This window comes from Ornithorhynchus anatinus, chromosome 2 (assembly GCF_004115215.2).
Source record: "Ornithorhynchus anatinus isolate Pmale09 chromosome 2, mOrnAna1.pri.v4, whole genome shotgun sequence".
Lineage (NCBI taxonomy): Eukaryota > Metazoa > Chordata > Mammalia > Monotremata > Ornithorhynchidae > Ornithorhynchus > Ornithorhynchus anatinus.
Genome location: NC_041729.1, coordinates 80980438 through 81214778, shown reverse-complemented (window position 1 = coordinate 81214778; position 234341 = coordinate 80980438). Strand labels below are relative to the sequence as shown.

The window sequence follows — 234341 nt, the reverse complement described above, 5'->3', positions numbered from 1 at the left end:
ACTCGGGCACATGAGTTTCTGGACCAGAAAACCTGGTGAGGGGTAAGCAGAGGAAGCTCCCCAAAAGATGTGTTCTCTGGGAAGAGGACCTTCTGTTGGCCATGCACCTCTTAGAGCTGGGTACCAGAGGTTTCAGAGGGAGAGAAAGCATCCAACTGTAAGGAGAGAAGCAGCATGGCCTAATGGAAAGAGTATGGGCCTGGGAGTCAGAGGACCTGTGTTCTAAATCTGGCTCCTCCACTTGTCTGCTATTCATTCATTCATCCAATAGTATTTATTGAGCACTTACTATGTGCAGAGCACTGTACTAAGTGCTTGGAATGTACAATTCGGCAACAGAGACAATCCCTGCCCAATGACAGAGATTGGGCAGGGATTAGATTAGAGAAGCAGCGTGGCTCCGTGGAAAGAGCACGGGCTTTGGAGTCAGAGTTCATGGGTTCGAATCCCGGCTCGGCCACTCGTCAGCTGTGTGACTTTGGGCAAGTCACTTAACTTCTCTGTGCCTCAGTTACCTCATCTGTAAAATGGGGATTAAGACTGTGAGCCCCACGTGGGCAACCTGATTCCCCTGTGTCTACCCCAGCGCTTAGAACAGTGCTTGGCACATAGTAAGCGCTTAACAAATACCAACATTATTAATGACAGGCTCACAGTCTAAACTGAGGAGATAGCAAAGCAAGGGCAAGTCACTGAACTTCTCAGTGGCTCAGTTTCCTCATCTGTAAAATGGGGATTAATACTGTCAGCCTCATGTGCATCAGGGATTGTGTCCAATCTGATTATCTTCTATCTATCCCAATACTGGGTACAGAGCTCTTAAGCACTTAATAAATACCATTTAAACCAAAACAAAATTGTAAAACAATTCATTCACCTCCTGCACAGGGAGAAATTGGGTAAAGTGTCTGGAAGGTAAACTCAGTTCTACTAGAATGAAGGGGTCATGTTTCTGATGAACCCCATTTGAGAGGAAACTATGATGTGTGCTATTGTATATGATACTTGTAGAATGGCCATTCATCAGCTATTTTTTTCTGGATCATTTAGTGCTCAGCCTGTGTGCCTCCTGTTTGATACAGACATTGCCCCAGATGACTTCATGTCTGGTGTTTTTATTTCAAACATCCCAACTCCCTCAGCTTCTAATCCTGCTGTTGAGTTCTGTGGTTTCAAAGGTGAGCCCGTAAGAGGGACCTGGGAGGAAATCCAATGATTCTGGAGCAAGAGGGGATAAACAGTCTAAGGGGAAAACTTCTGCAAAATAGTCCATGTGATGTCTTTCCATTAGAGAGCATGGCCGGCATAAAGTGTGCGATGTCATGTTTGTCTGGAATCAGGGAGAGCCATCAGTGGACACCTTACACCATGACTAATACTGTATGTGAGCAATCACTTTTTCCAACATCACATTGCATGGGAGCAAACCTATTACCGTTTTAGCATGAGGTTCTTCGATATCTAGACGACATCCCAACTAAAATGAACTTCCTTTCTCCTCATTACTAATTTGTGTTCTATGTAGGGAAATGAGGCACGTGCAAGCCAGGAGGGCAGAACAAAACTTTTCAAAGGCATAGTGAAGCACAGTCTCAAGCAATGAGCAGTAGCAAAGGGCTGTATAAAGAAGCAGGCATGACTTCATGGGACGAGCACAGGTCTGGGAATCGGGGGACCTAGGATCTAATCCTTGCTCCACCACTTGTCTGCTGAGTGACCTTGGGCAAGTCACTTAACTTCTCTGTGCTTCAGTTTCCTCATCTGTAAAATGACTATGGAAATACCTGTCCTCCCTCTCCCTGAAAGTATGAGCCCATGTGGGACAGATACTGTATCTGACCTGATTTTCTTGTATCTACCTTAGCAAGTAATACAGTAGTTGACACATAGTAAGAGCTTAACAAATATCATCATTATCATCATCAACATCATTATAATGTAAGACCGTAAGCCTGTTATGGGCAGGAAATGTGTCTGCTAATTCTGTTATACTAGACTCTCCCAAGCACTTATTACAGTACTCTGCACATAGTAAGCACTCAATAAATACCATTGATTAATTATTATTATTACCACTGCAGCAGACAGAAAAGCCTGGCAGGCAGCAATTGAGAAAGAGTTTACTCTCCTTGAGCAGAGGCTTCACAAAGATTGGGAGATCAAGAGGCAGTCTCGAAATCATGGACAGGCCTATATACAGCAAAACGGGCAGTGCACAATGTGGCATAAAATGTGGAATGGTTTGTCCGTCTCTTCGTCAACAGCCTGTTCAGCCACACCTCAAATCTGTAGATTGTGTTAAAAAAGTAAAGATACACAAACACCACACACAAAACACACACACACACACACATCCCTAAATCTGGGCCCAGAGAGCAGGCTGAAGTCTTCATGGAAAATAGGCTGAGGGAAGCAGTGCCAGAAGCCAGAACGCTCTGCACTAATTGGTTTTAGGAAGAGTTTCATTTGCCTCCCCCATCAATAACAGTGCTACCTTGAATTTTTTCAACACTTTTATTTTTCAGAACACTATCACATTATCTCAATATGTTCCTCATAACATTACTATCCCCATTCTATAAATAAGGAAACTGAAGCAAAGAGGGGTGAAGTGATTTGTGTCAAGCATATAGAAGGCCAGTGGCAGAGCTGGGAGTAGATGTCACCAACTCTGACTCTCAGATGCGTGCTTTTTCCACCAAGAAACACTCTAACTTCTACATTTGAGCTCACTGGGCACCACACAGCCAGACCTCTTTGCTCACTCTCTTCAGTCATCCTGATATAGCCTCTGAAATCACCCTGACCCTGTGTTTACTATAATAATCCTCTGGAATCCTGGTCCCCTGAGAACTCTCCCAAATATACTTTACATTAAGGAGAGCACAGTTATGGACACTTGCACACTTGCAAAGAATTTTAGTGCTCTATATTTGGAGTCACTGAATAAACAGAAGGATGGTTGCTGTTCAAAACACAACCTAGGTCCAATGATAACATCCATACCACCACCAGCCAGAGCTTTTAAGTCAACATTTAAAGGGAAGCAGCATGTCTCGGTGGAAAGAGCATGGCTGGGGAGTCAGAGGTCATGGGTTCAAATCCCCACTCTGCCACTCTGCTGTGTGACTTTGGGCAAGTCGCTTCACTTCTCTGTGCCTCAGTTGCCTCATCTGTAACATGAGGATTAAGACTGTGAGCCTCATGTGGGACAACTTGATCATCTTGTATCCTCTCCAGCTCTTAGAACAGTGCTTTGCACATAGTAAGTGCTTTACAGATGCCATTGTAATTATTAAGGGGAAACAGTCTGGATGGGGAGAAGCTGGCCTGAGTTGTTCTTAATCTGTTTCAGGCTCCAGGGATAGTTCTAGAACCATTCTCCAGGGGCAAGAAGGCCATGGGTATATTTTTACTTTGTCTCTATGCTTTATAAGCAGAGTAAGAAGGTTTTAGGAAATGAAGTCAGCTCCTGCGATGTTGTCAGGAACCAACAATGTAGTTGAAATATCAGCTGAACAAATCTGTGCCTGACTAGATTTTCAAATCCTTAAATTGTCCTTGGCAGGTTACATCATACTGAAGAGAATCCAGGCATTTACCTTAGGATTAAGTTTGCCTGAAATGGTTTTACAGAATGAGTTCATAGCATGATGAAGGAACGTGACAGGTTTCAAGAACCTGAAAGACAATGTCAAAGAAAATGTTTAACTTTGGGCCAAAGCCTCCCAGCCTTCAGATTATCGGATGTCAGGATATGGCTTTCGGAACTATAAAGAAAGAATGCTTAATTAGCGTTCTGTCACTGATTTGTTCTCATGTATGAAATTGAAGCTTGTGATGGAAAATTGTAAAAATCCAGTCAAAGAGAAAAAAACAAAGGAGTTTGAATAGAGTGGGTAAGAGGATGTAGCTGGCAGTGATGAACCCATCTGCTGTACATGTCTTCAGTGAATATAGTGAGACAGATTATAGTTTGCTTCTTTACTCCTGTGAAGTTAAACAGAATGCAGACTCAGTGCATGACGTGGCTGGGGTTAGGCATGATTTTCAACCTTTCTTTTCCCTGTGTAGTGAGAGAATATGCTGTTTTAAGTCTGCTGGGAGATGACATATTAATTCATATTAATCCCTCTCTCTCCCTCTGGACTGTAAGCTTGGTGTGGGCAGGGAATGTGTCTGCTAATTATGTTGTATTATGTTCTCCTAACCACTTAGTACAGTGCTATATGCAGAGTAAGTACTCAATAAATATGATTGATCATTGATGACTCTTCAGATTCATGAGGGAGAGCTGCTCATAGACCTCATATAGAGTTGGTGGCTAGGGAATGCTTCAGAATTTTGTGATGGATGGGCTGGGGAAAAGCAAATGGTGTATGCTGACTGCAATTCAACCATCAGAGCAGCTGCTGCAGCTGTGCATCTGGTAACACCTTCTCCATGTAGCATGGAGTAAATTAACCAGGACTGGGCCTGGTTATGGATTCTCTAAGGAAAACAGGTCCAAACCAGCTCCTTTTGGGTAGCTGAGGATCAGAAGGAGGGATCTTATTCTCATTTCTGGGACTTTCTGAGTGCATTATTGCATTTCCCAGAGGCCAAGCCAGAGAATTGGGTTTGTTATTTAATATTTCAGATCTATTTTTTATGACTTACCCTCCAGGATTTTTTTTCCTAAAATATAGACTACATTGCCAGAATTAAATGTATATGAATGAAGATGCTTTCATTTTACTCAGAGGTCTGGTTCTTTATTAGCAAATTACTTAAACATTCTTGCTTAAATTTTGTACTATTTCATGTCAAACAATGTATCTGCCAGGTGTATCTTTTTTTTTTCATTCATTCAGTGTATTTGTTGAGCACTTACTGTGTACAGACCACTATATTAAGTGCTTGGGAGAGTACAACATAACAAACAGACATATTCCCTGCCCTTTTTTTAATTGAGGGGCAAATTTAACTGAGTTGCTAGTAGGCCTCAGATCATGAAGAAAGCAATGAAAGAAGTTGGGAAATTCAGTTTTTTGATGAATAATAAAATGAATCAAAGTGGAGGTCAAAAGGAGATTTTTTTTGTTCTTGTTTTTGTTGTTTGTATGGATGTCTGTATGTGTTCATGAGAATGTGGGTTCAACTGCCACAGGGAGGATTTAATTTTGTTATAAGAAAGAGTTTCCTTTTGAAGAGGAGTTACCTAATCCTGTCCCTTGCAAAGGTGGGAATTATATCTAATTCTAATATACAGTCCCATGTACTTAATGGAGTTTTCTGAGAAGCAGCATGGCCTACTGGATAGAGCACAGGCCTGGGATCTAATCCCGACTCCACCACTTGTCTGCTATGTGATCTTGAGCGAGCCTTCTCAGTACCTCATCTGTAAAATGGGGATTAAGACTGTGAGCACTACGTGGGACAGGGACTGGAACAAAGTAAGCATTTAACAAATACTATAAAAAAGGTGTTAAATACTGATGATTGAGTGGTATCCTGAATAAATGAGCACCAAAACAGATTATTTGCAGGGACTGTGCAATCTCTTTTCTGGGAGATCTCTAAGAACAGGATAAGCTCCACTTCACTTTATTGCTTTTCATAAAACTGAATTTCCCAACTATTTTTATTTCTTTACTTTCTTCTTAATCTGGGTTCACACTAGAAAGAGAAGCAGCGTGGCCTAGGGGCAAGAGCCCAGGCTTGGGAGTCAGAGGACATGGGTTCTAATCCCTGCTCGACCACTTGTCTGCTGTGTGAACTTGGGCAAGTCACTTAACTTCTCTGTGCCTCAGTTACCTTATCTGTAAAATGGGGATTAAGACTGTGAGCCCCACATGGGACAAGCTGATTAAATTGTATCTACCCTAGTGCTTAGAATAGTGCTTGGCACATAGTAAGCACTTAACAAATACCATTATTATTATTATTATTATAAAAGTGTAGACTAGAGGCTAGCTAAATCTGTGCCCCTCACCCTGTCAAAAATATTTAGATATTTCTGCTGGATGTATTGTTGGAACTGAAATCCTTGAGCTAGAAGATGATGCTTTTCATCTCTGTATTTCTATGACCCAGTGACTCAGAAGAGCTAAATGACTCTCCAGATGGTTACCATGTAACTACACCAATAGGAGGATGTGTCTGGCTGAGGAACAACAAGAGTTTGATGACGAGCTAAATGTCTGAGCAGATAATAAAACTATAAGAATGGAATTTCTCTGCACTTTGGCCCCCCTGGGAGGACTTCATGTTTCTTAAGGGCAATAATATTTCTTCCTTAAAAGATTTTCGGGCTCAACCTCTTGTGGGGAATGCAGCAGCTGTTGGCTTGAAATGGCACATTTCTCTCCCGTGCACCCTGACACGCATGTGTGCTCATGCACACACTCACACACACATACCCTCGAGGCTTCCCTCAACAGCTGGGGACTAAAAGAGACAAGATGCTGCAGCTCTTACTCACTCTCTGCGAAGTGCTATTTCCAAAATTCTAAGGGGAACAGATTATAAACGGGCATTATAACTTTCACTGGAGGCAATGGATGGGCATGATGGGTTGCTCATCATTAAGAGGAATAGGATTCAATACATCTGACTGCAGTTCCAGTTTTCCAGTTGTAGGTGAGTTCAATTATAATTATTGGTTGACTGATGCGACCTCAGTCAATCAGTGGTATTTTCTGAGAGCTTACAGTGTGCACAGCATACAACATTACAGAGTTGGTAGAAACATTCCCTGCCCATAGTGAGATTACAGTCTAGAGGCACAAGATGAATGTGGATGCTGAGAGGCTGACTGGTGATTGGAGCCCCATACCCCTGGACTCTAAATACTGGTTGATCTGCTTATTTTACTGGAGGCAAGAGATGGTGGATGTTCTATTCTATTACTCTATACTTCTATAGCAAGGGTAATTTGCTAGGGGGAGCACATCACTCCTCATAGCTCAGCCCTCAGGGCTGACTTGCCAACCTTTATTTGGGGTTGGAAAGTAGTCTCCAAGAAGGATGTTTCATTCAGACGTATGCTTTGCCTCCTGGCCTGACCACAAAGTCTGAAACTAGTGTTTTCACACAGTTTCACCACACCACCTAGGCCTTTGCTAGAGGGTACCAGAAAAGGGTTTGGGAGGCAGAAAAGAAGGAAGACAAGGGCGAGGGGGAGAGGGAGTGGTCTTATTAGGCTTTTCTTATTTATCACTGATTGTAATACACTGTTCATTTTAAAACACACAAAACTATGTAGAATGTGAATTCAGGGAGTTTTTCCACAACTCAGTTGGTGGAGAGTTATGTTCTTGAAAAGTATCGTTGGAGTATTTTTTGTTTCACTGGAAATTAATGGATGAGGGAGTTCAAAATTACCACTTTGAGTAACACTTTTTAATACTTCCTCACCTGTTAATTTCCAATGAAAAAAATATTCAATTTCTCTGCTGCCTACTATTTTCTTCTTGAAACTCCTGCCTTGGTTTTATGGATGCAATTTTATTCTGTTTCTCCTCCTTCTTTATTGATCACTCAGTTACCTCTTCTATTTCCTCTCCCTAATCTTTTTCCTTAATTGTGGATATTCTGATATTTTGCTCTTCTCTCTTTTATTTTAAAAAACTCATTCTTCTGGGGAGCTAATCCTTTTTCATGACATCTACTGCTACAGCCTTGCAAATGACTCCTAAATCTCTCCAGCTTTGACTTTTCATCTTCTCAGTTTCAAATTTCCTCCTATTTCGAGGACAACTCCCTTGGCTATTCCATCACCACCTCACACTTAATATTCCAAATGGTGAACACAGCACCTTCTCTCTTAAACCCTCTTAAACCTGTTTAAACCCTCTCCGCCACCTCAATTCCCTCTCAGTATCACTACTAATCTTCCTGTTCTCCATACTCACAACCTTGGAGTCATCTTGACTTTTGTCTCCTCTGCTCCTTCCATTCAGTGTCACTAAGTTCTGACACTTCTTCCTGAGCAGTATTTCACAGATTTCCCCTCCTCTTCCCCAACAGCCACATAATGAATATGAGTCTTTAACACTTCTCAATTAGACTAAGGGGAAAGTTCTTTACTGGACTCCTTAGTCAAGCCTCACCCTCCCCATTCTAGACACCAGCCAGGATCATTTTAGAGTGTAACCTCATTGTGGATAGGCAACATCTACCTTCTTGGTGTACTTTCCCAAGTGCTTAGTATTATCCTTATAACCAATGGAAACTCAATAATTACCACTAGTGTAACTATTACTTGAAAGAATCTCATCACTTTCTTTTTGAAAATCCCTACTACCACTTGAACAAAATTAATGCTCAAGACTGTTGGATTTCTCATATTTAGCACCTCTCATTTCATGCTGTACCAGACTATGGGTCACTTGTAGCTCTTTTAGGACACTCCTGTGTAGAGACATAGACTCTCATTATCATCCCTATCTAGAGACAGTCTACCCCTTCCTCTTCCCCTCCTTTCCCCCTCCCCTTTCTTTCTCTCTTCCCCCACGCCTGCTATATGGGGCAATTACCACAGAAAATAGAGCCACTGTTTATATACAACCCATTTGAGAATTTGGGAGAGAAATAGGACTGAGGTAGTGGGCAATAGCCAGAAGGTGTAGAAGGATAAGAAAAGGATCATTTCTGAATGGGGAAAGACTCCTGCATCTCCTAGGTCTTCAAGCTATTCACAGTTCAAGTTGTCCCCCTTTTTCACCTATATGGGGCTGCCCATAGTATTTTGGTTGAAAAGCAGAACAGGATGGAAATCCAAACTTTGCATCTCCCCCTCAATGAATGTGAGTGTGTGAGGTAAGGAGGCCAAAGGGAGGTGAGGTCAAAGAGCCCCAACCTCCTAGACTATCTGTACTGCAAGGGCCAGAATGTGGTAGGACCTTAACAGAGCATGCTCCAGCCTGGAGGTGGCAAACCAAGCATTTTAACTGGGCAAGAAGAGCAGGGAGTCATTCAGTTCAGCAATCGTATTTATTGAGTGCTTACTCTGTGCAGAGCACAGTACTTAGCACTTGGGAGAGTACTACAGATACATTCCCTGCCCACGAGCTTACCATCTTAGAGGAGGTTAGGGCAAGGTAAGCTGACTAGCCAAGACAGTCCCAAATCCAGGACCTCTGTAGAATTTTCTAAAACTGCCCTAGCTACAAAAGCCTGGGGCTATTCCCAATCTAAGGTCAGGCAAACTACTTCAAGCAGAGTCCCACTAGGAGGTTTACTTAGCAATGTGGCTCAGTGGAAAGAGCCCAGGCTTGGGAGTCAGAGGTCATGGGTTCTAATCCCAGTTCTGCCACTTGTCTGCTGTGTGACTTTGGGCCAGTCACTTAACTTCTCTGGCCCTAAGTTACCCATCTGTAAAATGGGGATTGAGACTGTGAGCCCCATGTGGGACAGGGACTGTATCCAACCCGATCTGTTTGTGTCCACCCCAGAGCTTAGTACAGTGCGTGGCACATAGTTAAGTGCTTAACAAATACCATAATTATTATCATTATTTACTGTTGAATCCCAGCTGCCAGTGGCATCCCGTCACCAAGGCTTTGAGACCCATAACTATTTGTTTGTATTAAAAACTGAACCAGAAGACAAAGTTTTCTTTTGGAAGTTATAGTTAATCACGTGCCTACTCTCGAGCTGTTTTATCTTGCTAACTGGCCAAACTGGTCCAAAGCATCATCAAATAACTATGGTATTTGTAAGTGCTTACTATGTGCAGACACTGTACTAAGCACTGGGGTTGGATACAAGAAGGAAAAGCGGGATTGACACAGTCCCTGCCCCACATGGGGCTCACAGATTGGAAGAGAATACAAGGGGATATAAAAGTCATAGAGGATTATCTTGAGGGAGGAGAGGAAGCAGGGTCAGCAGAGACTGAACCATACATGGGGAGAATCTTCCCCTCTCAGCCAAATCACTTGCTTGGGGGAGAATATGGAAGGGCTCTATGGTCCCCCAGCTACCTACAGACAGGGCCTCCTCAGTTCTTCCTGTTGTCTTTCTCTTTCTTCTTTCCACTTTTGGCCAAATCTGGTCTCTCCCAGAAATTTTAGGGACTGCCATGTGAGTGGAGTTGTTTCCCTATTTCATTCCTGCCAGTCCAGAACTGAATGTGGCTTGAAATTGCCAACCGGTTTTTTGGAGTATCGCTGCCAACTAAATGATTAGGCAAAGATATCACTAGCCAGCTATTCTCCAGGCCCTCAGATGCTCCCGGGGGAGGACTGGTAGATAGATATCGTTTGGTCGGAAACATGCTTACTGTATTAGTGTAGTAGATAATGTAGGGCTGGTTAGGCTACAGTGGAAATGAGTTTGAGAGTTAAAATCAAGCATCAGCAATATAATAATCAGGGCATGTATTGTCTTTTGCAGGAATTTAGCTTTCTTCAGGACCATTGAGATTTTTCCTATTTTCAAGAGATTGAGTCTTTTTCTAGGGAAGAATCAATTTCCTTAGGGAATAATTCCCTTCCTTTATATGTTGGTGTTATGGTATTTGTCAAACACTGTTCTAAATGCTGGGGAAGATACATGTTTATCAAATCAATCAAACCCCTACTGAAAATCAAAATCAAATCAAATCGAATTCCTAATGAAAGATCACCTCGTCCAGGAGACCTTCCCAGACTGAGCCCCCCTTTTCCTCCGCTCCTCCTTTCCTCCTCATTGCCCCGACTCCCTCCCTCTGCCCTATCCCCCCCAAACCCCACAACACTTGTGTATATATGTACATATTTATTATCCTATTTATTTTATTAATGATGTTTGTATATCTATAATTCTATTTATTTATTTTGATATTATTGATGCCTACTTGTTTTGTTTTGTTGTCTGTCTCTCCTCTTCTAGACTTTGAGCCTATCGTTGGGTAGGGATTTTCTCTATTTGCCCCCAAATTGTACTTTCCAAGTGCTTAGTACAGTGCTTTGCTCACAGTAAGTGCTCAATAAATAGGATTGAATGAAAATGGGACTGAATGAAATCACAGTACCTGTACCACATAGGGTTCACAGTCTAAGTAGGAGGGAAAACAGGTATTGAATGCTTCCTTTACAGATGAGAAAACTAAGGCAGAAAACTAAGAAATTGTGACTTGCCCAAAATCATACAACAGGAACCTGGCAAAACCAGGATTAGAATCTAGCCCCATGGTTTTTCCACTAGGCCATATTGCTCCTCATTCAACATTACCTGTGTTTAATGACCATATTGTGTAGGCAAAACCATTAGGTATGTAGCTAAACACAAATACTTTTATTCCAGTGGTCTTTAAGAGAAGGGAACAATAGTTGATATACATTTGCCTTTTATTTGTGTTGTTTTTCCACTGTAGCTGTTGTGGTTTTTTTAATTCACACAGGACCCTACCATGGATCAAATTGATTTGGTTTGGTTTAAGATCCACCATTTTAGTATACTTTTTTCCAGGATGCTTTCCTTCTTTCTCTTGAAGCTAAGGGACTAAATTTTTAAAAGTTAATAAACTGGCTATTTAGGAAAAAAGAAATTGTGTGAGGCTACAAAGTGTTTCAGAGGTATTGCATAGATTGCTTCGTGCTTTCCTAAGTGCTTAGTACAGTGCTTTGCATACAGTAAGCATTCATAATATATGATTGATTGCTACCACTTAATTTTTGTCTGGAAGAGCTTTAATTTGTGATTTAGTTTTCTAAGTGAAAGCCATCAGAATATGTAGAACCCAAGATAGCAGTAGTAGTATTTCATTCATTCAATCGAATTTATTGAGCGCTTACTGTGTGCAGAGCACTGTACTAAGAGCTGGAAGAGCACAATATAACAACTCACAGATACATTCCCTGCTGAAACCCCACTTAGTGCATTTACAATTGGTTTGTTTTAATAAGCTTCCTCAATCTACTTTCCCAATTCTCTTTCATACGTTCATTCATTCATTCAATCGTATTTATTGAGCACTTACTATGTGCAGGGCACTGTACTAAGCGCTTGGAATGTACAATTCGGCAACAGAAGACCATTCCTTCCCAATAACGGGATCACAATCTAAATGGGGGAGACAGACGGCAAAACAAAACAGAACAAAACAAAGCAAGCAGTCTGGTGTGAATATCATCAAGATAAATAGAATCATAGAGATATACACATTGTTAATAAAATACAGTAATAAATAATATATACAAATATGCACATTGCTGTAGAGAGGGGGAGGGGGAAGATCAGAGGGCGGGAGAAGGGGGAATGGGGAGGGGAGGAGGAGCAGAGGGAAAGGGGGGCTCAGTCTGGGAAGGCCTCCTGGAGGAGGTGAGCTCTCAGTAGGGCTTGAAGAGGGGAAGAGAGTTAGTTTGGCGGAGATGAGGAGGGAGGGCATTCCAGGAGAGCGGGAGGACGTGGGCCAGGGGTCGACGGCGGGACAGGTGAGAACAGGGGACAGTGAGGAGGTGAGCGGCAGAGGAGCGGAGTGTACAGGTGGGCAGTAGAAGGAGAGAAGGGAGGTGAGGTAGGAGGGGGCAAGGTTTTTGAGAGCTTTGAAGCCAAATCAACAACAATGATATTTATAGACTGCTTACTTTATGCAGACCAATCAATCAATCATATTTCTCTAGCATTTTCTATGTGCAGAGCACCATACCACACACTTGGGAGAGTACAGTGTAACAGAGTTTGCAGACATGATCCCTGCCTAAAGAGAGCTCACAGTCCAGAGGGACAGACAGACATTAAAATAAGATTTATACATGTACATAAGACCTGTTGGGCTGATGGAGTGAATATTAAATGCTGAAAGGGTACAAATCCAAGTGCCAGGATGATACAGAAGGGAGAGTGAGTAGGGAAAATGAGGTCTTAGTTGGGGAAGGCCTCTTCCAACCCCTGTACTAAATGTTTGGGAGATAAAATAGAGTAAGTCAACATGATCTCTATATTCCAAATTTGTAAATCTATAGGCTGGTCAAATCCGTAAATCAATCAATTGTATTTATTGAGAGGTCACTGGGTGCAGAACAGTGTACAAAGCACTTAGGAGAGTACAATAGTTTGGCTATCGTGCATATTCATGTACTTTATAATCAAAGTCCTTTACCTAGAAGTAACCAAATGGATCAACCATTCAATCAATCAATGGTATTTTTTGAGCAATGTATTAAGTGCTTGGGAACATATATAGAGGTGGTAGACCGATTCCTGCCATAAGGAATCTACAGGCCCATTTTTAGGATCTTTCAAAGATAGAGAAGCTGCGTGGCTCAAGGGAAAGAGCATAGGCTGGGGAGTCTGAGGTCATGGGTTCAAATCCTGACTCCACTGCTTGTCAGCTGTGTGACTTTGGGCAAGTCACTTCACTTCTCTGGGCCTCAGTTACCTCATCTGTAAAATGGCGATTAAAAACTGTGAGTCTCATGTGGGATAACCTGATTACCCTGTATCTACCCCAGCACTTAGAACAGTGTTCGGCACATAGTAAGCGCTTAACAAATACCATTATTATTACAGTTTCGTCATGCTGATAAAAATACTGGACCAGCAATTTGATCAATCAATAGTTTTCAAGTGCTTACTTTATGCAGTATGATGTACTAAGCTCTTGGGAGGGAAAACAATAAGTAGACACAATCCTTGCCTTGAAGGAGTTTACAGTGTTATAGGAATTCTTGAGGTTGAAGTTCTTGAACAAGTCAGTTAGGTAGAAAGCAGTGCAAGTTTTCCCACAACAGCTGCCAAAATGTCACAACTATCTTTAGGGATGTGAGAATAGCTTGGTCTCAGACTCACCTGCTGACATTGCCAGGGGGTATGGTGGTTGGGATTGATTTTTGCAAAACAAATACTTGTCAACCTGGAAACCAGACAAAACTTACCTGATTATTGCAGAAAAAACCTCCAATCCTGTTGAAATAGAATTATTCCCTAAAGGAGTTTTGGAGAGTTAAGTAGTTTCCACTTCACAACAGTAAGAGGATTCAGAAAGAAGAATCCAACTCGCTCAATCTACTTTATTAATCCTCATCCATAAAATGCTTTTTCTATTTTAAAATACATTACAGATAACACATAACAGAAGATACTTGAACATTGTACAATCATAAAAAGTCGTTTCTAAAAAAGTCTCTTTGTTTTTTGATGTTTGAATGTGTCTGTTTATGGTTGCATTGTACTCTACCAAGCGCTTAGTACAGTGCTCTGCACACAGTAAGTGCTCAATAAATATGACTAAATGAATGAATGAATTGGGAAGATTCCTGACTCCACCATTTGTCTGCTGCATAACCTTAGGCAAGTCACTTAGCTTCTCTGTGCTTCATTTACCTCATCTGTAAAATGGGAATTAAGACTGTGAGCCTCACCTGGGACATGGACTGTGTCCAACTGGATTAATTTGTATCTACTCCAGCGCTTAGTACAGGGCCTGGCACATATTAAGTCTGCAACAAATAACATAAAAAAAGTGGCATGGGCAAAATAATTAAAATGGAATAGGTGAAAACTGAACATTAATGGGAATAAATTATTCACTGCCTTGACTCTGTGAAAGGCAAAGAAGTTATGAACTGTTTCTTCAGTTCCACAATAGGATCTTCTTGGTAAGATCCTCGAATTTCATTAGAATTTATATGGCAATTTGCAAAATTACTGATTAATATGAATGAATCCTAAACTCTACTTGAATAATGGATAATATTCAGTCTCACTGCCTTTTATTTTTCTGAAATGACTGCAGAAACTGTACCTTTAGGGGAAAGTGGAAACCATTAAGTTTCACTATTTTAATGGTATTTAAGTTTCCAAATCTAGAGATGAGGAAAAATGGTTGAGAAATTGCTTACTACCTAGAGTGAATAATGGATTGCAATTTCCTTTCAGGACTCAATTCCAATTTTCAGAATTGATTGGTGCTTCCTAACTAAGTAACAGCCTGACATCAGTAGCCATACTTTCTGACTAAATATATAGTTGGAAACTTAAATGAAAAACTATTTGAATATATTTTAATCATACTTGTACCTACTCAAAAGCAATTCATCTTTGGGAATTAAATTTAATTAAAAATAACGCCCCTGTACCACTAAGCAGCTGTTCAAGTGTTGTGAGAGAACAATGTTCCTTTTTAGATAACATTTTAATATTTCATCTGCAGAAATTAATATAATTTTGGGTGTTCTGATGCTAACTCCACGAGCAACTATATCTCTTATCTTGATAACTTGGCTCATGTGGTATATCAATCTCTAGTATACTTTTGAGTCTAGCAAAGCAGTAGGGGCCTGGAAGTCAGAGGACCAGGGTTCTAATTCTGCCTTTGCCAACTGTTTGCTGTGTGAACTTGGGCAAGTCATGTAACTTCGAGAAGTAGCCTGGCATAGTGGATAGAGCACAGGTTTGGGAGTCAGAAGGTCACAGATTCTAATTCCAGCTCTGCCACTTGTCTGCTGTGTGAGCTTGGGCAAATCACATCACTTCTCTGTGCTTCAGCTACCTCATCTGTAAAATGGGAATTGAGACTGTGAGCCCCATGTGGGACAGTGACTATGTCCACCTTGATTTGCTTGTATCCACCCCAGCGTTTAGAAGAGTGCCTGACTCATAGTAAAAGTTTAGCAAATACCATAATTATTATAATTCTCTGTGCCTCAGTTTCCTTAACTGTAAAAAGTGAACTTCATGTCTGTTCCCCACCCTACTTAGACTGTAAGCCCCATGTGGGACAGGAATTATATCCAACCTGATTAACTTGTACCTACCCCAGAGCTTAGAACAGTGTTTGACACATAGTAAACACTCAACAAATACTATAATCATCATCATCTCAAAATAATTTTCTTTGAAACAGTAGCCATCCAGAGTGAAAGAGATTTGTTCAAAATAAATTCATTTGGCAATTTTGACGGCACTTTATTACAGAGGAATACCCATCCTGGTATTTGGTTGTGATTACTGTGGGGAGTTTGGGATTTATTCAGTCTAATTGACAAAAAACTAACAATCAAAGGTATTCATTGAGTACCTATTGTATGCAGAGTGCTGTACTAAGTGCTCAGGGGGTGCAACCCGATTATTTATTTTACATTATGTACATAATTTTGTACATACCCCAGCACTTAGTACATACTTAATTCACTTTCACTATTTTAATGGTATTTAAGTGGTACTGTGTGACAGACACAGTACTAAGCGCTGAGGTAGATACAAGATAATCGGGCTGGACTCAGTCCCTGTTGCACAAAGGGCTCATAGTCTTAATCCCTATTTTACAGATGAGGTAACTGAGGCACAGAGAAGTTAAGTAACTCACTCAAGGTCACACAGCAGACAATTGGTGGAGTTGGCACTAGAATCCAGGCCCTTGGACCTATGCTCTTTCCACTAGATCATGCTGCTTCTCGTGCTATTGCTTGTAGTAATCTTTGTATCTTATTGTTCTTAATTTTAAATGGGGGTAAATGTTCTCAGCAGTAGGGAGACAGAATAGAGCCTTGCTAAAATCGTATTTCAGACTATTATTTAGAATACCAATAGAAGGTCATCTCTATAGGAGGAACTACTGTTGTAGAGTTTAGGAAAACTGTTCTGTACCTTTATGAGCTAAAGTCTTCCCTAACATTTCCTTATAGTTGTCTGAATTGTCCACACTGCCTTTTAAAAACTATCATTGAACAGTGAGAACTAAAAGCAACTAAGCTTTCTGTTTTAAATTGTGTTTTGTTTTTACTATTTTTTAAATTACCCAGCATTAGTCTTTACTGTTTAAGGAATGCTGGTAAAAGAAACTCTAACACTAAAAATAAAACTTCCCTTTTTTCAAGGAAAGTGAGTGGCATGGAGACGAGACTTGCTTGCTGAGTGATTGAGTTCACATCCTCTACGTGTCTTTTAGCCCTGGTCATCGACCCCTTCTATCACCATACATTCCTAGTCATGGGTCCTCTTTCAGAGGGAGAAGTTTCCTCTCAGGGCTAGAACTTCATTATCTAAGTTGGCTTTTGGTGGGGAGGAGACAGTAACATGGAGCGGAGACAGTAATGTGGGGCAAGCAAGGGGGGAGTCCTGACAAAATGCCAGTTGGCTACTGAAAATGATATCAGGTATGCAGTCCAAGGCATCCGGGTGGAGTAATAATCATAATTGTTGTGTTTGTTAACTTCTCTGTTACTCAGTTACCTCATCTGGAAAATGGGCATTGAGACTGTGAGCCCCATGTGGGACAGGGACTGTGTCCAACCCGATTAACTTGTATCCACTCCAGCGCTTATCCAACCCGATTAACTTATATCCACCCCAGCACTTAGTACTGTGCCTGGCACATAGTAAGTGCTTAACAAATGCCATAATTGCAGACAAGGGAACTGAGGCACAGAGAAGTGAAGTGATATGCCTATGGTCTCACAGCAATGACAGAGCCAGGATTAGAACCCAGGTCTTCTGTCATCCAGCCCCAAACTCTTTCCACTAGGTCATGCTGCTTCTCTGGGGTGGGGGGCAGGGTTGAAGCTGCTGTCTACTAAATATGCAGCAGGGGCCAGGGTCCACAGCTTCTCCTCAATCCAACACCCTATGGACATGGTGGCCTTCCTCCCTCCCCAACCTAGTCAACCTTCTGTTGCCCTGGCACCCCCATTGGGGAACGTTTTCTCAGCAGAGCCAGTTTCGGGTCTGCTCCGGCACTGTGTCCGGGTGTACAGTTACACTCTTCCCAATCTTCACCTCTTGGCCGTCAATCCTCACCTTCTAATCATCAACCCTATTTCCGGAGGACTGAGTCCCCTGGAAGCCCCTTGGAATGTGGTAGGGCAGACAGTTACTTGCCGGGCTGCTTCAGAACTTCTGTAAAATAAGCTAATGACTTTCTGGGCTGGGGGTCACAGTAGGAAGATATGACTGCACCCAAAGCTGAGCTTGTAAAAGCAATTAGTGTGCAGCGACGTATTGTTTTACTACTGTATTGCACTCTCTCAAGTGCTTAGTACGGTGCTCCGTACCCAGTCAGCGCTCAATAAATCTGATTGAATGAAACTCCTCTCCCTCGGAAAGGACTTTTAAAAATAGATCAAAGCCCAGGGTTGAGCCAGTATTAGAAGAACAACCCGACCTTTAGATGGTGGTTCTCAAACGCGGTCATGGAAGAACACTGAGGAAGCTGTGAAGCTCGGACCACCCAAGCTCCGAACAGCTGCAAGTTGGGATGATGGTAAACTGGGTGCTCTCAGACAGGCATGTCAGGTTCCTGCAGTTTCTGGACCTCTTTATGCACTCTTCGTCACTTAGCCTTTTAATATCTGCTGGAGAGTTTAAAGACACCCTGAAATTGTTGGGGGTGGGGAGGAGAGGAAATGGTGAGAGAAGAGAAAGCATGACACCTGGAAACTGAACTGCCGGGAGTTTTTTGGAATGGTGGGGGAGAGGCAGTTGGGAACATAACATTAATCAATGGGAATATTACATTACATGACATTCCCCCTTTAGATGTAAACTCGTTGTGGGCAGGGAATGTGTCTATAGACTGTTATACCGTGCTCTCCCAAGTGCTTATAACAGTGCTCTGTACACAGTAAGCGCACAAGTGGACTGATGGATCACTCCCTATCATGAGTGTGCTCAGGAGAAAAAGTTTGAAAAGCACTACCTGAAAGGAATGGATCCCAATATCAAATATTCTTCTAATTTTCCCAAAACTCTGGCTTTCTAGATCACAGGTAAAGAAGACAGAACACAATTAAATAATTCTTCAGCTACAGGAAGAATAGTTTAACTTACAGCAACTGGACATCAATTATACTATTTTTCTCCAACTACCTGTCTTCCACTTTGTCAGGTGGTTTGAAGGACCCCTGGCCAACTTGATTCATTTTTAGTCCATCCAAAACTTTCTCTTCCTGCTCTGATCTGGTTACTGCTGAACTAAAGAGGTGAAATCCATACACTTTTTTAGAGTATTTGTTAAATGCTTACTATGTGCCAGCCACTGTACTATGTGCTAGGGTAGATACAAGTTAATCAGGTTGGGCGCAGTCCCTGTCCCACACAAGTCTTACTCCCCAATTTACAAATGAGGTAACTGAGGCACAGAGAAGTGAACTGACTTGCTCAAGGTCACACAGCAGAAAAAATGGCAGATTGAGGATTAGAACTCAGGTCCTCCTGACTCCCAGGCCCCTGCTCTATTCCCTAGGCTACTTCCTGGGGAGTCTCTAGGCCCACAATCAGGCGGCAGTGCTCAGTCACTGGGATAGGTCCGCTATAAAGTGAAAACAGTACACACACAGATTAATGAACTCAAGCCCTCAGAAGGCAATATTATCCCTATAGAGCTGGCAACATCAATGAATCAAGGGAAAATGCATCCGTATTTTGACTAACTTGAATCTGCCTCAGTTCCCATTAGTATGTATCATCAGTTTCAGTTTACATTCACTGATATTGCTTTTTAAGTGTTATGGAATGATCTCCATTAACAGGGGTCTGGCCAAACAGAAATGGATATGATATGTCCTATTTAGGGGAAATGCATCCATATTTTGACTAACTTGAATCTGCCTCAGTTCCCATTAGTATCATCAGTTTCAGTTTACATTCACTGATATTGCTTTTTAAGTGTTATGGAATGATCCCCATTAATAGGGGTGTGGCCAAACAGAAATGGATATATGTCCTATTTAGGGGAAAGAGCACAGGGCTAGAAATCACAAGGCTCTGGTCCTAATTCCACCTCTGAGACCTTAGGGAAGTCACTTAGCCTTTCTGGGACTCCGGTCCCTCATCCGTAAAATGGAGATAAAATGGTGAGAGCTGCATTTTGGACAGAAACTATTCTGATAAATTGGTACCTACCCAAGTGATCAGCATGGGGTAGGTAGCTAATAAATGCCACAATTATTCATTCCCACTTATATTTTCATGGGGAAAGTCCCTTTAAGTACAAACAGTACAACGAGAAGTTCTGAAAAGTTACTGGACCACATAAAGAAACACCACTTTAATTTTATTAAAATTTTAACAGAATGCAGAGTGATGAAAACAAACATTTTAACAAGGTAGTACGGTGGTTCACACAAAACAAAAGTAATAGGAATAGCTGTAAATACGTGGCAAAGGAAGTGTAATGAGGTGGAAACTTCTAAACTCATCTCACGGGCATATGTAAACTCAGAGGTCTTGTTTGCCCACCAAACATATTTCAGAATCTGTGTAAGCTCAAAATGAAGAAGAAAGGCAATGCTTGTGTTAGCCTAGCTATATCCACTTTCTGCATCTCCAGCATTTTAAAAGGCAAAAATGAAATTTTAAAAGCTCTGGATTTTTATTAATTAAAAATAGAAAAAGAAATGTATGCAACTCAGTAGCTGATATCTGAAAAACAAAAGTGCATGTACTGAGTATTGAATGTACTGTACTATTGACAAATGACTGAAGAAAAGGTGATTGCTTTTTCGACTGTGACATTTTTCAAGTGTACTACGGGCCCAATCCAGCCAAAACAAGCCTCAGCAGTTGCAGAACTCCTCTCCAGGGGCCAAGGAATGCCTCTGCACAGCTTGACTGCCATATATGGGTATCAAGAACGGAGTAAATACTATAGCACACTCCGAGTCCTCAGCATCCTAATACAAGAATGGGTTTTCCCGAACTGAATGTCAATCACCCAGGGAAGAAGTTTAAACAGAGTGCAGCCTGAATGTACTAGGTCTTCCCTGAATAAAAATCACAATCTATAAGTCAATCAGAAAAGCCTAGGCAAGAGCCTCTCTGGCTAGTTTTAAGCCTAAAGTAATTGGGACTCAAGAAATTCTCAAAATTGCATATAAGAAATCCACAAGGATCATTCTGAAGCTGCTTTCCACTGATAAGCTTCACGGTTTCAGGGGAAGTCCAGCAATGAACCAACTGGTATCATCTTTTCCCTCCTTCACAAACCCAGGAAATATCCAGAGAAAAATGCAGCTCTCTCAAACAGGCTCCCAGAAGAGGAAGAAAACAAACACATTTAAGTTTTTGGAACTTACAAGTATTATAATTATTTCTCTCCATTTCAGGAGCAGAAGATGCCAAAAATTTACTGAGATAAAATTAGAATAGAACTTGTTCATTTCACATTCTTTCCAGTTAATTCTCCCAATTGCCGATACATTCTTATTTCTACTTTAAACACTTCAGGCAAGTAACAGTATAAACCAACCTGCAAGCTATACTGAAATACTCTAGTAATTAATAATATCGCCAAGGTATGTTTTAGCAAACATTACATTTTGTTCAAAATGATGCTATTTTTATTTCCTGTTTTTGAAGACTGTGGGGAGACATTTTACTGAAAGGATGGCCATGCATTAAGATAGATTTATGCAATTGAGAGACAGCTTATCTTGTGCACCGGTACTTTTGAATACCCCTTCAAGTCATTCTAGTGGCAGTTCAACAAGTCAAAAAATGCAACAATATGATTTACAAAAAAAAACATTCAACAGGTGAAGCCCTTTCATTAGCTGCTGCATTCTGAATATTAATATTAGGCATCTGATATTGCTTATTTTCAATTCTCAAATGAGGCATGTTCCTTCATCCCTCTCCCATCCATAGCAGAATACACAACACCATGAATAGATTCAAATGAAGTAAACAATGATCTTAAAAATAAGTTGTTAATCTTCCTTATTTTTAACTTTAACTCGTTACCACAATGTGATTAGTAGCCGGACATTAGGTGTAAAGAATGTTTGCTCTCAAGTATGACTCCTGGAAGTACACGAGAATAACCCGCCATTGCAGGTTATCACAAAATATATTATAATAAAAATATATTCCCATATAGTCATATCATTTTAAAAAATGAAGTCATTTAAAGTGCACATCCCAAGTCATTTGTCTATCAACAACTTATAGGGAGAGCACAAAGCAAAACTGAAAAATTTCCTCAAATTTGCATGGCAGTGCTTAAATTTAGTGTTCATAGCTAAAAGAGAAATATTGCAAACTTGAATAAACATCTGCTTATTAATACACAGGTAACACCTTGCAGGAAACCAGTACAAAATTATTTGTTTGGTCAGGATCTTGTCAGTATAAGTCTTTCTAAAATGTATGATCTGAAATAAGCACACCATTCAAATACAAATTCTGAAAAAAATCTATCCACTAAGATATGGGCAATGGCGAGTCAGAAGAACAAATCTTATGAAAAAAAAACCAAACCTACCCTGTCCAGCAAGTTCCAAAAAGTTCAAACATTTCAAACATTAAGGCAATTTTCATTCTTCCAACTAAACAGTACTTATTTTATAAAAAATAAATGTCACTTCAAAACATTATATACATAGTGACAGAAGAGATTTAACTAGACATTGTCTTTAGTACATTAATAAAGTGTCACATATTACACGGAGGTTACATTAGGTGCTTGAGTGTATGTGCAAGTGGAGTGACCATATTTAAAGTACAGGTTTCAAGACCGAACGCAGCGAGCGTCCTTCTTTAGTGAGTTCCCGGGTTACACACATACATGGCAAGGGGACGGCTTCCTCCCTTCTCTCTATAACATTGTAACTGCATTTCTTCAAATGGTCAGCCATGCTCATGATGTCAGCAAACTTCCATTCATTGACAGAACAGAATGCAGTACTGAATCGCCATACCTGGAAAAGAACTCTACTTCAGATTCAAGTAATTTCATTTAAAGAGACTCATAATAAACATTTCCATACAGTAACAATACAGATAGATGGAATAAAAAAAATACAGATAGATGGAATATTAACAAATGATAAAAATTCAGCTCCTCTTAAGTCTACATCACTGTGAATGTCCAAATGTTTACAAAAAAATGGGAAATATTAAAAGCTGCCTATTTTGAAAACCTCAAAGAGAGAACAAATGCAATTTTCTAACTCATGGGCCATATGTTATCTTTGTATATGAGTACTTGCTATAAGAAGCATTTTTAAAAATTTTATAAATTGTACTGAGGGTTTATTTAATTAAACCAAATACCTCATGGAAATTTATTCACATGCTTGTATCACACTATACACAACTAGATTTGCCCAGAGATAATACCCATCACTATTTTGAGGAACTCTTGAATTTGTCCAAGAATTATTCTGATTTCTGTAATTTTTCCTATCCCTAGTTAAACTGAAATGTGACATGGGCACGTTAAATTACTATGTACTGCAAATATTATATACACATATGCATGTTAAATATACATAAACGCATGGATATTTATGGGTGTATATATAATCCAGACTTCTGTATGCAACAATGCCATTAAAGGATGCTTCAAAGAACAGTGTAATAATGCCAACCACCGCCTATTTGTCTACTATGGATCAATTCACCATTATTTCATCTAATCTCTCCTTGAACCTATTTTTACCTACATAATTCATTTTGAAAATTAATTCTCCATATATATACAACCTGTTGTGAGAGTTATCCATTTTATATTTTCAACCCTACATCTTGAAATTTCAAAAGATACCCTTAATCCTCATCTGCTGGGATTTGGTGAAAAATATAAAATTCCATTTTCACCCTTCCAAACCCTTCATGATTTTATAAAGTTCAATCATGTATTCTCGGCCTTCATTTTTTTGAGATAGAATCAAAAAGTATTTATTGAGTACTTAGTGAAAGAGAGCACAGTACTAAATGCTAAAAGCATCCTAAGCTTTTCCAACTTTCATTTTCCTCTCCTTCTTTTAGATTCTATGTTCCTTAGAGGCAAGGCCTGTTTCTATGTCTATCACTACTTTCTCGAGTGCTTAGCACAACGCTTTGCACAGAGTAACTATATGTTTGGGCTGATTTTCCCTATTACCTGCTTCTGCACTTTTTCCAGACTTCCGATTGTGATAGCTTATCAATTCCATATTTCAATTTGACTAATGCATCAGTCACTCGACTGGCTTCCTGCCTCTAGTCTCTCCCCTACACACATCATTTTCCTAAAACATCACTCTGTACATGTCTCCCCACTTAATCATATTCATTGAGTTCTTACTGTATGCAGTGCACTGTTCTAAGCACTTGGGAGAGGACAATATATAACAGAGTTGGTCCCCAAAAATCTTCCAAAGGGTGTCCATCCCTCTGCACCAATCAGAAATTCCACCCCATTAACTTTAAGGCACTCATTCAACTCTCTCCCTTCTACTTATCTCTATTTTCTACTTTGCCCTAAACTCAAAATCCTCTCAAGCCAACCTACTCACTGCATCTTGTTCTCAGTTCTCCCACTGCTAACCTCTTGCTCCCTCCTGCCTGGAACTCCCTCCCTTTTAACACCGGCAGATCACACTCTCCCATTTTCAAAGGCCCTTCTGAAATTACAACTCCTCCATGAGATTTTCTCTGATTAATCTCATCTCCCCACCCTATCACTGCCACTTTGGCACTTCCACATCACCTTCGGCACTTGGGTACCATCACCACCACTCCAGTTTGCTTCTGCTTGAAGCAGAGAGAAATGGGTAACCATTGGAAGTTTCTGAGGTGTGGGGCATCCAGCGCTTAGTACAGTGCCTGGCACACAGTAAGCGCTTAACAAATAGCAGAATTATTATTTGCCGAACAGAGTTTTAGACAAAAGATACAAGCAGCATTGGTGGAGTGGGGAGTGTGTAGAGGCAGGGAGACCAGCGAAGAGTCAAATGGAGAACTGGATTTGGTGATGGGCTAATTATGGGGTCTGAAAGTGAGGAAGGAGTCAAGGACAAAAATCAAGGTTACAGTCTTGAGAGACAGGGCGGATGGTGGGTGGTGAGGTTAAATTGTGGGGCAGGTTGGGTACAGAGGTTTGTGAGGGAGGGTTAAGAGTTCAGTTTTGCATATAGATGGAGATGTGGTTACAGCCTTTCAAGAGCAGCTCCAGAAACACAGGCAAAGATTATCAAAGTAGCTAAGCCAATGAGCTCCTTGTAAAATCACCCTACCCTCCTGTGCAAAGAAACTTTTCTAACTTTTTCAGCTTTTCAACAGAAGTGGTCTGCCACAGAGCAGCTAATGTACATTCGCTTTCCCTCTCCCCGCTGCCATAAAATTAAGAGTGAACTCACCTTTTCTTTTATCTGCCATGATGAAGTTCCATTAGGATACTTCCTCTTTTCCCACAGCAGTATGACCATTCCGCGGGACTGAAGAAGGCTGCCACATACGTCCCTCATTAACCGTGAAACACACGAAAGCTGGCACAAGCTGAAACCATCCAGAAATCCAGCAATATGCTGTAGGACCTCGAAAGGAAGACTACTTAGATGGTCACCGTGCAAACCCAACAAGCAGTTTCTGGCAGGCTCGGCTAATACTGTAGACACACAAGGCTGGACTCCAAAGGATCTCAGATGGCGGTCGTGTATAATCTTTGCTCCTTGTGTCGAGGGGCAAAACCTACGTTGAGAATAGGTACACCCATAATAAGCTAACGGACACCTCTGTTCCATCCAGCCATTTAGCCCAGCATGGATGTCACCATGCACGTTCTTAAAATGAGAAGAAAATTCTTTTCTTCTAAATAACTGTCCGCAAACAAATGTAAACATTGAACGCTGCTTGGTTTGATATCTAGCCACATACTCCAAGACTAAATCCAGACCAAGTGTCTGAAAAGGACTTGGGTTTGACAGCTGTGGGTTGGCGTGATCGCAAGCTGAAGCAGAAGCTATTTCCCCAACCATTGTATTTGTGGCTAGTATTGCAGATGGAAGGGAAAAAGTCTGAGTTCCAAAGTCAATGTGATAGCCATCGACAACACGACTATCAGATATTCCCCTTCCTCCTGGAGAATCTCCTAGGCAAAAGAGTAAAGCAGCTGTGATTAGATCTATTCCCTGAAGACCCATGGGGTCTTCTGCAATCTCCAGGTCTGATGTATCAACTGCTTTATCTTGGAACCAACTTGAATTAGGAGGGAATCTGTATGGCTGGCGGCGAATTAGAGATAAGACATCTGTGTTCCTCAATCCCTCTTGTTCTACTTTCTTCTCCATCTCCTCGTCGTTTCTGTCTTCCAGCAAGGGGATAGGTTGAACTCTGCCATTGGGCAAAGGGCTGGATGGTACCACACCTTTCAATTGCGGTGATCTCGGGAGTGAGCTGAAAGACTTCGAAGTCCCTTCTTCTGAAGACATACATTCACCATTTGCCACGCTGGGTGGTTCTGCCTCATGAATACCTGAACTCTCATTCTGGTCCATCACCTCTGAACACCTGTTTTCTACATATGAGCCATTACACAAAGCAGAAGTGCCGTCAAAGCTTATATTTGAGTCACTGCAGCCGTTAGGCCCTCCCTGGAAACTTGGATTCAAAACACTGTGGTGAATTCCACCAACTGCTCCCATATCATCTTCAACGGGGTATTTATGATCTTTTGAGTTTTTACTCTGGAAGCTCTCCGTGGCCTCCTGTTCTTCATCTATCTCACGTGGGGTAGCGCACAGTCTTGTATTCAACATACCGATATCTCTGGTAGCAGTGTTCAGGATATCTAACGCAGCCGCCAAACTTCGGGTAGTTTCTGCAGTGGCTTGATAAAGCGCCCCATAGGATTCTTCAACAGACACCAAGCCATTAGTGTGGGGTATGTCGGGGACGCTTGATTTAACAGAAATTTGTTCTCTCGATTCCGCTACTTTATCAGTTGTGTTTGACATCATGGTCGCTACTTTGAGGGATTCTAAGAGCATGCGCTGGTCCTGGAGTGCCAGGGCCATATCTAGCTGTTCTACTTCATCGACATCTCTGCTAAGATTTTCGTAGGATTTCCGGTCCGCATAGCTGACTGGCCATCTATTCCACTCCATTGTACAGCACACTACACTCGCAGGGCATGCTTCTAGATGTTCGGCAACTTTGTTTCGGGCAATTGTGAAAGGGCAGCCAAAACCGCTGTTTAAGCACGGCACTCGTTCGAGTGGGCACAGACTGCGATGCTCATCCGCTTTGCACGAGTGGAAAACCGCTCCACAAACCAACGGACAGCCAATCAAGTCACAGGAAATCCCTGCCTCTGGCCGGGTCATGCACCGCCGACTAACGCAATTGATGCAGTGGGAGTGCTGCTGATCTTCCTCCATAGTGGTGACTTCAGTTTAGGGGAGCTGGAAGAGAGAAAAGAGGAAGAAGGATAAAAGAATTAAAAGGAGCCAATCAAGCTGCATATCAAGTTGCACTGGCTTTATCTGCAAAGGACACCCAAGCCCAGAAATACAATACACTCTCGAGTAACTGGGAAAGGCGGTGTGCTTAAGCCAGGAGTTTCTGGCCTTGCCGGGTGAGTTACGGCATTGAGTGGGGCTTGTGCCTGAGCAGGGTTTGATTTGAGTGTCCAGCCCTGCTTGGCATGGCCGCCCTTGCTGCCAACCCTGAAGGTTTCTCAGCTTGGGAGATATACTACATCTGCTTCTCAGGCAGTATGCCTGAGCTGAAGATGTGCCAGTCTTGACCATCAAAGTCAGAAACCTCTCGGCTCAGGTGTGCTAGGTTCAGCTGACTGATCGCTCTGGCAGCGGTCAGCGGTTCTTCAGCTTGGCTGTGTCGTCACAGCATGTCCACGGTGCCACTCCTGAGCAGAGTTGAGAGGTTTCTGATCTTCAAGCTTGGAAGTTTGTCAGCAAGGGTGCTGTTTCATTATCGGGACTCTTATTTCCTCCAGTAAGTGAGTTGGATGTTAGACTGGATAATTAAATGAATACTGTAATCAATTTACTGGGAAATAGAAATAATCTACTTTGGGAGCATTTAGGATTAATGACATTAGGAAGACCCAATCTGGCAGGGTTATGAAGGTTATAAACACAATCAGACATGTGTTTAAGAAATATATTTCCTAGAAGAGGTCTGTCCCGACTAAGCCCTCATTTCCCCTAGCCACCTTCCCCTGTCTGTGCCACCTATACACTCAGATCTGTACGCCTTAAACACTGGACAGTCACCCCACCCTCAGCCCCACAGCACTTATGTACATATCCTTACACTCTACCATTTCCCCTTTCGGTACTTTAATATCTGTGTCCCCCTCTAGGCTGTAAGCTCACTGTGGGCAGGGACTGAGTCTACCAACTGTATTGTACCTTCCCAAGCACTTAATATAGTGCTCTGCATACAGAAAACATTGTAATACCACTGACTGAAGTATACTCTTCTCAGCAAAAAGAACATATTTACAGTAATAATATTTATTAAGGGCTCACTGCATGCAGAGCAGTCTACTAAGCAGTGTGGCTCAGTGGAAAGAGCACGGGCTTTGGAGTCAGAGGTCATGGGTTCGAATCCCTGCTCTGCCACTTGTCAGCTGTGTGACTGTGGGCAAGTCACTTAACTTCTCTGTGCCTCAGTTCCCTCATCTGTAAAATGGGGATTAAAACTGTGAGCCCCACGTGGGCCAACCTGATCATCCTGTATCTCCCCCAGCGCTTAGAACAGTGCTCTGCACATAGTAAGCACTTAACAAATACCAACATTATTATTACTAAGCACTGGGAAAGAATACTGGGGAATATTATTAACCAGGACCCTCCAGCCTTAAAATAGCCCTAAATACCAATACAAAACAGTAAAGACGAGTCCCTATTACTTCCACCATACAGGAGAACTCCAGAAAGAGCCCCAGGTTTCCAGGGTCACAAGGGTTGGGGTGAGTGAGGGGGCATCTTTTCCAGGAGGCACCCCAACCTGGCTGGCTCACTCCTTCCCCTTTTGCTCCCTCCCCTGCTCCTACATCTTTTCCTGACTAAACCTTGGGAAGTAACACTCGTGTTACCATGTACAATGTTGGTCAGTTTGCTGGTCCTATGACAACTTGACATAAAACTTCATACTCACAAAGGGTTCATATTAAGATTTTACCACTAACTTAAATCTGCCCCATCTTTACTTTCCCAAACCTATTCATTCCACATACACAAACACAATAATAAAATCTCATGTCTTAGGATAAGCAAAATTTGATTTTCTAGCATTAAAGTTTCATCAACAACAGTGACTCCTATGCCCATTGCTCAGGTAATAACACAACTAACCATCACTTTCTTTGTAGTTAATGAAAGAAAAAAGACTAGTCATTTTTATTTCAAAAGATCTGCACTGAATTTGATTTCTAATGGCCAACAATACTAACTTATCCTCAAAATCTCCATGATGACCCTAACAACAGTCATTAGATTTATGACTTCATTTTAGGAGTAGGCAAAAAGAGAGGAATGTTATTAATCAACAAAGCAAAAATAGCTTGTTCTCACATACACTTTTAGTAAGGAGTAAAAAAAAAAAAGGGACCCTTTTTTTTTTCTTTCCTAAAAGTATGTCTCTGTCATTTTAAAGGTCTAAAAACTGTGAACCAGTCTAGAACACATTCTCCATCACCCCATTTTCTCTTTAAAACCAAGCTTCGAGTGGGAGAAAATGTGAATCTTTTAAAAATGTACAGTATTTAAATAGTCATAAAACTTCAAGAAGTTCTGGATAATTTTGCCACCTATATAAATATAATAAAAAAATTTTTGTTAAGCACTTACTATCTGTCAAGCACTGTTCTAAGCACTGGGATAGATACAAGTAAATCAGATTGGACACAGTCCCTATCACACATGAGTTCACAGTTTAAGTAGGACGGGGAGAGATAATTACTGAATTCCTCAGTTTACATTTTTTAAATTACTAAAATGTTAGTCTTCAAATTTCCACAGAAATCCCTTGTTTTGAAAAAGGAAATTTTAAACAGCAAGATCACAGACCCTGGAAATCTTGATCACTGCATTCTATTCATAGACCTGATTATGACTTTGTGACCCTTTTAGGTTGTTTGTTTATTTCAAGTTTCAATTGCCAACCATTCCTATTACATGAAATAGTCCTGAAATATTCCTGGGGATGTGCAATCCTGTTCCCAGAAGTTAACATGGATATTACTTTTGTAAGTAACTTGGCCTCAAGGATTAAATCCTAAAGCCAGTGAAAGCACAGTAAGGTCCTCTGGTTAATGTATCAAAATCTTATTAAATGTGCTCTGACATAATAGTGTCATCTCCTCTCAAGAATTACAGAAGATTCTAGGTCCTGAGTGAAGGAACTGGTGGATAGTAAATTGGGCAGCACCACTGTCATTCTTTGATCTCAATCAGTGGTATTCTCTCTGAGATATAGACGGCATTAAAGGAATAGGCAGGCCAGAGGCCCTAATGTAGCAGTGTTGACTTAAATATCAGAGGTCTATTAAGAACAATTCCAACTACTAACCTGCTCATCCCTAGACACACCTACTGAGATTTGCAGTACATCAACGTGTGCAATTTGGGCATTGAATTCATAATTTATGAAGGTTTCTACCTCTCCTGGGTCAAGTTTTGGTATTTCCTTTAGATGATATGAAAATTCAATTTAATTTTAATTCCCACAAGTTTCTGGGGGCTAAAACCCTATCTGTGATTAACTGAATCCTTAATTCTGAATAGACTATTTTAATTCTAAAGATGAAGGCTTAAAATTTACTCTGCCCACCCCAACATTCCATCTCAAGACATTCAACTCTGTTATATGATTAAGGCTCAGTACTTAGACCACTTTTCTACCACATTTGGGCTTGGTACATTTTAAGATCTTGAGGGAAGGGACTGTGTCATTTTGGGCTTTGATCCAAAGGATTCCAAATGCTTATTATCCAAAGAAATTGCACAGGGGTCCAAGTTTATTCCTAGAAGTAAGCTGGCACTTTGGAAGACCTACTCACTGGTCTCCCAACTTCCAGCCACTTCTCCCTTTAGTCCAGCCCGGATCACTTTTTTTAAACATTACTCAGCACAAGGAAGCAGCACGGTCTAGTGGATAAAACATGGCTTGGGAGCCAGAGGACCTGAGTTCTAATCCCGACTCAGTTTCCTCAACTTCAAAACAGGGATTAAATACCTGTTCTCCCTCATATAAGGACAATTTCTGCCTCCCCATCCACAGACAGCTGCCAGACCTCAGTCTCCCCCATCTTCAAAAACCTTTTAAAGTCAGAACACCTTCCCTGATTTATTCCCTTCCCAGCAAGTCATCTCTACATAATAGGGCAGTTCAACTTAAAAAAAATTCTTTAGTTGAAAGGGCAAGTGACAGTGAGCAGGTGATATGGGAAGGGTAGGAAAGTGGATGTTCTCAAGGAGGGGAGAGAAACTTAGGTAATAATAATAATAATAAAATGTTGCATTTATTAGGTACTTATTATTACTTATTATGTGCCAAGCACTGTACTAAGTGCTGGGGTAGATACAGGATAATCAGGTCCCACATGGTTATCAAATTTAGGTAAGAGGGAGAACAGTACTGAATTCCCATTCTGCAGATGAGGGAATTGAGGCCCAGAGAAGTTAAGTTACTTGTCTAAGGTCACAAAGCAGACAAGTGGCAGAGCTCAGGTCTAGGTTACACTGTTTCTCTGCATGAGAATAAAGAGAAAGAATGTGAGAAAGGAATCAAAATGGTTCAGAAAGTTGGAGGTGGGGCAGTGGTAGATGACCGTGACAAGTGTCTGGAGTGTGGTAGAAGCAGATGATATGGGTTTCCCATCCTGGCCAAAGCTCTGGCACTGGGGTCAAGGACAGATTGGGTGGGTGGGCATCGAAGGGATGACACTGTGCCCTTCCAACTCCCCACGCTGCCACTGCGGCTCAGGTGGGAAGTTGGGGCTACAGCAGGCAAGGAGAAGCTCGCGGCAGCCACCACACCTGCATCAACAGCTGTTGTAATGGCTACAGTTCAAACGAAGAAAAAATAATCCTGGCATATGTGGGGACTAAAAAGTCTCTAAGAACAGGGCAGGTGAAAAGAGAGGGTCCAGTAGCCTTGGCAATCATGTTGGAGTGTATTCTGAAATGACTATTAACTATTATATGTAAGACTATGGGAAAACCACCAACAATACAACCTTTCATGACAACTACATTCTCAAGAAACAACCTGGTTGTATTGTTGGGGTGTGGCTGAAACTGGGAATAAATGAATGAATTTTTCTATCAAGTCACAGTGCTTCTCCTTGTTGTGGGCGCAGTGACGAACACGAGACCTGGATTCTAGTCCTGATTCTGTCTACCGGGACTCAACGAAGGTTTCTGACCCAAGACCACCTAGGACATTCTTGATAGGGACAGGTCCAAAAGGAATCCTAAAAATGGCTAACGTGAGCAGCTAAGACCAGAATGGTTATTAAGACAACCACTTCCTGGGCTATACTGCGATTACTTTTGCAATACATGAGTCTTGCATTGAAAAACTTTTCCTTGAGTTTGGCATTGTGCTACGTCTCCGCCTGCCTACTTGCCTGTTGAACTCTCTGCCCCAACACAATCATGATGGGCAGGGAAGAGAGGATCAGATTAGCCCTGTGCAAACAATTATTTACTGTAATCAATTCCTCATGCAGTTTATTGATCCTGTAGTCTTAATAATAATAATGATAATAATGTTGGTATTTGTTAAGCGCTTACTATGGGCAGAGCACTGTTCTAAGCGCTGCGGTAGATAGTCTTAAGACCACATCTCTCCCGTCATTCCTAAGACTCGGACTCTGACATCAGTGCTGTCCACAAAATCTCTAGCTTACTTCCAAGAAGTAAATTTGACCAAGGGGAAATTCCACAGCGCACCGTGCAAGATAGTCCAAGATTCTGAAATATGGCAAGAAACCTAAGATGAGAAACCTGTATAGGTACTGTGTTTTACAGTCAATTCTGGTCTACACCTGAAAGGACAAGGTATGGACCACAAAGGTGGTCTCTCCCTCCACCTATTACCATCATCAATGCTATCGAAAATTTGCTGTGTGCAGAGCTCTGAACTAAGCGCTTTGGAGAGTACAATACAAGAGAGCTGGAAGACACCTTCCCTGCCCATAATGAGCTTAAGGTAGGTCTCTCCTCAACCTTTCATCTTCTCATAAAATTAATTCGAAGGAGCTAGACTGAATTAAGCTTGCCATGTAAAAAAAAAAAAAAAAAAGTCACTCAACCTTCAAACTGGTTTTCACCCAAATTTAGTTTTCCTCACCACTGAAACAAAATTTTCATGCTACAACTTAACCTGCCTATCTTCTCCTTGATTAAGGAAACAAATGTGCACTAACATTTATAGCATTGCATTTGTGCCAGGGAAATAGACCACAAATTCAATAATAAAACTGCATTAAAAGATTAAGTAGAGAAAAGACATAAATAATGCTTAAACACAACTAGGCAAAAAATAAACAGAAAAATGATTTGAATATTAAACAGCATAATGTTTATTCCTCAACTTCTCTTTTAAAGGAAATTTGGTGCAGATCCAGTGTCAGATTTTCCGCTGTTGGCAGAATATAGTCAAATTGCCAAAATTAGGCAGAAGCGAAGGCCCTATCCTATTCCCCTGACAGATTCAGGATAGTATAAGAATTTGGTGAGAAGACAGACTCAGGGGGCTCCCACTTCCCCCTCAGATTTCCTCTTGGGTTCCAATGGACTAGGGGTCTCCCAGAGGGATCTAGACTGAATTGTACCTAATGAAATTCTTTCTCTGGATAGTCTGAAAACGCAGTGATGGAACTATGGTAACCTCAAAACCTCTACAAGCCTTTGCATTTGCCAGCACTGAAAAGTCATAACATTGTCCTTTACCCTTTTTTAAAAAATACAAACAGCAGTATGGTCCAGTCCAGAGCATGGGCCTGGGAGTCAGAAGGACTTGTGTTCTTGTCTCTGCCACTTGACTTCTGTGTGACCTTAGGCAAGTCACAACATTTCTGGACCTTGGTTATTTCACCTGTAAAATGGGGATTAAGACTGTGAGCCCCATGTGGGACAGAAACTGTGTCCAACCTGATTTGCTTGTACCCATCCCAGTGCTTAATACAGTGCCTGGCACATAGTAACTGCTATGCAAATACCACAATTATTATTATTATATGTGCAAAATACAGGTTTTATGCTATATGAATGACAAGTCACTTAGAGAACAGCTCACATTAGTGACTAATAATAAACATTTGTAATTTACACAGCTATTTACTTGAAAACTTTAGTAAGCATATGAAATCTAAGAGTGATTATACCATGAAAACAGCTGTACTTTCTTGTTATGCAATGTCAACAACTAGACAGAGTCCATCTGACATGAAGTCTATAAGCTGGACTGTTACTAGCAGAGAAACCTAAAAATACATTCAGTTCCAAAGAGGTTACCACTGCTCTCAGAATTTGTTGGGCCACTTGATGTTATTGTACACATCAACAGTCAGCTGATCATATCAGCCAGAACATTTCTTAAAAACTTGACATAATTCAAAGGGTTAAAATAGCAGCCACTCCAAACAGCTGTTGTTATTAAAAGTGAAAAGCTTTTAAAAGTAGCAAAGTCAGTGATTATTACAGTTCCGGCTGCAAACAGGGACATGAAACCACTCTCCTCCAACTACCTTCTCTCCCCCTAAAAAAGAAAAGTACCAATCACTATAAATAAATGGTAGACAGTCCATGATGTTGGTGATTTCTGTACCAAAATCTAAAAATTACTGATCTTTCTATAATGCAGACCTACTTATTTTACATATGATTTGCATGCTTTATTAGGACTTCTAACAAAAAAAAAGTTATGTTTCTAAAAATGCTATTTTAAGCCAAAGAATCAGAGTTGCAAAAGATCTCTGAAGGTTACCTAGACTCAAGTCTTCAGATAAGTGACTGCCTAAAACCACCCAAGATAAAGTCATATATTATGAGAAATGGTATTGCTAGGTCAGATAAATGGTCTGTTTAGCCTAGATTTCTGCTCTGACAGCGGCATCAGAAAGCTTGAAGAAATGGTGTGACTTCAAATGTTCCAGTAAGACTCCCTAACTTGACCTCTAATAATCCACTACAAACTTCACACTATAAATGTATAGTCCATTAACGTGGGGATGAGGAGGAATTTTTGATTTCAGAAATGTAAAGTGCAGAGATATAGAGAGTAATTTCACCCATTCACCATTGCTATTCCAAGATAGGAGAACAGGAAGGCTGATTAAACAGTGATTAAAGTCATATGGCTGCTGTTTTAGTAGTAAAAGTTAATAATAATGGAATCTGCTAGGCTCTCACCATCTGTCAAGCACTGTACTGTACACTGGGGTAGATGCAAGATAATTAAAGCATAGTTCCTGTCTCTATATGGGAGAACAGATATTGAATCTCCAGTTTACAGATGAGGAAACAGAGGGACAGACAAGTTAAATGATTAACCCAAGGTCACACAGTAGACAAATGGTGGAGCCAGGATTAGAACAGTTTCCCGAATCCCAGGCCCATGCTTATTCCACTAAGCTACGCTACTTCCCACACTGCTTCTGAGTACTGTATTGAAAAAAAAAATAATGAACACAGACTTTTTTTCAACAGGTTGAGAACACAATGCTTAAACATCTCCAGAGATAGAACGTAGCCTAGGGAAAGGACTATGAGACTGGGAGTCGGGAGATCCAGTTTCAAGTTCTGGTTCTATCACTTGCCTGCTGTATGATCTTGGCCTGGTCATTCATTCATTCAACAGTATTTATTGAGCGCTTACTATGTGCAGAGCACTGTTCTAGGCGCTTGGAATGTACAAGTTGGCAACAGATAGGGACAGTCCCTGCCCTCTGACGGGCTTACAGTCTAATCGGGGGAGACAGGCAGGCAAGAACAATGGCAATACACAGAGTCAAGGGGAAGAACATCTCATAAAAACAATGGCATATAATTAGAATCAGGGTGATGTACATCTCATTAAACAAAATAAACAAAATAAATAGGGTGATGAAGATATATACAGTTGAGCAGATGAGTACAGTGCTGAGGGGGTGGGACGGGAGAAGGGGGGGAGGAGAGGGAAAGGGGGGGAGAAGAGGGTTTAGCTGCGGAGAGGTGAAGGGGCGGGTAGAGGGAACAGAGGGAAAAAGGGGGGAGCTCAGGTCGCTTAACTTCTCTGTGCCTCAGTTTCCTCATCTCTAAAATGGGGGTTAAAAACCTGTTCTGCCCTCTCTTTAGATGGTGAACTCTATGTAGAACAGGGAGTCTGTCAGATCTGATTACCTTACACCTACTTCGGTGCTTAACATATAGTAAATGGTTAACAATACCATTATTATCATTATTAGGACCTCTGATAATCAGAATTCTTCCCTTAGACTATCCCAGGCAGGAATGTTTCCTAATGTCTAATCCAAATCTTTTGTTACTTTAAAACATTTTCTCATTACACTCTCCCAAGCAGGAATGTTTCTTATTGTCTAATCAAACTCTTTTGTTACTTTGAAACCATTTCCTCAAATTCGACCCACTCTAGCCCTAGAAGCACATTCATACTCCTACACCAAACATACAAGTTCTATTTAGCTAGTAATTCTAATTTGGATTTTGCTGTCATCTAAAATGATTAAAGAGAACAAACTCAAGTGTTGCATACTTTTCAAATATGTCAAAGAACTAAAACGTTGTGCCAATGTGATACCTTTTGTCGCATGCAGTTTGGAAAGCTGAACTTACACACCCTTCAAAATATAGGGAACCAATCAAACTCTTTGACTTATAATGTACTCTTCCAGTGTTCTGCATACAGTAAGTGTTCAGTAAATACGACTGAATGAATGTTCAGAATAGGTTCTCCAACTAGTTATCAGGTTTTAGTCCCATTCTGCTCCTGACATCTCTGAGCACAGGAGGGCAGAAGCAAATTGTAGCAAGAGAGAACAGAACACTGGGCTCCTTAAAATCTGACACTTATTGGGCCCTTGCTCTCTCTAGTCATGTCTGGGTTACTTTTAAAAATAGTCACTGCAAATATTCAAACAGGTCCCAATCAATGAATGTCTTTAAATACGATTTAAAGAACCTCTCTGCGACACGTAATTTAATGTCCTTAATTTATCATCTCATCTCGCCTTTAAAAACTGCAAACTTTTTGAGGACAGAGACAAGGACTATCTTTAGCATGCTCCCCGAAGTGCCTAGTACAGAGCTTTGCATCCTTTGGATACTTGGAGTCTTGTTGACAGATTTAACATTGAACATTAGGTGATGTACAGGACATAGCAAGTTAATTTGATACCAAGACTGCTTACTCAAATGCAGTTTAATGAAAAATTAAAATATAATTGCTAAAATGAATTTCAGTAACTCAAAGGACCACTATACCAGATTTTTCCAAAGTCAAAACACTGAATTTTTTTTTTAAACAGCAAGCCTTTCTAAAAGTTTAAAATCATTCATTAATTTCCTCTAGAATACCCTCCTGCAGCAGCCTACTATTAAAGAAGAAACCAAAAAAAGATTTAAGGCATAATGCAGTATTTTTCTACCTCAGACATGAGGGTTGCTAATTTTGACACCTTAAACAATGGGATTTAAAGCTATCTCCTGACACAAATTGCTGCCCAAATATTTTGGTAAGCACAGGAAGAACAAGTAAACTGTTACTCTAATGGATTTAAAATTTCTTCTTAAGATGTCAAAATTTTCCAAAGTGCTTCCAAACTTTTTTTTAAAATCCAAAGAGAAAAGAGCATTAATCTGGTGAAGCAGAAATAATATCAAAATATTTCTGCTTGGCAGGCATGTGGTGCATCTACCTATAGAGAGGTGTGTGTGCTGTGGGGGAAGGATGCTGCCCTGATAACAGACACTGGCTAGAAATCTGGTAATACACAATATTTGAGATTTGGCTAATGTACACTTATACTAATTGTGGTATTTATATTGGTACTATCTGAATTGGTAATAATAATAATAGTGCTTGTTAAGCGCTTACTATATGCCGAGCACTGTTCTAAGAACTGAGGTAGATACAAGTTAATCAGGTTGGAACCTAGTTCATAGTTTTAATCCCCATTTTACAGATAAGGAAACTGAGTCCCAGAGAAGTGAAGTGACTTGCCCTAGGTCACACAGCAGACAGGTGGTGGAGCTGGGATGGGAACCAAGGTCCTTCTGACCCACAGGTCTATGTCCTATCCACTTAGTCACACTGCTTCAAGGCAAGGCACATGGATAAACTCAAAGTAGTATGACCAAAAAAAGCAGTATGACCAAAAAAAATCTAATTTTCAGATGTCTTTCAAATCTTTTACAAAGAAGGGGACAAGGCAGAATACATATCCAGGCTTACAATTAATGCTGCTTTATGGGAAACAGGATAGTTCCTAGAACCAATCCCCTTAAACGTCCATCAATTCTCCTCCATGAACTCTAAGAGCCATAATATCTGTTTAGGTACCAGAGAGACATAAAAGTACTTTTCCTTCCAGACACATCTTCTTAAACAAACACTGTACTCTTCAGAGAGAAATCTACAACCTATTCTAGATATAGTTTGAGAAGTAAATCACCACATGAGTATCTGCTTGAAGATGCAGATAATACCCAGCAAAACTCTTTACTATTAACAATGGCACAGATGACATGTGAACTGGTCAGTTAAGCACTCTACATTCAAGCCCAGTGGAATATTGTTAGCCTTTCAAAAGACTATCAGTGAAAGCACAAATCAATGCACACATTTAAGTGGATGAGTCCTTTCAGATCACTTCAAGGCCTCTCAAATACTTCCAATATTGCACACAATTTACCAACAGGACAAAATCAGAAGTAGTCCCATACAATGTTGCTCTACTATTTAATCTGACATGAATTTCTAATCATAAATATCATTAATCAAAATTCACTAACACCTACAGTCATTATATCCCCTGGGTAAGGATTGCTAAATTGGAACACCAACTTATTCAAATCATCACCTTATGACAAATTCATAACAGTAATGATGGTATCTGTTAAGTGCTCACTATGTGCCAAGCACTGTTCTAAACCCTGGGGTAGATGCAAAGTAATCAGGTTGTCCCACAAGGGGCTCACAGTCTTAATCCCCATTTTACGGATGAGGGAATTGAGGACCAGAGAAGTTGAATGACTTGCCCAAGGTCACACAGCAGCCAAGTGGTGAAGCCAGGATTATAACCCACGATTTCTGACTCCCAAACCACGCTCTTTCCACTAAGCCTCGCTGCTTCTCATGTTGAGGAGAACTGAGGGAAGAAGATCACTTGAAAATAACATTTAACAAAATATTTTAAAAGGTGTCTACACTGTTTCCCCCATCTAATTTACCAAATTCAAAAAGATAAAAAGAAAAGGACACTGAGTTCTCTAATAACATGGGGGTTACATTTTTGAGGAACGCCTCCCCCCCCCCAGTAGGAAAACCTATGTCAGAGTAAGTTCGTGCTTCTCAACTGATGCTGCTCACATCACACAACCGCTCTTGTGACAACATATTTCATTCTACCTCAACAGATGATCAGTGTCAGAAGAACATCCTCCCATTCCCTTAAAGCAAGTTATTCAATAAGGTAGTCAAAGTATGAGTTATTGAAGAACTGCATGGGTAGACGAGGACAACTACCTTCCTAACTTAAAAGTGTTATACTGTACCATTGCAAAATTTGTCCTTGAAAAACAAAACCTTATTCTGTTGCTCTCTGAAGGCTGTCTGACGAAGGCAATTAAACATGAGGCGGTAAAGACGTTTATACATTAACGTTTGAGCAAGGGTCTGCCAAGCAGTATTTTCACCTTAACATTCCCTTAAGAAATATCAAAGTTCTCTCCTTTTTGGCTCTGTACTTACAGAATACTTAATAAACATCCCAAACATACTGAAGCTAAAAAATTTAAAGTTTTACTTTTAGGAACATGGTAACTAGAATCTAATTCCTATTTATAAATCCACATTTAAGTAAAAAATTTATATTCTCCAATTTACTCAATTGCTTTACACAGACTTTTGATACGCTAGAAGCATATTAGAAAAGATTTTCTAATAGGTTATGCATCCTACTGACTAAATTTTTAAGTAAAACATCAATACAATTTACTTTATATCCAGGGAGGCCTCTCACTGTTCTAGGCATAAGTCACTGATGGTGCTTACATATCTTGAATCAAGTCCAAAGATTATACAACTTGATATGTTATAACCATACAAGACATCTTGATATAATAACCAAGCAGTTTATTGCTAAATTTATCTGCTTTTACTCAAATTTAATTTGAAACTACGGTAAAGAGTATCTCTTGAACTGGAGAGTGCCATTAAATCTAAAATTTAGCTTTACAAACAGTAGTTTGACAAGCATCCTTCTCTTTATCCAAATGGTCAAGTACTATACAGCTAGGTGGAGTGACTCACCCAAGTTCCCAGAGTGATTCAGTTATTGAGCATGAATAGAAACCAAGTCTCATGACTCTGTTTACAATTTTTGAATGTTCTTAAAAAAAAATACCAGACATTCACTGGGAAACCGGATGACCAAGTATGAAGTATGAATGCACCACCATCATGTCTCAATATGCCAAACTGAAGTCTCGATGTCTCTCATAAAATACCCCCATATGCACATCACCATTCCCCCTAAACCACTCAACAAACAAGAAAATCACACCACTTACCTAAACATACCAGTTTGGAGAGTGGAGGACTCATTATAAAGCGGGAACTCTCACTCCTTCAAAGACTCAAAAAAGCTAACGAATTCGGTAAAAAGATTTAGCAAAATAAACATCATATGATCATCACTAGCTAAACTCCTTCAAGAGTTGAGGAAAACAACCCAGCTAATAGAACAACAGTGACTCAGCTAAATTAGAGTCTCTATGCTAAAAATGAACAACCTTCAAAATCTTACATTTAATCCTCCACAAAGTAGTGCTCGCTGTTGTTTCTTTTTGCTATATCACTCGTTGAACTCCTTTGGAAAATTCTAACAGGGGGCAACTGTGAAAAAGCTACTGATATCAACTTACTGAACTGCCTGCTGACATTTGGTCTATTTTCTAAAATCTGGAAATTTGAATCCCGTTATAAAGTCTGCAGAAATATATATATATATATCACAAACTCACCAGGGCATAATTGAAATTACAATTTCAAGAGGAAGTTAAGTGGATTAATTTTAAACAAAAATGTCAAAATTCTCACATCTTTGAAATGTCTAGTGGCATATTGTACAACAAAACTAGTAAGGAGTCTTTGATAGAGCACCAGGCCTTTCATAGCGCAAGAAAATGCTCCAGTTATATCCTCTGACATATTTCTGAACACAAGAGAAGTTGTTTTAACTCTACTTGCCTGCCAAACTGTGCACTCTGAAGAAACTGTTGCACCATCTATCTCGTTTGGGAACAATCATGCCATTTCACATCTAAAGTCAGAAAGTATTCTGTTTAACTTTAGGGGAGGGAAAGGAAGGATTCCTTCAACTCCAACCGAGGAAAATTAATCAGATCTACGGTATTTATTGAGCACTTACTGTGTGTAGAGCCCAGCACTAAGTTCTTGGGAGACAGTAAAAGTTATCCGCTTAGGCTGTGGAGGATGATATCAACGTATATACAACTATCCAGCCGTAATTCACCTTTTACTCATCCGTCCCCGGGACATCAAAACACCTAAAACGTAAAATAAATTGGAATTGTCTCAGGTTTTTCGGCTTCAGTCTCCCACAGATTCTGAAAGTGTGTGTGTGTGTTTGGGGGGTGTGGGGGTGGGGAAGGGGGACTGGAGAAGGATAAAAGGATGAAGACTTAAGGGGAGGAGCGATCCCAGGGAAGGGGGATGAAGCAGCATGGCCTAGTGGATAGAGCCCGGGGCTTGGGAGTCGGAAGATTATGGGTTCTACTCCCTGCTCCTCCACTTAATAACGTTGGTATTTGTTAAGCGCTTACTATGTGCAGAACACTGTTCTAAGCACTGGGCTAGACACAGGGTAATCAGGTTGTCCCACGTGGGGCTCACAGTCTTAATCCCCATTTTACAGATGAGGTAACTGAGGCCCAGAGAAGTTAAGTGACTTAATAATAATAATAATAATGTTGGTATTTGTTAAGCGCTTACTATGTGCCGAGCACTGTTCTAAGCGCTGGGGTAGACATAGGGGAATCAGGTTGTCCCACGTGGGGCTCACAGTTTTCATCCCCATTTTACAGATGAGGGAACTGAGGCACAGAGAAGTTAAGTGACTTGCCCACAGTCACACAGCCGACAAGTGGCAGAGCTGGGATTCGAACTCATGAGCCCTGACTCCAAAGCCCGTGCTCTTTCCACTGAGCCACGCTGCTTCTCCACAGTTACACAGCTGACAAGTGGCAGAGCTGGGATTCGAACCCATGATCTCTGACTCCAAAGCCAGACTCTGACTCTTTCCACTGAGCCATGCTGCTTCTCTGGTCTTCACTTGTCTGCTGTGTGACCTTGGACAGGTCACCTCACTTCTCTGGGCCTCAGTTCCCCCTCATCTGTAAAATGGGGATCGAGACTGTGAGCCCCATGTGGGACAGGGACCGAGTCCAACCTAATGAACTCGTATCTACCCCCGCGCTTAATATAGTGCCTGGCACACAGTAGGCACTCAACAGACACCAATATTATTATTCTTATTCATTCAATTGTATTTACTGTGTGCTTACTGTAGGCAGAGCACAGTACTAAGCGCTTGGAAAGTACAATTCGGCAACAGATAGAGACGATCGCTCCCCAACAACAGATGTTCTCATCTCCAGAGTCTGGGTGCCCAAATGGGCTGCAGCAACCGCTGAAGGGAAAGGGGGCAAGTGGGAAAGTAGGGCAGGAAAAGGGAGAAGGAAAAATGGGGGAGACATGGGGGGTGGTAGTAATAGCACTTATTAAGCACTTACAGTATATAAGATAGCATTCGTTAAGCACTTACTATGTGCCAAGCACTGTTCTAAGCGCTGGGGGAGATACAAGGTAATGAGGTTGTCCGACATGGGGCTCACAGTCTTAATCTCCATTTTACAGATGAGGTAACGGAGGCACAGTGAAGTGACTTGCCCACAGTCACTCAGCTGACGAGTGACAGAGCCAGCATTAGAACCCACGACCTCTGACTCCCAACCCCGTGCACTTTCCCCTGAGCCACGACGGGGTCCTGTACTGAGCGCTGGGAAAGAAAAATAATAATGGTGGTATCCGTTAAGCGCTTACTATGTGCAAAGCACCGTTCTAAGCGCTGAGGGGGGGGATACCAGGTGATCAGGTTGTACCACGTGGGGCTCACAGCTTTTTAATCCCCATTTTCCAGATGAGGGAACTGAGGCCCAGAGAAGTGAAGTGACTCGCCCAAAGTCCCACAGCTGGCGAGCGGCGGAGCCGGGATTAGAACCCATGACCTCTGACTCCCAAGCCCGGGCTCTTTCCACTGAGCCACACTGCTTACACAGATGGGAACTGGACGTGGTCCCTTCTCGCTCGCCTGGGGGGTGTTGGAAGGGAGGACGAACCCACCCAGTTTTCCCAGCCGACTCCTCAGCCCCGCTTTTTCCAATTTGTTTTATTCCCCGAAACGGGATGGGGTGAGGAGCAACGGGTCGATCGGTAGCCTCTGTGTTGACTGTGACTCCACAGCCGGACCGGGACAGGGACACACACAGGTTTAGTGAAAAGAGCCCGGGCTTAGGAGCCAGTGGACGTGGGTTCTAATCCCGCTCCGCCACTTGTCTGCTGTGTGACCTTGGGCAAGTCACTTCACTTCTCTGTGCCTCAGCTCTCTCATCTGTAAAATGGGGATTAAGACTGTGAGCCCCCCGTGGGATAACCTGATGACCTTCTATCAACCCCAGTGCTTAAACCAGTGGTTTGCACATAGTAAGCACTTAACAAATACCATCATTATTATATATACATACAGAAGCAGCGTGGCTTAGTGGAAAGAGCCCGAGCTTGGGAGCTGGAGGACGTGGGTTCTAATCCCTGCTCTGCCACTTGTCTGCTGTGTGACCTTGGGCACCTCACTTAACTTCTCTGGGCCTCAGTGACCTCATCTGTAAAAATGGGGATTAAATAATGTGAGCTCCACGTGGGACAACCTGACTATCCTGCATCTACCCCCGCGCTTAGAACAGTGCTTTGTACATGGTAGGCGCTCAACAAATACCAACATCATTATTATATTATTATTATCTGTAAAAATGGGGATTAAAAAATGTGAGCCTCACGTGGGACAACCTGATTACCCTGTATCTACCCCAGTGCTTAGAACAGTGCTCGGCACATAGTAAGGCCTTAAATACCAACATTAGCATTATTTTTAAAAATGTGAGCCCCACACGGGACAACGTGATTACCCTCTATCTACCCCAGGGCTTGGAAGAGCGCTCGGCACAGCGTAATCGCTTAACCAATCCCAATATCATCATTATGATTATCTGTAAAAATGGGGATTTAAAAATGTGGGCCCCAAGTGGGACAACCTGATGACACTCTATCTACCCCAGCGCTTAGGAGAGAGCTCGGCACATAGTAAGCGCTTAAGAAACACCAGCATTATCATCTGTAAAAATGGGGATGAAGGCTGTGAGGCCCAAGTGGGACAATCTGATGACCCTCTATCTACCCCAGCGCTTAGAAGAGAGCTCGGCACATACTTAGCACTTGAGAAACTACAATATTATCATCATCTGTAAAAATGGGGATGAAGGCCGTGAGCCCCAAGTGGGACAACCTGATGGCCCTCTACCTACCCCAGCGCTTAGAAGAGAGCTCGGCACATAGTAAGTGCTTAACTAATACCAACGTTATCATTATGATTATCTGTAAAAATGCGGATGAGGGCTAGGAGCCCCAAGTGGGACAACCTGATGACCTCCCCCAGCGCTTAGGAGAGAGCTCGGCACATAGTATGCGCTTAGAAACACCAACATTATTATCATTGTAAATATGGGGAAGAAGGCTGTGAGCGTGGCTCAGTGGAAAGAGCCTGGGCTTCGGAGTCGGAGGTCATGGGTTCGACTCCCGGCTCTGCCACTTGTCAGCTGTGTGACCGTGGGCAAGTCACTCAACTTCTCTGTGCCTCAGTTACCTCATCTGTAAAATGGGGATTAACTGTGAGCCTCACGTGGGACGACCTGATGACCCTGTATCTCCCCCAGCGCTTAGAACAGTGCTCTGCACATAGTAAGCGCTTAACAAATACCAACATTATTATTACCCCAGAGCTTAGGGGAGAGCTTAGCACATAGTAATCACTTAACCCATACCAACATCATCATTATGATCACCTCTAAAAATGGAGATTTAAAAAAGTGAGTCCCAAGTGGGACAACCTGATGACCCTCTGCCTCCCCCAGCGCTTAGGAGAGAGCTCGCCCCATAGCCACCACTTAACACATGACATTTAAAATCATAGTAACCACTTAACCCATACCAACATCATCATTATGATCATCTCTAAAAATGGGGATTTAAAAAACGTGAGTCCCAAGTGGGACAAAACCCTATGACCCTCTACCTCCCCTGGCGCTCAGAAGAGTGTGCGCCCCATAGCAAGCACTTAACAAATGACATTATTAGGATGATCACATACAGGCATACACACGCACATACACACACACACACATACATATATAGCATATACACACACATACACATCTAAATACATACACACACCCCTATCTACATATATACACATATACACACACACATCTATATACATATATACACATCTACATCTCTCTCTCTCTACACACACACATATATACATATACACACATACACATCTCTCTCTCTTTCTATATACACACACACACATATACACATACATCTATATATACACATATACATCTCTCTCTCTCTTTATATATATACACACACATCTCTATATACACATACACATCTCTTGCTCTCTTTATATACACACACACACACACACACGCACATATATCTCTATATACACATACACATCTCTTGCTCTCTTTATATATACACATACATACGTATACACACACACACATACACATGCACATATATCTATATATACACATATACATCTCTCTCTCTCTATACACACACATATACACATGCACGTCTATCTATACATACACATATACATCTCTCTCTATATATACATACATATACACATGCACATATATCTATACATACACATATACATCTCTCTCTCTCTATACACACACACATATACACATGCACATATATCTATACATACACATATACATCTCTCTCTCTCTCTATACACACATATACACATGCACATATATCTATACACACACACATACATCTCTCTCTCTCTATATATATATACACACACATATACACATGCACATATATCTACACATACACATATACATCTCTCTCTCTCTCTATACACACATATACACATGCACATATATCTAATACATACACACCTACATCTCTCTCTCTATATATACACACACATATACACATGCACATATATCTATGCATACACACCTACATCTCTCTCTCTCTCTATACACACACATATACACATGCACATATATCTATCTATACAAATATACATCTCTCTCTCTCTATATACACACACACACATATATACACCTACACACATATCTATCTATACAACTATACATCTCTCTCTCTCTTTCTCCATATATACATACACACACACATATATACACCTACACATATATCTACCCATACATCTCTCTCTATATGCATACGCACACATCCACACACATATATACACACATCTACATCTCTCCCTACACACACATATACACATCCACACACATATATACACACATCTACATCTCTCTCTCTCTCTCTCCACACACACATCCACACACATATATATACACATCTACTTCTCTCTCTTTCTCTCTCCACACACACACACACACACATCTACTTCTCTCTCTTTCTCTCTCTCTATACACACACACCTATAATAGATATCCACCCCCATCTACATATATCCACCCCCATCGATCTCTCTCTCTCTCCGCATGTCTCTCTCTAAGCATACATGGATATATCAGCCACACAGAGAGAGCCGAGAGATAGCACGGGGGGGGGGGGGGGGGGGGGCTTCTTCCTCCTGCTGCTGCTGGTGCTGCTTTGGGGCCTGGTGCCCCGGTGGGGGGGGCTGAGCGGGTCTGGGGCGAGGCCCGGCCCCGCTTCCCTTCCCGGAGCCGGCCGGCAAGCAGCCGGACTCTCCTCCTCCCTCCTCTTCCTCCTCCTCTTCTTCCTCTTTCTCCTCCTCACCTCACCCCCCGGGCCGGACGGGAGCGTGGCGCTGGTCTCACCGTGTGGGGTCCCGGCCGGTCCCCCGCTGCCCGGGCCGCGGCCCGCCCGGCCTCCTCCCCGCGGACACGCGCGCGCGGACACGTGGGCCGCCGCCGCCCCCCCCTCCCCCGCGGCGCTCGGACGCGCGCACGTCAGCCCCTTCTCACCCGCCGGCGGGGCGCGGCCGCCGCCACGTGCGCGCCCCCCGCGACGTGCGCGCGCACACCCCCCCCCCCTCCCGCGGGGACCCGCCCGGCTCGGCCCCGCCCCCGCGAGGCGGGCGGGCCGCCGCTCCCTTCGCTCCCTCCTATTGTTTGAGCGCTCTCGGGGGGGGGGGCGGAGCGCTGTACTAAGCGCCCACTAGGTGCAGAGCGCTGTACTAAGCGCCGATTCATTCACTCACTCCTATTGACTGAGCGCTCACGGGGTGCAGAGCGCTGTACTAAGCGCCGCTCCACGCACTCACGCCTATTAAGTGGGCGCCTACTAGGTGCAGAGCGCTGTACTAAGCGCCGCTCCACGCACTCACGCCTATTAAGTGGGCGCCTACTAGGTGCAGAGCGCTGTACTAAGCGCCGCTCCACGCACTCACTCCTATTAAGTGGGCGCCTACTAGGTGCAGAGCGCTGTACTAAGCGCCGCTCCACGCACTCAGTCGGATTTATGGAGCCCTTACTATGTGCAGAGCACTGTGCTAAGCGCCGATTCATTCACCCACTCCTATTGACTGAGCGCTCACGGGGTGCAGAGCGCTGTACTAAGCGCCGCTCCACGCACTCACGCCTATTAAGTGGGCGCCTACTAGGTGCAGAGCGCTGTACTAAGCGCCGCTCCACGCACTCACTCCTATTGATTGGGCGCCCACTAGGTGCAGAGCACCGTGCTAAGCCCCGCTCCATTCACTCACTCCTATTGTTTGAGCGCTCTCGGGGTGTGTACTGAGCGCCGCTCCATGCAGTCACTCCTATTAATTGGGCGCCTACTAGGTGCAGAGCGCTGTACTAAGCGCCGATTCATTCACTCACTCCTATTGACTGAGCGCTCACGGGGTGCAGAGCGCTGTACTAAGCGCCGCTCCATGCAGTCACTCCTATTGATTGGGCGCTCTCGGGGGGCGGAGCGCTGTACTGAGCGCCGCTCCATTCACTCACTCCTATTTATTGAGCGCTTACGGGGGGGCAGAGCACTGTACTAAGCGCCGCTCCATTCACTCAGTCGGATTTATTGAGCCCTTCTACGTGCAGAGCACTATACTAAGCGCCGATTCATTCACTCACTCCTATTGATTGGGCGCTCACTAGGTGCAGAGCACTGTGCTAAGCGCTGCTCCATGCAGTCACTCGTATTTATTGGGCGCTCACTGGGTGAAGAGCACTGTATTAAGCGCTGCTCCATTCACTCCTATTGTTTGAGCGCTCACGGGGTGCAGCGCGCTGTACTGAGCGCCGCTCCATGCAGTCACTCCTATTGATTGGGCGCTCACTAGGTGCAGAGCACTGTACTAAGCGCTGCTCCATGCAGTCACTCCTATTGATTGACCCCTTACTAGGTGCAGAGAAGTATACTAAGCGCTAGTTAATTCAGTCCCTCGTATTTATTGAGCGCTCACTGGGTGCAGAGCACTGTTCTAAGCGCTGCTTCATTCACTCACTCCTATTTATTGAGCGCTCACGAGGTGCAGAGCACTGTACTAAACGCCGCTTCATTCACTCCTATTTATTGAGCCCTTACTATGTGCAGAGCACTGTACTAAGCGCTGCTCCATTCGCTCATTCCTATTTATTGAGCGCTCCCTGGGTGCAGAGCACTGCACTAAGCGCTGGTTCATTCACTCACTCCTATTTATTGAGCGCTATGTGCGGAGCACTGTACTAAGCGCTGGTTCATTCACTCAATCGTATTTATTGAGCACTCACTATGCGCAGAGCGCTGTACTAAGCGCTGCTTCATTCAGTCACTCGTATTCATTGAGCGCTCATTCTGTGCAGAGCACTGTACTAAGCGCTGCTTCATTCAGTCACTCGTATTCATTGAGCGCTCATTCTGTGCAGAGCACTGTACTAAGCGCTGCTTCATTCATTCACTCGTATTTATTGAGCCCTTACCGTGTGCAGAGCACTGTACTAAGCGCTGAGAATGTACAATTGGGCAACAGATAAAGACCATCCCTGCCCAACAACGGGCTCACAGTCTAAATAATAATAATAATAATAATAATAATGTTGGTATTTGTTAAGCGCTTACTATGTGCCGAGCACTGTTCTAAGCGCTGGGGTAGACACAGGGGAATCAGGATGTCCCACGTGGGGCTCACAGTCTTCATCCCCATTTTACAGATGAGGGAACTGAGGCACCGAGAAGTTAAGTGACTTGCCCACAGTCACCCAGCTGACAAGTGGCAGAGCCGGGTTTCGAACTCATGACCTCTGACTCCAAAGCCTGTGCTCTTTCCACTGAGCCACGCTGCTTCTCTAAAATGGGAAGACAGACAGCAAAACAAAACAAGTCGACAGGCACTGCTATTTGTTCATTTAGCTGTATTTATTGAGCACTCACTATGTGCGGAGCACTGTACTAAGCGCTGGGAAGGTAGAATTGGGCCACAGATAGAGACAATCCCTGCCCAGCAAGGGGCTCACAGCCTAAAAGGGACAGACGATAACAAAACAAAACAAGTAGCCAGGCATCACTATTCATTCCTTCATTCAACCGTATTTATGGAGCGCTCACTATATGCAGAGCACTGTACTAAGCGCTGGGAATGGACAATTGGGCCACAGAGAGAGACAATCCCTGCCCGGCAACGGGGTCCCAGCCTAAAAGGGAGAGACGACAACAAAACAAAAACAAGTAGACGGGCATTGGAGAAACAGCGTGGCTCAGTGGAAAGAGCCCGGGCTTGGGAGTCAACGGTCATGGGTTCTAATCTCCCTCTGCCGCTCGTCAGCTGTGTGACTTTGGGCAAGTCACTTCTCTTCTCTGGGCCTCAGTGACCTCATCTGTAAAATGGGGATGAAGACCGGGAGCCCCACGTGGGACAACCTGATCACCTTGTATCCCCCCCCTCCCCCCCGCCAGCGCTTAGAACAGTGCTTGGCACATAGTTAAGCGCTTAATGAATGCAATATCATCATCACCATTCATTCAACTCTATTTATTGAGCGCTTCCTATGTGCCAGAGCCCTGTACTAAGCGCTTGGAATGTACAATTGGGCAACAGATAGAGACAATCCCTGCCCACTGTTGGGCTTACCGTCTAATCAGGGGAGACAGACAGCAGAGCAAAACAGAACAAGACAAAAACAAGATCAAGATAGAATCAAGGTGATGTACAAGTTGGCCTCAAAGCTGTCCATCCCCCTGCCCCCTCCTACCTCACCTCCCTTCTCTCCTTCTCCAGCCCAGCCCGCACACTCCGCTCCTCTGCCGCTCACCTCCTCCCTGTGCCTTGTTCTCGCCTGTCCCATCCACCAAACTAACTCTCTTCCCCTCTTCAGAGCCCTACTGAGCGCTCCCCTCCTCCAGGAGGCCTTCCCAGACTGAGCCCCCCTTTCCCTCTGCTCCTCCTCCCTCTGCCATCGCCCCTCTTCCCGCCCTCTGCTCCTCCCCCTTCCCCTCCCCACAGCACTTGTGCATATTTGTGCAAACTTATGACTCTATTTTGTTAATGATGTGTACATGTCTCTGATTCTATTCATTTTGATGGTGGTGATGGCCTCCTCCAGGAGGCCTTCCCAGACTGAGCCCTCCCTTTCCCTCTGCTCCTCCTCCCCTCCCCGCTCCCTCCCTCTGCTCTACCCCCTTCCCACAGCACGTGTATATTTGTGCATATTTATGACTCTATTTTGTTAATGATGTGTATATATCTATGATTCTCTTTATTTTGATGGTAGTGATGGCCTCCTCCAGGAGGCCTTCCCAGGCTGAGCCCTCCCTTTCCCTCTGCTCCTCCTCCCCTCCTCCTTCCCTCTGTTCTTCCCCCTTCCCCTCCCCACAGCACTTGTGCATATTTGATTAGATTATTTATGACTCTTTATTTTGTTAATGATGCGTATATATCTACGCTTCTATTTATCTTGATGATATTTACGCCAGACTACTTGTTTTGTTTCGTTCCGTTTTGCTTTGCTGTCTGACTCCCCCGTTTAGACTGCGAGCCCGTTGTCGAGCTGGGATTGTCTCTATCTGTGGCCCAATTGTACATTCCAAGCACTTAGTACAGTGCTCTCCACATAGGAAGCGCTCAATAAATACGATTGAGTGAATTAATGAATGGCGATGCCTGTCTACTTGTTTTATTTTGTTGTCATCTCTCCCTATTAGACTGTGAGCCCACTGCTGGGCAGGGATGGTCTCTCTCTGTTGCCGAATTGTACATTCCAAGCGCTTAGTACAGGGCTCTGCACACATTAAGTAAGTGCTTAATAAATACGATTGAATGAATGAATGAATGAAGTTGAAAGTCTGACCAGTCTGAGGGAGGGAAAGGGGAACCGAGAAAGGGGTTTGGATCTCACCCTTCCTCCGCTCCAGACTTGCCTTTGCTGCCCGCAAAGGAATGAGGCCCAGACCGGCTTCTCTGCCATCCGCCCGGGCATCTTTCCTGCTTCCCCAAGCTCAATAACAATTATTATAATAATAATGGTGCTTGTTAAGCCCTTACTATGTACCAAGAACTGTCCTAAGCTCTGGGGTAGAAACGATTTTGTTTTGCTGTCTCCCCCTTTTAGACTGTGAGCCCCTTGTTGGGCAGGGATTGTCTCTATCTGGTGCCCAACTGCACACTCCAAGCGCTTAGTGCAGTGCTCTGCACCCAGTAATGGCTCAATCAGTACAATTGAATGAATGAATGAATGAATGAAAGTTAATCAAGTTAGACACAGTCCTTGGCCCACGTGGGGCTCACAGTCTCAATCCCCATTTTACAGATGAGGGAACCGAGGCCCAGAGAAGTGACTTAAATAAGGTCACACAGCAGGTGGGTGGCAGAACCGGCATTAGAACCCGTGACCTTCCGATTCATTCATTCATGCAATCGTATTTGTTGAGTGCTGTGTGCAGAGCACTATTCTAAGCACTTGGAATGTACAATTCGGCAACAGAGACAATCCCCGCCCAAAAACCGGCTCACAGTCTAAAACGAAGCGACAGACAGCGAAACAGAACAAGTAGTCAGGCATCAATACCAACAAAATAGATAAAATAGAATCCTAGATATATACACATCGTTAATAAAATAGAGTAATGAATAATATATACAATATCTACAAATATCGGCTACTCAACAAACCAAAGGCAAGCCAGTTTTCCCCTCCAACAAAGTCCTTAAACTCTCAGATGTACACGCACTCACTCGCCCAGTCTAGCGCTGTTGAAAGGAAGAAAGCAGTTAGTTGCCCTTACCCTTGAATGTGCCTTGAGAAAAGGATTGCCAATTCCCAAATCCAGGAGCCCCCAAACCTTCACACGAAAAGACCTTGAAGTGAGAAGCAGCTGCTAGGGCCCAGGCTGCAGCTATCCCTGGTGCTGCTACGGCTCATTTCTTTTATTAAGGATTAGCCCTCCTGTCATCTTGTTTCATGATTCAGCATTTCTGGTGTAAATAAGAGACGAGAATAAACCGAGAAAGCAGGAGCCGTGGAGAAGGGTGAAGCAAGATTGAGTAGGTGGTGCTAGGAATTCATTCACCCAGAATTTGAGTGAACGGGATACGTACTATGAGGTCTGACTAGAGACCTCGAGAAAACACAGGAAAGAGTATGAATAATAAATCAAGTAAAGTAACACAGTAATCATTTCACACCATCCCTCTCAAAACTTCCCCAAAAGGGGATTTGGTTCATCTATTTGGAATATTAAATGCAACTATGGAACCATCTTTAAGACTCAATTCTGGCCAGCCTGTTCTGACCACCTTAAACTCAGAGGTGATAAAGTTAGGGTTGATTGAGTTTACCTCATAAGCTTGTAATTCCATATATTGAACAACATCTTCAAAGGAAAATCTGAAAGTACACAAAAGGAAGCAACATTCATTCATTCAATAGTATTTAGTGAGCGCTTACTATGTGCAGAGCACTTTACTAAGCGCTTGGAATGTGCAAATCGGTAACAGATAGAGACAGTCCCTGCCCTTTGATGGGCTTTCTATTTCTATGCCTGTTTTGTATTTTTAAGAGCTCTGGAATGGCAAGTTTATTATTTTTGTTTTCCTTGCAGCTCCTAGTGGACACAAAGCATATTTTATTAATCCATTTTTATGACAATTCAGCCCATACCAGGAGACCATAGCTAAAATAATAATAATAATGTTGGTATGTGTTCAGCGCTTACTAGGTGCAGAGCACTGTTCTAAGAGCTGGAATACAAAAGGGACTCCAGCTCTGCTGGAGTCAAAGTAGCTAAATAATTTTAAACTGTTGGGCAATAATGCTTAACTTCTCCAACACTTCTAGCAGACAAGTGGTAGTTTTAAGGTCCCTAGAACCAGAGCTGGAAGCAGACTGGATTTCAGAGATGAAGAGGATAGAGGGAATAGAAGAAATTATGTTGTAAACACCCTGAGGGCAGGATTCTATGTCTTCTATTGTACTTGGGAGAGAGGAGGTATTCAGAGGTCTTCCTGACTAAGCCCCCTATTCCTCTTCTCCCACTCCCTTCTGTGTCACCCTGACTTGCTCCCTTTATTTATCCTCCCCTCCCAGCCCCACAGCATTTATGTATGTATCTGTAACTTATTTATTTATATTAATGTCTGTCTCCCCCTCTAGACTGTAAGCTTGTTGTGGACAGGGAATGTGTCTGTTTATTGTTATCCTGTACTCTCCCTGTGGTAAAAACAATATACAGTTACATGATCAAGGAACAATGTAAATATGTACTACCAATAAAGTATTAGAAATTAGATGTTTCTGTGTTCATTTTTAAATAATTAATGTCCAAAGTGCCATCTTTCACTATCCTTCTCAGCAAAAAGACCTTATGCTAATACCCTAAAGGCCTATCAATGATCTAATGACAAGCAGCTGTTGAGATGGTCTTTTAATTTCTGGTCAAGTCAGAGTACTTCAGAGATTGAAGAGTTGGTGAAGGGAATTGTGTGAAAGCAAGAAGGTGTGTGAAACAAGGTGAATTTTGCATGTGCTCCAAAACCAGACTATGATCACAAAGCGCAGTGTGCTCTAAGAAACCACCCCGTGCTATCATAAAAGAACTCTAAATAAAGAGTTTTAATACAGGATGACCATTTTGTTTGGAGAAATGAAAACTCCAAATAAATAACTGATGGGTTTTATAAGGACGATATTGACGTTTCTGTATTCCTCAGAGAGCCCAGCAGGTGAATATGAGCTTAAATTAAACTGAGAGATTTTATTTGACCACAGACAATCAATTTCTTTACTAAAGGATGATAAACTATTAGAAAGGGCTTGTGTGGGAGGTAGTGAATTCTTCACCACTAAGTTTTTTTTTAAATAAAACTCTAGAGGATTGTCACAATGTGGCCTACTGGAGAGAGCAAGAGCCTGGCTCTAAGAAGGACCTGGGTTCTAATCCTAACTCTGTCACTTGTCTGCTGTGTGATCTTGGGCAAGTCACTTAACTTCTCTGGGCCTCAGTTACCTCATCTGAAAAGTGGGGATTAAGACTGTGAGTCCCATGTGAGGCAGAGACTGTGTCCAGCATGATTTGCTTGTTTCCACCCCAGTGCTTAGGACAGTGCTTGGCACATAGCGCTTAGCAAATGCTACTACTATTATTATTATTATTATTATTATTACAGCATTCAGCTGTGTGGGGTTCAGTTGGCTGTCCAGGAAGAAAATCTCAGATCTCTTTTAGTCTATGATTCTAAAACATGAATATCATCCTCTCCTCCTCTAGACTGTAAGCTCACTGTGAGCAGAGAATGAGTACCGACATATTATTCTCTCCCAAGGACTTAGTACACTGCTCTGTACGCAGTAAGCACTCAATAAATGCGATTGATTGATTTTGGTGGATATATGAGTTTCTTCAGAAATCGTTTCAAGATCAGGGTTGTTTTTTTTTTGTTCTCAAGAGATCACTATATAGAATAATCAATCATATTTATTGAGCTCTTCCCGTGTGCAGAACACTATACTAAGCGCTTGGTCAAGTACAATATAACAACATATCAGAGCTGGTAGACACATTCCCTGACCACAGTGAGCTTACAGTCTAGAGGAGGAGAGAGCCGTTAATATAAATAATTACAGATATGTACATAGTGCTTGGGGTTGAGTGGGAGGGAGGGTAAATAAAGGGAGCAAATCAGGGCTACGCAAAAGGGAGTGGGAGAAAAGAAAATGAGGGCTTAATCAAGGAAGGCTATTGGAGGAGATGCACCTTCATAAGCCCATAAGCCCTTGGGGAGAGTATCTGTCAGTCAGATATGAAGAGTACGGTGCTCCAGGCCAGGGGCAGGATGAGGGCAAGAGGTCGGTGGCGAGATAGACGAGACCGAGGAACGGTGAGAAGGTTGACATTAGAGTAGCAAAGCATTAGAGTAGTGAAGTGTGTGGGCTGGGCTGTGGTAGGAGAGCAGCGAGGTGAGGTCGGAGTGGACAAAGTGATTCAGTGCTTTAAATCCATTGGTAAGGAGTTTCTGTTTGATGTGTAGGTGGCTGTGCAACCTCTAGAGGTTCTTAAGGAGTGGGGAAACCTGGACTGAACATTTTTATAGAAAAATGACCTCGGCAGCAAAGCAAAATATGGACCAGAGTGGGGAGAGACAGGAGGCCCGGAGGTCAGCAAAGAGGCCGATACGGTAATCAAGGTGAGTTAGGATAAATGCTTGGATTAATGTGGTAGCAGTTTAGTTGGAAAGGAAAGGGCAGATTTTAGTGATGTTTTACGGATTGAACCGACAGAATTTAGTGGTGGCTTGAATATGTGGTCGAATGAGAGAGGTGAGTCAAAGATAATAATGTTAATAATAATAATGTTCGTATTTGTTAAGCGCTTACTATATGCAGAGCACTGTTCTAAGCCCTGGAGGAGATAGAAGGTCATCAGGTTGTCCCACATGAGGCTCACAGTCTTCATCCCCATTTTACAGATGAGGTAACTGAGGCCCCGAGAAGTGAAGTGACTTGCCCACAGTCACACAGCTGACAGGTGGCAGAGTCAGGATTCGAACCCATGACCTCTGACTCCCAAGCCCGTGCTCTTTCCACTGAGCCACGCTGCTTCCCCATAACACCAAGGAAGTTATGGGCTCGAGAGACAGGAAGGATGGAGGTGCTGTCTACAGTGATATTTATTGTGTACCCACCAGGGAATATCTTGGGCATCGGTTGTGCTTCCTAAGTGCCTAGTACAGTGCATTACATTCTTTAAGCATTCAGTACCATTTCTACTGACAAAAAATGCATAAATGGGGCCTATTTTACTGCCCAAATTAGGTCCTTTTTCTATTGCCATGTCAAGAATTCAGATAAGAATTTGTGAAAAAGAAGCCAATTCATGTGGCTTTTTGGTACAAAGTAAAAGATTTAATACAGTCACATATATAACAATTTTATCTCCCCTTCAAGGTTAGAAGATGTCCATACAATTTTATATATTTTCAAAGGAGATCCGTGATAAGCAAGCCTTTCTGCCTTCTGTGCACGTGAATATTGATCCCTGCTTTCCTGAATCTCTGGCCCTGATTTTATTTCTTCCTCTTGGGATTACCATCATCTAGAAGCCTCTGTGCTGAGAGAGTAACCCCATTTCAAATTGCTGAAGGCCGGGCTGCTCTTTTTTCGACTGCTGTATCCCAGCTGCCCATCCTCAGACTCCACATATATAACAAGTTGAAGCAGGATTAAGTGTTTTAAACAAACTGCTAACTGAAAGGACTGACTGAACCTGAAAATAACCCTTGTCACACCAGAACCAGAAAACTGTGGCTAATAGGCCTCCTCGAGTCTGCAATGACGAGAAAGGGAAATAGAAATCATGTCTGTTCATCATGGTAAACCCGAGAGGCAAAATCTCTTCCCATCTAGGGCTATTTTGAATTGAGAGAATTGTTCCAAGTTGGGACATAGGTTGTATTCCGGTTCCTAGTAAACACTGCAGGATTGTGCTATGGGAGAATGATTCATTCCTCTGTGTAAGGATTTGGAAGGAAATAGGAAGGGTAATTTTCAGGCAACTTTCTCTAATTCTGAAGTTGCACTGACATGCCAAAACCCTACTGTAATGTCATTCCTAGGGCCAATAGTGCCTCATATATGGTGAGCCTAATAATCCTTGGAAAGGAGAGGCAAAAACATGGCTCAAGGGGCTTTGTGCTTCAGTTCTTTGCCAAAGTAAGAGTTTAATAACAGTCAGAAGTAATAATGAATTACATTTTAGAATTGTTAGAGATACTTGAGCTAAAGCCCTGGTTTCTGTAGACTGTTTAAACTGGCCTCTAGTTGAAATAAATGTGGAGTCTGCATGCGTTGAATGTTAAACTTTAGAGGGTGGCACCATGCCTCGTACTACGAAATCTATTCCAACTCTGTTCTCTTATTTTTGCCTTAACAGATCCTACTGTGACTTTTAAATTTTGCATAGCAACTACCGCGGTGCCATGAGTATGAATTTATTCAATAATGGTTTAATTCAGGTTAACATAAAAATATATTGCACTCATGAAACCAGTAATAGCAGTCTTCTTGACTCATTTTAACTGAGCAGGACTTGAATGAATTTGTATTAAAAATAAAGGGTCAGGTTCAGATGAATTTTTCCATGTCCAATCAATAAAAAAGAATTGCAAAACCCCCTATTTTGAAATGGCTTTCCATCTTAAAAATGTTCCTGCTCAGGAGAAGAAACCATCAAGCCACTCTGCCACAGTACAGATGAGAATTTATGCCTATTATATTTCTCAGGGGGTTCATTGAAGTAGAAGCTACTTTGTTTTCTGAATGACTTATGTGGGCATTTTTAAAAGAGAATACATTTTTATGATACATCAATTAATGGTGCTGAGCACCTACTAAGTGCAGAGCACTGTACTAAATCCTTGGGAGAGTGTGATAGGGTAGGTAGACATAATTCCTGCCTATGAGGATCCACCTGTTAAGCTGCTTTAGAGTTTAACTCTGAGCTCTTGTTGATGCCACCTATTCCTGTAAAACTTTATCAAATCATTTGCCTCTGTATATAGATTTAAACTGAGACCTTATGCCTGCTCTAAAACTGTGAAAACATAGATGAAAAAGCTCCAAAAGATTCAAAGTTCATAGAAAAAGTGACCCTGGCATGGTGGTGGTGGTTTACTTTTTCTAATAAATCTCACCTCAGGTGTTTTAAATTGTAAATGGTCCTTATTAGCCAAGTCGCAGGTGGCTCTCAGAGTGTGCTGGGACACTTTGGAGTGATTGGGAAAGGAATGGCCTCTTAGCTAACAGGGTGAAAAGTGGTGCTCAGTCAGAGAAGGAGAGAGGAAGAAGGCTGATCCTTATTTTGCTCGGAGCAGATCAAGAGACAGGATATTTTGGTGAGTTAGTTCTCTCTTTCCAAGCTACATCTGGGATAAATGTAAGACAAAATTCTAAGCTTACTGTCTCATGTCTGCCATGTTAAACTTTTGTATAATGTTAAACATGTCTGTCAACTCTGTTGTACTATTCTCTCCTAACCACTTAGCACATTAAGTGCTCAGTGAAGCTACTGTTGATGATAAAAATGATGCTAGAATGACTTAATTTGACTATAGGTGGTTGTTGGATGATTTCGTCTTAACCCTAGCTTTTCAGTCCTCATGGCCATCTGATTAAGGCTGATTTTTAGGGGGATGGTGTGTTCATCAATCTTAAAATTCTTTAGGAACTGTAAACCTCTTCTTGAATATTCTGAGTTTGTTTCTTTCTGGGTTCCAGATTAAATCCCATTTGTCCCCTTGGCTGTTCGTGTGCACAGCTTAGTGTCAGTCTCCAGGGTTTAGATTGCTTTATTTAGGAGTGGGTGGTGGGAGGCCTTAAGTCTGTTCATGCCTGCCTTGGGCAATGTCAAACTTTGGGTTCTTAATCTTTTCAGCCCCTTATTCGGTCCAGATGACACAAATTCTCTTTTGGAGTCTAATTACCAAGCATACCTCTTACTTTTAAATTCAGATTTATTTTGTAAATTTGCTAAATTGGGGGAAAAAAACCCAAGAAATTACAAATACTTTCACTGGTATATGCAAATACTTAAAAGGCATATTTCTTGAAAATTGTAATGTGTTCCCCAATAATGTGGCTGCTTCATGGAGTACATTTGTCCATAGATTTAGATGGAACTTATGAAGTTTGTGAGCCCCAGAAAGGACATGAACTATGCCAAACCTCATTATCCTGTATCTACCCCGGTGCTGAGTAGGGTGCCTGGCACAGAGTAAGTGCTTTATAATAATTGTGGTATTTAAGTATTTACTATGTGCCAGGCATTGTACTAAGCGCTGGGGTAGATACAAGCCCAGCAGTTTGGACACTGTCCCTGTCCCACATGAGGCATCCAGTCTCAATCCCCATTTTACAGATGAAGTAACTGAGGCACAGAGAAGTAAAGTGACTTGCCCCACAGTCACACAGCAGATAAGTGGCAGGCAGGATTAGAACCCAGGTCCTTCTGACTCCCAGGCCCATGTTGTTTCCACTAGACTATGCTGCTTCTCTAAAAAATACCATTTAAAAGGAAATAAAAACAATCGTTGAACAAGTTACCTGCCCATTAAGTAGCCCTTAAACTAGTATGTGAAGAATAAGGATGGTCTCTTTTTAAAATTTCAGTCTGTTACCCCTTTCATAATATTTGACTTTCCTGGGCTAACTTGTCTTATCTGTAAAGCTTCTTTTAGGCTGTCTCCTGGATGCATCTATAATCAATCAGTGGCAGATTTCTTTTAAAAAATCAGCACAAGCTATCACTTCTCCTCTCCATTTTCAATCAAATGAGATTAAATCATATGGAGAGTCCTGACACTGGTCAGATTTAGAGTAAAGGTCCATTTAACCGTGAAAGAAGTGGACTATTTTATTCTCAAGACAAGTACAAAGTGGATAGCACCAGCCATCTTACTTAAAGCAGCTGATGCAACGCAATATAAAGCAGTTCACCCTATTAAATTGAAAGTTAGAATGATGTTTTAACTCACTTTTGTGGTAGGTTGTGATTTATGTGAATGTGACTTTCAGATAGTGGCTAGCTAAACTTTCCAAGAGCAACTTTCTTGCTTTAATGTTTTCTTTGTCTCATGTGTTGTTTTGAAGTCAAATCTAAAAAAAACCTTAATTGTGGTATTATTATGGCATTTGTTAAGCACTTACTATGTAACATTCAACATACTAAGCGCTGAAGTAGATACAAGTAAATCAAGTTGGACATAGTCCCTGTCCCTCGTGGGACTCAGTTTCAATCCCCATTTTACAGATGAGGGAACTGAGACCCAAAGAAGTAAAGTGACTTGCCCAAGGTCACACAGCAGACAAGTGATGGAGCAGGATTAGAACCCATGACCTTCTGACTCCCAGGCCTGTGCTTTATCCACTACAATTAGCTTACCATTAAACTCTGTACTAAGCAGATCAGAAACAGTTCATCCTTTTATAAGACCCCAAGTTTCATTGTATAAACTAGGATTTAACTATAGCCATTAATCAAACAAAAGCAAAACTTGCAGTTGATATTCAGAGAAAAATGAGAAGATTTAGAACAATTTCCTATATGATTTTAAACTAATAGTATTCTAGACAGTGAACATAGAAATCAATTTCTTTAGTGTTGGTTTTCAGTTTATAGATCACTGGGGAAATTTTTTTCTCAGAAATGGAATGTAGAATCTATGCAGTATCTTTTTAATTTGTCCCTGTATCTTTACTGATATCCTTATCTTTACTCTCAACTTAAATAATTGACACTGTCAAAGTTCATCTTGGACTTTATTTTTATTTTGTAACTTTTTAAAATTATCATCCCATCTCCCTCCAAACTTCTTGAGTATGTTGTCTACACCCACTGTCTCAAATTCCTCTCTTCCAGGTCTCTCCTTGACACCCTCCAATATGGCTTTCATTCCCTTCACTCCACAGAAACTGCTCTAACCAAAGATATCATTCTTGCCAAACCCAATGGCCTCTACTCCATTCTAATCCTCCTTGATCTCTCAGGTGCCTTCAACACTGTGGACCACCCCCGTCTCCTGGAAGCATCCAACTTTGGCTTCATTGATACTGTTCTCTCCTTGTTCTCATCTCTCTGGCCATTCATTCTCAGTCTTTCGTAGACTCCTCCTCTTCCTCCCAGCCCCTAACTGAGGGTGTCTCTTCAGTTCCATTCTGGGTCCCATTCTATTCTCCATCTACACCCACTCCCTTGGAGAACTCATTCACTTCCATGGCTTCAAGTACCATGTGGATGATACCCAAATCTACATCTCCAGCTCTCACCTAGCTCCCTATCTACAGTCTAGCATTTCCTCCTGCCTTCAAGACATCTCTTCTTGGATGTCCACTTATCAACTAAAACGTAACATGTCAAAAACAGAACTTCTTATCTTCCCACACAAACTCTGTTCTCTTCCTCACTTTCCCATTACTGCAGAATAATAATAATGTTGGTATTTGTTAAGCGCTTACTATATGCAGAGCACTGTTCTAAGCACTGGAGTAGACACAGGGGAATCAGGTTGTCCCACGTGGGGCTCACAGTCTTAATCACTATTTCACAGAGAAGGTAATGAGGCACAGAGAAGTTAAGTGACTTGCCCACAGTCACACAGCTGACAAGTGGCAGAGCCAGGATTCAAACCCATGACCTCTGACTCCAAAGCCCATGCTCTTTCCACTGAGCCACGCTGCTTGATGACACTAGAAGGCACCACCATCCCGCAATCCCGTGAACTTGGCGTTACCTTTGACTCCTCTCTCTCATTCAGACCACATATTCAATCCATCATTAAATCCTGTTGCTCCCACCTGCACAACATTGCTAAAATCAGCCCTATACTCTCTATCCAAACGGCAGCCATGTTAATATAATCACTCATCTTATCCCACCTGGATTACTGCATCAGCCTCCTTGCTGACCTCCTAGCTCCCTGCCTCTCCCCATTCTAGTCCATACCTCATTCTGCTTCCCAGATCATTTTTCTACAAAAACATTCAGGACATGTTATTCTACTCTTCAAAAAAAATTCCAGTGGTTGCCCATCCACCTCAGCATCAAACAAAATCTCCTCACCATTGGCTTCAAAGCACTCAATCAACTTGTCCCCTCCAACTTCACCTCACCAATCTCCTACTACAATTCAGCCCACACATTTTGCTCCTTTCATTCAGTTGTATTTATTGAGCTCTTACTGTGTGCAGAGCACTGTATTAAGCACTTGGGAAAGTACAATACAGCAATAGAGACAGTCCCTGCCTACTGCTAATCTTTTCACTGTGCTTCAATTTTCCCCTTCTAGACACCAACCCCAGGCTCACATCCAGCCTCTGGCCTGGAATGCCCTCCCTCCTCAAATCGCACAGAAAATAACTCTCCCTCCCTTCAAAGCCTTACTGAAGGCATATCTCCTCCAAGAGGCCTTCCCTGACTAAGCCTTCCTTTCGTCGTCTTCCCACTCCCTTCTGTGTCACCCTGACTCACTCTCTTTATTCATGTGCCCTCCCAGCACCACAGCACTTTTGTACATATTTGTAATTTATTCATATTAATGACTGTCTCCCCTTATAGACTGTAAGCTCATTGTGGGCAGGAAATGTGTCCGATTATTATATTGTACTCTTCCAAGTGCTTAGTACAGTGCTTTGCACACAGTAAATGCTCAATAAGATTGAATGAATAATGTACTTTTTAAAACCAAAGCCCTACTAAAGGTTCCACTAAAATAATGAATTTACCTGCTTGCAAACAGCTGCTACATCATGACATACGAACAGTGCAGAGTAGGAAAATATCACCCTAAGGAATGCCATTAAATTTGAAGATCTGAAACCAAAACATTGCTTCCGGCCCATTCTTCATTCATTATTATTGAAAGTGTTTCATCTTTTACAACTTGAGGACGCGACATAAAAGACAAAAATGAGGAACAATGTATTTTACAATTTCATAGATTGGGTGAAACACTTAGATATAAAGAGTAATAACTCTAAAGTAAAACCCAAGAGCTTCAGGTAAAATTTGCCATGGGGTGGAAGTCTCTTTGGGTTCTATTCTCTCTATAGCCTTAGTCTTTCCCTGGTAGTCAAGTGGTCTATTCACACCTTCAGGTCCCAAGAGTTCAATATACTGCATTTCAGAGTGGATAGAGCATGGGTCTGGGAGTCCTGAATTCTTATCCTGGCTCATTTGCTGTGTGACCTTGGGCAAGTCACTCAACTTCTCTGTACCTGTTACCTGATATGTAAAATGGGGCTAAAACTGTGAGCCCCACATGGGATGTCGACAGTGTCCATCTTGATTAGCTTGAATCTACCCCAGCATTTAGTACAGTGCCTGGCATATATTAAGTGCTTAAGAAATACATATATATATATATATATATATATATATGTATAAACTTAGATCATAAGCCCTCTGAGGGCCAGGGACTGTGTCCAACCTAATTAACTTGAATCTGCCCCAGCACTTGAAACAGTGCTTTTCACATAAGCACTTAACAAATACCATAATTATTATTACATGTAATGTGTGTCTGCATTAAGTACTATATCTGTGACCTCTCTAAGCCCCTAATTGCCAGGAGTGAGTTGGGCAGTGGTGAAAATCTGACTTGTTTCATGTTTCTGCTGTTTCTTTATTTTTGGCTTCCTATTAAAACTGAACTTCTCTAGTTCTGCTAATCCCTGGAAAATCCAGATGTGAAAACAAAGATTTCTGAGATTTTAACTCCAGAAGTCATTAGGAATCTGACCAGGGTTTAAATCATACCCGAAATACTTGCCCAGTTGGTACAAAGTTAATCTGATGGGAATTTCTCAGACTCCACCTGGACCTTATTAGCTAAGTAACAATGGGATCAATTTATCACTGGAGGCCTGAAAACCATCAGGAGGAATTGTTGGAAGGAAGGAATTCTTTCTATAAGATGGTGAATACCTGTGATCTATTGGTGGATGGAGGAATCAGCTGGCTAGGCATTTGATGTTTGGGGGTGCTGTTGGCTTTATGTCCTGTATTTTGCTCTGCTACCAACTTGCACCCTTTGGGCTCTCCTGAATGTCAGCAAGGTGGGCTGGACAGCTTTTCTCTCCTTCTGGTGAATGGACTGATTGCAATCTGTCTAGAGCTTCCTTGGAGACCAAAGTCCATGGCTCCAAAAACACAGTTACCCCTAATATTAGATTGGTTCTTAACATTAGGTCTTCCTGGTGGAGAGGTGTTCTGTAGGTTCTGCTGTCTGTCTCCCCCATTTAGACGGCAAGCCTGTTGTTAGGCTGGGAGTGTCTCTATCTGTTGCCGAATTGTACATTCCCAAGTGCTTAATACAGTGCTCTGCACATAGTAAGTCCTCAATAAATACAATTGAGGAAGGAAGGACACCCTTGCTCCTGGGTTCTTGGTTAGTGTGATGAAGGGACTGGGTTTTTTTCTCTTTTTTTAGTGCCATTTGGGTCTCCAATCAGAGTGTTGGATGACTATGACAGCAGTCAGTGCTCAGAAAAGATAGTGTCAGTTTCAAATATAGCTCATAGAGAAGGGTAAGAGATGCACTTTGTCTCAGAGAAGTCTATCCTTGCTGGATCAGGGGCTAAGGGAGTGGGGACAGTGTAGTCAGACAATCGCTAGGAACAGTCATCCCCAATATGCCTGAGGTGGAAATGACTAATTGGGGATAATGTCCTGTCCTGTGAAACAACCACCTTTGCCTGCATGAGTTCCTGACATTTTCCAGCTTTAATTATCTAGTGGAAGAAAACTGGATTGTCTTGTTGTTGCAAGAAATAGGAGAAGTCTAGATTGACTGATCTTAAATGGCTCTGAATATTGTACTTGGAGATGACACATGAATTAGGTTAGAGAACAGTGGTGTCTGCTGCAGATGAAGTCTCGAAGATATTCATTCTGTTCTGGCACCATATCCTGCATCCATTCTCCCTGCTAATCCTGTCACATTGCATGCCACTGTGCATAAAGGTAAAAGTGTGGATGGTTCAGTGCAAACCATCACAAAAACAACTCAAATAAATGCCCCACAGAAGGGGGACAGTTCATTCTACTCTTAACCATTGGTGCTTGGGCAATTCTGAAAGGCATTTAGCCAGGAAACATACCTTACTGTATTGTCATGGGCACAGTGTGTAAATGTGTGAGAGCTCTTCACTGAAAAACTCATCCCCATGGATATAATCTCACCATTTCAGAACCAAAGGGCAACTGCTGTAGGGCAAGGAAATAATGAGCTTCTTATTAAATATCCCAACCTCCATTTAGTTTGCTCTGTGTCTTCATTTGGGGAATGGAAGCTAAGATAAGCAAGTTGATAGGCCCAGAGTAGGCTAAGGAGTTCTTAGGGAATCTCATGTAAGTCCTTAAAAAAACAACCCTGTGATCCAGAAGGACTACTGCTTTAAAAAAAAACTGCTCTACTTTAAAGAAAATTCTGGTTCCATTTTGAGCAATACTAGGTTTGAGAAGCAGTATGGCCTAGTGGTAAGGACCAGGCCTTGGCATCAGGGGATCTGGGTTGTAATCTCAGAGCTACCACTTGCCTTCTGTGTGACCTTGGACAAGTCACTTAACTAGTCTAGCCTCAGTTTTCTTATCTGCAATGGAGGTTCAGTATTTATTCTCCCTCCCCCTTTAACTGTGAGCATGTGTGATAGGGACTATGTCTAACCCTATTACCTTGTATCTACTCCAGCACTTAGGATAGCATGGTAAGCATTTAACAAATACTACATTGATGATGACTATCATTTTCACATAACAATACAGCAGAATCCAAACCTGTTTTCAGTGAAAGAATATTTCACAGTGTGAGATGTGGCTCAGTGGAAAGAGCCTCCACTTGGTAATCAGAGGTTATAGGCTCTAATCCTGGCTCTGCTGCTTGTCAGCTGTGTGACCTTGGGCAAGTCACTTAACTTCTCTGTGCCTCAGTTACCTCATCTGTAAAATGGGGATGAAGACTGTGAGCCCTTTGTGGGACAACCTAATTACTTTGTATCTACCCCAGTACTTAGAACAGTGCTTGGCACATAGTAAGCGCTTAAATACCATTATTATTATTATTATTTTGGGATAACCCAGCAGTTGAAGTGTTAACTAATCTAGGGCATGACAAAAAGAAAAGGAATACAAAAAGGTTGATTCCATTTATCTTAGCAGTTTTAATCAGAAAAACCACATTTGGCCCTTGCAAAGGAAAATGAGCATGAAACCAATAGGTTAAATATCTCACACACCTCATTGGTATTCTTAATCTCCGGCTGTTGTGGTCAAACAGATCCACTGGTGGATTTTGAAACATGTCAATAAAGCATTGTTCACAGGTCAATATCCAGAAGGAAAAAAGAGGCAGACTCTGAAATGTGGCAATGATCAGAAATGTCAAGATCCTAATTTGGTGGTTTATCCATGTCTAGGAATTTAGGATTCATATTAAACAATAGAAATTCCAAAGATGATTAAAGTTTTCCAGTATCATTGGACAAATATGGTAGGGGTTTCAATAGGGTAGGGTCTCAGATCTGTGATTTTTTTTTTTTTTTTTGCAGGCTTGAGAGAGAGGTGAGGAAGAGGAAACTTGTATGTGGAGAATAATAACTGAAATTTCTCTTTCCTTCCCCTCCCTCTCTTCCCCCGCCCCCCACTCCTTTTCCCTCTAATTTTTCTTTCCAACCTATTCCTGGGCAGAGGTCCTATCTGCCATCTAAAACTTGAATGACAATTAGACCAGGTTCTCAAATCACTTCAGGAATTTTTCGTCAAACATAGGTTATATAGCATCCTTCTTATTTGGGTTTCTTCTGGAGTTTAGTTCAGTAGGATTTTAAACAAAGGTGACTTTGTAAAATAAAGTGCTAAACCAGATTACCATTTAATTTGAAATTATCTGAATGTTAACTGAACAGAAAGTGTCGGTTCACTCAATAAATCAAACCCCTTCTGTCTCTTGGGGATCTTCACAGTGGAAAAAGGCTGTGCAGCTTGGCCAAGTCCTAACCAGAGTTGCTGACTCTCCTGGAAAGTCAGTTTCAGCGACGGAGGCCTAGGAGTTTCTTCTTTCAGGGGCCAGGGCAGCCTGTACCCACTGATTCCGGGGGAATTGAGGTCCAGACGTGCCCTGTGAGCTAAAGGAAGGAAGAATCGGTGTCAGCCTTGAGTTGATAAAAGGGTTAATCAATGGTATTTATTGAGCACTGATTAGGTGCAGGGTACTGTACTAAGCACTTGAGAGAGTACAGTAGAGCAGAGTTAGCATGGATGTTCCCTGTCTATAATGAGCTTACAATCTAGAGGGAGAGTCAGACATTAATATGAATAAATCATTTAAAATGTGTAATTTAAAATATGTTTATAAGTCCTGTGGTGTTGGAGATGGGGAGAATCTCAAAAGTCCAAAGGTAGACATGCAGCATGGCCTAAGGGGTAGAGCACAGGCCTGGGAGTCAGAAGGACCTGGATTCTAATTCTGGCTCCACTGTTTGTCTGCTGTATGGCCTTGAGTAAGTCACTTAACTTTTCTGGGCCTCAGTTCCCTCATCTTTTAACTGTTAGCCCTATGGCTGACAGGGACTGTGTCCAACCTGATTATCTTGTATCTATCCCAGTGCTTAGAAGATGTTGATGGTGATGGTATTTAAGTGCTTACTGTGTGCCAAACACTGTTCTAAGTGCTGGATGCCTGATACCTAGTAAGCACTTAACAAATACCACTAATGTTATCATTATTATTAAGTACATAGATGATGCAGAGGGAGAGTGAGCCAGGGAAAAGAGGGCTTAACCGGGAAAGGTCTTTTGGAGGAGATATGATGATGATAATGTTTTGAAGGTGGAGACAGTGGTGGTCTGGCATATATAGAGAAGCAGCATAGCCTAGTGAATAGAGTATGGGCCTGGGATTCAAAGGACCTGGGATCTAATCTTGGCTCTGCCAATTGTCTGCTGTGTGACCTTGGGCAAATCTCTTAACTTCTCTGTGCCTGTTACCTCATTTGTAAAGTGGGGATTAATAATCATGGTATTTGTTAAATGCTTACTATGTGCAAAGCACTGTTCTAAGCACTGGGGGGATACAAGGTGAACAGGTTGTCCCACGTGGGGCTCACAGTCTTAATCCCTATTTTACAGATAAAGTAACTGAGGCACAGAGAAGTGAAACTGAGAGCCCTAGGTGGGACAGGGACTGTGTCCAACCTGATTAGTTTGTATCTAACCTAGGGCTTAGAACGATGCTTGACATACAGTCGCTGCTTAACAAATAGCAGTATCATCTTGGATGATATGGTTAGGGAGGGAGTTCCATGCTAGGGGGAGAAGATGGAAAAGGGGTCAATGGTGAGATAGATGAGATTGGAGCATAGTGAGTAAGCTGGTGCTAGAGAAGCATAATGCACGGGCTGGGCTGAAGTGAGAGATCAGGGTAGTGAGGTAGGATGAGGTGAAATGATTGAATGAATGAGCCAGATGATTAAGAAAGGATAAGGTCAGAATATGGAGGAGCACTTGGATTTGCTGCTTTTTTTCACCCCTCCCTCAGTCTCACGGCATTTATGTACATATCTGTAACTTATTTCTTTATATAAATGTTTTTCTCCCCCTCTAGTCCGTAAGCTCTTTGTGGGCAAGGGACATGTCAACCAACTCTGTTGTAATATACTCTCCCAAGTGCTTAGAATAGTGCTCTACATGCAGTAAGTACTCGAGTATGATTGATTGAGCAGCAAGTACATACTCAGTCAAGCTGCAAAGGCAGTACTGTGACTATTCCTTTTACCTCCCAAATCATCAATTTCTGGTTGAAAGTAGAGCTAATGGAGACGAGCATGGGCCCAGCCCCAGCCTCTGCCTTTTACCCAGATTTGGAGTGAGCTTGGATCAAATCAGAAGTTAGGATGGGTTCAAATTGCAGGAGCAATTCTACATGTGTGCAGTTGTGTCTCCAGGATTTTGGGAAACACAGTGGCAACAGCCTAAGGAATAAGTGCAGAAGTGTGGGCCTGCCACACAGGGAAAGTTGCCCATAATAACTATCTATCCTGCCAACAGTGGATGGTCACACAGTTTAGCCTAGTTCCCAAAACCTGGTAGAGGATTGGCAGGATTTATTTTGATATCTATCTTCCCCATTAGATTGTAAAATTGAAGAACAGGGATCATGCCTATCAACTCTGTTTTACTTTCCAAGTATTAGCATTCAAATAACAATGATTGACATAGTTCGTGCTCTCCAGAATGCCGGTGTGACCTCTGAGGGCCTCAGAAGGGATCAACAGGAAGAGCTAAGTCCCAGGAGTGGCCATGAGCACTCCCCCCTTATCCCCTCCATCCCCACTGCCTGCTGTCTGGAATTCCCACTCCAGAAACAAGACTGCTCTATATTGGGAATAGGACTCAACTGCTGCTGTAATTCATCTCCTCCTGCTGTTAATGCACCAGTTAGATGCTGAGCTCTGTGTCCATGACATGTCTGTCTTTGAATTTTTGCATATCTGAGGGTGCCTGTCACCCCTCCATATGGGTCTGCCTTTCCTCCCTCTGCCTCTTTCAGTTTCTCTCCCTTTACCTTTTTTTCTATGGCTCGTCCCCTACTGGCTTAAGAGTCAGAGGATGTGGGTTCTAATCCTTGCTCCGTCACTTGTCTGTTGTGTGATCTTGGGCAAGTCACTTTACTTCTCTGGGTCTCAGTTCCCTCATCTGTAAAATGGGGATTAAAAGTATGAGCCCCACGTGGGACAACCTATTACTCTGTATCTACCCCAGTGCTTAGAACAGTGCTGGGCACATAGTAAGCACTTATGCCATAACTATTATTATTAATCCTAATCCTCCTCTACGTCTCAGCTACCTTTGACACTGTCTACCACTCTCTTCTCCTGGAAACATTGTCCAACCTTCACTGTCACTGTCCTCTCATGGTTGTCCTCCTGTCTCTGGCCACTCATTCTCAGTCTTTTTTGCAGGCTCCTCCTCTGCTTCCTATTCCATAACCATGGGAGTCCCTCAAGGTTCAGTTCTGGATCCCCTTCTATTTTCCATCTACGCTTCCTTGGAGATGTATTCCCGTGGCTTCAACTATTACCTCTATATGTATGATTCCCAAATCTAAATCTCCAGCCCTGGTCAATCTCCCTTTCTTCAGGTTCACATTTCCTCCTGCCTTCAAGACATCTCTATTTGGATGTCCTGCCAACACCTCAAACTTAACAGGTCCAAAACAACTCTTTATTTTCCATCCAAACTCTGTCCCCCTCCTGATTTTCCTGTTACTGCAGACACCATCACCATACTTCCTGTCTCACAAGCCTGTAATCTTGGTATTATCCTTGACTTATCTCTCTCATTCAATTCATATATTCAGTCCATCACTAAATCCTGTCAGTCCCACCTTCACGACGTTGCTAAAATCTACTCTTTCCTCTCCATCCAAACTGCTACCACATTAATCCAAGTAATAATCCTATCCCACTCTGGTTACTTTATCAGTCTCCTTGTTGACCTCCCTTGCCTCCTGTTTCTCCCCACTTAAGTCCATACTTCACTCTGCTGGCCATATAATTTTTCTACAGAAGCATTCAGTTCATGTTTCCTCACTCCTCAAAAGCCTCCAGTGGTTGCCCATCCACCTCTGCATCAAACCAAAACTCCTTATTATTGGCTTTAAAGCACTCAATAATTTTGCCCTCTCCTACCTCACCTCACTGCTACCCTACTACAACCCAGCCTTCACACTTTGCTCCTCTAGTGCCAACCTCCTCTCTGTACCTCGATCTCATCTATCTCATCCAAATCCTGCTTCTGGTCTGGAACACCTTCCTTCTTCATAGTCAATCATATCTATTGAGTGCTTACTGTGTGCAAAGCACTGTACTAAGTGCTTGGGAAAATACAACATCAGGCAATTCATATCTGAGAGACAATTACTTTGCCCACCTTCAAATCCTTATTGAAGACACATCTCCTCCAAGAGGTCTTCCCTAAGACCTCATTTCCTCTTCTTCCACTCCTTGATTCATTCCGTTTATTCACCCCTTCCCCAGCCCCACAGGACTTATGTTCAGATCCATAATTTTATTCATGGACTCTTTCCCCCTCTAGACTGTTAGTTCACTGTGGTTGGGGAATGTGTCTACCAACTCTTTATATAGCATGGTTTAGTGGAAAGAGCACAGGCATGGAGTCAGAGGTTATGGGTTCTCACCCCTTCTCTGCCACTTGTCTGCTGTGCAACCTTGGGCAAGCCACTTAACATCTCTTTACCTCAGTTCCCTCATCTGTAAAATGGTGATTAAGATTGTGAACCCCATGTGGAACAACCTGATTACCTTGTATCTACCGAGTGCTTAGAACAGTGCTTGGCACATAGTAAGTGCTTAACAAATACCGTAATTTTTATTATTATACTCCCAAATGCTCAGGTCAGTGCTCTGCACTCAGTAAGTGTTTAATAAAACTGATTGAAAGTGCAAATAAATCTAGAAAAATTTACTTGTAATAACAAAAACCTTTACTAAGCTCTGCTGGAGAGGAGGAGCAAATTAAAGGATGAATGTCACCATATTTTAAATCCACTACTAGGTACAAGAATATTTCCTACAAAATTTCCCTCATGTTCATCTCACTATTTTCCCTCAAAATACCAGTTAAAGGTGAGGATCAAGGAACAATTGAATTTCCCATCTGATGGCATGGTTCTGTACTTTCGCCACAATATCTCAGTCTAGTCTCAGACTGAGCTTTTATTGCCTCATAGTGGTATGCTGTCCTGGGTGAATCAGAAGTATCTTCATATTAATTTCCCCATTATTCCAGCTAATGATAATTGTAATATGTTAAGTGCTTACTCTGTGCTGAACACTGTTTTAAACATTGTAATGGATTCATATAATCGTGTCAGATGCAGTCCCTACCCCACATAGGGCTTGCAATCTGAGGGGGTGGGAGAATAGATATTTAATATCCATTCTAAAGATGAGAGAAACCACTGAGAAGTTAAATGACCCACCCACAGTCATACAGCAGGCAAGTAGTTGTGCTGGAATTAGAACCTGGGTAACCTGACTCTCTGCCATGTGTTCTTCCCACCAGACCGTGCTGCTGCTAGGCATTACTCTACTCAGCCGCTGATTATTGAATTTCATTTTCAGCTAACACCTCTCTCTCCCTTGTTATTCCCAAAGATAGTTATGTTGGGACATCTAACTAAAGAAAAAAGGATTCCAATGACAATGAATTAGGAGAAAATGAGCCCCAGTTGGTTTTTATTTTCTCCTTCCCTCTAGAAATACACCTAAGTAGAAATAGTAAAATTGTCAATCACGTCCACACCCAATTTAGAAATTGTAACACATTATTATTATAATCAGCAGTCTTCTACTCAGACCCAAATCAATGTTTTATTTTAATTAGGAATTAAATGACAAACTGTAAGGAGGCACCTTCCAGTGTGAATATCAATGACCTGAATATAGAAATTATCTGATTTAGCCTGATTCTAAAATCATATCTCCTCTAAAATGCCTTCCCTGACTAAGCCCTCATTTCCCTTAGTCGCCCTCCCTTCTCCATCACCTATATACTTGGATCTGTACTCTTTAAGCACTTGATAGTCATCCCCAATCCCACACAATTTATGTTCATATGCTTATACTTGGCCATTTCCCCTTATCTGTGATTTATTTTAACATGTCTTCCCTTCTAAAGAAGACCCCTGTGGGCAGGGATTATGTCTACAAACTATATTGTTTTAGTCTCCCAAGTGCTTAGTAGAGCTCTGCGCACAGTATCCTCTCAAAAAATACCACCAACTGGTGAATTTATGATAAAGCATGGGCCTGAAAGCCAGAAAAACCTGGGTTCTAATCCTGGCTCTGCCACTTATCTGTTATGTGATCTTGGGCAAGTTATTTAACTTCTCTGTACCTCAGTTACCTCATCTGTAAAATGGGGATCAAGATTGAGAGCCCCATGTGGGACATGGACTGTTTTCCCAATAAATAATTGTAGTTACTGAGTACTTACTGTGCAGGGCACTGTACTAAGTGTTTGGGAGAATACAACATAACAGAGTGGATAGACCCATTCCCTAACCAAAGAGTAAGTGAATTATCCCTTATGAGTGAAAACTGTGGAATTCCATAGCAGATAAATATTTAGGTAATAAACAAGTTCCCCAGACTATGTTCCATTTTTCTCTAGTTCTCATTTGTTTGGAGACATATTGGCATTGAATGCCATAATAACTTCACACTCAGGTCTTCCAGTTTTTCTTTGTTGTTGTTCTTGTTGTTGTTCTATATGCACATCTCTTTTTGAATGAATCTCAATTTACCTGACATCAACACTGATTTTATTCTCCCCATTTGGCTATTGAACCGTGTAATTAATAGGATACCAGCAAGCAAAGGTGATACTGACATAGGTTCTTGTGATTACATTGGGCAAATTACTCTGGATAGTATTGATGAATATAATGTGAGCATTATCAGAAACCTAAAAGGCAATTAAAAAAGTCTCCTATACAGAATGCTACATTCATTTTGTTACACTGATAGGGATTTGCCAATAATTATGCTTATTCTAAGAGTAATGTGTCTATATTAATAATAATTATGGTATTTGTTCAGTGCTTACTATGTGCCAGGCACTGTACTAAGGTGCTGGGGTGAATACAAGCAAATAGGGTTGGACACAGTCCCTGTCCCACGTGGGACTTACAGTATCAATCTCCCATTTTACACCTGAGGTAACTGAGGCACAGAGAAGTTAAGTGACTTGCCCAAGGTCAAGCAGCAGACAGGTGGCAGAGGTGGGATTAGAACCCATAATAATAATAATGGTATTTAATTTAATAATTTAATAATGGTAACCCAGTGCTTACTATGTGCCAAGCACTGTTCTAAGCACTGGGTTAGATACAAAGTAACCAGGTTGTCCCACTCGGGGCTCACAGTCTTAATCCCCATTTTACAGATGAGGTAACTGAGGCACAGAAAAGTGTAGTGATTTGCCCAAAGTTGCACAGCTGACAAGTGGAGGAGCAGGGATTAGAACCCATGACCTTCTGACTCCCAGGCCTGTGCTCTACCCACTATGCCAGGGTGCTTCTCTGTGCTGCAATGCTACAGTGCACCTGATGAGTTGTGGATGAGTTTATGAGCAGTTGGTAGAAATTTAATAAACAAATTACAGTGAACATTAAAAGCAAGACCAAACCAAAGGCATCTGAAGACAGTGAAATGCAGGTGAGACATATTTGATGTGTTAGCGGGGAGCTTAAAGGTCAGTCAAGTCTATTCCTCTCTTTTACTGCAGTCAATTCATAAGTGACACAAGGGCTGAAGGTCCACTATTTTCATTTTCACTACTTTGTAAGCAAATAGAATGTCTCCCTGTCGATCTCTTGCTCATACAGTAATAATCATTGCAGTAATTGTTAAGCTTTTACTAAGTAACAACCACCATGCTAAGCAATTGGATTGTTAAAATATAAACAGATCATTCATTCAATTGTATTTATTGAACACTTACTGTGTGCAGAGCACTGTATTAAGTACTTGGGAGAGCACAATACAACAATAAACAGACACGTTCCCTGCCTACAATGAGCTTACAGTCTAGAGTTGGGGAGACAGGTATTAATATAAATACATTACAGATATGTAAATAAGTGCTCTGGGGCTAGGTGGGGGAAGAGCAAAGGGAGCAAGTCAGGGCAGTGCAGAGTAATGAGACTAAAGTAAAGGGGGGCTCAATCAGGGAAGACCACCTGGGGGATATGTACCTTTTATAAGGCTTTGAAGATGGGGAGAGTAATTGCCTGTTGGATTTGAGGAGGGTGTTACAGGCTAGAGACAGGATGTGGGCTAGGTGTTGGAGGCGAGATCGAGGCATAGTGAGAAGGTTAGCATGAGAGAAGAGAAGTGTGCGGCCTCGATTGTAGTAGGAGAGTATCAAGATGAGGAAGGAGGTGATGGGGTGCTTTAAAGCCAATGTTGAGAAGCTTTTCTTTGTGGAGGTGGTTGGGCAATCATGAGTTTTTTGAGGAGTGGGGTGATATGTCCTGAACGTTTTTGTAGAAAAAGGATCCAGGCAGCAAAGTGAAGTATGGACTGGAGTGGGGAGAGGCAGGAGCCTGGGAGATCAGCAAGAAGGCTGATACAGAAATCAAGGAGGGATAGGAAAATGTGGCTGCAGTTTGGATGGAGAGGAAAGAGTGGATTTTAGCGATGTGAAGGTGGGACTGATGGAATTTAGTGATGGATTGAATATGTGGGTTAAATGAGAGAGAGGAGTCAAGGATAACACCAAAGTTATGGGCTTGTGAGACAGGAAGGATGGTACTGTCATCTACAGAGGTGGGAAGGACAGGGTTTGGGTGGGAAGATGAGGAGTTCTGTTTTGGACATGATAAGCTTGAAGTGATGGGAGGACATCCAAGTAGAGATGTCTTGAAGGCAAGAGGAAATGTGAGACTGCAGAGAGGGAGAGAGATCAGGGCTGGAGGTGTAGATTTGGGTATCGTCTGCATACAGGTGGTAGTTGAAGTTATGGGAGCGAATGAGTTCTCCAAGGGAGTGGATGTAGATGGAGAATAGAAGGGGACCCAGAAATGAACCTTAAAGAACCCCCACGGTTGGTGGGGAGGGAGGCAGAAAAGGAGCCCACAGTCCCTCCCACATGGGGCTCACAGTCAGGGAGAAGAACAACAAGTCTTTTATCCCCATTTTACAGATGAGATAACTGAAGCCCAGGAAAGTTAAGTGACTTGCCCAAGGTCACACAACAGGTAAATGGCAGAGTGTGGATTAGAACCCAGATCTTCTGAATTCCAAGCCCATGCTCTTTCCAGTAAGCTACACTTCTTCTCCATCCTCCCTCTGGGCGGGAACTCTAACCCCCTTTAAGAGCCAAGAGACTGCACTCCCCATCTTCAAAGTCCTATTAAAATCACATCTCTTCCAACAGACCTTCCCCTGTCTTCTCCACCCTATTCCACATTCCCTTAGCACTTGGATCTGTGCCCCTTAACCACTTGGAGTGTGTACTCATTCTGCTCCCAGCCCAGGATTTATGGACATTTATCGTTCTTTCAACTGCATTTACTAAAGCAATTACTATGTGTGGAACACTATATTAAGTACTGGAGAGTATAATACAACAATAAACAGACACATTCCCTACCCACAATCTAGAGGTGGGCACGCAGAGGGAAGAACAAAGGGAGCAAGTCAGGGTGACACAGAAGGGATTGGGAGATGAGGAAAAGGGGGTTAAGGGAAAGCCTCTTGGAGATGAGCCTTCAATAAGGCTTTGAACGAAGGGAGAGTACTATACCTTGTCCCCTTTCTGTAATTTATTGTCCATCTTCCCCTCTAGATTGTAAATTCCTCAAGGGAAGAGATCATGACTACCAACACTCCTGCACGCTATTCTCCCAAGCTCCTAGTTCAGTGTTCTGTGCATAGTAAGCACTTAATAAATACCAGTGATTGATGGCGTATTAAGAAAACTCTGCTGAAGAGTTGCATCCTAACTGAATTGGTTCAGTGTTTTCTTCAGTGAGATACAGTAGAGTTTCCTTTCTTCTATTGTAGGCTAGAATAAAGAAATAAACCATAAAAATCACTATTTTCAAAAGAAATTGCGTTAAAAACCCAACCTCATGGGGTGTTTGTGTATGTGTGTGTGTGTTTACCAAGACAGTGAGGTCATAAAGCTTTGGCTAAAGCATAGGTGTTGCTTTTGCCTCTTTTGTAAAGGCACTTTAATATTCATTTCAGTGGGATTTGAGGGATTGATGAATTCAATCTGATCTTATCTCATTTCTCTCCCAGCTGAGGAAAGTCTTTATTCAACACATCTGCAGGGGCAGAAGGAATTGCATGAGTCTGCTTTTTATCTCCAAGTTTCTCTCTCCTTCTCTTGCCCTGATATTTATGCTCAATGTGGCATAGTGCAAAGGGTATGAGCCTGGGAGTCAGAGGACAAAGTTCTAATTCTAGCTCTTACATTTACCTAACTGCTCCGGGCCTTGATTTCCTCATCTGTAAAATGGGGATTAAAAATTGTTGACCCTCCTACTTTGACTGTACACCCCACGAGGGATGTCGACTGTGTCTGAACCCTATTCTCTTACATCTGCTTTAGCACCTAGTATTGTGCTTGGTACAAAATAAAAAACTTAACACCACCACCACTATTATTATTATTAACATTTATATTGCTCCCATCTTTTATCATCCATCTAATGTTTCTTGTGGCCAGGTGTTTTCAGATCATTACCCAGTTTGGAACAATTAATCACTTTGCAATTAACCTCAATAGCTCTTGCCAGCACTTGGCCTGGTCCTAATTTAATTTTTCATTTTTGTTCATTTGTACTTATTTTTCCTCAAACTGGAAGGGAGAGAAATATTTGTAAACAACAAAAAGACTAAAAACTCTAATAATGAAGCAATAATGTCACCATCAGGTGCGTTAGTCAATGGTCTCTTTTATTTTAAGTAATTTGATTGAAAAGTGACTGGATTTTTTTTCAAAGGCAGTTCTTTACATGTTAAAAGAATATATAAAAGCCCAGGTGTCCATATCGGACAACACTCTCAATAAACGTGTTCCATATGGGTTCTTTGTTCATATATTTTTTTCCTTTTTAAATTGTAGAATTGTTTAGGGCAATACAGACTCAGGTAAATGTATTAATGTCAAGATGCTATTCATCAACCCAAGAGTTCTAAGCCATTAAATAATTATAAATTCAGGATCAGTACCCTTGCTGTTTTTTCCCTGAAGTTTTCTAATTTCATCTTGAACTTCTACATTTTCATTCCATAACCATGCACATCTTAGCAATAGCCTTGCTAATAACTCATACCTAACAAAAAAAATTCTAAAATTCCATCTTCACACTTTTCCTAGGATTACAAGTAAATAAGGTAGAGATCACAAAAATGTTCATATTTGACAACAAATGGAAAGAAAGGAGAAGAGCTGTGCTAATCCCATGTGTAGGATTTGGAGTTGAATTCAAGATGTGAAGGTAGAATCTTAGCTTTATGAGAAGTTACTAATAGTACTTATTAAACAAACACTGTGCAAAGCACTGGGTATCTTATTCCATCTTACAGATAAGGAAGCAGAGCCCAGAGAGGTTGTGATTTGCCTCAGTTGGCTGTGAAACAATGTCACATTAAGCCCTTAGATATAAAGTTGCTATATCTTTTTTAGACACCAATACACCATACTCCCCAGAAGGAAAATGCTTTATATTTTTAAGATATAATGGCATGGTTAAATAATAATAATGTGTTATTTGTTAAGTGTTTACTATGTGCAAAGCACTGTTCTAAGCACTGAGGGGATACACAGCGATCATGTTGTCCCACGTGGGGCTCACAGTCCCCCATTTTACAGATGAGGGAACTGAGGCACAGAGAAGTGAAGTGACTTGCCCAAAGTCACACAGCTGGCAAGTGGCAGAGCCAGAGCTGGGATTTGAACCTAAGACCTCTGACTCCCAAGCCCAGGCTCTTTCCACTGAGCCATGCTGCTTCTCTTAATAATAAAGATTATTATTGCTTCAGACAGAGGGCATAGTTGGGTTCTAATCCCAACTCAGCCACTTGTCTGCTGGGTGACCTTAGGCAAGTCACTTCACTTCTCTGTGCCTCTGTTCTTGATCTGTAAAATGGGGATTGAGACTGTGAGCCCTACGTAGGACAGGGACTGTGTCCAACCTAATTTGCTTGTATCCACCTCAGTGCTTAATAGAGTGCCTGGCACATAGTAAGTCCTCAGAAATACCACAATTATTATTATAGTTAGAAAAGAAGTTTTACTTTGATTCTATTTTGGCATTCCCTTGGAGTACTAGAACGGAGCTCCTGCATAAATTGTATATCCAGGCCTGGCCAAACTAGATCAAGTGTAGAAGCCAGTCAATCCAGAGCTGCATCTAGTTTAAGGGGATTATGCTGAATATTGCAGTTTACAGTGAGCTGTACTGTAAGGATCCTTGGATGTTTTGTATCGATGCTAGCCTGCCTCCAAAATGCACCAATCCTGGGCTTAGCCCTGACGCCCATCCCCACCACAGAATGTAAGAAGACCATACTAGACCAGAAGCAAGCCTGGGCTTACTTCGGCACTGGGACAGTGCTGTGCACAGGCTGTTACCCCACTGAAATTCCTGGGAGTCATAATCCCAACATCCCAGGGGACAGCTACGCATGTGCAGAATGACTCTCAGCCCCTCCTGGAAATGAGACTATTTCTGGCTTGGTAATACCCCAGTCACAGCACTGCGATTTCCTGTCCAAAAGAGGAAGGGTGTGGGAGCCGAAGGAGTCATCTGAACCCGATTTCCAGGTTTAGGACAGAAAAGATTCATGGAATTCAAGGGTTGGGTCTTCTGCTTGTAGGGCTGTGCCCAAACTAATAACCAATTTTCCCTTGGTGTCCCTAGAAATTGAGCTCCAGGATTAGGAATCATCCCCCTGTTGCGACATCTAGTATAGGAGCCTTAGCCTGAACCTTCAGTTTAAGGCTACAGTGTCCTAGATAGAACAGGATACTGGACAGGCTAGTCATTTGTGGGCCTGTCCCTTGCCTGACCTTAACCATACCTTATTCTATGACAGTTCAGATATGGTCTGGACAGCACTATATATGGCACTGGATTGAGGTACTTAGTACAGTGCCTGGTACATAGTAAACACTTCATTTTAAGCATCCAGCCTCACCTTTCTCTGTCATGGCTCTTTGCCTTGGTTCGAATCTGGTGCCCATCTTCAGGGGTACTTGAGAGGGGAATGCTAATTCTCTGGAGCATGTGAAGCTCTCAGGGACCCCCACCCCACCCCTGATGGGCACACACGTACTCAGTGTGCTTCTGCAAATTGACATTAGGAGGTTTTTCTTTTTTGTTTTTTTTTAATACTATCCATATTCATCTATGCACTTGGATGTGTGACCTTTGGGCATTTTGTATTTCTCAGCCCCACAGAATTTATGTACTTATCTATAAATTATATTATACATTATTTATATTGTCTATCTATCCCTCTAGACTGTAAGCTCATTGGGGGCAGGGAACGTGTCTCCCAACTCTATTGTACTGTGCTCTCCCAAAAACTTAGGACAGTGCTCTTCACACAGCAAACACAATAAATACCAGCGATTGATCTTAATGGGGTCATTAGTAACTTTTTTCAGGGACTAGTAAATTCCCTCTGCTGTGTGACCTTGGGCAAGTCACTTAACTTCTCTGTGCCTCAGCTCATCTGTAAAATGGGGATTAAAGTTGTGGATTGTCTCTGTTGCCAAACTGTACTTTCCAAGTGCTTAGTACTGTTCTCTGCACACAGTAAGTGCTCAATAAATACGAATGAATGAATGATTAGCCTGTTTCTATCCCAGTGCTTAGTACAGTTTCTGGCACATAGTAAGTGCCTAACAAATACCATTAAAAAAATGTTGATGCAAAAGCAGCCAACAGATCAACCAGTACTGGGAAACAGAGAATAATTTTGATTTTGTGTATTTTTCCTTGTATTTTGTGCCATTTTAAAGTTTGTGTTTCATGGCTCCTTTTGTGTCTGTCCTCATAAATTGTGGAACCTTTACAGCGAAAGGGTCTGTGCCTAATTTCCACCTATTTACTCTTTCCCAGTACTTGATACAGTGCTCCACACAAGGTGCTTTATAAATACTATTACTCCTGCTACTATTATTACTAGAATGACTTGATTAATGTCAAATAGGTTTGTTTTGATAGTAATCAATGTGGAGGAACACTGGCAGAACTGCAGAAAGAAAAGCAAGCTAGCTAAAACCTTCTTTCCATTTCATATATCACCTTTCTAGCTCCACAGTCGGTAAAGTGCTTGGTAAATAGTAAGCACTTAACAAATACCATAATTATTATTTTGATACTGAAAGTTTAGAAATTTCCTCATTTTTACCACCATGGCAGTTAGTCATTGAGATGCAAAACAGAGATCTGGTGTAAAATGATTGATCTTGCATGATTTCATTAGGGGGGAAAAAGCCTATTCCACAATAATCTTAAACCTTAAAGATAAAGCACCTCAGATATTGGGGATCCTCGATCCCAATCCCATTCCTCACCTGCCACAAGGTTTACCCTGGATGTAAAATCTTTATTTTATTTCAAAATATTTTCTCAGAGTGAAAACCCCCCTCTGCATCTATAACTGTTACTTCTTACTGACCTAGCTGCCCTGACCTTGCACTTTTGCCAAGTAAGCTAACAAATGCCCTGCATGTTTCAACTTCGGCAGAATTTTCTCAGCACAATAAGTCATTACACATCTCCTTTTCTGTCTACCCCTCTGACTTGTCAACAGATAAGGAGAAAAAACAAAGTGAAAAAACTGTTTAAATCTTAGCAACAAAATCCCCTTCCAACTGCCAACTTTCCTTCCTCTATACCTCCTCTGCAGAAGACAAAGTTGCTGTGATTAACATTGTTGCTGCAATTAACATTTTCTTTTAAAAAATGAATCTGGCATTGGACAAGAGAAAAAACAGGGATAATATGTTACACAAGATGTTTTCTTTCTAGGCAATTATTCCCTGTCCAGAAAGAGCCTCAGGTTGATGATCTGAACAGTCTCATTACTCAGAATTACTGCATTTTTTCATTATTTCAATAACTTTTAGAAATATTACAAATTCCTGTAAGGAGATAAAGCAATTTTGTCACTTTCAAGAGAGGGGACCAAGACTATCTCCCTAGTTCAGAGATATTTTCCTGTAGGAGAATGTAGAAAATTTAGAAAAAATGTTATTCTTTGCTTAACTCCTCAGAGCAAATATAGCAGTAGGTAGCTAGGGAAATCTAAGTTGGGAATCATACATACCATCAGCTATTTTAGGCTTAAGAGGAGAGTCCCCAAAAATCCATCGACGTTATTAACTCCGAAGGGGACTTTGAAGAGATGGGAATTCAGATAGAGACCTTCAAATTCTTCTTAACCAGAAATGGAAATGATAATTCTTATGCTGGTTGTAATAAGAAACTGATATGTAGAATCCAGGCTGGGCATAGCCAGAAGCAGCCACAAGATATTAAATATGGTCAATGCCATGAGTAGGGCAGAGCAGCTGTTTGACTTTGTGAGACTCTCAGCTGTTACTAAGAAAGCTGTCTCAGTAGGGGAATAAAAAGAGAACAACAATATAGCAATAACCACAAGCAAAACATCTCTGTGGGGAGTGGGTCGTGAGAGACAATATCTAATCGCTAGCGACTTATTTCCAGGGAAGAATAGGGACAAGAGAAAAGCAGGGGAGGTGGTTTAAGTGGTGACAGGAACATTTATTCAATTGAATTTATTGAGCACTTACGCTGTGCAAAGCACTCTGGAAAGTGCTTGGGAAAGTACAATACAATAATAGATGGACACATTCCTTGTCCCCAACGAGCTTTCAGTCTAGAGGAGGGGGAGACATATCAATACAAATTAATGTTTCAGATATGTACATAAGTGCTGTGGGGTTGGTAAGGGGGAAGAGCAAAGGAAGAAAGTCAGGGTGATGCAGAAGGGAGTGGGAAAAAAGGGAGGGCTAAATCGCCAGATTCTGACTGTCATCCCAGGAGCTTTGGGATGAAGGAGTTTCAGGTTGCCTCCAACTCGCTTATTATATGATTAGGGAGCCATGATCTCAGTACTTAAGGAGGAGAATAATGAGATGGCCACAGGAAACTGGGATGGATTATACAAAAAAGGGTATATTGCTTTGGTTAATTCCTATTCACCAGCTGAAAATACCAGTTACCACTAGCCATTGGGGTTTAGAAATTTCAACTTCTGAAGATAAGCTCAGCAGGCACAATACCATGGGGTGACGAGTCAATTTCCCCTCTGTCATCTTTGGGGAAAGTGGAGGAGATATAATTTTGCCTCCAGGATACTTACCGAGGCCCTGTCCTCTTCCTTCTGTCCTGCAAATGTGCCTTTTGGTTTCACATTTAAAAAAAAAAGGTATATGTTAAATGCATATGGTGTGCCAGGAACTGTACTAAGTCCTGGGTTAGATACAAGATATCAAGTTGGTCACAGTCCATGTCCCCCATGGAGCTCACAGTCTTAATCCCCACTTGAAGATGAGGTAATTTAGGCATAGAAAAGTTTCTTGCCCAAGGCCACACATTAGACAAGTGGCGAAACCAGAATTAGAACACGGATCTTCTGATTCACAGGCCCATGCTCTTTTTTCTAGGCCACACTGATTCACATGTGCTCTTTATGTCCAGGGGAGTCTCTCTAAGTGTCTAATGTGGTTAGAAATCCCAGGGCCATCTTGGGCCTCTCTTGAAAGGGACATGTGTCCCGAGATTTGGTCCCGAATTGACTTGCCATTCTAGATTCTTCTGGGCTATGGACGGTCCAGGGATAGGTTGGGCTTTTTTGGCCTGCAGTGAACCGAAGGGGCTCCCCTGAACTGGTCTCACCTCAGACCCAGGTATCCAAGACTGAGCAGGAACCAGATTGGTGTCCGTGAGCAGGAGAGGTGGCAAGGCGGCATCCACCTGGGTGCTTGTCAGGGCAAGCCTGCTGCATCACCTTATGGGTATTTCTAGGATAGATGATCTCAGCTGGAGAAAAGATTTCCCAGGGCTGACCCTGAGAATGAATCATTTGTAAGGAGGTGTATGAGCTGGGCCTAGAGAGTCCTGGCAGAAAGCCTAGGTCTGTCTTGGTGATATGGAGCAGGGCTTCTGGGACAAAGTTTGTTTTTGAGTCTGTCAAATCCCATCATTCTCTGTACTGTTAGGATAAAATCTGAACAGGTTGCCGCTATGTTGGGTAAGACTGGATTTGTGCCAAGGGGATGGTGAGTGTGGGCATAGATGAAGGCTAGTGCCATGTGGGACTTCTATCTGGGGTGCTACAGGATCCATTCCCAGCACTAGGTATTGAGTGCTGATTAGGGTGGCTCTCTGTCTGCTTCCCTGATACCTGGTGGGTTTTTACTGTGGTTTAGGAGAAGGGAAGGTTAGAACAGAGAGGAGGGACAGAAAGGTGGGGAGGTTGACCTGCCATGAAGTTAGGAATATAGAGTGTTGCCCTGACCAGTATTCTTTTTCTTTATATAGTTCCAGTCATAAACATGTGTATACATCACATGTTTTATTTCAGGATCATTACTGTGAACCTTTAAGCATATGATATTCACTCCACCCTCAGCTCCCCAGCACTTATGTACATAGCTATAATTTATTTTAATGTCTGTAAGCTCCTTGTGGTCGGGGAACGTGTCTACCAACTCTTGATGTAGCATACTCTCCCAAGTGCTTAGTACAGTGCTCTGCACATAGTAAGCACTCAAATACCATTGATCAGTAGATTGATTGTCCAAAAGATGAAAATGGTTTCTTACATAGCAAGGTAAATGATCATTCAGGTATAGAACTAAACAGAGAGTAAACATAGCAGAGTGAGTTGTGAAACACTCTCCAAGGAAACCGTGGTGCACTTTCCGTCCACTGACTACCTGTAAATGAACATTTGAGAAGTTTAATAGGAGGCTATAGTTACAAATATTGGAGGGTTCTTATACAGAATTCACTTGGAATCCCTACCTCAATCAGGTCTTTTGGTACAGACAGCAGTTTTATTGATATCTATGGAAAAATTTAAATTGTCATAAATCAAAATGGGGACTGCAGTTAAACACAATTTGCATTTACCTACTACTCTCGGAAGCAAGCATTTTTCAAAACCCCCTTTGAATTAGCCATTGACTAAGAGCCTGACTCCTTTTCCAAGGTCATACAGGTCGGGGCACAGATGGTCAACACATTTGGCTGATTGGTTGGTATTTCCAAAGGATTTCGCCACTACTGGGTTCCAGTATACTGGCCATTGCACAACACAGAAGGAAATGTATCAGTGTCGCAAGCCTGAACCTCCTAAGCTCTATAGCACACAACATAGAAAGGAGCACATAGGCTTGATTTCTGTTCCTTGAACAGTTCCAATCGCAGTTATCCAGGAACACTGAAGCTCTCGCTGACATCTGTGGTCCCATGACACACTCACTAGCCCAGGGAAAGCAGGACAAATTACGTTGATCCCCATGAGAGGGTCCCACAGTTTTGCCTTTCTCTACGTATTATATGGCATAGAAGAAATTTTACTCTAGAGAGCTTTGTTTATGCACCAAAATTACATGAGACTTGATAATGCTGTAATCCAGCAAAATATGAGAAATACATTCTGAGATCAAAATTGCCATTTTTTGACTGAATTGTGTTTAATCGTATTTGTTGAGCACCTACTAGGTGCCATGCACTGTATTCGACTATAAGATCATTGTGGGAAGGGATTGTGTCAATTCATTGTTGTACTCTCCCAAGTGCTTTGTATAGTGCTTTGCACACAGTAAGTGCTCAATAAATACAACTGACTGACTAAGCACCAGGGAAGATACAAGCTTATCAGGTTGAAACAGCTCATATCCCACTAGGGGCTCATAGTCTTAATCCCCATTTTACAGATAAGGTAATTGAGTTACAAGAGAAGTTAAGTAACTTGCCCAAGGTCACTCAGCAGGGAAGTGGTGGAGCTGGGATTAGAACCCAGATCCTCTGACTCCCAGGTTCATACTCTTTCTACTAGGACATGCTGTGTCTGCTGTGACCTTGGGCAAGTTATTTCACTTCTCTGGGCCTCAGTTACTTCATCTGTAAAATGGGGATTAAGACTGAGCCCCACATGGGACAACATGATTACCTTGTACCTACCCCAGTGCTTAAAACAGTGCTTGGCGCTTAACAAATATCATCATAAGTGCTTAGTACAGTGTTCGGCACATAGTAGGCGCTCAATAAATACATTGGAATGAATGAATGCTTCTCCTGAATTTCTCCTATGGGAACTGTGCAGGCATTATAATCCCTGGTTACATGGCCATACTTCTGATGTTTCCGTGGGCTCTAGGAGGAGGCCTTGAGGGGCTGTTTGAGCTCAGTCAGGTCCTGCGTCCTGAGCCAGGAGTCAATGCTAACTATTATGGGGTTTAGGTGCATTTTTCTCTCATTTGCAGAACCATCTTCGTGCTGCTCCCCTCATCTAGTGCCGCCCTGTCCTTCTTCCCCCCCCAAAACTTCCAAGTATTTTTCCTTCCAATAGCGTTTATCTGGTCTATAGGAAAGGAACACAAGGATGGGGGTTAGGAGCTGGTTCTGGACTCCGCTCTGCCACTGGTCTGCTGAGTATCTTCGGGCAAATCAATTTACCTCTCTGGGCCAAAGTTTCTTGTCCATAAAATGGAGGAAAGATAACTGCTCTCCCTATTTTTTAGATCGTAAAGTGTGTGACAGGGACTGAGTCTGATCTGATTATGTTGTATCTGTCCCAGCACTTAGAATGTTTGACATATAGGCTGTGCTAAATAAATTAATAACTATGAAGTTTTTTGTTGATATTTTATCACTGAAAGTTAGTCTTGAAGGAAAAGGAGAGGAAAAGATAAAAGCCAGTAGCTTCATGCTTTGTTTCCCTCCATCACAGAATGGGCCTATTTTTGTCTCTCTGCTAATACAAATCCTTCTCTGTATTATGTCTGGCACTTCCCCCAATAATCACAACATCTGTAATTCTCCAAGGTTTGTCCATCTGCTCCTCCACTTCCTAGCCTGCCTGGTCTAGCTGGGTCCTATGCAAAGTCTTCCTTCAATCGTATTTATTGAGCTCTTACTGTTTGCAGAGCACTGTACAAAGAGCTTTGGGGAGTCCAATAAAACAATGAACGGACACATTCCCTGCCCACAGTGAACTCCCCCTCCTTGTCCGAGAGTGCAGGACTCAGAGAATGAGGTGAAGGGAGAGAAACACAGTTGGACAGAGTTTTCAATGGTTCCCTGTCATCATCCCCATCAATGGTATGTATTGAGAGTTTACTGTGTGCAGTGAGGAATTCTAGAAGACGAATCGTTCATTGGGACCAGTCATAACAGAGTCAGCGAATCTCAGGCATAGAATAGATGGAAGTGAGTCAGGTAGGAGTCCAGATTATCTGTACTCTTGGGGAGAGTATAAGATAACAGAGTTGGTAGGCTCATTCCCTGCCCACAGTAAACTAACAGTCAATCAATTGTGTTTATTGAACACTATGTTCACTTCCATCACAATGAAACTCCTCGCCTGAGCTCTTCACCACCTATACCGCTAAACTGGGTGCCCTTTTCTGCTGCCACACTCCACCTCACATTCACCTTTCTGTCAGGGCTTACCTATTTCCCACTTTCTTTTCTTTAAGTTCATCTCATAAATCATTCTCCCACCTGATATGCCCTCTCTTGCCCAAATAAGATTTTGAATTTGTAGAGCATTTTCTTTCCAAAGTATTTTTATATCACATATCATTCTGTCCTCACAACATCCCTGTGAAATAGAGAAAGAAGGAAAGTAAGGCTCAGAAAGGATAAGTGACTTGACCAAACTCATTTAGCAGCCAGTGACTGATGCCCAGATTTGTATTTTTCTGCTAGGCCACATTCCCTCCCTCCCTGTCCTTGCTTGGCTTGACTAAATTCTTGGCTAAACCATGTTCCTTCAGCTCTCTTCTAAGAACCATTTTCCTGGTTCCTCCACTTCACTTACACCATGATTTACTTGTATATTTGAAAATCATGTGTACTCTGTGGAATTCTGCTATATAAGCTTGTAAATAATATCCCTCTGGTACTTTCTTCTTATGCTTAACTTATGTTTATGCTTTATGTATTTTCTAACCACTCCATTAACCTATAAGCTGCTTGAGAGCCAGTCCTTATGTCTCTTTATAATTCCCCACAGCACCAAGTTAGGTTTGACTCAAAGCTGGTGCCTAATAAATTTTGGCGATGTAAAGAAATTCAGCAACACCTGCAGTGAATTACTTCTGGTCCATCTGTACCAATTCTATTTTTGTTTTCATGAAGCAATAGGGAAACCGTTGGTAGACAAATTAAGAACATAATTGAGAGTCTAATGGCTCACTATGTCAGAATTTACTTGTGGTTGCCCTTTGCTTTATAGTATTTTGATATGATAGAAAATTAAGACTACTTCAAACCCATAGTAGTTTGTCTTTTCCAAACCTCCTACTTTGGTACCTTCTGAATTGCCAGAACACTGAAATGACAGGCCACAAAAACCTCCTACTTCGGTACCTTCTGAATTGCCAGAACACTGAAATGACAGGCCACAAAGATACTAAAGGTGAAGTCTGTCTTGCCAATATACTTACAGATTCTTTACTTATTAGTGGCAGTCAAACTACTTACTGCCTTCTGGAATTGGCTAGATGATGTCAGTAGTTATGTGACAAAAAGGCATCTGAAGTAATTTGTATTTCATTGGTGTTCTTTTTCCATTCATAAATTCCCCACTGTGTTGGTAAACATAACTTTAGTTGCATTTTGAATGGTTAAGTAGTAGTAATGGTATTTATTGAGAGTTTTTTGAGGGTAGCATCCTTGGGAAAGAACAACAGAAACGAAAGACGTAGTCCCTTCCAAAAAGGGGATTATAATCTATTGGGGGATAGAGACATACAAAATAGTTACTTAGTGGGAGCAGTTGAGAGAACAACAATTAAGTAGGAAACAGAAAAAGTGTCAGGATGAAATATCAGAATAAGTAATTGAAAGTACATATAGTAAGAATCATTGAGCACCCATTGCTAGAGGTGGATGTTGGGGCTGATGGGAATTAGTCGGGGAAGATGAGAATCTACAGTCCCTCTAGACTGCAAGCTCGTTGTGGGCAGGGAACTCTGTTGTACTGTAATCTCCCAAGAGCTTAGTACAGTACTCTGCACACAGTAAACACTCAATAAATATCATTGATAAGACTTACAAGAGGAGATAGGGGTGGTGGGGTGGTGAGGTCTGAGCTCCAAGTCACCCCTCCGCCTCTCCCCTCCCCCCCACCAACCCTCTCCCCTACTTTTCCATCCTTCCCTGCAGTATCCTCAGAGGAGATCTCCTCCCTCCTCGCAAGTGCCACCCCCTCCACTAGCGCCTCGGACCCCATTCCCTCTTACCTTATTAAAACCATCGCCCCTGCCCTCCTCCCTTCCTTAACTTCTATTTTTAACCACTCAATCTCCAATGGCTTCTAATTTCTATTTAACTATGTAGGCAAAGGTATTCTCCATCAGGTGCCAATTCGATTGAGACTTATTTTTCAATTAATGTGGGTTAATCGGATGCATGGCACTGAGTGTAATGGTTCTAGGGTGGAAGGCTAATTTTTAATCCAAATTACATCTCTGCTATGTGGTAATAAAGAGTTGAAAGACAAGCAGGACTTCACTAGCACCTGGCAAGTTTGCAAGATTGGGACATATATGTGGGAATAGAGAGATAGTTGGAGAGAGGGTAATTAGTGCCTTGCCAAGGTATCAGTTGTTTTTGCCTCTTGGCAGAGGATTCTTGATCTGGTTCTATATTATTCAGTTTTTCCATTTCCTTCCCAATCCACTCAGGGTGTGTGTCATCTACAGCCAACATATTCAGCTGCTACAGGGACATTTAAAATCTTGCTGCCAGGAGGAGAGAGAGCACGGTAACTCTTGGGCCCTGAGAGTCAATGGAGACAGCTAGCCCCTCATATTGTGAAGATGATCTTGGCTTCGGCTGGGCACAATCTCCACCAAGATACTTAAAAACTAATTGCCTTTCAAAATGTCACAGTGGTCATCAGCTTTTATCACAGCAGACTTTATTTTTTGGAATGTAGCCCTTAGTGCCTGGGGAAGAAGATAAACTCCTCCTTTTATGAGGGCCTTGGTATTTATTCCGGGTTTAATTTTGGCAGAGAGTAGGTGGGGAAGGCAGAGCTTAAGTCAAATAATAAACTCCCATCTTTGTCATTTTTTTCTTTTATTGGGATTGAGTTTACCATGAAGATGCGGGAAGCAAGTCACATATAATGTGGAGAAAGATTATCCTTCAGATTTTTGTGGCTCCCAAGATATGGAAAGTGAATCTAGGCTGTTCTAAGAGATGGGGAAGACCAAACGAATTGCATCTTTTGCCAATTATTTTAGATGATTCATCTGTTTATTTCCGCTTTAGTGAAAACCAATATTTTTGTAGTTTTTGTTGTTGTAATACTAGTAGCAGCAGCATTTATTGAGCCATCATTTAGCATGGTGCACTATATTAGGCTCTTGGGAAATATGGAAAAACAATAATAATAATAATGTTGGTATTTAAGCGCTTACTATGTGCAGAGCACTGTTCTAAGCGCTGGGGTAGACACAGGGGAATCAGGTTGTCCCACGTGGGGCTCACAGTCTTCATCCCCATTTTACAGGTGAGGGAACTGAGGCACAGAGAAGTTAAGTGACTTGCCCACAGTCACACAGCTGACAAGTGGCAGAGCTGGGATTCGAACTCATGACCTCTGACTCCAAAGCCCAGATGACAAGCTCCCTGTCCACAAGGAGCTAACCCTCTTTTGGGATAAAAACATGAAAGCATTTACAACACTGAATAAGTAAATTGAGCGTGACTGCTAAGGTGAATATAAGTACATAAGTGGTAGAAAAGGCTGAAGGTATGAATGGCTCAGGTCCTTGGAAAGCTGGTTGGATGAGGTGGGATTTAAATGTGAGGAAAGCTGTGGTCTAGTCTCTGCTGAAATAAATCCGACTTTGCTTGTGCTGACAGAACTTCCCAGAAGAAAAAGTCCTCATTGCCCTTGCCCTCAGGTGAGTCCCCTTGAAGAATAGGTCCCTACCTCAGTGCAATCATGCTTGAGGGGCACAACCCCTCCTCCATGGAAGTTTGAGCTGGATGAGGAATTTGGACACAGACCTATGAGTTTCCATATTTCGATGAAATGGAATCTACTCAGAGCCAAATTGTCAGAACTTGGAACCCGAAATATCTTGACCAAGTGTTCAAAATTATGACAGAGATCAAGTTCTGAAAGCCCTTCTGGAAGCTATTTTTTGTAGACCTTAAGGCTAAGATCTCATTGCCAGCATTTGAAATATTTTGGCAGGAATTCTAATGATTTTGGGTATTTACCAGAGAGCCTGAAAAAGTTCATTTTTTCCCCCTTCTGACACAAGATGCCAAATAAAGAAAATTTGAAAATCAAAAAACCAAGGAGGACAGTAGATGTGGTTTATGCAGAACGTGACAATGGGGACAAAAACTGAACAATTCTCTTTCAATTTGTTTTAATGTAATTAGACAGTAACCCAGCAGCGTATGATTGATGTTGTCTCTGAACAGCTAAGATAGAATGTGAGTTCTGTGTGGGACAGTCGCTGTGTTCAATCCTGTCATTTAGCAAAAAGTAAGCATTTAAGAAATGCCCTTGCTACTACTATTACTATTATTATCTGAATAACAGGCCATATTTACAAAGATCCAAAAAGAACTATTAGCACTCCCAAGAGCTAATAGCAATGAACTCACCACATGTTCCAGGTTTAAGTTATTCCACAGAAAATGGTTTTCCTTTTAAGGACTAAGAAGATTGGACTGAGGAGTGTTCTGTTGTACCAGGGGAGCTGTGGAAAAAAATAAACAGTGGTGGAATAGAAAGAAGTGACTATCTTAATTCCTCAAAAAAGTTAAGCAAAGGGGAAGAAGATGAAAGAAATGCCCAGCAAAGCTGATGTGGAGCCTTAGAAACAGAATGGTAATATTAAAGAGATCCTCTTTGTTGTGTGGTTCTAATCACATCACCTCAGGCAGGAAATGCTTCTAATCAAAGAGCTTATTTCTGGAGAATCAGGTGTGCTAATTTTGGAGAATACAGAAAAGGTGTCTGGGTGGAAGCAGCGGATTAAAAATACGAGGATTCACCAGTCATTGATATTTATTGAGTGCTCTGTGCAGAGCACTGTACCCTGTTGCCCAACTGTATATCCCAAGGGCTTAGTACAGTGCTTTGCACATAGTAAGCGCTCAATAAATATGAATGAATGAATACTAAGTGCTTGTGAGAGTACAGTAGAATTGGTAGATGTGATCCCTTTCCTCAAGGATCTTTGGAAACTCCTCAAGGACAGGGTCCCACTTCTAGATTGTAAGCTCATGGTGGGCAGGAAACGTGTCTGTTACATTGCTGTGTTGTAGTCTCCCAAGCAGTAAGTACAGTGCTCTGCACATAGTAAGCACTCAATATATGTGATTGAGTAATTTTATTTTTACTGTATGTTCCCAGCACTCAGATTTGCTCCTCTAGCTCCAGCTTCCTCTATACTGAAGTTCACTGTGGGGAGGGAACTTGTCTACCAACTTCTACCTTGTACTGTCCCAAGTGCTTAGCACAGTACTTTGCACACAGTAAGTGCTCAATAAATATGATTGAATGCTTGATTGCTCACTGTTCCCCAGTCTCGTCTATTTCACTGACCTCTTTCCCAAATCCTCTCTCTGGCCTGTAATGTTACATCCTCCTCATCCATATACACCAGACCACCACTCTCCCCACCTTCAAAGCCTTATTAAGGTTACATGGCCAGATGGCCTTCCCTGATTAAGCCCTCTTTTCCCAAACTGCATCATCTATACACTTGGATCTGTACCCTTTTGACATTTGGTATTCACCCTACCCTCAGCCCCATGGCACTTATGTTTAAATCTATAAATTATTTATTCATAATATCTGTCTCTCCTGACTGTAAACTCATTGTAGGCAGGGAAAGTTTCTACCAACTCTGTTGTACTCTCCCAAGTGCTTACTACAGTGCTCTGCTCACGGTAAGCACTCAACAAATATCACTGATGATTGCTCTGTACATAGTAGGTGTTCTGTGGTTGTTGATGATGGTCATTTAAATTCCCTCCAGATCGAGTAGGGGATTAAGTTTATTTCAAATAGGATCACGCACAATTCTGACCCCCTTGTATTTATCTTCTCTGTGGAAATTAGACACTCCAAAGACACACCGTAGATAAGAGTTCAAATTCTCATGTTCACGAAGCCATTGAAATGCAGTGAAGGTGGAGGATGATGCGATTTAAAAGAGTCACGCACATCCAAGGCTGCCTGTGTTTTACCCTCTTGGATGTTAGAGATGTTTTGTAAACTCCCAAATGCCTAGTACAGTGCTCTGCTCAATTTATAAACTCTATAAATATTTATGAAATGGATGATGATGACAGCAGTGAGAAAGTATTTCCTTATTGGATTTTGTTTTGTTCAAAAAATTCCCCAAATTTGCTAATTTTCTTGGCACGAATTAAATGGTAAGAAAAGCCTTTGGTCTTTTAAGCCATTTCCTCCTTCTAACAAATCGGTAAGACTGAACACATATCTATCTCTAGCAGTAGGTTATACATACCCTTTAGAAGGCCCCTGGGGCCATTTTCTCTCTCAAACAGAAAACAGCACAGATCAGATTCGAACTGGGATGTCTACACAGTGCTCAGGTGCTGTCCCCAAAAGGGGTGGTGGCTGATGTCATTTTGCACACCAGCTGACTGCCTACCCTGAGGGACCTCATCAATTTAAAGTGATCTTGAGATCAGGTACCAAAGGTTACCCCGTCAGACAACATGGCCCCGTGCTGTAGCTAAGGAAAAAGTAGGGGTGCAACGGTGCCCCTAACAACTGACTTCAGAATTTTCCCTCAAGGCACTGGGTGGAACAGAGCATAGACAGAAATATAGGTGCAAAATAAGGCAACTGTCTTCCCTTTGGCTCCCGACTTCTCTTTCAAAACTGAATGAATTCTGAATTTACCAAAATACATCCGAAAAGATTTGATAGATTATATTTATATGTATTGCATATGTTCTTTTGAATTAAAATAAGCTGATAAAATGATTCTGACAGGTACCTGCAACTTTGCAAAGACCAAAGACAGAATGTGCTATTTACAGCAATGCGATAAGCTATCAGCGGAAGAAGCCGTTTCAGGAACATAATAAAATTAGAGGATGACATCATGCCATTTGTAGCTTAGGAGTCACAAATAGCCTAGTGTGTGTGTGAGAAGACACAGAAGACCTAATAAGACATAATATATGAAATAAATACATTCAGATTACATAAATGAATAGAAAAATGGATATTAATTGAATATTTCCTTTTGTTAGTGTTTTGACTTCTCTGCCATCTGTTACATTTTTTCTTTAATCTCCATGGAAACGTAACTGCATTTCAGAAATGTACTATTACTGATTAGGAATGGAAATGGAAAGTTTCTCTTTCCACAAACTTTAAGCATTGAAATTCCAAGGGAAAATGGTGGTTTGGATCAATTTCTAGAATTGATTTTAATTTGGGACCAGCTGATTTCATGGTTCTAATTAAATCTTAGGCTGTTTCCTTAAATATTTTTTTGTTTTTGCCCCTATGTATTTTAATGCTGCCAAAATCACCATAAGCTTAACTTGGCAATTAATCAATTGTATTAATTGAGTGCTTACTGTGAGTTGAGCACTCTACTAAGCACTTGCTAGTTTCTCTTTTGCCACTATCAAAGCAGGATAACAGCCCAGGAGTTGAGCTGAAGCTCCTATAATCCATTGTATGCAGCTTCAGAATGTTTTCAATTCATCAGTATTTCAAGCAGTGTGCAAAGGTTTTTAAAAATTTTACTAATCCAGGGTTTGAAATTTTGATGAACAGGATCTGGAATGAAGTAAATTTTAGTAGTTGAAATATATTTCAAAATAAATGACCAGGTTAATATTAATTTCAATATGGAACCATGATCAACTGTAATAGAGCTTGCAAGACACATTATAACATGGCTGATTCAAATGGTGACAAACTTTAGCTCGGGGGAAAAACAGCTATTCATTTGATATGGCCAGTAAAAAATTAAGTTAAATGCAAGCTGAAAGGATTAAATTTTCATAAACATGTGTTCAACAGTTAGAAACACTACACTCACTATGGTCCTGAATTTCTAGTACATATTCATTTTAAAAGCACTCATTCAATAGTATTTATTGAGCGCTTACTATGTGCAGAGCACTGTACTAAGCGCTTGGAATGTACAAATCGGTAACAGATACAGTCCCTCCCCTTTGATGGGCTTACAGCAGGTGTCCTAATTCTTGAAAAATTATTCTCCAGAGAATCCATCATAACTTTGATTCAAATATTTTCCCTTAGATGAGCAAAGGTAGAAATTCAAGAAATCAGCAGCTAGGTCACCAGGAAGATGGGAAAACTCATCTTGTTTCACTATTAAAGATCTAATGGCTTAATTTGGAATACTGACCTTCCACATTGTCTAGATAATTAGATGCTTAGAAATTCCCAGGATCTCCTTTGCCACATGGTATTTTTTTAACCTCTTCACAAAGATGAGAGCCTCTCAGAGATGGAAAGCGATGTCCTCAGCCTTACAATGAGATTCTTAAACCACACAAACACAGTCATTGGAGATCAGGATTACATACACAAAACTCTCAGCCAGTCTTTTTAGGGCTGAACACTCCCCCAGCCCTAAAGAGCAAAATAATTCACATTGTTTTTGTTTTGTTTTTTTGCCTTGTTGGATAACAGCACCACAGCAATTTATTTATTAGGCTAGAGGAACGCCCCCTCACCTCCCTCACTCTATCCCTTGGCCATTGTATGCCCATCCATTCAGCTTGGCTAGCCATCAATGGGGACAGCACTTGATTTAGAGCAGAACCACCCTTCTTCTTGGAAACTGGCTACAGACACGAAAGAGGCTAGGATTAGCCCCATGCAAACTGAACCATAGAAATACATAATTGAGGGAAATTGGAGGAAAAATCACTACAGTTTGCAAAACATAGTCATTGCAAAGATACTACTGATTACAAAAATATAGATGAAATGCCAGTTCTTTCTGAGGCCTACATTCATGATCTAATTCTTTCTGAACTCACTGAAAGCTTCTCATAGGTCATAAAGTCTCTAGGAATGCCACTGATCCACGAGAAATACAAAATGATGGCATACTACTTTATCTACTGTCTAGAAGGTTGCTTATAGCGAGGCCTTAAATCTTCAGTGATACTTCCAAATCTACATTTGCTTTTTCCATGGTTGCTGAATGCACCTGCCCCCATTCTTAATCATAGTCATCCTCCTCCCTCCCAAAACAATGGGATTTCATTGTTCCATTCCATAGGGCTGAGAACACCAACATCTGTTCCCTATTCCAAGTCCCCCAAAAACATTTACAATTTTTTTAATAGTATTTGCTATATGTCAAGCACTGTTTCTAAGCACTGGGGTACATACAAGTTTATCAGGTTGGACACAGGCCCTTGTCCCCCATGAGCTCACAGTCTAAATTGGACGGAGGGGGATTTAATTCCCATTTTACAGTGAAGTGATTGACTTGCCCAAGGTCAAACAGTAGACAAGTGGCATAGCTGGGATTAGAACCCAGGTCCTCTGACTCCCAGCCCCATCCCCTTTCCACTGGGCGCATTGCTTCACATTAGCTGGAACATTTAGAGAAAAGGAGATAGTGAGAGTTTGTTTGAAGTCTTCTAGGGCCCAGGTTTAGAGGTTCTGTGCTGTTTGGCATGAAGGGGTAGAAGAAAGTTCTGTGGAATTTGAACCTCTTTGAAGGCAAACAGTAAACTACAAATCATTATCTGGGTGAGGAATTCTAGAAGATGAATTGCTCATTGGGGTCAGCCAAAACAGAGTCAGAAAATCTCAGGCCTAGAACAGATGGAAGAAGGGAGTCAGGTAGGGAGCCCAGATTATGCCAAGATTATAATCTCCCAAAATGGAGTGTACTATGGAGGTGGTCCAGAGCTGAGGGGTAGTGCTATCAGATCAGTGAAGGGTTAGGGGAGAGTGAGTTGTGTTCGATAGGGAGGGTGGTGTTGAAGGAGTCGATTTGTGCATCAAAGGAAGGTAGTATGGGTATGGAGGCTGAGTGGAATATGATTTTAGAAAATTGGTGCAGGTCAAAAGATCAGAGGTCTCTGGAGCAACAGGAAATATGTGTAGGGCGGGGGCATGTGGGAGAGAAGCAGGTGAAGAGGTTGTGTTCAGGTAGGTTTCACTCCAGGCTTGCACCCCATCCCTCCCATTTCCCTTGTTCCTACATGTAGTATGGGAGGCCTACAAAAGAAGGGGGGGCCTGGGGAGATCGACAGGGTGGTCAGGAGGGGCCAAGCATATTTGAACAAGTAGGGGGTTAGCTTTATGGTATTTGATTGGAGAAAGACTGAAGATCTAACTCTGAAGACACTTAAACCTGCAAAAGTCAATCTTTTGGTAGGCAATAGTGCTTGTATCTTTAGAAAGGAGCACAGGAGATCTAATGAAGCTGTGACAAAAGCAGACCATCTTGGTATATCTACCCTGAATAGACTAGAGAGAGGCCTGAAAAATTGGATAAGAAAAGTCAATGGGAGAGGAAAAAAGTCAGTAGAGAATCAGTATGTGGATAAAGTGGATAAAGCACGCATTGGAGCCAGAGGATCTGGTTTCTAATCCCAACCCCGCATTTGCCTGCTGTGTGAGCCTAGGCAAGTCACAACTTCTCTATGTCTCAGTTCCCTCACCTGCAAAATGGGGATTCAATACCCATCTCCTTCCTACTAAGACTGTGAATCTTGTGTGAGACAGGGACTGGGCCTGACCTGATTAACTTGTGTCTACCCCAGCACTTAGAACAGTGCTTGACATATAGTAAGTTCTTAACAAATACCATTTAAAGAAGAGAGAGAGATGAGATGTTTGGATAAAAATTTATCAGTGGAAATCACAAGAGCCAGACTTGAGAGATCTTGAAAAGCAGGAACAATGGCAAGAAAAGCAATACAGACTATATTTAGACAACACTAAAATGTCCTTGGTCCAAATTTTTTCCAACTCTGATTTCCAAAACTTGGTTGGATCTGGAGAGTTGGAGAAGAGTTCTGAAGAGGGCCACAAAAAAAAGATTAAGGAGTTGATTAAAACCTTTAAGGCTAAAATGAAAGGAATTGGGACTATTCCATCTGGAGAAATGCTAAGTGAGGATTTAATGTTAAGTGTTTAGCTAGTGGATTCACTTCAGCTTTGCATCTCCACTTCAATAGGAAATGGGCATAATTAAGCAAAATGTTGTCAGAGGGGGTCATGAGCCCTTTTGAGGGTACTTAAAACACTGCAGGGGATAGAACCACTAAGAAAATGGGATTCCCACTATACAGGGGAGGAAGGGATTGAAGGGTGGGTGAGGTGTAGATCAGAGAGAACAATGTGAGGGGTGATGTTGGGATATTTCAGATGAAAACATAAAAGTAGAGGGGTAGTTTCTAAAAAATGTTGAAACCCTCCGGTTATAACATGGGTGATTTAGGTTATGCTTAAAGAATTACACTTTTTAATAGGTAACTGAGGGAGGTGGTAAAACCATTTTCCGTGAAGATCTTTAAGAATGAGATTGAGCCTCCCCTTCCCAAGGTAGTTTAGGGGTGGGCCTACCTCCAGGCAGGGGACTGGATGAGATCTTCCAGCCCAGTGAATTTTGTGCTGTATTACTATGTGTCTCTCGCCCTGAGGTTTTCAGCTCAGTAGCGGCTATTTCCACCAAGTCAATCCTCCACATTTGGGACCTTTCCAAAAATCCTGGCATCCCCCGCCTGCTATTAGTCAGGACGCCTGACCCTGCAGTTGCTCACAAAGAGGCTTTCAACAACTGCTCTGTTGCGGCCCACTGGGGATTATCAATCAATGATACTTTTTGAGTGCTTACTGTGTGCCCAGCACTCCACTAAGCATTTTTATGGCATTTAAGTGCTTACTATATGTCAAGTACTGTTCTAAGCACTGGGGTAGATACAGGTTAATCAGGTTGAAGATAGTCTCTGTCTCACATGGAGCTACCAGTCTAAATAGGAGGGAGAACAGTTTGAGAATATCCATTTTACAGATGAGGAAACTGAGGCACAAAGAAGTTATGAAACTTGCCCAAGGTCACACAGCGGACAAGTGGTGGAGTCAGAATTAGAACCCAGGCCCTCTGACTCCCAGACCTGTGTTTTTTCCATGAGACTTTCCTGCTCCTTATTTTGAAGACTGTGATACAACAGAGTTGGCAGACACAATCCCTGCCCTCTACCAATCATATCTATTGAGAGTTGATTGTGTGCAGAGCACTGTACTAAGCACTTGGGAGAGTACAATATAACAGCATTACCTGCCCCCAGTGAATCTGTTGTTGGGCAGGGACTGTCTCTGTTGCTGAATTGTATATTCCAAGCGCTTAGTACAGTGTTCTGCACATAGTAAGCACTCAATAAATACGATTGAATGAATGAATAAAGGAATGATTACATGCACCTAGTTACCATTTGTTTGCTACTTAATGCTAAGTTCTTTGGTTATACTCAGATCTGACAAGAAAAGGAGAACAACTTTGTTGGGCTTTTTGTCCTTTTCCTCATGAAACACATGAAGAGAGACTGCGAGGGTCTGCTTGAGCTGGGCCCTTGCAATGTTGAACGATTAAGCTGATAAGTATTTAGATAGCCAGCTTTGATTATTTGCCTTCATGGTTTATCTTTAAGTTCAGTCACCCTACTCACCCATCATGCCTCTGTCTGCTTTGGCATTGCTAATGCAAAGTGAGAGCCAAGTCCTCGCACAACAGAATCATAGATTGTCTGTGGGCCTCAGGGGGAAAGGTAGGAGCTCCAGCTGCAACGAACCCATAAAAAACACATGGAGGGCCCCCAGCGAGAGGATGTTCTCCAGGCAGACAAAATGTGCTTTATGCTATATTAAAAACACCCCTTTGTCTCTCATTTGCACTCTCTTCAGTTCCAGTGCTTAGTTTTACTGGAGCCATTTAATAGGTGGTGACTCACCAGTTCTAATGATCTTGACCAATTACATCACAAGCTCTGTTGAAGCCAACCTCTTACAGTTCAGTCCTAAAGTGTGCATTGATAGTCTTCTGGCAGGCTCCAAACAATTTTGCAGACTAGAGCAGCAGAACAGGCGTGATATACAGATGCTTCTAGGAAGCTAGGCGGACATCATCATCATCAAATAAAATAATAGCAATTATTATTATTGTGATATTTTAAGTGCTTACCATATGCCAAGCATTGTACGAAGTGCCGGGGTAGGTAAACTCAAACAATAGTATTTGAGTATTTACTCTGTGCAGAGCACTATTCCAAGTGTTTGGGAGCATGCCTCAAGATAATTAGGTGTTCAGTTTCTCTCATTAATGTGATGGAAGAAACATATGAAGGTTTTCTTTAAAAAAAAAAACCCAAGACACTAAAACAGGTTCTGAGAGAGATATTCCATCCAGATTCTTATGTAAAACAAGCTTTAAAGCTCTTTCTATAGGTTGGTAGTTGAGAATAATACACTGCTTAGAGAAGCAGCGTGGCGCAGTGGAAAGAGCACGGGTTTTGGAGTCAGGGCTCATGAGTTCGAATCCCAGCTCTGCCACTTGTCAGCTGTGTGACTGTGGGCAAGTCACTTAACTTCTCTGTGCCTCAGTTCCCTCATCTGTAAAATGGGGATTAAGACTGTGAGCCCCACGTGGGACAACCTGATTCCCCTGTGTCTACCCCAGCGCTTAGAACAGTGCTCTGCACATAGTAAGCGCTTAACAAATACCAACATTATTATTATTATTATATAAATCCTTCCTGTTAAGAAAGACCTATGGATTTAGATAAACACATTTCTCTAAAGCTAGAAACATTTTTATAATATACAGGACCCCCAAAACATAGCTTTAAACAGGGAAGGCTTTGAAAAACCTAGCAAGAGAGAAAGTAAGTTGTTAGACTTCATGCATTTGGCTAGAGTGCAGGCTCTATGTAGACTCACTTTAAATGAAAGGCACGCCAACAGGCTGCTTATGAGTACCTTCTTCAATTGCACCAAGTAAATGTGCTAACCTTTAAAATGAAGAAATGCTTGTGGATGTTAACAAGTGTTCAAGGCCCCTTGGTCAAAGAGACTGCCATAAAAATATCTCTCATATTCCTCTGTACAACTGAATGGAAAAAAAGCTAATGAAAAAGGAGGCGTCTAATTGCCCCGTTCCAGTAAATTATAGGCACTTTCGAAGATTTGAGTACAAAAATGAAGGTTTGAATACATGTATTCCTCCAAACCCAGGATCCTGGCATTCAGTTCCTTATTTAGCTGTTGTAAAGTTCTGAAAGTCCTTCCTAAGAGACAAAACACACCACTTGGCTAATTATTTTGTTATTTTTCAAATATTTATTTGAACCTGACACTTGTTTCAAAGTCTTTTTTGCATGACAGGGAAGAAGAAGTGCAAACTATACAACAGAATGAAACATGTTTAGTGGTTAAAAAGTTAATGCAGTAGTATCACCCAAAGGGGGAAAATGATATTTGGAAAATAAAAATTATACTGGCATATTTCCAGTTTACAGACATCTTAACTAAAAATCAAATTATTTACACACCTTAGCCTTACAACACATAAAAAGACAGTTTCAACTTTGGAAAACCCTGAATTACAAAAGTTTGATAACAGTCAAAGTAAGAATAAATACCCATTTAAATACTGTTGAAATTGAATGGCGCTGTCGAGCAGAAACCATTAAGAAAAATTGGTGCCCAGACTCTCTATATTTGACCCCGTTAACTTAAAAAAATCAAATGCCTACAACAGGTAGACAAGAAATTATGTCTTACTAATGTATTAAGTGAGAAAGGAAATGTGTTTAGGAGAAACTTTGCAAGAAGTTGATGTTAACCCTTGATTACTTTAGAATTACTACTGTGATATTCCAAATCCACTTTAAATGCTAATAAAGAAATATCTCACCATGGGGGCTGGGCTCCTCACCTGAGTACTTTGGGGAAAATCTGAGCAAGGATGATGGAGCTGGGCACCTCCAAACCATTCTGGCCACTGCCAGCCCATAGCCTCTCCCCAGGCCAGGGATCAGCCCTGCTCTCTCATTCGTCTCACCCCTCAGCTCCTCTGCTCCCCTCCTGGCTCTGCAGCCTTTCCCAGCTACAGCTCTCACCACCTCTGGGTTCTCTTCTGGGCCAAACTGAGGAAAGATGTTACCAGCAGTATATTTCACTCCCGTGCCATCCAGCATAGCAATCTTGACCTCATTTCTGTTTGTGGTGGGGGGAAGTGTAGGCTGCGGGATTGAAAACTTTGAGAACTGATGTGTTGGAATACTTGGTTTTCTTAAAACATTAATGAAAGGCTAAGTGAATTGCATGCTAATGAGATTCAAGGCCTTTCCTAAAAGGACATCGGGGTTGGCTACATTTTAGATCAGTATAAAACTAGAAATTAGGTTACTGACTGATTCTTCGTACCTCTCATGTCAACAATATCTAAGACTCATTGTTTCAAAAGAAAAACAAAGTGTTCCTCTCCTTCAGACTCAGTCTCCTAATCTTTGGAACAAAATCAAACATTTCTGTAGAGTGTAAGATCCACTACCTTTATGATTACGTGAAAAATTTTGTGCCAAAGGAAAAATTGCCCAACCTAAAGAGAGTCTATTCCTCCAGTGTAACAGCGGTGTTTGGTGACATCTGCTGGAATTTAAGACTTGTCAGTAACTTGAACGCAGTTTGCTCTGGAAAGTCCTTCAAGTCTTCGATTGCACAGTTCAAACTGAGCTGGTTTCATTCAAGCTCTTCAGTTTCTTCAGTAAACAGGTCTGCCAGATCAGCCACTGTTAAGACTGAGGCCTCTGACTGTTTCATCGATGAACTGGTATGGCTGTGGGGTATTTAAAATGAGAGAGCACAGTAACAGATGACTGTAAATTATGGGCCATCCAAGTGCAAGCCTTCAGCTTCTATGCTAAAGTGAATACCTGGAACAAGCTGGATGGTGGGAGGATGATTGTAGTCTGTCAAAAGCAGCACAAGGCAGTCTATGACCTTCAGACTCTTATAAAAGATATTCTAGTAGGTCATTTGAAAAACAAAGAAAAATGAAAATCACACAGAAGACTCGGACCTCACAATTAGGGCTTCACTATGAAGCGCTGTTCTGTTTCCTTGAGCATTTAACAGCTCCATAATTAAGGATTACTATTATAAAAGGGCGTCGTTCCAAGAAAACAAGTGTCATATTTAAAAGGAAGGCCAAGAGCTTTAATTAAGGGATGTGCTAGTCTCCTTCCTTGACTTCTTATAGATGAAAACAGTGGCTGGCTTCACAGGACTATTCTGCCCCCCCAAATAGCTCAGTTAGAATGTTCCCTTATAAGGCAGTGATCTAGTCTGCTTCCTGCTCTTTCCACGAAACCTGTCTTACAATGGAGACCGAGAGGTATTATTGGTGCTTGCTAAGGACTACAAAGTTGAAAAAACTCCACATAATAAGAATTCTGACGAATTTGCCCAATTGTACTTTCCAAGTGCTTAATACAGTGCTCTACACACAATAAGTGCTCAGTAAATACGATTGAATGAATGAATGATGAATCTGCTGTTGATTTGCTTAATATGCTGCCTGCAGCAACACTCCAGCTGCAAGTGAAGCTATTTTGCATTTTGGGTTAACAACAAAATCGGCAGGTGAGTCTCGATTAGACTTGTTCAATTAATGACCACTGGGAATGGCACATGGAGCAAACAACATCAGGTTAGCATTTTTTCATTCCAGGCTGAGATTTAACTACTGTGCGATGGAGATATTGCTCATTTTTAAAACAAAATGTGTCGTAGAAAAACATCAGAACCATTGACGCTGCTTTTACGTATTTCTGTAACTGGTAACTTTGCAGCTTAAATGACCTGTTTTTTAATTTAATGACCATATAGAGCACAGTAAATGTGAAAAATGGGTAAAATAAATTCTTGGCCATTTAATCCCTGCATTAAATGGGCAGGAATTGCATCTCCCAACTCTACTGTACTACACTGTCCCAAGAGCTTAGTATGGTGTTCTGCACACAATAGGTGCTCAATAAACACCTCTGATTGACTGATAGATCCATGATTTATTTGCAACAATATGTTAGTGAAACTTACAAATCAAAACAACTGAATAAAAAAAACATTCCTTACCCTGAGTTTTATTAAGATGAATATTTACTGACTTTTGGATCTTTTTTCAAATGGTGAAAGCATGGACATGAATCTATTTTAATTCAGTACTAATGGTAGAAAATTGTTACCTTCTTTCTGCAGTTTTCAACATTGTTTGCATTCTTTCTTCAATTGTTGTTTTAATGAGGAATCTGTGAACAATGGTGGGTCTAAAAGGTGAAGAAAATAGAATTATGGTATCAACATACGATGATAAGCATTGGCCACAACGACATCTTGAAGCCTTAGACGCGATTAGCAATGCATGTCTGCAAAGAGAAGACCCACTGGTCCAAGGAGACTGCAGTCAGATGTGTTGGAAATGGATGTCAAAGACACGTCCTGGCGTGCGTGGCCGGTTGTTTGGTGGGTGGAAACTCCGACTGGAGTTCAGGTTAAACTGAGGCTAGAGATTAGAATGAGAATTCGTGCAGGATAACTGGAGGGAAGAGGAGGGGTCAAAGAGGCAATCAATCGATTTACTGAGTGCTTACTGGATACAGAGCACTGCCAACCCAGGCGGGAGAGCGACAGAACTAGATGGAAAAATGACTGTGGGGCAAAGGGGCCAAGCAGTGGAGGTTCGGCATTCCTGGCACCATGCCTGGGACAGTGTTTAAGGGCTCCATTAGTTACATTTCCTCTAAGCAACCTGCTAGAAAAAGCACTTGGGCCACAAACAAAAGCAAAAACCTCCCCCTAATGATATTTATAAAGGAATTAAACATTTTGTATACTGTTGATTCACAGATGGAGAAGCATTTAGTACAGTGCTCTGCACACAGTAAGTCCTCAATAAATACGACTGCTTGAATAATTGACAAAAGAAAGACTGCAAGTTGATTAGACAACACTAATCCCAAAATCTGAACACGGATGCAAGAAAAAAGGGCAAGTAGGGAGGGAACTTGTTTGGAAAATAGAATAAACAAAGTCAGTTGGTAAAGAAAAGCCATGTTTGAAATCCCGGATGATTATAACAATAGAATGGACAAGGAAAATTAAAATCTAGGAAAAAGTGCTCAGGGGTGTTCTTTTCAAAGACAAACTTAAATCTGAAAGAGATCTGGACTGTAACAAAACCAATATGTTAAGATGACTATTCTGTCCTCATTTTCTCTAGACCCAAAAGTGTAGTTCTCTAATACAGGGCCTGATTTAGCAGGTTTGGATACGAGGAAACAACTAGATTAGATGGAAGTGATAATAAAAGCAAGGAGGAGATCCTTACTGCATTTGAGAAGCTGCATAAAGAAGCGTGGCTTAGTGGAAAGAGCCCGGGCTTGGAAGCCAGAGGTCGTGGGTTCTAATCCCAGTTCTGCCACTTGTCTGCTGTGTCTTTGGGCAAGTCACTTAACTTCTCTGTGCCTCAGTGACCTCATCTGTAAAATGGGGATGAAGACTGTGAGACCCCCGTGGGATAACCTGATTGCCTTGTATCTACCCCAACACTTACAACAGTGCTCGGCACATAGTAAGCGCTTAACAAATACCATCATTATTATTATTTGGTGAGGAGAGGATAGATGTGCTCATTCTTGATCAATCAGCAGTATTCAATGAGCACTTACTCTGTGCATAGCACTGTACTAAGTGCTTGGGAAAGTACAATACAAAAGAGTTGGTAGAAATGATCCCTGCTCAGAAGAAGCTTACAATCCACTGGAGTAGACAAACAATATAATAAACTACAGATAAAGGAAATGACAGAGTGAAAAGAGGAGCATCATAGCCTAATGGAGTCAGAGGACCTGGGTTTGGCTCTACCAGTTGTCTGCTGTGTGACCTTGGGCAAATCACTTACCTTTGTGCTTCAGTTTCCTCATCTATAAAATAAGGGTGCAATAACTGTTTTCCCTCCTATTTAGACTGCAAGCTCCAAGTAGGACAGAGACTGATTAACTTGCATCTCCCCCAGTGCTTGGAACAGAGTTTGATGCATAGTAAGCACTTAACAAATGGCATAATTATAATCATAATACATAAGTGCTCTTGGGCTTAGAGTAGGGGTGAATATCAAGTGCTTAAGGAGTAAAGATTCAAGGAAACTCCACAGTCAGAGGGTGGGAGGCAGAGGAGGAGCCAGCAAAAATACCCAAAACACTGAGAAGAGTTGGCCAGAGAGATAGGAGAAATAATAATAGTTACAGTATTTGTTAAGCACTTACTATGTGCCAACCACTATTCTAAATGCTGGGGTAGATACAGGGCAATCAGTTGTCCCACATGGGGCTCACAGTCTTAATCCCCATTTTACAGATGAGATCACTGAGGCTCAGAGAAGTGAAGTGACTTGCCCAAGGTCACAGCAGACAAGCAGCGGAGCCGGGATTGAAGCCTACTTCCTCTGACTTCCAAGCTTATGCTCTTTCCACTAAGCCATGCTGCTTCTTAATTAGCCACACTGCTTCTCTGTTCTTGAAAAGTAGCATGGGGTAGTGGAGAGAGTATGGGCCTGGGAGTCAGAAGGTCATGGGTTCTAATCCCTGCCCTGCCATTTGTCTGCTGTATGACCTTGGGCAGGTCACTTCACTTCTCTGTGCTTCAGTTCCCTCATCTGTAAAATGGGGATTGAGACTGTGAGTCCCACGGGGGACAGGGGCTGTGTCCAACCTGATTTGCTTGTATCCACCTCAGGGCTTACTAGAGAGCCTGGCAACATAGTAAGCACTTAACAAATACCATAGTTATTATTAATTATTATTAGAAATGAGAGAACGGTGTTGATGAACGCAAGGCTAGATAATGTTTCCAGGAGAAGGGAGTGGTCCACATTGTTGAAGGCGAGGTGGATTTGGATGGAGTAGAGGATATTGGTTTTGTCATCATCATCATCCTCAGGAATGGTATCTGTTGAGTAATTTCTGTGTGCAGAACACTGTACTAAGCACTTGGGAGAGTACAATAGAACAGAGTTGGTAAATATGCTCACTGCCCACAGTGAGGTTACAGTCTAGAGAGGAAGACAGACATCAATATAAATAACTGATAATATGTATTACAATATTTTGCAGGACTGGGTAACCAGTGGCACACCCACCTCCTAACTTGGTTTTCAATCACTCAATTGCTCAATCGTATTTGTTGAATGCTTACTATGGTGCAAAGTGCTTATAGTGAGCACTTAAATGCCATTATCATTACTGTTATTACTAAGCACTTAGAGAAAATTCAAAAGAGGAGATCGACATGTTCTTGGCCCACGCGTTCAGAGTCTAGTTGGGGAGACAGACATTAATATAAATAAATAATTGATATGTACCCAAGTGCCTTGGGGTTGAGGGTGTAGTGAATATCAAGTTCTCAAGTGTACAGATCCAAGTGTATAGGTGACACAAAAGAGAGAAGGAATTGGGAAAATGAGGGCTTGTTCGGGAAAAGGCCTCTTGAAGTAGATGTGAACTAAATAAGGCTTTGAAGGTGGGCAAGTGTGATGGTCTGGGGTACATAGAGGGGGAGGGAGTTCCAGGGTGGAAGAACCTCCATACATCCTTAGGACCATTTTCCTTGCTAAAGAGAGAAAGGTACATGGCAGGGGACATGGCAAGGTATCACTGGCCCAATCTGGGGCCAAGTCCCCCAAGGATAAAATCAATAGCAAAGTATTCCTTAAGTCAGAACAAAATTCTCCATTGTGAGACTCCCACTGATTATATCTCTTAAATGAACTACAAACCTGAAACTGCTTCTACTCTTAAGAAAAATGTGGACTTGGACTTTTCTAAGGGACATCTCTTTGCCCTGTGCAGACTACACCTATATTCCTCAGGTAAATTCTCTGGAATCTCAACTGCTCAAGACATCTTAAGGGGCTACCAGGAGAACTTCTTCTCGCATTCCTTCTCAGAGAGGGAGGACCATCTCTCTATACATGAGCCTGTAACCTCCAGATTAGACTGGAGATGTCCAAAGTAGTTTAGCTTTGAAACGATGTGGCGGCTCCCATGATTGCAGTATGCAGTGGTTCACTGTTTCAAGGAGCAAACTGCCTGCAGCGTATTACACTCAAGATCCAGCACTGTGCTGACGATCACCCAAGTGTTTGTGATTGTAATACGAGGGTGCTGCATGTTCCTTGTTCCTGGATCCTAGTTATCTTAGAGGTGGTCATTCCTCCCATGCTCTAGTGCGACCAGGTAGTTGTACAATTCCCGATACTGCATTCAATTTTGAATGGGCAGCAGAGCAGAATTAGGGTGTTTTTAGGAAGGAGCAAGTCATCTTATTCTCTCCAAATTGGGTGTCTAGGATCTGTAAGTCTTCAGAGCCCTGAACACTTTAATCAATTATTATTATTATTATTATTATTATTATTATTAATACCACAAACATACCACAATTATTATTATACTACAATATATATTATATAATAATAATATCCATAGTATTTGTTAAGTGCTTACTATGTGCCAGGCACTGTCCTAAGCACTGGGGTGGATACAAGCAAATTGGGTTGGACGTAGTCCCTGTCCCACATGGGGCTTATTCTTAATCGCCATTTTACATGTGAGGTAACTGAGGCATGGACAGGTGAAATGACTTGCCCAAGGTCACAAGTAGACAAGTGGCAGAGCAGGGATTAGAACCCAGGTCCTCTGACTCCCAGGCCCATGCTCTATTCACTAGCCATGCTGCTCCTCATTTACTGGTGATAAAAGATTTTCAGATGCTGGCAAAAAACTCACCATATTGTTTTATGGATGCCAGCCATTCAGGAAAGTGGCTGAGAACTCACTTCTGGGAGGGAGGGTATGTCAGCCATGTGGCGACGCATCTTGGAAGTGAGGTTCAGGCACTTCCAGCTGGCTGACTTGTTGCCAGCAGGGTCCCTGAGGCCTCGGGGCTCATGGCCTTCCTTGGGCTTATGAAGAGTAACTTGGAGGGAGACCAGGTGGAGAGAAGTGGGGTTGGCTTCTGCTGAGGCTGAGGCCCATCATTACAAAGAAGCTTTGGGTCTTCTCTAAGGATATAGATGATAACTTCCAGACAGGTGTAATTTTGGAAGGAGCGGATAGACTGTAGAGATCTCTTCCAGACCTAAGATTCCATCCTGGCAGAGGAAAGAGTTGGGCTATTTGGGTTGTGAAAACCTGGCAGCAACTGTATCGGATCAATCAATGGTATTTATTGAGCTCTTACTGTGTGCAGAGCACTGAAGTAAGCATTTGGGAGAGGGCAATACAACAGAGTTGGTAGACATAGCTGGTAGTTGGTAAATACGTGCCCAGCCACCAAGGACCTTACATTCTGGAGTTGGAGACAAACTAATACCAATAAGTACATTTTGGATATGCAATGAATGTTGAGGGACTAAGCATGGGATGAATAAAGGGTGCAAATTCAAGGGCAAGGGTAGTACAGACGGGAGCGGGAGAACAGTAAATTAGGACTTAGAGAAGGCCTCTTTAAGGAGATGTGATTTTAATAAGGCTTTGAAGGTGGGGAGAGTGATTGTCTGTTGGCCATGAAGGGGCAGGGAATTCCAAATCAAAAGCAGGACAAGGGGGAAAGGTTGGTGGTGAGAAAGACATGACTGAGGTACGCTGAGTAGGTTGGCATTAAAAGAGCTAAGTGAGTGAGCTGGGTGATATCAGTGAGATAAGATAGGAGGGGGCAAGGTGATTGACTGCTATAGAGCCTATGGTAAGGATGTTAATTTTTCATCTTACTTGGTTTGTCCAATTCGGTGCACTCTCCCGATGGCCTGAAGCTCATGTGCAGGGTTCAGTATAGGTTCTACCAGGAGTACATGGGTTGCTTCGATTATGTTTAATCCATTAGAACCCGTGTGTAGGGGCAGCAGCAAAATATTGATCTTGGGATCATATTTAAATGCTGACAGGTTCTCCTGAAAGACAAAATGTAGATTATCACTTCACATGTCACCACGTGAAACTGAAATTTTCGCCTTCAAAATGAGCAGGTGATTGCATCTGTTCATTTATTCAGTCCACTGAATTCATTGAAAACCTATTGTGTGCAAAGCTCTGTACTAAATGCTGTAGGGGGAATTACAAAATAGAAGAATTTACAAAGAGTTTACAATATAATGGGGAAGACAGAATGAACACAAACATATAAAAGGGAGTAGACAAAATATATAAGCGGCAGATAAGGACCAATAAGGGTGCAATATTGCAAACGAGAAGCCTTATGTAGGTAGAAAAGGGTCAAGAGGCATTGCTAAGTGCTTAGTACAGTGTTCTGTACTTAATAAGTGCTCAATAAATATGACTGATTGATTTATTGGGAAGGACTGGAATGCTTTGAAAGGTAGAGTTAATCTTGGAAAGCCTGATGGAGAAAATGGGTCTAATAGGAGAGTAGGGAAGCAGTTTGACAAAGAGTTGGGATAGTGTTTTGGGCAGAGAAAAGGCAAAGCAAAGACTTGATGGCAGTGTGTGTTTGTGGGGGGGAGGGGGAGGAGTGGGGGAGGAGGAAGGGGCAGTAAATTGGTTAGGGTGGGTGGAGAAAGTACAATGAAGAAGGGTGAAAAAGACTATGAGTCTATTGCTAAACTAGGCCAGAGGTGGACAGCCTCAAAGCCTTGGTAGAAAGTTTAGTTCTGGATGCCAGTGACTAGTCACTAGTCACTTTATGATACACTGATGGTATCCAGAAAAGGGGGCAAATTTTACGAAATCAAAGAAAATGTGTAACATTAATGAAACTTCAATCGGCACTGACTGCAAAAAAAGAAAATCAGTCAACTCTAATCAGTCATAAAGAGTTTAGTTTAGGCATGAGTATGGAAGAAATTTTCTCCAGGAGAAGTGCATGGAGATGAAGTTCTGTCCTGCAGGAGTTTAAATGCAGAGATTGATGGAACTTGATTAGCATGTTTATTAATCATCAACTAAAAACTGTAGCACTTTACCTACATATCGCCTTTGGAATTCACTTTTTTATATACGCCAAAGATAATGGTTTTTATCCTTTACTCAAAATAGTTGAAAACATAACCATACCTGGAATTTGTGAATTCCATTTATTTGTGCAAACACCATGTTGTTGTCATACAGAGCTTTTGAAATAATATCTAGCACATCTTGCCACTGAAAGAAATAAAAATAATGCAAATCAAAACTGTACTTAGCTAGGAAGTTATCATAATAATGCAAAGACCTCCAATTCACTTTTATAATCAGACCTTGGACCTATGACACAATTGGTTCCTGAAAACTGCATCTCTAGTCAGAAACAGTTCTTTTGTAGGATCAGTTAACAAATGCGGGATTGATTCCTGAACCAAAGCTGGCCAGATACCTAATTACCTACCCAAATTGCTTAATGGTGTACTTAAACATAGATGAGCAATATAGTTATTGTAATTAATTTTTATATTAGAGAGCTTCCACGATCAGGTAGCGGACATTTCATCTGAAGTAAAAATGGCCATGCTGACCCTCCCTGGTGATAGATCAGATTCCTTCTCTTTTCTCCCTAACTCCACCTCCTCTCCCACTCCAATTTCCTGTCTTAAACTTTCTCTTTCATTTCCTGTCTTTACATATGCCATGTATGAAACTGTCTCCCCATGGTGATCATGCATTCTTAGCCCCCATAACTAATGTTATAAAGAAGGCTAGTGGTTTAAAGTAGAAACCAATATATTTTAAAGGAGAAATGGTATAAATTTAGAAACAGTGGTAAGTCCCATTTGTCTTATCACAAGACATCATTAGACTGGAATTCACTGTAGGTAGCTAAACAAATGTTCCTAGGGCACCTGTTAAACTTAATATTGGAACAGAGAAACAATTCTAAAGCTCCTGGCAGCTGTTTTTCACCTGGAACTCAAGAAAATGGATGTTGCATCATTTTCTTCAATATTAGACTAGAGTAGCCAACTTCACTGACTCTAGGACTTGCAGAGACTGCTCTCTGAAGTCCTAGAGCTGTAAGAAACAAGTGCTCTAGATTTAACCTCCTTGTTCCTTGGCTTTTTTTGTGTGAATTAGATAACTGGCTCAATTCGGTGTGCCTGTGATCTGAGTGGGAAAATTTTCCCAATTGACTCCTATTATAAAAATATTTAAAATTCCACAGTCTTCAAAAAGAGTTGTCACCACATAAGAAATTTAACGGTTTCTATACTTGAATAATATTACTTTCCTTCATTTTTGAAGAAGATGGTGCTGATGATAAAGTCTGCCTGAAGTGTTAAATGGGGCTGATAAGACTGATACAGAGCTGACAGCCCCAACCTTTTTTAAAACAAAAACTTGATTCTGGATGTTGTGCTGATCTGTTTGTTGTTTGCAGTGTTGGATTCCCATTCATTTTTGCCTCATTCTCAGTAACCTCTTGAACCTCTGGCTCAAAAAAAGCCACTGCTTTCTTGATTCACCTCTCAGGGTCACAACTGGAGAGTTTCCAGTATTCTACCAGTCTCGGCTACGGGAGGGAGAGTCAAGCAGAGGCCTACCCATTCCATTCCTAGCTTGGGCAGTGGCTAGAGAGTGGAAGACAATCTACTACAAGTCAAAACTCACTCACGCTGGGCAACAGCGGCTGGGAGAGAGTCGAGGGCGGAGACGCTAATTTACTGCGTGGAAGGCAGCAATGGTAAACCAATTCCATATTTTTACCAAGAAAACTCTATGGATACACTACCGGAATGATTGCAGATGGAGAGCAGGGAGTTCTGGGAGAGATGTGTCTGTGTTGTCGCTCTGGGTCAGAAATGACTCAATGCTTAAAGGACCCCAGTGCTTAAAACAGCATTTGGCACATTAAGTGCTTAACAAATATCACTATAATCATTATTACTATTTGAAGAAGGTATTTTCAAGAAAAAATTGAGACATCATTGCTATCTTTGGAGGATTCTCTGCTTTTTTACTCTTTAGAGGAACTTTGATAGTGTGATGGAATTGTACAGTGATGTACAGAAATCCTTTGTTTTGCCATCGGCACAGCCTGGAGTGGTTTATTTCAGCACTGGCATTCCACTGTTTGTCATTCCTCTCCCTTAATTTGATTTCCACATCCTGAAATAGGTTGTTTATGAGTCTCAAGATGGGGTCAAGAGGTGCTGCAAGGTCATTGTGATGATTGCTGATTTTGTTGTAGGTTGCCCTTTAAATCGCCATGACTTTCACTGAACCAATCCTAATGGCATCGATTATGCATAACTTGGCTGGTGTGGTTGCTCCAGTAAATAGTAACTCAGATAAACACTCATGTACTATTTACTTGCTCCTTGTTCCAACAGGGCTGCTGTGTTTTTGCTCCTTGTTAGGTGACTCTGAATGGCAGGTTAAACCTTTCAAGTGCGAAACAGCAACAAGAAAATCTAGCAATTATTTTAAGTATCTTTTCGATTATAAATGGAATTGGACACATCAATTTAGAAGAGCTGATAAATCTAAGAGGAAATCCTGATCTTACCGTTGAAAATACAAGGGATTTAGCTCCTGGACATTTAAATTGGATTCTCTTAAGAGTTCTGACCACCGCTTCCACTTTTGTAGAATGACTTCCCTTTGAACAGAAGAGAGAAAACATATCACAAACAAATGAAACCAAATAGAAAAAGGAAAGGAGAAACCATTTGCATTCATTTATTCATTCAAAAGTATTTACTGAGCATAGAATACTGTACTAAGTGCTTGGGAAAATACAATACAGCAATAAAGAGAGGTAATCTCTGCCCACAGTGAGCTCACAGTTTAAAGGGGGGAGACAGGCACCAATATAAATAAAATTGCAAATATATACATAAGTGCTTTGGGGCAGGGGGAGGGAGCGAAGAGCAAAGGGAGAGAGTCACGGTGATGTGGAAAGGAGTGAGAGATGAATAAAAGGGGGCTTAGTCTGGGAAGGCCTATTGGAGGAGATGTGCCTTTGGTAAGGCTTTGAAGACCCATTCTACACTTTGATTCTTGCTACTAACTGGATACATTTGATCAAATTAAACAAACTGGGAGAGGGACTGTGTGCCGAACTAATCAACTTGTATCTAGCCCAGTGTCTAGAATAGTCCCTGACATGTAGTAAGCTCTTAACAAGTACCAACATTATTATTTATTGTTATGGCTATTCTTCAGCAAGTCAGCTCTGAGTGGTCAAAGAAAGACTCAATGAATCACAACCGAGGAAGCAAGATAAATCACCCTTAAACCTTGAAGTAAGAAAAACTTGTACGACAGCTGTGTGCCCTGCACTTAACAAAGACTATTACTCCTACTAATAATAATGATAATAATAATTGTGGTACTTGTTAAGAACTTACTAAGTGCTTTACTGCATACAGAAGCCCTTCTCTTCTAAGGTTGGTGCATCATGGTTTAAATTATTGTGGATGTATATTCACGACCTTCTTCACCTTTACCAAAGTCTTCTTGGATTAACCTTGCCTTATTCCAGTCACTCCAGTTTTCTTTAGTATTTGCTCTTGTGACTCAACCAATCAATGGTATTTAAGGGCTTACAGTGGGCTTACAGAGCATTGTACCAAGCACTTGTGAAAGAACATCGGAAGTAAAAGATACGTTTTCTGCCGCTAGAGAGTTTACAATTTAATGGAGAAGACAAAGAGTCAGAGTAAGAGAGAGAACACGGATACAACTAATAGGGCGTGGTATGTAGTTTAGTGGAAAGAATACAGGCTTGGTAGAGGACCTGGGTTCTAATTCCGGTTCTGGGTGTGCTGTGTGACCTTGGGCAAGTCAACCTGGGTTCTGATTCTGGCTCTGGGTCTGCTGTGTGACCTTGGGCAAGTCACTTAACTTCTGTGACTCAGTTGCCTCAACTATAAAATGGGGAGTAAATGCCTGATCTCCCTCCTACTTAGACTGTGAGCCCCATATGAGACAAGGACTGTGAATGATTTGATTATCTTTTACCTACCCCAGTACTTAGTACAGGACTTGGCACAGAGTAAGGACTTAAGAAATATTACAGGTATTTTGGTAGGATGATACAGATCAATGATTTTTTTTAAATGGTAAACTCGTCCTCTAGACTGTGAGCTCATTATGGGAAGGGACTGTGTCTGCTAATTCTGTTGTACTGTACTCTCTCAAGTGCTTAGTACAGAGCTCTGCACATAGTAAGGGCTCAATGAATGGGAAGGGAATGTGTCTGTTTGTTATATTGTACTCTTCCAAATGCTTAGTACAGTGCTCTGCACACAGTAAGTGCTCAGTAAATATGACTGAATGAATGAAATATCATTGGCTGATTGATTTAAGTGCTTAGAATGTGCCAGACACTATACTAAATGCTGGGGTAGGTACTAGGCAATCAGGATAGACACAGTCCATGTCCCACATGGAGTTCACAGTTTTAATACCCATTTTTACAGATGAGGTAACTGAGGCAAAGAGAAGCGAAGTGACTTGCCCAGAGTCACACAGCCAAGTGGCAGAGTTGGAATTAGAACCTAAATCCTCTGACTCCCAGGCCCAAGCTGTTTCCATTAGGGCATTAAGCTTCTCTAATAAGTAAGGTTTCAAGATTGCGACACACCAATCTTGAATGTTTGCATTCATTATATGAAGTGTTAAGAAGGCTGTTGGGACTGATAGGTCATGAGGTGGTGGAATTAATCAAGGGAGGCTTCCTGAAAGGGACATTTCAGGAAGGTTTGAAAATGGAAAGACGGATTTGAAGGAAAAGGCAGATCGATAAATTATATTTTTCTATTCTTCATGGGCTTTTTCAATACTCATCAATATAGCATCAATGTTTTTTGCTTATCTGGGACTCTGAGTTCTTATTTCCCCTTTTAGGGAGATAACAAGGACCGTATTTTGTATTTACTTTGTGTAAATTTCACATAGAGGATACAGAGCACTGTGCACAAATACTCCATATAGCTTTTTTGACCCATCTTACTTCTTGGGAGTCACTGTGGGAAAATTCTTTCAATTGAAATTGGATTAGAGGAGAATTTGTGTTTATCCAATGGTTGCATTTTATTAAAAAGCTGCCACTATCCAAGAAGCCAGATATATTTGCTTATTTGATTATTTGTTTCATATAATGCTCATCAGTATTTTATAACTGCAGAACATTCAAAACTTTTCACTTTAGAGCTCAGACCTTTAACTTTCTCAGCTCTGTTAGCAACAGCTACAGAAGGCCCATCTCTTAATAGGGGAACCTTAGGGATGGCATGGAAAGAAATATGCTCAGGTAAAAATATGACATCTTGAAATAGGGCCTGAAACAAGCCTAGACAAGTCAAAATGGCCATGCTTGAACAGGTATTACATTTTTGATGACTGCATTCATTCTACCAATGCGTATGGCACGAAATCCTTCACAAAAAGTGAGAAAAACATCCCTCTCAAAAATACTCTGGAGACCAGATGGAACAGGCAATTATGACTTTAAGATTGTCTCCTGTGGCCATATGTGTATACCAAACACTCTCTTACACTAGAATAGCTTTCACCAAAAGCAAGGCTGTTCTTACTCCTAGGCAGCAAGACCATGATCAAAACATTCAGCAGCTTGGTATCTGTACTTATTTGAAAGATAAATGCAAGTACGGTGTCATAAGGTTACCCAAACCGTTTTAAGTTGCTAGGAGACATTTCTAGAAAAAAAAGTTTGAAAGGGTTTCAGTGAAAAATTGACTAATTTTTCCAACAAAAACCTCCATGTAATTCCAACTCAAAGGATCAAACTAATGGAAATAAATTAAGCCCTCAGTATAAATGCAGAATTTAATATTAATCAATGTAATTTATTGAGTGACTACTGCAGTTAGAGTGTTTGTCAGAGTAAAATACAAGAAGGTTGGTAGATATGTACCCTGCTCATCAGGAATTAACAGTCTAAAGGGCTAGACAGGCATTAAAATTACCGATATGAACTTAAGTGCTGTGGGGCCAAAGGTAGGGTGAATATCAAGTACTTAAAGGGTAGAAATCCAAGTGCAAGGGTGACATATGATAATAATAATTATAGTATTTAAGTGCTTACTATGTGCCAGGGACTGTACTAAGCACTTGTGAATACAAGCAAATTGGGTTGGATCCCTATCCTTGTGGGGCTCACAATCTCAATCCCCATTTTACAGATGAGGTAACTGAAGCACAGAGAAGTGAAGTGACTTGCCCAAGGTCACACAGCAGACAAGCGGTGGAGCCGGAATTAGAACCCATGACCTTCTAACCCCCAGGCCTGTGCTCTATCCACTACTCTATGTCACTTCTCTTCCTTCCCAGAACGGAGAATACGGGAATGAAAGTTTAGTCGGAGTAGGGGAATGAAAGCTTAGTCAGGGAAGGCCTCTTGGAGGAGATGTGATTTTAATAAAGTCTGAGAGGGAGAGGGAGTGGAGAGAGTGGTGGTCTGTTAAAAACAAAGGGGGAGGGAATTCCATACCAGAAGAAGGACATACACAAGGGGCTGGTGGTGGTTGTCTGACAAGACAACATTAAGGTATAGGGAGCAGGCTGGCATTGCAGGAGCAAAAAGTGCAGGCTGGGTTGTAGAAAGAAGTCTGAAAGGTAATATTGGAGGGGAGAAGCTGATTGAATGCTTTAAAGTTGATGATAAGGAGTTTCTGTTTGATGCCAAGGTGGATGTGCAAATCGTGGGGGTTTTTGAGGAGTGGAGATATGTGAAATGAATGTTGGTTGTTTTTTTTTACAAAAATGAGGCAGAGAGCAGAGTGAAGTATGGACTGGAGTTGAGAAAGACAGGAGGCAGAGAGGCTGATGTACTAATCAAGGTGGGACAGGGTAAGTGCTTAGCTCAGCATACTAGCAATTTGGATGGAGATGAAAGAGCAGATTTTAGTGATGCTATGAAGACAGAACTGAAAACGCTAGGTGACAGACTGAATATGTAGACTAGAGTGAGAGCTGAATCAAAGATAACACCAAGATAACATGGGCTTGTGAGACAGGGAATATACTGGTGTTGTCTAAAGAGATAGGAAAGACAAGGGGAGGCCAGGGTTGTGTAGGAAGATGAATAATGATAATGGTATTTGTTAAGCACTTAGTATGTGCCAAGGACTGTTCTAAGCACTGATAAGCACAAGGTAATCAAGTTGTTCCACATGGGACTCATAGTCTTCATCCCCATTTTCCAGATGTGGAAACTGAGGCACAGAGAAGTGAAGTGACTTGCCCGAAGTCACACAGCTGACAAGTGGAGGAGCCAGGATTAGAACCCATGACCACTGACTCCCAAGCCCGGGCTCTTTCCACTCAGCCATGCTGCTGAGGGAAGACATGAAATGAACCAATGAAGACATTGGTTTTGGACATGTGAAGTTTGAGGTGTCATTGGGACATCTAGGGAGAGGTATTTTGAAGGCAGGAGGGCTGTGAGGCTGTGGAAGGAATAGGTCAGGACTGGAGAAGTAGATTTGGAAATCATCTGCACAGAGATGGAGATGTTTCCAACCTGATCAGCTTGGATCTACCCCAGTGTTTAGTTCAGAGCCTGGCATATAGTAAGCACTTCATAAGTTCCTAAAAAAAAAGACACTTGAAACCATGGGAGAGAATAAGTTCGCCAAGGGAGTAGATGTAGACAGAGAATAGAAGGGGAACCAGAACTGAGCCTTGAAGGGACTCCCACTTTTGATGGGTGGGAGGCAGAAAAGGAGCCCGTAAAAGAGACTGAGAATGAACAGCAGAAAAGACAGGAGGAGAACCAGGACAGGACAATGTCACTGAAGCCAAGGTTAGTTAATATCTTCAGGATAAGGGGGTAGTCCACAGGATTGAAGGCAGAGGAGAGGCTGAGGAGGATTATTGTGGAGGAAAGGCCTATGCATTTAGTAAGAAGGAGTTTCACATGACATTAGAGAGGAAAGTTTTTGTGAAGCCAAGGGGGCAGAAGCCAGATTGGAGGGGGTCAAGGAGACTTGAAACCATGGGAGAGAATAAGTTCGCCAAGGGAGTAGATGTAGACAGAGAATAGAAGGGGAACCAGAACTGAGCCTTGAAGGGACTCCCACTTTTGATGGGTGGGAGGCAGAAAAGGAGCCCGTAAAAGAGACTGAGAATGAACAGCAGAAAAGACAGGAGGAGAACCAGGACAGGACAATGTCACTGAAGCCAAGGTTAGTTAATATCTTCAGGATAAGGGGGTAGTCCACAGGATTGAAGGCAGAGGAGAGGCTGAGGAGGATTATTGTGGAGGAAAGGCCTATGCATTTAGTAAGAAGGAGTTTCACATGACATTAGAGAGGAAAGTTTTTGTGAAGCCAAGGGGGCAGAAGCCAGATTGGAGGGGGTCAAGGAGAAAATTGAAGCAGTGGAAGTGGAGGCAGTGGGTGTAAATAACTCACACAAGGAGATTGGAAAGGAAAGGTAGGAGGGAGATGGGGTGATATTTGAAGGTAGCTGTGGGGTCAAGCGGTTTCTTTTTTTTAGGATAGAGGTTACATAGATAGCAGAGGGGAAGAAGCCATTGGAAGGTGAACAGTTGAAGATGGTGGTCAGGGAGAGAAGAAGGAACAGGGTGCAATGTTTTGACATGGTAAGAAGGGATGGTGTCAGAGGTATATATGTTGGTATTTGTTAAGTGCTTACTATGTGCCGAGCATTGTTCTAAGCGCTGGGGTAGACATAGGGGAATCAGGTTGTCCCACGTGGGGCTCACAGTCTTAATCCCCATTTTACAGATGAGGGAACTGAGGCACAGAGAAGTTAAGTGACTCGCCCACAGTCACACAGCTGACAAGTGGCAGAGCTGGGATTCGAACTCATGAGCCCTGACTCCAAAGCCCATGCTCTTTCCACTGCGCCACACTGCTTAGCGGGGAGTTGGCAGATCTCCTTTTGAGAAATTGCTGGGAAAGATGGGAGAGATGAAGTAGGGGCAGGAGAAAGGAGGAACTAAAGAGGCAGGGGAGATTTTAAGGAGATCCCCACCCGACAGTTTCAATTTGAAAGCTTTAGAGAGAAGCCCTTTATTTAACTGGAAACACCCAGAATTCCTGTCACGCTTCCAAAAGGTACCTGATAACGTTCTATCAAGTTTCTTCTACTTTGGAGTATTAAGATAGAGGTGAATGCTCTACTGACCCACTCTGGCATTTCATCAACCCCATATTACAAGTAGGTTGCAATAGTCCCGGGAATAAATCCCTCCCCAAACACCCAACTAACTACAGCCTTTCAAGGCTCTGAGAAACAGGAATGGGGAAAACCTGAAGAGAGTCCACAGGAAGGCTGAAAAATGAGGCCCAAAATCCTGGGAGGAGGCTGTCTACTGCAAAATGGATCTTGCCACTGGAAAGGAAGTATGGGCAATTTTGACACCATGAGTTCTACACATCTGGAGCCATGTCAGATCTGCCTTTAAATAGGACATTTTGCAATGAAATTTTTCACTTTCCCGCTTTCTACAAATAATCTCTGCAGTGGCCCCATAGTTTTCTAAGGGCAGATGGAACATTTCTGATTAATATAACCCACTCAAGTCTATCTTTTCCCCTAGGAAGGCAGCTATTTAAAATCAACATTTGAAAATATTTTTTGCCCCTGAGTTAAATCTCAAAAGACTATAGTGAATAACCATTGCTTACATGTCCCTATATTAATAATGAGCCATGATTTGTAATGTTTTGAGCAATCAGCTATAAGCATAAGAGAGCAAATTTATTCTCAACTGAATTTATAACCTGCTCTAGATTGATTTCTGCCACTAAAGTAAAAGTCCATAAAAACTTGGTGCTCGGTATTTTGGCAATGATTAGTGGTTTAATGTTCTATCAGTACTTTATATGCAAATGTAGAGCTGATAGCATCGATATCTTGTAAATAACAGTCAATGCTGGATAAGCTCAGTAGACTAGGCTAGCAGGCTATAGGAGTCCATACTGTGATTTGCAAGAAATTGGCATTCAAGTAGCTAAATGGACAAAAATGAATTTCCTGAAAGTTATTTATCCACCTAAACTGCAATCCTGGGAAACAGTCCTCCTTTTTCCTTCCCTAGTCTTCCTCAGAATCAAGTGACCAAATGAAGATGAATTATGAGTATGTGTAAGTGTGAAAGATTGAACTGGGTTTAAAGTCAGTGACTTTCCTCTTTTGTCAATTTGGAATTGGTCTATTATTTACCCAAGAAACTAATTCAACAGCTTTAATCAGGATAATTGCAAGAATTCTATCAAGAGTATTGAGAAATCCAGGAGTCAAGAATGACAACTATATGAGCTTTTTACTTTCTGGAGAATGGAACAGTTAAAAACTTTTGAAAAGGAAAATAATGTTTCTGTTAAAAATATAAGAGCTCCATTTGTATAAAAAAGGCAAGAGAAAGACAGCATTTCAAGCTGAGCCTGGAGTTCTTCCAAAATCTTGTCGGTAGATTGAAATGTCAGACTGTCTTTCAGCAAATGTAATCTGGGTACCTAAATTTATTTTAAAATAACTTAAATTTCACTTGAAAGAGCCTTCTGCACAAGTTCAGAACCTCTAGAAAGATCTTCAAAGCAAACATTTTGAGGGAAGAGTTTAAAATGTACCATTCCTTCATGAGCATACTCGTCAGTAATCGAATGCAAATATTCTGGCCTTTAAAGAATACTCAATCATAGATGATCAAGTAGCTTCAAACAGCCTGAAAGCTTACAAGGCAGCCAACTGCTGTTTGATTTGACTTTGAATTCTATCTTAACTGGGATCCCAAAACATAGTAGTTATGCTGTCACTGGGTTCTTCCTTGGTGCTATTTTTTTTCCTGGTATTTGTTAAGTGCTTACTTTGAGCCAGGCACCGTACTAAGCACTGGGGTAGATAGCAGATAATTGGGTTGGACACTGTCCCTGCCCCACATAGGGCTCACAGTCTTGCTTCCTATTTTACAGATAAGGTAACTGCGGCACAGAGAGGTTAAGTGACTAGCCCAAGGTCACACAACAGATGTAGTATTCCTGGATTAGAACCTATGTCCTCTGACTCCCAGGCCCATGCTCTTTCCGCTAGGTGATGCTACTTTTAAAACAAACATCAGGGGAAAGCACCAACACAATCCCCCACTACCACAAATAATGAAGTCAAGTTTCCCACATTTGAGGAAATCTCAGGGGTCAGCACACCTAAAATGCAATGAATGAGCCTCGCCCTCAGAGAACTACCTCTTTCCTTCAGAAACCTCCACAGTGGGATTCAGGCCCACTGAAACTCCTTAAGAATGAAATGTGATTCATTCATTCATTCATCTGCTTAGTCCTAGTCTTCATTAAATGCTGGGGAAGCGGCTCCATTTCAGGAATGATGCTATGCTCCCCATGACGGCCAGAGCCCCATTTACATCCAGAGAAATAAGAGCATCTCCCATATTAGGAAATATTCCTGTATCTGGAATCCACATAACTGGAAAACTCAGGGCTTGTCAAATTTGCAAACGAGCAATAGAGGCACTTAACTTGCTCTGGGAAGGATCACTGGTGGTCAGGGATTTGGGGTTCCCCTATGTAGTAAGAGCTGGAGAGCTCCCAATGGGAACACCTTGGTGACTTGGGAATGTGTGTAACTGATCAGTGGGATGGCTTAATACTTTATTTGGTGATGTGTAATATAATATCTTTCGCTCTCCACTAATTAGAGGAAGTGGAGAAGTAGCGTGGCTCAGTGGAAAGAGCACAGGCATGGGAGTCAGAGGTCATGGGTTCTAATACCCGCTCTGCCACTTTTCAGCTGTGTGACTTTGGGCAAGTCACTTCACTTCTCTGTGCCTCGGATACCTCATCTGTAAAATGGGGATTAAGACTGTGATCCCCACTTGGGATAACTTGATCATCTTGTATCCCCCCCAGCGCTTAAAGCAGTGCTTTGCATACAGTAAGCGCTTAACAAATGCCATCATTATTATTATTATTACTAAAAGGAAATATACGTGCACCTCAGGTTACGACCACTCCACAGTACATGCAACCTGGGAAGGCACTGTGCACTGTTTCCTTTTCACTGTTTCCTTTCCAAGTTGTGTACCATCACTGCAGGTAAGACAATTACCTCCCCTAAACCCTGCTCCCAGCAATTTTCCATAACTTGAACTTAGCCTGCCTTCCGTTTTCTCTCTGTACAGCCTAGCATTCCTCGCCATCCACCCCTTTTTTTTAAAAAAACAAAACATAGTGCTGCCAAAAGCTACTGCTGGGGAAGCATATCCGAAGTGCTTCTGCCATAAGCCTTGCAGTTGGTGCTATCCTTCTTTCACTTCCTGCAAGATGAGGGCAGTATATGGAAACAAAGTTGTTGCTACCTCACTTTACCAGTCACCCACGTTTCCACGGAACATAATCCAGCTGTATTGACTTCAAAGCTTCATACACAACAGAACAACACTGCAATATCAAGAAATATTTCTTGATCAGGCCCTGGCTACCTCATGTTTATACACAGTTCAGCTATAATGGATATTTTCACTTTGCATTTTAAGCTAAAGTATTAAAGAACATCCACCTTGCAAGACAAGCCTGTTCAGATACAGCCCTCCAGTGTCTGAAGAAAGGGTTTGTGAGCAAACTAATGGCCTTAGAATGGGTGAGTCCTGAATTTCAAATGTTTCTTAATGCATGGTTTTGCAAGAACTCAACCTTCATAATACGGGAGAACTGTGTGTACTGAAAAACCCCTTCTTAAAGCTCTCAGTCTCCAACTGCTTCAGAGCAACCTGAACCCCAATGTTAAAACCATTCTTCACAACATTTGCTTGGGCTATAACACTCTCTCTTCAGTCCTTGGATTAAAATGCAAGCTTCAGAACAAGGGCGTCAAAGCTTCACTAGCTAGGCCCACCCCATTTTTCTGCTTTTATTATTCTACTTGTAAATATTTCTTCCTGTCTACCCCAAAGTTCAAGCTCACTGTGGCACGGAAGGTGCCAATTTTTTGATTTATGCGTACTTACGGGCTTAATACAGTGCATTACACCCAAAGAGCACTCAATCAGTACCACGACTACCACATCCTACCACTGAGCTGGAATGCCCTCCCTCCTCACATTTGACAAACTCTCTTCCCCTCTTCACAGCCCTACTGAGAGCTCACCTCCTCCAGAAGGCCTTCCCAGACTGAGCACCCCCTTTCCCTCTGCTCCTCCTCCCCTCGCGATTCCCCCCCACCCTCTGCTCTCTTCCCCCTTCCCCTCCCCTCAGCACTGTGCATATTTGTATATATTATTTATTACTCTATTTATTTTGTTAATGATGTGTATATCTCTATGATTCTATTTATCTTGATGATGTCTGCGCTGGACTGCTTGTTTTGTTTCGCTCTGTTTTCCTTTGCTGTCTGTCTCCCCTGTTTAGACTGTGAGCCCATTATTGGGCAGGGACTGTCTCTATCTGTTGCCGAATTGTACATTCCAAGCACTTAGTACAGTGCTCTGCACACAGTAAGCGCCCAACACTATTGAATGAATGAATGAATGAATTACTTCTCCCATCTCCCACTCCACATAGTTCAGACGCTTTTCCAGCCAAGTCTAACTCCTTGTAGTCCTTCAAGCCCAATTCCCCCACTTCCATCTGTATAGAGAGAAGGCATTGCTCTGAAATGGAATTCTATTCATCAGACAACATTTCCTCCTCTCCTTGAGAGCAGAGCTCAAAGGTCACCTTTCCTCAATTAACCTCAATTTCCAACTTGCTAGCACAATCCATGACCCAGTCCACCCTTTCAACCTTTTAAACCCTATATGTATATTTATATGTACATATTTCGTTGGCTAGGATCATCTTTTCATCTGTTTGTTTCCCTTTTCATAAGTTCATTTAAGGTAGAGACTGTATCTTTGCTAAATATAGCCCTAGTCCCTGTTACAGGGGATTTGTGCTCTGTTGGCCTTAATAAACACTCAATGACTCACTGTCTTAGGCCATCAGGGTCAAGCTTTGCCAAAAAAAGGTGAAATACAATCTAAATGTAGAAATTATCTCTAATTCTTATTCTCTAAGGTTCACACTCAGTCACCCACTTGGGGAAGACACAGGATTGGGGAACACGGCACATAAAAAGATCAAAGACAAAGAAGCGGTAATGAAGGGCAAGCGAAGACCTTGGAAGTAAATGCATTTCTTTTGAAGCAGAGAAACTGCAATCTTGTCCTTTCCAGAGAGTGCAAAATTATTACTAGCTAGAACGCTAAAGCTGAAAGCCTCAGGTAGAATCTCCATGGCTTAGCTGGCCTGTTGGACCCCAACTAGAAGGATTTGCTGCTTCTGCTAAAAAGCAAAAAGTGAATTGTGTCACCTTTGCCCTCCAGATTACCACTCCTTCCAGGTAAATCTCTCAAAAGATGGCTTACAAAACCAAACAAACCTGAAAAGTTGGCCCTCCCATGCACAGCCCAATACACATCATGAAGGACATGTTCACTGCGTGAAATACACAAAAAGAAAATGAAAACAAAGCTAACCAGAACTGGTCAGCCCTCACGAGCCCTCTGAGTTCCTCGGTAGCTATTTTAAAATGAAAAATCAAGATATACAAAAACAGCCGTGGGTTTAAAAGCTATCAAGTCTGAGGGTCAGCATTTCCCAATTCTGAGGCTGGGCTTAAAGATTAATGATGTAACTTCCAGGAAAAACCAAGAAATGATTAATCAAAGACATAATGAAAGCCAGCAGATTTTCTCAACAAAGACAATTTGGTGGGCATCTCTCAAAGCACTCAGCATACACTTCTCCCTTAGCTCCTGAACAGGCAGGCTCTGGTGAAATCAATCTGATCCTGTGGTTCACGCTACCGAACTGTTCATAAACAGAGAAGGAATTGTACTGCTCCACCTGCTCCACTACAGCCAGCCATAAATAAACCCAAGGCTTGTTACAAAACAGTGACCTCAGAACAGGAAAGCACCCTGGACTGTCCGTTAGTGAAGAAATGCTTGATTATTTTACCTCCAAGTCATCCAAGAAGTTACCATTGTTGTCATCTAAATCTCACGTAAGTTCTGTGAATCATACATTACGATATTTTATTTCAATAAAAATATTCACATAGTTATAAAAAAATAGAATCAGTGACTCCTTTTGGATTAAGAAAAACAACTGAATTTCTCTTCTCTGCTGTAAGCACAAAGCTTTTCAAGGTTCCTCTTAATAATAATGTTGGTATTTGTTAAGCGCTTACTATGTGCCGAGCACTGTTCTAAGCGCTGGGGTAGATACAGATAATCAGGTTGTCCCACATAGGGCTCACAGTCTTCATCCCCATTTTACAGATGAGGGAACTGAGGCACCGAGCAGTGAAGTGACTTGCCCAAAGTCACACAACTGACAGGTGGCGGAGTTGGGATTAGAACCCATGACCTCCGACTCCTAAACCCGTGCTCTTTCCACTGAGCCATGCTGCCTCTTGTGGTTTCAAAAGACTATACTTTCTGAAACACTTTACCTAGATTATGTACTACATAAAAATGACTCCTTATTACAGAATTGCTCAAGAACTGTGACCTAATTCAAAGCATTTCAAAGAATAAGTTCTTACTAGTACTTGGTTGGCACATGGTTGAATTAAATGGACTTATAGGACTGAAATTTTTTTTTTTAAAGTTTACCCAGATCCATTTCAATTGGGCAAAAGAAACAGCTGTCCTGGATCTAGAGCCCTTATGGGGGTCCCTGTGAAGAAGTGCAGTTGTCCTGAGAGCACCCTGTCCTTACCCCTACTGTGGTTGCTGTTGTGGGTTAAAAATAGCCCTGCTAATGTTATGTATGAAAGTGGTCGATAGAGACAGAGCCCATGGGCAGTGCCAGTAAAAGAGAAAGGAAGCAATCTTGCTTTAGGGAACTTCCTCCTCCAAACGCTCACTGTCTTGGCCTTACCTGAGCCCTTATCTGGCCCTACCGCTACCCACCTTCCTCATACATATTTTCCTGTGGAAAATGGCAAAGGTAGCAAAGAGCAGTGTGTGGGAAAAATTCATTTTATTAGGAAACCGTGAAATATTGGTATCTAAAAATGTGAAGGTTTGCAAGAGCCCACAACATCAACATTATATTTGTTCAAAGACTTTAGAGCCTCCAGATGCTTTAGTGGGAAGACATAATTTGCAAATAAATAATTATCACCCCTTTTTCCAAGGAAAAACCTTAAAATCTAACCAAGGAAAACCTGAAATGTTTATAAAGTGAAAAAAAAAAGATTTTCCTATCATCATCTTAAGTTTACGGAATTGTTAAATTATTATACTATTAGTAGCAAATCTATCATTTTAGATGATCTGATGGTAAGTGATTTTTTAAATATAATTGGTGCCAAAATGAGTCACCACAGTCCTAAATGCTGTTTAACCTGGCAGCACCTGGTACAACACTTGGTGCAGTGAGTGCCTAAATCATCGTACTGAATAGGCATGTTTCCACTTGGTTGGGCTGTACATTCTACAGCAGTATCCTTTATTTCAGTAGATATATAAAATGGAAAATACCAAACAAAAGAGGATTCAAATTTAAGAGTTCTGCTCTTAGGAAACTTTGTACACTGTGTAATGTCAAAAAAGAAAGAGATATAGAGCATATCTTATATTTTTACTCCAGAGGATCACACTGATTTTCTAACTAGGAATGTGACACACCACACATGTTGGGCAAATTATCTCTATATTTTTCCTCATGGCATCTTGGTCATTTAACAGTTCAATGCTAAGTTTATATAGCTGGGGGGAATCTTTAGGTTATATTTTTGCCTGTAACTTTTCTACTGGACCAAGAAAGTCCATTTCCTTTCATGATTCCTGTGCTACCTTAATTTCATCTAGGATTTTATCTTCCAAAAAGTCACAAATCCCTTCAAAGTTCCTTTAACTGTTGCACAATTTCATGCCGCACAGTTTCATCTGGGGGAAATGTTAGACAAGCATTCTTTTACTTTGCGTGCACCTGTTTTCCAGGCACTGGACAGCTCATGTTGGTAGTGCTAACAGTATCAGCCAGCTCAAATTGAATGCCGTTAGGCTTGTGTGTGATATTGGCAGGGAAGAGCGAATACTAGTCTAAACATGTCACTGGCACAAGGGGTTGATTCTATGAGCAGTCACATGATGCTACTTGGTGCTATAAGTGTATATACAAAAACATGGGCATGAGCATAATGCCCACTTCATATTACTTCATATCACTTCAACTTACTTCATATTCAAATATAACATCATTTAGATCCCAATCATGAATGATGGTATGGCTGAAAAGGATGACCTGTGACTGTCCCTCCATACTGTGAGCTCGTTTGGGGCATGGATTGTCACTTTTTATTGATGTGTTATACTTCCCCAAGTGCTTAGTACAGTGCTCTGCACACAGTAAGTGCTCAATAAACATGTTTGAATGACTACATAGCTATGTCTTCTTGTTTGAAACTGCTTCACTATTGTTCAGCAATTTTACCAGAATACCTGACACCAGCACCAGACCAATCATTGGTATTTATTGAGTGCTTACTATGTGCAGAACACTGAATTATGCCCTTGGGAGAGTACCACACTACAGAGTTGGTAGATAGGGATCTGGAAGTTGCTAAGCAAATGAGAAATTCACAGAGACTTCCTAATGGGATGGTTGGTTGATTTAAGGGTTGAAGGAACCCCATCTGACCCTTTCCCCATCATTTACAGAGTGAAACAAGGTTATGTAGTATATCAGATTCTGCTCAATATAGTCTATGCTGCCAGAGCACACTTCTGATCCACTGGGAAACTTTCACTGGCTCAACAGGTTAAGCGCAATGGGGTACAGTGGTTCAGGAACTGCTTTGTGCAGATGACTGTACTCTAGAAGCACTTGACAGAAAGACTTGCAGTCATTTTACAGCTGCAGCACAGCACTTTGCTCTAACAATAAGTGAAGAAAACAAAAGTCAAGAACCCCAAAACATTCAGGAACCCCTACAAATGCCCACAGGTCTTCTCTGATGAGACAAAACAAAGTTGTCCCAGAATTTTGCTACTTAGCATGCCGTACAATAGGGCATGGCTAAAGAGATAGAAAACAGAATGAAAAAGGCCAAGAGTACCTTTGTGAAGATTGGAAAACAGAGTGTGGCCTCAACTGGGCATCAAGTCCCATACCATGATGAAGTTCTAAAAGGCTGTTGTGGTGTCCAACCTTCTATAAGACTGTGAGACCTGGACCTGCTACAGACCCATCCGGCTCCTGCAAGAGTTTCATCAGCATCATCTCCAAACCATACGCAACATCAACAGGCAGGACAAGATTACCAACAACGAGGGCCTGGAATGGAGTCAATTCATCAGCAGTTCAGCAATGTGGTGGGACATGGGAGGAGGATGGATAGCTTGCTGTCATCCAACCAGCTAATTATAGTATTTGTTAAAAGCTCACTATGTGTCAAATGCTGGGGAAGGTATAAAATAATCAGATTAGACATAGTCCCCAACTCACAATCTAGGAGGTAGGAAGAGCGAGCATTTTAATGCCAAGCAATCAATAGTACTTGAGTGCTTATTGGGTGCAGAGCACTGTAGTAAGTGTTTGGGAGAGTCAACAGAATGACTACACACAATCCTTATACTCAGGAAGCTTATGATCTAACCAGGGAGAGACATTAAAATAAACAGGTGGGGAGGCAACAAAGAATGCAAGGCTATATATAGAAGTGTTGTTGTGGTGTTGGGGGGTGAATACATGTGTCAGGCAATCGTAATTTGAGTGCTTATTGTGTGCAGAGCACTGATCTAAGCACTTGGGTGAATACGATATAAATATGAGTCTATACCTCAAAGCACTTAGGTTTGTAGGTAATGCATTAGGGAAGGCAAGCAGGTTGGGGAGATGAAAGATGAGTCAGGGAAGGCTTCCCTGAAGAAGCATGGGCTAGTGGAAAGAGAAGGGACTGAGAACCAGGAGATCTGGGTTCTAAACCTGGCCCCATCACTTACTTGCTGTTGGACAAATCCACTCAACTTCCATGTTCCTCAGTTTTCTTATCTGTAAAATGGAGATTCAAAGCTATCCCCGCTCCATCTCAGATTACTCTGCATACAGTAAGCCCTCAATAAATACAACTGAATGAATTATGAGCCCCATTTGGGACAGGGACTGTGACTGACCTGATTATCTTGCTTGGTACATAGTAAGTGCTTAATTCCACAATTTTCATTATTATTCCTGGAGGAGATGTGACTTTAGTAGAGCTTTAAAGATGGGACAAGTGGTGATCTGTTGCACTTAAAAGGGGGAAGGAGTTGCATGCCGGGGGGAGGGTGTGCGCAAGGAATGGATGATGAGAGAGAGAGGCACACTGAGTAGGCTAGTATTACAGAAGCAAAGAATGTAGCTTGGTTGAAATAGGAAGGGAGTGAGGATAAGTACAGGGGAAGAAAGCTAATCGAGGACCTCAAAGATGATGGTGAAGAGTTTCTGCTTGACGTGGGGATCGATGGGCAATCAATCAATCATATTTATTAAGAGGTTACTGTGTGCAGAGCTCTGTACTATGCCCTTGGGAAAGAACAATATAACAGAGTTGGTAGACACATTGCCTGCCCCCGAGTTCACAGTCTAAAGGGCAACTTCTGAAAGTTTTTGAGGAGTGAGGAAATAAGCGCAGAACAACCTTTTAGAAAAATGATATGGTTGTCAGAGTGACGAATGGACTGGAGAGGCTGGTGGGAAGGTGGATAGCAAGGGGGCCGATGCAATTGTCAGGATGGGATATGACAAGTACTTGGCTCAGTGTGGTAGCAGTTTGGATGGAGAAGACAGGATGAATTTGAGATGTTGCCATCTTTCAGATGAGGAAACCAGAGGGGTTAAGTGACTCACTTATGGTCACAGAGCAGGTCAGTACTAGAACCCGGATCTCCTGATTCCCAGGTCCACCATGCTGTCATATCGGGGCATACACGACCTTAGAGGGCAGAAACATTATTTTAAAACTGCAGTGACTCTCAATCTCAAACAATGCAACATAGCTGCAGACCTTTGGAAGATCCTGGCAGCACAGAGAAGTTTGGTGGGTAAAATTGGGAGGGATGTTGCTTTTCTACATCAAAAGCCTCATGGAGCACAAGACTCAAAATGGCAGGGAGTCAAAGAGATTGGTCCAATGTGGAACAAACCCATGGACCTCACTTGTACACAGTGTGTACTGGGGTGTCGAACGTGCACCTGATCTTTCAGCCACATTCACACGCACAGGCCTCAAGGTCAGTCACACCATCTTCAAATGTTTGCGTGCATGCACCTTACACCTTCAGCTTGCCAGAGAGAAGCTATGTCATGATGAGGACTGTCTAGATGATGGAGGGTAATCAGGCTCCTACCATCTCGTTAATCAATCGATATAATTTAATGAATTCTTACTGTGTGCAGAGCACTATACTAAGTGCTTGGGAGAGTCCAATGACAGAATCGGTAGAAACGTTCCCTGCCCACACCACTTGATCTGTTGTGGAGAGGCCCATAAATGGCCACCGGGTGGCTTGATATAATACAATCCTTGCTCCTCGATTTACCCTCTGACTTTTAGGATGACTTGGAATGATTTGGAAAGGATCTGGCCTAGCCAGTAGGTGCATAAAGCCAAGATTTAGTGGGTAGAAGGACAACCTAGTCATCTTTTGCTGGGAGCTGGGCATGAGATAGGAATCTGAGTTATTTAATGCAAGACCAGAGGACTATCAATAGCAAATTGCAGAGTACATTATTTCTCTATCTCTCCCAGCTACATTTGAGATAAAAAGGGAGGTTAGACTTTAAGCTCCAGACTGCAAGCTAGTGGGCAGGGAATGTGCCTTTTTATTGCTGCAATGTATTCTCCCAAGTGTTTAGTATAGTGCTCTGCACACAGCAAGCGCTCAATAAATACATCTGACTGAATGAATAGTGGGGTTAACTTGGTTAGAGGCCCTGTTGTGGGATAATTTCAGCTTGAACTCATGTTTTCAGAGATCTCTCAATCAGTTCACCCCCAAGTCAACTTGAGCTCCAGACTGTAAACTCATTTTGGGGAGGGAATGTGTCCACCAACTTGTTTATAATGTACTCTCCCACGTGCTTAGTACAGTGCTCTGCACCCAGTAAGTGCTCAATAAATATGATTGACTGATTAGCATTGATTTCTAGATGGTCCACTAAGCAACCCTAGAAACTCTGTGAGCTTCATGATCAAAATTCTGAGTTACTTTCTCTCTCCTCTCAAATTAAACCCTGTTTATTTGTCTTGCCAGTTTGTGGGAAAAGCTCAATTCTGGCCTCTAGGGTTTAGATTGCCTTATTTAGGAGTGGGAGGCCTTAAATCCCCACCTGTCTTAGGTGATGTACAGCCCTTGAATGGTCAATCCTGTTAGCCCTCATTTGATGATGTACAGCAAAGTAGCACCAAATCTGTTCCAGGGAGATAATGATCTCTTTCAGGGTGGAAAGTCAGAAGGACCTGGGTTCTAATTCCATATCTGCCACATGTCTGCTGTGTGACCTTGGGCAAGTCCTTTAACTTCTCTGGCCTCAGTTACCTCATCTATAAAATGGGGATTAAGAGTGTGAGCCCAATGTGGGACAGGGACTGTGCCCAACCTGATTAACATGTATCTACCCCTGCACTTATAACAGTGCTTGGCACATAGTAAGTGTTTAACAAGTACCATAATTTTATTTCAGAGTCCGTTATCTAGTCTCTATGGATCGGCGTTGCTGCTGAAACCTCCTGGGATGACACATTTATCTTCTAAGGTAAATCCTGCAATTTTGCAAAACTTTTGTGTGAAGCTTGATGTCCCATGGTTACCTTAGAGGGTTTAGCTCCCAAACGACAAACTACTCTCGATTAAGTTTTCTATTTCTATGTTCATCTGTGCGTTATTAGGCAGAGTAATGCCTAGTTAGCAGAATGAGGACAACATCCAGCTTTCTGCCACTGCTGAAAATCTCTGACGCTACCGGGTGTACATTCCCCATCTTCTTCAGGATTTACTATTAGCCACAGTGCTTTGCTGATTCTGTAAAATGGTTCCTAATTACCCGTGTGTATTCTTGTGACTGTGCCTCCAAAGCACAAATATCTTGATTGAGAAGCAGCATGACTTAGTGCAAAGAGCCCGGGCTTGGGAGTCAGAGGTCACGGGTTCTAATCCCAGCTCCGCCACTTGTCTGCTGTGCGACCTTGGGCAAGTCACTTAGCCTCTCTGTGCCTCAGTTACCTCATCTGTAAAAATGGGGATGAAGACTGTGAGCCCCACATGGGACAACCTGATTATCTTGTATCCTCCAGCGCTTAGAACAGTGCTTGACACATAGTAAGCGCTTAACAGATACCAACATTATTATTATTCTACAGCTGAGTGAATGCTCCCCCAAGCTGTAATAGTATAGCTGTTCCAGGAGACAAAAAATTTTGTCACCTTTCCTGCTTTTTTGCATAATTATTTTGAGTAGAAAGGAGTTTTCTACATTTTTACTTATTCCTCTACAATTTAGCCCTAGATTGCTACAAAAATTGTTCCCAGAGGATAAGAAAAATTATTCAAAAAGGGTACTTTACACCTAAAGAGTTTCATCGGAACTACACAGCTATTAAGACACATTCAGAATTCTATATGCTTTGGCTAATTTAAAGCATTATGGTGCTACCCTAGCAGGGGGGAGCTTTTGGTGTTTTTCTACATTTTTTAAAATGTCAACTCTTCTACAGAAAGAAATCCACAGGTTTTTATGCTGATCTACAAATGAGGCACAGAACTGTACTACTACGAAGAAATCTGTCTTCCATCTGTCCTTGCAGATACATAACCTAGTGGCAAGTATCTTCCCTTTCACAGGAACTCTTCCCCTTTTAGGGCTGGGATTCCCTTGAGCAAACCCCCTGACTGCTGCAGCTTTGCAAATTATTTCTTGAATGCCCTAGCTCCACCATGTCCTCTCACCTAGTACCCCGGCATCCTTAACCAAACACACCAGCCCCGTCAGCTCACTCCCATTCAACCCTCGCTCCAACCCTGTTATCCCATCCCCCCACCGTCCTTTATCTTCCTCCCCCTGCACTGACCCCATTAGCTCATTCCCCTTTAATCCCTTCCTAACCCTCACATTGTCCCTATCCCCTCTCCTCAGCTTCAGCCAAGTGCAATCTCTGGACCCCTAGCTCCATTATGAAGGCTTCCCTTCATCCTTGACATGTTATTGACCAATTCACAGGTCCTCCTCACCATCACTGAAACTTGCCTCTCCCCAGGTGACACTGTCTCCCTTCCCACACTCTTTAGAGGGGGGCCTCATCTTCTCTTATTCCCCAAGACTCACTGGGAAAAGGGGGAGTTAGCAACCTTCTCCCTCTCCAATGCTGCTTTTGCACCATCCCACCTCCACTATCCCTCTCTTTTTCTTCCTTTGAAGCCAGTAACTAGTCACAGTTATCTACCGCCCCCCCAGGCCTTACTTCCAAATTTTAACCATTATGATCCCTTTCTCACATTCCTTCTCTTTCTCCATCCCTACATTGATCCTCGGGGACTTCAATATCCATATGCATGTCCCCGACGACACTTCCACTATCCACTTTCTCTCACTCCTCTACTCCAATGACCTCCTGCTCCACCCAACCTTACCTACTCATCAACGAGGTCACACATTTAATTTTATAATCTCTAGTCACTATACAATCTCTACCTTCACTAATTCTGAAATTCCTCTAACAGACCACAACCTCCTTACCTGCTCTCTTTCCCATACCCCAGTAAATCTGCCTTGTTCCCCCACAGAGACTTCTACTCTTTAGATCATCTCCAATGTTCTACAGCCATCCTACCCCATTTAGTTTCAATCAAATGTATTGAGCTCTTACTATGCACAGAGGACTGTATTACGTACTTGGGGGAGTACAAGAAATTTGGTAGACACCTTCCTTACCCATAAAGAGCTTACAGTCTAGAGGGGGAAAACGCATGCCCAAACTACCTTCTCCTGACACACTTCACATCTCTCCACTGAAGTGAATTTCCTTGATCCCCTAGCCCTCTGCTGAACTTGTACTACTGGCCCGCATTCCTGAATCACCTCCAGTGTATGCTTCCTCCACTCCTGTACCTGCGATGCAGAATGATATTGGTGGAATTCCAAAGATCTCTCTGACCTTAAATTCCACCTTGAATTCATTCTTACCTGCTACAATTCAGCTCTCTCCTCTGCCCAACAACTGTAAATATGCCTCCTAATTCACCCCCATACCCACTCTCCCAACCAGCTTTTCCAGATATTTAACTCCCTCCTTATAAGTCCTGTCTCCTGGACCATCTCTTTCCCCTAATGATTTGGCCACATACTTCATCAACAAAATTGAAACCATCAGTTGTGATCTCCCTAAAATCTTCCCTGCTCTTCTCCCAATCCCCAACTCCTTTGCTTTCTTCAACTCTTCCTATATTCCCTGCAGTAACTTAAGAAGAGATCTTGCTTCCTCTCTAAATCTACCCCCTCCATCTGTGCTTCTGACCCAACCCCTTCATACCTTTTTAGACACTTGGCCCTTCCCTTCTGCCCTCTCTGAATTCCATCTTCAACTGATAGCTCTCCAATGGCTTCTTCCCCACTTCTTTCAAATATGCTTACGCATCCCCTATCCTAAAAAAACCCTTCCTTGACCCCACAGCTCTCTGCAGTTATCACCCTATCTCTCTCCTTCCATTTTTCTCCAAACTTCTTAAGAGAGCTGTTTATACTATTTCCACTTCCTATCCTCCAATTCTCTTCTTGAACCCCTTCATTCTGACTTCTGCCCCCTTCACTCCATGAAAACAGCCCTCTGTAAGTAACCAAAGACCTCCTTCTTACCAAATCGGACAGTCTCTATCAATCAATTGTATTCACTGACTGCTTAATGTGTATAAAGCACTGTATTTTTTAAGCACTTGAGAAAGTACAATATAACTGGTAGAAACTTCCCTGTCCACAACGAGCTTACATGCTAGAAGGGAAGACAGACAATAATCTAAATTATGGATATGTACCTAAGTGTTGTGGGGTTGAGGGAGGAGTGAATAAAGGGAGCAAATCAGAGTGATGCAGAGGGAGTGGGAGAGGAGGAAATGAGGGGTTAGTCAGGGTAGGCCTCTTAGAAGAGATGTGCCTTTAATAAGGCTTTGAAGGGGGGGAGAGTAATTGTCTGATATGAAGAGGAAGGGCATTCCAGGCCAGAGGCAGGACTGGGAGAGAGGTCGCAGCACGACAAACTAATCCTCCTAGATTTATCTCTCAGCTGCCTTTGACTCTGTCGACGACTCCCTTCTCCTGAAAACATTATGCAACATTGGCTTCATTGACACTGCCCTCTCTTGGTTCTCGTCCTATCTTTCTGACTGCTCCTTCTCAGTTTCTTTTGCTGGCTCCTCCTCTGCTTCCTACTCCCTTACAGTAAAGCTCCTTTAAGGTTCAGTTCTAGGTCCCCTTCTATTCTCTCTCTATAATCACGGTGGGCAAGGAACATGTCTTCCAACACTGTCATTTTCCACTCTCCCAAGCACCCTGTACAGTGTTCTTCACACAAGTGCTCTATAAGTATCACTCATTGTCGGAAATGATTGGATTGAAAATGATTCAACTAGCATAGAAGGATACAGAATAACCTCAGTATTTGCTCATTTGTGAAACTGCACCTCCCAACTGATTATCAATTCATATATGTATATACATATATGAATTTATATACATACATATATGAATATGTATGTACACACACACACATATATATATTCAGAAAACAAATGCAAATACAAAGTCAAAGCCCTCCTGTAGCTACTGTACCACTTTCCACTGTAGGAGCATTTGGTCTTCTTAGTCTGCCCCTCAGAAGGGCAGAGGTAAACAAACAGGTGCCTCAATGAACAGCTTTACTAATCCCTCTATACGAAGGATGCCCTATTTATTTGGGTGATTAAGCATACACTTCTGAAATCTCCTTGCATCAAGCCTGCCCTACAAATTCTGGCTTGGTTTAATCACTTGGATTTGTATTAAGCATTAGGTGCTTACTTACTCCAAACACTCAGTTGCCATTTAGCTGAATGATACTTGGTGAAAGCAAGTCATTGCTTTGGAACTACCATAGCCACAGGGTTTTCAGAATCAGCTACCTAAACTTAATAATGCTGGTATTTGTTAAGCGCTTACTATGTGCAGAACACTGTTCTAAGTGCTGGGGTAGACCCAGGGGAATCAGGTTGTCCCTCGTGGGGCTCACAGTCTTAATCCCCATTTTACAGATGAGGGAACTGAGGCACAGAGAAGTTAAGTGACTTGCCCACAGTCACACAGCTGACAAGTGGCAGAGCTGGGATTGGAACTCATAAGCCCTGACTCCAAAGCCCGTGCTCTTTCCACTGCGCCACGCTGCTTCTCTTTAAGTCACTTTAACTCGTACTGTATTTATTCACAGAATTCTGCTTTCTCCCAGCCTCATGACTTTTGAGGAGGAAATCAGATTACAGCGATACACTAAGGGTCAGGTTTTGTGACTGCTGCAGATGCAGGCTCAGCAGGGGAAGGTGCTTCTTTGCGTGGAAAAAGACAAGGGTCAGAACACACAAATTAGGAGAAGCCAAGGGGGAAGGATGGGAAGTGGGAGGGTGGCGTGGAGAGGAGAAGGGTTACTCTAATTCACTGAGTGCCTAGTGTATGCAATACTTGGGAGAGTGTGATAGAAGCAAGATACACTCTAAAATGCCCTCAACTTTCTCTTCCTTCTCCCCAATTCTCCACCTCCTTTTTTCCCCCCTTTTTTCTCCTGCTCTACTTATTGCTAGACTTCATTCCTCTATGGCCCCACAGCATAGCCCTTCCTGTTTCGGGTTTACAAAAAAAATGGGGCAATTTTGCAAGTAACTATGGCATTACTCTCATAGAAAATGCAGGCTCTAAAATAAGCAATAAGGCAGGAACAGGAAAATAGACCAAAAAGGAAAAAGAAAAATGTAGAGATGACGACATCACCAGAGTTATAAAAGTAATTAATGCCAATTCATTAAACTGTATTTATTGAGTGCTTACTGTATGCAGAGCACTGTACCAACCAGAAAGCACACCCATCACTGTCTTTCAGGCCCATCTCCAATATCCTCCAAACTTCCTATCCCTTGTTTTCCCTTTGCCTCCCTTCTTTACTGTCCTCCAGTCACTGGACTTGGTGCAGAGATTCTGTTCTGCCTTGGCCAGGAATTCATTCATTCAGTATATTTATTGAGCACTTACTATGTGCAGAGCACCGTACTAAGCACTTGGAATGTACAATTCAGCAACAGATAGAGACAATCCCTGCCCATTGATGGGCTTACAGTCTAATTGGGGGAGAAAGACGGACAAAAACAAGACAACTTAATCACGATAACTAGAATCAAGGGGATGTACACCTCATTAATAAAATAAATAGGGTAATAAAAATATATACAAATGAGCACAGTGCTGAGGGGAAGGGAGAGGGGGAGGAGCAGAGGGAAAGAGGGGAAAGGGGAAGCTCAGTCCAGGAAGGCCTCTTGGAGGAGGTGAGCTCTCAGCGGGGCTTTGAAGAGGGGAAGAGAGTTAGTTTGGCAGAGGTGAGGAGGGAGGGCATTCCAAGATAGTGGTAGGATGTGGGCCAGTGGTCGAAGGCGGGATAGGCAGGAAGGCGGGGGACAGTGAGGAGGTGAGCGGCAGAGGAGCGGAGCGTGCGGGGTGGGCAGCAGAAAGAGAGAAGGGAGGAGAGTTAGGACGGGGGAAGGGGATGGAGAGCCTTGAAGCCCAGAGTGAGAAGTTTTTGTTTCATGCGGAGTTTTGATAGGCAACCACTGGAGTATTTTAAGGAGGGGAGTGACATGACCAGAGCATTTCTGCAGGAAGATGATCTGGGCAGCGGAATGAAGAATAGACTGGAGCAGGGAGAGACAGGAGGAAGGGAGATCAGAGAGAAGGCTGACACAATAATCCAGTCGGGATATTATGATAACCTGTACCAGTAAGATAGCCGTTTGGATGGAGAGGAAAGGGCGGATCTTGGCAATATTGTAAAAGGGAGACCGGCAGGCAGTGGTGACACATCGGATGTGTGGGGTGAATGAGAGAGCCGAGTCAAGGATGACACCAAGGTTGCGGGCTTGAGAGATGAGAAGGATGGTCATACCATCCAGTGATAGGGAAGTCAGGAAGAGGACAGGGCTTGGGAGGGAAGATAAGGAGCTCAGTTTTGGACATACTGAGTTTTAGGTGATGGGCAGACATCCAGGTGGAGACGTCCTGGAGGTAGGAGATGCGAGCCTGAAGGGAGGGGGAGAGAACAGGGGAGGAGATGTAGATTTGTGTGTCATCTGCATAGAGATGATAGTTGAAGCTGTGGAAGCGAATGAGTTCAAGGGAGTGTAGATGGAGAACTGAAGAGGGCCAAGAACTTACCCTTGAGGAACCCCTACAGTTAGAGGATGGGAGGGGGAGGAGGAGCCTGCAAAGGAGACTGAGAATGAATGGCCAGAAAGATAAGAGGAGAACCAGGAGAGGATGGAGTCCATGAAGCCAAGGTGAAGGAATGACCACAAGGTGATCATAGAAGAGACGAACAGCCTGGTGAAAGAATTATAGTGATGAGACAAAAGACCCCTAAGAGGTAAAGCCAAGAAAACACCTTTCTAGATTATTTCTTCACACTAGATTGAGGTATTTATATCACCCGAAAATTCAGGTTGAAATGCAGAAAACATAAGTCGAACGATCCCTGCCAATTTCGAATTTTAGAGTAAGCCTTTAATCATTCAGCACGCAAAACTTACTGTCTCCCTCTTGTGCCAATTTTCAATTACTACACTAAGTATGAACACCTTCACCTCTAAGCAATAACAAACAACTTCAGTTTGCTTGGCTCAAGCAGAGAAAGAGAAAGGCAGTGGAATTATGGAAAGAAGATGCCTAAATGACTTTTTTCCTCAAAGAGAAAATTAATTTTTTAAAATGCCTTTTTTTTTTCCATCCCTCAATCCATGGTGGTTTGGTTCACTGCTGTTCACGTGGAAACAACCACCAAGGATTCTTTCCTGTGAAGGCAAAGTTACCGTCGAGTACGCGCGTGTCTCACCCTGGCCTCATGAAGGGTCTAACCTCAGGGTAATTAATTGGTTACTGACTGTAGCTCTCGCCTCACCACCGTCATCACTCAGCAGCCATCGCAGCTATATCGCTTCAAGGAGCAATTTCAAAGAACTTTTGTGGCAATCTTACCTTCACGGGAATATCTTCTTCCTGATTTGCCGTCTCTGCAGTGAAGACATAAGAGATTTCTTTATGCGATGTCGTCTGTCTACAGATGGCACACTTAATTGAGCTTCTCCTGGTACCCACGCTATACTGCTCGATGATGATGGCGATGCATTCATTACAGAAACAATGCCCACAGGTCAATACGGCCCACTAGAGAAAACGCAGAAAGAGTTCATTGAATTGCTGCCAAGAGGTCTTTCAGTTTAAGAGAAAATCCTACAGTTTACCCTTGATAAAGTCACAAGTTTGACTTCTAAAGACCGAAACAGGACCCCTAACAGCTTTCACATATATTCCACGACTTGTTAAAACAATATGGTCAGGGGCCGCTAATGAACTGCTAATGAACTGCTAATGAAATGTTGCATCAATTCCACTTTCTCAGGTTGAAGTGTAAACAAGCTGTTTGGTTACATTTCAGAGTTTGATGGGAAAACTATTTCTGTCATACAGGAACTGATGCTATCAGTTTCAGCAGTGAGCCAGGCCCAGAGTTATTACTATTTCTTAACAGACTATACTTGACACTTAGACTAGAAATTCCTTTTGACCCAAAGAGGTGGCCCCCAGATTAAATAAAACAAAATTAAAAAAAAACCTGGATGGCTAGTTTGGAAAGAGTTTTTCCTAGTTTAGCTACCAATTAATTGTTGGCTCTCATAAGAAATGGACACTTTTTTTCTCTTCATCCTCAGTGACCTCTCCTGCACCTTTCTACACTATTTTTAACTATTTCTTCACACCTCTCATATTTCTAATTTTGGCCTTGCTGGCCTCACCCAACTTCTTAAACCCCACCTCTACAAAGCAGACATTTTGATTTTTTTTCACTCCCCATCCTGAAAAAAATCAAGTGTGATAATATTTGAAGATAATTCAAACACTTCAAAATACATTTGAATTAACATATGTCTGCTTTTTATATGTGCAGCTGAACCAAAATTTTAGAGGGCAGTAAATATAGAGGGCATTTTTCTTCACAAAGTATCCTCCCAGTCACAATGGACCCACAATCCTCTACATGATAATTATATCTTTAGGACTCTTTTGCCTTCCACATTTAAATTTCTGGAAATGAATCAACCATTAAATAAAAAATAAATATCCCTAAATACTCCCCAATTTCTTCCTCTTCATTCATGATATACGTGACTTTAAGTAAACAGTAGTAATCCAACTGGATCTTCTACAAAAGTATTACATATATATCACAAGAGTTTCCAGTGGAATAATAATAATGGTGGTAAAGTAAAAGTCAATCAGTAATGTAAAACAAAAATAAACAAATGAATTCATAGGAAGAAAAAATGATTAATATCCCAATTACAAACATTTGAGAAATAATAGCTAAGAAGAGGGTTCACCTGTATTGCCTGACTGGTAAAACAAAGATCTGGAAAGCATTACTAATTTACACTACAGGAGAAATTGTTATGCTTTTGAAAAGGAAAATGAGTGCTTGAAAAATTATACAGCGCAATGGATAATGCTGGGTTCATTTCACAATTTTTCATGGGTTCATTTATAATGTTTAACTGTAAACACATTCTTAGTACTCCAATTGTGAGAAGTAGACACAGAATCAGATCACTGAGGGCTGGTTCACAGGTGAACCCAAATGTCCAGTGATCTGTCTTATTAAAAATGAAGTACTGAACATGATTACAGCCTCTCAAACAAATAAGACTTCGTAGAAATAATTCATAGTCACCACAGGAAAATGGGAAGACATGCCTTACAAACAGAGGGCAAAAGTACATGGTCATAAGTTAAATCTGTCTGACATAAAATGATTGCCAATCCATCGAACTTTAAATATTTGCCCATCTTTTCAGTGGGTTTGCCTATTCAACCTGGACTGTTAGATCTAATCCACGGTCTCCCTAAATTCCTGGGCATTTTACCTGTTTTCCGAGATTCCGGGCACATATTGGACAAGGTTCTGGATTCACTCCTCCTGTGGTCTTATTTTGAGACTATGCAATATTTAAAAAGAAAAAAAGACACGATGACCATAACCTTAAAAGACTAATGCTATTAGTTCATTTATCAATTTAATAACTAGTAATCAACGCTTGTTAGTAATAAAAGCATTTCTGATACACATGCGGCAGGAGCAGAGCTTAGATAAAGTTTAGATTTATTGCTAAATTTAATCTTTGAAAATTAAGCCTTTCCACAGGGTTTAACAGCATCAAAATATAGTAATAAGATTTTTACAGAATTGGTATTTTAATTACAAACTCTTACCAGAAGTGTCACATATCTAGGCCAAAATATAATACCATCCATCAATAATATCAAATCTGCTTTTAAATGAGACATACAGGTTTTTTGATATTAATATATTTCCTGAGTAGGAGTTTGAGAGCTTAAAAATTTAAATAAGAAGATTCTGTAGCCAACCTGAGGATGTAGCTTTATTCAATCAATGATATTTACTGAGCACTTACTGTGTGCAGGGCACTCTTCTAAGTGCTTTGGGAAAGTACAATACAATACAGTTGGTAGAAACAATCCCTGGCCACAAGGAGCTTACAATCTAGAGGGGGAGACAGAAATTAAGATAATACTGATAGGGAAAATGTCAGTGTAAGAATATGTATGTTAGTGTTGATGGGGCAAATATCAAGGGCTTAAAGGGATACAGATCCAAATACATAGGTGACGCAGGGGGAAGGAAGGAAAGGGGAAAAGAAGGCTTAGGGAAGGCCTGTGGAGATGTGATTTTAAGAGGACTTTGAAAGTGAGGAGAGTGGATGTCTGTAAGAAATGAAGAGGGAAGGAGTTGCATATTAGTTGTAGAATAAAAGATAAATGTAGGAATATGAATAATTTGGCTATGTGAACTCTGATGATGCCAATCCTCCTGCCTTCTAATACTAAAGTCAATCTTGCATAATAGATATTATCTAGGAAGCCAACAAAATACTTTAAGGTAAAAAGGCCAAGCTTTACTTATGTGAGACTAAATCAATGTGGTTTTTCAGTAGTTCAATGTTTTCTATAAATGGATTTCATAAACTGAAAGTTACATTTAACCTTCACGCTCAGGGTTATGCTTAAAAACTCAAGAGATAAATAGAGTCAGTATAAATGCCAGAATTTATAAGTAGTAAAAATTCAACTCAATCACCCAATCAATAGTATACACTTAGAAGTTATTCCATGCAGAGCACTTGGAAGAGTACAGTAAAGTGTACTAAGCACTGTACTAGGCACTAGAAGGACATAAGAGTAAAATAATAATTGTATTTGTTAAGCGCTTACTATATGTCAGGCCCTGTACTAAGCACTGGTGTAGATACAAGCAAATCGGGTTGGCCACAGTCCCTGTTCCACATGGGGCTCACAGTCTTAATTACCATTTTACAAATCAGGTAACTGAGGCACAGAGAAGTTAAGTAGCTTGCCCAAGGTCACACAGCAGACAAGTGGTGGAGTCAGGATTGGAACCCAAGTCATTCTGACTCCCAGGCCTGTGCTCTATCCATTAGGCCACTGTGCTTGAGGAATATGCAATCTAATGAGAGGCAGTAAATATAATTTAGCCCCCAAAGAAAGGATTATTTTTCAAAATCTGTAATATTCCATTGAATTTTAAAACTCATGTTAGAAACAAATTCTTGAAAATTGTTGAAAACTGCTCATCTGAGTATTATTCTTCAGTTATATCAATTTTGAGATGTCACATTCTTGGGGCAGTGGAGGAAACCAGAAATGTGACTTGGCATTCAGTCTCTATAGTCTGGTAAGCAAAATTGAAAACTTTAAAAAAAAAGATGTCTTAGAAATCACAAAAACTTTTTAAGTCTGAATTTTCACCAGTAAAATTGTATAAAATGTAGAGCTGCGTCTCAACACAGGTCCTTGGAAGTATCAGAGGGGAATTGTCCAACAGGGGTTGTTCTGACTGCAGAATCACCAAGAGGGACAACTTGCCCTCCATAACTCTGAGTATCTATACCATATGTAGGGAAAATAGGGGCAGTGGAAAAAATGCCCTGGGAAATGTGAGTAGGGAAACACACCCTTCTTCCCATATCCCTCCTCCTCCCTGTCCCACGCATGAAAATTTAAATAAGCATCCTGACATGGATGTAATTCATTCCCTTTCCCTCTTGTGCGAGTCAGAATCAGAGTCAGGCTTACAATTATTATATTAATAGGTCCACTTATGTGTTGTTCTGAGTCTCATGTATTCTGTTAATACTTGCTCAACTCTTTTCCTAACATCTCTCAACATAAAGATAACAATTTTACTCTTTTTTATAGTTGTAATGTACAGATGCACATGAAAGAGCAACATGACCAGTGGAAATACCACAGGAGTCAGAGGCCCAGGGTTCTAATCCCAGCTCCACAACTTGCCTGTGTGACCTTGGGAAAATCATTTAACTTCCCTGTGCCTCTGTTTCCTCAAATAAAAAATGAGGAATTTTTCCCCTCTTCTCCCTCTTACTTAGAATGTGAGCCTCATGTGGCTGATTAACTTGCATCTATCCCAGGACCAACGGACACGATTTGGTGACAGACTATGTAGGTTGTACGAGAAGTAGTGAGGTCTAGTGGAAAGAGCACGGGTCTAGTAGTCAGAGGATCTAAGTTCTAATTCCAGATCTGTCAGCTGCTTGCTGTGCAACCTTGGGCAAGTCACTTAACTTCTCTAAATCTCAGCTCCCTCATTTGCAAATGGGGATGCAATACCGGTTCTCCCACCTACTAAAATTGTGAGTCCCAGTGGGACTATTATGTATCTACCCCAGCGCTTAGCACACCATATGCACTTAAATACCACAATTATTATTATGGAGGCTATGCTACTTTATCCTAAGATTATCCAGAAGGTCAATGGAGTCAAGACAAGCCTTGGGTTCAAAGAAGATGGGTTTTATCCTCTCCTATTTCCTTAATACAAAAGCCAAAGTAAGGACTTTGACAAAAATTACTTATTGGAAGGATGACTGCAAGGCATAGCAAGGTGATGATTTTTAATGGAATGAGTGAGTTAAGAGTTCATTCATCACTCACAGGACTGCAGAGCATCAACTCCTGTAAATATCTGATCCACAAAGATTTGGGGGAGGCCCCAAAGAGAAAAGAAATTCAATAAAGAAGTCAAAATATCTAGACTGTTCTAATCGGAAGTCCTATGTCTGACCTAATCAAGCAACAGTATTTTTACTGAGCATCTACTATGAGCAGAACACTGTACTAGGTACTTGAGAGAGTTCGACAAAATTAGCACTCCTGATCCCTGCCCCCAAGGAGTTTACAGTCTAATAGTTTCCATACACTATCATCTAAATTAATTACATTTGGAGCATTAATTCTCTTCTATTATTTGATTTAGCAATTTCCCAAACACAGCCAACTGAAATTAGAAAGTTCTGTTCCGGGTTGATAATTACCTCTATATGTTCATCTGTTAGTTAACAGAAAATAAGTAAACATTGTAAAACTGAATTCAATTTTACATTGAGGTATTAAATATTTTTATTAAATCATAAGAGTTGATTACTCTAAACACCACCCTATACAATTGGAAAGTTAACACAAATTTGAAAGGAAAATAAAAATAAAATATCCACTTTAAATTTTTGAAAACTTTTCTTGGATTTTATAAACATCAACCCAAATACCTGCCAAATTTAACGTAAGGCTAGTGATATCCTGCAGTTACTTCATTTCTTATATATCGTTTCATAAAAATGAACTACGTCTTTGAAAATCATATTTTATAAAGAGTTCTGCACAGTGTGAGTTGTAAAGTGCACTTCTGGTGCATTCTGCTTAGGGAATGCAAATGCATTATTGACTCCAAGCCTCCTTGATTCTAAATAGACACAGAGAGAGAGCTCAGCACAAGGATAAGATTGGACAAAAAACATCACTGGTGACACAGTCATCTTGAGCTATTTTGTACAGTAGAATAATTTAGTCTTCTAATTAATAATAATAATAATAACAATGGTATTTGTTAAGTGCTTACTATGTGTCAAGCACTGTTCTAAGCACTGGGGTAGATACAAGGTAATCAGGTTGTCCCACGTGAGGTTCAGAGTCTTAATCCCCATTTTACAGATGAGGTAACTGAGGCACAGAGAAGTTAAGTGGCTTGCCCGAAGTCACACAGCTATCACTAGACTTTCCACTCTATAAGTAGTAAGATACTTATTATAGCAGATATTCTTAATGAAAATTTTAATCATTCCATGGCATAATGATGACTCAGTAGTGTATCTTTTTAACTGAAGAGGTGTTAGTGGAAAATGACTATATTTATAGTGAAACAAATGAAAATATAGGTATACTGCATGTAATATTAAACTGAAGTACAAAAAAGGCATCGAGATTGTTAATTATAGAATCCAACAGACTTCTGTCTAATGTGTCACTAGAGGGCTCCACATCGCCATATTATTCATTCAATGATATTTATTGAGCGCTTACTCCGTGCAGATGGGCATAGGAGAGCAGGGACACCTACCTTCTCCAAATTCGTCAGGTAGAGAAGCTGGCCAAGTTTCTTCTGAAGTTGGGATTTGGCAACTGCCTTATCGTTCAACAGCTTCACTCGATTTTGTTCAACCTAATGGCATCAAAAGGCAGTATATTTTAACAAAGCAGATAATGGACTTACTAGCTCCAGAAGGCAAGTTTAAATATTTGCCTCAAGTTTATATTTTTAAAAGACATGGTGAAAAACACGTGTAAGCATTTAAGAAAGTCTGCAGTAAGAATGATTTCATTTCAAACTGTTATTTATTAGGGATTTGGTATTGATTATGATGAGCGCTCAATAAATACAATCGAATGAATGAGTCAAAGCCAAATGCAAATTTTATTTTTGACACAGATGGTCAAAATGATCTATCTCCAATAGGAATGTAAGTACAATACCCAGGTTTAGAATGTTGCACAAAGAGTGAAATGTTAGCCTGTTAATTTAAATCCCATTAATTAGTTAGCTAAAGATGGCTAACCATGGCTTCCCAATTCAGGATCGGAAAAACATACAGAGATTAAGGGTATAATGTTCCTAAATTTTTTTCTCTTCATCTGCAGTCAGGAAACAGGGCTTGCTTTCTACACTCTTTCCCTTTCCACATCATCCTCGATCAGTCAATCAATCAATGGTATTTATTAAGCACTTATGTTGTGTTGAGCACTCTATACTAAGCACTTGGGAGAGTATAATACGACAGAGCTGGCAGGCACATTCCCATCCTCTCACCCAAAACTCTGAACCCCTCTTTCCTTCTCAACCCCACTCTGAAAATTCATTCAAAAGGGGAAAAAAATTAACAGACCAAAAAGTTAGAATAGAAATGTCTGGCATGTTAAAAAAAACATTAAACCCCCAGTTTTCCTAGACAGAGGTTGTATTTTCAAAGAGCCTCATGTTAAGGGAAAACTGTATTACAGTAACCATTTATTCAATATGATTTAATGGGTAGATGATCTGAGGATATTGTATTTTGGATTGTGATCTCTACCATCAGAAAATTTTACACACTTGCTACTCATTGTTATTCCGTTATGTTAAATGCGGTTAAGTTGCCAAACCACAAAGAAACACTAAAGTGCTGAAAAAAACAGGGAACAGAAACTGTAAGGCTGAAGTTGAGAAGTCACACAGCATCGTGCCTCGATGGGTGTTGCATCTATATTCACAATCATTTGTTTCTGCACTGAATCCACAAGTTGTGTCAAACTGTGGAATTTGAATTGTGGAACAACTATTTCCCAGTTTTTCTATCATTTCAAATACAAATGATGTAAAGAAAATACATGTTCTAGCAGCAGAATAAATATATTGTCCTGGTGGCTAGGTTGTATATGAATTAATTTCAATGAGTCCATTTTAGAATATATCCTCCACAAGGGCAGGAAATAGCTCTTTTAAAAGTGAACTGCTACATCCAAATAGCTAGAGGAGTATCAAGCACAATGCCAGAGCCGGGTGCTCAAATACTTTTGACTGGCTGGTGATTGATAAGAAATGCTGATGGGACCAGGGTGGTACACCGAGAGAGGGAAATTCATTTACAGATACAATTAATGCAGGGAGTGGTAGCTCAGGCAAAAATTCCACAGTTTAGTGGAGTCATCAGGAGGAATATCTGGTTCGAGCACAGATATCTCCACCCTGTGGCCTTTCCTGTTCCTATTCCTCTCATTGTTACTATAATAATAATAATTATTATGGCATGCACTGTTCTAAACACTGGGGAAGATATACTTTAGTCAGGTTGGACCCAGTCCCTGTCCCACATGGGGCTCACAATCTCAGTGCCCATTTTACAGATGAGGTAACTGAGGCCCAGAGAAATTAAGTGACTTGCCCAAGGTCACACAGCAGACAAGTGGCAGAGCTGGGATTAGAACCCATGACCTTCTGACTCCCAGGCCTGTGCTCAATCCACTACACCATGCTGCTTTCAGCAGTTATCTACCCATTCTCTTTTTCCCAGATGTCTATTCCCTTCACAGATGGACAGATGGATACTCTCCATACCAGGTGGTACTGCAGTTCTTTTTTCACACTTCCTTGATGGCTCTAAGGCCCCAGCCTGCCTGCTTCTCTCATCTCCCTCTTTTCATGTCCTTTCTGCTCCTGCTCCTGTTCTGGCTTCTGCCTTTTTTCCCCACAGCTCATACTAGATGATAGCCAAAGAGTGAATGACCTTCTGGTAGGTAGATTAGCTTAATACAAATGAGCAAATAAAAATGCCGCTCCTTCAAAGTGTAATCTTCTGAGGGGTGTACATCAAAAAAATAGTTTTTAGAAAGTGAAGGCAGTCTACCAGCCACTCTAAATAAGTCGGCCCTAATCATTCATTCAATCATATTTACTGAATGCTTACTTTGTGCAGAGCACTGTACTATGTGCTTGGAAGAGCACAATATAACAGCAGAAACATTCTCTGATGTTAAAAAAAGCACACTCAATTAGAGGCTCCCCTATGAAAGAAGTGAACAATAACTAATGGTTAAATAATTGGGAAAAATGGACCGATAAAAAAAGTAAGAAGCTGGAATAGTTCAATTTCCAGAAAGGTATATGGCTGAGTGAGGGGAAAGGATGTTAACATTCTTAGAGAACACAAACAATCAGTTTACAGAAAATGGTGCCCATGTTCAGCATGACTTTTGAATGGACTGTAAAAAGAAATTGGGATAAATGGTAATGGCAGAAAATTACATTGGGTTTGGATTGAATTTGCTGGATTAAAGGTTGTGAGTTTGTGGGACAGAGTATTGGAAGATGTTACCAAATCTTATTATCTGGAAGTCTTTAGGAATGAAATTAATAACCATTTGTCTAAAGTGTTAGGGTCTATGATCTCCAGCATTCTCCTTCAGGGTAACAGAATCTCAAACATACTGGCTGTTCACTATCTCTGAAGTTTTTGCAACCTACCTCATGTGGTTCAATGATGTGGAGAACTGGAGGGTTGGGCTTTGGCTCATCGGGGTGGCGCACTCTTAGCCGTTCTGTAGCCATGGCTAGTTCGTCAATAGCAGAGACGTGATCCCTCAGAACCATCCAATACTCGTGAAGCAGCTGCGGGTGGGAACAAAATGAATAAGTGATACAGGATGTAGGCCCCGATCTAATAGACAAGGGTTAGTTATAAATGTATGCAGTGAGGCCTAAAGAAAACATCCATGTTAATAGATGAATACACTAGAATACAAGGACCTGATAGCTCTGTGTAAAGTTTGGAATATTAGGGAGAATTTAAATCAGAATCTAAAATCACAGATCAGGAAGTTTCACTTAAATCACTGATTTCTTGTTTAACTCTAAAATATTCTCCACCAAGGACTTACTTATGGACTACCAATCAATTAATTAATCAGCGGCATTTGAGCACTTACTGTGGGCACAGGACTGTACTAAGTGCTTGGAAGAGTACAATATAACAATAAAAAGACACATTCCGTAATCACCTGTTACTAGTTCAATCACTACCACCTCTGCTTTTCTGATGAATTGCTTGGAAGAGTACAGGACAGGTTTCAAATAATTATTTACAAATGAAATAAACATATTTGGCTTAGTGGAAAGAGCACGGGCTTTGGAGTCGGAAGACGTGAGTTCTAATCCCGGTTCCACCACTTGTCTGCTCTGTGACCTTGGGGAAGCCACTTAACTTCTCTGCACCTCAGTTACCTCATCTGTAAAATGGGGATTAAGACTGTTGAGTTCCATGTGGGACAACCTGATTACCTTGTATCTACCCTAGTGCTTAGAACAGTGCTTGGCATATAGAAAGCACATAAAAAATACCATAATTATCATAAATAGCATATATTAGATATAATCCCCATTCCATGACATCTTTAAGTTTTAAACTATTGGAAATTTAACCCATCGTTATGTAATTTACTTTTTAGAAGAACACCCTAAAAATAAATTACTAGGTATAAATTTAGTGTTTTCGATCGATTTTTTAAAATCTGTAAATGTACGCATGCATTCATGCACGCACAAACACATATTCTCTCTCGTTGCTTTCACTCCTTCATTAGAAAACAGTGTGACCTAGTGAACCCACCTTGGGCCTGGGTGTCAGAGGCCCTAGGTTTGAATCCAGGCTCTGCCACTTACCCATTGTGTGACCTCGGGTAGGTCACTTAACTTCTCTGTGACTCACTCGTCTCATCTGAAAAATGGAGATTCAATATCTGCTTTTCCTCCTACTTATTCTTTGGGCCCCCAAGTAGGACCTGATTATCCTATATCTGCGCCAGCACTTAGTACAGGGTTTGGCATACAGTAAGTGCTTAAATACCACAATTATTATTATTCTTTCACATGAATAAATTTGGCGAGCAAATGGGCAAATGCTCCAGGACATTAAAATAGTAAAAGGGAAAAATTTTGTATAACACTTAATATTCTTTCTCTACTGCAATGTGAAAAGTGAAGAGAGAACATATACTTAAGTGAAATTACAACAGCAATTAACAAAAAAAAAGCCAAGCCATAAATTCCAAATTTTGTGTCAATGGATGGATGCTTTAGAAAACTTATTTCTTACTACGAAGTTTCCAACCTCAAATTATTTTCCTAAATACTCCACCCACTTTCCAGTTTTGCACATCTCTTCTGTGCCTTTCTAATGGCTCCTTTGGGGCCAAATGTAAATAACTTGCATTTTCTTCCTTGCTATTTATGTACCCTGCTCTCTCCTCATGGCTTCCAAATCCATTGGTACATTTGTTTGATTCTAGGGAAATCCTAAATGCTGGGATGTCTGCACTGCCCAACATGTTCATTATGTTTAAAAGAAAAAGAAGCATTTGTTTTGAACTTCATCCCTAAATCATATCTTCTAAAATAGCTTGTTTTGTACAACGGGGAATTTACAAAAGCTATATATCATCAGAAAGGCACATACATTGTGTGGGTGTGAAAGATGTAAAGAGGTGTTCATTAGAGGAAAACACAGGCACACACACCCATACACACACCCAAGACACTAATTTTAATAACAATAGATGGAGCAGAAAACTGGGCGGCTAACTGATATGGAGGCAGAGGCTCCCAGCTGTAAATTCCCATGCTTTCTTCTCTTGCTGCTTCCGCTCTGCTTCCAAAGGCACCTGTCTCAGACATAGAGTGTGAGAGAGACAATGTGTGTGTGTGTGCTACTTTGTGTCTCTGAGCAAGCGGATGTGGCAGCAGTGTTTCTTGACAGCTAAGAAGGAAGAGGAAGAAGAGACCGAGGTTGTAGCTAACGAGAAGAGGGTGAAATGGGTGGCAGAGAAAGTCAACAGTGTACTCACCTCGTGGTCATTTTTGCTAAGGGCCTGTTCTACATGGAGGCAAGGGACTATGGTGGGTGGAAAGGGTTTATAAAAAGGTTTGAGGGCAGGCTTAACGCTTGCCCTCCTTGTCTCCTGCTTTCTCAGCCAGTTGTACCTGTGAATAGGCCAATCAGGAAGCCTCAGAGACTGAGACCCAAAGGGTAAAACAGAAACAACCTCACTGTGTGTATACATACACATAAACATTCCTCCTCACAAATTTAAAAAGGGCCATATTTTCATGGTTCTTACACTGGCCACTTCCCCTTAAACGTTAGGGTAAAATTCAAGTACATGATATATAGCATAAAAACAACAATGTGATCTGACCAGCATTCCACAGTTGCCCAAAATGCTCACAGCTCTATCATAGCTCCTTCATGAACACATGTAACCTCCATACGCAGCTCTTCAGGTGAAACATGCTGAGTGATTTTATAGTCACTCAGACACAGAAGCAGCATGGCCTAGTGGAAAAAGGACAGGCCTGGGAGTCAGAGCATCTGGGTTCTGGTCCTGGATCTCCCACTGGCTTGCTGGGTGTCTTTGGGCAAGTCAATTGATTTCTCTGTGCCTCAGTTTTCTCAAATGCAAAATGGAGTTTCAATACCTGTTCTATCACCTTCTTAGATTGTGAGTCCCATGTGGGACAAGGACTGTATCGGGCCTGATTAATTTGTATTTATCCCAGCACTTAGACCAGTGTTTGACACCTAGTAAGTGCTTTACGAATACTACTAAAAGACAGTTGTAAAGATCTTCAGCTGAAGTCTGCAGTATAGAAAGTTGAACTATGAGCTCAAAGTTTATCATGCCAAGGTCTCAAAAAAAAATGATTCGCAATTACGCTTTACTAAGCGAAGGCAATCTGTTGTGTTTTTGTCCATACAAGGGGAACTTTTTTTTGCTAGTTTTTGAAAAGCAAGTGGGGCATTTGATCTTGGGCAAGACTTAAGATTTTTGAAAAGCCGTCAAACACGGCTTTATAGTTAGGAAAGCAGTAGAATATATCTTTTCCCTTCACCTACCCACCTCACCTCCGACGAATGCACTCTGACAATACGTCTCCACTGCATAAATGCAACAGTGGATTCTGGTACCAGAAGAGGACACAGCTGTTTTTGCCTCCAATACAGTCATCATAGCATTTTGGACTTCTTAGACTAATGATGTCAGAAGCCACTTAGTCTTTTAGTTATTACAACATTTTCTAAGTTTGGGAGGTATGGAATACATTACATCTGCTTTTTAAAGTTTCATGGTTCTAGAACTTGCTGGTTCCGGAGCCCAGGTCTGAGGGATGCTGAACAATCCTTCAGCCATAGCTGTGGTAAAGAGGCTCTGTAATAAATGTTTTTTCTTCATGTATATTGCCCTACCAGAAATGCTTGTTCTTCTGCTGTGTCTGTTTTATTCTTAGGATATTATCTCTTCCCACATTAACAAAAGTAGGCAACTCTCTCTTCTTGTCCCCTAGAGGGGGGTGGGGGGGGAAGTCCTGCTCCTATATTCCTTTACTTCTAAATCAGTTTACCTTTGGATGAACCACTCATCAAACCTCACAACATAATCCTAAACAGAAGGAGAGCACCTTAGACGATGTCCTTGCCCACAACTGGATGGCAGTGGTTTGTTTAATTTTCTTTATAATGAATTCAAAACAACATTTCCACCCCTGTTAGCTAAAATCAGCCATCTTTTCATCCTAGCAGTTAAATTTGAAGACATTAGGGAGGATGACCCTCAAGTATGAAACCCCTAATCAGGTAAAAATGAAATGTGAAGGAGGGAAGGGGGAAGAGAAAAGGACAAGCTGTAGGATGAAACATTGTACTTCTCGAACTTTATCTACTGCTGTACCTTATATTCCTTCTTCCATGCTTCAAAGAGTTCCATCGAGGCATTCCCTTCCTCAGTTAGCCTGCTATCTATTCGGTGTACTTTGGCAAAAGACAACACAGCTTTCAAAGAGCGCTCCATCTCACTTGCAGCCCACAGTCCTCGGCTTGTAGTGGGCAGACGGTCATCTACAAGGCCTTCTTCATCCTCTATCATCTCCTCAAAGATTGCGGTCTGACCTTTCACCCTGGAGACACAAAAGAATTAGATAGTCGTTACTAACCATAAAATCTGCTTCACCTGTCAGTGGATCTGGGGTGTCTAAACCTATTCTTTGGTCAAGGGATTGTGTGAGAATGAAAGAGTGACCCTCCTTAGAAAGGCTCCAAGGAAGCAGGTTCAGCTCAGAGTTTCCCCGCTACCCTCTGTGCCCCAATCAGAGTATTTTGCTGGCCTCCTTTAAAAGTTAAAGGAAATGAGTCACTTTTAGATCCATCCCATATGTTTTGAGTTAAAATGAATATAGCATTTATAAAGTTTCTACACCAGCATCCCATTTCAGCTTTACAATGTATCGGTTTCTACTTTGCAACTCTTTTGCTATATATCTACCTCCAGGGACATGGGTGGAAATGGGGAAACAATTAAAAAAAACCTGATGGGCTGGATTAGGGAGGGGGGAATGTAAAGAGGGTATAGGGATGGAGTGGGATAGGTTGAGAGGTGGGGAGAGGGAACAACCTGACTGGCTGGGTGTGGTTACCTGGGAAAATTGGCAATTTCATTTTACTTCCAGTGAAATAAAAATTGGCTATCAAGGAACCCCTCATCATACTCAATACATCAAAAGCCATATTACCTATCTAGAACTGAACAAGCATATGATTCTGGATAATTATGGCAAAAATGGGGCATCTGGACTAGGTGCCAACACCCTAAACCAACACCCTAAATATTAAGTTCCTATGAGAAAACTAGTTCCAATGCAACCACTTATAACGCATTTTCAAGGACCAACGTTATAAACTGAGAAGCAGCATGGCCTATGGGATAGAGCATGGGTGTGTGAGTCAGAAGGACCTGGGTTCTAGTCCCGGTTCCACCACTTGCTTGCTATGTGACCTCAGGCAAGTCACTTAACTTCTTTGTGCCTCAATTATCTCATCTGTAAAATGGGGATTAAGACTGTGAGCCCCATATAGGACATGGCCTGTGTTCAATCTGATTACCCTGTATCTACCCCAGCGCTTGGACCAGTGCCTGGCACATAGTAAGCGCTTAAATACCATAAAAAAATCCTGTACAGTAATTTTCAAGCTGATCCAGCTCTCTCAGTGACTCATAGATGGTTTGTGGCAAATAAGTAAAGTGGTAATTCAAAGGCTTTGGGTAAGACGTTCTCCAGCAGCCCCAGGGCCTTCCTGAGAAAAGCAGGTGGGCTGGTAGCTTGGATTTTCCACCCTGCAAGCTGCGGTTGCTGCTGCAGCTCTGACTATGCTCTGCCCTCCTACCTCTGCACTTCTGGAAGACAAGGAAGAGAAAAGAGGGTTGCTGCAAGAACAGCTGAAAGAATTTCTTCTACTTGTAAAGTGGATCTATTAGAGAATACTGCTATAAAGAAAAGAGGAGCATTATAAATTAAAACTCTCCCCCAAGGAGAAATTTCTACAAAAGATATTTTTAAAACACAAATCAACACCCTGACAAATAGCGGTATGAATCACAAAATAACGCTGCGGAGTCCTTTTCCCCTTAGAGTTTATTTCTGAAGAAAATCTGGAAGAAATCCCTTTAGAAAAATAAAATAAAAACAAAAAGAATCTCAAAATCGGACTCCAAAGCCAGCAAAATGTTTCATTTTCCTTTTGGGAAAGCATCAAATGTAGCACTTACGTGTGAGAGAATAGCTTCGACTCATACTCTGTGAACAATTCATCAGCCTTACAAAAGACACAGCTGGAAGAGAAGAGATCACCAAGAGAAACATTTAAAACTGTACTCAGCAATCAGGTCATTTCCAGGAGATGCTTAGTATTTTGCAACCCACATGTTCATTAGAGAAAATATTCCCTTTAAAAAAAATAAAGAAATCCATTACAATTCCATCTATTTGGTGGAAAATAAAAGGAACACAAACAAAAGGCTTGAAAGCATGTTTTATAAAATAAGCTGGTTCAATATTTGGATTTCTTTTCTCCTTCTGCAGTCAAATGAGCAGCTTTGTAGCTCTAGCTACAAAAGGATCTGAAATGAAAAAGACAAGGGCAACGTCTCTCTGGACAATTTCTTCTTTTACCTACTTGTTGAGGGGAAGTCTGATGGGTCGCAGGTGGCAGATGGTGGCAGCATCAATCACCTCCTTGGAGGGAGGTCCTTCCAAGTTCTTTACGGCTTCTCTTACTAACTTCTGAAATTTCTTCAGCTCCTCCATTTGTGTGGTGAGTAGGTACTGAAGACCTCTGCAGTCACGGAACCTGATCAACCCCGCCACAAATGAACCGAAATACAAAAATCAAACTCACGCCAATGCTGGGGGAAAGCTGCATGTAGCATGGGGTTGCCCCTCTCCTCCTACGATGACTTCCCCTTAGACCAGGTGGACCGGTAACAGTGTCACTCAGCCAGTGCGCCAGGTCTCCACATCTCTATGGGCAACTACTATGGGATGGTTTGGCTGAGGATGAGGGCAGGGAGGCGATCCTTCGCTCCCTTCGGCAAAGTAAAGGCTGAGGGAGTCTGGGCAAGAGGAAAGACGAGGTCTGGTAGCGCAGCATGGCCTTCCAGATCGCAGGGATAGCTAGAGGCAGTGAAAGGAGAAAGCACATTGGATTTATATATTGTACATGCCTCCAAAGGAATTCGATACCTATGGGGTGAATTTTTCTGCTATCTCAACATGAAAGATGTTCGTGTTCTCAAGTTCCAGTGGAGACTGTTGATTAACACTTGGCCATCGTTTCTGCCATTACTTAACAGTGTTGCGGGGAGGAGATATTTTATTTTCCATGGGATTCTGAGCATCCACCCTGAACGATGCCATGCTATACTGGTTACGTGACGCTTTCAGAGGATGCCTTTCATTCTCTGCCCACAACATCATATCTGAACCAGTTTCTTGAACTACGTGTTTTCAACTTTGAGGCTGTCTGGATACTGCTCAGATCTTTTCAGGAGTCTTAGCAGGTAAGAAGGAACATCCCCCCAAAATCTCATCTCTAACTCACTCCGCCAAGTATGCAATTGAAAATTTCACTCCATTTTGGCGTGCAAGCGTCCAAAAGACAGCTTAGCAGATGCTCCAAAAAGAACAAAAACCATAAGCACTACCAAAGAGTAGATTTTTAATTGGCTTGTCTGAAGAAAAACTGGAGCATCTCTTGAGGTTTATATATTTTTTTTTCCTATTTGAAGTGTATTTCTTTTACACCAAACAATGCCCAGATGTTCTGAAAGAGAAGAATCTGGAATTTAATTGCACCTCTTAACCCTAAGGATCGAAAGCTTTGAGCAGACTATTCACTACATTAATCATACTCTTTTGAACTATTTTCTTACTTATCTGCCATGGAAAAATTCTGAGCTTGCTGCTTGTAGTTGCTGGTTAACTCATTTTGCACTCGCAGAACAAGCTCCTCGTCAAGAGAACACTGTATTGCTGACTGGATGACATCCAGCCACCAAGGTGATCCAGAATGAATCTGTAGGGGGAACAAAATTCATCTGGGATTAATGTCAATAAACAGCCCCAAACATTGAGCAGAAATCCCTTTCTTTGCTGGGACTATTAGTCACTTTTGATGCGAGATTAGTGATCTGACTCTGGTACAACCTGGACTTCTCCTTCCATCTCAACTCCAGATGTCCCATGAAATCCTTATTTTTACAGTTTCAAATTATTCTATATGAACTATTAATTTAAGGAAAATTATTCTTTGTCTAGAATAATAGGTGGTATAAGGTCTAAAGATATGGTGAATACGACTAAAATAATCTCTAGTAGAATGGGACAGGTGGGAAGATAATTTTCTTTAATCTTTACTGACAGCATTAACTCTCACTGCATTATCTGCGATCTTATCCTTTCACTGTTCTTGGAGGGTGTTGCTGCTCAGAGTAGCATGGCTTTTTCTGGGACAATATGTTTTGAAGTGCACAAACTGTGCTGTCGGGGGAGTCACACACCAGATTAAGGTGAATGAAAAGCTGATGACTTCTGTGTTTGTCAGATCATGGCCTAGTGGAAAGAGCCTGGGTTTAGAAGTCAAGAGATCTGGGTTCTAACCCACGCTCTGCCACTTGCCAGCCGTGTGGCCTTGTGTGCAAGTCTCTTAACTTCTCTGTCTTCAAATTTCTCATCTGTAAAAAATAAATCTGTAAGACTTAAATATGTGTTCTCCCTTCCACTTAGACTGTGAGTGCCATAGGGGACAGTTTATTTTGCATCTGACCCAATACTTATTACAGTAATTGGCACAAAGTAAATTTTTAACAAATACCATTATTATTATATTCTCATTTATACATATATTAATCAATATATCAGTTAATCAATCAATGGTATTTATTGACCCCTGTGTGCAGAAAACTATACTAGGGCCTTGGGAAAGTACACTACAACAGAGTTGGTAGATATGAGCCCTGCCCATAATGAGCTAACAGTCTATAGGGAGAGACAGGCATTAAAATACTCATTTTTTTCCCAACCAAATGACAAGATGGTGTTAGTGTGGGGCACAGAGAAGCTGGTGAGAGCCATGGTAGAGAGGCAGCTGAAAAGAAGTAGCTTTATGGGCCTCGCCGTTATTCTTATTATTGTTATTATTATTATGGATAAAGTATTTTTTAAGCGCTAACAAAGTGTCAACACTGTTCTAAGTACTCTCTAATGCACAATCAGTTCTGAATCTTCCTGTTAATCTCTCTTGAAGCTGCCCAAAGAGAGCATTCTTTCCCTGATTACTGGGTTTCTGAGAAGCCCTTGCTAATTACTGAAACAATGTTACTTGGGGATATATTCTCAATTGCAGGGTGAAGTATTTTAAATGATTTAAATGATGAAGTTTAACTGAAATAATGAAGTTTTTATCATATACTGTACCAGTTTATTTTTGACACCTTATAGGAATTGCATTTATTTAATGTGCTGCATTTTAAAAGTAAATTTAAGCAATTGAACACTTTATTAATTCAAAGAAAAGAAAAGCATCACAGCCATTACTCAGAGTAAAAACCTGACATTTACTTAAAATGCGTATTTTTCAATGTCTGTATTACCTTTATTTTTATGCACCCTTTTAATGATTGCCCATGTCAATGTGGTCTTTCTTGGATTAGAAGACAGCTTCAATTTACTTGTTTTTAAGGGTCCAGAAAGAACCTTTCAGAGGGTACTTAATTATGGGGTTCCAAGGTGGACCAGAGTGGGCAGAAAAGAACAGGAAGGAATGGGAAGGAAGTCAGACTTCCAATTTCAGGGCAGGCACCATGTCATTCATTCCTAAAGAAGAGCACGGAAGTCCAAGCAAGTCCTGGTCCATTGGACACTTTTTCTCTCTACTTCCAGCAGACTTTAGGCAGCCTCAACTTGTTTCCCTCACTCCCATATATCCCTACTCTCCCACATACCCCTACTCTTTAGGGGCAGTCTTAATTTAGTAAAGGTTAGAGATATATAAAACATTTTCTACATGAAAATACTTCATAGAGGATGTTGAATGTCAACCACAACCCCCACAGTGCAGAAGCTTTCAAAATTTCAAACCTTTAACTGTAAGACCTAGCCCCTAGAAAAATTCTATTTTTCTATTCTATTTTTAATCTGTGGGTCTAATTCAAACTTGGATTTTTTTAAGGGATAAATAGAAAATGTTTCCCCTCCTCAAGAAGGTACTAGTCAACTTTCAAATGACTGGCCCATTTGTAAAGTGACAAGTATCAATACTGAAATTTCTTTGTAATGTGCCCAAATGATGAAAGAAAGATTCGGAACTGATATGAATTATTTTTTATTGCTCATACAGTTCAGCATTGAAACAATATTACAGTCCTGATAATCTAATAGTATCTGATCCTTCCGCTGGCCAGTTGTAACTTTTACTGCTCACTTATTGAATATCTACTTTATAAAGCAGTGGAGTGAGCTGAATGGGGCTATAAAAGAAGTAATCAGGCTCAGTGAAGGAGAAAACACACGTTTGCTCAATCTCTCCCTTTAATTTTATTCCTATCCTAACCACTTATGTTGATATGTATTTTTACTAAGACTTCCCTTCATACATCCAATTATTTATCTGCTGTTTTAACTGATTTTACCTCAAAAACTCTGATATAATTCCTAGTTCCTGTTGTGTCCTCTTCAATCAATATTTATTAGGCATCTACTGTATGCAGTACACTGTATGCTGTATACTGTATGCAGAACACTGAATTAAGAGCTGGAGAGGACAATATAGAATTAGAAAACACGATCCCTGCCCCTGGGGAGCTTACAATCTAGGGAGGGATATAGATACTAAATTACAGATAGAAAGTAATACAGTATCAACTGACAAACTCACTCACTATTTGTCTGATTGTATTCTCACCAGATTGTGTGGGAATGTGTGTCTTGCTTCTGTTGTATTTTGCCAAGAGCTTAGTTCATTCATTTAATCATATTCACTGAGCGCTTACTGTGCGCAGAGCACTTAGTTAAATGCTCCATATGAAATTTGACCAATTAGTTGACTGCGATATCATTTAGATGAATAAAATGTATATAATCTGTCCAACTAGACAGATACAGTGATATGTATTTAGGCAGATAAGAAAGATGAATGACAGGATAGAGAAGTGTGGGCAGCTCAAACACGTCATATATAAAATGGAGTATACAAATGGCTAGTGATTTCATAAGATTATTTTTTAAAGGAAAACTGAAATGGTCATGGAAGAAACATTAATTACCCTTTCATCACAGAGTTGCAGCTCCAGTATTCTGCAATACTTACAAATACTTCTTTTTGAAAGAGAGTACGCCATTCAGCTAGAACACAAGTTTTCACTTCAAATTTTCCATAGTGTTACAGCAGAATTAGGCAACCTATTTCCAACAGTGCATGTCTGGCTATGGCATGGTATGGCATCGGAAAAAATAGTTGCACGTATGAGCTCCATGTCGGATCCGAGTACTATATCACAAATTTTCTCTGATGCAGGTGTCTGCTAGAATGTAACCCCTATGGTAGAACAGAACTGGTTGCATATCTCTCAAGTTAAAATAGATTTCCCTAGAGCTCTCAAAATGCTCTTAAAATAGGAGAGAAGCACCAGAATTCCAAGGGTGCTGTGAACTTCAAAGAACAAGATCAAAGCAAACTTCATCCTACAAGTTATAAAATCTTGCCTCTGAAACCAAACTACAGATACTTGGCAGAGGGAACTGGAAGTGAAAATATCAGTGGGACTTACCTTTCTCTGGAGCTCCTTGATGGTCTGTAAAACCGGCTGCAAAGCTTGATGGGCTTCAGCAACTTCTGCATTGGATTTACTCATATAGTGCTGTCTAAGCTGCTCTGCCTGGATATAAAACAGCAGCGGAAACAGCCTCAGTCAAACTGCAAATCGACTCAATAACTACAATCATCATCGTTGGTATTTACTGAGTGCTTACTATGCACAGAGCATTGTACTAAGCACTAAGGAGAGTACAATATAACAGAGCTGGTAGACAAAGTTCCCTGCTCACAACGAACAATGGCATTTATTAAGAGTTTACCATGTCCTAAGCACTGGGGAAGAAACATGAAGCCCGTCAAACAGCAGGGACTGTCTCTATCTGTTGCCGACTTGTTCATCCCAAGCGCTTAGTACAGTGCTCTGCACATAGTAAGCGCTCAATAAATACTATTGAATGAATGAATGAAAGGTCAGACAGTCCCTGTTCCACATAGGGTTCACAATCTAACTATCCCCATTTTCCAGATGAGGAAAGTGAGGCTCAAAAGGTCTTAGCTAAGGAACTTGCCCAAGGTCATACAGTAGGCCTCGGCAGATAACGGGATCATACTCAGGTCTCGAAACTCCAGCCTTGTGTTTTTCCACGAGGCCAAGCATTACATTTTAGGAATACCTGCAAAATCATCCCTTTTGTTCCTGCTACTTTTTGACTCAATTCCCTACCATCACATTCCTGACCGTTTTACTAAAGAATTCTTAGGCTTTCGATTTACTTTTATTATGCACCTTCAAAGAGTCTGATCCATATGAGCTGCAATTAATCAATGATATTTATGGAGTGCTTACTGTGCGCAGAGCACTGTACTAAATGCTGAGGAGAGTACAATATAGAATTAGCAGATTTGTTTCCTGCCTATAATGAGTTTACTGTCTAGAGGGAGAGACAGGCATTAATATAAATAATTTATAATATATAATTTAAAGATATGTACATAGTGCTGTGGGGTTAGGGCTGGAGTAAATCAAGTATACAGAGGTCATAGATTGAAGTGCATAGATGATCTAGAAGGGAGAGTGAGCCGGAAATACTGAGCAAGCTGAGGTCCGAATCCAGGACTTTCAATTTTATGGATTTGGCACCAAAAAGGCAAAAGCAGGTAAGTTTCCTCTCTCTTATTCCTTTTCTTTTGACTATCCCACTACTGGCTTAGCCCAGGAAAGGGAGGAGGAGAGAAAGACTGTGGGGAACACTGGTTCACCTTGCCCAATATCTCCTAGCTAACATGAAGTAGAGCTTGATATTGTCTATGTCGTCCCATATCTTAAATTTGTTTTTTTGCTTTCCTAATCATTACTTGCACTTCCATTACTGAGTCCCTTTAATTGCCAGCAGTTTGTTCATTGGAAGTACACAGGATATCCAAATGGCTGCTATATGGCAAGCTCAGACTTGGAAATCAAAAAGAAAGATAGAGAACATATTTTAAGGATACAGTAAACAAAGCCTCAGTAAAACCAGGACCTGAAGAAAGTGTTGAAGGCTAAGTGCTAACCGTCACCATTACTGTAAAAATAACTCAAGCCCCTGTTCTGTTGATGGTAGCTCATTTTTTTATGGTAATTGGTAAGCACTTACTATATGTCAGGCACCACTTTAAGTGCTGGGGAAGATACAAGGCAATCAGGTGGAACAGAGTTCCTGTCCCACATGGGGCACACAGTCAGAGGGAGGGGGATTTAATTCCCATTTTACAGATGAGGTAACTGGGGAACAGAGAAATTAAGTGATTTGCACAAGGCCACACAGCAGACAAGCGGCAGAGCAGGGATTAGAACCCAGGACCTCTGACGCCCAGGCCCATGCTCTTTCCAGTAGCCAAAGCTACTTCCCTTTCCCGACCTCTGACGCCCAGGCCCATGCTCTTTCCAGTAGCCAAAGCTACTTCCCTTTCCCCTGCCAAACACGGGGGCTGAGGAGCACTCACCCAAATGGCAAGGAGCCAGAAAAGGTGCACTAATGTATTTTCCGGAACAAAGGCACAAGAAATTCTCTCTCAATGACACACTCACAGAAGTACACCTACAGTCCGCAGCATCATCTTTGACCTGGTGAACAGCTCTACTTTTAAATCTATTAATTTCAAAACAGGTGCCCTTTAAACCAGAATGCTCCTGCCCCACCTAAATTGTTTGAGGTTATGCAAGGAATTAGTAAAATGAGGGATACCCACAGGAAATTAAGGTAATATGTAAATTTAATGATGCAAATTATGTTCAATATGCAGAGCCTGTCCTTCATTCCCCAAATGAACGATCAACAGTCTCTTTCCAAAGGGGAGGGGAGGGAAGGAGCAGTGTTCAGTCTCCAATGATGCAGGCCTAGAATAGTCAGGTGCCCTACTTTCCCAACCCTATTTGCTAAGGCCTGCAGAAAAATAAGTAAAGGAGCTTTAAAAACTTGGCTATTCTGGGTATACAAGAATGGTAAGACTTTGGAAGTAGGCTACGAGCACTGAATTATCCTGCTATTTCCAAGGAAGGAGAGAGAGCTGGAGGTTTTTCTTCCATCTTTCTCACAGCTCCTCAGTTTCACAAACTCAGAATAATCAGTTGAACTGGCATCCTAAGGAAAAGGATGCTTTATACAGTAAGTGTTCAATAAATATGATTGAATATGAAACCGACATCATCCCCTTCAACTTCATCCTTGCCTGTTTTAGCTCTGCCCTCTCCTCTGCCCAGCAATTCTTTCCCTAATCTTGACTCCTATGCCCACTACCCTAACCAGCTGTTTCAGACATTTAATTCCATCCTTTAACACCTTGCACCATCGCTTGCCCCTAGTGACCTAGCCACATACTTTATTGAGAAAATTAAAACCATTTTATGATCTCCTTAAGATCTCCCCTGCACCTCTTCAGTCCCTCCCTGCTCTTGCCCCTTCTTCATCTCTATCTTTCCCACCAGTATCTCAAGAGGTCATCTCCTTTCTCCTCTCAAAATCCATACTCTCCACCTGCACCTCTGATTCTATCTTGTCACACCTTATCAAAGTGCTTGCCTCCTTTCTTCCCACCCTGACCAGCATCTTCAATTGTTCTCTCTCTAATAGTTTCTTTCCCATTGCTTTCAAACACACTCAGGTCTCCCCTTATCCTATGAAAATCTACCCTTGAATCCACAGCTCCCTCCAGTTACTGCCCCATCTCCCTCCTACCATTCCTCTCCAAACTCCTTGAGTGAGTTGTCTACACCTGCTGTCTCCATTTCCACATCTCCAATTCTCTTCTTGACCCCCTCCAATCCACAGAAACTGCTCTCAAAGATCACCAATGATCTTCTTGCCAAATCCAACACTCTACTCCACCCTAATCCTCCTCAACCTCTCAGCTGCCTTTGACACTGTCAACCATCCCTTTCTCCTGGAAACATTATTCAACCTTTGCTTCACTGACACTATCCTCTACGGGTTCTCCTCCTATTCCTCTGGCCGCTCATTCTCAGTCCTTTTGTTGACTCCTACTCTGTCTCCCACTCCCTAATTGTAGGAGTCCCTTAAGGCTCAGTTTTGGGTCCCCTTCTATTCTCCATTTACACCCACTCCCTGGCAGAACTCATTTGCTCCCATGGCATCAACTGCCATTTCTACGCAACTGATTCCCAAATCTACATCTTCAGCCCTCATCTCTCTCCTTCTCTGCAGTTTCACATCTCTCCCTGCCTTTAGGAAATCTCTACTTGGATGTCCTACCTACACTTACCATGACCAAAACAGAACACCTTATCTTTCCACCCAAACCCTGTCCTCACTCTGAGTTTCCCATCACTGTAGATGGCACTACTATCCTCGCTGACTCGCAAGCCCATACCATTGGTGTTAACCTCATCTCATCTTTTTCATTCAACCCACATATTTAGCGTCACCATATCCTGTCGATTCAACCTTGACAACACTGTTAAAATACATGCCTTCCTCTCCATCCAAACTGCTACCACATTAATCCAAACATTTATCCTATCCCATCTTTATTCCTGCATCAGCCTCCTTGCTGATCTCCCTGCCTCCTAATTCTCCCCACTCCACTCTATACTTCACTCTGCTACCTGGACAATTTTTCTACATAAATGTTCATCCTATATTTTCCCACTCCTCAGAAACCTCCAGTGGTTGTCCATCCACCGCAGCATCAACCAGAAATTTTTTTACCATCGGCTTTAAAGCACTTGATCACTTTGCCCCCTCCTTCTGTACCTCTCTGATTTCCTATTACAACCCTGTCTGCACACTTAGCTCTTCTAATAATAATGATGGTATTTGTTAAGCACTTACTATGTGCAAAGCACTCTTCTAAGCACTGAAGCTCTAATGCCAACCTACTCACTGTATCTCCATCTCATCTAACTCACCACCAGCCTCTTACCCCTGCTGCTAGCTTTGAACACACTCCTTCTTCTTATCCAACAGATGATTGATCACTCTCCCCACCTTCAAAACCTTACTGAAAGCACAACTCCTCGAAGAGGCCTTTCCTGACTAAGCCCTCAATTCCTCTTCCCCCACTCCCTTCTGGGTCGCCCTTCCACTTGGATGGGTACCCTTTATTCATCCTTCCCTCAACCCCACAGCATCTATATTTCTATATGTATATGTAAATATATACATACGAATCCATATATCTACATATGCATATATATATATATCAATCATACTTATTGAGCACTTATTAAGTGCAGAACACTGTATTAAGTGCTTGGGAGAGTACAATATAACAGAATTGGTTGACGCGTTCCCTGCCCACTAATAGCTTATAGCCTAGCATGGGAGATAGACATTAATATAAATAAATTATGGATATGAAGTATCTGCCTTCAAGGAGCTTACATTATTCTTAGTGTCTCTCTCCCTGCTTAATTGAATCTGTACCACTGCCAGGTGATGAGAATTATCTTCATCCAACAGGAGAAGAAACTGAGGCCCAGATAAGTTAAGCAGTTGGTTTCAATTCACTCAGTGAAGCAGGGGAGGATTGGAGCCCGGGGCTTCTGTCTTAGAACACAGTGCTCTTCCCACCAGACCAAACTCCTGTCCCCTTAAGGAATGATCCCTCTTTGTGAGCACTGCAGCTGAGGACAAATTTCCTTCTTTGTCCTGTCCCACTCAGGCAATGCTCCCAGCTGGGGAAGCAGGTCTTGGTTAGCGGCCCCTTGTCTCCTCTGCTCGGATAGGGGGCGGAGGGGAGTGGAGGTTCTCTTTCAGCAGTTGCAAGTAGGGCTCAGTCTTCCTATCCACTGCCTGAGGCTGATTCCATCCTCCGGCTGGCCTACAGCACTGTAATAAGCAATTGTGAGAGTACAGTACAACAGAATTAGCAGACATTTTCCTACCCATAACAAGTTTATAGTCTATATTAATGTCTAGAGTGTAAGCTCACTGTGGTCAAGGAACATGCCTACCAACTCTCTTATATTGTACTCTCCTAAGTACTTAGTACAGTGCTCTCCAAACAGAAAGCACTCAATAAATATTATTGATTTGAGCTTCCAAAGTTTCAAAAAGCCCAAACACTATCCTTGAAGGATACTGAGAACATGAAATAGCACCCCAGAACACCCTTCCACAAGGCATCCCAGTTACTGCCTCCAAGTAATTAGGAATCAACTGCATTTCACACCGACAAATACGCCACAGTAGACAAGCTCTCCGATTGTGACTTAGCCGAAAGATCAGACTGACTGTGACACATTCGTTTCAGTACAAAATTTAGATTTGTTTGCCTTCATCTAAAGTTGTTTTCCACATTTGAAACACCCACCACAATACATTTATAAGTAATACTGCTGGGATAAGCAACAGGAAGAACTCAAGGAAACTAAAGAACTTTACAAATTCCTGCCATCCATTTTCATAACTCGACTGCTCATTATTTATTAAATGATCACAATGTGGGAGCTGCTCTAGAGAACACAAAAGGCATCCTACAGACATGTAGAAATAATACACTGTTGCAAAGGTAAGATTTAGCTTATAATAACAAAAGCTTTCAGTCACAATTGGGAATTCTGCCTCCTTGCTCTATCATCACATTCCTTTTGGCAGAGAGCAGAGAACTGTAGGAGGGCATATACATTACCATGTGTTTCCCCCCAGTTATTATGCTGCAAGTTAATGAGGCAGGAAAGATGTATCATTCGGAATTTCCTGTTGCTGAGACTATACCACAATTACTATATCAACTCCACGGAATTATTTTAGCTTTTTTTGGAGGGTGGGGGGAGGGGGGAGAGACATCTCAGAGAGCGAATCTCAAATGGTCCAGGAGATAAAAAGGGATTCCTAGATTTGAGAGAGATCCAATTATTTACAGTTTGACCTAAAGCCAATATGAAGGTACTGCAAAAATGTGGATCAATGTAAGAAATGTTCTATGCATGTCTCATTCCTCAAATCCCACCAAATTATTCCATCTCTGCATTAGACACCTTCAAAGCCCTACTAAAAAAGTCATACCTCCTCCAAGAAGCCTTCCCTGAATAACTTTTCTTTTTCCCCCCAAACTATTCGCCCTCCCTTCTGCAGTATGTATCCATTTGGATCTGTACCCAATCAATCAGTGGTATTTATTGAGCATTTACTATGTGCAGAGTACTGCATTAAGCACCTGGGAGAGTACCCCTTAAGCACTTTGATACTCATTCCACCCCCAGTCCCACAGGACTTTTACATACACATCCCTATATTCTGAAGCTTTCCCAATCTGTAATGTATTTTATGTCTGACTCTGCCACTAGACTGTAAGCTTTGTAAGGGCAGGGGTCATGCCTACCAACTCTATTGTATTGCATTCTCACAAGCACTTTGTACAATATTCTGTACATAATAAATATTCAATAAATACCATTGATTGAAATCTGAGATTCCAGAAAGGATGACAGTAAAATAATGTTAAATCCTCCATTTGTTTCTATGATGAAGCATATACTGAGATTCCACCTGGAGAGACTAATAGAAAAATAAATCCTTCTGGGGAGATGGATTGAGGATGGGAGAGAAATGTGTTTTCACTGAAGGTACAGTTACATCCTTCAAAGAGAGTTTTCATGGGGACCTTGCTAATTCTCCATGTTTTTATGTAACCTGCAAACTTTAGCATCCCAAGTGGTTAATTCAGAGGTTTGAATATTGTGAATTGCAGGATACTCATTTTTACTGACTCTACTAAAACAAAATGGACACAACAAATTTGGGGAGATATTAAAACCTGACTGCTTCTACCACTTTGCTCTTTTTCAGATGGAAAATATTTCATGCACTTTCTAGCTGATAAACCTTATAAGTACATATTTATAGCTACTAGCTCTTAATAGTGGTTCCATTGTAACACAAGAAATGACAACCAGAGTCCTCGGTACTTTAATGTGATCAAAAGAAATAGGAAACAGCAAGTGAATAAACTTTATTCTATATAGCAAGGGAAAGGAGATTACAGCAGCAAAATCATACAAAATTCTTAGTATCCTGGGTGGCATGTAAGAAGTAGGTCATTAGAACTTGTGAGTCATTGCCAAGAACACAAACCAAAACTTAAAGAAAGTTTATTCTGGAGCCTTAAATCAGAAGTATGGGAAAACAGTGGAGAAACAGCATGGCCTTTTGGATAGAGCAGGGGCCTGGGAGTCAGAAGGACCTGGGTTCTAATCCCAACTCTGCTACTCATCTGCTATGTGACATGGGGCAAGTCACTTAATTTCACTGTGCCTCAGGTTCAGTTACCTCATCTGTAAAATGGGGATTAAGACTGTGAGCTCTATATGGGACATGGACTATGTCCAAGCCTAATAAGCTTATATCTACCCAAGGGCCTTCTACAGGCCTGCAATATAGTAAGTGTTTAAAAATGCCATAAAAAAAGGAAAACAGAGAAGCAATGTGACCTGGTGGAAAGACCACGGGCATGAGAGTCAGAGGACCTGAGTTTTACTCCCAGCTCTGCCAAGTGCTTGCTGTGTGACCTTGGGCAAGTCACTTAACTTCTCTGAGACTCAGCTTTCTCAACTCTCATAGGGAGATTAAATCTTACTCCCTCCTACTTAGACTGTGAAGCCCATGTGGGACAAGAACTGTGTCCAACCTGATTAACTTGTATCTAAAGCAGCGCTTAGAACAGAGCATGACACACAGTGCCTAACACATAGTAAGCCCTTAAATACCATGAAAAATGTTTTTTTCTTTTTCAAATCTTAAACTGTATATTTCTGTTTATTTACAGCCTATTTAATGGAAACATCAATATTGTATCTGCGTTTACCAATAAAACAAGAAATAAATACCTTCAGCAGAAAAATAACAAAAGACATTGCCAACTCTCTCACTCCATTCTAGCTCTGAGACATTTAACTGTTGGCTGCCTGACCATAAGTCTCTGGACCTAAAATTTTAGATTTCTTTTGGTCACTTCTCCCTTGCAAACAGTAAAAAGGCAGGTGAAGCACTATGGCATTCATGTAGAAATGAAAATGTAGCAGTTATAAGATGCACAAATTATGAAAAATGACTGCAGTAGGAATTAATAATATAATTACCTCTTCTTTCAAACTGCTGTCTCGCAACGTAGGAGGTATTCCTGGGTGCTTTGCTACCAACAACTCCATCAAGTTATGTGTAGAATGAAGTCTCTACATGTACATAAAGGCAACAGTTACGATCTACCAAGCACCAAGACAGCAAAACTTTAGCATATAGAAAGAATGAGACACCACGGGGCAAAGTGAACCCTCACCAAGTGTGAGGCAATGAGTGAACGTGAAACCAAGCCTTTCACTCTAAAAACATATTTACATGAACTTTCAGAGAGACACCGAAGCAAGTCAAGTTTTAGAAGTTCCAAGACACAACTCGATCTCCACGTGGTACCGGAGATTGAGGTGGCATCAGAGATCTTATACAGTCAATTCAATGACAGTTACAGATATCATTATTTCCATAGGGTAACTATTTAACTCGATATGGACAGGGCATAAATGAGTTTACTACTAGGGAGAGACCTGTAAAATGAAGTTTCCAGTGATAAAGAGAACATTGGCCTGGCTTTATTCTCATTTTGTCCAATTTGCCCTTTATAAAGCTGTATTTATTTTTGGTGAGATTATAAAGGGGAAATAAAACACAAACATAATTTATTAAATAAGCATAAACTATTAATTCTATATAAGAGTCATTTATGCCATCTCTGAATTAATTTTCTTCCATTGAATAGCACTACGAGCAGTGTTCAGAGTTACACCAGGGCTTCTAGGATCGGTGAGTTATATATTCTTTCACCTGGCCCTGGTGTACAAACCTCATATCAAAGTCAAAGAATTGAGAGTTGTCTGGCAGGAAGAGTTTATGTTTAAGAACCTCAGGTGTAATATAGTTGTGGTATCATAACCAAGACTGCCCATCTCGGTTGATCAGCAGGCCCCAAAACAATAACCAAAGTGTTAGATACAGATAGGCACTCACTTGTAAGGAATCGGTTTTGAGCTTCTCTTTGTGCTCCTCAGAAGAACGCAATACTTCTCTGTACAGATCTGCGGCTAGGACAAACTCATCTGCAGAATTAAAGATTGTTTAGAGCCAATATTCCATTACTTTTTTCTAAATGGCCGCAGCCACCTGTAATATAGATAATATTCTCAGTTCAGTAGCATCTTAACAGTTGCTTTTCATTTTTAAAATAATTGTTACCAATAAATATTGGAAAGAGACTTGTTAATTTAAAGAAAGAGATTGCATTTTATATGATTTGTTATGGTTTAACTGCCCGTTTGTACTTCCAAATCAAATATATTTATTCCCTTTCCACTCCTAAAAACAAAATCCATAAATCTGAGGCCAACCTTATAACAAATTTTAGACCCCTGGTGTGGTTGGAACCAACTCAAAGAGAATTCAAAATTCCAGAGGGGAGACTAAGTCCCAAAGTTCTAACAACAATACATTCAGAACCATCAAAGGCCACTTGAGAAGATGCTCTCAAGACCAGCAGATTGGAATGCACACCCTTGGCAATAAAACAACAAGCTCTTCTTGCTCATTATGTCAAAGGTCAAAACACTTTATCTTCACGACACCCCAGTTCAAAAACTAAAGGTTTTACCATTTTCTGTCACAGCATTCAAACTTAGTTTGAGGTGCAGGCCAACATCAAGGGGTGCTTCAAATCATTATTTCAAAGTTTATATTTGAATGAGTTGAGACCAGTCTTGGTGGCAATACAGTAGCAACTCCTCTTGCTTAATACTGTAAAAACTGGTTTAAAGCAAAGCACCCGAACTGACAGTTGAAGGGACAACTGTCACTAACAATGATATCGTGAGATTTTGCAAAGCAAAGGAATTTTAAATTCTCCGGTCTCACTGAGTTCTGTGAAGCTTATTCAAATTAGCAGGGGAAAGGTTTTTGCTGGCCCTTTAAATTACCTTCACATATATTTTCATCCTGTTGCTTGTGTTCTTAAAATATGACTCCAGTTATTACATACAAAATTCCCTCTGACCCAAAGAGCAAATTTTCTAACATTTTAGTCTGCTTGGATAGGGGTGGGGAGGTGGTCTTCCGGATGGCAAAATCCTGTGCACAGCTTTTTAAAATTTTAAGGATTTGCATCCATATAATTATGTTGCTTGGTGATGGAATCATATAATCAGTGCCTCTTGTTTAAGGTTTTAATGATTTCTGATTATCACTCTTCTGCAGACACATGGTTATACTGGTATTTTCACCGTTTACTGGAAAAATCTCATTTGGCTAAACAACGTTTCTAAGAAAAACTGTCAATTTGTTTTAATACTTTGGACAGGTTGTAAACCTGAAGGTTTATGTTTTTTAAATGTTGGGTCAGTGAACACAGAGTGGTGAAGTTGACTTCTTTGTTTGAACTGGTTCTATATATTTTAATCACAAGTTCTCCACCCAGAAAATTGTCCAAAGCATGAGGTAAAGAATGCAGTCTGTGATCTCAATGTTAAATTTTGGCCACTTGATGGCACTAAAAATATTCAGTTGAATTGCTAAGGAAATTTCTTCTGAGTTCAACCCAAATTTGAAGAGTGGAATAATACTACTAAATATTCTAGCTTATTTCCATACAGGTTACATTTTTACATATTTTCTCTACCTAGAGCCTGAAATCCATCCCATCTTCCCTGACCTAGCAAAGAAAGTTAATAAAAAAACCTCTCCATATTAATTTAAAATAAGCATGTTTACTTTATAAATTTTTTCTTATGCAAGTAACTGTATTGCTCTTTTTTAAAATTGCATTTTCGGGCAAATCAAATTTGGGGTACTCATTTTCTTGAGAAACTTGAGTTTAGAGTTTAATTTAAAAACAGCAAGTTAACTCTCAAGTGTTCCTATAGAACTTCATTCATCAGTAATGACAGAGGAAGCACACTGATCTTGCCAGCATGACTTGGTTGGTTGGTTGGTTGGTGCTTGGTTATTCCTACGGTTTTTTGAGATTGGCAAAATCAGAGATACATGAACAACTAATGGCTGGCAGTTACTAATAATGTAAGGATGTTTCAAAATAGACTCTTTAGGCTCAATGGTTGTCCTAATGAGAAACAACATCTACCGAAAAGAAACTGGTGAATAGTGTCTGATGACTAAACAATCAAAAAAGAGCAACAACATATTGGCAATGCATGAAGAGGGGTCATCGGATTCTGGAAACATCATGCAACACCTGTAGCCTGAGCTGCCCATACAGGTAGCCACGAGAGCTGACTACTCATTTGTGACTAGACAGGAAAATTAATCATTATTATCCCTAGCCTCTAAAAGTATTTGTGGCTAAGAACTACATAAAGTGAAAACAGCAGCATGTGACTGCAAACAATTAACAAGACAGCACAAGGGTCAGTTTTTGTGTGCACACAGAGTAGGTGGGACTGTGGGCCTGGTCTTTTTAGTCATCCCGTGGGTGAATTTCACCACTACTGGTGTCATTTTCAACTACAAAGCGAGATTATATATATAAACTATAAATACAAAATTTTACTGATTTCTGGAATATTCTGGAAGGTAATCAATATTAAAATTTTCCTACATCAGCTATATTTAAGAGGAGAACTGGTTTCAATATAGTGACTATTCTGTTAGTTTCAAACTAACCAAGAATGAGCACCTAAAACATTATTTCACTCTACGATAATCTCCTATTTTTAGTTTTATCTAAATCTCAACTAATATGCTTTGATCTACTCTCCAGAGCATTTGGACAACATGGTTCTAAGGTATTTGGGAAACACAGTTCTGTGTTAGGAAATTTGCATCTCATATGTATGTCTCAAGTATTAATTTAGTCCAAAATATTCTGCTGAAATAAATTACTTAGAAGTAGTACAAAGTGTCTATCTAATCTCTAGAGTATCAGAGTACCCAAACTATTGACACTATTGTCTTATAGTTGAAATAATTCTTAGTAGGCGTTTACTGTGTATAGATCACTGTATTAAGCACTGGGAAAGAATACATATGAGGGAATGATAGACAGACCCTGTCCATCAGGGTGGGATTGGGGGAGGGAGGGGAAGCACATAAATCATACTTATTCACACAATTTCCCTTAAAAAATGACATTATCACCTAGGTTGATCTTTCATTTTAGGGGCTGAATTATAGTGAAATAATAACAATAATAATAATGGTGCATTTGTTAAGCGCTTACAATGTGCCAAGCATTGTACTAAGCGCTGGGATAGTTACAAGACAATCGGGTCAGGCATAGTTCGTGTCTCACATAGGGCTCATAGCCTAAGCAGGAAGGAGAGCAGGTATTGAATCCCCATTGTACAGATGAAGATCTAGTCCCAGAAAGATTAAATGACTTGCCCAAGGTCACATAGCAGGCAAATGACAGAGCTAGGGTTAGCTGCCAGGTCCTGTGGAGATTCACCCTAACACATTCATTCAACTTATTTATTAAAAATTTACCATGTAACAAGTACAGTACTGAGTGCTTTGGTAGATACAAGAGAACTGGATCAGACACAGACAGTCTGACATGGGGCTCCAAATCTGAGATAGAGGGAGAACAAATATCTAATCCCCATTTTACAGATAAAGGAAACTGAGGTCCAGAGAGCTGAAGTGACTTGCCCAAGTCTCCCAGCGGGCCAGAGCTGGGACTGGAACTGGGTTCTCCTGACACCCAGACTGTGGTCATTCCACTAGGCCACTCTGATCTGGAAGTGCTCTTATAAAACGAACACTTCCTACATAGCTTCATTACACTGCATTCCACCTCTTTAGATCAAAGTTTTCTGAAGCAATCCACATTTCATTTAGAATCTAAATCAATGGTTTAGATTTAAAAATAACATCTAAAACCCAACATATGCACCTCTACCACAGTTGTGCTTGGGATTTTTGTGGATGATTCCAGTGGACTTTTTTTTTTAATAGGAACTTTTCCCCTTTTCCCCAAAGGTAAGATCGTTATGGAAATTATTTTCTAGTTAAATTGTGTTCACATGGCAAACAGTTCAAGGCTGAGTACAACAAATGTTTTATATAAAAGGAAGTCTGTTAATTTGGAGAGGGCTAAAAATGGAGGGCACAAGGGAGAGCAACTAAATTACATTAATAGATGCTGAAGTCCTCTACATTTCCCACCAAGAGCATTTAAATGCAACAAAAGTTATGGCAATCAGCTTCTACCTTTAATGATATGGATGCCAGCTAAACCATTGAGTGCACACACCAGCTGCCGATGTGCTTCTTCACACTCAGTTCGACATTTCTTCTGTAGTGATGTCAGGAGCTCTTCCATGGTCATGGTGCTGAAATAAACAGCAGACTGCTCAAATTTGAAATAAAAACAACCAGGTTCTAGTCATCTGCTACTGGTTTGCTATATAGGGCTGAGAGGTTCTATCAATTTAGGGGTTATATCCTTCTCAACATTCATCAAGAAAATTCTGGTACACACACTGTCAAAGTCATCCCTCAAGGCACTGCCCTCCATAACAGAGAGAATTACAACTCTTTCTTATCTCCTGCTGCCCTTAGAAAATGTAAATACAGAAATAAAGCTTTCAATCAATAGCACTCACTGAGCCCCTACTATGTGCACAGTACTGTACTAAGTGCTTGGGAGAGTACAGAAAAGACAGATGCTATTCCTGCCCTCAGAAAGTTTAGTCACATCATTTAGTACTTAATTTCTTGAAATGTAACAGAGAATGATCCTGTAAGGAGCAAACAAATTAGCATAGCAAGGAACTGGCTTTACATGCAAACTTCACAACAGAGCATCAGACAAATAAACCTTTTCAGCCACACCTGCAAACAGGGATCAATCAATGGCATCAATCAATGGCATATACAAAGCACAAAGTGGTAGGGATAATACAATAGGTAGACGACATACTTCTTAGAATCAGTTTTAAAAATGATGTCACCTCCAATCTCTATAGAGACATATAATTGTGGTACTTGTTCAACACTCACTATCAACCAAGCAGTACACTATGTGCTGGGGTAGAAACAAAATGATTAGGTCCCACAGTCTAGGTCGAAGAGAAGACAGGTACTGGATCGTCATTTTGGAGATGAGGGAACTGAGGCATAGAGAAGTTAAGTGACGTGCCCCGGGTCACAGAGCAGGCACATGGCAGATCCAACATTAGAACCCAGGTCCTCTGACTCTCAGGCCCAGGCTCTTTCCACACTGCTTCTCATCTCTACATCTATGCATCTAAATATAATGTAAATAAAGGACAACTGGTTTTCATTTCTGTGGAACATCATTAGAAGTTCACATGCTGGCTTATAATAATAATAATAATGTTGGTATTTGTTAAGCGCTTACTATGTGCCGAGCACTGTTCTAAGCGCTGGGGTAGACACAGGGGAATCAGGTTGTCCCACGTGGGGCTCACAGTCTTAATCCCCATTTTACAGATGAGGTAACTGAGGCACCGAGAAGTTAAGTGACTTGCCCAAAGTCACACAGCTGACAAGTGGCGGAGCTGGGATTTGAACCCATGACCTCTGACTCCAAAGCCCGGGCTCTTTCCACTGAGCCACGCTGCTTCTCAGAAGCTTATAACAAATTGGGCAAAGCAAACATTATTTTCTTCCTTTTTAGTGTACCAAAGACCCCTCTTTTAAGAGCAATACAAACATCTACAAATTAACCTTTAATCACCTACCACTGATAATTTAATTTCACTAAGTACTAGGAACAGACCCATTACAACCGAAATGTAGGAGTAAGCATACTCCTAAAGGATTCCATCCCAAGATAAAAAAGGGGTCATTATTTTCTGGCAACTGATGAAATTGCTTTTGTTGGGGAATGAGAAGATTTAACACCACCACAGAACACGTTGCATTGTCAGTTTCCTTATTTCAACTCTGATTCTCCTATTCATCAAGGAATCCTTGGCAAAGGTTTCTTTGTTTATTTGAATGCACACAGAAGTCTTGGGCCAAATCGTTTTGCCCATTATTTCAGGTATGGCCTACTGAAGCATCAGAGAGGATTATTATAGGAAAGAATCAAATCAATACAATGCCAGAGAGGAGTCTTCTTCTTAAGATTTTTTTTTGCTTTTCAGAATTGTAGCCAGTTTGTTCTTTCTCTTCCACTTAACTGCCACCCCCCAGAAACACTACTGCTAAATCAATGCAGTTTTAAGTCCCATTTGGCACATTTAACAGCACAACATTTGTGCTCTAGTAGGGCTGTTTGAGGTTCTCTGATCAAGAGCTGTCCTAGCTAATATCTTTTAAAAAATGGTACTGTGTATGACTGTGGAAAGGGAGGAGGAAAGAGGGGGGAGAGAGTGGGAGATATGGAGAGAGGAAGGACAAAATCCCACTAGAAAGGACAGCTCTGTGATGCTGCTGATGCATCTAACACTTCCTTAGGATTTCTGGCAGACATGACAGAGTGAGACTGATGATATTAACACCACCCTTGGCGATTTCACTCTGCTTCTGTCAGCACCTCGCACCTCAGAAGAAGTGCCAGGGTAGAAATCTAGGAAAAACTAAGGTTTCTATAGGTAACAGTAGAGGCAAGTGAGTGAGGATAAAGGAAGAGGGATATTTTACTTCTAGGCAAGAGATAAGCATAACATGAGAAGCAGTGTGACCTAGTAGAAGGAGCACAGGCCTGGGTGTCAGAGGACCTGGGTTCTAATCCCAGCTCCACCATTTACCTGCTGTGTAACTTTTCTGTGCCTCAGTTCCTTCAACAGCAAAATGGGGATTCTTCTCCCTACTTAGACTGTGAACCCCATGTGGAGCCTGATTATTCTGTATCCAATCCAGAGTTTAGGATAGTACTTGACACATGGTAAGCACCTAATGCCATTATTATCATTATTATCATCATCATCATTAACAACATGGGGGGGTATCACTTTGTACAGACAAGAGAATTGAGTTCTGTTATAAAACCCTAGGTTGGCCTTCCTCGGGGGTCTGCAGTTATGGCTCTATAAAGAAGGAAAAGTTAGTTGCTCGTGGCTTTTGAGTGACCCACAGTTTATCCCACTACTTCTTCAGCAAGGAATGATGGAGCCACTTCAGAGAAAGGGTTTTAAGGGTGTTGTAGGAATGGAAATTTCCCCATCTCCCTCAATATCACCACCAGCAGTCTCCCTGTTCCCAGAATCCCACAACCTTGGTCTGATCCTGAACTCCTAAAGTCTCCATTCAATTACTTTCTCTGATTATTCTATTTGTCAATGTTTTTAGGTCCACCTCACCCATTACAGTGTTACCCGCTTCTAACACTTGTTTGTAATTCCCTTAGCAACACAGTCTTCACCTAGTAAGTCCTCAATAAATACTATTACTACTACTGAGAGGGCTCAGTAAATCCTTCTACTACCTAAGCCTCTCTTGTACAATGAACTGACAATTTTTCCTCAGTAATTAGATATTTTATGTTGAACTGATATAAGGCTAGGATTTTGTTCCCGGCTTTCTTCATTATCCTGACAATGAATTTAACTTATGCTGTGTTAATGAGGAACTGGATCTAATTAGAAGTTAATGATTGAAATAGAGCATAAATGCAAAGTCATTCTAACTATGATGACCTAGAGTGGAAAAATCTCATCAGCCTGCTGGTTTTGCTTTAGTTTTGGGAAACAAAGCAAAAATTTTTAAAAACAAAAATACTAGTTCATCAGGTCACCCCACAAAGGCTGACCCATGCCGCACTGTGATGGGGTTGAGGTGAGATGCAAACGCGTCCCAGTAAAGGAATGCCTGCTGGAATTCTGCTATCAGAATTCTTACCCACCACTGCCAAACCACTTGATGTCTCATGTGGTAGACAGACCCAGCAGAAATCCTGAAAACTAGGTGCTTAACGCTGGCAGGGAAAACAACAGTGGCTACCCTGGCAAGAGTCTACTGCTCTAAGGTACACTGACACAGCACTGCCATCTATTGTGGTCACAAATGGGTTTTGTACATAAAATCCTCATGCACATTTCGCAACTTGCTGCCCCAACTTGCTTGATGCATTGACTACCCCAGAGGGAACAGGACTGGCAGGGCAAGAATGAAAGTGTGCAGGTTCTCGATCCTGAAGTCATCACCACTGGACTTAGGCTCATCTGTCACTCTGTGACAGGAAGCCTCATCACATTATTAGGGCATCAATAATCCCCCAAAGATGGTAAAATATACTGGATATGTGTGCTTGGGCTCTCATTAACTTTTATGTCTTTCAGGTTGTGTTGCATACAGCTATCTACAGAGAAAAGAGATTTTCATATAGAATTTTAATGTATTTTAGGCAGAAGAATAAAACTTTTTCCCAGAAGAACATATGTTCCTTCAGAGCAAGGACTGAGCCTTGAAATTCCCCTGGTGTCTAACATAATACTCTGCGAACAGGTGGGCAGCTAATATGTATTATTGAACAGTCATTATCCATGAAGCGATCTTGGTTCGGAAAACTTCTTCAAACTAGCAGCTTTATCAATACATTTTCTTCTGGGTAGCATCCTGTGGTAGTTGATTAACATCGACCACACTTTGGAGAGCCCCCATTTTGTAAAACTCTCTTCTTAATGCTTTTCTAACTAGATGATTAGCATAGTATCAAAAAGCATTTTCTGTCTGGAAAATTAGTCATTTAAAAAATAAGATAATTATCCTTTTCTGTGCTACAATAATAATAATGATGATAAATGTATTTATTAAGAACTTATGATGTGCCTGGCCCTGTACTCCACACTGTGGTGGATACAAGCTAATAAGGTCCCACTTGGGCCTCACAGTCTAAGTTGGAGGGAGAACAGGTACTGAATCCCTCAGATGAGAGAACTGAAGCCCAGAGAAGAAAAGTAACTCGCCCAAGGTCAAACAGACAAGTGGTGGAGCCAGCATTAGAACCCAGGTGCTCTGACACCCAGGCCCTTACTCTTTCCACTAGGCCACACTGCTTCCCTATGTTAGGAACCACAGACGTAGCCATATAAAGAAAATCAAAGGAAACCTTTTCTGCAGGGGCAGGAACTCTCCACGAACAGCCTGAGGATGGCAGCAGGCCTGCCTCAGCCTCAACAGTGGGTACAGAATAGAAGTGACCGTCCTCCTGTCCAGGCTGCTAAGCTTCAGAGCCCAGTCGGAAATCTTCCGGAGCTTGGCCAGGGCATCCTGACAGCAAACCTCATGCTGACGGTGATAGAAATGTCTCTCCACGGGAGAAAAGTGAAGCCAGTGTACATCCTCTGTCTGTGGGGGAATCTGGATCTGGGTAAAGGAGAACAAACCAGAGGAATCTGTTTTTTCACCAGTACACTCTCCCTCTCCCTTGGCCTTCATTTGTTTTTCTGAAATACTCTTCCCCTCCCCACTCCCCAAGGCAGGGGAAAAAACCTACTCACCTGGTCAATCACATCTTTCTTCGCAGATCTCCACATTATTTTAGCAATAAGACTGTAGAGGGGTTGAGGATTTCTTCGGCAATAAGGTCGATACAGAAGTTGATCCCACCAGTGCTTGACCCAGTAAGGATCCACGCCAAGAAATAGCACTAACCCATACAGATCTGAAACAAAACCCAACAGTAGAGCTGTTTATATATTTCTCTGTCACCACTTAGAAGACCCGCTTTTGCAGGAATTTTTGTGTGTAAATTATTCATCATTATTTATAGCACATAGCACTTTTCCAGAGATAAAATATAGATTAGACAGGCCTTTGCTTCAGGGAGCTTACAATATCAAAACACAAGCTGAACATGTTGTGTATTTATTATACAATTTATCTGAAATGCGCCCAATTGCCCATGGTACAAAACTCATTTCAACACTAACAGAAGTTTAGCAGCTAAAATTCTCCTAAGGGATACCAGAGGCATATTTATTAAGGAATACCACACCAAAAATATGGAGATCATCAGATAATAGAGTTGGAAGATATCTGGACAATCACCTAGTCCACTCCTCTGCCTTCAGACAGATGAATATACGAACCAGGAGAGATACTTGTCTATTTTCTTAGCAACTACCCAGGAATGGAGACTCTATATCCTCCCTCAGTAGCCTAGTCCAGTGTTTCCTCAAGAAACTATTTTTCACATCTAAGTTTAACTCCTATTTATTAAGGGTGTGTGTCGGGGATGGCAGCGAGGGGAGACACTATTTTCCTTCATCCTACTTTTATGGTATTTGTTAAGTGCTTATAATGTGTGAGGCACTGAATTAAGTATTGGGGTGGATACAAGGAAATCGCGATGGACAGAGTCACTGACTCACATGGGGTTCACAGTCTCAATCCCCATTTTATAGATGAAATCACTGAGGCACAGAGAAATGATTTGTCCAAGGTCACACAACAGACAAGTGGTGGAGGCAGGATTAGAACCCACAGTCTTCTGACTCCTAGGTCCATGCTCTATCCACTAAGCTCAATACATAACTGAAAGATGGTTTTAACTGCTTATATCTATCTCCTGCCCAAGCTTTTACTTTTCCAACCATGTTGATCCCTGGTACTGAAAGTATGGGTACCAGGGACTCAGAAACTGGATCAAGCCACGCTGTGGGATGAAAAAGTAAAATCTACTCACAAACACACAGAGCCACAGAGGTTTCCTTGAATCAGAAAAGGAAGATTATTCCAGGGAAAAGAATGGCTGCCTAAGGGAAAAATAACAAAAACAAAAATGACCTGTGCTAACACAACTCCCTCTGCACCATTTAGATTAAACTCTGAAAGTGTCCATGCTTCTGCTAGTTCCCTTGATAGCACTAGGGCTGGCAGATTAGAGTTCAAAGATAACCTGACCGCAGATCAAAAGGCATTTACATTTGGAAGAGCAGGGTGGAAAGCAGCAATAGCATCTGCATAATTGGAATTTTCCAATATTACTCAAAATGAAGGCTGACTTATTGGTGATTCCGTAGCAGATATATTAAAGTTCCACCCTATGCTAAAATGTGCATCCTAGGTCCAACCATCAACCATGCTGTTGCATATTTGCCTTTAGATATTCCTATTCCACCCCACGGAAGGCAAGGTCACTTCTAGACAATCGTTTAGGCAGATGATTGGTCCCGATTCTTCAAGTGACTCCAGTACAAACTGACCATGGTCCCTGCTATTCTGAGAAGACTTTCTCCTCCCACAACAAAATGCATTATGATACCAACTGCTTCAAAACTGACTCAGACTTTTCCAGGTTTCCAGGTAGATGATGTAAGCTTCTTAGAGTCAGGGAATGTGTCTGCCGACTCTGTTGTACCGAACTCTTCCAAGTGCTTGGTAAAATAGTCTGCACATTAGTGCTCAAATGCCATTGGATGATCCTACATATTTCTGGGTGGCATTCAAGGGAATCTGCCGATACCACAGAGAAGATTTCAATTCCTCAAATGGGAGGATCTCAAAGCCTGAGTTCCTTCATCAGACAGAAATGGTCAAGACCTGGTAAATCAAGAAATGCCAAAAGATGTACTTAGAAAGAGATGAACCAACTACAAGTCTAGTTCCACTCAGGCTGAAAACCTCTGTGGCGAAGAACAACATAGATTCTCCACATTGCATGACTTCCTCCTTCTACAACTGTCACATCTGATTGGTCCCAGTCAATTTGTTTTCCCCAATCTCTTCTTGGGACAGGTACTGCGAAAGTGGAGGAAAACATTAATAATAATAATGTTGGTATTTGTTAAGCGCTTACTATGTGCAGAGCACTGTTCTAAGCGCTGGGGTAGACACAAGGGAATCAGGTTGTCCCACGTGGGGTTCACAGTCTTAATCCCCATTTTACAGATGAGGTAACTGAGGCACAGAGAAGTTAAGTGACTTGCCCACAGTCACACAGCTGACAAGTGGTGGAGCTGGTATTCGAACCCATAACCTCTGACTCCAAAGCCCGTGCTCTTTCCACTGAGCCACGCTGCTTCTACATTAATACTGTTAATGTTACTAATTAATAATAATAATGATAATAAACTGTGGTATTTGTTAAGCGCTTACTATGTGCCAGGCACTGTAGTAAGTGCTGGGGTGAGTACGAGCTAATCAGATGGGACACAGTCACTGTCCCACATGAGGCTCACAGTCTCAATCCCCATTTTACAGATGAGGTAACAAGCACAGAGGAAGTGAAATGACTTGCCCAAGGTCACACAGCAGATACGTGGCAGAGCGGGGATTAGAACCCAGGTCCTTCTGACTCTCAGGCCACTTGGGCTTGCTATTCATTGGGTGATGCTCTTGTCTATAAATAACACTGGTATCTTGGATGAAATGTTCTGTCAGAACACTGGTGAAAATTCAGCAACATCACCAGAATCTCTCCAAATGACCCCAAACGTATAAATGGAGTTAGAGTTACAGTCCAATAAATGTCCCCAGGAGAAGATTAGTGAGGAAGAATGAATGTCCAAACCATAGAAAAGGAATCGCTACAGCAGAGAAGAGAATTACTGCCAAACAGCCTCAACCATTAACATAAGGATAATAAACTCCATCTAACCACCTTTGGCTAACACAATCAATACTACCAACACACTGAGGTGGGGAGATTTGAATAGGCATCTGTTCAACTGAAAGTGGGGCAGTAGTTACGTTGTGCTAAACAAATGATTTTGACATCAAGTCATCTTACTTGGAGTTTTAAGAAGTATTTGTTTTAAGAAGGTACTTGGGGAGAAGAGCATTTTAAGTTTAATCATATTAGCCGTGATCAGACTGTAAGCCTGTCAATGGGCAGGGATTGTCTCTGTCTGTTGCTGAATTGTACATTCCAAGCACTTAGTACAGTGCTCTGCACATCGTAAGCGCTCAATAAATACTAATACTAATAATAAATAATGAATTTATTATTAGCCACTTTAAAAAGACCCTCATTCTGGAAACTTGCATGCTGAGCAAGAATTCTGGGAAAACAGGAGAAAAAAAAGTCTCCTAAACTGCAGCAATTCCCTCAATCGTTCCAGAACCAAGGAGTCTTTGCTCCTATTTTCACACAAAGACTATTGTGGGTAATTTTCACTTATTCTACAACCAAATTCCCATTCAAATGTCTCATGCTGTTCAGCTTTCTTATTTTAAAGTTCCTGTCTGGCTGAGAAGCATACCGAAATCCTGAACAACAAAAGTATGGCAAGCTTTCACCTCTAAACATGCATAGCCAGCTTTCAATCATAGGAGGCAAAGAACTCTCTACAATCCCATCAAACCCGTTTGCAGGTGTCTCTACCAATGATGTGTCAAACCCTGCAAATCTACCAAATTCAATTAACTGCCGTATAATCAGTCCTTTACACTAAACATCGATGAAGTTGATTCATTTTATGTAACAATGCAGAGCAAGAACAGACTGCAGCGACAACAACCGAGACAGCTCTCTGGGCCTGTAATTGCCTGGAAATTATTTATGACACCAGTGGTAAGATAAATAGTCTCAGCACTGTGTGTATGTAAAGTGGGTTCCCGATGGTTAAAACCCAAACTAGGAGCCTATTTTACATGTTGATGGCACTGGAGTTACTACAGAGGCTGTGAAATAAAAAGAAAACATCAAGGATACATCTCCTTTCTGAAAAAGGTGCATGACAAGAGAGTCATGCTCTGTAGAATAGGCAACCAGGAAAAATGAGCTCACGACAGTTCTGAATTTTAATTACAGGGAGTATTTCAGCATTTGTTTGCTAGACTGTTTTGGCTCAGTGACATCTAAATTATCCGGTAGGTACAAATAGAGCAGCTACTAGTAAAATTAAATTAAGAGGTGAACTGCAAGATGCTAATCTACTTTTTTTTTTTTTACTGTACTTGTTAAGCACTTATTTTGGGCCAGGCACTGTGCTAAGCGCTGGGGTCAATCCGAGCTAGTCAGGTTGGACACAGTCCATGTCCCATGTGGGGCTCGGTCTTAATCCCCATTTTACAGATGAGGTAACTGAGGCACAGAGGAGTGACTTGTCCAAGATCACAGAGCAGCAAGTGGTGGAGCCAGCATTAAAACGCAGGTCCTTCTGACTCCCAGACCAGTGCACTATCACTAGGCCAACCTGCTTCCCACTAGTTAAGTCCTAATCATGAGTCACAAGAACGTTTTTAGTCTCTGATCCCCAAACTGTAAGAAGTATTCCCTGAACTGCTTTAGATGTAAAACAGCACAAATCAACAGTCACGGAAACTTGTACCATACCAGACCGTGGAAAGCTTTAACACAGAGGATAACCAGCTGAAACTTGCACTTCGACAGAGCTGTATTAGTAATACTTATTAAATGTTTACTGTATACAGAGCACTGTACTAAGCGCTGGGAAAAATATACATGCAGAATTAAACACGGTCAATGGCCCTCGAGTGGGGAGGCTCAAAATCTGAAAAACAGAAGTTGGGAGAGGGTACTGGTGACAAGCACATAACGGACAGGTGAAACAAACCACTAAAGCAATAGAAAGACAGAAAAAAAAAAGACCTGTAGAGTACTGTTGCTAGAGGAGCAAAATTTCTGATAACCCTTAAGGAAAAAATCAGTTGAGAATTTGTTAGGGATGAACAGGATTTGCAGAAAAATAATCATTATCATCACTGATCTAGGAAAGCCAAAGGTCTCCAATATCTAAAACCAGTTTATTAGCTTTTCCGGATGCCTGCTGTGTGATCTTGGGTAAGTCACTTAATTTCTCTTGTGCCTCAGTTTCTTCATTTGTAAAATGGAGATGAAATACCTGTCCCCTCTCCCCCTTAGACTGTGATCCTCATATGCGACAGGGATTGTGCCAGACTTCATTATTTTGGATCTACTCCAGGGTAATATAGTGCATAATACATAATAGGTGTTTAACAAATACCATTATTAGGTGAGCTTTTGATTGCTCCTCTCCTAAAAAGGCTGAAACAGAAGTTATTGCAGCTGTTACACTACAAGGTCTTAGGGCATTTTTTGAAGTGGAGCACTTCACTCCTCTAATGCGAACCTTCTCTCTGGGCCTCGATGGCACCTATCTTGCTGCTGACCTCTCACCCACATCCAGCCTCTGGCCTGATATGCCCTCCCTCCTCAAATATTACTCTTCCCCACTTCAGAAACTTATTGAAGGCACATCTCCTCTAAGAGGCCTTCCCTAAGCACCCACTTTCCTCTTCTCCTACTCCCTTCTGGGCTGCCCCAACTTGCTCCCTCTGTTATTACTCCCTCCCAGTCCCACAGCATTCATGTAGATATCTATCATTTATTTATATTGATGTCTGCCTCCCCTGCTCTACTCTGTAAGCTAATTGTGGGCAGGGAATGTGTCTATTTATTGTTGTACTGTACTCTCCCAAGTGCTTAGTACAGTGGCCTGCACACGGTAAGTTCTCAATAAATACCACTGACTGAATGAATAAGGTTTCTTCCTGGAACAAAAGAGAAGGGGCTAAATCAAAGTCTGAAAAAAAGTTTGTTTTTGCTCTTGATACAAATTGCTTTCAACTTCTGAAACCATTTTATTAAGAAATCTGCAGAAGTGATTATATAAATTTAGAAACTCTCTCCATTGCTTGAACCTCATGGGGTAGGAATGAAACCCGAATTCAGCAACCTGAATACTTTAAAGACTAAAAAAAGAAACTAGGCAGATCTCAATCAACAGCAGTTTTTATACCAATTAGTTTGAGAATCACAACTTATACAGAGAAAAGCAACATTCCTAGGACCAGGAAAAATTCACTCCATTTCTCCCCTTGGTAGCAGAGGTAATAAAGCAGTATTACTGAGTGTCTTTCCACAAACCTGGAGCCTTACTCTGAGGATGTCCCACTATCCAGTCTCAAGCTAATTGTGCCTGGTCACATACCCCCAAACCCAAAGGGCTCTCCCCTGGGATAAATCATTACCTTTCAAGCAGGCACTACTTAAAAGGCTGCTTTAACATTTGCTCCAGATGCTAATTTAAATATGCAGACCACTTGAAACTGAAGTTAGCCGGCTGGGTGGGGATTACTCAGTAGTGTGAAATGGTGAAAAGGGTATTCTAAGTTTGAACGCATCTTTGCAACACAGCATCTCCCAAGTCCTTCAGAACCATGCATTCAGATGATCTGTCTGGTTAGCTTTTACATCCTCAATACACAACTCTCCAGTGATGGGGAGATTACGTAATTCTGAATTATCTAAGGATGTGACCACTTAGCCTTTTAAAAATATATAAACTGAATTTATTAGACAAAAAAAAGTCTATATGTGAGACAAAAACTCTGAAACTTAAATAGGGGACTGTGGTTTTTGCAGTGTACCAGAAGGGTTGAAAATCCAAATGCCTTCAAGATAAGCCTCTGCAACTCATTCCCTCTTAATACAAAAGGAAGAAATCATACAAACAGCATTTCACCTTCTAATCCTCTCTGCACTGGAGTACCACTGACACACCACCGATTGATTCCACTCAAGCGCAGAGCCATTTCAGCAGCCTGATGAAAGGAGACAGGAATGAGAAAGGGTAGACAGAGAAACAATGAATTCAGAAAGAAGCTTGTTCCCTGAAATAACTTCAGGGAATATGCGACAGTTTTGATAGAGCTAATACTAGGGACCACCAATTTTAAGAGGTTGCAATGATAACGACAATAATAATAATAATAATAATGATGATAATTGTGGTTTTAGTTAAGTATTGATTACGTGCCAAGCCCCTTACTAAGCATTGGGATAAATACAAGATAATAAGGCTAGACATAGCCCCTGTCCCACATAGGCCTTACAGGCTAAGGGGAGGTCACGGAAGAAGCAAAGAGACAAAAATCTGATTTGTTTGGGGTCAGAACTAGGGCTTAAATTATTCTGCTATTATCTTCATATTCTTTTTCTTACCCCTGCTTCCACTCTTTGTAAATAATTTGCTTGCTTCTGGTGCATTTTTCCAAGCATCTAGTAAAGTGCTCTGCACATAATAGGTGCCCAATAAATACCACTCTTTGACTGCATGCTCCCTGTGGTCAGGGAATATGTTTACCAACTCTGTTATATTGTACTCTTCCAATGGCTTAGTACAGTACTCTGCACACAGTAAGAACTCATTAAATGCAATTGATGGATTGATTGATTGATTTTAGCACTTGCCCTGGGTTAGCTAGTGCAGAATCTGCTCTGGGCAGATTACTCAAGCTCCTTCCTCAAAACCAGAGCTGTCTCTGTCTGTCCTTTTCTCTCACTATATATAGATTATGTGTGTATATATATATATATATTTAAGTCTCACATTCTAGGTCAGATATTTAGTCTCCAATTCTGTTGAGATTATTCCTACTGGTTATAATATTCCAAATAAATCAGTATACCAAATAAGAGAAAAGTATAACTACCCACCAAAAACAAAAACTGACCATAAAACACAATAGTGCTCTAACACTGTCATATTTTGTTTCCATTTTGCCTCGCTAAGGCTGAATAACTAAAAATAATTGTCAGTCTTGGTCAACGCTGCTAGAATCTACCTAATGGTCTTCCATAGTTGACAGAGGGTAGGATTTTTCTCTTTATTTCATTACAGGCTGACATCTTGTTGAAATCTACTGAGCACTGTATAGAGCATGACTCATGTCTCTAAATCATCGGTGGTGACTCTACTGAAGAGATTTCAAATTGCCTTGCAGATCTCATCCTGAAATACCCCAAACTGGAAAATATACAATATACTTCTCCAAACTCCCACAAAAGGCTTTTATTTCTGGCACTTTACCAAATGGGTAAGCTCTACTGGCACTTCTGCCATCTCCAGTACAAGAACAATCAGGGTCAAGTGAGCCCCTAGGGATCCACTCTGGTCCTATTCAGGAGGCACAAAGGAGGTGAGTTCAGTCAAGTTGTGTGGGATGCTCTAAATCCATTTGCATAATCTCTTTCTAGGGACTTCTAACAAGGAAAATAATAATAATGATGGTATTTGTTAAGCACTTAGTTACTATGTGCCAAGCACTATCTTGAGCGGTAAGGGGTAGACAACAGGGGAGCACAAGAAGACTGAGCCCACATGACTTAGTAGCAAGAGCAGGGGCTTGGGAGTCAAGAGGATGTGGGTTCTAATCCTGGCTCTGCCACTTGTCTGCTGTGTGACCTTGGGCAAGCCACTTAACTTCTCTGTGCCTCAGTTACCTCATCTGTAAAATGGGGATTAAGATTCTGAGTCCCACGTGGGATAACCTGATTACCTTGTAACTACCCAGCACTTAGAACAGTGTTTGGCACATAGTAAGCACCTAACAAATACCATTATTATTATTATTATTACATGGGACAGGGACCATGACCAGCCCGATTTGCTTGTACCCTTTCCCAACACTTACCACAGTACCTGGCACATAGGAAGCACTTACCAAATACCATAATTTATTATTATTATCATTATTAATGAGATAGATTAGCAAACAGTCATTGCTCTTAAAACAGCTCCAGTGCCTATGATGGGCAGGATTACCAGAGGCTGAACCAAGAGCTGAACTTCAGTAGGGCCATGATTCAACTCATCAGTGAGTAGTTCTTCCCCATAGCCATTCTCCTTGGGCTGACAGGTTTCTAGAGGAAGTAAATTCCTAATTACGTGGCTCTCACTAACCCTCTGGAAACCTTCGCACTGCCTCCTCCTGGGAATGGTTTGTGGAACAGGCCTAATTCTTAAGAAACTGGAAACTGTGACTAGCTGGTACCTCCCCCTTCCCCAGCCTACCGACAAACAGAGCTTTAACTGGATATTACTTCTGAAAGACAACCCAAGAGGGACACAGCAGGGAAGGAATGGCAGTTGTCTGAAAATTAAATGCCGGTCAAGCCAGGCCCCAGAGCTGTTCCACTAGTTTCTTACTTTGGCAGTGGTGCACTCTACCATCTGGGCTTCGTCGAGGCAGATTCTCCACCACTCCACTGCCACCAGAGGGCTGGGGGTGGCCATGTATCGCTTCTGATTCCGGAAGCGACGTCCGTCTTCACTATTGCTGTGGGGGATGTCCACGTAGTTCAGTTCTGACCGGAGGACATCATACGTAGTGATCACGATATCCTGTTCGGCCAACATGTGAGGCTGCAGGAAGCCATGTTTCTTCACCCCTTGGTATACCTGGATTCAAAATAATCAGCATTAAGACAAATACTGTACTCATTCATTCATTCAATCATATTTATTGAGTACCAGAGCACTGTACTAAGTGCTTGAAACGTATAATTCGGCAACAGATAGAGACAATCTCTGCCCAATGACGGGCTTACAGTCTAATCGGGGGAGAGATTACTCAGACTTCCTAATGAGAACAGCGGTATGCTTTAGCTTTTCAAGTACATTCATGTTTTTTGCAAGAATGTAAGAGTTGCGGAGATAACTCAAATATTTAAATCGAATTTCACAATGTGAAATGCACTTCTACGATCCAGGATTTATATATGATCTTCAGAGGACTTACAAAAAAGAAGGCAAAATCCCTAATGGATTTCCCCTAGGTGCTAACTCTAGCAAACCTCCCACCCCGAGCAGAAAAGGGCAGTAGCGGGATACCTTAAAGCAATACTTCTATAGTAATTAAAATTACAGCTCCTGCAGCATGTTCTGCATTAGCCAGCTTTGGGCCTACAGTGGGCAAGAACACTGGGGTCTCTGACTTCCAACGCAGCATCATTGAGAACTGAAGAAGCGGTTGCTTCTTCTCATGTTCAATTGGAACTTTACCATAGAAAAAAAAGAAAAGAAATTCCCCAGATCAGGGGTGTCAGCTTTAAATTTTGAGGACATGGATATCAATCAATCAATGGTATTTACTGAGCACTTTCTGTGTGCAGAGCACTGTAAAAAGTGCTTAGCGTACTAGGAGTGGAGCTAAGGTAAAAAATGAGAACCTTAACACATCTGGTGGACAAAAACACACACTCACATGAACACACATGGGGTCAGATAGGTGGACAGGCAGCCATGCACACACCAACACATACATACAGATCATGGAGCTGGTCACGCAGACATGCACACACAATCAGGGAAATGGCAGTGTACTAACACATGCCAAATGGTGAAAGGAAATCATTGATACACCCAGGGCTGGGAGAACACTTACAGAACGATGTTAAAGCTTGTTGACCCACCCATTCTCCACTTGAGGCTGCCATGGTTCTGAATGCCCATTTCCTGCTGGAAGATGACTCCCAAATCTACCTCTCCAGCTCTGACTTCTCTCCACGGAAGTTGTGCAGGCAGCTCAATCTCCACATGTCCAAAACAGAACTCTTTCCACCTGCACATCTCCAGAATTCGGCCCTCCTTCTCCATCCAAATTGCTACCATGTTGGTCCAAGTACTTGTCATATCCTGCCTCGAGTAATGCAACGTCCTCGCTGACCTCCCTGCCTCACTCATCACTGTTTTTTCTAAAAAAAAAAACCACAAAAAGACAGTGCACACATCTTCCCTCCTCAAATACCTACAATGGTTGTCCATCCATCTATGCATCAAGCAGAAATTCCTCACCATCAGCTTTACAGCACTTAATCAGCTCTCTCTCTACCCAACCTACTTATCTAGCCCCCTTCCGCTACAACCAGCCCACATATTTCACTCCTCTAACAGCCTACTCACTAGGCTTCACTTATCGTTCTTGCCATCAGTCCTTCTGCCTGTAACTCTCTCCCTTTCCTCATTCAGGAGACTACTTCTCTCCATCTTTAAAGATCTATTAAAAACACATCTCCCCTAGGAAGTCTTCCCTGACTAACCTCTCATCCTTCCCAATTTATTTTCTCTTCCTACTATGTCAGCTGGATACTTGAGTTTGTGTCCCCTTAGCTCTGAGGTACACTCCCCACCCTTAATCTCCAGGGAATTGATGCACAGGTCCTTGATGGCGACAACGATACTGGTATTTGTTAAGTGCTTACGTGCCAAACATTGTAGTAAATACTGAGAAAGATACAAGATAATCATGCGGGACACAATCCCAGACACAGAGTACTCAGTCTAAGGGGGAAGGAGAACAGGTATTGATGAAGAAACTGAGGCACAGAGAAGTTAAGCGACTTGCCCAGGGTCACAAAGCAGGCCAGTGGCAGAGCCAGGATTAGAACCCACATCCTCTTGAGTCCCAGGGCTACGCTCTTTCCACTAGGCCATGCTGTTTCTTATCCTTATACTCAGCTGCTTTCCCTCAAATAGTAATTTATTCTAATGTCTGTCTATCTGATTTAGTTATAAGCTACTTCAGGGCAGGGACTAATAATAATAATAATGTTGGTATTTGTTAAGCGCTTACTATGTGCAGAGCACTGTTCTAAGCGCTGGGGTAGATACAGGGTAATCAGGTTGTCCCATGTGAGGCTCACAGTCTTAATCCCCATTTTACAGATGAGGTGACTCAGGCACAGAGAAGTTAAGTGACTTGCCCACAGTCACACAGCTGACAAGTGGCAGATCCGGGATTAGAATCCATGACCTCTGATTCTCAAACCCGGGCTCTTTCCACTGAGCCACTATGCCTTCGTATTCCTAGTTCAGTGCTCTTCACAGATGAAGCGCTCAGTAAACATCACTGACTGAGGCTAAGGCAGGAGAGAGTCATACCCAGAAATTCCGAAGCAGGTCCAACTTCCGGCCAACCCCTTTTTACCGAGAAGGGTGGCGCAGGGTGGGCAGCTGCCCGTTCTAATTCCATGGAGGTCAGTGGCTCCTACTGCACACATCACCCCCAAAACCCAGCCCAGGGTTGTCACCCCTGCACCAGGCAATCCAAGATGACTTTCAATAATAACTGGAATTGACAGAGAATGGAAACGAATGCACAAACATGGGTTTATTCCCACTTGACATAGATGTGCCCTCTTCAATCGCGATAGTTGACGTACAGTACTAATGTTCCCCTGTGCCCACTCAAATATAGTTCCAGACAATAAAACTGCAAAAAGAGCTATAGTGGTAGGCATTCAGAAAGAGGAGGGTATGTCTACTGGTATCAGGTTAAAAAGCTTTCTTCGGTGATTTCTTTATTTATACTGTTTGTCTTCCCTACTAGACTGGAAGCTGCTTGTGGGCAAGGGAACATGTCTATCGACTCTGTTGAACTGTTCTCCCCTTAGCTCTTAGTACAGTCCTCTACACATATGAAGTGCTCAATAAATACCACTGACTGATTGCTAAGGAAAGGAAAACTGCATTTATAGCTACAAAAAATATATCTGGAATACGATTAAACTTTGCTACCTGAGCACAATCATTTCAGAGTGCCAAATGTTATATTTTACTTGTTTTAAAACTCTTGGTTAAAAAAAAATAAACTAGAGAACTTTGGAGAAGGAAATGTCCCTTTTTAGTAGAATGTAAAGACTTGCGTGAGGCAAAAATGTCTCCGACGAAAGCTATAGTATTCTTAATCGGTAAATACGCCCATCTTGCAGGCATTCGTGTAATAATAATAATAATAATGATGGCTTTTGTTAACTATGTGCCAAGCACTGTTGTAAGAGCTGGCGTAGATACAAGGTAATCAGGTTGTCCCATGTGGGGCTCAGAGTCTTAATCCCCATTTTACAGATGAAGTATCTGAGGCACAGAGAAGTTAAGTGACTTGCCCAGAGTCACACAGCTGATAAGTGGAGGAGCCGAGATTAGGACCTGAGATCTCTGACTCCCAAGCCCTGGTTTCTTTCCACTAAGCCACGCTGCTGTGGCTATCTTTCAGTCTAATAGGAATTTGATATGCATTGAATTCTTAAGGACCATTAAATATGCACCATTACAATTCAAATACTTTCACTGCCTGTATTGTTTCTAGCATCCTTATTCATTCTAACATGACATTTTCTAAACCAAGTACTTTTAGTGGAAAGTACGAATAGGCTAGCTAAGATTTTGGCTCCCTAAAAGGGTTCCAAAGAGGGTAAATAAATATAAAAAATTGAGGCGTACTCTTAACAGGGGAAAAAAAAACTGTTATAACCTACTTAAAATGTTAAAAAATATTTTAACTGTCAATTTAGCAGCACTAACCCTTCACTTTTACATGTCTTTAAAATCACTCAGGTATAAGACAAGTCAAGGAAAAATAATAAACCTCTCATTGAAATGCACATAATGCTAATCTAAAGTGCTGTTTCATCTTATTTATCCAAAGAACTTGAAGTGGAGAATCAAGAAAATTCGGGAATTTTGAAGACACAAACTCAATGTGTACGATAAACCAATACTGCCTTCAATTATAAATATATACTCTCTAAAGCCAGCAATCACATCATTTCCTCAGTGAAATGCACCCAATATCACCAGTCCCCTCTCCCCTCTTATATCCTCAGATTGAGAGTCCCGTGATGAACAGGGACCATGTCTAATTCTCAAGTCCATACATTTTTTCTGCACTTCAGTGCTCTGCACAGAGTAGGTCCTTCATGCTATTCCTACTACTGCTATTCATTTAAGTGCACTGATGATAACTTTGAAAATTAGAGGACGACAAGCAAGTGTTCTCACGCCTTGGAAGACAAAATTGTTTTTACCAAGACATGCAGAGACGACGACCTCACGTGCCTGTTGATCTCATCTACCCACTGGTGGCAAATGGAGCTCGGAGAGATGATCAGAGTTGCTCCTGTGGAAACTGGTTTCATTGCAACGAGACAATGGGGACAGTAAAAGGGCTTGATGTTCAAATGTTCCTCCTTGTAGTTGACACAGTCCGCATGCTGCCATAAGTGACAGTTCAAGCACTGAACCCGAGCCTTATGGTCCACGAGGCCGAGTTCACCACAGATGCATTCGAAACGATAGTCAGACGGGTTGAATGGGCATACGGAGAGGGCGCTTGGCACTCCGCTGCTCACATGGACCTGGGATTCTAGATCCCTGTTCTTGAGGTTACTTTCTTGTTTGACTTCCATTTCCTGAGAAGCTGGGGCACCACCAGTGATGGGGAGATGGGCCTGCACATCAGCGGGGCTTACATCTTCAGCTCTGCGCTTATTCCCATATTGTTTCAGCTTTTTCGTCAGTCCTTGTTGGGCCCTGGTGACAGCACAGTAGTCATGCTCTTTAAAGGTGATGTCTAGGTGCAAGGCTACACTAAGATTCTTTTTTGAAGTTGTGTCCCGCGCCCCTGGTTCTTTGGAGGCCTTTTCATCTTCAGGAGGGGGCGTCTTGTGAGTGTTGCCAGGAAACTTTGTGATCTATGAAAATTAAGAAGCTCAGATATGTTATTTTTAAAACTGATGGCCTATTCTGAGGGAGGAAGATCTTTTTTTCTTTTTTTCAAAGAAGGAGATGAAGAAGAAGAAAAAAAGAAGAAAAACTAGAATCGAGTATCTCTGCTTATGGAAAAAAAAATCAGTCTCTTGTCTTTAAATACGACAAAATACCCAAGTCTGTAGCATAATCAATTAACTAAACAAAGGTATTTATTGAGTGGTTACTGTGTGCAAAGCACTGTACTAAGCCCGTGGGAGAGTACAATATAACAGAATGTAGTCACGTTCCCTGAAGAGGGATAAGGGAATGAAGTTAATCGTCACTCCACTCTGGAGATTTGTAATTAAAACAAAGAGGTTGTTTAATTTGGAAATTTAGAAGTCTCAATCCTTGCAGTAAGAACATTCATTTTTTAGCAAAAAAGCAAGAAAACACTGAAAGGATTGACAGTCTACATTTTTAGTGTTAATCCCTTAAAGAAGATTCAGAATTCACAAACAACATTAAGTGGTTTATCCACCCCACTGCTTAGTACAGTGCCTGGCACATATTACTTTCCAAGCACTTAATATAGTGCTCTGCTCACAGTAAGCACTCAATAAATATGACTGAATGAATATTAGGCACTTAACAAATACCACAGTTATTATTATTATTACAGTGACTTCAGGTTAGAAGGTAGGAAGTTACTTGATCATTGGCCCCCTGGAATCATTTCAATTTTTATTCATTTTACCTGTTTTTTGTTTTTTTCTCGTCCCCGCTGCTCCGTGTAATTCTTTCCCAACTTAAAAGATCCAGCCAAGCCATGACCTTTGACTTGTTCCACTACATGCTCCGCAATCAACTTTTCCAGAGTTCTCTTGAGAAGCCGCCGGTTTTTCTGTACATCATACCTGTATATGGTACTGATGTACTTAAAGATGGCAATGATAGACACTCCCTTCTTCACACTGATTTCTTTCACAGCTGTTAGTATCATCACTCTCAAACCTACATGCAAAAATAGAGAAGATCAAGCTATCCTCACAATGAACTGAGGTTACGGAAAAACAATTTATAGGCTTACTGTAGGCTTGGTAACTGCAAAAAGTATAAGAAGCATTTGAAAAGAAAAGTAGGCTTTCAACACAATAAGAAAGTGATTATTTAAATGCTAACCTGTACTGACAGCGATCCCACTCATACTCACCTTGCAATCCATCAGTTTTCCAACAAGAAAACTTTAACTTGCCTGCTTAAAATTATATCTATTTTGTAGGGATAAAAAGATTTCTTATTTTTAAATTCAAAACAAAAGATACATACTCACAGTAACATACCCCAAACTATCTTTCAACTCAAGTTCTATGCCAAAGAAAGCCAGAAGGAAACCAGATCGAGATGGTGCAAAAAAGAAGGCAATCTCAAGTTTCTGTAGGGAAGAGTTTCTTCAAGATGAAATCAGATCAATGTATATTAATTATTCATGGATATTTGAATTCTGGCAAGAATAGTCAGCTTGAAGAACAAAAGGAGGATTCCCCATATAAGGAGTTTTAAGATTATACCATAAAAAACACTGAAAGAGTACATTTCTGTAATCTCAGAAAACAAAGCAAAACAAAACAAAAAAATGCAACTAGTCTCCATGAATACTTACTGGGGTAATGAATTTTTTCCCTTGATTTTAATTCCACTTTCTTTGCATTATTCCTTTTGCTTCCTTCAGTAGGTTGTGGTGGAATGAAATAATTCACCAATTTTCCCTAACATAAAACAATATTCAGTCATCATGTAATAAACTTGGTCCTTATTCTCTTTTTAATAAGATCGAGTTTTTCAATTAGAAGATAACTATCACTGGGTGAGGAAATGTGTAATGCTGTAGAGAACCAATTGTAGAACATGGAAGCTCTTGGTTTAAAGCAAAACTCATAATAAAGCCATTTTGTTTAATGGTGACTATTTTAAAAAGACAATAATATTAAGTCCAAAATATATTATCCCAGAAGAGACATACCACATAAATAGCCCAAATTGACCATCAGCCCTATAATGGAAATAGTTAAACAACAAAATAACCAGTACAATTAGAAAAGACACGAAAAACAGATTTTTGTTCATCCATCACAAAAGATAAGATGAGGATCAAATGCTTGGTGTTTTCTAGGGGGAGAGGAATATAATGCCAACAGGAGCTGCACTAAATCTTCGAGGTTAGCTGTACTGAATTAATCTCGTCAGGCTGTTGCAACCCACGGCACTGATCAATCAATCTAATCAGTGGCATTTATCGAGTGCTTAATGTATACAGAGCAATGCACTAAGTGTCAAGGAGGGCATCTGTGCCAGAAATCATCAGCCAATCTGTCTGACCCACCGGTTCCTTGACTCAAGCACCTCCACTTCAGGGGGGATGTTATTAACCTTTCAAATAATCTTGGGGTCAGTTTCAATAACAAAAAGTTTCACCTAATTTGGTCACTGAATCTCTAGCCTCGCAGCATAATAGACACTTAGGTTTTAGAGTCAAAAAAAAAGTTCGAAACATGTTACCTGCCCTGCCCTCAATTTCTTCCTTGTCTTTTCAAGGACTACACAAAAGTACCAACTTTTTTATTCGAGCATGAGAGTACGGCACTAAGAGGAAGAAGAGAGAGGGAAGAAAAAGAAGAAGTAGAAAAATAAAGGGAAATACAAAGGGGAAGGGAAGAAAGAAGGAGGAGAGAGAAATGGAGAGGAAGGAAAAGGTACATATGAGATGCACCCAACAAAAAGTGGTACAATTTATCTCACCCTCACCTCAAACTCCTTTGAGGAGTGGCCATCCATCCACCTTGCTCCTGCAAGGGCGGCCAGGGGATCTACTATTTTTTTAAATATGATATATGTTAAGTGCTTACTCTGTGCTGACACTGTTCTAAGAACTGCAGATAGAAGGTAGTCAGGTTGGACCCAATCCATGTCCCACATGGGGTTGAAAATCTTAGTCCCCATTTTATAGATGAGGTAACAGACACAGAGAAGTGAAATGTCTTGCCAAAGGTCATCCAACAGACAAGTGGCGGAGCCAGGACTTAGAACCAAGGTCCTTCTGACTCCCGGGCCTGCGATCTACGCACTAGGTCAAGCTGTGTTCACTATCGTCGTGGGAACAGCCTCAGTCTGCTGTCACTCGTCCTTACTCAAGGGCAACAATGGTCATGTGAGCCCTATGGACCCCCTAAGTTGAGTGGGAAAGAGGAGGATGAGGGGAAAGTGGGTAGACAGCCCCTCCTCCCGGGACTCCAGGATAACAAGAACCCGAGAAGCAGTGCCCTCTTCCTTTATACTGCTAAATTAATCTGCTGGACTTTGTCAGAGGCTGCTCTTGTGTCCAGATCCAGGGCCCGAGGGGTGAGGGAGGCATAACTTCCTTTGGCATTCCTGGAGGGGAGCCATCCCCTTCTTTGTCCACGGTAGCTCCTGCTTGGCAGGACAGCTCCCGGTGCCAATGCTGCTTGCTGACTTTGGAAGCGGTGGCATGCCAGACCAACAGGAGGAGGAAGTTCACCCCCACTGGCTGTAGAGAAGGAAGCAGCTAGGCTGTCAGGCATGAGAGCACCTTAGGTTCACCCCACAGCCAACTGAAAATGAGAGAAGTCCCATAGGTTGGCAGGGTAAAGGCCATACCCTGCCATATCTTGTTTTCAACTCTGGATCCCAATGTCTGGCTCCCCGTCCTGCCCAAAAAGCTGTGGGGGAGAAACTAATAGCTGACAGACCACCACTCTTCCCAACTTCAAAGCCTTACAGAAATCATACCTCCTCCACAAAGCCTTCTTTGACTAACCTCTCACTTCCTCACTCTATTCACCCGACCCTTTGCATCACCTATGCCATTTGGATCTATACCTCTTAAGCATTTTAATATTCACCCCACTCCCAGCCCCATAGCACTTACATAAATGTCCTTCACTCTTCCGCTCCTCCTATTTTAAAGTCTGTCTCCCTCACTAGATTGCAAGTTCCTTGAGGGTTGGGATCATGTCTACCAATTCTACTGTGTTGTTCTCTCCTAAGCACTTAGTACGGTGCTCCGCACAGAGTAAGGTTAATAAATACCACTGATCGACTGATAGATTGCTTGGTGACCACCGTCTCTAAAGCCGTGGAGGAATGGGTACCATCAGCGCCACAGATATCCTACCTCGGGGAATGTAAGGACACCTTGTTCGATGTCTTTCCGGGTGTGTGTCAAGATGAGAGCCAAAACCTCCACGGTCTTCCCGAGGCCCATCTCATCGGCTAAGATTCCACCAGGCCACTGAGGCCCAGCATTCGGGTATTCCCGGATGATACTGAAAAAGCATTAAATAAGTAGGGTCAAAGGGAGAATAATGCAGGCAATGCCCTCATTTTTCTTGTCCAGGATGAAAAAGAAAGTAAAATGAAACATTATACTCTTTTCTGGGATCTTTAATGGTCTTTGTACAATAAAATGTAAAGGGCAGTGGCCACTGAATCATTAGTTATTGTTCAATGACTCCTGAAAACCCTTTAGAACTTAAATTGGACTTACATGAAAAATGAGAAAAGTATATGGCCTAATGGAAAGAACACAGCACTGGAAATCAGGAGATATGGATTCATCACTTGCCTGATACGTGACCTTGGGCAAGTCATTTTACCACTCTGCCTAAATTTCCACATCTGTAAAACGTTAAATACCTTTTAGATTGTGAGTGCCATATTGGACAGGGACTGTCTCTCCCATGATTATCTTAATCAACCCTATCACTCAGCCTGGTGTTTGGCACACGAGAAGTGCTTAAAAAAAAAAAAGAACTACATGACGAACCCAAGGAAGTTCTTAACCATATTCTACAATCTCTAATTCTTTACAATTTTATGTCGATTCAACTTGATTTTCTTGCTGAAAAGTGGTAAGTACTATTTATTTCTTGCTTACTCTTTGTGAAATAGAATCTACCAACATCATCACCCAGTACTCTGTTTTTAGTACTACCAAAAGTGTTGTTACTTGCTAATTTTTTTATCCATGGTTTGATTGCATTCCCTTAAAAACAAACATATTGTTGCCTTACCAACCAGTAAATGGATTATAGAAGAGTTTCATTCCCTCTGGTGTAATGACCTCTCGCCATAAAAAGTGTAGGTTATTTTCTAAAGGAGAAAACAGGCTATAAGAACTTTTCTCATTTTCAGAACAATTACATTTAGTAAAAGAGAAGCCCATTCCCACGGAATCCCCAGATACTGAGCAAGCCTACACAGCCTAGACAATCCAGACTCAACTATTGCAGCACATTTAGGCTTCAAGAAAAAAATGTTTACTAACATTCCGTTAACTTCTTATATTAGATGGAAGAGGGACTTACTGGATACATAAAGGGAGACGGAGAAAAGAAGAGTAAAAAATGACTAACCAGAAAATGAAATTTGAGTATGTGTGTGCACAAAATATTCTAACAACACAAGAGAAGAGCAATTTTATTTTTACAGTATATTCCGACTGGTTATTAAATCAATGAACATAAAATACAAATGGAAGCACAAGCTTCTCTAGTTTAGAAGGGGGTTTGTATGTAAAAAAACCCCACTTTTGAAATAGAATTAAAATTGTGTACAGCATTTCTGTAGCACTGTACCAGCAGAAAGCAAAAAGTGAATGTCGTTTAAATATTTTCTCTTCACATCAACTAATCTTCCTTTTGCCATTATGCCTTCCCACATCTAATGACCTGATACACTTTATTCTGCACATATTCTCTTTACTCTGTCTTTTTTTTAAATGGTATTTGCCACACGATTACTACTGGGTTAAGCACTGTTCCAAGTGCTGGGTTAGATACAAATCAATCAGGTCAGACAAAGTCTCTGTCCCACATAGGCCTCACAGTTTAAGTATGAGAGAGAACAGATACTGAATCCCCATTTCACAATTGATGAAACTGAGGCCCAGAGAAGTTACGCGACTTGTCCAAAGTCACACAGCAGGCAAGTATTGGAGAACCCAGGTCCTCTGACACCCAGGCCCATGCTCTTTCTAGGTCACTCTGCTTTTTACCTATCCCCGGGAAGCTATCCAAAGTTGAGTGAGAGACTGTTGCATTAAATTATTTTTTATAGTAATCGTCTCCACCCATTCTTAAATGTTACATGCAAGCAGTTCCTAGTTTAACTGTCAAAAGATTCCCCAGTTGCTAGACTGCATTAGGAGTATTCCTCAGTTAGGTCAACTTTTTGATTCAAAAAGACCCACACATCTGAATGAAAACCTCATATTATTTCAAACACCGTGCATAGACAAAAAAAGCTGTTCTAAATTAAAATGGAATACAATTTGGAGCATAAATAAAATGTTGAAAGAGAACAAGAACAGCTTCAAAATAAAATCTATGTCAACTGTCGAAATTAGGGAAAATTTCCAAAGTACACAGTTCCTCCAGTAGATTATGAACTTCTTGTGGTCAGAGATCCTATCAACTGCATTGTATTCTCTAAATGCTTAGTGCAGTAAAATAATAATTATAGTATTTGTTAAGCACTTACTATGTGCCAAGCACTGTTCTGAGTGCTGGGGTAGATACAAGGCAATCAGGTTGTCCCACGTGGGGCTCACAGTCTTAACCCCCATTTTACAGATGAGGTAACTGAGGCACAGAGAAGTTAAGTGACTTGCCCAAAGTCACACAGCTGATAAGTGGCGGAGCCGGAATTAGAACCCATGACCTCTGACTCCCACGCCCGTGCTCTTTGCACCAAGGCATGCTGCTTCTCCACAGAGTACTGTGCACTCTGCACACAGTAAGCACTCAATAAATACCACTGATTGAATGACTGATATTAACAGAGAGTAGAAGCAATTATGAATGGCTAATTCATGGCTGCTGAAAAAAAGACAAAAAATACACTAAGAGTGATTACATATTACAGTAAAATTTGGGGTAAGACAAAATGATGGAAAGGGTAATGAAGGAAAGAGAGATGTAAGAGGTAGAGGTGGGGTGAGAACTATAGAGAATAGGGAATTGCCTACCTTTGTGATAAAAATTTTAAGGAAGAAAGGGAAAGAAATAAACCTCAGGCAACTAAAGGGGTAGCACCATCCCAGAATCTCTCCTCATGTTTCATCTGTTTGCTTAGGTCCCTTTTCCCCTAAACCCCTTCAGACTCCCACATCTCAAACGCCTTCATAAACATTCCTATACCTTTCTTCTATCTTTCCTGTACCATTTCTCCTGTTTAAGACTCGGAATAGTTCTTGTCTACTGCCCTAATTAACGCTGGTTTGGATTAACATGCGACCACTCGGAACTTATAAGGTATCTCCAGACTCAAACCTGTGATTGTCTCCACAGACATCCCTTACCCAGGTTTAAGAACACAGCTAAGATGGAGGCAACCGAGGCTTGGCTTTCCAGACAGGCTGTGCAAGGAAAAAGCTGAAAGACTGTAAGACCTCATCTAGACTGAAAACTCCATGTGGCCAGGGACTCTGGCTACCAAGACTGCTGTAGTGAACTCTCCCAAGAGCTTAGGACAGTGCCCTGCACCCGGGAAGCTCTCCATCAATACAATTATCTGATTGATAAGTGGGTTTTCATTTGACTCTAATCTCCACTTGCCTTTACCCTAAGCAACCTTGTATTTACCATTGGCTGGAGAGCTTCTGAAATTTTCTCGCTGTAACATCCAGTTAACAGCTTCACTTTGGTATGGCCTCAGCACGGGAATCAGTGCAGGGTGCTGGACGTCCTCCCTCAAGTACCAGGCTTCTTGCTGGTGGGTAAGTCGTACAAAGTCATAAAGCTCTTCGATGTTTTGTCTCTCCAACTCGCTGTCTGACACTTCCTCATCCTCCTCCAGGACATCTGCGCACATTGAAAGAACAAAACTTCTCACAGTTTGATCCAACCAACAGGAACAACAGTTAATAATTTCTTTTAAGATTAGACCATTACTTGTTAATAAGGATAGAAGAAGTCCTTCATTTACAACTGTCCAAATTACAACATATGGCACCTACTGCTACTTCACTGAATTTACAATTTATACCCTTTCTCAGGATTTTGACAATGTATCTGCCTTGACAATGGCTAGCTCATAAAAAAACCCCATGTAAGCCCAAAACTCCTGCCCCATGGATTTCCTGTTCCTCCTCCCCCACACTGGTCTTCCTGCCACCCCATCTCCTAAAGCCCTTATGCTGTGCATTCACTCAATCGTTATTTATTGAGCTCTTACTATGTGCACAGCACTGTACTAAGCGTTTGGAATGTACAATTCGGCAACAGATAGAGAAAATCCCTGCCCAACAACGGCTCACAGTCTAAATTACAATCACTCCTGCTGTTGCTCGGTGGAACCAGAACTGCAGTACAGCAAAAAAGGGCCTGGCAGTTGCGGCAGACTCAAAAGTCTTGGGAAAGCAGTGTGGCCCAGTGGATACAGCCTGGAAATCAGTAGGACCTGGGTTCCAATCCTGCCTCAGCTACTTGTCTGCTGTGTGACCATGGGCCGTGCACTTATGTTACCTCGTAGTTACCTTATCTGTAAAATGGGGATTAAGACTGTGTCCCACCTAATTAGCTCCCCCGTTTAGATTGTGAGCCCGTTACTGGGCAGGGATGGTCTCCATCTGTTGCCGAATTGTACACTCCAAGTGCTTAGTACAGTGCTTGGCACATAGCAAGTGCTCAATAGATGCTACTAAATGAATGAACATCTACCCCATGCTTAGAAAAATTCCTGGCACACAGTAAGTGCTTAAAAAATATAAATTAACAACAACAAAAAAAGGAAATAGTAGCAGCAGTGGGGATAACTGTTCAGTCTGCAGTTATTCTCTCATCACCTGCCATCTGTGATCTCTCTTCAGGGGAGGAGGCAGTCAAATCCTAGCAGCTGCCTCCCATACGGCCTCTCTCTCCTACCTATTTAGAAGGGGAGCTTTTGGGATGTGTTTTATGTCCACCAGCTCTTTCTCTCCTATAAACCTACTCCCTCCATGTCTTCCCAGTGTTCCCAGTCCCTGGTTGATTTGGGGACCCTGCTCCGTTAGGGTCAGGGCCCTGTCAAAGGGCCCAGTCCTAGGTGAAACAAGGAGTACAGAAAAGAAAAGTTGGGATTAGAGATGTAGTTAATACCTGATTAATAATGCTTCAAAGAAATCTGACATAAAAACCCCCAGGGATCTCTCTCCCCTCTTTCTTTCCTCCCATTCTTCCCTTTCCTTCCTCTTCGCCCCCTTTTTCTCTCCTCCTTTCATCTCTAACACATCCCACCACCCTTCCTTTTCTCCTCTGCGAACACGTTTTTTGTGTAAAAAAAAAAAAGATAAAGCATTTACCTGTGTTAGATCATCTGTAAGTAGAGGTGTTGCATATTGTACTGTATTATATTTCTTTATGTGCTGAATTTTTAACTGCATGATTTTTATGTCAATATGATTACTATTTACAATAAGAAATCCACTCAAGTAGCTATATTACTCATCTTTTATTGATTATTTGGTAAAATAGGGTAAAACAGGGTACCAGATCTTGGTTCAGAAATCAATTCTTCACTCATAACTTTGTTCGTCATGGGAAAATTGATTCCAATATACAACGTTTCGACACAAGACAGTTTGCAAGAATCAACTGTGCCATAATTCAAGGACTGCCTATAGAGTTGTCTACGTTTCTCTCCACTAAGTATGATCCAAACAAGACTTTTCCAATTCCCCTAGGCAAACACCGTTCCACAGGAGTAGAAAGGCATTGTAGGTATTCAATAAAGGGGCACAGGTAAATTTATTTTCAATGATTATTTTAAAGGTATTTTAAATCACCTTCAACAATATTTAATGCCCAATTTTTCTGCAATAAAGTGCCTTTCAGTCTTCAAAATGTTACAATTTTTTAACACATTTCCCACCTAGCAATTTTAGCCTTCTGCATGGCCAAGTCCTACAATGTCCAAAGAATCAAAACACTTCGATGGTGGAGATATGGACACTGGAGTTTACTCTGTTTGCTTTTAAAAAAAATTCCAATATCAGGGCTGTGTTACACACACACACACAATACGTGAGAAGCAGCATGGCTTAGTGGGTAGAGTCCAGGGAGTCAGAAGGCCATGGGTTCTAATCCCGGCTCCAGCATTGGTCTGCCATGCGACCTTAAGCTAGTCACTTCACTTCTCTGTGCCTCAGTTACCTCGTCTGCAAAATGGGGATTGAGACTGTGAGCCCCTCAGGGTACAGGGACTGTGTCCAACCTGACCGGCTTGTATCCATCCAAGCTTAGTACAGTGCCTGGCACATGGTAAATGCTTAAGAAATACCAGAAATTACACACACACACCCACATAAATATGTTTTTGGGTTGTTTTTTTCAGAAATGCTTAGATAGTAATATTTGAACAGAAGGATTGGTTTGGGTGTTTCTACGCTGAGGTAAAAAAGTTACACAATTGTAATTTCCAAATGAAAAGTCTAGAGCTCACTGTTCCATCTGCAAATTACAACCCAAGGCACCATGGTCCATGTAATTGCACTTGAGAAACACAGCCAGCAGGAGAAATTTTTTTTTAATCCTCAATTAAAAAAAAAAGTAAACCACAAGTTCTCAGTTGCTCCTTCAATATTCTTAACAACGTCTTTAATTATCTTAAAAGTCTCTAGGTAACCCTTAAGGATTCTTTTTCTAAAAGAAATGCAAAACTAACAACTTTCAATAATAAAATCAGTGTGTGTGTGTTGGAGGAAAAAATGAGAAAAGATTTTAATTTCATAATTGAAAGGAGAGACTTCATACAATAGCACTCCAAATTTTAAAATAAATGAAAATAATTAATTTACAGTGCCTTCTGAAAGTCACTAACTTGAAGTGACCTTTCCTAGTTTGGGTTTATAGGAACAAATCAGTTTTATGTGACAGACACATCCCAGTTTCAAATTTGAACATTAGGAATGGTTCTCTTCTGAGATACAGATTCTCTTAACATTTTGGCTTTTTCCTAATCTCAAAGATGCCCTATGTAAAGAACTGGTTCCCCATCCACCCTTTACAATAATAATAATTGTATTTGTTAAGCACTTAATATGTGCCAAGCAATGTTCTAAGCACTGGAGTAGATATAAGGTAATCAGGTTGTCCTCTGCGGGGCTCACAGTCTTACAGATGAGGTAAATGAGGCACAGAGAAGTTAAGTGATTTGCCTAAAGTCACACAGCTGATAAGCAGTGGACCTGGGATTAGAACCCATAACCTCTTGACTCCCAAGCCCATGCTCTTGCCACTAAGCGACGCTGCTTCTCCCTAACAGTATATAAAACCAACACTCAGCAGTTGAGAAACGTTCAGTGTTACGCGTCAACAGCAGCCAAGAAGGGCAACTGAAGACGAGGGGGTGGAATACTAAATTAGAGGCAGATATTTGCCATTCTAAAATATTGGGTTTCCACTCCTGTGATACTGTGTGCAGCTCTCATCACATCTTAAAAAACACCTAACTGCGCTAGAGAGGGTACAGAGAATAGCAACCAAGATCAACTGGGGAACGGAGAAGCTTCCTTAACAGGATAGACTGAAAGAATTAAGATTCGATAGAGTAAAGCTATGGGTTGAATGGTGACATGACTGAAGTCCATGAAACGATGAGAGAAAAAATTGTAGACATGGCAAACACAACTACTTTCCACCAGATCCGACACCCACTGAGATTGGAAAGTAGTACATTCAAAACAGGCCAAAGAAAGTATTTTTTCATACAAAAAATTCATTACCACAAAGCTAGTTAGGCAGAAAATATCACTAAGTTCAAGAAGACTCTAGCTAAATTCATGCAGAAGTGATCCAGAGTGAATCATTAGAGGAAAATTAGAGATATAGTGGGAGAAAAGTTAGGGGTGCGGATGGCACAACCACAAACATTTGGTTGGAGAGCCACCATCATGGAGTTCCTCTGTTGGAGACAGAAAACAGGGTTAGATGGACCATTGGTCTGACCTAGTTTAATCCACGAAAGATACAACGGTGTATATCATAGAGTTATACTTTCACATTGCCAATTTCAAACCAAGTAGCCATCCTTTTAGCAATGAAAGTATATTACCAAATATTTGTCCCTGAGGGCACCTGCTTATTTTCTGTATACTTGGTCTAGAGACATCTATAGATAGATATAGACATTCACACTAATATTTTACACTCTTGAATGTTACTGTAATCCTGAACTGGAACAGATCAATTTACTACTTTCCATTACCATTAAATAACAATTCTTTCCCTTTTTTGCAGTATTACTATTTTATCCTCTTCTTTCTTCCCTTAAAAATGGGTAATTCTACCATCTAGAAAGTAAGCATGAAGATAGTCGGGCAACACCCCTAAATAATTCTGTACTGTAAAGTACTCATATCAATTAGTAAATCTTTAAGAAAACACAAATTCACCAAGACCCAGATTTACCTGATTTTTTACCAGGAGGTGATATGTCACCCTGTTTTCCTAAAATAAATTACAGGGATGAGGAAGCAATAGATATGAAGGTATATACATAAGTGTTACAAGGATATGGGATGGGAGCACCCAAGTGCTTAAAATGATATGGAAGGGATGAAGTGGTAATTGGGGAAGTATAGGGTGGGTAGAGATAATATTAAAAGCGGACGCCCTCCTGAAGATGTAATTTCAGAAGGGCTTTGGGATGGAAAGAGCAATGGTCTTTTGGATGGGTAGGGGACAGGGATTTCATGCAGAAGGGTGTGAGGAAGAGATCGGGAGTGGGAGATGAAAACAGAGCAGAATGAGTAGGTTGGCTTGACAGGAAGGTAGCGTGTAAACTGGAGTGTGGTGGGAGATAAAGGGGAGAGAACTTATTAAGTGATCTTGAAGCCAATGGTAAGGAGTTTCTGCTTAACGTGGAGGTAAATGGGCAACAACTGGAGGTTTTTGAAGAGTGGAGAGCCATGTACAGAATGACATTTTAGAAAAATGATCAGGGCAGAAGAGATAAGAATAGGCTGGAGAGGGAAGAGATTGGAGACAGGAAGTCAGCAAAGAGGCTGACGCTGTAGTTGAGTCAGGATACGGCAACCGCCTGAATGAGCACTGTGACTGTTTAAATAGAGAGGAAGGGGAGGATTCTGGAAATATCATCAAGGAAGTATTGACACAAGTTGAAGGAGAGGGAGGACTCAAGGTTTCAGAAGTGGGCTGATACAAGCTCTTCTGCTGTATTACTGAGCACTTACTTTACTCAATTTGCTCCACAGTTTAATTCCTTGCCATTGGAATTAGAAGCTTTTCTTCCAAATTCCATCAGAAGCCTATTAAAATATTTTCAGGAGTCATCCTATCTTCTGTCCTCTTTTCCTACCAAATCATCAGGTTTACTGCTAGCACCCTCTTAATCTTTTGTTTCTCTTCATCAGGTTGTGCTCCTAGGATGAATGTATTTTATTACGTAAGCCAGAATGAAGTGCTGTAAATAACTAGATGAATAACATGGGGCAGTGGGGGGGCAGGTTTCTAGACCAAGACTATCCCTTTAAGGATCGAGGACCCCCAGCCAAATCAGACCTGCCTCTAGACTGTGAGCTCACTGTGGGCAGGGAATGAGTTTGTTCATTGTTATACTGTACTCTGCCAGGTGCTTAGTAGAATGCTTTGCACACAGTAAGCACTCAATAAATTGGATTGAATGAATGAACTTAATCAAGATTCTCTCTTCAAGGCATCCCAGAGAAGCAAAGCCAGTTCAATAGTACATTATCAAGCTCTCTGTCCACTACACTCTAAGTTCCTTGTGGGCAAGGGAATATGTCTATCAACTCTGCTATATCACACTCTCCCAAATGCTTAGTACAGTGTTTGGCGCATAGTAAGAGATCATTGAATTAACACTGATTCACTGACCACCAAGAACTATGAAAGCCCCTGGCTTCTCGGAACAGAGATCACATAACCCATTTTCAGTCTACAGAAAGATAACCGCACAAAGGCTGCATGAGCGTGGCTCACTGGAAAGAGCACGGGCTGGGGAGTCAGAGATCATGGGTTCTAATCCTCGCTCCACCGCTTGTCAGCTGTGTGACTTTGGGCAAGTCACTTAACTTCTCTGGGCCTTAGTTCCCTCAACTGTAAAATGAGGATTAAGACTGTGAGCCCCACGTGGGACAACCTGATCACCCTGTATCCTCCCCAGTGCTTAGAACAGTGCTCTGCACATAGTAAGCGTTTAACAAATGCCATCATCATTATTATTATCAAATATTGTAAAACAAGACGGCAAAGAAGTGGGTTTCAGTGACGGAAAAATATGACATCCTTGCCTCAATTTCACTACAGTACATTTCTCACTTACAACTGAATTAATTAAAGCAGTTGTAAATAGCAATAGAAACCACACTATTGATTACAGTTCCAGTTCTGCTAGAATACACGTTGCACTCTTGCAAAACCCCATAGTTAAGGATACTTCATGCTGTACTAATAACTGTGGTGTTCATTAAGCGCTTACAATATGCCAAGCACTGTACAATGCATTGGGGCAGCAGTTACAAGATGATCAAGTCTCCCAAGGGTCTCACAGTCTGAGTAGGAAGGAGAACAGGTATTGAATCCCCAATTTTTAGGTGAGGGAACTGAGGCACAGAGAAGTTAATTGACTTGCCCAAGGTCATAGAGTAGACAAGTGGTAGAGCCAGAATTGGAACTCAGATCCTCTGACTGCCAGGCCTGTGCCCTTTCCACTAAATCACACTGCTTCCCACAATGGGAACTGTGTGCAAACCATTTCTTCCCACACTGTGTCGCGGTTTTATCAGACCAACATTCTCAACCGCACTTGTACAGTGAAAACTTGTGTTTAAGCAAGATTAAATACTTGTTTAGTTCATTGCTAGACTGGGTTAAAGACACCTTTAAGTATTTAATGGAATTCAACCTAGCACTTAATACAGTGCCTGGCACATAGTAAGCACTTAAATACCATCATCATTATTATTATTATTATAAACACGCATGACAAAGATTAATGATCTGGGCATGCGTGCAACAGTAAAATCTCCTGCACAACAAAAAGTAATGGCTAATCCAAGTTACTCAAAACACTAAATTATCAAATTACTAAATCATTTTTCATGTCACCTCTTAATGGTTTTGGAAATACATAACTACCTATGCAACTGACAATAAAAATATAGATAAGTAAATAGTACCTGGAATTATGAAGTTGTAAAATTTTTCCATCATTTTTTGAATCAGTCGACAGGCTTTTTTTATTCTTCCACTTCCATCACTGAGAAAAGTGGGCTTGGCTAATCCAGCTTCCAAGAGAAAAATCCCAACCTACATCAATATATTCAAAAGAAAATTGAAAACATTAAGTGGGCTCTCCCTAAATCTCTCCTGCTCCTCTCCAGGCCCTCCTTCCTCCTGCCCCTTCTCCAACTCTCCCATCTTTGCCAGTAGTATTTCAGGAGATTTCCTATCTCCTCTCAAAGTCCACCCCCTCCATTTGTGCCTCTGACCCCATCCTATGAGACCCTCTCAAAGCACCTGCCCCTCCCTTCTTCCTTTCCTGACCGCTATCTTCAACTGTTCACTCTCCAGTGGCTTTTTCCACACTGTTTTCAAACATGCCCATATATCTCCTACCCTAAAAACACCTCCCTTGACCCAACAGCTCCCTCCAATCATCGCCCCCATCTCCTGCCTACCATTCCTTCCCAAATTTCTTGAGTAAGTTTTCTACATCCACTGTCTCCACTTCTTCTCCTTCAATTCTCTCAACCCCCTCCAAACTGGCTTCCATCCCCTTCATTCCACAGAAATTGCTCTTTCAAAGATCATCAGTGATCTCCTTCTTGCTAAATCCAATGGCCTCTACTCCATCCCAATCCTCCTAGACCTCTCTGCTGCCTTCAACACTGCCAACGGTGGTTCCTCCTTCTCCTGGGAACATTATCCATACTTGGCTTCGCTGATACTGTCCTCTCCTCATTCTCCTATCTCTCTGGATGCTCTCAGTCTTTTGTGGGCTCCTCCTTTGACTCCTGCCCCCTAAATGTGGGAGTCCCTCAAGGCTCAGTTCTGGGTGCCCTTGTATTCTCCATCTATACCCAATGTCTTGGAGAACTCATTCACTTCCACAGCTTCAACTACCATCGCTTTACTATCTCTTTATGGATGATTCCCAAATCTACAACTCCAGCCCTGATCTCTTTCATTCTCTGCAGTCTCACATTTCCTCCTGCTTTCAAGATATCCCTACTTGGATGTCCCACTGACACCAGTCCAACATGTCCAAACAGAACTCCTTATCTTCCCTCCCAAACCCTGTCCTTCCACTGACTTTCTTGTCACTGTAGATAATACCATCATCCTCTGTCTCCTTGTCTGTTTTCCTCAACTCATCGCACTCATTTAACCTACATATTCAATCCATCACTAAATCCTGTCAGTTCCACCTTCACAACATTGCCAAAATCTGCCCTTTCTTTTCCAACCAAACTACTATCACATTAATCCAAGCACCTATTTTATTCCATCTTGATTACTGCATCAGCTTCCTTGCTGACCTCCCTGTCTCCTGTCTCTTCCCACTCCAGCCCATACTTCACTCTGCTGCCCAGATCATTTTTCTACAAAACCATTCAATCCATTCTTCCCCATTCCTCAAGAACCACCAAAGGTTGCCCATCCATCTCCATATCAAACAGAAACTCCTTACCATCGGCTTTAGAGCACTCGATCACTTTGCCCTCTCCTACGTTACCTCGCCACTTTCCTATTACAACCCAGACCTTGGCCTTTGCTCCTCTACTCCCAACCTACTCACTGAACCTCAATCTCATTGCTTATATCTCACTCACATCCTCCCTCTGACCTGGAATGTCCTCCCTCTTCATATCCAATAGACGACCACTCTTGCCACCTTCAAAACCGTATTAAAAGCACACCACCTCCTAGAAGCCTTCCCTGACTAAACCTTCATTTTCTCTTCTCCCACTTCCTTGTCACTCCCACTCTTGTATTTGCATCATTTATTCACCCCCTACCTCAGCCCCACAGTACTTACGTACTTATCCATTATTTATTTATACTGATGTCTGCCTCCCTTCTAGAATGTAAGCTTATCATGGGCAGGGAACGTATCCACCAGCTCTGTTATACTGCACTCTCCCAAGCACTTAGTACAATGCTCTGCATACAGTAAGCACTCAATAAATATGATTAATTGATTGGCTGAATACAGAATAAGCTTATGAGACAAAAGTCCTTAGGATAATTTTACAGAAACTCAGTACGAAATGCTGGGGGGAGATTACTTTGCTCTTCTATGTTACTTATGTAACTGACGGACTTTAGCATGCTTTTAGAAATTATGACTAACATCTGAGAGTTGGGCATTTTAGCAAAATCAATAGTAGAACCAGAAAAAACACTCAGGACCAATGATATTCTAATGTAATCCAACCAGTCAGGCATATAGCCACTGGAAAACAATGCTTTTCTTGCGCAGAGGTTTGAGCAGGGAGCCCAAGCAGTAGAAGAGAAAATAGTGACAGGCACTATAAATAATAGACAGAAAAGGACAGTCTTTACAAGCACTCGCTGTACAATCGTCCATAAGTCTTTTCAGGCATATTCATGAATATGTCTGTCCAAGGGGTGATTTTCCACTACAGAGGAAAGGAAGAGATCTGGCCAAAGGAAGCCAAGAAGTAGTCAGCAGAGACAGGCTCCCTTCTCTTGGCTGGTTGGATTACACTAGAATATCATTGGTCTTGAGTGTTTTTTCTGGTTCTACTATCCAACTCTCAGATGTTAGTCATAATTACTAAAAGCATGCTAAAGTCCTTCAATTACTTAAGTAACATAGAAGAGCAAAGTAATCTCCTCCCAGCATTTCTCAGGGTTTCTGTAAAATTGTCCTAAAGACCTTTGTCTCATAAACTTGGCTCATAAACTGAGCAGCGTGGCTCAGTGGAAAGAGCACGGGCTTGGGAGCCAGAGGTCATGAGTTCGAATCCTGGCTCTGCCACTTGTCAGCTGTGTGACTGTGGGCAAGTCACTTCACTTCTCTGGGCCTCAGTTCCCTCATCTGTAAAATGGGGATTAAGACTGTGAGCCTCATGTGAGACAACCTGATTACCTTGTATCTACACCAGAGCTTAGAACAGTGCTCTGCACATAGTAAGCACTTAAATACCAACATCATTATTATTATTATTATTATTATTCTCTTGACTCACCAGCCTGAAGTTCCTTTGAGCCAGTAATTTCTTGGACTTCTTCATTGCCTAGGGCAGTGCTTTTTCTCCCTTCCCTTGTCTCCATCTGACCCCAGTCCTCTACTTCCTACAACCTTCACCAGCCCAGCTCAAGCTCTTCTCATTCCCAGGGCCACCTGCCGCTTCATTTCTTCCTACTCAGTTTCCAGTTCTCTTCCATTCCCATCTTGCTTTGCCAGCCCAGGCATCTCTACTCCTTTTAACTGCCATCTCTGATTTCAGGACATACATGCACATTTATATTCTGTTCTTCACACTCTAAGCCTGTCCAAGAACAGCTGGCAGGCAAATCTACACTTTAGTAACATACACAAATTACTTAAAAGTGATTACCTTGATGACACGATTTCCTTCAACTCTTTGGCAAAGTTCTATTACTCTCTTCTTCTGCAACCACCTCAAATCTTCTAACATTTCACCACTAAAAGAAGTTTCTACCAAGATACTGTTCTCGGAACCACTGAAAGCTTCTTGGCTATCCGTCTCCGCACAATCTGGCTGAGGGCGGATCTGCAGCCGACCACCCAAATCTGATCGCATCAAAGTAAAACTTCTTTCATGGAAATTGTCGTTTAAGATTTGCTTAGGAAGAACGTGGAGGACGAATTCACCCAGAAACGCTCTCCAAGTACAGTCTGAGGAATGAGGAGAGACTTCGACATTTAGCCCTGTAGATAAAGAGGATGAGATATACCCGACCTCCTCTTCATCTGTTAACGTTGAAAAACAAACAGACTTTGAACGTTTCTTCTTGTCCCTGCGAGTCAGTTTCTCCTCTAGTTCATCGTCAATAATGATGAAAGGAGCAGCCGACGAGCTTGGACCTGGAACAGGTTGACTGCCTCCACCCAACGCTGGCTCTTCATTCCTTCGGTCTTCGTGCATATTCCAACAGAGCTCCTTCTTCTTGTCTTCATCCACCCTCACCGGAGGGGCACGTTTCCGACGGCTGCTCATCTTGAAGTTCTCTTAGCTGGAGCACTACAAATTCTAGAAAACAAAGATAATCTTAGACAGTGGCAGAAATTCTCCCTAGGTTTCAGCTTAGTAGTTAGCTATCTCAGTATGTTTTTGCACGAAATGTGGCACATATTGCTCATACACTTAATGTGTGTTCTTCAGGAAGGAAAGATTTTTATTTTGAGTTACAAAAACGTCTAACGAATTCATCAAATAATTCCTACCCTGCATCGCTATAATAGTATATTAGCATAATCCTTTCCATATTCCTTTATCAGCTGTATGAATGAGAGATGAAAACTGCACCAGGAAGGCAACGTATTAATAAAGCATTTACACTCACTCCCTCGGTGAACTCATTCGCTCTCACGGCTTTGACTACCATCTCTACGCAGATGACACGCAGATCTACATCTCCGCCCCTGTCCTCTCCCCCTCCCTTCAGGCTCGCATCTCCTCCTGCCTCCAGGACGTCTCCACCTGGATGTCGGCCCGCCACCTAAAACTCAACATGAGCAAGACTGAGCTCCTCATCTTCCCTCCCAAACCCGGTCCTCTCGCAGACTTCCCTATCACCGTGGATGGCACGACCATCCTTCCCGTCTCTCGGGCCCGCAATCTCGGTGTCATCCTTGCCTCGTCTCTCTCGTTCACCCCACATATCCTATCCGTTACCGAGACCTGCCGGTTTCACCTTTACAATATCACCAAGATCCGCCCCTTCCTCTCCACCCAAACGGCTACCTTACTGCTACGGGCTCTTGTTATATCCCGGCTAGACTACTGTGTCAGCCTTCTCTCTGACCTCCCTTCCTCCCCTCTGGCCCTGCTCCAGTCTATTCTTCACTCCGCTGCCCGGCTCATCTTCCTGCAGAAACGATCTGGGCATGTCACTCCCCTTCTTAAACAACTCCAGTGGTTGCCTATCGACCTCCGCTCCAAACAAAAACTCCTCACTCTAGGCTTCGAGGCTCTACATCTCCTTGCCCCTTTCTACCTCTCCTCCCTTCTCTCTTTCTACCGCCCACCCCGCACGCTCCGCTCCTCCGCCGCCCACCTCCTCACCATCCCTCGGTCTCGCCTATCCCGCCGTCGACCCCTGGGCCACGTCCTCCCGCGGTCCTGGAACGCCCTCCCTCCTCACCTCCGCCAAACTCATTCTCTTCCCCTCTTCAAAACCCTACTTAAAACTCACCTCCTCCAAGAGCCTTCCCAGACTGAGCTCCTCTTCTCCCTCTACTCCCTCTACCACTCCCCTTAACCTCTCGGCAGCTTAACCCTCTTTTCCCCCCATTTCCCTCTGCTCCTCCCCCTCTCCCTTCCAATCCCCTCAGCACTGTACTCGTCCGCTCAACTGTATATATTTTCATTACCCTGTTTATTTTGTTAATGAAATGTACATCGCCTTGATTCTATTTAGTTGCCATTGTTTTTACGAGATGTTCTTCCCCTTGACTCTATTTATTGCCATTGTTCTTGTCTGTCCGTCTCCCCCGATTAGACTGTAAGCCCATCAAACGGCAGGGACCGTCTCTATCTGTTGCCGACTTGTTCATTCCAAGCGCTTAGTACAGTGCTCTGCACATAGTAAGCGCTCAATAAATACTATTGAATGAATGAATGAAGCAACACTTTTCAAATAGTTATGAAAAGCACATTAATATGGATTTAGGAATACCATAACTCTCTCCCAATACATCTCCCCCAAAATTCTGACTGAATCCTTAAAAGTAATTTTAACTAGCTGAAACCAATGAAAAAATCACTGTATGTGGAGGCTTGCACTATTGTCCACCAGCTCTCACACTTCTCCTTTTCCTCCCAGCTCTCACTCTTTCTTTCCTTAGTTTTCCAAATTTCTTCTCACCCATCTCCTGGAGGCAGGAGACCTCAGTTTTCCTTTCCCTACACACTAGGCTCCAATCAAAATAGAGAGCTGAGGGTTTTAAAGAGGAGAAAAAAAGAAATGAAACCTGAAACTCTTCAAAGGGGCACTAACAGCTTTGTGGCCTAGTTACATGACAGGCCTGGGATTCAGAAGACCTGGGGTCTAATCCCAATTCTGCTACTTGTTGCTGTGTGACCTTGAGCAAGTAATTCAACTTCTCTATGCCTCAGTTTCCTCATCTGTAATATATAGCTCAAATCCCTGCTTTCTTCTCTTCTTTGACTGTAAGCTCCATATGGGACAGAGATTGTGTCTGACTTGGTTGTGTCTGACTTGATAATCTTGTACTACCCAAGTGTTTAATCGGTCAGTCAATTTTATTTATTGAGCACTTACTGTGTGCACAAAAATGTATTAAGCTCTTGGGAGAATACAGTATGACAATATGACAGGCACGTTTCCTGCCCACAACGAGCTAGCAGTCTAGAGCTTACAGTTTGGCACAACGCTCATCAAATAGTAAGTGCTTAATATCACACATTATTATCATTATTATTATTATTGTTATCAGAGTTCCCCTAGACTCCCTGTGGTCTGCCCAGTTAACTAAGTTTTAAACCCCAACCAGCAGAGCTCTGCTCAAGTTCAGGCGTGCTCTGGCCTTAACTGTGGCAGATGATTGTGGGCCCTGTACCTGGTAAAAGACCTGCTTTTCCATTGTCTTTCTATTAACGGATGATGGAGGAAGTGGTGCTTCTAGGATTCAAAATTCCTGCATTTCCAGTGGAATCCATATGTGCTCAGCAACCTATCTGGCATATGGTACTCCCGGGGACCTACATTCTGTATAACGGGCCAACTATTAATTGTGCATAAAGTTACCACTTCACATAGCCAAATCCTGGCGAGAGAAATCTTAGAGGTAAACTCAAACCTATCTGAAGCCTATCCGGGCCCCACCATTGCTCCGGCTTAACCATCGCTCCAGGGACTGGGGACAACAGGGTGTTAAGAGTATTACAAAAGCTCTCTAGCACTAAAATCAATTTCTTCACTTAGGTTCATGCTCTCAAAGTCTTTGTGACTGGATGGAGGCTCAAGACTCTATCACCTTCCAGCATCATCAGCTTAAGCCAAGATTAAATGCCTACTAATGGACAGAAGGGATGGTGGCACAGTCGTTGCAGTGACCACAGTGGCAAGGCAGAAAGGAGAAGGCAGCTGGCCAATCTCGTCCCCTCCTTCGGTGGAAACGATGGCCATTCCTATAGCCGTGACCACCACCACTACAGTCTTACGGGCCCACCAGTGCTCTGTTCAGCATAACTGCCCACTCAATACCACTGACTGACTGCCATTGCCATCCTCACCGGACAAGAGGGTGTTAACGGCTCCAAAGACCCAGCCCAGGATGAGCATGTTGAGTCAGGGCCCCTGTTCTCTACTGCTTCTACCCAAGAAAGTGCCCTCCCTCCTCCCTGCCTTCGCACCCCATTCTGGGCCCTCAAAAGGCACCTCCATTGAGTGGTGGCGGTTGATGATGGCAGCAGAGACTGACTACCTTTGTCCTCGCCCTGTAACTTTTTTCCTCCTCGGGTGCATGTGCTAAGAAATGTCAACCAGAATTTTTGATCTTGATCCACCTTCTTAGCACCATATATGTCTAAAACCATATCATTTTATAAAATGCACGACATAAAAGCAGTAAAACAACTTTACGAATTCAAGAAGTATAGATTCCAAAAACCGTTCCACTATGGAATGAAGTTTATAAAGAAACACTAAAGCAAGAATGGGGCGGTCACAAAGCTGTATCAACCAACTACCAACTGTAGTAATTACCCATCTTCAGCACTAACATGTGTATCAAATATATTCAATTATACATTCAATCATTTATTCTGATTGTGAATATTTTTCTGTTCATCTCTGGACTTAGAATGTAAGTTCCTTGTGGACAGGGCACTTGTTTGGTGCTTTTGCTGTACACTTCAAGGAGCTCAATTAATCAATAGTACTGGAGCACTTTCTGTGTGCAGAGCATTGTACTAAGTACTGGGTAGGCTGTGTGGCCTAGTGGAAAGAGCACATGATTGGGAAATCGGAGGACCAGGGCTCTGATCATGGCTCTCCCACTTGTCTGTTGTGTGGCCCTGGGCAAGTCACTGAACTTCTCTGTGCTTCAGGTACCTCATCTTTAAAATGGCTAATAAATCCTACTTTCTCCTACTTAGATAGCTATTATGCCCAAACTTATCTGGTGTTTACCCCAGCACTTAGTACAGTGCTTGGCACACAGTAAATGCTTAAGTGGTATTATTATTATTAGCTAACTCTTGTCCATTTTTTGACCTGGGCAAGTCACAACTTCACTGTGCCTGAGCCTGACTTTCCCCATCTGCAAATTAGGGATCAATGGCAATTTAATCTCCACACTCAAAGAAGCTTCCTTTGATGCACAAACTGATCCTTCAATACCACCCTCTCTGCTGAACTCAATTCCCTTGCTCCCCTACCCCTTCACTCATCTCATACCACTAATCCACAGCCCTGGAATTCTCCATAGTATGTTTCCTTCGCTCCTATGCACAGAAGCACAAACTATACAGCACCGCTGCAGATTTAAGCAGTGTAGCCTAGTGGAAAGAGCATGGGCCTGGTCAGAGGGCCTGGGCTCTAATTCTGCCTCTGCCATTTATCTGCTGTGTAACCTGCGCCAAGTCACTTAACTTTTCTCTGTCTCAGTTACCGCAACTGTAAAATGGGGATTAAGACTGTGAGTCCTACCTGGGATAGGGACTGTGTCCAACCCACTTAATCTTGCATCTACTCCAGCACTTAATATAGTGTCTGGCACATAGAAAGCACTTAACTAGCACCACGATATCCCCCTCTAGGCTGTAAGCTTGTTGTGGGCAGGGAATATGTCCACTAACTCTGTTATATTTTATTCTCCCAAGCACTTAGCACCATAAGCACTAATAAATATGACTGATTGATAAATACAATTGATAAATCCCAACTTTACCTTCGACTGCTTCATCTCTGTCTTCTCCTTCCCTGGGCAACATTACTTCTCCATCCTTATTTACTCATATATACTTATTGTTCTTGCCAGCCGTTTCAGAAGTTTAACTCCCTCCTCATACACCCTGTGTCTCGTGCCACTCCCCAATCTCTTCCCCTAATGAACAGGCCATTTCCTTTATGGATAAATCTGAAACCATCAAGTACGATCCCACTAAAATCTCCCCGGCTCCTCTCCAGTTCCTCCCTCGTCCAGCCCCTTCTTCGACTTACACATCTTGCCCAACCATATCTCAAGAGCAGATCTCCCACCTCCTCTCAAAATCTACCACCCTTCACCCGCACTTGTGACCCCATGCTTCGTACCTTATCAAAACACTTGCCCCCTCCCTCCTTTCCTCCCTGACTGCCATCTTCAGTTGTTCACTCTCCAATGGCTTCTTCCACGCTGCTTTCAAACATGCTTGTGTGATCCCTTTCCTTAACTCCAGATTCCCTCCAGTTAACTCCAGATTCCCTCCAGTTATCGTCCCATTTCACTACAGACTCCTTCAGGGAGTTGTCGCCATGCACTGCCTCCACTTCCTCTCCTCCAATTCTCTTCTTGATCTTCTCCAATCTGGCTTCCACCTCCTTCCCTCCAAGGAAACTGTTCTCTCAAAGCCCATCAGTGATCACCTTCTTGACAAATCAAACAGCCTCTATTCTATAATAATCCTCTTCGACCTCTCTGCTGCCTTTGACACTATGGACCACTACTTTTCCCTGGAAGTACTATCTAATGCTTGGCTTCGCTGGCACTGTTCTCTCCTGGTTCTCCTATCTCTCAGTCACTGATTTTCTGTCTCTTTCATGGGCTTCTCTTCTGCTTCCCACCTGCTGAGGGAGACCTTCAAGGCTCTGTTGCAGGTCCCTTTCTATTCTCCACCTACACCCACTTCCTTGGAGAACTCATTTGCTCCCATGGCTTCAACTGCCATCTCTGTGCAGATGATTCTCAAATCTACATCTCCAGCCCTGATCTCTCTCCTCCTCTGCAGTCTCAAATTTCCTCCTGCCTTCAGGCCATCTCTACTTAGATGTCCCAATTCCTTAAACTTAATGTCCAAAGCAGAACTCCTTATCTTCTCACTCAAACCCTGTCCTCCCCCTGTGGCTCAGTGGAAAGAGCACGGGCTTGGGAGTCAGAGGTCATGAGTTCGAATCCCAGCTCTGATACTTGTCAGCTGTGTGACTGTGGGCAAGTCACTTCACTTCTCTGTGCCTCAGTTACCTCATCTGTAAAATAGGGATTAACTGTGAGCCTCACGTGGGACAACCTGATTACCTTGTATCTACCCCAGTGCTTAGAACAGTGCTCGGCACATAGAAAGCGCTTAACAAACACCAACATTATCATTATTACGAGAAGCAGCGTGCGCAGTGGAAAGAGCACGGGCTTTGGAGTCAGGGCTCATGAGTTCGAACCCCAGCTCTGCCACTTGTCAGCTGTGTGACTGTGGGCAAGTCACTTAACTTCTCTATGCCTCAGTTCCCTCATCTGTAAAATGGGAATTAAGACTGTGAGCCCCACGTGGGACAACCTGATTCCCCTGTGTTTACCCCAGCGCTTAGAACAGTGCTCTGCACATAGTAAGCGCTTAACAAATACCAACATTATTATTATTATTATTATTGTTTTCCCATCTCTGTAGACAGCACCACCCTTCTCCTTGCCTCACAAGCCTGTGACCTTGGCATATCCTCATTTCTCATTCAACCTACATATTCAACCTGCTACAAAATCTTGTCAGTTCAACCTTCACAACACTCCTAAAATCCTTCCTTTCTTCTCCAAACTGCTAGTATGTTGATCCAAGCACTTATCCTATCCCAGCTTGACTAATGCATCAGCCCCCTTGCTGACCTCCCTGCCTCCTGTCTCTCCCCACACTAGTCCACATTTCAGTCTGCTGCCTGGATCATTTTTCTAAAAATTTGTTCAATTCATGTTTCTCTACTCTTCAAGGACTTCCTTCCAGTAGTTTCCCATCCACCTTCACATTAAATGGAAATTCTTCATTATCGGCTTTAAAACACTAAATCACCTTGCCCCCTCCTATCTTACCTCCAAATGGAAATTCTTCACCATCGGCTTTAAAATACTAAATCACCTTGCCCCCTCCTTTCTTACCTCCCTGATTTCCGACTACAATCCAGCATGCTCACTGTACCTCGATTTCATGTATCTCACTGCCGATCCCTTGCCGACATCCTGCCTCAGATCTGGAACTCCCTCCTCCTTCATATCTGACAGACCATCACTCTCCCCACTTTCACAACCTTATTAAAAATCACATCTTCTCCAAGAGGGCCTTGCCTGACTAAGCCCTCATTTCCCGACTTCCTCTCCCTTCTGCAGCACTCTTGCACTTGTATGCTTTTAAGCATTTGTACGCTTAATGTACTCCATCCTCCACTCCACCGCACTAATGTACAGATCCGTCCGTAACATTTTAATGTTGGTCTCTCCCTCTAGACTTTAAGTTTCTTGTGGGCAGGGATCATTTCTTCCAACTGTGTTTACATTGTACTCTCCCAAGCACTTAATACAGTGCTCTGCACACAATAAGTGCTCAATAAATATGACTGATTGATTAGGGGTGATGAAATACCTGTTCTGCCTCCAACTTAGACTGTGAGCCTTGTGTAGAACAAGTACTGCGTCAGACCTGATTATCTTGTATCTACCTTAGCTCTTTAGTATATTCCTTGGCGCACAGTGAGAGCTTAAATGCCACAAATAATATCAACAATAGGAGCCTTCAATATTTATTCATTCAATAGTATTTACTGAGCGCTTACTATGTGCAGAGCTCTGTACTAAGCGCTTGGATTGTACAATTCGGCAACAGATAGAGACAATCCCTGCCACACAGTTGGTAGATATAAACCCTGCTCACAGAAGGAGATTACAGTCTCAGTACACTGAACTCTACTCATTCATTCAATAGTATTTATTGAGCGCTTACTATGCGCAGAGCACTGTACTAAGCGCTTGGGATGAACAAGTTGGCAACAGATAGAGACAGTCCCTGCCGTTTGACGGGCTTACAGTTTCATCAGGGGAACTCAGTGGGCACTTACCAAATATAATTTCTATTACTAGAGTTTCATTAGGGGAAGCAGCATGGCTCAGTGGAAAGAGCATGGGCTTGGAAGTCAGAGGTCATGGGTTCTAATCCCAGCTCCACCACTTGTCAGCTGTGTGACTGGGCAAGTCACTTAACTTCTCTGTGCCTCAGTTACCTCAACTGTAAAATGGGGATTAAGACTGTGAGCCCCACATGGGACAACCTGATCACTTTGTATCCCCCCCAGCGCTTAGAACAGTGCTTTGCACATAGTAAGTGCTTAAAAAATGCCATCATTATTATTATATTCATTCATTCAATTGTATTTATTGAGCACTTACTGTGTGCAGAGCACTGTACTAAGCACTTGGAAAGTACAATTCAAGAATATAGAGACAGACAATCCCTGCCCACACCTGGCTTACAGTCTCACATGTGTTGGCACCCTCAGTATGCAAAATCAGATCGTGAGATCCTACACCAAGCTTGTCAAGCTCATTCGTGAGGATGAAGGTCACTCAGGTCTCACTTTTAAAAAAGCTGAAAATCATTAAAGAATTCTTGGTAAAAATCATTAGCAAACTAGCACATTATTACTTAATAATAGAATTCTTGGTGAAAATCATTAGCAAACTTGCACATTATTACTTAATAATACCAAAGGATGTGAAATTGGCAAATGGAACAATAAAATTTTCTTGCAGATTTCGTGGAAGTTTATTTTTTAAGGGAGGGAGCAGTGGCCTAAGAAAAGTCTATGGATCTTTGTTTCCCCAAACTGCAGGGACAGAGAAACCCACAAAGACACATCCAACAATTCTCTCTGCATAGAAATGTCACCTTTTTTAGGCCAGGATCACATTAAATCTTATCAGAATACATTCCTACAAAATGACAAAAGCAAATACAGGTCTAAGTCATGTCTACGATAGTCAACACCTCTGCAAAATTTACTAATCCTGAATAAGGTTTTATAGCATCACTCAAACTGTCCTTGCATCAGATTTGCAGCTCTATATTATTTTCCACCGCTGAACTTTTTAAGCATTATGACAGCTTAAAAGCACTTTTAGGAGCAAGAGAAAATTGTGGCACCATCGGGAGGGTAGGAAGAACTATGAGTCCTCATCAAATTGAACAGTGGGAGAGGGTGAAAAGGTAAACTATTTTTTTCAATTATTGCGCTCGTGTTTGAAAGGGTATCACTTCAAAAGTTAACCTTGAATTTTCTCAACTAAAGTCAATAATTCCTTAGTTAACATTTCCCTCAAATTCATGAACTCATTTCATTTGTCCATTAATGATTGAGAACATGGGTTAAAAGGTATACTTTGTGTCCTAAGTGCAAAATGTCTCAGATTAAAATAGATTTTCAACCTAGAGGGAAATCGGAATGTGTGAAATGGAGACGGTGTTTTTCAATTTTATATTCTCCAAATGGCTTCGCACCAGTATTAGGATGAACATTTCAACATGTTTGCTTTTACTATGGACTCCCTAAAAGGTTTTACATTTAGTGCGTAAACTCACTGGTGCCAACAATGGACTCCAGACTGTAAACTCATTATGGGCAGGGAGCATTTCTGCTAATTCTGTTGTACTGTACTCTCCCAAGAACTTAAAACAGAGCTCTGCCCACAGTAAGCACTCAATAAATACCACTGATTAATAAAGTATCTCCCGCCTTCTGTCTTTCCCCCGCCAGTGCCCAGGCTTCAGTCTGCTGCCCAGATCATTTTTCTAAAAGAAATTTAGTCCACATTTCCAAACTAGGCCACCACAAAATGGGGATTAAGCCTGTGATCCCCATGAGGGACACCCTGATTACCTTGTATCCCCACCCAGTGCTTAGAACAGTGCTTGACACGTAATAAGTGGTTAACAAATGCCATCATTATTATTATCTGTTACTGAACTTTACCTTCAAAACTTTCCGACTCATCCACGCCGAGACCACCCCCCTCTCCCGGGAAACTGAGCCTTGTCATCGCCCGGACCCTTGGAGCCATTACCTCGTGGGCTCGGGATCTCTGCTCCCCTGGGGGTAAGTCTCAGACCGCCGGGCCCCCTCTTCCCAGCCGAATCGACCACCACATGGACTCTGGAGCTCTCCTCCCAGGCGGTGGTTCCTTGGGCTGCCTGCCCCCCGTTTCCAGCCTAGCTCTTTAACAGCCTTTTGGCCACCGACCGCCGACTCTAGCGGCTTTTTGGCCGCCGACCGCCGACTCATCCACGCCGAGACCACCCCCCCTCTCCCGGGAAGCTGAGCCTTGTCATCGCCCGGACCCTTGGAGCCATTACCTCGTGGGCTCGGGATCTCTGCTCCCCTGAGGCGCAGCCTCGGCCCACCCGGCCCCTGCCCCGATTCCCGACAAGCCCCCCTTCGCCTACCGCTCGCTGACTCATCTGCGCTTCCTCCGCCTCCACCGGGGAGCTGAGCCTCGGACCGTCCGGACCCACGCCCGCCTCAGCCTTTCACAACCTGGATCTCCGCACCCCCGCTCGGGAACTCCGACACTACGGATCTTCGCCCCCACAGACCCCCAGCCACCAGCTTCCAGTCCACCCACCCCCCGCCGCTCGGGCCCGGGAACATTGCGCTCCCCTTCTCGATCCTGGGGACATTGTGCTCCCCTTCTCGGCCCCAAGGACATTGTGTCCTCGGGGGACATTGTGTCCCCCTACTCGGGCCCGGGGACATTGTGCTCCCCAACCGCTCCCCCACTCCGCCCGAGGCGGCCATTTTAGGAAGCCCCCACTCTGCCTGAGGCGGCCATTTTGGGAAGGCCTCACTCCTTTTTCCCTCTTGAGGTGATTCATCTCTCCCGCCCCCGCCCCGGGCGACGACGTCCTTGTTCTCACCATGTTACCTTACCTTAGCCGCCGCCTACGGCCGCCACCCACCCCGGACAACCTCAGGGCCCCCCCGCCGCCACAGGGTTATTTGGTCATGAGCTCTGGGACTCTCTCGGCCGCTGGCCGCTTGACTTGGAGTCTGATCGGGTAGGGTCGGCTCGTCCCCCGACCCTGGTCATCGCCTGCTTATTAACACTATTGTAGTGTGCCTTACTGTAGCATGTTGCTATATTTGCGATCTCGCTTTTTATTGTTTATTGTCGTCAGATTTTGAATTTGATCAGGTCGCCCCTTAATCGAGTCTACCCCCGACCCTGGTCATCACCCCCTTTTATTAACACGACTATATTGTATCATACTGTATCATGTTGCTATATTAGCACCACTGTATTGTATCATATTGTATCATGTTGCTATATTACCGATTTCGTTTATTACTGTTTATTGTTGTCAGTGCTGCCACCCACCTCTCTGGCCTCGCCATGTCCCTCCTCCCCCCCTCCCCCCTCCCGCCCCTTCCTATCCTCCCCTTCCCCTTCCCCTTCCCCTCTCTCGCTCAGCTCTTTCCCGCTCTCTCCTCTGTCTCCTCCCCCCCTCCTCTCTCCCACCCTAGAACCCCACTTTACCAGCGCTACCCCTCTTCCCCCTCCCCCTACTCTTCCCCCCACCAAACCCCCTCTTCACCCCCTCCCCCCTTCTCTCTTCCCCACCCATGCCCCATCCCAGTCCTCTTGTCCCACCGCCACCCCTCATCCCCCTCTCCTCGTCCAGGGCCCCGCCACCTCCTTCCCATCCAAACCCTCCCCTCCCCCCGCCCTTCCCCCCCTCCTCCCCTTGCACCCACAGCTACTTTCAAGTGTGGCCTCTGGAACCCCCGCTCTGTTACAGGCAAGCTACCTTTCATCCATGACCTTTTCCTCTCCCGCTCTCTCCTCCTCCTCGCCCTTTCGGAAACGTGGCTCTCTCCCGAAGACACGGTCTCCGCCGCCGCTCTCTCCAGCGGAGGCCTCTCCTTCTCCCACTCCCCCAGACTCACCGGTAAGGGAGGAGGCGTCGGCTTCCTCCTCTCGCCCCGATGCCGCTTCCGCACTATCCCTCCTCCCCCCTCCCTCTTCTTCCCCTCCTTCGAAGCCCATATCATTCGCCTCTACCACCCACTCCAGTTACTTGTCGCCGTCATCTACAGCCCTCCCGGTCCCACCTCCGACTTCTTCAACCACCTTGACCCCTTTCTCACCTTCCTCCTCTCCTTCTCTCTGCCCACTCTGATCCTTGGAGACTTCAACATCCATACGGATGTACCCGACGACTCCTCTACCGCCCGCCTGCTATCCCTCCTCGACTCTGCCGACCTCCTCCTCCACCATACCGCGCCCACTCACCGACTCGGTCACACCCTCGATCTCGTCATCTCCTACCGCTGCACTATCTCCTCACTCACCAACTCTGAAATCCCTCTCTCTGACCATAACCTTCTCACCTGCCTCATCTCTCACACTCCCTCCCCCTGCAAATCTTCGCTACGGCCCCACAGAGACCTCCGCTCTCTCGATCCCATCCGTCTTTCCAATAGCATCTCTCCTCACCTTGCCGCCCTGTCCTCTCTTCCCACTCTCGACGATCAGGTCTCCGCTCTCAACTCCACCCTCTCTACTCATCTCGACTCTCTCGCCCCCCTTTCCCTCCGCCGCTCTCGCGCCACTAACCCACAGCCCTGGATCACCTCCTCCGTCCGCCTCCTACGCTCCTATGCTCGAGCTGCTGAGCGCCGCTGGCGAAAGTCCAAGCACCAAGCCGACCTCACACACTTCAAATTTATCCTTTCCTGCCTTAACTCTGCCCTCTCCTCCGCCAGGCAAAGCTTCTTCTCCTCCCTCATCGACACCCATGCCCGTCACCCCCGCCGATTGTTCCGGACCTTTAACTCTCTCCTTAGGCCCCCTGTTCCTCCCCCTCCCCCATCTCTCACCCCTAATGATCTGGCCACCTATTTCCTCAAGAAAATCAACACGATCAGGTCTGAGCTCCCCAAAGTCACCCCTCCGCCTCTCCCCTCCCCCCCAACAACCCCCTCCCCTACTTTCCCATCCTTCCGTGCAGTATCCTCAGAGGAGATCTCCTCCCTCCTCGCAAGTGCCACCCCCTCCACCTGCGCCTCGGACCCCATTCCCTCTCACCTTCTTAAAACCATCGCCCCTGCCCTCCTCCCTTCCTTAACTTCTATTTTTAACCACTCAATCTCCAAGGGCTCCTTCCCCTCTGCCTTCAAACATGCCCACGTCTCCCCCATCCTAAAAAAACCCGCTCTTGACCCCACTTCCCCCTCCAGTTATCGTCCTATCTCCCTACTACCCTTCCTTTCCAAAATCTTAGAACAAGTCGTCTACAATCGATGCCTAGAATTCCTTAACTCCCATTCTCTCCTAGACCCCCTCCAATCTGGCTTCCGTCCCCTCCACTCTACCGAGACTGCTCTCTCTAAGGTCACCCATGACCTCCTTCTTGCCAAATCCAATGGCTCCTACTCCATTCTGATCCTCCTTGACCTCTCTGCTGCCTTTGACACTGTCGACCATCCCCTCCTCCTCCATACCTTATCTCACCTTGGCTTCACGGACTCTGTCCTCTCCTGGTTCTCCTCTTACCTCTCTGGCCGATCATTCTCGGTCTCCTACGCTGGCGCCTCCTCCCCCTCCCATCCTTTAACTGTTGGAGTTCCTCAAGGGTCAGTTCTTGGCCCTCTTCTGTTCTCCATTTACACTCACTCCCTCGGTGAACTCATCCGCTCTCACGGCTTTGACTACCATCTCTACGCAGATGACACGCAGATCTACATCTCCGCCCCTGTCCTCTCCCCCTCCCTTCAGGCTCGCATCTCCTCCTGCCTCCGGGACGTCTCCACCTGGATGTCGGCCCGCCACCTAAAACTCAACATGAGCAAGACTGAGCTCCTCATCTTCCCTCCCAAGCCCGGTCCGCTCCCAGACTTCTCCATCACCGTGGATGGCACGACCATCCTTCCCGTCCCGCAGGCCCGCAATCTCGGTGTCATCCTTGACTCGTCCCTCTCGTTCACCCCACACATCCTATCCGTTACCGAGACCTGCCGGTTTCACCTCTACAATATCGCCAAGATCCACCCTTTCCTCTCCACCCAAACGGCTACCTTACTATTACGGGCTCTCGTTATATCCCGGCTAGACTACTGTGTCAGCCTTCTCTCTGACCTCCCTTCCTCCTCTCTCGCCCCGCTCCGGTCTATTCTTCACTCCGCTGCCCGGCTCATCTTCCCGCAGAAACGATCTGGGCATGTCACTCCCCTTCTTAAACAACTCCAGTGGTTGCCTATCGACCTCCGCTCCAAACAAAAACTCCTCACTCTAGGCTTCAAGGCTCTCCATCACCTTGCCCCTTCCTACCTCTCCTCCCTTCTCTCTTTCTACCGCCCACCCCGCACGCTCCGCTCCTCTGCCGCCCACCTCCTCACCGTCCCTCGGTCCCGCCTATCCCGCCGTCGACCCCCGGGTCACGTCCTCCCGCGGTCCTGGAACGCCCTCCCTCCTCACCTCCGCCAAACTGATTCTCTTTCCCTCTTCAAAACCTTACTTAAAGATCACCTCCTCCAAGAGGCCTTCCCAGACTGAGCTCCTCTTCCCCCTCTACTCCCTCTGCCATCCCCCCTTTACCTCTCCGCAGCTAAAGCCTCATTTTCCCCTTTTCCCTCTGCTCCTCCACCTCTCCCTTCCCATCCCCACAGCACTGTACTCGTCCGCTCAACTGTATATATTTTCGTTACCCTATTTATTTTGTTAATGAATTGTACATCGCCTTGATTCTATTTAGTTGCCATTGTTTTTACGAGATGTTCTTCCCCTTGACGCTGTTTAGTGCCATTGTTCTTGTCTGTCCGTCTCCCCCGATTAGACTGTAAGCCCGTCAAACGGCAGGGACTGTCTCTATCTGTTGCCGACCTGTTCATCCCAAGCGCTTAGTACAGTGCTCTGCACATAGTAAGCGCTCAATAAATACTATTGAATGAATGAAAATGAATGAACTTTCCTAAAATCACATCTCTTCCAAGAGGCCTTCCCTGATTAAGCTCTCACTTCCCCAATCACTTTTCCTCTGTACCACCTATGCACTCAGATCTGTAGCTCTTAAGCACTTGATATTCGCCCCACAGCACTTATGCATATATCTTTAATTATAATAATAATAATAATGGTATTTGTTAAGTGCTTACTATGTGCAGAGTTGGGGTAGATAGAGGATAATCAGATTGTCCCACGTGGGGCTCACATTTTTTAATATGAAGCAGCATGGCTCAGTGAAAAGAGCCCGGGCTTGGGAGTCAGAGCTCATGTGGGTTCAAATCCTGGCTCTGCCACTTGTCAACTGTGTGACTGTGGGCAAGTCACTTAACTTCTCTGTGCCTCAGTTACCTCATCTGTAAAATGGGGATTAAGACTGTGAACCCCATGTGGGACAACCTGATTACCCTGTATCAACCCCAGCGCTTAGAACAGTGCTCTGTACATAGTAAGTGCTTAACAATACCAACATTATTATTAATCCCATTTTTGCAGATGAGGTAACTGAGGCCCAAAGAAGTTTAGTGACTTGCCCAAGGTCACACAGCAGACCAGTTGCGGAGCCGGGATGAGAACCCACAATCTCTGACTCCCAAGCCCAGGCTCTTTCCACTAAGTTTACCCTGTCTCTCCCCCAGCGCTTAGAACAGTGCTTTGCACATAGTAAGCGCTTAACAAATACCAACATTATTATTATTTACCCTCTTCCACTTCCCTTTCTGCAATTTATTTTAATGTCTGCCTCTTTCACTAGGTTGCAAACTCCTTCTGGGCAAGGATCATGCATACAGTAAGCACTCAATAAATACCACTGATTGATTGGGCAAATAAACTCTCACCTACACAACCGCTGGAGTTTACACACCTTCCGTCCCTAAAGAAATTGCAAAGTCCCCTACATTTCCATTCAAGAGTTTCCCCATCACCTCCCAGCCAACAACTATTCCTATGGACAACGTGGCAACCTCAGGAAATTGTTCTCATTATCATCACCGACAGGGACTGATGAATGATCACACTGGAGTACTGCTTGAAATGTTGCTGGGGAGCAAAATAGAAACCAAAAAGTTTTGCGAGTTCAAGGGAACACCTGTCAAGGCCCTCACTCTATATAGTGTAACCCACTAGAAAGAGCACGGCGATATGAGATAGCAGATCCAGATTCTAGTCCAGGCTCTGAGACTTAATGTGTGACCGTGGGCAAGTCATTTAAGTTCTCTGTGCCTCAGTTGCCTCTTCTGAAAAATGGAGATTAAAAAACAACAACCTGCTCTCCCTCCCTCTCAGAAGGTGAAGCCACGGGACCAGGACTGTGCTTGATCTAATTATCTCACATCTACTCCAATAAAACAATTCATTGATTGATTGACTGCTCAGCATGCTGATTGAATCACAGTAAACACATATAAATACTAACATTATCATGAATCGGTGTGCCCCCCCCCCACACAACAAATACCAACATTATTATTAAATATTTCAGAACAGAGATGCAGCTGGGCCCTCCCTTTTCCTCTGCTCCTCCTCCCCTCCTCATCCCCCCGCACTCCCTCCCTCTGCTCTACCCCCCTCCCTGCCCCATAGCACTTGTGTATATTTGTGCATATTTACTACTCTATTTTATTAATGATGTGTATATTAGAGAAGCAGCGTGGCTGGGAGGAAAGAGCATAGGCTTGGGAGTCAGAGGTCATGGGTTTGAATCCCAGCTCGGCCACTTGTCAGCTGTGTGACTGTGGGCAAATCACTTCACTTCTCTGTGCCTCAGTTCCTTCATCTGTAAAAGCAGCGTGGCTCAGTGGAAAGAGCACGGGCTTTGGAGTCAGAGGTCATGGGTTCGAATAACAGCTCCGCCACTTGTCAGCTGTGTGAATTTGGGCAAGTCACTTAGCTTCTCGGTGCCTCAGTTACCCCATCTGTCAAATGGGGATTAACTGTGAGCCCCAAGTGGGACAACCTGATTCCCCTGTGTCTACCCCAGCGCTTAGAACAGTGCTCGGCACATAGTAAGTGCTTAACAAATACCAACATTTATTTATTTTATTTAAAATGGGGATTAAGACTGTGAGCCTCATGTGGGACAACCTGATGACCCTGTATCTCCCCCAGCGCTTAGAACAGTGTTCTGCACATAGTAAGCGCTTAACAAATACCAACATTATTATATATCTATAATTCTATTTATTTATATTAATGCCTGCCTACTTCTTTTGATGTCCATCTCTCCCCTTCTAGATTATGAGCCCATTGTGGTCAGCTGTGTGACCTTGGGCAAGTCACTTAACTTCTCTGTGCCAAAGTGACCTCATCTGTAAAATGGGGATTATGACTGTGAGCCCCACGTGGGACAAACTGATAACCCTGTATCCCTCCCAGCGCTTTCAACAGTGCTTGGCACATAGTAAGTGCTTAAATGTTATCATTATTATTATTCTTACTAAGCGCTTGGCATGTACAATTGGGCAACAGATAGAGACAATCCCTGCCCAACAACGGGCTCACAGCCTGGGAGGGGGAGACAGGCAACAAAACATAAGTAGACAGGCATCAAAACCATCAAAATAAATAAAATCTTAGATATAGAAACATCATTAACAAAATAGAGTAATAAATATGTACAAATATACACAAGTGCTGTGGGGAGGGGGGGGTAGAGCAGAGGGAGGGAATAGGGGGAATTCATTCATTTATTCATTCAATCGTATTTATTGAGTGTTTACTATGTGCAGAGCACTGTACTAAGCGCTGGGAATGTACAATTGGGCCACAAATAGGGACCACCTCGGCCCAACGACGGGCTCACAGTCTAAACGGGGGGGACAGACAGCAAAGCCAAACAGAACAAAACAAGTAGTCTGGCATAAATATCAAGATAAATAGAATCGTAGATATATACACATCATTAACAAAATAGAGTCATAAATAATATATACAAATATACACAAGTGTTGTGGGGAGGGGAAGGGGGGTAGAGCAGAGGGCAGGCTAAGTAATGATGGCATTTGTTAAGCGCTATGTGTGAAGCGCTATGTGTGAAGCGCTATGTGCGAAGCGCTGGATAGAATCACAGATATAAACACATCATTAACAAAATAGTCATAAATAATATGTACAAATATGCACAGTGCTGTGGGGAGGGGAAGGGGAAGGAGCAGAGGGAGGGAGGAAAGGGAATGGGGAGGGGAGGAGGGGCAGAAGGAAAGGCAGGGCTCAGTCTGGGAAGGCCTCCTGGAGGAGGCCATCACTACCATCAAAATAAAGAGAATCAAAGAGAGGGACTCATCAATAACAAAATAGGGTCATAAATATGCACAAGCGTTGTGGGGAGGGGAAGGGGGAAGAACAGAGGGAGGGAGGAGGGGAGCGGAGGAGGAGCCGAGGGAAAGAGGGGGCTCAGTCTGGGAAGGCCTCCTGGAGGAGGCCATCACTATCATCAACCTAAAGAGAATTAGACCTATAGACACATCATGTACAAAACAGAGGAAGAAATATGCACAGTGTTGTGGGGAGGGGAAGGGGGAAGAGCAGAGGGAGGGAGGAGGGGCAATGGGGAGGAGAAGAGGGGGAGAGGGAGAGGGAGGGCTCAGTCTGGGAAGGCCTCCTGGAGGAGGGGAGCTCTCAGTAGGGCTCTGAAGGGGAGAAGAGAGTGAGTTTGGTGGAGGTGAGGAGGGAGGCCATTCCAGGACAGAGGGAGGACGTGGGCCTGGGGGAGGACGAGGCCCAGTAAGGCGGTGAATCTCCCCTGGTCCTGTACCTACCTGCAGGCCGGGGCGGGCACGCGCGGGAGGCCGGGGACGGGCGCGCGCGGGAGGCCGGGGGCGGGCGCGCGCGGGAGGGCTGGAGCGCACGCGCAGACGGGCGCACGGACCCGCGCGGGAGGGCCGGTGCGCACGCGCAGACGGGCGCGCGCGGGGGGGGCGGGCGCGCACGCCAGACGGGCGCGCGCGGGAGGGCTGGAGCGCGCGCGCGGGAGGGCTGGAGCGCACGCGCAGACGGGCCGACGGGCGCACGGACGCGCGCGGGCGTCGCGCAGGCGCGCTCCCTCCTCCCCCCCCCCCCAGGGGCCCCCGCGGCGCCGCTTCCGCCACAACAGGACTGGAAGGGGGCGATGACGTCAGGAGGCCACGACTGCGCCGGCGCGCCGGCCCGCCCCCTCTCCCCTTTGTCCCCGCCCCCTCCGCGACCAGGCCCCCGCGCATGCGCGCGCCTGCCCCCTCCAGGCCCAGCTGGGCTGGACCTACTTAATAATAATAATAATAATGTTGGTATTTGTTAAGCGCTTACTAGGTGCCGAGCACTGTTCTAAGCGCTGGGGGAGACATAGGGGAATCAGGTGGTCCCACGTGGGGCTCACAGTCTTCATCCCCATTTTACAGATGAGGGAACTGAGGCACAGAGAAGTGAAGTGACTTGCCCACAGTCACACAGCCGACAAGTGGCAGAGTGTTCATTCATTCGATAGTATTTATTGAGCGCTTACTAGGTGCACAGCACTGCACTGAGAATGTGCAATTCAGTATCCTTAGGGAGAACATCTCCCACCTTTACCCCCTTGGCTTGGACGGCCTTATTCCCCCCATCTTTATTTCCATGCAGCCTTTTTTTCCCCTTCCCCTCCTTTTATTTTCATGCAAGGAGTAGCTCGGTGTCTAACTGGGTATTTATTGAGCGCTTACTATGTGCACAGCACTGCAGTAAGAATGTGCAATTCAGTGTCTTTAGGGAGAAGCATCTCCCACCTTTACCCCCTTGGCTTGGACGGCCTTATTCCCCCCATCTTTATTTCTATGCAGCCTTTTTTTCCCCTTCCTCTCCTTTTATTTTCATGCAAGGAATAGCTCGGTGTCTAACTGGGTATTTATTGAGCACTTACTATGTGCACAGCACTGCACTGAGCGCTGGGAATGTGCAATCCAATGTCAGGGAGAAGCGTCTCCCACCTTTACCCCCTTGGCTTGGACGGCCTTATT

At 42.2% G+C, this 234341-nt stretch overlaps 2 protein-coding genes and 2 non-coding genes across 6 annotated transcripts; 1 reads left to right on the top strand and 3 right to left on the bottom strand.

Moving 5' to 3' along the window:
* Nucleotides 1-19939: 19939 nt before the first annotated feature.
* FBXO30 (F-box protein 30) lies at nt 19940-47133 on the bottom strand. Of its 3 annotated transcripts, none has more exons than XM_029057846.2 (4): nt 47044-47133; nt 41297-41435; nt 25029-27071; nt 19940-22604 (listed from the first exon to the last, which is right to left on the bottom strand). In XM_029057846.2, exons 3-4 carry the CDS (start codon nt 27045-27047, stop codon nt 22401-22403), a joined length of 2223 nt encoding a protein of 740 aa, XP_028913679.1. In that variant the 5' UTR covers nt 27048-27071; nt 41297-41435; nt 47044-47133; the 3' UTR covers nt 19940-22400. The 3 variants fall into 3 exon arrangements, with proteins under 3 accessions (XP_028913679.1, XP_028913680.1, XP_001507111.1); XM_029057847.2 differs by having other exon boundaries at nt 47085-47124; XM_001507061.4 differs by lacking the exons at nt 41297-41435; nt 47044-47133 and adding an exon at nt 40437-40521.
* Nucleotides 47134-101388: 54255 nt separating this feature from the next.
* On the bottom strand, nt 101389-233176 carry SHPRH (SNF2 histone linker PHD RING helicase). Its single transcript, XM_029056420.2, has 30 exons — nt 233130-233176; nt 213770-214426; nt 210359-210488; nt 202803-203021; nt 200232-200310; nt 199334-199484; nt 196805-196910; nt 195899-196155; nt 194478-195143; nt 189820-190071; nt 187354-187432; nt 180400-180563; nt 180009-180265; nt 175199-175320; nt 170993-171081; nt 170071-170163; nt 161503-161610; nt 157609-157751; nt 156354-156527; nt 155947-156009; nt 154075-154300; nt 149819-149962; nt 146882-146983; nt 142296-142367; nt 140353-140541; nt 113622-113714; nt 111197-111283; nt 109898-110076; nt 104318-104398; nt 101389-102909 (listed from the first exon to the last, which is right to left on the bottom strand). The coding sequence occupies exons 2-30, from the start codon at nt 214391-214393 to the stop codon at nt 102813-102815; spliced, it is 5046 nt and encodes a 1681-aa protein (XP_028912253.1). The 5' UTR covers nt 214394-214426; nt 233130-233176; the 3' UTR covers nt 101389-102812.
* Nucleotides 112576-112713, top strand: LOC114809515. The gene has a single exon (XR_003757294.1). It is a non-coding gene; the product is annotated as a small nucleolar RNA SNORA7 (small nucleolar RNA).
* Nucleotides 122169-122326, bottom strand: LOC114809771. Its single transcript, XR_003757549.1, has one exon. It is a non-coding gene; the product is annotated as a U1 spliceosomal RNA (small nuclear RNA).
* Nucleotides 233177-234341: the final 1165 nt, after the last annotated feature.

What these genes read in the sequence shown, in the direction of transcription:
- FBXO30 (XM_029057846.2), bottom strand. Translation starts at nt 27,047, where the DNA reads ATGGAGGAAGATCAGCAGCACTCCCACTGCATCAATTGCGTTAGTCGG. An exon ending in CATGGCAGATAAAAGAAAAG is followed by an intron (nt 22,605 to 25,028) that starts GTGAGTTCACTC and finishes GTTCTTTTCCAG; the next exon opens with GTATGGCGATTCAGTACTGC.
- SHPRH (XM_029056420.2), bottom strand. Translation starts at nt 214,393, where the DNA reads ATGAGCAGCCGTCGGAAACGTGCCCCTCCGGTGAGGGTGGATGAAGAC. An exon ending in TGGCATCCATATCATTAAAG is followed by an intron (nt 171,082 to 175,198) that starts GTAGAAGCTGAT and finishes TTAATTCTGCAG; the next exon opens with ATGAGTTTGTCCTAGCCGCA. An exon ending in ATGGAATTCACAAATTCCAG is followed by an intron (nt 110,077 to 111,196) that starts GTATGGTTATGT and finishes TTTGTCTTTCAG; the next exon opens with GAGAACCTGTCAGCATTTAA.